The sequence below is a fragment of the Lissotriton helveticus genome, chromosome 5_1 (genome assembly GCF_964261635.1).
Source record: "Lissotriton helveticus chromosome 5_1, aLisHel1.1, whole genome shotgun sequence".
Lineage (NCBI taxonomy): Eukaryota > Metazoa > Chordata > Amphibia > Caudata > Salamandridae > Lissotriton > Lissotriton helveticus.
In genome coordinates this window covers 1243125099-1243413456 of record NC_136065.1, presented here as the reverse complement: position 1 = coordinate 1243413456, position 288358 = coordinate 1243125099, and the positions used below count along the sequence as shown (strand labels likewise).

Genomic DNA, 288358 nt, shown 5'->3' with positions numbered 1-288358 from the left:
AGGATCATATAGTCAGCACATTTCGCTGCACGTATCGACATTGGGCATCTACATGTTCCGGTAAAGTAACAACAATACCATTTTCTGGCTCCATATGACGGCATCAAACATTTACAACAACAGTTCTAAGGAAGACTACAGGTGGGGACCTTTAACATAGTGGTCAGTTCCACGTAGACACTTCAACCCATGGTGACATTCAAAAGCTATTCTCATTTAGCGGTCGAGGAGGCGCATGTCATATTGGGAAGCACTAGCATACAATCTACAGCGAATTCATAATTGCAATGTTAGGAGTGTAAATACTATTGTCTTTGGTGTTAGTCATTTGCAATATTGGTTGTGTTATTAAAGGGATGAGCAAGAAGATAGGTTTTCAAAGGGTCCCAAATATCTTTAGGGTGTGATGAAAAAGGAAGTAGTTGTGCATAGTTGAGCATTGGCTCCTGACAGTAAATCAAGTCTCTGTACCACTCCTAAAATTTGGGAGCTCTGCCACGCCCCCGCGGCATGCAATGCAGTGCTTGGCCAACAGTAATAAAAGGGTGACGAATCTACGGGAGGGTGTGGCGACCAGTTTTGTGTACCCCAGTAAAGCCTGTAATGGTGTTGGTTCGAGTGATAGTGTTGTCATCTCGTCCAGCGCTGTGTAGACTTGCCGCCAGAATTCCCCCAAGCCCCGACATATCCATGCTAGATAAAAGAAATCAGCGTCAGGCATATTACATCTGTCACATCTGTCATTGTCCCTTAGATGAAATGTATACATTTGCCTTCTCCGGGACCTTGGCAGGAAAAGGGGGCAGTGAAATTGGATTTTAGTTCTGGAGCTCGCTGGGTTCTGCAGAGGGTTTTTGTGGAGGGTATTCACCTCTGCGTTTTTCCAGACATCGGGAAAGGAGGCATTGGTGATGGAGGTGTTGAGGATGGTGGTGATCTGGTGGCTGATCTAATCTCTTCCGCGATTAAAAAGTCGGTGGCAACATGGTTTTGTGGGTGGAGTTTATTATGCAGGCAATTGATCTTTTTTTAGACTGAGGCATTGAATAAAGGACCAACGAAACATATTTTTTTAAATTTCAGGTTTACGAAAGCCATACAAGCAAAGGGGATCTACAACAATCCAAAGAAAAGCAATCTAATTAAAAACATCAGGAAATAAAACAGTTACTTATATAAATATAGCAGGATAAATAACATGCAAGTGCAATAAAGGGATTTGTACAATGCCCAAGCTATTGCCCCTTCTCCAGCAAAGCCCACTCTGTCTTTAGTGCTCCGATATTGACTGTGCTTAAACACTTTCCACAATCTGCAGATTCATATCTGTCTCCCATCTTCAATAATTCAACAGTGGCAGACCTAATACACATCTTTCCACATCTTTCCACATTAAAAGTGTAATAATCCATAGGAATATGCTAAATGCATTCCATATCCGATCAATGATATAAACCCCAATCCAGGCTTTCTTCACTTCCAACAAAGATTTCGAACCCAACCTAAGCTGCATAAACATCCTCTATACATCAAGAGACACGCTCTGCTTTAGGTAGGTCTGGATTTTTACAAAGTCAGAGCTCTTAATACATTTTGCAAAGGTTGGTTTACTTCGCAAGCAAATCAAGTCTGCTTCAGTGGCGCATTCAGGCTATTGAGAACACAGAGCATTCTTAAAATGAGCACGGGGTGGATTATTTAAATGAAGTACCTCATATTCTATTAATAAAGCACCTAGTTAGTCTGAGGGGGAACGCACCATATAGGTTTTTCACATTAGTTTAGTTGTTCCTATCTTATAAGTGATAAGAGAATGTCTAGAGATGATTAATCAACTTGGCACTGTCAGTTTATACAGGCCTCAATCTAGCCTCATTTTAATGCAAAACTGAGGAGGTTTGTCTCAAGACGAATAGAATTTCTTAATGAGAGTATACATCTCCACAACCGGCCTCAATTTTGTATGTATCTAAGTATATCTCAAAAAGCTATGCATCTGCTTTGTACCAAAAGAACCTCAGAAACATACGTTTTCTTACCGGCCCAGGACAAATTGCTTCCAGATCACTTGTTAAATCTGGCCAAGACACTAGAATAATGCAATGCTTGTTAGAGCACCGACGGTTCCCACCTTAATATAAATTAAAACACAAGGATACCTATAATGAGTCACCTCTTTAAGTTTTTTTGCTCCAGGACCAGGTGTGAGCAACTTTATTACCCTGAAATGCTTACTTTCAGTTTTATTTAGATTGACCAAAAGGTTATTCCATCGGGAGTAAATGTTAGGGGTGGATGTAACTTGGATAATTTTGTGCAGTGTAATTCAGCGAAATTGCAGTAAAATTATACAAAATTATGTGTAATTATACAAAATGCATCTCACACTCAAAACAATTACCCTAACTGTACGTTTGAGTAAAAATTCAACTCAAAATGTAATTTTTGGTTGTTTGCTTTCAAAACACTGCTGCTCCAATTTGGATTTGCAGGTCTGCTCCCAAATATTACCCAAATGATCCGTTTAGGTAAAAAATCTACCTGAAGCGTTTGTTGACCGCCCACGTTAGAGGAGCTGCATCTTGCTTTCAAAACACTGTGGTTTGAGTTCGGATTTGTAGTTTTTCTCTTAAAACTACCCGAACAGTGTGCTCGGGTAAAAAAATCTACCTGAAATACAACGTTCATTCAAAAATTACCCGAGCAATATATCTTATGTTAAAATTTCTCTCCTAAATTATGCTATGTGGAGTAATCATGTAAGCTCTGTAAAGTCTCCACCTACCCTGCAGTTCAACTGTAACCAGACTTTAAATGTCTCGAACAATTTACCCCCACAAACCTCAAGACACTGCACTCGTGAGATATGGCCTCAACTCATGGAGCATCATGTATCCTAAAAATGTATCCAATAATGCAAAAAAGAATTTCAAACACAGACTACTGAAACAGCACCAAAAAACACTAATAGCCAATATCTACCACAGCGTGACCAACGGCATCAAGAAAACTGACTTTGCCTTCTATTCCAAACACCCTGCAAGTGGAAAAACATCTTCCTTCTCCACCTACAAGTCACAAAGTGAATAAAAATATCCTATGGAACAAAACTCACCACGTCCTCCTCCACATCCTTTAGAGGGGAAATCACTATTTCAATTTTCAGGATAGGAAACCTACTTATACAAGCTACAGCCCCTCACCTCACCATCTTTGATCAACACTTGCCGTCTCCCTTCACCTCACTCACACAACAGGGCCATCTGCCCCAAACTCCTTTCTCCCCCTTACCACGGACCATTACCCCAGAATGCTGTAATACTCCCTGACACTCTTAGCAACCTTACCACCCCCATTAACCCACACCACCATCAAATACCCACAAGAATGACTTCATTTGCTTCCACCCTAACCTGTAGACACAAGGTAACAAAACTCGACGATGTACGTGTTGTAAGGGTTAATTCCTCTCTTCTTTCTTTACATCAATCCTCTCTCTTCTGTTCAGTCTGCATAGCTGGAGAATGCTATATGATGTCATGGAATGTTGGTGTGTGGACTGGTGGAAAGAGTGTCAGTTGAGGATGAGAGGCTGAGCAGAGGGAGACTGCTCCTGGTGGGGCTATACGTCTATCTTATTTCTATCTTACCTTCATCTTGCTACAACTACAATTGAAACTTAATAAAAAAACTACTTGGAACTTACCACCTGGTCTACAACTTGGATTATTTATTTAGAACAGTACAGGTTCTTCTACAGCCTTACAACGCCCCTGCTGGCCTTTTACTCACTAGTATTGTCTGTCCCACAGACCCTACTGTGCTCACGGACCCATATCCGCACTGGAAACGAATGCTATCAGCTAATCGTACCTCTCAAAGAACCAGAATATGGTTCTGAAGCCTCCCCATACAATCCCAGTAATAGAAGGCACAAAAAGAATCCCTAAACTGATCTACTCGCCCAGACCTCCTGCTCAATACACCACCATTCTAACACTACTTCTACTAATGATAATCCCTGCCCTCTATCACGCATGCCCCTTAACTGTAGATTAGCAGCTCATCACACTACAGATATCACTGAAGCTATACTCTGTGAAAAAATGATATCCCTTTCCTCATCGAATCCAGGCTTAATGACCACTCTACCCCCATACAAGACCTGCTTCCATTTACCTTGATACACCATCATTAGACATGACAGACCTAAAAGAACAGAGGGTGGACTAGCCACCATTCACAAAGGACTACATCTTTCCATCCTAAATAATGCAGAATACTTGACTTTTGAATACCTCGCTGTTGAACTTAAAGTCAAAGGCTCCCCTCCTATGAAACTACACACCATCTACCACCCTCCTGGTGATTGCGCCCTTTCCACAGAAGAGTTAACTGACCTAGTAACTAGGTTCTCCCTTACTGACATGAAGGACGTGTTTTTGAGCGACTTCAATATTCATTGGAACAACTCAGAAGACACCACAGTCCGGAACCTCACCAACTTTCTTGAAATAAATCACCTTAAGCAACTCTGCAATTGACCAACACATATTAATGGCTCTACTCTAGATGCGATTATCACAAAAAATGAGCTGATCTTTCTTATATCCATCTCACCCATTGACTGGCCTGACCACCATCTCATATTGTTTAATATCGATAACTGCTTCAGATCCTACCCAGCCTTAACAGATAAACATAAGGGCTGGACCAAAAACATCAAACAAGTCCCTATAACTGAACTGGATTCCAGGATTCGGTACCAACTACAGCATCACCCTCTCACTAGGACCGTTGATCTAACTGCCCACTATAATACAGCAATGAATGAAGTTCTCGACCAAGTGGCACCGCTCAAACTAAAGCAACTGAGATCAATCCAATCAAAGTCTTGGTTCAACTCAGAGCTTAACAACAAGAGGAGATAACTCAGACAGACAGAAAGGGCATGGAGACAAAACCATCGACAATGCACCTAGCACTACTTATAACTGCCAGGCTGTCATAAAAGAAGCACATTTTTAGAGAAAAAGCCTCTATCTTTCACAACCAAGTTGACCGTACAAAGAAAAGACCCAGGGAGATCTTCAACATTGTTAAACGACAAACGACCCTCACATCCCCACATGAAATAACATCCACTAAAGAATGCTGTGAAGAAATTGCCAGCTTTTTCATGACAAACTGGAAAAAATTGAGCAATCCTTCTTTCAATTCACAAATCTGCCATCCCTCCAAACCGTCCCCACTGACTCACCTCCCTCCATCGTAACCCCACCACCTGAACTTACTAACGACCAAATACCCCCAAAAAAACTAATGGCAACCATGATCTCACTCAACTGAAAAACGATGCCAAGTGATCGGACTTCGAACCCTTGACAGAAAACAAAGTCTTCAATATAATTGCGACTTAAAGCCTACTTAACACACTAAGCATCCCCTCCCATCCTCTATATACAAAATCTCAACCACATCATTGCCCCTTTTCTGGACAAAAATCATCAATACACCTCTTGCCTCAGGTTTTGTACCTGACTCCCTCCACACCCATACACAAAAAACCAGGGGCAGACCCCAATGACCTCAATACCCTCAGACCTATCGCCAACCTCCCATTCCTAGAAAAAACTATGAGAAAGTGCATCTTACAACAACTTAACCATCATATAGGTGAATTCAACCTCCATGACACTTTGAAATCAGGGTTCAGAAAAGGCTGTAGCACAGTAACTGCCATGCTCAATATCTCAAAGGACATCCACAGATCCTTAGATAAAGGGGATGCATGCCTACTTATCCTACTTGACTTATCAGCTGCTTTTGATACCATAAACCACCCTGCCTTACTCGAGTCACTTAAGATCCGCTTAGGTATCAATGGCACAGTATTAAAATGGTTCACATCTGACCTACAACACCGATTGCAACAAATTAATATCAACTCTTGCCTCACCACACCCACACCAGTTACTCTTGGTGTACCCCAGGCCTCAATTCATTCCTCTACCCTTTCAGTCTCTTCATAGAACCCCTTACAATCATCCTGACGCAAGCAGGGATAAAATATCACCTATATGCTGATGACACTCAACTCTACTACAAAATCAAATCACCCTTTGACATCCTACATCTCAACACCACTCTAATCAAGATGAAATCTTGGTTTAATTCCAACCACCAAAAGCTGAACCCCACCAAAACAGGAATAATATAAACACAAGTCACGGATTGATTATTTCCTGGTAGACATAGTTCTGAAGGATTTCGTTTTGGAGGTTAAACATATAGGGGTACACCTGTGGGATCACTCAGCAATTCTCCTTCGTATGTGGTTAGAACAGGGAGCTGTTAGTTCTAGATAGATGTTAGATCATATAATTTTATTGGGAACTGAGACTGTTGAGATCTTAAGAGAGGAAACTAAGGAATTTTTTTAGAGGAATCTGGGCTCAGCCACGATTGGGATAGTGTGGGATGCATGTAAGGCCTATTTAAGAGGTAGACTGGGTGCTTTAGCGGCAGGGAAAAGGTGGGCATACTATAGAAAGGTTTTAGAATTAGAAGAGCAGATTCGGAAGTTGAAAAGGGTCTTGAGTAATCCAGGAAACTTTGACGGTTTTGAAAAGGAGCTGGTTGAAATAACAAGCTTAAAGTTGAGTTTGTCGGGATTTTCCAGACAATAGAGCTAAGGAGAAATGGGAGTCTGGCTAGTTGGCGCATTTTGAATACCGCGAAGGCTGTAATAAATTATTAGCGTGGAAGGCAAAGAGTGATCCAGTTAGAAATCTGATTAAAGAGATTAGTAGCGAAGATTCAGGCACGGTTCTCAGTAACAGTCAGGGAATTGGACTAGCTTTTTATAGTCATTTTGGTAAAGTTTATAAGGAAGATTTGGCTATTACAGAGGATGACCAGTTGACCTGGTTGGACCAAGTGGAACCTTTATCAGGTGAGAAAATGGAAGTCTTGAACAAGGAGATCACTGTTGAAGAGATAGAGGAGGCTATTTGGGGAGGTAAAAGAGGGAAGGCCCCAGGGCCAAATGGCCTCCCACATGAGGTCTATAAAGTTCTGGCTAGTACTCTAATACCTATCCTTATGCATCTCTTTAATGCAATATTTTTTACAGATACCGCTCTGCCTGATTCCTGGAAAGAGGCCATTATAACTTTCATTTCTATGCCTGGGAAGTGCCCAAAAATGATTGACTCTTATAGGCCTATTTCACTCTTAAACTATGACTATAAGCTCTTAGCAAAGATTATGGCAGGGAGGCTAAATGGGCTTATGTCGCACTTGGTGCATGAAGATCAAAAACGGTTTGTAAGAGGAAGAGCGTTGAAAGACCTGACGTATTTGCTTATTGGATCCATAGATATGGCTACTGCGTATGACCTTCCCTTGGCAGTAATAGCGTTAGATGCTGCTAAAGCGTTTGATCGCGTAAACTGGGTACAAACTTTTGTAGAATTCTGAGAAGTATTTACTCTCCCCCAGAAGCTAGAGTGCTGGTCAATGGGGTATTGACAGAGCCGGTTCAAATCATGCGGGGTACCAGGCAGGGTTGCCCCATGTTCCCACTTTTCTTTGACCTTTATATCAAGCCGTTAGCTATAAAAATAAGGAGCAAAATTGATATACTGCCTTTTGAATTTAATGGCTGTACCAGGAAAATTGGGCTCTATGCAGATGATATTTTAATTTTTACAACTAATTTACCACAATCTTTGAGGTGTGCACTGGATAAACCAACGAACTTTGGGAAAGTTTCAGGTTACGATATCAATAAGGAAAAAACGATAGTCATGGCTTGAAACATTGAGACAGAGGGGATAGAGTGCAAGAAAGAAATTAGATACTTAGGAGTTAGGATTACTCAGAACACTGCAGATCTCACTAGGGCAATTTTTGAAAGAGTCAAGAAGGAAATAAGTGCTAGTTTACGGGGTTGGATGCACCTTCAATTAACATTATTTGGCTGAGTTAATTTAGTGAAAATGATTGTTCTTCTGAAGCTAAATTTCCTGTTTGATTCAATTCCCTTATCTTTTAGGAAAGAGTGGTTTATGAAGTTGCAGAGTGAAATCAGTTCTTTTATTTGGGCATCTAAAGGCCCGCAGATAGCCTGGACAAAAACTTGGGCGTAGGCTGGTGAAGGGTGGTTTAGCACTGCCTGATTTGTTGTTCTATTCTTGGGCGTTTTTATTAAAGAGTGGCAGAATGTTACTGGATACTCCCACAAAATCAGAGATAGGCAGGATGTTTAAAGAAATGTTAAGAAAAGAAAAGGGAGCACAAAGGAGGTTTATGTACAAATACGCAGATCCAATATATTTCAAGAAAGTTTGGTTAAAGACTTTAAAGGACATGGCTGAATTGTGGTATAAAATCAGAAAGACCCTAAAAATTCCTTATTTTAGCCAGTTGGCACCTATATGGGAAGCACCAGGTTCTCCGTAATGGACCAAGGACATACTGGAATGACCTTTAAAAGATGCGGGCATACTAAAGTGGATCAGTTATTGCCAGAAGGTCAGTTGGTTTCATGGGGCTGGTGCGAGCAGGCGATAGGTCCAACGTTTTCGAGATTTAAACTCCTTCAGATTCAAAGCTGGTACTTGGTGTCGGAAGATAAAATAGAATATCCTAACGAACTCGAGGAAAATTGCTGCCCAGCTTTGTGTTTAAAAAGGAAGTTGCAATGTGATACTGGCTGATGCTAGAGATGGAAGATGGGGCTTTCACATTGCCAGATGATCTGTGGGGAGTAAGCTTGCCGGGGACCGCGCTGGAAGACCAAAGGCAAGTATCAATTCCTATGCTTTACAAAACAGTTAAAACTGCATATTTGAGAAGTAACCATCTTTTTACTATGCATAAGGCTTACTGGACCCCGCAAAGGTTATCCAAATTCGGGTCTGGAGGAGTGGTGGCATGTCCTAAGTGTGGCAGTCTGAATGAATATGATCCACATATGTTTATATACTGCCCGAATATTCAGTCATTTTGGGAGGCCGTGAATAATTTCCAGTCCAGTGTTTTAAATCTGCAGATCAAGGTAAGCGCTGTATTGGTATATTTGGAGGTTTGGAATTGCAATGTAATGTTACCAAGGACAGCGCAAAACTGTTTTTCTATGCTATGGCCCTAAACCATGGGTATCTTTGGCTCCCCCAACAGAGGTTGATTGGCTGAAATCTATGAGATATATTGCTAAGTTGGATATTTCGGATCAGGGGAAAAAGAGACATGAATTTTGGACTCCCTTTCTGTCCTGTTGTGGTTAAAGATTGGGGTATATTGAACAAAGGTCCAATGATTAAGCCTCTACCTGCCTCAGGTGGTTTAGTCCTTTCTGTGTGAGCAGAGATCATGGAAAATGGTGTGTGGTCGAAATTAAGGAGGAGATTTTCTTCGTATAATCCAAGGACGCTGTCTTGAGTGCCTTCTCCTGGTTTCCTTTTTTCCAGCGAATGAGGTTTGATAACCCAGGGTGGCATCGTTAGAAAAAGGGTGGAAATGAGGCAAATGAGGAAAACAAAAAAGAAATCATACTGTTCTCCCCCAAAAGTACCCCTACAATCCCAGACTGGCCTAATGACCTTGGTGCACTTAATTGCTCGCTCATTTTGTCCGACTCCGTAAAGCCCTTAGGCATCACCCTGGACAAAAACATGCCAATGAAGGACCACATCAAAAACTCTACCAAGGGAGCGCTTTACACACTAAAACACTTCAAGAAAATTAAACCATTCATTCCCTCTCATGATTTAAAGATGGTATTACAATCTCTTGGCCTCTCCAAACTTGGCTATAGTAACACTATCTTCACAGGGATGCCGAAAATAAACACGCCCTCTGTTAGATCAGTTCTAGACATGGCTGCCAGGCTCATCATAGGTGTTAAAAGGTTTGAACACATAACACCAGCCCTCAAGATTCTCAACTGGCTTCCTATCGAAGGAAGATGTATTTACAAGACTTCTTACATCACCCACAAAGCCCTTCACACACATGCCCTTACCTATCTAGACAACAAACTTACAAAAGCAGGAAGTACCAGAACTCTGAGAAGCTCCAATCACTCTTCTCATACCTCCCAAACTAAAAGGGAAATCAACCCAAACTCGCTTTTTTCCTGGAAATGCACCCAGCATTTGGACCTTACTCCCTAGAGATCTACGATGCCACCCTTCCTCCTCCTGCTTCAAAGGGGACCTGAAACTCCTTTAACATACAAGCTAACTGAACTTTGTTCCAATATCTCTCTCACTCTAGGATTAGACCTCTGTGATGGTCGAATGTTTGATTGCTTCAAGTGTCTATTATGTTGTTTTCTCCCTGAACGCATACTGTGCTAATTGTCCGCATACTGTAACCTCCCGAATTGCCTAACGATTCTCTTTACCTCTATTTATGCTTGTACTCAAATCTAAGTGCCTTGCATTATATGTAAAGGAACTATTGTTTTTTTCATAGTTATGTAAAGCGCTCTTAAGGTCTAGCTAGCTGTTATATCTAAGGTTTCTACCTTACATCTTCCCTGTTTCTCTGCCTCTACTGTTCAGCCAGTGTGAGTGGAATGTTAGGGCTATATAAAACCTATAAATAAATAAAATAAATACATTTCATTACACTTAATTACAAAATACTCCAGTTACTCTGGAGTCATTAAAATTGCTCCCAGGTCTAGTAAATATTCAAATAATGCAGACAACACTGAAGTCCAAATGGAGTTATTATCTGTGGAAAAACCAAACACAAACTAGTTTCTTTACCAAATTCGGTAGGTGGGGGGCGAGTGTCCCCTCTTCTGTCCAAAAGTCACTGCTGTAAACAAAGGAGAAGAAAAAGCAAGAACACAGTTCTCTCTTACTGCAGAAGCACTTTAAAATGTATCTGACTCTTGTTGTATATCAGAATTAAACCTAAATATCCAGGCATGATTCACAACGCTTTGCACCACAACTAGGCATGTTGTACTCCTGGAAATACGTAAGTCTCAGGAAAATAAATGGGAATCGGGTCTGGCTATTATGTTGCATTTTGCAAATACTTCTTTATATCTAATTAGTTATTTTGTGACGCGCTAAGCGTCATCTAGCCATAACTTCAAAGTGCATTTCTTTTTGCAGATGGAATAGCAGGCTAATATTTTGCTGTGGGCAGTGGGTCCTAGCACGTTATTTAAGGAAACGGGCTCTTAATATCGGTGGCCACTTCTGTAACTAATAGGTGGCTGTGTGGCTCAGACACTGGGCTGATTCAGCCGCAGTGGTCTTTGGAGATGACACAACTCGAATTGCCCACAGGTGAGACTGTGTGTGTTACTTTTTTAGCTAAGAAGAAAAAGAGAGCGAGGGAGCGTCACCATGAAACGTTTGGCCGCCGCAGTGATTCATATATCGGGGACTGCGTGTGTTACTAATGTTTGTAAGGAGCATTACACAGTGTGTCGTCTGTAAGTGCTTCCAGGATACAGTCACTTCCCTTGAAAACGGAATGCACTGTCAAAGCTCGGTACTGTTTCAAAGAGCACATTCTGCAGGTTTCAATAGCAGGAATAAGGGGACTGCCCAAAAATGGAACTAGATGCACTGCCAAAGGCCAACGGAAGCAGTGTGCGGCAATGCAGGGAGCTGCTTGTTCTTCCTAGATGGAACAGGTACAGCAGCCACCGTGGGTTGGGGGTGACAGTAAGGAAGCAGCAAGAAGCCTGATGCTGAATCTGTGCACTTGAGCTTCAGGCCCACACATGCTCCGCTGCACAGGTAGGAAACCCTCTGACCGGTGCAGTGTAGAGTGAGCAGTAATGCTGCTGTCTACTGCTGGAGGTGCTTCATACTACTGCATTGCAAGCAGTGATGTCTCGGATTACTGCTGCGGAGGCAGTAGTGCTTTGAGGCTTCAATCGGTCTTCCCTCTAGTGTTTACTATGTGTCTGGAATAAATGAAGCCACTCCTTCTCTGTATAGTCGAATGATAATCTGCGTGACCACCACTTTATTAAGGGCTTGGCCACGGGGCAGGGAAATAAGAAACCCATTATAATCCTACAGGTTCCTGAGACTTCCTCTTTATATGCCACCAAGGTCTGCAAATATCGAGAATCTTTGAAACATACAGTTCTATAGGTTGTGGACCTATTAATGTGGGTTTCCAATGGGGTAGGCGTTGAACAGTCCTATAGTGTAGTGGCTGAAGTTGAAATTCAGTGTGTGCTTCAGCAAATGTTTTCCCTACACTTCCTGTGAGGAATTGATCCTTCATGCCGTACCTTCAGCCTCGAAATCTGTCCATATTTGTTCCGAGCACCCAGTATGGTCATTGCCTTTGCCCCTTCGCGAAGCTCCCACATCCATCCTACTATTAATGTTTTGTTTCTCATGTGTACAACGCTGATCAGATTTCTGGATGTCTTTTGAAGAAAGAGACCACAGTCCTCCGACTCTACCTAGTAGATCCTTTTTTATTTTAACCCATTTTAGGGTTTCTAGGGAATCATGTAACAAATATCAGATTTATGGGAGTTGGAAGGACAGACAGTACTATTCCAGGTGCGGCAGTCTAAAACCTCCGTATTCAGTGGCCGCAAGCAGTTCAGCCATTTTACAATCTCGGGCTTTTTCCCTGCCAAATGAATGTCTTCCACATTTTGATTACTGTGTTGTCAGTATCAAGGGGATACACAACGTCAACATGGTGGAAATGTAGTTATTCTGTGGAGCCACATAGTTCTTTAGACCATCTACCCAGCTCCATCTGTATTATGTCTATCAAGAAGTTCGTATTGTATTCCACTTTAATGTCCGGACCAATATTCCATATGACCCATAGATATTTCATTCTGGTTTATCTCCATCGGAACCGGGTAGTCCTGAGGGATGCAGTCATCATGGCTGGGGTGAGTGTAATGCTTTGCATTGATCCCAAATTATGTAGTATCCTCAAAATGCAGAAAAACGTGATGTTAGTCGGATAAAGCCCTCTATTGATGTTACTAGACCTGATAAGGTCACTCGAATATCACCTGCATAAGACAACACTCTATGGTTGCCATCAGGTGTCATTATCAGCTTGATCTCTGTAATGATGGCAGCCTTGACTCGTTCCTCTTTTAATCTCAAGGTAAGGTGATGTTATCCCACTTCAGGCACCACCTTCATTGGGTTTAAAGGCATCACGCTTTCATCATGAGCTGGTGGTGGTGGCATGGGTAAGTAGGTAGGTGGGTGATGTGTTGCTTGCAATCATGTTTTCACCTGAGTCATAATTATTCACATTAGAATAATGTGGACATCCGACTGTGTAATACTGCATACAATTTACTGTATGGGTCTCAAGAGATCCACATAACACCTGTCAATTAGTAAATTACACCAAAAGAAGTGATATCTGAATTTTGAAGGGACAGATGTAAAATGATTGTATGTCAGAATATCGTTAGCAAAAATATAATTTGGCAGAACTCTCGTGTCATAAATCTCGCTTATGAAAATATCATCCCATTGGTGTAGATGTTCTATTATTAAGTCTAATGATGAGTGTTATTGTGGTGGTTAAGGAAGCTGTCGTGCAGCCTCAAGGGCATTGTGGGCACATTTTGCTTACCAGTATGTGGCCTTGTTCCAATCACTGTCACATCTGTGGTGGAGGGCGGCAGTCCTCTAGCCTCTCTTGTAGGGGGCATCTTGGGTGCAGTCCCAGACTCAGTCTACCAATGCTCTGCACTCCGAGCCAGGGACAGGAGCGCATTAGCCACCGCATAATGTACACCGCCGCGGCATCAGCCATGTCGTTAAGGCCTGTTTTCTTTTCGAGTGGCAAAACAGAGACTGTCTCCTTTCTTGATTCCTCATTTATTTCAATGAATGAATTAAATGAGGTTAATTACGTTAAGTGTCTTCCTGAGTATATTAGATAGCCTACTCTTTTTTTAAATGGCGGGGCGAATGAGCAATATAGGCCACAATTTGCCGCCCTGTCAATTACCCCATGACTCATCAAACATGCACTACATTCAGTAATCAGTTATGTGTTACTTTTAATAAAATCTAAGAACTTGACCATCTGTAGCCGCTGAATTGGCTTTCATTCGTTGTTTACGCGAGGCTTAATTAGAGTGTTATTGCTTGTAAAGCGAACAGGAACAACATCTGCAAACCAACAACATACCGTGGTTGGGAACCCGGGGGTGCAATCAATGTTGTGCTCAAAGAAATCAAGAGAAAACACCGGGAGAATGAATATTCGCTTAGTGTATAAAAGTGAAAAGTCAGAGGGAAAATCAGGTAAAATTCACCAACGGCAATGATAGAAGGTTGGGAAATACAGAGTGGCTGTAAATATAAGAAAGCAAGCATGTCACTGGGTATTTCACAAAATAGGAATTAGTAGCAGCAATGCAAAAACAACAACCAATAGGAATTAGAAGCAGAGGTGCTATAAAAACCAGAGTTGGATGCTCACTGTAAGGATGAAAGTCCATGGCAGCTTATCGTAGCCCTGATATTTTCACTTTTTGTCCTCAGTGGTCCACTTTTTAGATCGAAGCCTACGCTGTCTGCTTTGCTTAAGACATTGTGTGGACATTTGGAAAGCTTCCCTGGGAATGCATTGTGCCCATTGCTTACCATAGGCATTGGGGTTCGTAACTCACATTTGCTTGCTTTCTATTTCCTGGCTTTATTTGTTTTTGGCAGTCCAGCTTGAGTTTGTCTGTTCCCTGAAACATAGTCTGTTCACAAGGGCCCCTTGTATTCTTACACCAGTGCTTCTTTCTGTAAACAGGCCTTTACATTTTGTTCTTATCTTGTCACATTTGCTGTGCATTCAGAGACAGAGGTCAAGTATCAGGCTCTTTCTTCTGGGGAGCTTTGTGTTTACTTTTCTTTTTCTGACTTCAAAATGACAGGATTTATGTGACAATCATACTGGATACTGGGGGTGTGCTGGAGGAAGATCTACTATGTCATGCACTGTCTCTTCGAGATATTTTGTTTACACGCAGTTGATTTACTGCCCGCCCATAGCTTTATCATTGGCTTGCTTCAGTATCACTCTTATTTCCTTCGTTCTTGCTTTGTAGGCATACCTGCATCATGTACTCTCCTTGTGTCTGTCACCCCCTGGAGTATGGACCTAGTACTTGTGTCCACCCACTGCTCCAAATTTTAGAGTTTCTTTTTTTGTGTTCAAGCACTCCATATGAGTCCTTGTGTTTTAACTCTGTCTACCATATACCGATACAGGTTGATAATTTCCCTTTTCTTACACTTGCTTGCTAAAATTTAGTAAACCAGTATCACCTTCACCTACCACTACTGGTCCTGAAGATAGCCCTTAAGTCCGAATCCCGGCACAGAGGGCTGAAACATGTCGGCCATTTTAATTTTTACTAATGCCAGTGCGTCCTGAAAACTTAATTTTTTCAATAGAGCGCACGTCAATTGAGCATTCCCTCATGGGATCCACCCGAACCCAGACCTTATTAAATTCATTTTCTGGTTATCCGGGGGATTTTAAAATTTATTTTTGCACATTGTCCACATCACTGGGTCACTACTGTTTTTACCAAGGGTAAGATCCTCCTGGCGGAGGCTGCATACCGAAACTAACCCTATGATTATGCACACACGTGTTTGAAGAGCGGAGAACCAAGATATACCGCTTACCGCACTACCCAACACGTGCATGAGGGTTTTTATTGGAGACACCGTTGTACGATCTCCTGCATACCCTGGTTCATGCAGGACAAGTGATCCTTCCCCATTTGATTTTTTGCATTAACCTAAGGAAACTGAAGGATCAGACATTTCCTTCTCCCCCATCCATTTGATCAGTATATACCATATACCGATGCCACCTGTGCAGACCCAATTTTACAGACTTAGCCTCACGCCAGGCTCCCTTTGCAGATCAAGGACCATTTCCTCTGCTGGCTAAGCACACCAGCTTTACAGGCTACACCCACCTTCCCAAGTATTCCCGCCCTACAACACCTGGACCATTACCCCTACTTTGCCATGAAGCCCAGCTTTGCTCCAATTGGAAGCCTGATCTGTTGCCCATTTTCACTGCAGCGTTTCAGTGCATTAAACATGGAGCTGCCACCCACCTCAAACTCCACTTCTTTATCAAACTCCACAGTCATTGCTCTCTGCCATTCCAATCCGCTGTACTCCAGGAATGCAGTCATGCATAGTCCGGAAGTTGGGCATCAGCTGACCCAGCTGAAACTACATCTCCCAGAAGCCTGCCGGGACAAAACTCCCGATTGCAGCAGAACATCTATGGGCAAGATGCACAAGAAGGAACAGGCAGCTCATTGAAAAATAATTGCCTCTGCCCTTTTGTTAGTGTCACATCATCACGGATGCGCTCCTCCGCTCCCGCAGACTTAGTTTTTCTCCACTGGAGGGGGGGGGGGGGGCACAGAAACTTTTATAGTGATGTAAGAAAAGCATTTCGACTTCTTCTCCCCATGTGCTCACCAGTAGGAGATTCATTTCGCTATTATTAACGTTGTACATTGTCACCTCCCCAGCAATGTTCCTTTCTATTGGAGGTGGATACTTTTGGATGCCACAGAGACCACTTTATCATGTTCCACCTGCTCTCCATTAGCACTGCCATGTAACGAGGGCAGTGGTAGAGCTCCAATGCAGGTAGCAACATATGTGCACTTATTCCCCTCTTTAGCTATAATTGAGGTGTAATGCGTCTCTTGGACACCTGGGCTTCTGTGCCACTGGGCTTGTTTGATTTTTGCAGTTTTATATAGTGCACACCTGACCTGAAGGTATCTGAGTGCTTTACATGAGCTCCAGCGGCCGCGGTCCGAGGTGGTAACAGCCGCGTGGGGGTATTTCGAGGGACGATGCAGAGGGGAAATTAATTGTTTATTTAATTTTCCCTCTGCATCGTCCCTCGAAGTTCCCTCCCCCCACCCGGCCCCACCGCTGTTACTTGCACAGACCGCAACTGAGCACCAGTTATATTACACAAGGACACATTCATTTTTAGGTCTCAGCTTTAGGCTTGGCTAGACAGTACATGTGTTGTCTCTTGGAGATATTTTGTTTACACATAGTGGGATTACAGCCCACCCACAGCTTTATTATTGGTTTCCTTCACCATCACTCTCATTTGATTGTGTCCTGTTTGTGAAGACATGCCTATGATGCTGCTATACAACATTACTAAAGACATTGACAAAGCCATTCGCCCTCGCGTTGCCGAGACCTATTGGCTTTGCCAGGGCTTGTTCTTTTCTAGCACTCAAAAAAATGTAAATGTCTGTTACAATACATTAAAGTTTTTATATAGCGTGCAATTGCCGAGGCATCTTAGTGCTAAGCGTTCCAACTGGATAAGACTGAAATACATCAACTAATAATGAACAGAGTCAGGTCTTTCACAATTTTCTGAATGAAGAGATACTTGATTGCAATCTCAATGCAATAGCTAAGTAATTCCACAGCCTGCAAGCCAAAAAGGTAAAACTTCTTCCTCCCTATTTTGACCTCTTGATTTTTGGGATTTTGGGACCCTCTGGGCCGGTCACACCACGCACCGCGCACACTCCCCTTGAGTGAGCCCAGGCTGCCCCGATCCCGCCGAGTGCCGCCGCTGCCCGCAGCTGTGCTCCTGTCCACTGGTGTGCTCCTGACCACTGGTGTGCTCCTGACCACTGGTGTGGTATCCGCCTCTGTAGCGCAGCGCTGTTCTTCCCCTGCTGACTGTTGTTTTCTCCTCTGGTACCCGTATTAGCAAAGAAAAAAATGAAGCTAATGTTTTGGTAATTCTAAAGTGCTATGAAACAAATATATTAATACGATCAAAACAAATCAATACACTAGGTAATGATATTTCCACACATTATCGCTTGTGTGCTGTATAATTTTATCAGTAAAACTGTATGTCTGTGCAATGTAATGGTCATTTCAATCGAAAATGTGTTGTCTGTAATGGCATCGTCTTACCACACCATGCATACTCCACTATACAGCACTCCACTCTGCTCTGTATGATTCCACAGCACTGCAATCTACTCTGCCCCACTCCACTCTATGCCACCCCATTCTGCATCACTGCACTCTGTTCTGCACCACTCAACTCTACGTCTCTCTATTCTACATCACTCTTCTCTATATCTCTCTGTTCTACACCACTCTACTCTATGCAAATGCAGTCTATGCCACTCTACTCTCCGCCACTGCATTCAACACCCCTTTACTCTACTCTGCCACACTGCACTCTACATCCATACACTGTCCTCTGTACTGCTTCACTCTATGCCAATTCACTCTACACTACTCTAATCTACTCTGCACCACTGCACTCTATTCCACTGCATTATACATCACTCTACTTTATCAGATTGACAAGCTGCTGATATGGAAGCAGGAACAGCACGTGATGAATCAGCATTGAACATGAAAAGCAAACATATGCATACAAGTTGATGTCTCCAAAGAAAAATAAGTTATGTTTCCAATGTGGATTTGCATTTCCCCATGAAGGTAAATGTCTAGCTTAGGACAAAGATGCAACAGCGGTGGGAAAGAAAAACACTTCCTAACAGTCTGCAAATCAAAAGAGAAACCAAATGTTCCACGGCAAGAAGAGAAAATGAATGCTAGAAGGTTCCAGAAGCATTCTTGCCATGCCCACAAGGCCAAAAGGCAACATCAGTTATGACAAGTGGAAACCAAGCACAGTTGATCATTGTCCAGTTCATCATATAAAGACACTTCATCATTATCAAGTGCTAGTGAAGAAGATGGATGTGTGTTAATGATTTCGGCTGAGAAACAACATGCACATGTAGGATTGGCTACTTGCACAGATCAAAAGTCAAAGAAAACCCCCCGAATGAAGCAGCCAAACTCATTTGGAAGCTGTCCAGTTGTAAAGGTAAATGGTTGCCCTGTAACCTTCATTATAGACAGTTGAGTGTCGATTAGCAAAAGAAGTATTTACGCTCTGCACTGGAGACTATTCAAGAGGGACTTTCCCATATTTAAGATCTACCCAGAAAGATTGGAGGCACAGCTTAAGTGGCGCTCTCACACCTTAACCACATGAACAGATTTTACTTTTGGGCTCTAAAACTGTAGCATGACCAATCTATCTTGAACGCAGGGGACCATATAACAACATTTTCTATGACTCTGTGCTGGCTTCTAGGCTCTAGCTACGTCATTCATGGCACTGGACTTGATGCACTGAATACTCCAATGAATCAGACCAAAAGTCCACCTACCAGAATTTAAGAACGTCCTCCCAAGATACAGCCTCCATTCCAACACAATGCTACAAGTTAAAATGCCTAGTGTCAACAAAACCAGACTTACAGGCCGTTGTAGCTCATGCCAACCCAGCAAGCCTTTGAATTCACTTGCAATTCAGATAAAGAAATTACAAAACCATGTTTCTGTCAGGAAGGCCATAAAGCACGTCTCTGTAAGTTTTAAATACTCCAACCTTCTAGGTAACAAACTGGCTCAATCAAACCACAGAGAAGACATTTTAGAAGACATCTTTTTAGGTAACCAATATATCATAATCCCAATTGAAGTACTGGGTATTATATCCACAAGGTGATGGTTTAGAGACCAGGCATCTAGAAAACATTCAGCATGAAGCACTCTCCATCATCTGTCATATACTCTACACAAATCTGCATGCATGTCAGCAATGACAAGTTCACCCATTCACAAGACTTCAGGACCTCGTGCACCACAAACAAATCTTCCCCCATATATTATACCAGTTTCTCTCTTCTAAAGAAAGTGAAACTGTTTTTTCCAGAAAGCAACTTCAGAACTGCTGTTTAGGTCCTTGTACTCTTGTATCTGATTGGTGGAAACATCCTACTCCACGGCATCCCAGACTTCACTTTGGCACCCCATAAGGCCTCCTACATGCTCCCATTATAAACTAATGAGATAACCCACGGTATCCCACAGGTCCTGGCCTAGTAAGGTACGATGCATGCAACAGTGTGGTCCATTGGCAATTACTTGAAATCAGAAATACAATATTAATTCACGTATTATGATTTTGACGAGAGAGAGAGAAAGTAAGAGAACACATGGGATTTTCAAAACAAATTCAATTTATATTTGAAAGAAATTTTAGTAAATCATACATATGTTGAGAAGTTTATATCACGGTTGCTCCAAAGAGTGCATAGAAGAGTGTTCATAGAAGTGCTCATGTGCAAAGTGATACTGAAAAGAAGATGATTATCACAACATTCTTTTACACACATTTTAACATTGGTAATATGCCTGTTTGACAAACATTTCTTCTGTTCAAAAATAATTATTATATTTCTTTGATTACTGTATCACTTTGCACATGAGTGCTTCTATGAACACTCTTCTTTGCACTCTTTGGAGCAAGCGGGATATAAACTTCTCAGCATACGTATGCGTTACTAACATTTCTTTCAAATATTAAATGATTTTGTCTTGAAAATCCCAGGATCATAATATGTAAATTAAAATTGGAATCCTACATGCTCCAGCATGTCTTATTCTGGCCCGTAGAAATATGATCACATCAGCCCCATAATGATGGAACTCCATGGGCTCCCCTTGCCTGCCCACGCCATCCCCAAAACCTGCAGCATCATTTACAAAGCTATCACCACCAACACCCCTGATTATCTTGCCAACAAACTAACCCTCTCTGGCGGTTCTCACCACATCCACAGCCAAGACACCATCAGACGGAAGATTAAGAAGTGTAAATAAAAAAAAAGATGCAGGCTTTTTCCTTCTATGTACCCAGGATCTGGAACAACATCCTTGAACCCGCCACGACCAGCTTTGATAGCTGAAAACTAACCACACCCACACACTCTCCAATACAACATACAGGTAAGCATCAGACCTTCTGAGGAAATGGGCGCGACAAAGTCACAAAAGTGATAGCTCAATGCCAAAGAATTGCCACCTTAAGATATACACACCTGAGCTCCGTGCCGGTTGCATATTTTAGATTTGGATTAAATCTATAACATCTGTACAGAATGGTAGAGGTGAGGTGTGGCTCACTGGTTAGAGGCGGCAGACCTGTAAGCAGAGAACAACGCGGCAGGGTCTTGGACCAGGGTCAACGGACTCGATAATTCTCACCTCAGTGCCTACTCTAACCAGGGAACACACTCGGTAACTCTGGGCATTAAGCTTGCCTCATCTCTACAACGGCCCCCCACAGACGCCGGGGATGCCTGGTTTCACCCTGGAGATACCCAGAAAGGGAGCATCTCACAGGGAAAACCAGGACGGGTTCCCCAGCGGTCTACAGCGCCAGGACACTCGGGTAGAGTAACAGTGCGCTTTACAAGTATCCCACATTTACATTTACATTTAGATGTTGAGGCGATATAAGACCCATGGTTGGTGCATTCACTGCATTTCCATGGATGGCTCAGTCCTCAGCTCTTTCTATGCCTCACAATAGGACCATTCCCCATTATGTTAGGGTGACAAAACGTCCTGGATTTCCCTGGACAGTCCCGTTTTTTCTCCAGCTGTCCCAGCAGATTTAAGGAAATTAAGCTCATTCTGTGCGCTGGGTTGAAGTAAAAATGTAGTCCTTCTTCTATTTTTATGAAATGTCCCGTTTTTTTACTTTAAAATTCTTGTTTACCCTACACTACTTGCCTGTTTCGATTGCTGCTGAAAGTGCCTCTATCACAATAACATATAGCTTCAAGACAGCCGTAATGTATGGCGCAGTGGTAAGGATTATTATGCATGCAGAGAGTAGACCGTCGGAATAGAGATGCCCATAACATATTCTCCTGGTTGTGGGGGCGCTGCTATCATGGGAGGGCATCTCTGCGAGGCAGTGTGCACTGACAGGAGCTGTAATAAAGACGAGGCCTGCTTTCACGGCAGAATCTCTGAAACAAAAGCCGCATTCATTGGGTCCTGTCTCTTCCCATAGGCCGAGGAGCCCTGATGTCGCATCCTGTTAAATAGTGCGCCCCCGCGGGCGCCTCAGCCCGTTGTCGGCAGTGACCCCTGTGAGTTGCCTCAGTGCCCCTCGGAAGCCAAGGTAAACATTCTGTGTGCGCTTTGTCCTGCCCCTTGGAGGAGGCAGAGAGCGACACAATGAGAAGGCGACTCTGTTTGGGCTCCGCTGATTGAAAACCTCTTGCCTGGAAAAATGCCTCGTGAAGGGGAAACAGGTGGCGGTGATAAAGCTGCCCCGGGTGTCTGCAATTTAAATAACACTTGAAATTAAAGTATGTTTTATAATTTCGGCAGGGGCGGAGGGGGAGATGTGCTCCACTCGCAGGGCAGGTGCAGGAGGTGGTGGGCGGGGAAGGGAGTCCATTGTTCTGCTAAAGCCTGCATGGGTTTTGGGGGAGAGCTGGGTTTGTGGTATGAGTAATGCACATATCATGGGCAGGCTCAGCCGGGCCTTCAAAGGTTAAATCTTTTGATCACCTCATGGGCAATGTCTCACTGTAGTTTTAAAAAGGTGTGACCCCTACCTCAGTTGACACTTATCATCAAAAGTGGCTGCCTGTATTCTCACATGGGCCTCTGCTCATAGGCACAACTGACCATCAGATGGTTTCTGCCATCATAAATATTCCATGTTATCACACTGGGCAGCGGTGTTGAGATGTGTCCCTTGCCATCTGGGGTGGACACCTGTCGTCATTTTCTCTTTCACCAGAACGCCCCTGGCATCATGTGTGGGCCAGCCATATGCCCCTTTTATCACGTGATCACATGGATCCTTTCCATCACTTGTGTTCATCCCATGACGTGTGATGGGATATCGTCTGGACCTCTTCATCACCAGGGCCCTTTTATCCCGAATCCCTTCAATTACCTTTTCTTCCCATCACATGCTATCACAAAGGCACTGTCCCATCACAAGTTATCACCCCCGTTTCCTTCTATCATGCCTCCCTCCCATCGCATGTTATCACCTGTACCCCTTTCATCTCCTGAGTCTATTTCATCCCTCTCCCTCCAATCACATGTTATCACCTGAACCTCTTCCATCACCTCTTCCTCCCATCACATGTTTTGACACGGGAGCCTTCCATCGCTTCTTCCTCTGATCATGTTATCATCTGCGACCCTTGTATCTCCTGAACTCCTTATACCTGCTTTCCCTCCCATGACACATCACCGGTGCCCCTTCCATCATCCAGGTTCCCTTTCATCTTTTCTCGCTTCCCTCGTGTTATCATTCGGTCTCCTGCCATCAGGTCTTCCTCACTACCAATATTATTACATGGCCCCTCCATCCCCTGAGTGACTTCCATCGCCTCTCTCTCCCATCATGTTATCACATTGGCCCCTTCCACCATCTCTTCCCTCTTCCTCCCATCACATGTTATCACCCAAACCCCATCCATCACCCTTGTACTGAAAAAGTAGTCTATGTTCAAACCCAAGAACACAATAATGCTAAGCATCTCCTTCATGACTACAAGTCTGGCTCATGGTGCAGCATGGAGACTACTACCTTACACATCATAGACAATGCCCTCCAGACCATAGATGCCCTCTTACCTTTGCCTTTGACAAAGTCACCCAACCCACCCATAAGCACCTTGGAGTCTCGAATGGGATTCACCAGCAGTTTCCTTCACTGCTTCTTCTCCTACCTTCTCATCTAGCACCAGCTTATTTCCATTGGCACTTCCAGGTCCCTAAAGATCCCGCTCACCAACGGAGTTCACAAGGTTCCATACTGTCCCTCTGTCTTCTAAAGAAAGTGAAACTGTTTCTTCCATAACATAACATGTATTTGTAAAGTGCATGTTCACCCAGAAGGGTATCTTGGCACTGAATAACAGATGTTTATTGTTACCCAATTCAATTGTACTCATTTTATCAACCTCAAAAGGATGAAAAGCTGAGTGGACCAGCCGGATTCTGAACCTGTGACCATGAGGTCGAACGCCGGCCCCCTACAGTGGGCGTATTAGTCCACTAAGCCATCAGACCCAGGAAGTGACTTCAGAACTGCTGTCAATGCTCTCCTACTCTCACATCTGGATGGTGGTAATACCCAACTCCATGGCCTCTCAAACTCCACACTGGCACCCCTTTAGGGCATCCTGCACGCCACAGCATCTCATCCATTGCCGGAAGAAATGTGATCACATCACCTCCACGTTGATGGAACTCCATTGGCTCCCTTTGTTGGCCCACACTATCTTCCAAACCAGCTGCATCATTTACAAAGCCATCATGACCAGCACCCCTCCTTATCTTGCGGACAAGCTCATCTTCTGTGGTGGTTCTCGGCACACTCGTAGCAGGACACCATCATACTGGAGACTAAGAAGTGTAAAAAAGAAATAAACAAGGCAGCAGGCCTTTACTGACTCTGCATCCCGGATCTGGAACAACATCCCCTCCATCAGGACCAACCCAATGCTGCTTCAATTTAGGAAAGAGTGGAAGACATGCCTCTTTAAAGAACAATACATGATAATGCTTTAGTAGTCCACATACCTGCTACCTCTCCTATGCTCGTTTACTTTGTGCTGGTCTTTGACCCACCCTATACAGTGCTTCACCGCATTTTAGCTAGGCTTGCACAATAGAAATGCTACAGACATACACGCCCTTGTATTTCAGGGATGTAGCTGACTTTCTGTCACCTACTTCATAAATCAAACTCCCTTCGTGATGGGGTAGCTGGTCCTGGAGATCACAAGCCATTCTCCATCTTCTGTGGGGGTTCCTGGCCCTGAATCTTGTGTGTTAGAGATCAGCCTTCCTCTTACCATGGCTTTATGGTCTTGAATTGAATAGCTCAAAGATCAGTCATCCTCAATCCATGGAATTACTATGAGTCTCCTCTTTTACAGACAGATCTAGCATTGAATTTCCTAGGTTAAAGGCCAGTGTCATTTTTTCCAGAGACTTACAAGGTCCTGGTCTCGTAGGTGATACGTTAGTTCTCCTCCTTCCAGGGTGATATCTTGTATTGCATCTCCTAGATGGCTTTTCAGTCTCCATTCTTCTGAAGACATATGTGGCCCAGCTCTCCAAGGTCAGAGGCCATTATTGCTCCTTCTGAGTAAGCACATAGTGTAGAGTCTTCTCTGTCACAGGCCGCTCTTCAACTGTCCAGGTAGCTGTCTAGTCTTGAGCCTCCTGTGTTACTTTTCAAGATGGTGCCTGTCTTTGCTGGAGTTTCAGTCAGGGTTTCATCTTAGGATTGTAGCTGGGACTCCCAGGTAAGCTCCTCTCATTGCAGCAGCTTGATCGAGAGGGAACCAAGAGCTATGGTTTACTCTTCTGTCGTGTTTTTAACTTGAAAGCGGATCTCTGCTATGAGCTATGTAGCTATATGGTCTCTTACTTCTCTGGAAGGAAACCGTATGGTATGACTGTGTCAAGTGTCGGAATGCGCCTTCAAAGACAATCCTTGCTCGCAAAACTACATGTCCCAGAATCCTTGGCGCAGGGGGGCGGAGGATAAAAGGGGATGTCTGAGGAAGTTGTGTGTCGGATATTCTGGTTCCGGACCCGGTGTGGAGAGGTGCGTTTTGAAGCCGTTCCTGTCTTGCTATTCCTTGTGCCTTTATTCCTGTCTTCTCACTCAGCATTCGTTTGTTGTTCGAGGAGGAGCCTTTCTTTCTCCAGTTCTTGTGGGGGACGACGAGTGGCTGTACTGTTCTAGTGATCCCATTGATCTAGCACGCATCAAGGAATTCAGCGTGGGTTTGTTGGGCGTGTGTACAGTGTGCGGAACCTTACCTTCACGGCTTGTGAGTTTACCTTCGTTTGTTCTCTCTTTTGGCGTCCCCGTTGGCTGAGCCTTCTTGCACCGGCTCGTGCGGGGAACGCCCAGATTGTGGTTCATCATTCGGCGCCCCTGGTGGCTGAGCCTTCTTGCACCGGCTCGTGCAGGGTGCGCCGCGTTCCTTCGTTTGTTTTCTCATTTGTTTGCGTCCCCGTTGGCTGAGCCTTCTTTCACCAGCTCGTGCGGGGAACGTCATAAGTTTCCTACTCATTTGGCGCCCCTGTTGGCTGAGCCTTCTTGCATCGGCTCGTGCAGGGTGCGCCGCATTCCTGTTAACCAGACCTGAGGTGCTTTATCAGGTACTGTAGTTGCTATTATTAAGGGTGACTTAACCCAATCTTTTACTTTCCTTTGAATCATGGTACAATAGAAACATTGGTCCTTGCCATGGGATGCGGAAACGTTTTCAGCCACCCTTAGTGTAAGCCTGGTAGGTACTCGGTAAAATTCTTAAATAGGGGACAGGAAGGTTGTATCTGCGCTAAGCACATTTATGCTTGTGTATTACAGGTGGTGTAAATATACGCTTCATACCTATACCTCGGACCAGATAGTAGGGGAAGAGAAGTATCTTCAGGGCCTACTTGTAGTTTCGTTGCAGGTATTGAGTACAGTGGTTCTTAGCGTATTGTTGTGTCAAAGATACTTCAAGAAAAGATACGATCATTATTTTTTCTTTGTCATTACAGCTCTCCCTCCCTGCTGTTCCCTTCCTCTCCTTCCTGTTTATTATTTTTTCCTGCTGCCCTCACTTGATCCTTCCTGGACCCAGGCTATAATAGCCTTCTGGGTTCGGTTAGATCAGGAGGTGGCCTTGTCACATCAACCAGCTGATTCCGAGGACTTGGAGGATAACAGAATATCCGACCCAAGGTTAATACGTCCTCCCGATCAGGGGGTTGTTGGGATAATGGCCACATTGGATGACGTTTTGGCAGCTTTGGTGTTAGTGCAGGAAGAACTACATTCCTCCAAACAAGAGACAGCAGAGTTACGTAATAGGGTGGATAACATCCAAAGAAATCCTTTTAGTGCAGGTGCATCGGGAACGTCTCCACCTAGTGCAGTGGTTGTAGAAATGCCGGCCACCATACCTTTGGCTAACCCCGAGCGTTTCAAGGGAGATGCGGGTTCCATACAGGTGTTCCTAACCCAAGTGACTTTACACTTTTCCTGCAAACCCAGATCCTTTCCCACTAATCAGGCTAAGGTGGCCTTTCTAGTTTCATATTTGGCCGGTGATGCTGCACAATGGGCAGTTCCGTTAATTCAAAGAAACAACCCCATTATTCACGATTGGGAAGCGTTCAGGGATGAGTTTGTAAAGGTGTTTGACAGAAGGGCAGACACGTATACAGCTGACAGAGAGTTGTTGGTTTTGAGACAGGGTAATCAAGACCTGTTAACGTATATAAACTCATTCCGGAGGCTAGTCACAGAAACCAAATGGCCGGAAGCCAAACAGGCTTCCTTGTTTCATCAAGGATTGAGTGAAGAAATGAAGGACGTCATTGCTCAAATAGACCCTCAACCGGCGACTTGTGAGGATTTGATAAATTTGGCAAAGCGTTTAGATCATCGAATGCAGGCACGCAAGGGAGACCATAAGGAGAAGAGTAGAACCATACCTTCTTTTGTTTCGTCCAAGGCCGCTGAGAACGCTACTGTTTCAGGGGCTGAACCAATGGACATAGGGGCGGTGAGAGCTGCGTTAACAACGGCCGAAAAAGAACAGAGAAGAAGGAACGGGCTATGTCTATACTGTGGTAAAAAAGGGCATTTCGTTCGTGAATGCCCTGTCAAGCCCAAGGTGTCTAGATTCCGCTTCAACAAGGGGGCATCTGCAGTAGTGGAGAAATCGACGGAAAACTAGAGGGCTCTGAGGGTAATGAAGGGGTTCCTTGGAGTCAGTCGGTTATCCCTTCACTGTTGAATGAGTTTGTGGGAAAGAACCATTTGTTTATACAGATCATGTTATATGTACAAACTGATTGGGTTAAGGCGCAGGCTATGGTTGACTCAGGGGCCACAGGACTGTTCATGGACTCGACAGAGGCCAGAAGACTGGGTATTCCACTCGTTTCTAGGGCGATCCCTGAAGAGGTCTATGCAGTTGATGGGAGGAAATTAGACATAGGCCCCATTAGTTATCAAACAGAAGAGACAGATATGTTATACGGAAGCCATAAAGAAAGGGTCGAGTTTAGAATCATCAATGCACCTCATTATGGCATAATTATAGGGATACCTTGGTTAAAATTACACAACCCTGAGATTAACTGGGAAAAAGGCATAGTGACTATGAACGCCCCATATTGCCAGGACCATTGTTATGAGGACAATGTTAGTCCGTCTTTTTCATTGGCCAGCAGTGTGCATGTGGCCACAGCAGCAGAAAAGGAGGTGTTTTTGCCGGAAGAGTATAAGGAATATTCCAGTGTTTTCGATGACAGTCAAGCTGAGGTACTCCCTCCGCATCGGCAATACGATTGTCAAATTGATTTAGTCCCTGGTGCAGTCGTGCCTAGTGGGCATTTGTATGCATTGACCGAGCCTGAAAATACTCATTTAAGAGCTTACTTGGACAAACTGGTTCAGTTAGGGTTCATCCGGCCTTCCAAGTCCCCCGCTGCGTCCCCTCTTTTCTTCATACCTAAGGCGAATGGAGAACTGAGGGCGTGTGTGGACTTTAGGGCCCTGAATGCAGTCACCATAAAGAACCGTTACCCCCTTCCTCTCATCCATGTGTTGTTGGAACAAGTAAAGACGGCCACCATTTACACCAAGTTGGATTTAAAGGGAGCCTATCATCTCGTAAGAATGAGGAAGAGGGATGAGTGGAAGACAGCCTTCAAAACCAGATATGGCCTCTACGAATATTTGGTTATGCCTTTTGGGCTATGCAACGCGCCGGCAGCGTTCCAGTATTTCTTGAATGATGTGCTACGAGAGATACTGGACCGGTACGTTGTCGTCTATATAGATGACATTCTGATATATTCGGAGTCAGAGGTTTCACATATCCAGCATGTCAAGGAGGTATTACGAAGGTTACAAAGGCACAGTCTCTTTTGCAAATTGAGCAAATGTGACTTCCATGTCACCACAGTCGAATTTCTGGGGGTAATGCTCAGTCCTCAGGGACAGGAGATGGCAGAGCGAAAGATCAGAGCAGTCAAGGAGTGGCCTGTTCCGCAAACATCAGGGACCCAGCGCCTTGAGACCCTACGGGTGAGTAGTGCGCTCTACAAATGACCTGATTGATTGATTGACATTCAGTGCTTTCTTGGCTTCGCCAATTTCTACAGGCGCTTTATCAAGCAGTTTTCCTAGGTGGTGGCTCCATCACACATCTGTTGAGGAAGACGCAACCTTTCTTCTGGACGCAAGCTGCCGACGAGGCCTTCCAAACTTTGAAGGCAGCGTTTGTGTCGGCTCCTGTGTTGGCACATCCAGACCCGGAGAAACCCTTCATCGTAGAGGCTGATGCCTCCGATGTTGCTGTAGGGGCCATTCTTTCACAAAGACATGAGTCAACAGGGCAGATGCATCCTGTCGCGTATATGTCCAAGAAGCTGAATGGGGCCGAAACCAATTACTGCATCGCTGAAAAGGAATTATTGGCGATAAAGACGGCATTCACGGAATGGAGACACTTTTTGATGGGAGCCAGACATGTGGTAACTGTATACACCGATCACAGGAATTTGCAGTACATGACATCAGCTAGGCACCTTACACCGAGGCAACTCCGATGGATGTTATTCTTTTCTGGGTTCCATTTCACTATCACCTTCCGCCCAGGGGTAGTGAATAGGAAGGCTGATGCCTTGACACGACAGTCATCTCTGAAGGTCCCAGAGAAGGTGGGGGAAATGGCCATCATCGATCCAGCGCATTCGATATGTGCCATTCAACCAGATGCTTTCCTGCAGGGAATCCGTTTGGGTGTTAAGACCATATACTGGAGGGACTGGATTCGCATGCATCCAGATTGGCTCCTGAAGGATGGATATCCAGTAAACAATGGACGGTTGTTGATACCCACGTTGCCTCTTCGTAAACATGTTTATAAATGGTGCCATGAGTCCCCTAGTGCGGGTCACATGGGTGTTGATAAGACTATCGATCAGCTCCTGAGGAGATGCTGGTAGCCCTCCCTGAGAAAGGACGTCAAGGGATGGATTTCCCAGTGTGAGGTGTGTGCAACAGCAAAGACGGATCATAGATGCCCGGCTGGTCTTCTACAACCGCTACCCACTCCAACAGTTCCTTGGGAACGCATTTCATTGGATTTTGTGGTGGGTCTGCCTAAGGATCAGGGATGCACAGCAGTGCTAGTGGTTATTGACTATCTGACCAAGATGGGCCATTTTATCGCGTGTTCACAAGTTCCTTCTGCTGGTCGATTGGCTGGATTATTGATGGAACATGTGGTACGTCTGCATGGTCTACCGGCTGTCATGGTCTCTGACAGGGGTTCCCAGTTCACAGCACGTTTTTGGAAAGCGTGGTGTTCATATCTACATATTGAAACGGCTTTATCCACTAGCTTTCACCCCCAAACTGATGGGCAGACTGAGCGTCTCAATCAAACGCTGAAACAATTCTTGAGATGTTATGTTGATCAGGGGAAGGACAACTTGGTGAGCTATTTGTGGCTGGCGGAGGTGGCCTATAACAACACCACTCATAGCACCACTCGGGTCTCCCCCTTTTATTGCACCTAGGGGCGCCATCCCCGCTTCGTCCCGTTCCTCCATCCACATGGGGACCAGACGGTGCCTGAAGCAGCCAGGAGGGTCTCGACACGTTGGTAAAGGCCCAAGCTCATCTACAGGCATCCAAGACGGCGTACAAGAAAGCAGCAGATAAACGCAGACGACCGGGCCCGCTGTATCAAGTGGGGGATCTGGTGTGGTTGTCAACACGGAATATCAGATTCCGCAAGCACAGTGTGTTTAATCCAAGATACATTGGCCCCTTTCCCGTTCTGAAGCGTGTCAACCCAGTGGCCATGAAACTCAAATTGCCTAGCCGGTTGCGGTTGCATCCGGTGTTTCATGTGTCTCTTTTGAAGCCCTCCACTTCTCCCAGACGTCTGCTACCTCCTCCTGTTGCTACTCTGGACGGTCCGGCATACGAAGTGGATGGTATTCTTGACTCCAAGCGACGGGGTAGAGGCCTGTGTTATCTGGTTTCCTGGAAGGGGTACGGACCGGAGGAGCACTCCTGGGAACCGGCTTTGGGTGTACATGCCCCGGGCCTGGTGGCGGACTACTATAGGCGATTCCCTTTGCGCCCTGGCCCTTTGAGGCGCTCTCAGTGAAGGGGGATGTACTGTCAAGTGTCGGAATGCGCCTTCAAAGACAATCCTTGCTCGCAAAACTACATGTCCCAGAATCCTTGGCGCAGGGGGGCGGAGGATAAAAGGGGATGTCTGAGGAAGTTGTGTGTCAGATATTCTGGTTCCGGACCCGGTGTGGAGAGGTGCGTTTTGAAGCCGTTCCTGTCTTGCTATTCCTTGTGCCTTTGTTCCTGTCTTCTCACTCAGCATTCGTTTGTTGTTCGAGGAGGAGCCTTTCTTTCTCCAGGTCTTGTGGGGGACGACGAGTGGCTGTACTGTTCTAGTGATCCCGTTGATCTAGCACGCATCAAGGAATTCGGCGTGTGTTTGTTGGGCGTGTGTACAGTGTGCGGAACCTTACCTTCACGGCTTGTGAGTTTACCTTAGTTTGTTCTCTCTTTTGGCGTCCCCGTTGGCTGAGCCTTCTTGCACCGGCTCGTGCGGGGAACGCCCAGATTGTGGTTCATCATTCGGCGCCCCTGTTGGCTGAGCCTTCTTGCACCGGCTCGTGCAGGGTGCGCCGCGTTCCTTCGTTTGTTTTCTCATTTGTTTGGATCCCCGTTGGCTGAGCCTTCTTTCACCGGCTCGTGCGGGGAACGTCATAAGTTTCCTACTCATTTGGCGCCCCTGTTGGCTGAGCCTTCTTGCATCGGCTCGTGCAGGGTGCGCCACGTTCCTGTTAACCAGACCTGAGGTGCTTTATCAGGTACTGTAGTTGCTATTATTAAGGGTGACTTAACCCAATCTTTTACTTTCCTTTGAATCATGGTAGAATAGAAACATTGGTCCTTGCCTTGGGATGCGGAAAAGTTTTCAGCCACCCTTAGTGTAAGCCTGGTAGGTACTCGGTAAAATTCTTAAATAGGGGACAGGAAGGTTGTATCTGCGCTAAGCACATTTATGCTTGTGTATTACAGGTGGTGTAAATATACGCTTCATACCTATACCTCGGACCAGATAGTAGGGGAAGAGAAGTATCTTCAGGGACTACTTGTAGTTTCGTTGCAGGTATTGAGTACAGTGGTTCTTAGCGTATTGTTGTGTCAAAGATACTTCAAGAAAAGATACAATCATTGTTTTTTCTTTGTCATTACAGCTCTCCCTCCCTGCTGTTCCCTTCCTCTCCTTCCTGTTTATTATTTTTTCCTGCTGCCCTCGCTTGATCCTTCCTGGACCCAGGCTATAATAGCCTTCTGGGATTGGTTAGATCAGGAGGTGGCCTTGTCACATCAACCAGCTGATTCCGAGGACTTGGAGGATAACAGACTGCCCTTTTGTGCTCCAGGAGTGAACTGACCTTCTCTCCTGATGATATTTTAAAATATTTTTGATACTTAGATGATTTCTGGTATCTACGCTGTGGTGGAGCACATCTAGTCTCACATTTTAATTGATACCAAACCAATTCCTGATTTATCCCTGTGAAGGACCATCAGAAATCATTGATTTTCTTTAAAAGGTGCAAATGAGTAGCAAGTAAAAGGGCTACAGAGCACTGCAAGTACCAAGTAGGTGTGCCGTCGTCACTGTATTGACATTGTGTACTCATGCTGGGAATCATCTTTGGCTTATTGCTGCATGTCACCGTTAACCCCAGAGGTGCATGTGGTAAAATCAAAGTGCCCAGACTGGTGTTGGTGCTCCCACATTTCTGATGAATTCAGGAGCTGCGCCTGACTGAAGAGTCCCTAACGGGTGGTCGCCAAAGGCACATGTAAGCTGACCTCCCAGAAGCCCCTTGCAGATACCTATGCAAATAAATACCTAACAGGAGGTCATTGCCCTGCAAAACAAAGCCCTGGCAGGGCGGCACCTTGTACCAAACAAATACTTGACAGGGAGGCAATGGTTTATCAAAGACATACCTGGCAGGAAGGCACTCACTGCTCTGCAGACAAAGGCGTGTCAGGGAGGGGTTGCTCTAGGGTGGTGTGGCCCATGTAATAATAATAATAACACCTTTTGTATAGCGCCTGGTTACACTAGGAATAGTGTGTCCCCGCGCTTTGAAACTGTTCACCAGCACTAAACCCCATAAACAAATAACCACTAAGGGAGAGGTCAGGAGAGTATTAAGATTTGGGAAAGAGGTGAGTTTTCAGACTACGCCTAAAGCTAGCTTCTGATGGCTCCATCCGGAGCTCAATGGGGAGGTCATTCCATTGTTTGCTAGCCAAATATCTGAAAGACCGACCACCCATCCGTGCCCGTTGAATTCGGGGTACCTGAAAGAGCATACGGCCCTGAGATCGTAGAGGACGATTGGGGTGATATTTGGTAAGTAGCTTTTTGCAGATAAGCGGGCCCTCTCTCATAGGCAATGCGGTGGGTCATACACATGCTCTTGAAAATAATACGTTCCCGTATAGGGAGCCAGTGGAGTTGGGCTAGAGCTTGTTTCCCTGAAGATCTTCTTGAGAGGTTGAGAGCTAGTCTCGCTGCCGCGTTTTGGACACACTGTAGCCTATGCAAACCTTTCCTACTCAAGCCTAAATACAAGGCGTTACTATAGTCAAGGTGAGGCGTCACCAACGTGTGGATTAGCGTTTTCCTGCTGTTTGTAGGGAGCGAGTCCAGGGTCTTGCATAGGACCTTGAGGATCCCATAGCATTTCCCTGCTATCCCTCTAGTGTGGTGTTCGAAGGATAGAGTCTCGTCCAATCTGACCCATAAATTTTTAACCTGATCTAATGGTTTCGGAATGGTGCCGAGTTCTTTAGGCCACCATGCCAATGACCAGATGGATGGAGATTTCCCCAACACCAAAAGCTCAGTTTTATTCGCGTTGAGGCGGAAGCAATTGGTGTTCATCCATCCGGCTACTCCGCTCAGACATGCCGAGAAATTGGCTGAGGCCTCTTCCGGGGGTTGAGACAGCGTCACTACTAGCTGGGTGTCATCAGCATATGACACTATCTCCACCACCGTACGTCACAACCAGCTTGGCCAGGGGTGCCATATAAAGATTGAACAAAGTCGGGCTCAAAATTGAGCCCTGCGGCACCCCGTGTCTGAGCCAGGCCCACGATACCCGCCTCCTCCAGACGAGAGAGCAGCATGGGATGTGAGACGGTGTCAAATGCCGCGCTCAGGTCTAATAAAAGGAGCGCGGCTGTCTTCCCCTCATCTACTCTACTCCTCAGTAGCTCAGTAGAAAAGAGGAGTGCTGATTCCGTCGAGTGGTGTGCTCTAAATCCGGACTGAGAGGGATGCAGATGCAGTCCGTTATCCAAATGTTCAGAAAGCTGTTTATTAACTATCTTTTCCACCACCTTGGCACAAAAAGGCAACAGCGATATAGGTCGATAGTTGTCCAACGGCGCAGCACTCACATGGGTTTTTTTTTTTAAGGGAATGACTTGCACTATTTTCCAGTCTTGCGGTATTTGGCTTGTTAGAAATGACTGTTTCGCCATGTGGCCTATATAAGGTCTCATTGAAATGTCTTCTAGAGGTAACTAAAAAACTCACACTTAATTTCCTGTATTGCACCACCAAACATATGGCCCAGCGCATGTCCTACAACCAGAGGTCTAATTATCATTGTGTGCACACGGAGATGCCTTGGACATAATGCCTTTACAATGAAGGAGGTGAATGAACGGCCTCCATTCAGGGAAGGCACTGAGCTGGCCCTATATAATAAAGATACCTTAAATGCTAGGGCAAACAGTTCTTTAGCCTCCTGGGAAACCCTCAAACTGCAGTGAAAATCCCAGCAAACGTGGATGACAAGAGCAGATCAGGTAAGATTGTTTCTGCATTGCAATGCAAAGACTTCTGGCCCCATCTTTTTTATGAGGCTTATGGTATTGTTTAGAGGGTGGCAGATGGGATACTCTGTCACAAACAATGGCGGATGTTCCATCCAACATTTTACAAATGTGTTATGGTCTATGGTAATTCTAATACAGCTGCCAGGGTATCTGTCACATTTTGACGCGGTATCCCATCCGCTAAGGTCTAAATAAGGCCCTTAGGAATTGCATATTCTGAATTAGTTTCTCATGCGTAAAAAGCAAGACACTTTCCAAGGTGCTGCACATGCCCTTGCAGAAAGCAGCGGCCCAATGCATATCTTCCGTAAGTATGTAACCAAGCCTTCACTTATTTGTCTCTGAAAACATACATTTCTTCTCACAGGAACCTGTGTAGTTTTCACAAATTATTAGAAAACTCATGTATCATCAGTAAAAATGTGTAATCTCTTCGGATTCAAGGCAGAGATTCCATGTCATGAGCCCTAGTTCGTCCATGTCTTTATCAATAACACATAAGTGTTCACGCAGAAGAAAGTCCCTAGATCGTGAGAAGGTGTGTTGAAGACGGACTATACATATGCAAGAAGTCATATGGAGTCAAGAGTCCAGGCAGGTTCTTTACGGGACTGCAGTCCTATAAAGCTTACTATATCATGGACACCTCTTTTGACCTCATTTATAGTTTGCCGACATGGTACTCCACCACAAATATGTCAGAGTCCCCAGTCCGCTAAACTGACTGTTCACCCACTCTATTTATATTCGAGGGGGGGGGTTAATCATGTGTTCACCAACATTGACCTGGCCAGCAGAAACCTTACACCGATGGCCCAATAGACTCAGGTCGTTTGTGTGGGTATATTAGACTGCCCTTCCTATTTAAAGCGGGAGGTCTGAGGTACTTTTTTCTGTCCAGGACTGCCTGGAAAAGCCTGAACAGAAAACAAGAATCACCCTCCCCAGCCCCAGCCTCCCCACCCGCAACCCCCCACACTGGGAGAAAATTCCTGATTTTGGAGTTTGATTATGTAAAACATAAACCTTCTGAGGAACCACTGCGGCACCAGATCCTTTAAAGGCTGGTGGAGATCTCTAAATATGGCTGTGGTAGCCCACCAGAGTGGCATAGGTTATGCCTTCCACCACCGTGGCGGGCGAGAGGCCTCCTGCCAAAATCTAAATAAAGCCCTCTGTTCTTTAACTCCTTCGGTGCTTATGATGAGCTCAGCTCGTCATGAGGCACAGTGGAGCTGTGCTTATGACGAGCAGAGCTTGCCATAACTGCTGTGGAACGCCCTCGCTGGGATAGTTCCCCTCCTGTGCGGGGCGTTCCATTGAGTGGGCGGAGTCATGACGAGCTCAGCTCGTCATGAGCACAGCTCCACTGTGCTTCATGACGAGCTGAGCTTGTCATGAGTACCGCAGCGCCACGCGTGACCCCCCTCCCCCCAGCCCCACGGGGGAATTAGCCCCGCGGAAAAGGGGCTAATTTAAAATTACGATTCCAGCATTGGGAACAATCCCTGGATTTTTGAGGTACTCGAGTAGCATATCTCCAATGAACTAGTCTAGAAAAGTCAGTATGTAGAACTCCACAAATCAGGGAGCAGCAAGGAGACACCAAGCACTGGTCAGCCTCCTCTGCTATTTCCTTCAACACAATGTGGACACTATCTTTCCTGTTCTCCAGAGACACATTGGCTGATTTTTTATGTTAATAATAATATAAATATTACTATTAGTATTATTTTTATTATTGATATGTATTATTATTAACCTGTTAAGTGCGCCCGTCAGCCAACGGCCGTCGCGAGCACTACCTCGGTAGTGCTGCGCACGTCCGTTGGCCGACGCGGCCCCGCCCACACAATGGAATGCGCCGCGGTAAATCGGTTAATAATAATAGTAATATTAATAATAAAACATTGTTTTCTTTGCAACTTCATTGTTTAGCTCCATAAATGAACTGACTGGTACAAGTGTTCCTTCACACTTTCTGATTACATGCTTTGTTATTGGAATTGGCTGGCCTTCACTTTGTTGCTTTCAGAAGGAGTGGGGTTCCTCGTTTCCTTTTCAATTTCTTTCCTCAGTGTGCCATGGATTTTGCATATTCCATGGTATGAAAACCTGCTCGTAACTTAAACTGTTGTAAGGTCATGCTGCCTCTATGTTAGTGATAATACCTGATAGATCACTCAACACTTTCTCTTGAGTGGATGGAGAAGGGCGATCCCATAAATAAGCGTTACCCACACAGTCCTGCTATGGCGTAACATGGGTGGAAGGCGGTCCGCTTTTTGGAGATGGTGGCCTCCCCGCACCCCCCTGCATGTACCCGCGGCCGTCACAGGGTGGCAGATGCGTGACAATCGCCAGTCTCCCCTCTCTTACCTGTAGTCGTCCACGTGAATCGCCAGCACCCCCCCCCCCCCCCAGCTCTAACATACAGACAGCAGCGGGGCTGTAAGCGCAGGGGCTGCCACGGGCGGCCAAGGGTCTAGTTACTCCAATGCAATCCTTCAAGGAATACAGTAATACAAACTGCACCTTATTTAGGGTAGAGGGGCAAGAATGTTTGTGAAACACGGGGAAAATTGTGATCTAAAGGTTCATAGACCCCCTGCTGCAAGGGTAATTTGGTTCATCTGAAATGTGAAGCATGTACCATAAGTCTCTGTTCCACCCATTTCCTTAAGAGAGTGCATCCTGACCTGAAACCTCTACCAATATCATTAGTCACCACAGATTAATCAGGAAGTAGACATTCTCTTTGTTGACTGGCATTGCTCACATTCTACATGCTTCTCCAGAAGAACACTCTCCATTGACCGCCTTCTCTTCTGGCCCGCAACTATCTATATTTCTTCTATCTTCCCGACTGCTGACAGTACCCTTTCAAAAATCTCCCTCTCTTCTCCAAAGGGGATCCCAGGATTTCTTTTTTTTTTTTTGGCAGAGTTTTATATAGCGCGAACTAGACCCGAACCGAATCAGGTATCAGAGCGCTTTACATAGCACCAGTTACGTTACATGAGGACACACTTTCATTTTTTTTTTTTTTTTAGGCACGGGAAGATTAAGTGATTTGCCCAGAATCACAGGAGGTTTTTGGCGTCGTTACCGAGACTCGAACCCCTCTCCCCAAAAATTCTCACTAAAATCCAAGCGTTCAGCCAGTCTACCAGCAGCATCCACACTGTTAGCTGGTTCCAAGAGCAACCCTTAGGACTGTGAGCATTTCTGATGATAAATAATATGGGGAACCTCTGCTCACTGTAGAATCCAAAATATTACACAGCTCAAGCTCAGGAGAGCCCTCCAGCTCGATCATGCTCTACTGCCACCATTCATTACCCAATCTTTGTGCATTTCAACAGTGATACATGGGAAGTTGGCTAGATTTTTCCATCTCTTAAAAGACCCACGAAAATACATTTCTATCCTAAACTAACTCTGGAGCTTGTTTTTCACTAGGTATCAGGATACCTGTTATACATTTCTCTCCGACATAGGAACACAAAGTGTGTGTGAAGTGTTTGCACACAATGGAAATTTGAAATTCGGACTAAGGCAGTCACGAAGAGGCAGGGCCAAGACCTGGCCCCATGTCAATTGGTGCCCCAGCAACAGTAGAGATTAATCTTAAATCTTTCGGTAAACACCTATTAATTCAACAAGTGTAACTGCTCCCATGTGGAATTACATGCCTTGAAAGGTCCTAGAATGTGAAAAATCGATTACCAACAGTAAGGCCTCTGGATCACTTCTTGATGTCTGTCCTGCTGCCATAATAAAAACAATCAATTTACCTGTAAGTCCACTACTTGACTTGTATTTGCAATGATTCACTTAGTTCTAGAAGTGTTCCTATTGCTTAAAAATCAGCCATTATTTGACTTATGCAAAAACAATTCTCTTAATCCAGAAGGCATGGCAAATTTTAAGCGAATTTCATTAACACCTTACTAGACTAAACTAGTCAAAGAATTTAGGTGTCAACTGCAGGACTTTTCTGAAAACATTGATCTGAATGAAGCACAAGCTACATTTAGGCCTCAAATGGGAATTGCATTTTATACTGATCTCGGAGATGGTGGTTAATAATGGAGGAGGACTGGTTTTAATAGAGCTTTCCACTGCCTTTGAACTCTATCGACCAGCATACCCATTCATAATACCGTGTGGATTTTGGAACTAGATGGTTGCTTTTCACTGGACAAACTATTTTCTCACAGATAGAGCCCAAGTGATCCAACTGGCCCTTTTATGTTCAAACCAAAACACTAAAAGGATGCCAAGTGTCTCTGCTATCTCCACTACTATGTAGTTTATGTGTTAAACCTTCTAAGTCATTTTGAGGCAATTGTTTATTGTTATGATGATTATACGCTGCTTATTATTAATCTAGCAGAAAATATCCTAAAAGCTTGGGTCATATCTACCGCTGGTATTAGAAACTACTCAGTTATGGATGAACAAAAAGTTCTCGAAATTAAACCCCTCTAAAAGAGAAATACCATTAACAACTGTTTTAAATTGTCTCCCCTGCCCCTACACTTTGACCTTATTCATTAGAAGAATGTCCTTTCCCAGTGCCAGGGGCTAGGAAATGGGGGCTCTGGGGCGATCATTATTTGATTCTCATTCATCAACCTTTGATGGTTGTTAAAGCCTTCATGTTAACTATCGTCTTTGTATGTTGATACAAGTTTTTAGGTGGTGCTAGTCAGTGCATGTATTCACTCATTGATTGACCTTGGCAATGCAACATATTTAGTCATGTCTAAAAACACACGCAGAGACTGCAGAAAATTCAGAATTTGGCTGCCAGAACTATTTCAATCTAAGGAAATTTGTTTCTGTGTCCAACCATTTTTGCCAACTCCTTTGGCTAACTACAGAGGAAGGAATTGTACTCAAAACAGCCTGCCTCAGGTTCTAAATATCATGAAATGGGGCTGAAATTTCTTAGGAAGCAATTCCACAATTTTTTCCCCAAGAGGTCTGAGAGATCCCAAATCATCACCTTTTCTGGGCACTTAGAATACCTCCAGAGTCGTTTGGGCAAAACAAATGGACGTGGGGACCAGATGTATAAAATGTTTTTACAGTCACAAACAGCCAGATTTGCTGTTTGAGATTGCAAAACCTTTTTTTTTTATGTACTAAACCAATCTTAGTCTGTAAACATTTGCTAACTCCTAAAATGGTTTTGTGAAAGGATAACCAGTCTCAATTTGGAAAGGGCATGTTGTAGGCGTCCATTTGAAATTGCTAGTCAGTATGTAATGTACAATGTTTTGCAACCGTAATCTGGTAGCAAAACAATAAAAAATAACAGCCTCTAAAGTAGGGAATGTAAAAAAAAAATTGTTTGGGAGTGGGCAGTGGTCCAGAGGACTAACTGGAATGAATTCTTGCTCAGAAATAAGACTATCTCACTTTAGTGCCCACAATTTGATATCACATTTTTGGCATTGTTACAAAGAGCCTTCAGAAACTGATAACTCCTTGGTCTACCAGTCCACTCTAAAGTAGTCAGTTGTCCAACTTAAGGGATAATAAGCACAGACTCATCTTCAGGTATATTCTGGTATTGACATGCATACCCTCTACTAGTCCTACACCTTGGCCAAAAAAGAATTACTAAATTAATTAATGTCTAAGATACACAAAACATCTTGCATGACTTTTATTCACTCACTTGACATTATTTAAATCTCCTAACATTCTATGTTCAATAATGATTTCAAAGGGCATCTCTGTGTTCCTAATTCTGTCTCCAGAAGGTGTCATTTGAAGGGAAGGCAATGAGTAAACTTCAAAGTATTACATGTCTTCTTAGCACGTCTGACACTAGATGGGCATACCCATCTTCCTGGATCTTTGGCAGCATGGCATTCATTTTATAAGAGAAGCATCGATTTTATGACAACATGTTTTAACCCCTTCCACGCTCATGACGAGCTGGGCTCGTCATGGTGTAGCCTCCTCGCACGCTCATGACGAGCCCAGCTCGTCATGAATAATGGAAAATGGGCAATCCCAGCACCGGGGGGGAAAACGCATAGCAGCCAAGTGGTTAATACAATTTGGATGCTGCAGCACTGGGTTGTGAAAGACCTCGTCTTACACAAATATAATATTTCAAGTAAATATCCTCAAAGGAACAAGCAACATTGAAACAACTGAGATAAAACTTCAGTACACATTGTCAAATCGTAGTAGGCATTGAACATTGCTTACACTTTTTGGCTGCACCCGGTCTTCAATCTCCTGCACCTTAAATTGACCCATTGCTATTCTCCCAGAGATGCTTTGCAGCATAAAACATCCACTGGCTGTACACAGCATTAATGCTTCTCAAGATAAGCAAAATAATTAGTATTTTCTCTACATTTCTGAAGGGCCATGTCCAAATGCTGTTAATTATCCAGCGGGCTTTTGAGGAAAATCTAAACTTAAAACGGACAAAGACTACCCTAAAATACGTTTCCCGTTCATCTCCTGCCATGATACAGGATTAGCACAACATTGATCCAATTTTGTAACTAGTGCTGCACCATGTTCTTGATCTAATAATTCACTAAACTAAATGATACGGATAATACACTTTAATGATAACACCATTCAGTTCTCTGGTCTCAAATCACCAGTTTTCTTCTTTAAAAAAGATTGAAGATACAACAATAGAAGATAAAAACGTATAAACTGTTTAGGAAGTTTTCGAAATATACTAAAACCTCTTCTACTGCTTGCTCTCTTATACACTTTGCAATGAGGTATTGTTTCCAGGTAACAGTTGCAGGTAAAAGTTAACAATTTTAAACAAAAGGGTGATATGTGGATATAGTATATGTCGCGTTACACTGAAATAGATTAGAATATTCTGACAAAATAGGCACTTTGCCACTGAATGTTTGATATTTCTGCGGCCCCATTAAATAGTGCAGTTTTTCATGAATGGCATATGGGTGTTTGCTCTCAAAGGGCTGAACTTTGGCACAACCGCAGGACAGAAATTTCCCTTCGCTGTTACTGTGAGGATTGGTTCTGTCACATTTATCCACCCCCGCCCCCCTTAGATTTTGTAATTTTTGGACCATACCGTTTTTAGATCTCTGCTATGGGCGAGTCTCCCTAACCGACTCTCACTGACTGTAAGAACTGGTCAAATGGGTTTCAGTATTAACCAGTAGTACCAGCCTTTTAAAATAAAGTCCACCAATGTGCAGCTCGGGTAGGAGACTCTAGGCTAGTCGCAGATGGGATATTTAAACAATTGTTCAAGAGCTGTCAAGGCGTTATAATTTAATTGGGCTTTAAAAAATCCGGTTTCTTTTTTACTATAGTGGAAGTCTGTAGTACTTCACTGAATGTCTGTAGTGTTTAGGTGAATTTACACTGTAGGTGAAAGCTGCACTATAGTATAATTTCTCATTGGCTGAAAGAGAAGTTCAATGTGTGCTTGCCTAGGTGAACTAGGAACCCAAGTGGAAATATAATATTACCTTAATCATGTTTACACTCCTTAATATACAATAGGTTTTGTCATATTTCTCTGAGCATGCCCTTAATTGGATTTGTGTTTTAACTACTGTGTTGGGCCAAGTTAAATTACTCTGCTGCCCAGCAGGTAGACCTAAGCGTTCTTCATACAATAGACCCATTTGGAAGAGATAAAGCCTATTCCTGGGAGAGGTAGAAGGTGGGGGGAAACCTGCATAGATTAATTACACTCACACTGCCTGACAATCCTTGGGTTGCTGTTTGCCGTCTGACTGCTGCTGGTGTGCCAAGCCAAGTGGGAAGCCCTGACACAAGAAGCACCACTGGGGGACTTCAAACCCTATCACTCTTTGCAGCCAAATCCAGTGACATGTGCTTAAAAGAGCAACGCTGTCCCGCGGCTGGAGTTGCTATGTGCAGTCTAACTGCTGCTGGTGTGCCGAGAAAAGGGTGCAGCTGTGAAACAAGTAGCACCACTGAGGGATTTCAAGCCCTGTCATCTCTTGCAGCCAAGTCCAGAACACGGGATTAGAAGCGCAAAGTTGTCTCGCAGTGTGGGACGTGCCAGCTGTGCCTTGGCCAAGGGCCGGCATGTCTGCACCCGAACAGCTGCGGACCCTATCGAGGCTGGGCTGGGCCACACCATCCCTCCATCGTCTTCCTCTGGAGTGGAGGGTGAGGGTTCTATTCTCATCATTGCTCTTGCCTGCATTTAGCTGATTGGAGGATCTATTGACTTGTGGCCATTACATCCTGCACTGCCCTCGCCTAAGTGCACTAGCATCCAGCAAGGATCCGGTTAGATATTTTGGTCCAGATGCATCAAAGGGTTTTGCCCATTCTGTGTCGATTGGAAAATGTGTTCATGCATATGGCCCTTTGGGTGCTAAGCAGTCTTAATCCTCACTACAACCAGTGTGCACTATAGCAGTGCTCCAATGGGAAAGACAAAATGTGCTGGAGGGCTTCAGTCTGCTACCCCTCCCCAAATCTACATCAATAGACAGAATGTTACTGAAGACGATAGGGGTTGTCGCAACGGAAATAGCATTGGCGGAGAAGTACCTCACTTTGGACATTGGGGCACCACCACCAACAATGACAAGCCTGTCTGAGTATGTTCCTGCTACTGCCATCCCAAAGGATGAGGCAAGTGTGATAAATGGGACTAACAAGGTAACTGAGCCTTTGTTTGATGCACCTAATGGAGCACTCACTCCTATGACCAGCTGCACGGAAAACCAATAAACTGCAAGAAAAATGTTGAGGGTTGTTCAGAGTAAACGGAATAAGGCAGGGGTGCAGGCAGAAACACCACTCGATAACCCTGCGCCTGTCAAACGTTCATCTGCAGGCACTGGTCTGACTTGAAGGCGTACTGACTCACAACCAGGCTGGGTGACACAGCTAGTGGGGGAGATCATTGAAAATGTAAAAACTATTCTAAATACAGAACTTACACCAATATTGACCCACCTCACAATGTTGGAGAAAACCTGTTTGGACTTTTTAAGGACACAATTACAACCGTACGGGGTAAAGGGAGTTGTTGGTGATGCCTCAAAAAAATCTGTCTCGCCCTCTTGGAGAAATGTACAGTGTTTTGATCATAGGGATTTCCCTTTGACTATTCCCGCACCTGCACCCCGATTATACCATCTACAATACTTAGATTCACCTCACCAACTTCTGGCCTGCCCCTAGCTGAGAGTCAGCGACAAGCCTAAGAAAATGACCTGTACACCGGCATTACCCAGAAACAACTCGGGAAAATACAGAATGTTCAAAACGCCCCAGCCAGACTGTTCCTTAACATCCCCTGCCACAGCCACATGAGCAACAGCTCAGACAACTCCACTGGTTTCCTATTATCATGAGAATCACCTTCAAATTCCTCAGTCATGCCTATTCTCTCTGGCCTCCATCCCAAAGATGCACAAGACCAGAACTGGTGGAAGATCCTTCTCCTACCTCGCCACCAAGACCTGGAAAACCCTGCCCCTCCACCTCAGGTGTTCAGGAAGGACCTCAAGACTTGGCTCTCCAACTGAACCTCCTCGCCCAGACAGATCAGCAGCTCCCACCACCCCCTCAGCGCCTTGAGACTCTCCGTGGTGAGTAGTTCACGCTTTACAAACCCCTGATTGATTGATTGAGGAACGGTGTCATGGGAGTCATGGGTCGGTGGGTCAAGTCGACCACCACAAGCTTCAACTTATTAACCTACCACCAGCGTCATGTCCATATGTGACAATTATGTCCGGTCTCCCAGAACTGCACCAGGGTCAGAGGGAAATCCAGGAGGAACTGGCCAATAAATGCCTAAATTGGCTAATGAGTAATAAGAATGTTCTGGCCTCACTGGAGCTCTCCTCACATGGAGAGTCAAGTGGATTGTGAAGGGATGTGTAGATCGCCCCAGCGATTTTATTATTGTCAATTTCAGAGACTCCCCAACTTGGCTCGAAGACTTTTAGTCGATGTTGGGTATAGTCAGGAGCGGGTTTGAATGTTGTCCTTCTGCCCCTGGGCTACTTCTACAAACCCATGGCCCACAATAGAAAATACTTCTTTATCCCACCAGCCCAGTGCCTCCCTCATGCATTGTAGCATTGTACTCCCTAATGTCCAACACTGGCATAACAGGACATATAATATCCCAGTCTCTAATAATTTTGACGTACTGGAGGGAGTCGATTGACCCATTGATAAAGTGGGGTTCCAGAGTATTACCAACCGGGGGGGGAGGGGTGATATTGAAGGAACACATAAGGTTGGGCATACAGGTATAGAGAGTGAGGGCACAGCTTTTCTCATCTTCAAGACAAAGTTGCGACCCTAACCCAATTTCATTGCAGGTCAGCTGCTAGCTCTCCTTCTAGCCTACATGTAACAACTACAGTAGATCCTTTATTGCACACTGTAGGTCAGTGGTTCCCAAACTTTTTTAACCTGTGGCTCCCTTTATCTATTGACTGTTGTCAACGGCTCCCTTTTATGTAACTTTTTTGTTCGGGTGAGGAGGATGTAAGCCCAGCCTCTAGAGTGCTTCAATTTTTCTTCTCTTTAGTTCAGTGGTTGGTTACTAGCTTACCAAGACATCCAATGGATGTTCAAAAAACACAGGGGTGTTCCGCATCACAGAAAGACTGTGCTAAAGTGGCAGGTACACAAAAACCGAAACAGTAAATGAATAAATGAGCCAGTTAGAGTTGCCGCTTGATACATGTTGAGGACGTTATGGCAGAGCAAAGCAGGTTTCGTGAAATAAATAAGAATGCAAACTTTCTATATGGATACTAAAGCTTCCATGTGTGTTATTTCATGGTGTATAAGGTATTTCTGCCTGCATCAAGTGCCAATGGAATAGTCTGAGAATTTTCAAAAATGCCATAAATTGATGGCTACCACCTTTGCCAATAAGAATGTGAATTTGTTCAATTGACCCTGGGTTCAACAAACAGATTACAACGTTTCAATCAATTTGAAACACAAAATCACAATTTGTACTTCCTACTGTCTCATATTCCACCCAGCATTTGTTCAATTCGATCACAAGTGGAACATTACTGCCTTTCTGCATTTAGGGTTGAGGGGTGGAAAGAGGGGTATTATTATTATTATTATTATTATTATTATTATTATGCGTTCTTATATAGCGCTCGATTACCCGCAGGCATCTCGGCGCTTGCCTTGGGAACCCGTCCTGGCTTTTTCCCTGTGAGATACCCGTAATGGGCATCCCCAAGGTGGAAGCCAGGCATCCCGCCGCGGGGGGCCGTAGTGGAGATTAAGCAGGCTAATGCCCAGAGCTGCAGAGTGTGAACCCGTGATTCGAGTAGGCACCGAAACGAGAATGATCGAGTCCGTGGATATTTGGGCTCAAGACCCTGCCGCGTCGGGAATTGAACCCTGGTCCCAGGTCTGACCTCTGCTTCAGGGTCTGCCTCCTCTAACCAGTGAGCCACACTTCTCTTAGGTGAGATGATTCACAGGCAAGCTAATGAACTTTCACAGCCCTTCCCAGTGGATTTTCCCACTCAATTAGGTACCTAAGGGTAGTGCTAGCAAAGTATAGCAGATGTGTGCATTTGGTTCTAATGGGCATTTAAGCACCCCATACAGAGATGTAAGAGAATGTTTTTTGCAAACTTGAATGTGGTTCCCAGGAGGAGAAAACAAAATAGCAGGTTTATATGCACGTAGATAGGGTGCAATTCCTGCTGATGAAAATTCCGCCTGTCTAGGACTAGCTGCATGCTCGGAAATCAGTGAATGTTTGTGCGTGGCCCTGCAACACGTCACCCGCTGGTCCAACCCATTCACGACGCTGACAGGTGCTGCTTCCGAAATTCCCCCGCAAGGCATTCCCACTTAGCACGTGCCTTTACTGAAGCCCACAAATGCACATTTTAAATACGCAACTGCAGTGTTTTAGAATGGAGGCGTACTGATACAACCTGCTACCTTTCCCACATTCTCAAGAAGTGTGCAGCATCCCTGGCGAGTTCTTGTGACGCACCAGGGTGCCGCAGCGCACAGTTTGGGAACCACTGCTATAGGTCATCAGTCAGGTTTAGTGGTCAATGGTACGGGCAACGCAGTTGTAAGCATTGTTCCCTGTAAGCTGTGCGCACGCACAGGGCCTTGTGGGAGGGAGGGGTGGGGGGAGAAAGCGGACCACAAACTCGGTGCTGTGTGTAAAAGACCGCTTTATTGAAACAGGTGCGCATCACATTAAAAATTCCTCGGCAAACGCCTTACAAATCGAAACCTCACTAAACAACCATGTAACTGACCTTTGGCCCCGCCCCTAACATTTCCTTGAACCCAACCCCAACCGTACATTACAACATTACAACCATATACATCAATGAATCAAAACATAAACCCCTTAAATTCAACCCACCCGTTGAACAACTTCCCCTGCCTGCTTCTTTACCCCTGTCAAACCCCAAACATGCGTAACCTAACTATAACTTAACTTGCCTACCCGTTCCATGACGATAACCCGAATCCAACAATAACCAAACAACCTCTGTCAACCTTGACAACATTTCTAATAACCCCCGCGACCCAGAAAGCAGGGGGGGAGAAACTACCCCCCCCCCCCCGTTCTGCCCCCTGACTAGGCCAACTGCTTACCAACTACTCGGAATGCGCCTGAACTTTCAAACATCTTGCCAACACCTCCCTGATCTCAAATAAGTAGAGGTCCATGCCAATCCTTGATAAATGGACCCCGTCACCTCTGAAAAATTCCACAGCCTCAAAACGCAGCTCCTTATGTGTAACTCTTCCAAAACCAAGATGACGAAAGAACCGAGACATTTCCAAGTTCACTTTCCTTCGAGCCCTGTCAATGGCCCTCAGGTTCAAAGCCCCCCTCCAGACTTTGCGCGGGACCAACTCCGTCCACAAAATGTGGCACCCAGCCCATTGACCCTTTAACCTCAACAAGTCCTTCTTCATGGCCCTCATCAATAACACACCTTTCACCTCGCACAAATCATTCTCCCCCAGGTGAATCAGCAAATCGTCCGGGCGATGCCCCTTCACCATCCATTAATTAATGCACGGTAACAATTCTTTCCACCGCATCCCTCCTTTACCTTTCCAAACAATATTAAACAAATGTTCGTTGAAGCCCAACATTGCACCAAAATAACACTGACATGCCTGGACCTGTGCCCATTTGATAAAAGAATGCCCCACAATCCAAATGGTCAGTTCCTTCGCCTGGGGCCCAGCCACCGAACCTGTAACGAGAAAAAGGAGTGAGATTCACACAAGAGAGGATGACGCATGCGCCTCCTCTGCATTCTGACATACGTAGCGATGATAACAGTCTGAAGACCAGAGCCCCGGCCTCGTTATGTCCCCTCGCGTCCAGCCCCTGATATGGGCTTCCGTTGCTGACCCAATCCTGAAAGAATGTGTCCCATATTCCGCCCCATCCACCCCAATGCTGCCCAAAGCTTTCTGCAACACCATGCGCAGCTGGTAATCTGTTATCTTCTTCCCATTAGCATGCAGAAAAACCGCCTCTGGCCCCAAGCCCCTCGACAAAGCTCGCAAACGTCGGGCCCACTTAAGGGGACACGTTGCGGCTGGCACTGCCGCTTCCAACCTAATCCCTTTTCCTAAGCCCCTCTGGTCCGTTTTTGAACTGGCCAACCAAATATGGATCCCTTCCTCCCCGATGGATACATCCTCCCACCGCATGCCATTCTTGACCTTGTTGCCCAGAAGGTCTAATACCCTGAATGCCTCAGAAAACATCCATACCATAAGGGTTGAAAATAAACAGGACTCAAATTCATCCCTACAGACTGCCGGTAGCACTTCCAATATATGCGCAAACTTCTGCAGGAAAGGGGGCGCCGCGTCGCACTCTCCCCCCTCTCCCTAGCCCAACCTTCCAACATCCTCTTCCCCACTTCTCCTGCTGTAGGAGCGTATCCCCACAGTAGTTCCCCATGAACGCAATGCCTGACAACTTTCCAGCAATAGTAACTTTTGTGAGGCCTTTGTCAATGAGTTCCAAAATAAACTGGATTACATCCTCCGACCGACACCAGACCTCCGCTCGTTTACGGGCCCCAGATGCCAAAAAAGTCCCTCCAGGCTATTTTATATGCTGCCCATGTAGAAGCCGACAGAGAGCCTACCACCAGTTGTAGCACCTACGTTGCCTACATACCAAAGGTGCTCCGGCATCGGGTTCGGTGTCCTGTCCGCCTCCTTGGCTAGCCCACGGAATCTCCCCCACTATGAATGAGACAAAGCATCAGCTATGTCATTGTCCACACCTGGTATATGCAATGCCCTGAAGGCAATGTCGTGTCTGAGGCAGCCAAGCACAAAAACCTGCAGCAACTTCAGAATTTGCTCATCTCTTGCGGACTGTTAATGACCCCCACCACTGCCATGTTGTCTACCCGAAACAACACTTTCTTCTGTGACAGCTCTTCGCCCCGCAATGTCAATGCTACCAGTAACGGGAAAAGCTCCAGGAAAGCTATGCTCCTCCCCCATCCTTCCACTGCTGTGACCACTGCTCAGTGCACCACGTGCCCTGCCAATAGATGCCAAATCCTTCGCCGCATCAGCAAATATCTGGACATCCTCCTCCCTTGCCAAAGGCACACCATTAAAAGACTGCTGAAAAACAGACCAGATGCGCAAATCCTCCTTCACCACTGCCGCTATTCGAACATGTTATTGAGGTAAATGCTTTCCTGCCAATGCCCACCGGAACAGCCTGCAGAAGGTCCTCCCTGCTCTGACCACCCTGCATGCAAAATGAAGATGACCGAGGAGCACCTGAATGTCCTTCACTGTCACCTTCTGTTTGGACAGCATTCCCTCCAACAATTACATCATTTTAACTTTCTTGTCATCCGACAAGCGAGCCCGCATTGACTCTGAATCAATTTCAATCCCCAAGAAGGACATAACCGTACAAGGACCCATTGTCTTCTCGGGTGCCAATGGCACCCCCAGGTCACCCATGAGCTCATGGAAAGTGTCCAGAGCTGTCTTGCACTCCGTCGAGCCCGGTGTCCCGGCAAAGAAGAAATCATCGAAATAGTGCGTCACCAATGTGTGACCTGTGTGCCGCTTGAAGTACCACCGCGAAAAGGTGCTAAAGCATTCGAATAAGCACATGACATAGAACAACCCATCGGTAACGCTTAGTCCACGTACCATTTTCCTCCGAAATAGATACCCAGAAGATCCCAATCATCTGGATTAACTGGAAGCAACCGAAAAGCTGATTTTATGACACACTTTGCCATCTCTGCAGCCGCGCCCGCGGTCACAACTAGTGACATGGCCACGCCAACTGAGGAATATGAAACTGAGGCCGCCTCCTCGTCAATTAAATCGTTAACTGAATACCCCTCAGGCCATGAAAGGTGCTGGATCAACCTGTATTGTCCTTCCTTCTTAGGCACAACCCCGATCAGTGATATGATCAGGTTCTCTGTTGGCCAATCATCAAAGGGGCCCGCCATCCTCCCTTTGTGCACCTCTTTGTCCAGTTTCTCTTGTACTACCACCTTGTATTCTGACGCTGATTTCAAATTATCTGCCCACCGTCTCTGTCTTGGCCCCCGGTACCCCAAATGAAACCCCCACTGGAACCCTTCAATTAGAACCTGTTTCGCCCCCATGTCCACATACCCCTGCAAGCCCTCTACCAATTTTGCCAGTCTAACTGGCGTAGGAGCCTTTGGGCCCAGCCCCCTGCAGACCCTTGTCCCCCCCTATTGCTCTGGAATTGCTGTGAGGGACTAGGGGTGCTGCTTCCTCCCTGCTGCCATTGATGGTTTCCCTGTGGCTTGCCACCCCAACAGTTGAGGGGGCGGCGCTTTCCACATTTTGAACACTCATGCCAAAACTTGCAGTATTCCCTTGTGCATAGGCCCTTATTAAAGTCCCAGCATGCTCCTGTCCCGTTTTGTGTTGTAGCTGCGTCTCCCACCCCTCCCCGGGTGGGCTTCCCTTGAAAGGGCCGATACACCACTGGTAAACCGCTAGCCATAAACAACGTCTTACCACCTGTGGCAGATCCCATGGTGTGTTGCCACAAATCTGTGTCCAGTTCCCCTCACTTGGCCTCTGGGTCCCAAGCCATACGGGCCCGGAACTCCTATTCATACTGGACCCAACCATATCCACCCCCTGTGACCTGTGCCTTTCTAATTACGTCCATGAACTTAAACAGGGCTACACAGCGCTCGGAGAACTTCTTGCAGTAAACACTGGCGTAAATTAAAAATGCCGCCATCCAATTCTCTATTGTCACTGGCACCTTAGGCATTTTTGGCCAGCTCATATTCCTCCTCCTTAGAGCACTCCTTGGACCTCACCTCCCTGTTCAAGAGCTTCAGCAGTTCCACGTATTCCCCTTTCCAAATACGCTCCTTGGTGGCTAGCATTAAGTGAGCCCCCAGGGGCTTCGTCACTCGCATATATGGCAGTTTCTTAATCTTTAACTCCTTACTCGGCAACGGCTCCTTGTCCCCCCCAGCAGCCTCTGTATTGGTCCCACTCTCCATTTTCGCGCCCTGAGCTACACCTCCTTCCTCCGTCCCCACCCCTGTGTCCTTGACATATTTACCGCTGTGTAGTCTACCCTCCATCACCCCACCATCCCCTCACCTCCTGTCCCACAGACACCATTTTCGGTTTGGCCTGTGGTCTATTAATCTCCCCTGGCTCTAAGGAGGGTGCCTGGACGGGTGCTGGCCGCCACGCCACCGACTCCGTGTGATCCACTGTCCGAGGAGCCCTCACCGAGGGGCCGTGCTCTCTCCTGGATCCAGATGCTGCTGCTTTTTTATTCGTCACCCTTGCCGGTGCCTGTAAAATACTATGAAAAACATGAGAGGATCCCCCCCTCTCCGTCTCCCTCACTTCCACTTCCTCCGGGCTGTCCTCATCGTAATCCAGCACAATAGGCTCTTCCACTTGAAACACCTCATTAACAAAATTCACACCCCGGGCCTTACCGAGCTCAACTTGCCCTATGCCGGCCTTAACTGCCCCTTCATGTCCTCCATGCGGGTGAGACGACTGTACACGCCGATACTCCCACATGCGTTGACCCCCTCACAAAATCCGTCTCTTCTGATATGGCCGACCACCTCGTGCGGCTTGTGGTTGGGGCCAGCGAGGTCATGCTGGACCTTCGTGCGCTGGCCGCGACAGGATCCCCCATTAGTATGGATTGCGCCGTACTAAGCTCTACCCTCCATTCTCCTCTGTGTACTTGGGTCGCACCCCACCCTACCGAGTCCCCAGCACTCCAACACTCCCTGACCTGCAAAGAAAAGGTTTGGACTGATGTGCTGGGCCCCTCACTACTGCCTGGTAACCCGTCTCCCCGCAGCCCGGCGAACCATCCCAGGCTCCCTTGCCCGTGTCCTGCCCTACCTGCCCAGACCTGACCATACTTACCCTGGGGGGGGGAATCCCCCCTTCCTCCTCCCCACTCCACTCCAGGATTGCCTGCACCACCGCCAATGCGGGTCCCCAGTCCCCACCCACCCTGCCCCCCCACTGCACCCCCAAAACCCTGAGCGCCCCCTCCCTGGCCCCCTTCCCCACGAATGGCCTCCTGGCACCCCTAGGGCCCACTCCGCTCCCCCAGGGCGATATCCCTCCAGATGCCCACCCCCTCCCAGGCCCTGAACCCCTTCTGCCCAAGAAGGAAAGATATCCAAACCCTCCCTCGCCGGGCCCCCCCAGCTGGATCTAAATCCATTGACCGATCCACCTCTAACCCAGCGGACCGCTTCTGTTTTCCAACCCCCAACCAGACACCCCACTGTCCCCCATGTGAGCCCACAGCCCCCTACCCCATACTTGTGAGGCCGCCCTGTCCGCCCAATTGGTCCCTGCTGGGAACAAAACTCTGCATGCTGCCCCACCTGTGCCCATTCCTACTCCCCCAAGGAACTCCCCCCCCCCCCCCCATGGACAACGCCTCACCCCTACATGAACTGGGCGGGGAGAAAAGCATGGGGCTAGATATATGCCCCCCAATAGAAATGCCTTCTCCCCCAAAAAGGGGGCTGTCCCGCCTGTAGGCTTCCGGGGTTGAATGCTATCCCCCTCCTTCAACCACATTGCCGAGTAAAAAACCTCCAAACCCTCCTCTCCCTCCGCACCGCTGGGCACGATATTTGCACCAGGTGTGCCTGCGGGGGAAGTAAAGCCCGCCCCACCCGCCTCCCAGCTGCCGGAGCCAGATAATCCCGCTGAGACCGCCGGTCCCACACCCCCGGCATGCCCCGCCTCTCCTGACTCCCGCCCGTCAGCCAAAAAAGACAGCGGAGGAAAGCGCTGCTTGCCAGATCGCCCGCCCCCACTTTCCTCTCGCAGTGGGGGCAGAAACGGCTCATATACCAAGCTCCGGAGTCGCAAGCGGCTCCAACTCCCCGTGCCCATACCCGCCCACCTCACCTGACATTTTCTCCCCCACAGCCTGCCTCATAGACGCCGGGGCCGCCTTTTTAGACCGAGGGCAGCCCCGTTCACTTACCGGAGACGTCCGGGGGTGTTTAGCAGACGTGCAGGCGGCCACTGCTGCCGCCACACCTGCCAAAGCCTGACGTGTGGGGCACGCCGCCCCCCCCCCACCTCGCCAACAACAAGGTCCATCCGGAGGGCCTCAAGAACGCGGTAATCCTTCCGAGACATTCTGAAAGAAACCGCGTACTTCACACACCTAAGACTAAATAAAGTCCCAAGAACACCTGACACTAAATCCTACACTCACACTAACTCCCACAAAAAAAAAACACCTAAGCTCCCAGCCACCAGGTCACCAAACCTAAAATGGTGGCTGGGAGCAGAAGCCCAATCCATTTATGGTTGGGCTCCCATTGGGCTCTCTTTGGGCTACAAAATTATAAAGCCCAAAATTAAAATGGCAGGCCCGTGGCCTGCCACCCCCCTTCCCACCCCCCCCCCAAACTGCCGGGCGGGGGGGACCTCCTTGTGGTCGGCCACTCCCTCCAAACCCCCTTCTGCGCTACACAATCTTACAAAGCGCGCACGTCTCTACTAAATTTTATTTTGCATTCAGTGAGTCTACGCGGTTTGTAACAGGCGTGTGCTCGCACTTGTTAGAAGAAACAATGATTTGTTTCATGGTGGTTTGTATGCTTGTAAGCTCTTGTCGTACTACATCTGTTCCCACTGTAGAATCGGAGCACTTGCATTTTAGAATGTGCACTGTAAATATGCCGGTCCCCATAGTCCATGCCATGTTTTCTGTCTCCCAGTTCCTCCCCCCACACGCTATACATTCAGGTATAGAAAGCACTCTGGTCAAGGCTGCTAAAAATAAAATAATGAAACAGCTGTGTTTTAGGATCAGACTGTGAGTTAGGTAAATATTGCCTTTTTTACTCCTTATTTTCTTTGTTTCAAATGATAACTTATGATGGATTCCTCAGATGTTTTATAGGATTGATCTGTTGCTGTGTATGTTCAATCAGGGCCGGCTTTAGCACGTTGGTGCAGTCACACCTGGCACTGACCTTGTGAGGTGCGAGGGTGCTGTTTTCAAAATTACTTTTCAGTTTGAAAGCAGGTGCTACAGATTTCCTTGGGTATCCAGCAGTCTACTTACAACAATAAAAGTGTCAAGATAACTCTGGTGATGAATGCTCCTGCTGGAGAGAGAGTGGAGTTTTGTCTAGTGGCATTTCAGCTCATCCTAAAGTAGAGCAAAGGGTTAATGTGCCTGCTATAAAGAATGTGTGACTGACCTGTACCATGCAGATCACAGAGCTGAGTGTGAGTGAACAATGAGTAGATCTATAAAAAAGGAAATGTATATGAGATACTGCTCAATACTTTTTTTTACTGCGTATACTGTTTGTTCTTTATCACATATGAAATACGTCCATTCAGAAAGTCTTGTGTTTATTTAATAGTCTATACAATTTGCCATGTAAATGTGAAGGCGTGTGTGTGGCATAGATTTCCAAATTTCCAAATAGATTTCCAAATTGACAATATCACTCCTGTCCCATCAGCATCCCTATCGGGCACTCTACTTTTCCACAGGAGCTATGAATGCGGCTGTACTCTAAGACTCCTAGCAAAGACTTTTACTGCCCTACATCTGTGACCTTCCTTCTCTTCCTTTTAAACACTTTTTGGTAACACATGAATCACTAGGCTAAACCTGTGCACGATGGACTTGCACTAGCACATGGCACAATGCTGCATCACAAGTATAAGGTTTTGCCAGAGCCACTGAATTCATGTGATTCTGCGGCCACTGCTTTTTTCTTTTGCTTAATTTTGGAATTGCCATATAATCCATCATCTGCCATACAATCTGCAGAATTTAACCACGAAGATAATTACTTCTAGCTCGGGCAAATCAAAAGTTACTAAAAACCTTGTGACATTTGTTTGGGTGCATCGAAGGCCTTTCACAAAGGTTAGGTGGTCATCTTTCAGTCGCTTATTTATGTATTTGGTTGGTAAATGAGGTGGCATCAGTGCCAAGACAGGATTACCATGTGTAACAAAATTATAAAATAACTAGCAGCCCGCCCCGGCGTTGCCCGGGGGAGAAGGGGGCTGGGGGCAGCATTTTAAGGCTCTGTGCACTCCCGCCCGCACCGACATTGCCCAGACCGCATCCCTCCCGCCTCCCGCCTCGCCGCCGCCTCCCCGCCGCCCGCCCCGACATTGCCCAGCCCGCCTTCCGCCCCGACATTGCCCAGCCCGCCTCCCGCTTCGCGCCTCGATCCTCCCGCCCGCCTCCTGCCTGCCTTTGCCTTACCTGAGCCGCCCGCAACGGACTCCACCGCCACTCCTCGCCGCACGTCACTGCTCCTCCCCGCATATCGTCATTACGTCTAGGTCGGGTCAGCGCTACGTCGCGGCCGGCGCTTGTTTTAGGGGACTACTTTGTTTACAAAATTAAATTTTTTAATTTACGTTTTTTTTAAATTTAATGTCGCCTATGTCCATCTACACACCCTGAGGATTCCAACAATGTATTGGGTGTGTGGATTGGCGCTGTGGTTCCCGAGTTTACCTGGCCAAAAGGTGCAAGTTCTCTCTTTATAATAGTAGTATAGATGAAGCAACGCTATGAAAAATGTGCTGTAGTATGCCACATAATTTGGCGCAATTCCCTACTGCATATTTCCAGTGGCCCTGGGTATTGCTGTTCAGCTTTTGTACAGCACCCAATGTGCCATTTCCATGATTCCATTGAATATACAGACTCTGACAAACGTTCTCTCACTCACCTTCTCCTACAGTCTTGCTCCACATCCACACAATTTCTGGCCATCTTCCTGTTGCACTCTCTTCGTCTCCTCTAGACCCCCCAACCACCTCCCCGAAAAAGCATCCAGGTTCAGAATAGACCTCTATATGAGAAAGCTAAAAATGTACGAAAACATTTTTAAAAATGCACCTGCAAAGAGGCTAGCAGCAAACGGCAGATCAATTGACTTTTTTGCTTTTATCCATGACCTTTTGATTTTACGAAAGTTATGTGAGTTATATAGTTATAGGGCTTTTTAGTCAGACGTCCTCCATTAGTCTGTTGTTGTGTCATTCACATTTTTCTTCCACTCATTCTAGCATGTATCAAAATGATGCCTTTTCAGAAGGACAATAGCCACACCAAAAGTAGTTTTTTTCAGAGTCAGGAACTAGTAATGTTTGTTATTTGCAGACCATGAAATATTTAGCTTTTACCCACTTGTTTATATTATTTTAGATTGATGAGGGCGCACCAACTTACCCCAAAAAATATTATTACCAGAACAGAAAAAATATCTGAATCGCCAAAGCCAAAAGGCAGCGGCTAGCACCAGGCTGCTTGCCTTAAAAATGCCTTAAAATGCCTTCCTCTTAAATGGCAAAGTGGACCTTGATAGAGTTTATCAGCACTGGAAGAATGGCAGCGACCAGCGAGAGAAACAAATGTGTCACACACCGACCGATGGCACTGGTCTTGTCTGAGCCACCCTTTTCCACAGTCTATGTTTAGCCTGGATGGGCACATTTCACACACTTCCTCTAAGCAGGGACCTTAATCATTAGGTCGTACATTAAAATGTAACTGTAATGCAATTATCTACTTGCTCAATGTATATTCTCTTGTATAGTCTTACAGTATTCCCCCACCAACTGACCAGTGCTCCAATCAAGAATATTCAGTAAATCTTATAATAGTACTCCCTTCTGAATCCTGTCTTTTTCTAAACCTGGGGTATAGGTGCATCTAGAATAAACTATTGATGTCATGATGGTCTGTCTCCGCACTGCCAAACTGTCTCAAGACCCTGTTAATTAGAGCTATAATTGTGAAATGCACTTGATCTCAATCTCATTGTAATCAAAAGTTTTGAGTGGCAATTGACACAGATGTATATAATTGTGCATTGCGCTTGCATGCTTCGTGCACACAGCCTTGGCTGCAGAGAGCAGAGATCTTGCACTGCCTCACACAGAGAAAAAAATATAGATGGAACATTGGTTGTAAGACATTATTCGTTTGAGGAATTAGGAATAGGTAGAGCAAGCAATGACAATAGTACTGAAAAATTTGAAGACATGACTCCCCTTCTAGAGGGAAATACTCAAAGAGTGGCACTAATTTGAGAAACAATAGAGGGAATTCTGAAAGCAGCTCAAATTAATCTAGTCATAAGATTGATATTGTGGCACGTTGCTGGCCTTGGTTCCAAAATTGATTGTGCAGAATAGCGCTGCTTCATTAACCATGTCGATATTTGCCTTTTACAACAATCATGGCTAACTAAGAAAGGGAAGCGGGCGGGTTTTAGCATTTGTAGTAGAGAGCTAACAGCTAGGGGCTAGGGCAGACCATCCGGGGGCATGACCACCTAGATAGGCTCCCATCTTGGGTGTTCAGTGAAGATGGTAGAGACACCAACAGATGACATTCTTTGCACAAACCTCTTGTTCCTGTCTCAACTGGATTTTGTTATTTACAATGTCTATTCAAGACCCACAGGCAATGGGCAGGAATCGCCATGCATTGATCTTCTAGCTGCACATATGGCAGCCTTATAAGGGGAAGCATGTAATATAGTGCTCGGTGAGACAACATGACAATTGGGCACATTCTGTACATCAATCGGTGAGACAGCATGACTTGGTTCCCCTTGGCTCCGGTTGTGCCTTTTCCTCGTAAAAGTATTTGGTGTACTCATTTCAAATTTTTCCCTGTTCTCCAGACCATTGGTTGTGAACTTGAGTTGAGCACACTGTGCAGTCTTATAACAAGTGAGAGCGCATCCCTTGCAGATGGCTTTCTGCCACTGAACATGTTGCATACAGACAGCGCCCTGATAAAGGATATGCTCATCTACCAGTTACTTCTGAAACGCGTCCGAGGATTTCTGCTAATTAATGCACTAATGTTGAACATTTGATCAATTCAAACACAAGTATAGAATGAATCATTGTTGTTTGTTTTCTCTGTGAATGTCTTTTTTTGCCATGTATGTTTATTGTTCACTCACTTTTGTATTTTCTTAGTTTCAAGATGGTCTGTAAGTTTTGTTATTTGCATTGTTACACTTTATGTTTTGTATGTAAGTGTTTAATTAGTGTTGTTGGTGCTCCACAATTTAATATATGAAAATATTCGAATATATGCTCTTGTTTTACTGTGCTTTATGTATAATGAATATCCATATATAAAAGAAAAAAGATTTATTGAATATATTTTTGTACTTTGTATAAATAAACTTTAAAAACCATTGGTCTATAACAGAACAGTTCATATATCATGGGCGGACTGCACTTAACTATATGATATTGTTTTGGAGAAGTTTCGTTGTTGTTTTCCTCACAAAGCCATTAATGCCTTAGCTCTAGTAGAGAATTGTTTCCTGACAGCTGATGAATCTTCAAGTTAGCTCGCTGTTGGTACCATTAAGGCTAGACTTGAGGGTTAGACCTATCTCAGAGGGGATTGCTATTAGGCCCTTACTTTACTGGAGTCTGGGTAAGTCCTGAGCTGATCTCTTGAACACGGGGTGTGGAAGACCTACCATGGATTAGACATGTAAGAGAAAGCCTGAGAATTATGAGGGAAGACAGGCTCTGGAATGACCCCAGGAGGACCTGTACCCAAATTTCTGAAGGTGAGTTCAAACTGGGCTCCCTCCTTGTCAGCTCAACACTGGGCATACTGTCAAGCAGATTTATGTAGTCAAAGGACTTTTGCAAAGCAGAATAGTTTCTAGACAAAATCGAACCCACCTTGGCCAGAAAACGTTATGTGCAATTTAGATATGGGATACTACCGTTGCACACACTCAATGACAAATAGGCTATTCCTGGAACCATAGAGGAGATGGGCTGTCTGTTTTGTGGATTGACCAGTAAAACTGAGGTCCATGCCCTCTTTTTCTGCCCAGAATATAGCAGGGACAAGGCCAAATGGTTAATTCCCAAATGTAGAAACCTAGGGACTGTATCAACAACAAGAAAGGGCTCGAGAAAGTCAACTGCATCCAAAAGCAATGGTGTGGAGAAATCCATTAATTTTTTTAAAAGAACACTCATCCGCCAACCTAGTTGGTGGCATGATTCATCATTGGGTTCCTACCTAGGGTGCAGAGGGCATCCTAGGTGTGCTGCGATGCCCTGATTACAGTGAAGCATGTTGTTTTTTTTGTGACAATTTGTGAAAAAGATGGATTAAAACTGTCTCCAGGATCCCCTTCTTAGCCAAGAGTATTTTAATAATTGGGTCGTGTGGCAGGAGTAAAAGTAAGAAGCGGATGTCTGGGAGATATATTTGACCTTGTACATCCTAAAATGGGTCTACATGTTTCAGCCAGTTAGAGTAAATTGTCATGGCTTTCTTCAGGACCGTTTGTGAAATCCATAGAAAATAGGGCCTAAAGTGATGTGGAGGCACACATGCTAAGGTGTGCTAAGTGGTGGAGATATTATCTCTGATTCCAGGGTGAAACAGTAATTTACGGTTTTCACCCAGCACGCTGTACTTGTAAAGAAGAAAGAGCCATAATAATCGATAGTCACAATCAGTACGGTAGTTTTTCAATACAGTATGTGGTATACTGCCTCCATGCCGTGTCACGTCTACCATCAAAGGTAAAAAAGAACATTCCTCCTTTCATGCCACTATTGTTCGGGATGCTCCCGCATATGCACAATATTTATCAGTTTGTTCGGGTGCATGTTAATCATTCATTTTCATACCAGCATTTCTGATAAGGCTTGCCCCTGCCAAAGCACAATATATATTGGTCAGTGCGGGTGAGCGTTGCTCAGTCATTTTTATGCAAACATTTATCGTACGTCACGCATTGGGAAAGCATGTGTGGAAGACATCATTTGTGTCAACACTCAGACCTCAGACCTTCCTGTCACATGCATTCTGGAGGTCATGGCTCAATTCCAAATCTGTTGCCTCTTTTGGGATTTGTCAGCAATGTGCGATCACATAATCAATTGTGCAGAAAAATCCAATTCATCTGTGTTCTTTTTCAACGAGTCAGCTTTGTAGATTCTCTAGAATTTGTTCCATTTGTTCAATGACAACCCATTCCAAGTAATTAGTGGTATGTCCTGCTTGTAGGAAGTGGTCTGTCATTCTTGTGGTAATCCGGGTATACCTTATGTTACTGCTGTGTTCGCAGATTCTCACCCTGATCTTCCTACTGGTCATGCCAATATATTGCAGCCCACAAGGACAAGTGATCATGTATATGACATTGACCGAATCACATTTAGTGTGTTTTCTTAGGTACCAGGAATTTTCTGGTTCAAAATTCAGAGTTTTAGTTGTAATAATAAGATGACATACAGTGCAGTTGCCACAAGGGTAGTGACCTGTTACATTTGGCAGGCCCCAGGCATTAAGCACAGTATTATTGAGGTGCTTAAAATGTTTTTCAGGCAAGTGGATACCAGGCAGTCTTTTAGGAATCTTGATTTCTTGAATAAAAAAAAGGTTTTTTTCCTGTTTGAGTTTCCCTGTTTGCAGAATATGCCAGTGTTTGTTGATTACTTTAGTCACTTTGTTGGAGATAGTGCTATAGGAAGTGATGCAGGAGAGAAGTATGGTATCATTTATATGATTTTCTCAGGGTAATCTCGGTCCCTCAGTTTGTTGGACAGAACCAATGCTTGGGCATGATAATCTTCCACCTCGCTGCAGTTCCTTCTGAGTCAGAGGAATTGTCCATACTGTAAATTTTCCTTCAGTGCGCTGGGATGAAAGCTATCGAATTTCAGTAAGGTGTTTCTCACTGTTGGCTTGTAGTAAGTCTTTGTATTCAATTTCCCTTTTCTCAGCAGTCATAGTAATATCCAGGAAGGTGATGGTATTTTTATCCATATAGTGTGTGAAGCTCCTTTTCTTGTCACAATTGTTGATCCACTCCAGGAAGGGCCACCGGGTTTCTTTCCCCTCTCAAATAATCAGAATGTCATCTATATATCTTTTCCAGAATTTTATCTTTCATTTGAAAAGGTTGTTGATTTCTAGTATGTGTGTTTTTTCAAATTCAAAGACATACAGTCCGGTCAAACTTGGGGCAAAAGTACTCCCCATGGAAGTGCCGTTAGTTTGAAGGAACAGATCTCCTTCAAACTCGAAACAGTTTCTTATCAAGGCTAGCTCAGCACATTCAACTACAAAGGATTAAAGGGATTTGATGTCCCATGCAGTTTCATCTAAGGCATTCCTGATGACCTTGATAGAAAGGGCTCATCCTTCTCCCCTGAATAATCTATATCAACAACAAGAACGGGCTTGAGAAAGTCAACTGCATCGAAAAGCAATTGTGTGGAGAAAACCATTCGGTTTTTGAAAGGAACCCTTACCCACCAACCCAGTTGGTGGCTTCACCAACCCAGTTGGTGGCTTGCTACATTATTGTGTTCCTACCTAGGGTGCATAGTGCATCCTAGGTGTGCTTTGACGCCTGATTACAGCGGGGTTATACTGTGTGTATGCGTGTGTGTACAACCCATTCTGTGAGGACCGGATCTGTTCTCATAGTGTGGGTAAATACCGACAGAAGCAAACAAACACTATCTTTGTGAGGACCAGTGCATTAGGAGGACCAGTCTCAGTAGTGTGCTTAGCTACTTTGGAGTAAGTGAATCAAAAAACAAAAAGTGCAGTTATGTTTGCCTCAGTCAGCATTATAACCTACCCTCCTACCAAAGCTCGCTATTTGAATGTGTGTGATCAGAAGACTCTGACAGCGACACAGTAGAATGTCCAGGGTGATTAATTCTGGTTTCTTATGAGGAAAGTCAGTCAAGGAGGAGGAAGAAAGGCGGCAGGAAAGGCTCTCCTATAAGAAGTCCCTGAAGAAAGACCTTCTTACAGAATAGTGTTGTACCACACTATCCAAGGCACTTTTCATGTTAGGCATGGTAGGGGTCGCAGGATCCTGAAATCATGTCCGACCTAGTTGAGTCTCTACTTGGGGTGGTCAATCACTGTTTGTGAGGAGTGGACCATAGAAGCGTGGGCTTTTGGTGGGCCGCCAGGAGCCTAAGATGTAACACTGAGTCAAGGAGGTTCCTCTCGTTGGCGGGTGACTGGGGCATGTAATGGAAAGTGGATGAAAAAATGGTGTTCCATTTGGGAAGACAAGGGAGAGCATGAAGAGGCCCCCTGGACCACTATCTGCTTTACCCAAAGCCGCTCAGTGTGATTGCCCTTTCTGAAGCAAATGCTGCCCCAGCCCGGTGTTGGGATCTGATCAATGGTTTGCGTACTTGGATACAAATCGTTGCAAATCGCAGTAGCAACATCTAAATTGCATTGCGTCTTGAGTCTCAGAAACCCTTTTTAGGTCTTGGCCTGAACCAGTGCATGCGCTGGTCTCAGCCGAGACATTAAGTAGCACTGAAAAATGCTACTTTGCCGGCGATCAGCTTGCTAGACCGCGCACAAGAGCATGCGCACATGCACGTTTTAGCAAGCTCATCGCCGCAAAGTAGCACTTGCGGTGACGCGCGTGGGCACCACGCGCGACCCCACTCGCGGTTTTTTAAATTTCATTTCGCAGCCGCGCTCACCTAGTGAGAGCCAAGTCCCCAGCACCCCCGCTGGCACTGCTCTTACTGTATAGGCTGCGTACCTCACTGGCAGTATGTATCAGGCCTCAAACCCCCACCCCTCCTGCTTATCACCGATTCCATCTCAGCACCTATCCTCCCTCACTGGCGCTCCTCAGGCCTTATCGCCCAGCTGGTATCGTTGACAATGCAGAGGCCTCAACGGACAGGTGAAGGCACCTGTCCGTTCAGGCCTCCGTACACTAGTACACTGGAACTACTCCTACAATTCAGGCGATTTCACCACCTCTACCTTGCACGGATGTAATTGTATGGTTCAGACCTCAGGCCGGCCCGGCTGCCTTGCCGGGGTCAGTTTGAAGCCTCTCTGCCTCGGTTGCGTGGTTTAGCAGTCAGTCAGCAGCCTCTTGCCTGGCAGGCATGCTCGTGTGGTTCGAGCCCAGCACCGCCTCGATAGGTCTTTGCACTCACTCTCGCGTGGTCTCAGAGATCATGCATTATGTATCACGGCATCCTGTCCATGTCTATCACCGCGCGCATCGTTGGCTCGAGAGAGATGTTTACTTAGACGGGCGCAGCCCACCCAGGAGCATTGGCCGCCCCTGCAGATCACCACACATAGATAAGCCATTGCTCTACAGCAGCTGGCTTATGTTTATCCAGAGACCACACTAACGAGGAATACCTAAAATCATACGACGAGTCACAAGTGACATCACTGCACATGGCATCCAATGCTCAGCTCCCACATAGGCATAAGCCGGGCAGAATGCGCTCTCGCCCCCTCTCCATCCCTGGCAGCTATCCCCTCCGCCTCCTGCATCAGCCAAGCTCCATTCCATGCCACACTGATACTACACCCGAAAGGGAGTGGCATTGGTACAGCTTTAAAACCAACCCGCTAACTTGCTGAGCGAGGGCAGTCCATGGATTATACACCCCTAGGGAGTGCGCATGGCCTCTGCCCAGAGGTTGCGGGAGCCATCTCTCTCTCCCAGCTACTGATTCAGAGCATCGACCCATCTGCCTAGATATTTATTTATTTATGACTTCGCTACAGCTCCTTCAGTGGAAGTTATTTCGAGGCACCTTATTATCACCTAGAGTAAATCGTATTAAAATGTTTATCCACAGAAAACAATAAAGAACAACCACGTTAACATGGTTTAAAGAAAAGCTTTGTATGCATAAAGAGCCAATACATCATCTAATTTGAAACTATATCTGGAGATTTATATAAGGCACGTTCGGGAGCCAGAGGGGAGCGTCTGTTTGCAGCGTGAGAGCCCCCTGGGATATCAGTCAGAACAGCTGTCAGGAGAAACAGCTGACTACAGTTCTGGATGATTGGGATACATGATATTTTAAACATACACCAAAAGCAGCATGAGCCTAAAGGCCAGGCCATGGGTCATTCATTGTCCAGTGCTCCACCCGAGGTGGGCCTTCGCATTGAAAAGCGCCTTTGGCTGACCCTGAGATGGGCATTCATACAATCATGGCCCCTTGCAAGGACCTATGTCGCCCTGACATAAGTAGGCCCATGCCCAGAAAAAGCCCTTCACAGTGATGTTTATTTATGTATTATTTATTTATGGATTTTAAATAGCGCAAACTTTACCCGAAGGTGTCAGAGAGCTTTACAATAGAAGCAGTTACATTACATAAGGACTTCAGAGTACATGAATAACATGAAACATGCACGCTTCCACCATGCACACACATCACCAGCCATCAGTGCACACATCAATTGTTAACGCATCCACAATTACCTATTGTAGCATTCGCAGTATGGCGCACTTTACTTTTAAACATATTCATCTAAAGCGCAGCATGCCACCATTGCTACAAAAATAAATTCACATTTTTTTGGCCTACAATTTATAGACTTTTGTTGCAATTGGTGTTGCAATATTTAGCAATGCCAATAGCTCAAACTTAGTTAATGTGAGACCTATTGCATTGCAAATGCTTGTTGTGAGTTGGAAAGACTTTTCTAACTTGCAGAATGTAGCACAATATACTCGTTTGCTAGGGCAAGCATGTAATTTTGAGAATCACTGGATTCGTGACCCAAAAGTGCTTGCACGTCAGGCCCTTAGCGCTTTAGCAGTGCACCTCGCACGTGGCTCATGGAGAACGCTGCTTATGTTTGGGTGGCTCTCTCGCCAGTGCCCCCATCCGCTAGCCCAGGAGCCGCATCCGTCTGAGCTGCGCCCCTCTGCACCGCTCCGAAGCAGCAGGGACACGAGCCTTGCGCGGCAGGGAGACGCGGCCTCCAGGAGAGCGACGCCATATACAAGATTAATGAGTGTGTGGATGGAAGGCAAATGAACACTGAGGCAGAGATTGCATCGAGATTGTTATTTTTGAGAGCGTTTGTAATTTTTGATGAAGAGGATAGACGAGTATGTCAGATAATGACAGCTCGAAACAACAGCCCGGGAATACATCACAGTGACATCTATTGCTAGCAGCGTGCGCGGCTCTGGGCGCGCAATGAGGAATATATGATTTTTCAACTTTTCAACTAATACAAGTTCCACGCATGGCATTACCACGCGAATTTTACATCGCAAGTGGCTTTACCACGCTGGAATTGACAACGAAGGATTGTACCACGGTAGGAACGTCTTACCTGCACGTCTTTCTCCTGCAGCCCCTTACTTTCATCTACCATGGAAACAAGCGTCAAAACACGTCTTCTAAAATAAATAAAGGACTGTTTTTTTTTACGTACACTGCACGTCTTTGAGGGAGGGTCATTCCTTTTTCTTCATCAATACCACAGAGCGTTTTTTTTTTTTATCTAACTCGCTCGCTCGCTTTTTATTTTTTGGGGGGGAGACCCCCCCAGCCCCCCCAGCCCACGTCTTCTAAAATAAATAAAGGACTGTTTTTTTTTACGTACACTGCACGTCTTTGAGGGAGGGTCATTCCTTTTTCTTCATCAATACCACAGAGCGTTTTTTTTTTTATCTAACTCGCTCGCTCGCTTTTTATTTTTTGGGGGGGAGACCCCCCCAGCCCCCCCAGCCCCCTCCCAACCCTCCCCCAGCCCCCCCATCACGACTGGACGGAATACCACGTCTCCCCCCAAGCCACGCTGAACGTTTTTTCGTGGTCAAGACGGTCGTTGAAGGCTCCCTCGTTGAAGAGACGTTTGCGGGGTAAGTGGATCGTTTAAAACGTCAATCGTGGAAAAGACATCGTTGTAAATGATGTTTCCCGCAATGAGCTGCAGGAGAGGGCGCGCGCAGCCGAGAGGAGTCGAGGAAGCCGGCATTTCAACTGAGGCATTTCAACTGCCCGTGGCTCTAAACGAAGGGATGGATACCGAAGTGAAGCTGTGGGACCAGAGAATGGGCGGCCTTACGCATGTGTGAGCTGGGCCTACGCCCAGGGCGGCACGGACTTCCAGAGGGGGCAGGAGTAGGCGCAGAAGTCTCACTGCGACCTGGACACAAAGATAATTAACGAGGACGAGTGGAAGGGGACGCAAAGTCTGGTTGGACCAAACGCCAGAACCGACGAGGTGGGCAGGAGTAGGCGCAGTTTTCTCACTGCGACCTGGACACAAAGATAATTAACGAGGACGAGTGGGAGGGGACGCAAAGTCTGGTTTGGACCAAAGGCCAGAACCGACGAGGTGCCAGCCCGCTTTACATGCAAGAAGAGACCGAATTTGAAAACAAACAGAAATGGTTTCTTTTTCGGGTGCTGTGTTCATGTGGACGAATAAAGACTTGGTTGTGTTGAGTTATGAGGGCTCCGAGCTGGAAAGTTCGTGAGCAGAGCGCCACACAACGGTTATGTGGGGACAGTTGGCCACAGGGGCCCAGAAGGAGGTTGTGCTGTTCGTTCTCTCCAGCATCATTTTATATAACAATTTATTTATGAAGACTTACCTGCTTCCCTCGTCTTTCATCAAGATGTTTCCTCATTTTCTTTCCGGTTTTTCTCTCTATGGGGCAGGGCGCTGAAGCCGAATAGACCCTGGCTCCTGGGTCCTAGGTCGATGTTGGTTGTAGTTGCTGGGCTGCAGTTGGGGCTGCAGCCCTCTTCAGAAATGGAAGTAATAACAGTTTAGGCATCTGAAATGACCCATTTAGCCATATCAATAAACACAAGACTCATACACCATAAGGGGCTCCAAAAATCTTTACCACAGTCACTGTAAGATACTAGCACCCCAAAGGCACTAGAAAAACGTACCCGTAACTGATCTGTTGTCAAATGATTATAGTGGGCGTGATAGGTGCATTTTGCCTGTAACCTTCACAGAAAAGATGCTTCTTGGTCGTTGAATAGCAAAATGTCTGCCCAGTGCCCACCAATTGGATGCTATACTCCTTCCATGTGGGACATGGATGGGGTCTGCATGTGTGTCGCAAGGTGAGCATGGAGAGTGTGATCTTTACTAGATGAGAACAGTGTTGTGTCGGGCGACTGGCCAGCTGCGACACTTGCGATATACTTTCTTTGCGAAGTGTGGGGGTCACACGTGCTCATTAATAATCACAGGAGCCAGCTTGCTTTTTAACTATCGGGCTTCTGCCTCCGTCACCAACTGGCCGACGTGAGCGCGTCCCGTTATTTTATTAAGTAGGGGTCACATGACCCTTACGTCGCAACGTGACGAACACCGTCATCAGTCACGACATTACATTCCTCCCCAACAAGGATCAAAACAACATAGCGATGAAACCTGCAATAATAACATTTTGAAACTTCTTCATAATGCAATACTGACCCACCCGGGTACAATTATTCAGCACAATATGGTGATAAACATAGAACAGTCTTACGCGATATCATCCCTCAGTCTGGACGACGGTTCAGGATTTCTTCCCAGCTGGTACTGAGACTGACCTCGCCCCATGGACGGAATGGGATCAGTTCCCGGAACAATCTCACAGCGGCTCTCTTCCGACAGAGCCGAAGAGCTTGCACTCTTCGCACAGCACAGGCCTCCAACCCAGGAGCCATCCAGGTCCCCAGTGTCACTCTCTTCCTCCACGGGGAGGTGTCCCATGGTTCCACAGCTACTGTCCACAGTCCCTGATCCGGTGGAGGCTGATACTGAGAGTTCCAGTAAACTTCTTGAAGTGGTACACGTTGCGGGTCACAGTCTCCCGTCCTCTGGTGACGATGACTATGGTTCCTTTAATGTTCACCACAGTCCAAGGCATCTTCTCATACGGCAGTTGGAACTTGCCAGTATAATAGCGATTTTTTAACAACACTAAATCCCCTTCCTCGATCAGGCTCTCCTGCGCCTTCCGTCGATGGCTTACTTGGGCATGGGCCTTTTTCCGACGAGCATCAATTAAAGGGTCATCAGGGCTTTTTGGCTGCCACTTGGAATGGTGAGGTATGGAGTCCATAACCACTCGGCCCATCAGTAAGTGTGCGAGGGCTACCCCAGTGGTGGTGTGGGGTGTCTGCCGGTATCTGCGAAGGAATGTAAAGATAGCCAATTCTATGGATTGTTTCTTGTCATGTGCAATTCGGATGACCTTGTTGAGAGTCCTCATGAAGCGTTTTGCTTCACCATTGGCTTGAGGCCAGCGAGGCGTGATTCGACGGTGTTGTATGCCAAGGGTTGTGAGGTAGGCGGCCAGCTCTTGTCCCTGGAATAGGGGCCCATTATCCGTACGCAGCTCTTGCATCAACCCATGAGTAGCCATGATCTTCTCAATTTTGGGTATTACCTCAGTAGCATTGGGAGATGTCACGATTTCCACTTCCGGATATTTGGAGTAGTCATCGATTGCTACCAGTGTATGACGGCCATCAGGCAGGCTGCCAAAATCCAATCTGACACATGACCATGGGGACTGGGGCCTTGGCTCGGTGATGACTGGAGCAGGCCGAGGCAGATATCCGGTAACCTGACATGCCGAGCACGATCGAACAGCATTTTCCACCAGTTCGTTCATAAGGGGGAACCACACCTTGGTGCGGAGTCACGCCGTGGTTTATACCATGCCTTGATTCCCCACGTGGGCCAATTGTACACATCGGTCCGTTAGTGATGTGGGGATAACCAAGCGATGCCCTCTTAACAGACAACCTGTTGGATCTTCAGAGAGTTCATCTTTCACATGGTGTAAGCTTTCCATGATTCGTTGAGCTGGAGGTGTCAGAATTTTCCATTCTTCTTTGGCTTTGTGCCAATGCCCATTCTGCAGGATCAGCTTGGCTCTTTGGAGGCACTCATCCTTGGCGGTAGCTTCAGACAGATCTTGCATGGACAGGGGAATCGGACAGGACCGAGCTGTGACACATTTAACGTACTCATCGGTGTCAGCAGCATCCTCCATCTCTTGGTCAGTGGCTGCCCGGGGGTGTCGGGACAAGTAGTCCACCGGATTGCGGGATCCTGGTTGGTACTCTACTCTACAATCGTAATCTTGGAGTTGTAGAATCCACTTTTCGATTCATGGCGGAGGCTTCGTGGAGGTTCCTGCGAATAGAGCTACAAGAGGCTTGTGATCAGTCGTGACCACAAACGGCTTTCCGTAGACATATAAGTAGAAATGGCAACACCCCAGTGGATGGCGACGGCCTCCTTCTCTATTTGAGAATAACACTGCTCGGTCTCTGTGAGGGACCTGCTGGAAAACTCCACGGGGGCCCAGACTTCTTCTTGACGTTGCCTCTGCAGGAGTACAGCCCCTTGGCCCATCGGGCCGGCATCAACGGCAATTTGGGTCATTCTCTCGGGGTCAAAGAAGGCCAGAGTTGTTGCTTCCGAGAGGGCATCTTTAATGTCGTTGAACGCTTTGTCTTGAGACGGATCCCACTTCCATGGAATGGAGTCCTTGGTTAGATCTCGCAGCGGCAGTGTGAGGGTGGTAAGATCTTTAATGAATCTTCCGCAATAGTTTATCATGCCTAAGAAACTGCGAACTTCTGTCACGCTGGCAGGGGCAACCGCATTTTTGATGTCCCGCGCCCTCTCGGGATCCGGGTCGACTCCCTCCATGGAAAAGGTATACCCAAAAAATTGGCATTTTTCTCTATGCAACGTGAGACCAGCATCTCGGAGCCTTCGCAGTACTTGCGTGAGGCGGGTATTGTGTTCAGGTAATGTTTTGGCGTGGACCATGATGTCGTCACTTACATTAATTACCCCCGGGATATCCATTATCAGTGCTTGTATGACGTTTTGGAACACCTCCGTGGCGCTGGATACTCCGAAACTCAGGCGAGTGTAGCGCCGTAGCCCCACGTGAGTTGAAAACGTGGTTATGTTTCTCGATGCTTTGTCAAGGACCAGTTGGTGGTATCCTGACCGTAAGTCTAGTTTGGAGAACCAGCAGGCTCCAGCCATTTCTTCAATGAGATCATCAATTGTTGGGGTAATGTGGCTCTCACGTTTGATTGCGGCATTTGGGAGGCGCATGTCAACACAGATTCGCACTGCGCCAGGCTGCTTTGGTTTCCGCATGACCTCGATGGGAGACACCCATGGCGTGGGACCAGTGACTCTCTCGATGATCCCAGCGGCCTCCAGTTTCTTAAGTTCCTGCTCTACCTATGGCCGGAGGTGGAATGCTATTCTTCGGTGTCGTAGGGCAACAGGTTGGACCGTGGGGTCCACATGCATATGAACCTCCTTTCCTTTGAACCGTCCGATGCCTTCAAAAACTTCAGAGAATTCCTCGAGAAGGTGTTGTATGGACTCCTGATCTACGCTGAAAGCAAATGTCACTACCCCAGATCAACTGCAGCTCGACACCCTAGGAGCATGCCTTGGCCGTCTTCGGTGACATATATATTGGTGTTGACATTCCGGTCTCCGTGAGTCACTGATGTTTGGAAACGTCCTAGGATTTTCAGCAGAGTGTCCTGACCATACGCGAACACAGTGATGGCTGACGGCTGTAGCCGTGGTGCGGGATGCAAGGTTCGGTGAAGGGTGGCGGCCATGATGTTGATGGTGGCCCCGGTGACTACTACCGCCATGACTTCTTGAGCCCCTACCCGGATGTTGCACTGGGGCAGGCGTCTCCCTCGGGCACTGTGTTAACCATTTGCCGTGGGTTGTGGTACTTCTTGGCCCTGCATACTTTCTCGAAATGGTTAAACCGTCCGCATCCTGAACATCTTTTCCCTTTTGCTGGACATTCCGCTGGCTGGTGTGGCGGTCCGCCACAGTATCCGCACGTTTTGGCTGCCCCCGCCATGGCAGGGCGGGCTCCTTTCTTGTTCCATCGCGTCGCGGGCTTTGTTGTTACGGCGTTGACCGGTTCCGTCTTCACGGGGACTTGGAGGGCCGCCTCCATGTGAGCTGCACGGGCTTTGGACAGCTCCTTGGTGCGTCCCAGTGTTAGGATCTCGGCGAGAGGTTTGCCAGACACCTCTAGGATGCGTTCTTGAAGTTTTGCACCCCTGGATTATCTGACCTCGTATTTCTTCTGTCACGTCCTGGAACCACACGTTGAGGCTAGGTTTTTCAACCGTGCATGATACGTGTCCAACGATTCATCTGGAAGTTGTCTGGCTTGCCTGAAGATGACTAACTAGTTCTCATAGAACTGGTTAGCCATGGGCTCGAAATGCCCATTGAGTGCATTGATTAGGGTTTGGTGGTTCTTGGGAGTTTCTTCCACAAATGTTTTCGTGATATTGTGTATGTCTTTACCCCCTAGGTGCAATAGCATTGCTCTTTTCTGTTCTTTGTGCACTTTGGTGGCTTCGAAGAATATTTGTACTCAGTCTACCCAATCTTTCCATTTGGGCGCGAGAGAGGACGGCGATCCCTCTGCTATGAATGGCTCAATGGGTGGTATCTGCACCATGTTTTATGTTCAGGGCTCCCGGGCCACGTCTCACTTTATGTCTTGCACTCCCGTGGATTGCTGCTGTGTTGAGGGACGTTCCTCCCAGTGACTACACGCCGAGATGGCAATGGTGTGTTTTCTCCCCCTGTCTGGTTTGTCTGATGAACCCTTTATCATGAGCTCCGTACAGGGTATCGGCTAATTTTCCCCTGATGTGTTCGCCAAGAGCTTTGAGGCGTTTTGGGTAGGCCTGTGTCCTGTCCACCCCCCTTCTGTGCTCCACCTGTGGTTTTCCTTGTGTGCTTGGGAGAGCATGGACTCAGCAGTGCTATATATTGAATTGCCCCTCGAGTGTGGGCGGTACCAAGGTGAGGTGAGTGGAAGAGGAAAAGGCCAGGGCCACACATGCAGCTCCTCACGCTGCTCGACGGATGTATTTTCCTTCCCCCAGCCGTATCCAGGGTCGATCCTCCCACGTGGCCACAGCAACACAGGCAGGGAGTCAGTGCGCGTTGTTAACACTCGGGCGCACCGCGCCACACCCTGGCGGCAGCGCCAGTCGAAAACTGGAGCGCACCCTGCGCACTTCACCAAGCCAGTGCACGACGCCGTGCACACCAGCTGTTCCACTCCACAATACACTCTCGCGGGCAGGCGGGGCAACGCTAACAGCCGGGACAGTCTTTATTAGGCCCCACACCAGCCGCGGCCGATACCCACACGGCAGACAGCCTCACCTGCACAGGCCTCGCCGGGCCGCGCGAAGTTCAGCGCCACGCTCGGCAGGAGCAACTACCAGGCTCTGGGCGCCAGTGGCAGGTCGATGCGAGTCCTCGGGGCACAAGCGCTGCGAGCAACGTAGCAAGTTTCCGATCGCCACTCCAAGGTGTGAGGGCACGCCCACCCTCGTCGCCAGTTGTTGTGTCGGGCGACAGGCCAGCTCGCTTTCTTTGCGAAGTGTGGGGGTCACACATGCTCATTAATAATCACAGGAGCCAGCTTGCTTTTTAACTGTCGGGCTTCTACCTCCGTCGCCAACTGGCCGACGTGAGCGCGTCCCGTTATTTTATTAACTAGGGGTCACATGACCCTTACGTCGCGACGTGACGAACACCGTCATCAGTCACGACATTACAAACAGGAATCCACAGGGGAACGCCTTCGTGTAGATGAATCACAAGATGGAAGATCTTAAGCTCATGGTGGACTGAAAGAAGCCCTGGGGCATCCCACATTGTGACTTTTGAAGGAAGCCTGGCCCCAGCACCTGGAGGGTGGGGGTGATAGTCATTTGATGCGAAAATGCAGACCTGTTCCTTTTACCTTCTCTTTTAGTGGGAAGTGCCATTGCAGACATGTTTGTGTAGTGGCTAGTGAGAACGCCTCTCCCTTTTTTATGCTTTCTTTTCCATCTTCTGTGACAGAGATCAACTTTTCCTGCTGGTTTTGGAAAGCAAAGACTGTGGATGTGACATTCTTTGTGAAACTCTAAAATACACTAATAACGACATGCAACCAAAAAAACAGAGAGCGATACAGGATTTCAAATCTGTGTCTGCTAGCCAGGGACAAGAACTGGGTAGAAAACCCAGATCACTGTTCCTGGCATCTCTCTTCCAGACTGGTGTCCAGTGAGAGCACAGCAGTATGTTGTACAAGATTGAGTTCCAGGGCTGCTGTCTTTGTCAGCCAGTTCCACTACCAGGTTAGGAACAGCAGTCCTGCCACATGCTGCTAAAAGCACTTCTCTGAAATAGCTTTAAGGAAGGTATTCAGTTAAAGGTATTCCCAGAGCCGCCTGAAAAAGCCATCCACAGCCTAGCTAAGTGAAGAACGAGGAACCGTCCAGGAGGGACTAGAACTATATCTGCAAGCCCTGCAGGTGTCCCAGGGGGACTATCAGTCTGCCAGGATCTCAGTGATGGGAACCCTCTGTCCCTGATCAACATGGCGGGCCCCTACATGCTCCCAGCTGGACCTCGAGGTTGTCCCGGACCTCCATCCTGACCAGGAGTGTTTGGTGGGATCAGAATGTGTGGACTTTGTGAGCAGAACCTGCAAAGAGCACATAAGTCCATACCGCAGTTGTGGAATTCTTGAACGTTGAGGCCCTGTTTTTTGGAAGCCATCTGAGACCTATTCCATTTTAGAGGCTCTCTGAGTGCTGCCTAGCTTTTAACAATTTACTGTGCCCTGCAGTGAAGGACACATGGGCAACATAAAAGCTCCCTCTCTTCACTACCATGACCAGGGGATTCTAGTGCAAGGCCCTGGAAGCATATTTAGTCCCCCTCCAGAACTCCTGTTCGCCCTGTCTTCCTTCTTGCGAGGACCATCCACACAGGGAGGGAGGGTAAGAGGGATGGAGGGAGGAAGGGAGGGAGGATCCCCTTTGTGTTTGGTGAGGGTGGGGCTCTTCAGTTCACTTGAGTTGGGGGATTGTGGTTGGACCTGAAGAAGAGATGAGATGAGTGCCCTAACATTGAGGCACAGGGTCAGACTGATTTGCATATAGCCATGTCTGAACTGGGGTGGCAGAGTGGGCTAAAGAACGGTGATGGATCAAACCCAGATCTTTTGACTGGGTGTGAGTGTTTGATTGGTTCAGATGCTCCGCCCATCACCACCCCCTTTTGTACCGCTTTGGCCGCCATAAGTGTGGCAGGGTATGCTCAGACGTGAGTCCCTTGCTCACTTTGCCACTGGATTCAAGCAAGCCGGGCTGAAGACGGCTGGAATGCCATAAACCGGTCCTCGGAAGCCTGTTTCCGGTCCAGGGAAGGCATGGCTTGGCAGTTCGGGCTGGACTGTTCCCATGAGGCACAGGGTCAGACTGATTTGCATATAGCCATGTTTGAACTGGGGTGGCAGAGTGGGCTAAAGAACGGTGATGGATCAAACCCAGATCTTTTGACTGGGTGTGAGTGTTTGATTGGTTCAGATGCTCCGTCCATCACCACCCCCTTTTGTACCGCTTTGGCCGCCATAAGTGTGGCAGGGTATGCTCAGACGTGAGTCCCTTGCTCACTTTGCCACTGGATTCAAGCAAGCCGGGCTAAAGACGGCTGGAATGCCAGAAACCGGTCCTCGGAAGCTTGTTTCCGGTCCAGGGAAGGCATGGCTTGGCAGTTCAGGCTGGACTGTTCCCATGAGGCCCAGGGTCAGACTGATTTGCATATAGCCATGTCTGAACTGGGGTGGCAGAGTGGGCTAAAGAACGGTGATGGATCAAACCCAGATCTTTTGACTGGGTGTGAGTGTTTGATTTTTTCAGATGCTCCGTCCATCACCACCCCCTTTTGTACCGCTTTGGCCGCCATAAGTGTGGCAGGGTATGCTCAGACGTGAGTCCCTTGCTCACTTTGCCACAGGATTCAAGCAAGACAGGCTGAAGATGGCTGGAATGCCAGAAACCGGTCCTCGGAAGCTTGTTTCCAGTCCACGGAAGGCATGGCTTTGCAGTTCGGGCTGGACTGTTCCCATGAGGCACAGAGTCAGACTGATTTGCATATAGCCATGTCTGAACTGGGGTGGCAGAGTGGGCTAAAGAATGGTGATGGATCAAACCCAGATCTTTTGACTGGGTGTGAGTGTTTGATTGGTTCAGATGCTCCGTCCATCACCACCCCCTTTTATACCGCTTTGGCCGCCATAAGTGTGGCAGGGTATGCTCAGACGTGAGTCCCTTGCCTACTTTGCCGCTGGATTCAAGCAAGCCGGGCTGAAGACGGCTGAAATGCCAGAAACCGGTCCTCGGAAGCTTGTGTCCGGTCCAGGGAAGGCATGGCTTGGCAGTTCGGGCTGGACTGTTCCCATGAGGCAGAGGGTCAGACTGATTTGCACATAGCCATGTCTGAACTGGGGTGGCAGAGTGGGCTAAAGAACGGTGATGGATCAAACCCAGATCTGTTGACTGGGTGTGAGTGTTTGATTGGTTCAGATGCTCCGTCCATCACCACCCCCTTTTGTACCGCTTTGGCCGCCATAAGTGTGGCAGGGTATGCTCAGACGTGAGTCCCTTGCTCACTTTGCCACTGGATTCAAGCAAGCCGGGCTGAAGACGGCTGGAATGCCAGAAACCGGTCCTCGGAAGCTTGTTTCCGGTCCAGGGGAAGGCATGGCTTGGCAGTTCGGGCTGGACTGTTCCCATGAGGCACAGGGTCAGACTGATTTGCATAAAGCCATGTCTGAACGGGGGTGGCAGAGTGGGCTAAAGAACGGTGATGGATCAAACCCAGATCTTTTGACTGGGTGTGAGTGTTTGGTTCAGATGCTCCGTCCATCACCACCCCCTTTTGTACCACTAAAATTGTGCGAGCAGGCAGGAGAGCTTTAGGGTGTCCATGATCCTACTCTCTAAGGCACAGTAATATTGAAAGAGCTTCCCTTCTAAGTAGTGATCACTCTGTTTCTCTGCTTGGCCTTCTGTAAGCTGCTCCAGCTGCCCAAGAAGAGGGCAAGGTCTGCAGGCAGGGTGGACAGCGAGTATGGGCACCAGGTAAGCCAGTTTATCAAATCCCCACACCAGGGCAGCAGTCATCATTCCTTAAAATTAGAAGAAAGACAACTTAACACTGCCATTCTAAAACACCACTGGCCACCAATAATGGCACAAGCATTAACTTTTCTCTGAATTATTTGGACTGGTGTCAAAGGGTGGTACAAACTGTGTACCAGAGTAGAGGGTGTCAATGGAAATGAGAAAAGATCTGGGGAGCTTGGATGGCTGACAGGGGGGCTTTTTTCGATGGTATGACGTGAATCCTCCACCAGGGTGTAAGTGGTTTTGGATCATCCACAATAGCACAAAGACTATTTTGAATCACTAAGGAACAGTACATTGTGAATCTAGTTGTTTGTGTATGTGCTGCTCCACTACTGAATATACTGTACAACTTTTATGAAAGCGTATTGTTTAAAGATTAATAAATAAAAAATAATTTAAAAAAAACTTTTCCCTGAATTTAGCAACACTAAGACCAAGTTAAAAGTGCAGTAGACAAGCACTGTTATACTCTGTAAAGTCTTGTTTTACAGAACACAGTGTTTCATTGTGCATGTTTAAATTCCATTAGAGAGTTTGTGGTTTCTTCCTACTCTCTGATATTTTTCCTGTGGAGTATTTACACGTTTATAAAGTACTCATTTTAAAAACGAATATCTGATTGGACCATGATTTATTGTTATTGTGTTGTACTAAGCCCTGAGTCTGTAGCCCACACCTCTTTCCAGAGAAAGCCTTGGACTGTACTACCTTGTTACCTTAAGGGTCAAGTACTAAAGAACATGCTGTGCCCGGTTTGGGGGGCAATGGTTGGGTGATCCAAGGACACTGAAATGCTCCAATTGACTTCACTGAAGACCATCAACCCCGGATTGACCTGAAACACTCCTCACCAAAACCCATGCATAATAATTTTCAAAAAATAACTCTGACTCGACATTGGCCATTATTAAAGGTGATAATTAATGTGTTAAATTAGATATGAAGATACACTTCGCAGCACCTCCTCTGAGTAAGGCTTGATGACTCGATCAGAGCTATCACTCAAAAGCCAATGCAGTTAAGGGAATACAGGCTTACCATTGCAGGCAGTAGTACCAAGTATCCTAGGCTACTTTGGAGAATAGTCAGTTTCATTTCCGTGCCTGCTCAGTGATCGTTGACAGCTCCAGGAACAGCAGAAAAACTCCATGTCTTCAACATTGTTAAACTAATTTCTGCATTGAATATGTGTTAAAAACCAAACTACAAAAATAACAAAAGTGGCAGGTACAAAAAAAACATCATGATCCCGCTGAACAAACAATCATTGGTGAAGTCAATAGGTCTTGCCTATTCGAGGTATTGGCTTTGTCAACTTTTTTGCCGTGTTGTACAGCAACGCAGCTGCTATGCAGCAAGGCTAAACATTTTTTTTAAGCACTATGGCGCAGTCATCGCTGGTTGCTTCAGATCATTTTTTTATTACTGGCGGGAGGGAGGATGGGGTGAGAGGCAACACAGAAGGAGTTGGGAAGCAACACCGAGGGGGATAAGCGAGAAAAAGCAATGACACAGCCAGCAGTGCCTGCGTTATAGCAGGACAACACGGCAGGTGCGGTGCGTCCATTGGGGCGTTGGGGCGTAGCCCCACTAAGCCCCATGGACCCACCGCGTCGTCACGAAAATACAAATACAACAAATACTGAAATAATCTTGCTCGCTACCTGCCGCCCGGGAATCCGGGAGACACCCGACTTTTCCGTGCGGGGGGGGGGGGGGGGCGGATGGGCCTGCTGCATCTGCGCAAGTTGATTTATGGGCAGAATCATGTTCGCGCATGCGCAGATTGATTCCCTGTGCATTTCCCCTTAGAGAGAGGACCTGGGGGCGGGCCGCAGCCCCCGGGGTTAACCAGGGGGACTGGGCGAGGAGTCATGGTGCCCCCCCAGCCAATCCTGACGGTTAGCGCGGCCGACTTTGGTGCTGGGAAACCAGGTTCGAGCCTCTTATTGTAAATAATCGTGAAATGGGAGGAGAATGTATAGATTTGTGTCAGAAGAATTGGCACATATTTAAACTCGAAGTCTTATTGTTTCATCGTGAAAAGTAGCATTCAATGGGATTAAAAATGTGGTCGGCAGTGAACTGCTTCAGAGAGCAAAGCAAGAAAAGAAGTTCAGGTGGAAATCAGACGTATGAATTGAGGCCGGTTATCACTGTCACGCTGTAGTCGGAAGGATGTTCACACTCTTGTCAAAGCCATTTTATTCATTCACCTTGTTACTCTTATTGGACTTTACAAGCAGGAGTCTGCCCGATTTACCAAGACAAATAGGGCTCAGTTTGAGCAAAGATTTACGCTTCAATAAATCACGGAACTTAAAATAAAACAGAAAAAGAATGTGGGTTTCTGAGGAAATAGTAGCATTTACGTCACCCATCTGTATGCGTGTAACTACACGCATACAGATGGGTGGATGCATGAATGAATGAATGATGGATGGATGGATGGATGAATGGATGGGTGAATGGATGCAGGAAAGGATGCAGGAAAGGATGCAGGATGGATGGGTGGATGGATGGATGATGGATGCAGGATGGGTGGATGGGTGGATGCATGAATGAATGGTGGATGATGGATGGATGAATGGATGGGTGAATGGATGCAGGAAAGGATGCAGGATGGATGGATGGATGGATGATGGATGCAGGATGCAGGATGGGTGGATGCATGAATGAATGGTGGATGGATGGGTGGATGCATGAATGAATGATGGATGCAGGATGGATGGATGGATGAATGGATGGGTGAATGGATGCAGGAAAGGATGCAGGATGGATGGATGGATGATGGATGCAGGATGGGTGGATGCATGAATGAATGGTGGATGGATGGGTGGATGCATGAATGAATGATGGATGCAGGATGGATGGATGGATGGATGAATGGATGGGTGAATGGATGCAGGAAAGATGCTGGATGGGTGGATAGGTGGATGGATGATGGATGCAGGATGGGTGGATGCATGAATGAATGGTGGATGATGGATGGGTGGATGCATGAATGAATGATGGATGCAGGATGGATGGATGGATGGGTGAATGGATGCAGGATGGATGATGGATGGGTGAATGGATGCAGGAATGGATGCAGGATGGATGATGGATGGGTGGATGGATGGATGGATGGGTGGATGAATGAATGATGGATGCAGGATGGATGGATGGGTGGATGGATGGGTGGATGCATGAATGAATGATGGATGCAGGATGGATGGATGAATGGATGCAGTATGGATGGTGGATGGGTGGATGCATGAATGAATGATGGATGCAGGATGGATGGGTGGATGGATGCATGAATGAATGATGGATGCAGGATGGATGGATGGGTGAATGGATGCAGGATGGATGATGGATGGGTGAATGGATGCAGGAATGGATGCAGGATGGATGATGGATGATGGATGGGTGGATGGATGGATGGATGGGTGGATGAATGAATGATGGATGCAGGATGGGTGGATGGATGGATGGGTGGATGCATGAATGAATGATGGATGCAGGATGGATGGATGGATGAATGGATGCAGGATGGATGGTGGATGGGTGGATGGATGCATGAATGAATGATGGATGCAGGATGGATGGGTGGATGGATGCATGAATGAATGATGGATGCAGGATGGATGGATGAATGGATGGGTGAATGGATGAATGGATGCAGGAATGGATGCAGGATGGATGGATGGATGAATGGATGCAGGAATGGATGCAGGATGGATGGTGGATGGGTGGATGCATGAATGAATGATGGATGCAGGATGGATGGATGGATGGATGAATGGATGGATGGGTGAATGGATGAATGGATGCAGGAATGGATGCAGGATGGATGGGTGGATGCATGAATGAATGATGGATGCAGGATGGATGGATGGGTGGATGCATGAATGAATGATGGATGCAGAATTGATGGATAGATGGATGGGTGGATGCATGAATGAATGAATGATGTATGGATGCAGGATGGGTGGATGGATGGATGGATGGGTGGATGCATGAATGATGTATGGATGGATGCAAGGTGGTTCGGGCTCGCTCGCTGCGCTCGCTGTGCTCGCTGCGGTGCAATATGCAAATTAGTTTACGCCTCACCACTTTCAAATGTCACCAGCCGCCCCTGGAACACGGACAACATAGCAAGGTATCACAGACAATGGGAGGGAGGGGCGAAAAAGCCTATACAAACAATGGGAGGGAGGGTTGGGCAAGACCACACTGACAATAGAAGGAAGGGTTGGGTGCATGTCAGTATGGATAATGGGAGCAGGGAGAGCAAGACGGTGTGCGCCAACATGGTTAGGGAAGGAATGAGGAGGGGAGAAGAAGTACATAAGGAGTCAGCTGAAAAAATACAACCCATTAGAGTGCATAAACAAAGAAAAAAAGCTTAAAAATGAGCAGTGGAAAGGCACAAGTAATGCGTCCATGCTCCAGGGGAGGAACAAACACACAAAGAGGAAGTCAGTCTAAAGCAGCTGACCAATAAGAAGCTAGCAAATGAGAATGACAATGAAGCCAACAAATGGTAAGCAATCGGAGGTATCTAAGCCTACTGATCGAGCCCTAAAAAGAAAAGACCAGCGTTTTTTCGTAGATGTTCCAGTGCTTCCGTCAGCAACACTCAAGTTCCACTTTATATTCATGAGATTAAGGAAACATATAAATGGCTGTTAGGAAAGTACTGCTATGTTTCCGAATAGTCTGTAAATATACTGCTCAGCCATATTTAAAAAGGTTCTAACATTTCAAAGGATTTTGTTCAGAACACCTGTAAGTAACATAGAGCAGCAGAAACACACTGTGTACAAAAGCAAATGGAAAACAGTGATGATAAAAATATGTTAGAAAAGGTAGCATCTTGAAACAGCAGTCTCCAAAACTCCGAGGCAAGATGGCCGCGGAGCAGTCTCAGGAGTAGGTTGCTCTTACCTCTCTCTCCTGATGGTTGAATTCCGGTAGCAGTGTGACGAGTGTGACGAGGTGGAATGTACAAATTATGAAGAAGAGAAGCTGGATTGTGCATACCCTAATACTATCTCGACAGCAGAAGATAATCAGCAAGAGCTTATCACGCTCCTTAACGGACCTCTGGGGCAGGGTATTGTGCTTGTTAGCAGAGGCATCGGGAATACTGAGCGGGAGCTGGGCTTTACTGAACTACAGGATGCCGTCGCGCACCAAACCGAAAGAAGCCAGGAACATCGCAGCTGAAGGGGAGGCTGTATCAGGCGTCAGTATCCCCTCAGAGCCACGTACGGTGACAAGGATGCAGGCATCTAAGCTGGGCAGTGGTGTTACAGTACATGAACCAGACCCAGACCCTCAATTACGGAAAACTAAAGAAAAGGGGGAGAAACATAAAATCAAAGACCGAGACGCTGAGCGGAGCAGAGGGCGGAAAAAGCCGAGAAGAAAGCGCTAGCAGCAGCTAAACTAAAGCAGTCCAAAGCGACTCCAAAGTCTGCAGAGCTAAGAGGTAATAAAAGTGCTGGTATGCATCAACCTACTGTGCAGGAAGCATTCGGGACATTGATGGTGCCACCGCTCGGGACAACAACAATGACAGGAGCGTTGGAGGGTGATCTCATGACTAATGGCGGAGCGGCGAGACGTTCTACGGGAACAGCTGGGTTGACGGAATCATCGGCTCATGAAGGCAAAGTGCACTCTCCTGGGATAATGACTGTGGCCGGAGCATTGGATGGCGAGCTTCTGGTTAATGGCGGAGCGGCAGGGCGTACCGCAGAAACAGCCGAGGTAGATGGGGGATCAGCTCAGGCAGGCAAGGTGCGCGCGCAGGATACAGAGTACGGCCTACACCCAGAAGCAGAGATCACAGAACGGGTGGAGCGGTCTGAGCAGACGGAGCAGACCGAGCAGACAGCGACATCAGTGGAGATAGTGGATATAGTGGAGGGCCCCCCAGGTATTATGCAAGGTAGAGATGCTACAGATACCACAGATAACGGGGGAGAGAACGTTACAGAGGAGACAGGAGAGCCCACCAGAGGCTCAGTACATGCTGAGTCCATAGAGGTAAGCTGCGTTATTGACACATTGGGCAGCACAGGTATTGTAGCAACTTCCAAAGAGATCCCCTTAGAGCAATTAGCAGAATCCGTGATGAAGGGGAATAATGAGGTTGTCATTATGGATAATGTTGCCACTGGACAGGGGCCTGAGGCAGACATCTCATCCAAGGCCAGGAATACAGAAATAGAAGGTAATTTGACTTTGAACGAGCAGGCTGGTGCTGAGGGGGGGCAGCTGGTCCCGGGAACCCCGACAGAGGATTTTTTTTTTCTGTGAATGAAACAGGTGTTTCGGAGACCTCAGAGGGGGCCGTTACTGATAGTGAGACCCCCTCAATAAGTGAAGACTCAGACTTGGCGCTATATGGTTCAGATACAGGCTCAGAGACAGAGGAGTCAAAGGAGTCAGAGGAGCTAGTAGAGTCAATTAAACAGAAGCCTAAAACTCAGAAACAGAAACGGAAGCAACAGCAGAGGAGCCGACGACGTTATAAACGGCATGACCCTGTTAGCCCAACGCATAAAGAGGTCACCAAAAAACTGGATTGGGACTATTCGGCTACCTCAAGCCTGTATCAAGAAGATGATATGGCACATGGGGGGGGGCTAGTGTTCAGCAAAGGATCCAGCATGGAGAAACACCCACGATTGGCCTACTGTACTCCACCTTAAAGCAGATGCAGGGAGAGGCGAGATCAGAAAGCAGGAGGACTAAGCAAGTAAACAAGAAAATCCAGAACTCTCTTAGCAAAATGAATAAACTATATGCTGAGATGGCTGGCAGGGTTACGGAGGTGGAGGAACGGACCGGTAAAATGGAGGACGAGGTTTCTAGATGGCATGAGTTTAAGGAGAGTCAAGTCAAGGCCACAGAGGACATAAACTGGAAACTCGAGGACATGGAAAATAGGCAAAGGCGAAATAACATTAGACTCTTGGGGATTCCGGAGGGAGCAGAAGAGCAGGACCCGAGGGCCTACGTAGTGGCACTTTTTAGGGCGGCCTTCCCCGAGCAGGAGAGATGGAACTGGGATGTAGAGGTGCAGAGAGCGCACAGATTTCGAATAACCCAGAAGCAATCATATCGTGGCTCACAGAAGGGCAAACCAAGAGCCATGTTGGTGTATATGGGGAACTTCATGGCTAGGCAGGAAGTCATGGACAGGGCTAAACCGCAGGACCGTCGCATGTTTAATGGGGTAACATTCTTTGCTCGTCCTGACTTCTGCCACGTCACTGTGGAAAGGAGATGGAGGCTACGACAGATGATCGAACCATTTCAGAAGCAAGGATGCGAGGCTTATTTGCTATTTCCTGCGAGACTTAAAATAATAGTGGAAGATCAGACAAGAATGTTCTTCTCGGAGATTAAGGCGCAAGCCTTCCTGGATGAATACAAGGAGAAACACAGACGAGGGGGCGTTCGAATGGGTAGCCAAGTTCCCTGATGACAAGGCATAATAGTAACAATTGTATCTGGACATTTTCTATGGACACAAAGGGTTTTATATAGGGGGTGTGCAGTGGGAGGGTTTGGTCACTTTGGTCAATTTGGTAGATAGTTTTGGTGATAATTTTGGGTGTAGCATTAGGCAAAAAAAAAGTTATACCTCAAGGAACTTATAAGGTTGTGTTGAAAGGGAGGGAGAGGGTTGCGACGCTCCGTTGAGCTAGGAAGCAGTCATGCATAGGTCAGATTTTACCTATTTGCCTGTAAGGGGGGGAAGTCCGGGGGAGGGGGAGGGGTACGAAGGACAGGGGATGTGGGTAGGTTTAACCAGGGACAAGGACAGTGGCAGGGGCAAGAGCACAGAGCAAAGAGATATGTTGATTATTTGCGGATTGAACAAGCAGTCAGGAAGGCAAGTAGAATGGATAGGAGATACAGGTCCGATAAGCACTGGATGTAATGGGTACTAGAAGAACTAATATAGATATTAGGGTAGTTACACTAAATGTATGTGGCCTCAATGACCGGACTAAAAGGCAAAAAGTGGCTGTGTTGTTGAAAGAGACAAGGGCAGATTTTTTTCTCCTTCAGGAGACTCATATAGAAGGGAACAAGCAGTTTTTGCTGGAGCAATTAGGATTTCGGGTACTAGCCTATTCTAAACAGGGAGTTAAGAAAAGGGGTGTTGCTATCCTTACAAAGAGGTTTGATATCCAGACCAGGAAAAAACTAGAAGATCAATGGGGTAGATGGGTTTTAATAGAATGTTTGATTGGGGAGGAATGGGTCACATTAGGCTCAGTATATGGGTCTACCGAGGACGATCCGGAGGTATTTGACTTTTTGGATATAGAATTGGCAACATGGGCACCGAAAATAATTTTAGCTGGTGATTTTAATATAAACGGTGCTGATGGGCTAGGCCTGGGAAATCATGGTCACTACTCAGGTAGGAAAAAGAGAGTCTGCAGGGCAATTCAGAGGATGGCTAGCAACAACTCATTAAGTGATATATGGGGGCAATTAAAACCGTCTGAACCTGGATACACCTACTATTCAGCACCCCATAAAATATGTGTTAGATTAGATTATTATTTTGCATCTGGTTTTTCGCTCTCCAAAATGAACATTGAGAGACTACCTCGTATAGTATCCGATCACAACCCTCTTGTTCTTACGATCCTTGGAGATGGCTTTATGAGACACGCAAGGACCTGGTCATTTGAAAAAGAGCTCTTGGTAGATTCAGCTTATGTAGAACGTATGCATGCATGGATTAGAGACTTCTGGGATATTATTAGGGGTAGTACCGCAATAGGAAATGCATGGGATGCTTTTAAAGCAGGGGTCCGCGGCGAGACATTGAGCTACAGCCTGGCAAAACAGAAAAAAGAAAAAGAACTATCAGGGCAGTTAAAGATAGCAGTGTTAAATGCAGAACAGGAACTGGTCAGGGTTATAAGGGACAGGCAAAATTCGGATCAGCAGGTTTTACAGGTTATGTTAGCTAAGGTGGCAGCTGAGGAATATATATCACGGAAGGCAGCTAAAATCTTTCAGGAAAGAAGGGAAGGATGTTACGAATATAATGAAAAGGTGGGCCATATAGTTAGAACAAGGCAGAGAGAAGCAAGAGGGAAAATTAGAGAAATAAGAGATACTGATGGTAACATAGTCACTGAAGAGAAAGAGATCCTGGAGGTCTTTAGGACGTTCTATTTCAAATTGTACACAGAGGAACAGGAAAGACCACCAGAGGATATAAGTGGATATCTTGAGGGAACACCAAGCAGAGTACTATCGGAGATTGACAGTGAGGCGCTGGGGGCTCCACTGGATGAGGAGGAAAATATGGAGGCCATGCTAAGTCTGCCATCTGGCAAAGCAGCCGGGCCGGATATGATCCCAGGAGAATTTTATAAGGTTTTCTTTAAGTCTCTAAAAACGGATTTAATGAATACAATGCTTGCTGCTCAAGAAGGAGTATCAACTCCTGTCAGCTGGGCCGGGGCTGACATAATAATAATTCTTAAGAAGGGCAAGTCACCAACCGACCCTGGATAATACCGTCCTATAACCTTAATTAATTCGGACGTTAACATTTTTTCAAAATCTTTGGCTACCAGACTATCGGGGGTGATAAGAGGACTAGTCAGTAAAGATCAGCACGGGTTTATTCCAAACAGGGGCACAACACAACACATCAGAAAAGTAATTACTTTATTTGATGCCCAGGGGATAACACAAGAGGGGGCAGGGGGGCCTATGGCTGTCCTCCTGCTAGACGCCGAGAAGGCGTTCGATCGCATGACCTGGGAGTTCCTGTGGGCAGTAGTGAGGAAAGCGGGGTGCAGGGAAAGGTTCTTGAAAACAATACGATCAATGTACATGGCTCCAACGGCATGTATAAGAGTAAATAAGGAACGCTTAAGCTCCATTGTAATCTCGCGTGGCACTAGACAGGGGTGTCCTTGCTCACTCCTGCTATTTGCGCTGTATATTGACCCACTATTGGCCAAGTTAGAACAAAACGAGCGGATACAACCCCTGGCAACAAAAATGGGTCCGTGCAAAGTACTAGCATACGCGGACGACGTGGCAGTCCTTACACCCACACCCATAGAGCCTATTAGGGAAATAGAATTAGAGGCAGATCAGTTTGGGAGGGTGGTAGGGTATGCATTGAACAAATCCAAGACTCAGATTATCTGTAATACATATGTAGAATGTACTGATTCCCGGGTGGTGACAGAGGGAGTGGCCATAACGGCAGATTTAGATCAGTTAGTAGAAAATAATATTAGTCCAATAATAAACAAGGCCAAACGAGATCTGGACAGGGTACATAATATCCATATGTCTATAGTAGGCCGGGTGAATTTTGTTAAAATGAATCTGCTCCCAAAGTTCTTATATTTATTTAGAACAATCCCTCTATATTTTAACGTTAACTGGCTTACTCTAATAGAACAAATGTTTAACCGGTTTATTTGGTCCCACGGTAAAACCAGAAGGGCTCTTAGATTTATGTCGCTACCACAGGAGCGCGGGGGATGGGCTATGCCAGACCTAAAGTTGTATTATTGGGCAGCTGCATTACAACAAATGACTAGTCTTTTGGGAGGGTCTGAAATGGAAGCAGCACATCATACCGGTTCCACTGAGATTTATGGATTGGTCTTAGGAGATGAGGTTAAGAACGTGTTATTGAAGCAAACGGAGCTGCGCTTTTTCAAAGATACAAAATCTAAGACAGTGGATGCAGCATATAAGATTTGGCAGGCTTTTAAGAAGAGCTTTGGCATGGGCAGATTTAATGCCCATACCAGATTGGGAACAAATCCCACATTACCACAGGATATATTTGGAGACGCAACGTTTGGGGAGTGGGTAAGGCTTGGGATTAGGAATGTGGGGGATCTTATAGGCCCCGAGGGTATCTATCAATTTTCAGTACTGCAAGGGAAGTTTGGAATGAACACACGAAGCTTTTTCAAATATCTACAAGTAAGAAGCTTCCTTGCAGGCAAGACAGGGGGGGAGAGAGGCTTTGAACATAACATAATACTGCAGGCCATCGAGGAGGGGCAAGGTTGTACAATTCGAAGATTGTATGCAGAGCTGATTAACAACAGAGATGATGATTTGGAGAAGGTAGAGCTGAAGTGGATTAATAGAATGGGGATAGAGTGGGGGTGTTAAATCACTAAAGTATGGTTATGAAATTCTCTGTTCCTCAGCCTTGCAAGCACAGCACTATAAAACTCTGTATATGCTGTACTATACAACTGCCAAATTAGCTCAATGGGGGGGGGAACACAGGGAATAACATGCCCCAGGTGTGACAGTAATGAGAGCGATATATTGCATATGTTTGTTGCTTGCCCAGTCTTACGGCCATTACTAGAAGCGATGGAGGTATTCATTGTCAGAACACTTAAATTGCAAATTAAACTAACACCAGAGCTGGTCATGTTAGGGGTCACAAGTGACGCCTCTTGCCGCACTCATGAATATTTTCTATTCGTAGCAATGGCAGTTTTCCGCCTGTGTATTGCGGCAGCCTGGAAAGATAAAACACCACCTTTGTTGCAACAGTGGGTAGCTAGGCTATTGCATAGCTGTAACTTAGAGAACTCAATTTATGCCAGGCGGGGGAAAAAAGGGAGAGCAAAGGGACAGCAAATCTGGGCCCCAATTAATAAATGGAGGGAAGGAGTGGGTTAAGAATTTTTAGTTATGATGGCTTTGGTGGAATGCGCAGATTATATCCTTACACAAACCTTCTCTTAGTCTGATCCCTACTCTTCTGTCATTTTCTTTTTTTTCTTTTTTTTTTATCCTATCTGTATTTTATTATACTTGCCTTCTATTTATTTATTTATTTATGTTTGTGCAAAAAAAGTTTGACTTGTGAAATTTACGGATTGTATATATGGTTTGCCCCAGGTCCGAATTTAAAGGAAATTGTCCTTCGGGGGAGGCGGGTGTGGGGGGGGGGGGGGGGGTTTAAAATGTATGAAAATTTTCAAGAAATATAAAAAAAAAAAAAAAGGTAGCATCTTAAAAGTTTAAGAGGATGAGGGATTATAAGTAGAAATATTAGAATTATTTCGACAGAATGCTCTCACACAACACCTTAAGATAGTGCTGTTGCATTGTAGCTGTATGGTTATATTAGCAGTGGCCAATAACTTAGAACAAAACTCCAACTACATTGTTTATTGCCACTGAATCACTTAATAACAGAACATAATGATTACTTTCTTGGCACTCATTTTATCCAAAAGAGATGAATGAAAGTTTGACTTATTGAAATGTAAGCCTTGTGGGCTACATGAAATTGTTCGTAGCAGATGCATAACCCCTCAAACTAGTTACGTTGATCAAAATTCTTCACCTGCATCCTGCACAGGAAACTTTGCAACAAACTTTTGAACACATTGAGCTATCTTAAGAGAGTTGGAACCAGTGACCAGCAGTTTACTTGCAATCCTATTTCATATAGCATGTCACTTTTCCATGGGCAGTGATTTGTGTCTGGATTTTACATTGGCACATACTGTCAGGAACGGAATGGATTGCAGAAGGTGATTGTGTACCCATCCCCATCACTAGCTGCTTACACTATTCAGGTCATGAGGCCCTCACATAAGTCTCCTGCCTTCACTTGTAGCTTCGTGCAGACCACGTTCGAAGTTATAGGTGTTGTGCATGGGGTAAGCCTGTATTGCTGCTTCACAAGCAGTATTTGTATTGTGATTGACAAAAGCTACCTCTGTGCTCGCTGTATGAGAGAAAAATATATGATGAGAGAGGGAGGAGACAGTCTGAACACCCTGGTATGACCCATGAGTGTTTCGACTCTGCAAGCCCTACCACGCATGCCTTAACCATGCATATGCCTTAACCACGCATGTGCGTGGTTAAGGCAAGGCGCAGTAGAGCTTTCAGATGGACGGAAGCAGGGAGAAATCCACGGTGAGGTAAGTGTGGCTGGGGGGGTGGGTCGGGGTACTTTTGTGGGATGGGGGTCGGGGTTGTTTTGTGAGCTGGGGGATGGGTCGAGGTTATTTTAAGTGAGGGTGAGTCAGGGGACTTTTGTGGGATGGGGTCAAGGGTTGTTTTGTGGGCTGGGGGTGGGTCGGGGTTATTTTAAATGGTGCTAGGGGATGAGTCAGAGTACTTTTGTGGGCTGGGGGTTGGGATTGTTTTGTGGGCTGGGTGGGTCGGGGGTATATTTGTGGGCTGGGGGTTGATCAGGGCAGTCTACCTTCGGACTGAGGGAAGCAGGAAGCAGGGATAGATTCACTGTGAGGTAAGTGTGGCTGGGGGTGGGTTGAGGTAGTTTTGTGGGCTGGCAGTCCGAGTTGTTTTTTGGGCTGGGGGTGGGTTGGGGTAGTTTTAAGTGGGGCTGGTGGTGGGTTGGGGTAGTTTTAAGTGGGGCTGGGGGTGGGTTGGGGTAGTTTGGTGGGCTGGGGCGTTGATCAAGGGTAGTTTTGTGTGCTTGGAGTTAGTCAGGGTCGTTTTGTGGGCTAGGGGCTGGGTACTTTTCTGGGCTCTCAGGTGGGTTGCAGGTAGTTTTCTGGGCTGGAGGGTGTGTCAGGGCTAGTTTTGTGAGCTTTGATGGGTCGGGGTAGTTTTCTGGGCTGGGGGTCGATCTGGGTAGTTTTCTGGGCTGGGGGGTCGGGGTAGTTTTCTGGGCTGGGGGTTGGAGGTAGTTTTCAGGGCTGGTGGGGATTGAGGCTAGTTTTCAGAGCTAGGGCGTGGGGCAAGTTCTCAGGGCTGGGGGTCAGGGGCAGTATTGAGGGCTGGGGGAGTGCTGTGGTACTTTTTTTCTAATTAGGATTTAGGGTATTAGGCCTCAGGGGAGGGGAATGGGTAGTCGGGGTAGTTTTTAAGACTTAGGGGAGGGCAGGCAGGTTTTATGGCTGGGTCAGGGCTGGCCAGGGTCAGGTTAAGGGGCAGGATTAAGGAACAGGGTTTTAGGCAATAGGGCAGGGTAAGGGCACAGCATGGGATAAGGGAGGGAGCAGGTGTATTCGCAACTCAGGGCGGGAGAGGGGTGGGGGAGTTTGTGCCTTAGGGCGATGAGGAGCGGAGTGGCGAGCTTAGTTACGCATACCCCTTTGCGATGCATGCCTTTACCACAAAAATTCATGGTAAAGACATGCATGGTAAAGCAACACGTGGTTAAGACGCGGTTGTTATTAAGACTGCGTTGTTTAGGCATGCAGGGTTAGGGATATCGCTGTTCCATCACACAACTGAGAGAGAGATAAGGAGAGAGCAATTACTTAACTTCTTGTGATATGCTGCACAGTTTTATTCAAAGTTCACCATTATTTAAACATTGTAAAAGGTTACATCGCATGGAGTAACAGGACCATTCAACTTTTTGCTTACTTTTGAGACATGACATAAAAGGTTTGAAGACAAGTACCTAAGGATCATAACTCTAATGATGTCCTTGAACTAAGGAAAGACACATTAGCATCACTGTCACCAATTCCACTTTTGCGCTTCAAAAAGATCACTTGAACACTACTGCATAAATTTTGTCTGTAAGTGAATAGTGCTATCCTTCATAGCTAAGCTGCGATAAAAGATATCCTCTAACAATGCCAGATGACTCTGTGTCATGTCATCAGTACTAGCTTTCCTTTTACAAATCATGTTTTCCTAGTGTGAATTTTGAACGAAGACTACAAGTCCCAGAATGCAATAATTTGTTAAAAGGAAAGCCTAGCACTTGTGTGAAAACATGCTTAAAATCTGTTTTGTATTATGTTCTTATACGCCTTTGAAGATAAATGTTAACAATCATATATGTAATCACAAATGTGGCCACTATTAACCTGACAATGTATTAATCGCAATCCTTTCATTGTTTTAGCAGTCCCAAAAACTATAATGCTCCATGTTGTAAATTACCCATTTCCGAATAGCATAGCCTTGTTTTCAAACCTGGCAAGGGAAGTGGGATTTTGTGAGAACAGTAGAGCTAATATTGCGTACATGAATGATATCTCCCCTTCAAGATCGTCCCATGCTTCCTTGAGGGGAAGATCCTGACACAGTACAAGGAGGGTACAGAATAAGCGTAGAGCGCACTTGAAGGGAGAAGCCGCCTAAGCCTGCCCAAACAGCTAGGTCTTTAGCTCTTTCCTAAATTTCAAATAGTCTGACTGCTGGCAAAAGGTAGAGGCAGGGAATTCCACATGGTAGGGGCTAGATTGGAGAACCTATCCTTTGCCTCTTGAACTTTGTGATAGTGAGCAAGTTGGGTGAGGATGAGCATAAATTTCTAGATGGTAAATGTGTCATGATTCTAGCTCTTAAAATTTGAGGACCATCCCCCAAAATACCTTAAAATAAGACATCAGGCTTTAAAAATAATCCTTTGTTGCAGTGGCAGCCAATGAAGACTCTTCAAAAGGGGAGTAATATGGCAGTTTCTAGGTCCCTCCTTTAAAATAAGTCTGGCTGCCTAGTTCGGGACCATCTGCATTCTACGTAGTTGATTTTTGGGGGAACCAAGTTACAAGGAGTTGCCGTAATCTAGCCGAGAATTAATTAGTGCATTGACCACCAGGATTAAGGCCTCATGGGTAAGATACCTAGCAATCTTTTTTATTTTCTTGAGTGTCTTAAAGCAAGTTGAGATCACAGAGCCTATCTAAGGTTTCAGGGTAGGCTCATGGTTGATGGTAACAACCTAAACTTTTAGCTGATGTTTTAGGGACAATGCATTCCCCTTTCCAGAAGGCTAAACAGAGGGAATACAGATAATTTTATTGTTTAAAATTTCAGTTTTGTCAGCATTTAACTTTTTAAAATGTGCTACCCATTCAGTCCCGGTTAAACCGCATAACAAGTTTGAAGTTTCTGTGGGATTCAAGTGAACCATATAATCTAAACAGAAGTTGGAAATCATCAGCATAATTATATATTTTACAGTTAATCTCGTTTAAAGCGTGAATAAGAGGTTTAATGTAAATATTAAATAAATGAGGGAAAAGTGAGGAACCCTGCGGAACCTCACAGTCCAGTTGAATTGCAGGGACCTTAAAAGGTCCCAAAGTAACCAACTGTGTACAGTTAACCAGAAAAGATTTTATCCAGTCCAGAGCCCTGGACCCCAGCATATTCCCCACTGACCAATAATGTATGGCCAACCATGTTGAAGGGTGCTGAGAGATCAAGTAAAACAAGTATGGAGGTCAAGTTGTGATCGCTAGCCTTATGCATATCGTCCCCCACAGAAAAAATTAGTAATTCAGTACCATGAGTAGGACGAAACCCAGCCTAGCGCACATATAAAAATGTGTAAAGGATCTTCACCTTGGTTTTTTTCTAGGGGGATTACTACTGTGTTGTTATAAGGCAAAGGTACAATCCTTGAGTTAATGAGGAATTAGGAAGAGTCATACGTGGGCTAACTATTTACGGAGTAAAAGATTTAAGAACCTTGGAAGAGTCTTTAGGTGAGCCAGACTTTGAGTTTGCCATAAGCTAGACTTTATTATAGTCACATATATAAGATGAGATAAGGTATTGCTGAGAACAAGTTTCTGTCACATGGTCATGTTACATTGACCTATATTGAGAGCCAATATAACTATATCATAGATTTCCAAACTGCACATATTATAAGGACTTGTAGACTTGGGTACCAACAATAATTTATAAGTGCCCAAAGGTTGGGTCAAGACCTTTCACATTGTTATTGGATGAACTATGAAAAGCTTTTGTATTGCCAGACGTCTTCTTTCAGAAAGACAAGTGGAGACAGAGTGATCAATATTTCTAAAGGGAACCTAGGGTTGTGAAAAAAGTGAAATCCAGTAAGAGGAGAGAATTCCTCTTATTGGAAATAGGACCCTCACACAGCCAGCCCGCTAGGTTTCATGCTTCATCATTGGGTCTGCTCCTCGTCGGGTCGGTGCTGCAATTCCCGACGGGCACCCTTGAAAGGGCTCTTTGAAGGAGATTTTTTGTTCCTTGACGTAAAGAGCAGTGCATGTGAGGGGTCTGGTGAGTGTAGATGTATAAGAAAGTGAGGTTAAAATAGGAGGTAGGAGTCCAGTCAGAACAATTTTAATGAGTGTGGTTCCTCTCCTAGTTAAAAATAAGTGTGGCGCGCCCCAAACATTATGTTACAGGGTGCTGCATATGTTGGTTAACATATTTCTTGCCTAATTATCTAGTGGACGGCAATTCGTCAGGACCAGTATCAATTAATTCTACACTATCAGTAGTGGTCGATATAAAAGTGCTGGACCACAACCAGTACCCTAAACAGTGTGGTACGTGTCACTTTAAACAAGCAACCTCTAAGAAATTAGAAGAGAGAATAACAACATCAATTTAATGGCACTCATCAGATGGTTAAAAACATGCCCATGCAGCACTCAATGGTGAAATAAATGCTACATGTTGGTGTGCTGTGACAGACATGTAAGGCGACAGTTTACAATAAAACAAGTGGCAAAAGGATCTTGAACTCGCTCCATTGTGGTCATTACTACTCATTTACGTGTTCCAGCAGGTGATGACATTGTAAAGACTAGTGTCCTGTAAGTATGAAAAAGAAGGGTAAATCGTTGGGGACCTGTGTCTTGACGGTAGTGTGAACGTTGTCTTACCACCTGTCACAATGGTCCAAGGTTCATGGGGGCACTGATAGTGTGAGGTGTCAAGGCACGGAGGTTATGTGTCCTGTTGCCTGCGTATCGATAGGGGTTTTGCAAAAGAAACGCTCACGCATACCGGAGCGGCATGCAACAACTCAACGGCAGCGGCACATAAGTAAGTGCACCGAAAAAGACTAACACAGAGCCTCATCAATGCACCTGCTGTGATCAAGGCGATTGGGTCGTAAGCAACCGTACGCTTCCGTAATGACATGGGGTTCCGGAATATTCTGGAATATCACCGCCTGCGGCCCGGAATTACAACAAACACCTAAAGGAATCACCGATGAGCCTCATAAGCCAAGGTATAGACGACGAGTGTGAGGCAAAGATCTGTTAGCAGTTTGTTACTCACGCGTCTTGTCCATGCATTGGCGGAGACCTACCACTCATGCTGCTGAAACCGGGCGGTAACTGCCAGCCCAGCCATGGCGGTTATGAGCTCCCAGTCGGCAACAGTCAGGGGCGGGCACCAATGGGAACAGAGAGGAACACTAGAGTGATAACCCTGCGTTAGCGATTACAGGCGCCATCTTGGAATCCCGAAGTATTGGGAAACCAAAGGTAGTGCAAATGAGTCGGCCATTTAGTAACGAGAGAGAAAATATGCCAAGTTGTTATTACGGAGTTCAGGTGCCAACCATAATGTACGGGGCATAACAGAACCAGGTGGTATTGTAGACTCAGTGTTTCTATGTTAGAGGACACAGATTGATAAAGACAAGTGAAGTTTCATTTAAAGAAATCTATGGTGGAATTCAGTGTGTGACAAAGGGTCATACGTAGTTCTCATTTTGTCAAGAGGTGCCTAGGAGTTTTCTCATTCAACCCTTCCTTGTAAGAGGTCAATTGCAAGACCCATCTTTGTTCAATACGGAACAATGTCTCCCTACTCATTCCGGGATGTGCTTTCAGAACTACCCACTGCAGGGAATCTGGTGTGTGTTTCATCATTTCAAAATGTGTAGTCATTTTGGTGTTAGTTTTGTGACATCTGAAGTTTCTTTTGTGTTCCGTAATGCGTGTCTTGATAGGCCTGGTGGTCATGCCTATGTACTGGAGTCCGCATGGACAGATTAACATGTAGATACAGTTGATGGTGTTGCAATTAGTATGTCTCCTGAGTTGCCATCTGAATCCATTAAGGAAAACAACTTCTATAGTGGTGTTTGTCAGTGGAAAGATTATACATGCCCCACATGGGTAGTGACCCACTACCAGTGGGAGGTCCCACAGGAATCTCAGTGTGTTGGTGTTAGAGATCCTGGGCCTAGTATGTATTAGCAGGTCAGTGGCGTAACGCACCTTGAGGGGGCCCACTGCAGGGTACGTGAAGGGGCCCCCTCTGGACTCAATCTAGAGCTCCCCAGCAGAAGTGAGGTGCTGACGGGGCCCCCTGGTGGGTGAGGGCCCCCCACACTGCGGGGGCTGCAGGGGCCTGTGTTACGCCCCTGCAGCATGTCCTTCAGGTTCTGTCTGCGTTTAAATGCAAACCTTGGGACTGGCAGATTAAGAGTGCATGTGTTAAGAATATCCCAATTTTTTCTTATGATGTTAAATATTAGATTGCGATGTGAACATTACCGGCGCCATCTTGTCCCACTTAGGCCTTTTGCGAGCGCGTAAGCGGCAGCCATTTTAGACACTGTGGCCAGTTCGTAACATTGCCGATCGCCTGCACGTCTCCCCGACCTCTCAATCATCCCCCACGCGCTGGCAGCCCCCAAGCACACATGCTAGAGTCATAAAGCATCCTCAGTGCAACCCTGCCCCGGAGCCACTTCCCGTGCCGAGCCCACATGCCCTTGCATCCCTTGCGCACAAACAGACCCTTCGATAATCTCCTCCCCTGCACCTGGCTGTTCGATCCGATCCCAGGCCATAACCAACCCCTGCGGGTACAGTTTATTGCCCCCGTACAGTAGGATTCTGCCTCCCATCAAAGGAGCCAGAATTAATCAATGACACAACCCCATGAGATCCGACCGATTGCGCGTATTTCAGCTCCTGCCGGAATGCCCAACTGCGCGATAGCAATCACCTATTGAAACTGGGGTGGGGTACAGTACTGTTGATATGTGTGGGAACGGGCCTGAAACGGGGATTCCAAAGATGGTTTATAATACATCAAAGTAATGTCAGGAATGTGTTACACTGCAATAAAGAGATAAAACTGTGTATAAAAGGCCGGCCACAGAGATACAGTTAGAGCACCTCGAAATGACGCCGTGTTCATCTGACCCGACGTGTTTTCCTTCGAAGGATAAAATCCGTTTCCTGCTTTCCAATTTCCAGCGCCCGCCTCTTTATTTGATAACTACGATTGAACTAGAGGCGACTAACGCCAAGCAGTGCTTGAGGATATCTAAGGAAAATCTGCTTCATTCATCAATGATTTTCCTGATTTTGTTGGAGTCTGGGGTAAATGTAGTGACGCAGGTGAGCCCTTCACTGGAATATTTTTGTCTTTTCCACAGCAAGGCCTCTTGGTTATTGTTTCTGGCCCTTTTGAGTGAAAGTGCAACATTGCTTCTAGGATATTCTCTCCTGTGCAAGTTAGTTGCTAAGACGTCTGCCTCTGCCCTGAAGTCAGTGACTGATTCGGAGGCCCTGACCGAAAGGTACGTTTTCTTTAAGAGCTCTCGGGTGGTGGCTGCTGAATAGCAGTAAACTGTTTCTGTTTGTGGGCTGTCTATATAGTGTAGTACTAATCTGCCCTCCATCAAGCCTGATGAGGAGGTCCAGGAAGGGAATGTTGTTGTCAGAGATAGTGCTAGTGAATTTGAGATAAGGGTTCAATGTGTTGATCCAGTGACAGAAGTTGTCACATTCAGACCTGTTCTCTTTCCAAAAAATGAGAACATTGTCAATGAATCTCTTTCATAGTACCACATTCGTGAGGTAGGGGTTGGACGGATTGTGAATTGCCCTTGCATCAAATTCAGCCATATACAGACACGCCAGACTTGGCGCGAACGTGCTGCCCATGGAAGTTCCCTGGGTCTGATGGTAGAGTTGTTTCTTATAAGCAAAGACATTCTCGGTTAAAGCCAGTGTGGCACACTCAAGTACAAATGATGGTGGGGGGGTGGAAGACTCCCAATCCATTGACGTCAGTGCGTCTTCTATCACGCTCAATGTCGCACGTTGTGGGATGCTAGTGTAGAGGGCCTCAACATCCAGGGTGACCTAAAGGTCAATGTCTTCTGGATGTTGGACCCCCTCAATCATGCGGAGGACATCGGTGGTGTCCAGTAATAATGATGGGATTTGTCTGACCAAGGGTTGAAGGAAATGATCACAGAACCTGGACAACGGCTCTAGATTGGATCCAATCCCCGAAACTATTGGTCTACCAGGGGGAGGTGTGACCCCTTTGTGTATCTTTGGTAAGATATAGAAGTAAGGTGTTTTCGGGTCCTTGGTATAGAGGAAGTCAGATTCCATTTTTGTGATCCATCCCTCCGTTTCGCCTGTGTAAACCATCGTGGAGATCATGGTAGCTAGTCTGGGTGTCGGGTCATCTGTGATGGGAGTGTAGTATCTCCGATCACTGATTCTGACATTCTGTGTCATAATCAGCAGTTGTCATGATAACCGTGGCCCCTCCCTTATCTGCTTGCTTTATGGTGATGTCTGGGTCATCTGCCAGCTTCTTGACAGCCGTCAATTCAGCTGCAGAGAGATTGTGATATGTAGGTGATGAGGTCTAGCTGTTAAGGTCCTTCAGTACAGCCTGTTCAAATGTTAATACCTCAGTCGGAACCATACTCCTGTCAGGAGTGAACGTAGATGGTTTGTGAAACCCAGAGTCAATGGTAGGGATGTTTGGTTTATCCTGGAAGTAGGCTTTCAGGCGTATCTTGCAAAAAAAAGCCTTGCCCCTCACGAGTATCCTGGAATATGTCTGTTTTAGGGGTAGGGACATAGCCCAGGCCCTTTTGTAGTAAAGTCTCTTCAATGGGAGTGAGAGTCCTCGGGGAGAGATTAACAATCAGTTTCTCTTCCCTCTTGTCTGACTCCTCGTCTCTACTGAGAGGGTAGGTTGTTCCTGCCATTGTACCCTCTTCTGATGACCTCTTCTTTGCCTTCTTCCTCAAACTCAAACTTTTCATCCCTGTGCGTATATCTGTCCTTTACGTTTCCCATGGTGACCACAGGTGATTCTGTTCAAAGTGTGGTTACCTGCACAGACAAAATATGGAGCCCTGGTCTAGTTACCCACACCACTGGCACAAGGAGCACCCATTGCCTATTTGACCAGCACTGCTGAGCAGCGTCGGATTGGTAACGCGGGCATTCGGGCAATGCCCGAGGGGCCGGGGTCCGAGTTCTGCTGTGGGCTGCTTTTTTTAGCAGTCGGGGAGGGGGGGGGGCATTTGGGCGCTGTCTCTATTGTTCGAATACAGGCAGCGGCCCAGTGGGTGTCTGAGTGGCCTTTCTGGGTGCAGATGGGCGCCCATTACCTCCGTTTATAGCAACAGGCAAAGGTGTCACTCCCTTTGTCTCGCTGGCTGGCCCATTAATGTGTGCAGTAGAAGTGGCCTCACTTGTGTCACCAGTGTAAACTAACGCGTGCATTTTTTTAAACCCCCCCTCCACTCCTAAAGTTTTTTATAACATTACACCAAAGCAGTGATTTGAGGAGTGATTATGCAAATGTGGGCTGATTTTTTTTGGGCTGTGCCCGAGACGATTTTCAATCCCAATCCAACCCTGCTGCTGAGAGTCATTTTGAGTGGATTTGTTGTTACCATGGAATCTTAAAGACTATTAAAAATGGTTTAAAAATAAAACCTGGAAAAAATGCTGAATAAATGCATTAAGCGTTTCCATTTAAAATATAAATGATTTCTTAGGGTGAAAGATATCCTTCCTGGTGCCTGCAACTGTTGAATAATAAGCTTGCTTATTAAATCAATAATTATTTTAAACATTTCATGATCATCTCCCCAGAAATTACTCTAATGACTATGACTGTCATGTTTTTCAAGATGTGCTAAAAATGAAATTCTCTATAGAGTGAGCATGGGTCAGCCACTCCTTCTACGCTGAGTGGTATGCTGTGATTTACACCCAATAATTTTTGTAGCTCACCGGAGCTGGTTCTCGCAACACCGCCAATAGGTCCCCCTATACTGGGTCTCCCTCGCAATGTACCTCCCGCCTTAAGTGATTGAAGTGGACAGGATCTGAGGAGCACATGGTGCAAATACTTTTTTAATTGAATAAAAAGAGTCCCCCTACATGTTTTTTTTAAAAAACAACCATCCCCGGATGGTTAATTCAGGATGATTAAATGCTTCAGCTGAAGTATAAGGCAGGGAGTCTCCTGTGCTGTGAATCTGACAAAAGGAGCAAAGAACTAAATAAACCTTCTTGCCAGGGAGCCTGCTGCACGAAAGAAATGTAAATGTGTGCAACAGGCCAATCTACAAATGTGAAGGGTGCTTGGAAGATGGTATTGGCTTTATCACGTTAAGCTTCTGATGACATAGTTATTCTTTTTGAGTGGATTGCAAGGGAGTTACTAGCTGAGCTGTGACCTGTGTGCTTTTGAAAGACTGTTATTTAAAAAAATCGACTGCGTATAGTCTTTGTATTTCTAACATTTATATTTTAGAAGCACTTTTTTTTATCTTGAAGCTAATTGAGCATTTTGTAGCAGCCTATGTTATACTGTGTGTAATGCAAGTTTAAAATAGCAACTTACATGTTAGGAGTGCTTTCTGTCACAGACTGGGACGTGGTAGCATCAATCATAAACAAGTCACTATTCTCCTCTGCATTAACCAGGCTTTAACTTTGTGGCTCTCTGGTTACAGACACAGACCTCTGCTGTGCATTAACTGGTAGAGGTTTCATAATGTATGATAGTGCATTTCCCACTGATGAACCTAATTTGCATTTATTTTAATTTAAGCTGCGCGTTATTTTATATGTAGTTACCTGAAGGTGAATAAACAAAAAAGTTACAAAATATTGTGTTTTTTTAGCCACGCCTTTGACCCCACCCCCACTCACCCGACCTCATTGGGCGCTTCATCACAGTTCCCTTGCACGATTCTTCATCAGAGTTCCCATACGTTTTTTAATGCACATCAACCTCTGCCCTACTTCCTTTACCCCTGTTCCACTTCCTTTACCCCTGTCCCTTTGTTCCTTGCTCTCCTTCCCGCTGTCCACTCTAGCGGCGCCTACACAGGCTCTATCCGAGTCGCACTTCAAATCCGCCCGCAGTTCCACCAGTCCCCTATAGAGGGCGCAACAGCCTTCTTAAACAACGAGCTTTAAGGAGAGCGAAAGCTGTGATTGTGTGCGACTTATTTATTTGACACGCTGCCCTTCTTCTACACCCTGGGCGCCCCAACCTACCTGTCTCCTAAGACACCCCCTGGAAAATCCCAAAATGGCAGGATTCGAGAAGGCGCCGTGGCTTAGGGACCCCTGTGGCAATTTTACCATGAAAAGAAGTGTGGTCCGGTGTGCGTCCTGCGCTGAATACCGGCTCCGCCGCGCCCCAGCGTGCAGATGGGGGGTCGAGCGCATCCCTCACCCCCCCCTGGCCTCCGCTCGTCTCTACCGGACGGGGGTACAGACCCTTGGTGGGCACGGACCTCCTGCCGCCGTCCTCGTATTTCAGACTGACCCGAAAGCCGACCGTTTCGCAGCAAAGAAAGACTTATAAAAACACGAACCGGCGCGGAATGACAGCCCCTCCTGCGAGTTTAGTTCGGTAATGTGATACATAAATTAACGCATGGATGGGCAATATTATTTTAACGAGGAATAGCGAATGAAGTCAGATTCCCTTTTCATGTGTTTTTAAAAAAGTCATCAAATCCAGAAAATAAAGTGCAAACACCTGTCAGATCCGTTAATTTCAGGACCAAATTAACAATTAATTATAATTACCGTGTTTAATATTTTTTTTTAAAAAGGTGATAAACGTGGTATGAGCTGTGTGTTTTACTGGAGCTTTTAAGATCATGCCACTTCGATTATTTTTTAATAATACTGTTGTTGTTTGTACTTTTCTCATGTAAAACTGAGGACACCAGCCACATATTTATGAGAAATAAACCCTTAAAATGTCCAGCTTTTTCAACAGTCCACGCTCCGCGCCCCCCGCTCGGTGTTCGTCAGGATTCATAAAAATCTAAAATAAAATAGATAACATACATTTCACAATTTTAGGTTTGGTTTTTGTTATTTTTTACTTAATTTCGTAAACCCCTCTTTTTCTGTCGTGTGAAGAAATTTGTGGTGAGATTAAGCGTTGCATAAACCATAACTTTATTTGAAAAAAATATTTACATAATTACATTCGGAACTAGTCCGATCCATTTGGTTGCCTCTGGAATGAAATACTTAAATATACAACTGTAAGGTCCGTTTAAATCGGGCGGCCTCGTGACCCCCGCATATACATCTACATAGGCGTGGGTACAGTTTGCACGTTATGCTGCAGCACAGCCCCGGTGGGCGGCACAGAAGTGGGGGGGGGGGGTTATAAATAAGGACGAAGGATACACACGGTGTAGAGCGGTTTCAGAAGCACACTGTCTTCATAATATGCGTGCACGCGGGAGGTGGGACGGCGTTGCTTTGCTTCCCACAAGCTGCAGGGGGTGGGGTGCAGAAGCCGGACTCGGTATGGGGGTTGGGGAGGAACACCGGAAGTGTCAGGGACCTGGTGTGTTTGGTGGTGTTTGCATTGGTTTTAGGGGTGTCCCAGGGACTTCTGGATATTTTGGAAGAAGGTAGCGGCTATAAAGTGAGATCAAACCCGAGCATTTGGAGGTGGGGTGGGCGGGAGTGGGTTGGCACTTGTTGTGGCCTTTGGAAAAATCGTGGGTGGTGTAACTAATGGGCGAGGGGGCTTATGGGCGGTAAAGCTTGTGGGTGCTGCCATCTGTGCATGAAACATGGATTCAGGCACTGTGGCTGATGTGGTGTGATTTGGTGGTGAAGTTTGAGGTTGACTAGCGGTGGAACTGTATGTGTGTTGGAGCCCTGTGAGTGACACCGCTTATGTATGATGCCACTAGTGTGATATGCAGTTTATTTGGGGGGTGGAGTTTGTTGCAGGTAGTGGAGCCTGTGTACGATGTAGTGCATGGTGAACTTTATTGCAGTTGGTGAAGCATGCTGTGGATGATGAGTCTGTTGTCAGTGGTGGAACCCTTGTGTGGTGAAGCTTGTTCTGCAAAAGTGTTATTGGTGATGAAGCTTGTTTGTGTGCCTTTAACTTGCTAGAAGTATAGTTTATTGTTGGAGTGGAACGTGTAGGTTGTGAACATGTTGTAAGTGGTTGAACTTCTGTATTTCTTGTAGGTGGTGGGATGTGATGGGGTAGAGAAGTTTGTTGTGAGTGGTGGAGCGTATTGCGAAAGACAAGGAGGTTTTTTATGGTGATCTAAAGTACGAGATGGCGACATTGCAGATGATGCATTGGCGGGGCCTGTCGCGAGTGGAGGATGGTAGTGGAGTATTTAGGGGTATAGTAGTGTGGTGGAGCGGGTTAAGCAGCAGATGCATAGGTGAATAGTGCCTTTGGGTGTGGAGGCTAGAGAAGATCCCTCGAGTGTCCCGCTGATGTTGGGGTAGTCGGTCAGTTAACACTCCATTTGGGTGGAGGTTGCAAATTGTTAGTGTAGACTCCGGTTGGCTTTTGGAGTTGTAGCTGGTTGGCCACAGGTGCAGTTGGTGCTGGAGGATGCAGATGGTGTGGCTTGGCCCCAGCTGTTTATGAGGGAAGCTGACACCTCAACAGGCTTGGTGGAGAGTCAACCTTACTGTAGAGGGGCCTGATGATGTCCCGTATCATACATAAGGTCACATCTTTCTTGGTCAGGAATGTCTCAGCTTTTGCCCAGCAAGTCCCCTAGAAGTCCAGCTTTTTGTAGAGGTCATAGAGGGACCCACAGCTACCTGGCTTCATAAATAATGAAATCTCTGGCCAAGTTTTTGACAGACATGCTCCCTCAGTAGTCCAGCTTGTTGTAGAGATTGTACAGGGGCAGGGGCATGCTGCTACCCGGGTAGTACAGGGGCGTTGGGAAGGCAATGGACCGGGGCACTGGCACCCTCAGAAGAGAACTGTCCCTGAACACCAGTGGCATGCCCACCAAAGTCTGTGCCGAGGCATGGGCCATGTTAGCCGCCTCTAGCTCTGCGGACAGCTGCCGCTTCCACTTGTTCCTGCGGTTCTGGAACCAGGTCTTGACCTGGGTCTCGGTGAGCTGCAGGCTGGAGGCCAGGCAGGCCCGCTCCGAGCTGCTCAGGTAGCGCTTCATGTCAAACGTGGACTCCAGCTGGTAGACCTGGCTGCGGGAGAAGACGGTCCTGGTCTTCTTCTTGGAGCCGCCTTGCCTGTCCCCTCCATCCCTTTGCCGGTCCCCAGGGGAGCCTGGGCTGGAGTGCCTCTCGCTCTCTTCCTTAAAGTGCTGGTGGCTTCTCTCAGAACCGGAAGACAGGACAGCGAGGCCCACTTTCACATTACCTTCGAGGGAACAGAAAGAAGATCACGTTATCACCAACAAGGGCATCTTTTATCACCATCAAACCACCTCAATGATAGAGTGGATCAAAAAAATAATAATCAGGCAAACACAACCAAAGTAATCATAACCCGAAATGTTTAAATGTTATTGAATATGTACACAGCACAAAGCCCTTACAATAAGGTAAGGCGTGTAGGCATGAGTGAGGTCCAAGTGGGAGGTGTGATTATGCAGATTTTATGTGTCACCCTCTTAGGGCAGGGCCCAGAGACATTTCCAAAAGATGTTTAACAGTCTCCAACATGAAGCTTGTCAGTGTCACTGAGCAGTCCAGTTTTGAAAATAAGGAATATATAGGGGTAAAAAAGAAAATTATAAATGACATAAAATTAAATAATATAGGGATACAAAAGTGCCAAATCGTCATTTGTAATTTGTAGCTAAAGTAGATACCGCTACAGTGAGAATGTCACGAGGGAAGTATTTGTATTAGTTAAAACAAGGCAATTGTAAATGAATGGCAAATCATTTGCTAAATTTAAAACAGAATTAAGTTTATGGCGAACTCCCCAAAAATCCATGGCTACCCGTTTAAGTGTCATTGGTTGTATCTCTGTTTTTACGGGTGATTCTTGGACATATTTTTTTCATCACATTCCATGTGAGACTTTTTTGGGATTCGTTTTATTTTAATGAATTAAATTAATATATTGGGCTGGGGACCGCTGACAATGAGGGAAACACTGAAGACATTTTTAAATTCTGTCTCCTACAAACTGGAGAATCTTGTGGAGTTAATGCTCGTGATGCATGTTTTTTTTTAAACACGTGTCGTGTTAGCTCAGTTCTATCACATGCTGTTGTTATGGGCGAAGCAGTGTCTGTCCGACTAACCGCGCGCTCGGGCCTCGGTGCACACGGAGCACAGCGCCTAGACACGGACGAGGAGCGCATTGTGAATCTGGACCTCGGTTGCGCGTACAGGACACACTATGAGCACGGCACATACAAGGTGTCGGTCGGAGATCACGACGTGGACCGGAAGCACGGCGAGGGCACGGTGCATAAGGAGCTCCGTGTGAACTCGAGGTTCAGTGTATGCTCTCAGCGCGCACAAGAATCACAGGCGCTTAGTGTGATCGTGGCGTCCAGCGAGCAAGTGCGGCGCATAGAGGGTGCATAGAGAGCTCAGTGGGCTCGGCGAGTCCAGCACGTGAAAGGTGCTCGCTGTGCACGGCGGGCATAGGGTCATCAATGTGCACAGGGGTGGTAGTGTGAGCGGAGATGCTGATTTTGCATAGAGGGACACGTGCCCTCTTATACGCAGGTGGGTGGCTCAGGGTGGCAGGAGATGGGCCCGGTTGGCGGAAGGAGGGCTAATGGGGGTTAATAAGTATCAAAGCGGGCTTAAGGGCAGGGGCAGAGAAAGGGCCCGGGGTCCAGAAACATGACTCGGTTGAAAGGCCCTGAGGAAAGCAGGAGACCCAGGGACAAGGCTCGAGAACACGGTACGGGGTCAGGGCTCGGGCGAGGCTTGGAGCTCAGGACGGGCCCAGGGACCGGCTCCTGAATCCGGAATCACGGGGAGGGCAGGGGAAATGGACCCGGGCCATAACTCACGGATTAGGGGGTGGAGGGAGGGGCGCATGGGCAGAAATCACTGGATGGTGTTTATCGGCAAGGCTCGGCACAGGGCTGACGGACAGGGCTCACAGGCAGACATTCAGGGCAGAGTCGACAAACGAAGCTCGCCGTCTCGCGGGCAGGGCTCAGGAGCAGGCCTCGGGCAAAGGGTTCGTATGCATGGTTCGGGTCTAGGCCTCAGGGGCAAGCTTAGGAGCAGGTCTCAGGAGCAGAAATCAGAGGTAGGGCTCATGGGCTTGGCTTAAGAGCAGAGCTCAGGAGCAGGCCTCATGAGCGGGAATAGCCGGATGGTGTTTATTTGCAAGGCTCGGTGTTTATTTGTAAGGCTCATTACAGGGCTGATGGAAAGGGCCTACGAGCAGACATTCTGAGCGGAGCTGAGAAACAGAGATTTGGGCCTTCGGGCAGGGTTCAGTTGGAGCCTTCCAGAGCAGGCCTCTCAGGGGCGGGACTAAAGGAAAAAGGGTTGTGGGCTTGGCTCAGGTGGAAGGCCCATGGACAGGCCTCAGGGACACAGGACAGGAAAAGGCCTTTGACACAATGTACAGGAGCAGGCCTCAGGGGCCGAAATCAGGCTGGGGGTCTCAGGGAGAGGACCTATGATGAGCAAGGCTCCGGTCTCTTCTAACACACCCACAAGCAGGGCAAGGGCCTGACCCTCACGCTCCCTGACCAGGCAGGCCATTACTGGTAGAAGTGTGCACCTCTCACCCACAATATGCATGAAATCAGCGTGCTGAAGGTTGGTCTAGCACTGATGTCCTGACGTAGTTTCATGTACTAGATTTACAAATGCAGTGGGGATTCTTGTGGACCAATAACATAGATTATTATCTGGCCCAAGTGTACTGAATAGCACTGATTCGGTCTTTATTGTAATAGCTCAAATTCCACATTTCATTTTGTTCCCATAATCCAGCATAAATGAGTAGTAACAACAGTGCCTACTGCCTCAAAGGCTCCCTTCTAAATTCAATTTACAGGGCCTGCTTACTGTGGCCTATAGGGCAGCAGGGATTGTACTCCCTGCGCTCTGGTTATGGCGAAACTACTTTGTTTATAAGTACCGCACATAAAACAGAGAGCTCAGCATGCAACATGCAAGCAGGCAGGGGCACAGAGTGTAATGTGCTGTGTATCACCGATGACTCGCAAGTGGCTTCAGCGCTTATGAGTCATGACCCCTCCTTCACAGTTCTCTCGGTGGGTCTGTCTGTCTGTGTTATGCCATCTTTTCATGTGCAGAAAATATAATCAATGCCCTTTAATCAGAAACAGAGCGCAAGGGGTTAAATCTGTATTGTTAGACATCTCATTAAACAGGTCTCGTAAGCTTGGGGTTGCTAAGTGTATATATATATATATATATATATATATATATATATATATATATATATATATATATATATATATATATATATATATATGTATACATATATATGTATGTGTGTGTGAGCGTATATATATATATATATATTTTTTTTTGAGCAACCGTGTATTGACATATAAATTAGCCACCATGGCCAAAGACGGGGTATTTTCTAAAAGTGACCAGGGGTGATAAATAAATATAATAACATGCTTTTACTTAGCGCTTTCCAATAGCGATGGTCGTTTCTAAGTGCCTTGAATATCAGACCTCACTATTCCTCTTTTAATGGCATACAATGTGCCAACCTTGAGGGGCTGAAACTTGTGGCATGCAGATCACACAGATGCCAGGCGAGGGCACTTAGCTCCTACCAGCTCTAAAAGGCATTCTTTTACTATAACACACATACTGTACACTCGTCTGTTTGAATTTCATGTTTTAGTTGGTATTAAAAGACACCTTTATAAACAATTAAATGGTTACTGAAAGTAGCAAGTGGAATGATAATCGCTGGATGCCTGTTCTCTGCTGTCATTTACAATAAGAATTGATAATTTTTCTGAGCTGTTTTGAAGCAGTTGTTTGCAGTATTCAGGTAATAAATACCGAACGCGAATTTAAACATTTATTAGAGTTTGTTCCCTTTCAAGGGAGGATGGTCTCTTCCATTTCCAATTAACACGGCACGTGTGTGTTATATTTCATTACCGTTTTAACTCACATGGTCTGTGATTTTAAACCCTTAACATGGTAAATCGTTATACTTTTAAAATATGTTCCATCTTCGCACGAATCGAAAATATTAGTGGATTACAGATTTATCCGATTGGTAATGGGGTTATAGTCAGATTTCATTATCGTTTGTACTTCACATGCGTTTTTTGTGGGCGCACAAATACAAATATTATATAGAAAACGAAAAATCTGTGTGCGCATGTTTAAAATTGTGAAAACGAGCGTTACATGCACTGGGTTAAAATGTGGTTTGCAATGGGAGATTTACTTCCAGCGTGTCAGTGAGATGTTTCCACAGGAAATAATAAAAGTGAATGAATTTTGATGCAGGCTCTCAGGGGGCGCGCGCACCGGCGGCCCCCTCGCGCGGTCCCTGGCAGTGGTCTGGGTGGAGCGGCACACAGAGGGGCCATGGGGCGCAACCATTGGTGCAAGCAGGGGGAGCAGAGGGCAATGACAAACAGAGGGACACAGACAGTGAGGGGCAATGGGCATTTCAGAGCGTGTGCACAATGAGCAGTACAGGCCGTGAGAACAGTAAGCAGGCGGCCGTGGGGCACACACACGGCGGCATAGCATGAGAGTGCATGTTATAGGCAGTGAACGGAAGAGGCATAGGCGACCATTACAATCACGTGGAGGGGGCAGGGAGAGGCAAAGGCGGGCAGGGAAGAGGGGCACAGAGAGGCTTCCAAACACTATGAGGCGAGGCAGTGAGAATTAAGAGGCGCACACATGATGCAGGCAGATATGTATGTAACAGGACAGCGACAGGTTCGGGCTGAGCGGAGACAGGAAGAAGTTCAGGCCGAAAGAGGGGAATGACAGGTTCAGGCAGAAGAGGGACAGTTCGGGCAGAACGGGGGCAATGAGAGGTTCGAGCAGAAATAGGACAGTGACAGGGTAGGGGACAATGAGAGGTTCAAACACAAACGGGGAAGGGGCAGGTTCAGGCAGAAAAGTGACAGTGTGAGATTCGGGTAGAGCGTGTGGCAATGAGAGGTTGGGGCAGCAATAGGAAAGTGAGAGGTTCAATCAGAAAGGGGAAAGGGCCAGGTTCCGAAAGAAAAGTGACAGTGTGAGACTCGGGCACAGCGGGGGGCAATGAGAGGTTCAGGCAGAAATGGGGCAGTGAGAGGTTCAGGCAGAAATGGGGCAGTGAGAAGTACGGCCAGAAAGGGGACAGTGAGAGGCTCGGGCAGAACGGTGGCTTTGGGATGTTCAGGTAGTAATGGACTGTGAAAGGTTCAGGCATAAAGAATGGATGTAAGAAAAAAGAGGCCGTAAGAAGGCTTCGAGTCAGTGCAGCCGTGGCCCCCGGGCGAGAGGCGCACAGAGACGGGTGCAGAGTGAGGGGGAGAGGCAGGGAAGCAGAGGGCCCGAAGGGGACACGGGCAGAAAAGTGCGCAGGCAGAGGTGCAGGGAAGAAACATGGCACAGTGAAGTACACATGCCTTCAGGAGGCATCACACAGAAGTGAGCACAGGTCATAGACCCTTACCTGGGCAGGTGAGGGGGCTGCAGGGCGAGGAGCTCCGGCCCCTGCCGCCGGCCTCGGGGCAGAGGCAGCCTGCCCCCCTCCAGCCCTCGTCCGGGTCCTCGTCGTCCGAGGAGAGCGAGGGGCTGCTGCAGCGGCCGGTGGTCCGGGCGGGGCCCCCCGAGGGGGGACCGGTGGTCGTGCCCTGCAGGATGCTCTGGATGCTGAAGCTGGACAGCGGGCCGGGGGGGCACTTGATGACCTCTTCCTTGGTGCTCATCCTGGGGGCATAAGAGAGAAGCGGAGGTGTCACTGCTGGGGGTCAGCTCAGCCCCCCGCGGCTGCCCTGCTTGCGCAGGTGGTCCCAGCGCGCCCTGCCTGGCTCTGCCCTGTCCTGCCCGGAGAGAGCGGCGTCCCTGCCCTGCGCGGTGCTGAAGGCTCCCTGGGGCTGGCAGCTCGTTGCCTGGCCTGGGGGGTTGTGGGTCCGACCCTAGTCGTGCAACCACAGCAGCGTCCCCGGAGATGCCTGCTCGTTGCTTTGCGGGGGGGTTCTGCCCTGAGCGTGCAGGACCAGCAGGTCGCCCCCTGAGCTGCAGTCCTCTTGCCCGGGTTGTCTGGGCGGCCGGCTCTGGCTGTGACCCGGGCTGGCTGCTCTGCTCCGGGGCTGGCTGCTCCTGCCTGCTCGGTCAGGTGTTGCCTAGTTCGGGAGGTCGGTGCCTGGGCTGGCAGGCGACGCACACTGCATGTTTCCCCTTCGCATCTCTCCTGATCTCAGGGCTGCTGCCTCGTCTCCTCATTTGCATGAGGTTTCGGCAGCGGAGGGCCAATCACAGGCCGCCGGCAGCCCGGAAACTTTAAAACTGCACAAAAATCCCTGGCCTGGGGCAACGCTGCGTGCGCAAGGAGGGTAACTTGATCTGGACATCTCTGCTGGATTACCGGCTCCGACGAGAGGAGCGCAGCTGGGACCCATGCACCACCCCCGACCCCCGACCCCCTCCCCGCCCCACGCACCCCCAGGGCCAACAGCACCCCCTATGGGGGCGCGGAGTGACAGGGGCGCACGATGCGGTGAGCCCTTAGGTTAGCTTAGGAAATGCCCCCATCCCCTGGCTTGGCACTTAAAATCAGCCATTATTAGGGAGCAGTGGCCCTCATAGCCTGGAACCTGCCACTGCACCTGCTGCACTACTGATAACTACTCTCCTCCTGGGGGGCGCGTGACCAGAGCCCCGGTGGCAGCTTGTCTACATCGTGGAGTGGTGAGTCTTTACACAGACCTCCTGACTCGCCTGAGTAGTTATTCTCAGCTATCCCTTCCTGGGGGTAGAAAGGAGTTTATCTCACCCACAGACCAATGGTAGCCCCGCCCATCGCAGGCAGTTTATCCCCCAAACAACTCCCCTCTTTTCTCGCTGTGTATCCGCATTGACACTCCCTCCTCCCCGGCGGTGTATTCTTCAGTAGAGCTGCTCTTAGCTGTGAGTACCCCTCTACAGACCAACGCACCCAGCTGCGCAGTCCCCAGAGCCCCGCCCCCGTTTATCCCCAGTGCTGCCCCCCCCCCCCTCCACCTCGGTATATTCCACCCACAGCCCCTCCCCGAGCAGCGCCTCCCACTGGCTGGGCTTTGTCCCTGGCAGTTCCTTATACGAGTCGTATACCCTCCTGCTGAGTGCCTCCTCCTGGCGTGTGGACCACTTTGCCCCCACCCCCCGGTGTTTGCCCCAGGGTAGCGCCCCCTCCTGGCAGACCTGGCCCCTGGCTGCGCCTTCCTAGTTCCGCTCCCGCGCCAGGCTGCGTGCCCCTCGGTTCGCCCTTCCCTTCAGTGTATTCCCAAGGACAGCTCCTTCCCCGCTGTGCATTCCCACGGCGGCTCCCCCAATGCCCCCCGCCCCCACCCCACCCAGAGTATAAAGCGCCGTGAGTTCCCCTGTGTAGGGCAGTTCCTCCTTCTCGCGCTGTGCTTTCCCCGGGCAGCCACAGGCCTCGGGCTCTGTATGTTACTGGATTTGCTCTTTTCGTGTACATTTCCTTCCGCGTTTTAAAATGAGGTAGTACCAGTAGCTGCACACAAACAGTTGTTGACGCATTGTACAGCGCCTTGACGCTCACGGAAACCGCAACCCGATTTATAAGCGCCCACTCACTGGTGCCGCCGTTCAGGGGTTCTCTGCCGGCTGCAGGGTGCCCGCTGCTCCCTCTCCGCCCGGCGGCTCGGATCGAGGAAGTCTGTGCGCCTTGGGACTCGCCGGGGACATGAGAAGCACGCGCGCTGCTGGCGCCAGGAATCCTGGGCCGAGGCATTAGCAGAGGTATCGGTGACCTCTGAGTCCCCAACCTCCCCTCTCCCCCGCACACAGGGGCGAGAGAACCCGGCTCCTGCGGTCTCCCCCACAGAGGGGTGTAGAGGGCCCGGCTCCTGCAGTCTCCCCTACAGAGGGGTGTAGAGGGCCCGGCTCCTGCCGTCTCCCCTACAGAGGGGTGTAGAGGGCCCGGCTCCTGCAGTCTCCCCCACAGAGGGGTGTAGAGGGCCCAGATCCTACAGTCTCCCCCACAGAGGGGTGTAGAGGGCCCAGATCCTACAGTCTCCCCCACTGAGGGGTGTAGAGGGCCCGGCTCCTGCCGTCTCCCCACAGAGGGGTGTAGAGGGCCCAGATCCTACAGTCTCCCCCACAGAGGGGTGTAGAGGGCCCGGCTCCTGCCGTCTCCCCCACAGAGGGGTGTAGAGGGCCCGGCTCCTGCCGTCTCCCCCACAGAGGGGTGTAGAGGGCCCAGCTCCTGCAGTCTCCCCCACAGAGGGGTGTAGAGAGCCCAGATCCTACAGTCTCGCCCACAGAGGGGCGCAGAGGGCCCGGCTCCTGCCGTCTCCCCCACAGAGGGGTGTAGAGGGCCCGGCTCCTGCAGTCTCCCCCACAGAGGGGTGTAGAGGGCCCGGCTCCTGCCGTCTCCCCCACAGAGGGGTGTAGAGGGCCCAGATCCTGCCGTCTCCCCCACAGAGGGGTGTAGAGGGCCCGGCTCCTGCAGTCTCCCCCACAGAGGGGTGTAGAGGGCACGGCTCCTGCAGTCTCCCCCACAGAGGGGTGTAGAGGGCCCGGCTCCTGCAGTCTCCCCCACAGAGGGGTGTAGAGGGCACGGCTCCTGCAGTCTCCCCCACAGAGGGGTGTAGAGGGCCCAGTTCCTGCAGTCTCCCCCACAGAGGGGTGAGAGAACCCGGCTCCTACAGTCTCCCCCACAGAGGGGTGAGAGAACCCGGCTCCTGCGGTCTCCCCCTCAGAGGGGTGAAGAGGGCCCAGTTCCTGCAGTCTCCCCCACAGAGGGGTGAGAGAACCCGGCTCCTACAGTCTCCCCCACAGAGGGGTGAGAGAACCCGGCTCCTGCGGTCTCCCCCTCAGAGGGGTGAAGAGGGCCCAGTTCCTGCAGTCTCCCCCACAGAGGGGCGAGAGAACCCGTCTCCTGCGGTCTCCCCCACAGAGGGGTGTAGAGGGCCCGGCTCCTGCAGTCTCCCCCACAGAGGGGTGTAGAGGGCCCAGATCCTACAGTCTCCCCCACAGAGGGGTGTAGAGGGCCCGGCTCCTGCCGTCTCCCCCACAGAGGGGTGTAGAGGGCCCAGATCCTGCCGTCTCCCCCACAGAGGGGTGTAGAGGGCCCGGCTCCTGCAGTCTCCCCCACAGTCTCCCCCACAGAGGGGTGTAGAGGGCCCGGCTCCTGCCGTCTCCCCCACAGAGGGGTGTAGAGGGCCCAGATCCTGCCGTCTCCCCCACAGAGGGTGTAGAGGGCCCGGCTCCTGCAGTCTCCCCCACAGTCTCCCCCACAGAGGGGTGTAGAGGGCCCGGCTCCTGCAGTCTCCCCCACAGTCTCCCCCACAGAGGGGTGTAGAGGGCCCGGCTCCTGCCGTCTCCCCCACAGAGGGGTGTAGAGGGCCCAGATCCTGCCGTCTCCCCCACAGAGGGGTGTAGAGGGCCCGGCTCCTGCAGTCTCCCCCACAGTCTCCCCCACAGAGGGGTGTAGAGGGCCCGGCTCCTGCAGTCTCCCCCACAGAGGGGTGTAGAGGGCCCAGTTCCTGCAGTCTCCCCCACAGAGGGGTGAGAGAACCCGGCTCCTACAGTCTCCCCCACAGAGGGGTGAGAGAACCCGGCTCCTGCGGTCTCCCCCTCAGAGGGGTGAAGAGGGCCCAGTTCCTGCAGTCTCCCCCACAGAGGGGTGAGAGAACCCGGCTCCTACAGTCTCCCCCACAGAGGGGTGAGAGAACCCGGCTCCTGCGGTCTCCCCCACAGAGGGGTGTAGAGGGCCCGGCTCCTGCAGTCTCCCCCACAGAGGGGTGTAGAGGGCCCAGATCCTGCCGTCTCCCCCACAGAGGGGTGTAGAGGGCCCAGATCCTACAGTCTCCCCCACAGAGGGGTGTAGAGGGCCCAGATCCTACAGTCTCGCCCACAGAGGGGCGTAGAGGGCCCGGCTCCTGCCGTCTCCCCCACAGAGGGGTGTAGAGGGCCCGGCTCCTGCAGTCTCCCCCACAGTCTCCCCCACAGAGGGGTGTAGAGGGCCCGGCTCCTGCCGTCTCCCCCACAGAGGGGTGTAGAGGGCCCAGATCCTGCCGTCTCCCCCACAGAGGGGTGTAGAGGGACCGGCTCCTGCAGTCTCCCCCACAGAGGGGTGTAGAGGGCACGGCTCCTGCAGTCTCCCCCACAGAGGGGTGTAGAGGGCCCGGCTCCTGCAGTCTCCCCCACAGAGGGGTGTAGAGGGCACGGCTCCTGCAGTCTCCCCCACAGAGGGGTGTAGAGGGCCCAGTTCCTGCAGTCTCCCCCACAGAGGGGTGAGAGAACCCGGCTCCTACAGTCTCCCCCACAGAGGGGTGAGAGAACCCGGCTCCTGCGGTCTCCCCCTCAGAGGGGTGAAGAGGGCCCAGTTCCTGCAGTCTCCCCCACAGAGGGGTGAGAGAACCCGGCTCCTACAGTCTCCCCCACAGAGGGGTGAGAGAACCCGGCTCCTGCGGTCTCCCCCTCAGAGGGGTGAAGAGGGCCCAGTTCCTGCAGTCTCCCCCACAGAGGGGCGAGAGAACCCGTCTCCTGCGGTCTCCCCCACAGAGGGGTGTAGAGGGCCCGGCTCCTGCAGTCTCCCCCACAGAGGGGTGTAGAGGGCCCAGATCCTACAGTCTCCCCCACAGAGGGGTGTAGAGGGCCCGGCTTCTGCCGTCTCCCCCACAGAGGGGTGTAGAGGGCCCAGATCCTGCCGTCTCCCCCACAGAGGGGTGTAGAGGGCCCGGCTCCTGCAGTCTCCCCCACAGAGGGGTGTAGAGGGCCCGGCTCCTGCCGTCTCCCCCACAGAGGGGTGTAGAGGGCCCAGATCCTGCCGTCTCCCCCACAGAGGGGTGTAGAGGGCCCGGCTCCTGCAGTCTCCCCCACAGTCTCCCCCACAGAGGGGTGTAGAGGGCCCGGCTCCTGCAGTCTCCCCCACAGTCTCCCCCACAGAGGGGTGTAGAGGGCCCGGCTTCTGCCATCTCCCCCACAGAGGGGTGTAGAGGGCTCAGATCCTGCCGTCTCCCCCACAGAGGGGTGTAGAGGGCCCGGCTCCTGCAGTCTCCCCCACAGTCTCCCCCACAGAGGGGTGTAGAGGGCCCGGCTCCTGCAGTCCCTCCCACAGAGGGGTGTAGAGGGCCCAGTTCCTGCAGTCTCCCCCACAGAGGGGTGAGAGAACCCGGCTCCTACAGTCTCCCCCACAGAGGGGTGAGAGAACCCGGCTCCTGCGGTCTCCCCCTCAGAGGGGTGAAGAGGGCCCAGTTCCTGCAGTCTCCCCCACAGAGGGGTGAGAGAACCCGGCTCCTACAGTCTCCCCCACAGAGGGGTGAGAGAACCCGGCTCCTGCGGTCTCCCCCACAGAGGGGTGTAGAGGGCCCGGCTCCTGCAGTCTCCCCCACAGAGGGGTGTAGAGGGCCCAGATCCTGCATTCTCCCCCGCAGAGGGGTGTAGAGGGCCCAGATCCTGCAGTCTCCCCCACAGAGGGGTGTAGAGGGCCCGGCTCCTGCAGTCTCCCCCACAGAGGGGTGTAGAGGGCTCGGCTCCTGCAGTCTCCCCCACAGAGGGGTGTAGAGGACCCGGCTCCTGCTGTCTCCCCACAGAGGGGTGTAGAGGGCCCAGATCCTACAGTCTCCCCCACAGAGGGGTGTAGAGGGCCCAGATCCTACAGTCTCCCCCACAGAGGGGTGTAGAGGGCCCAGATCCTACAGTCTCCCCCACAGAGGGGTATAGAGGGCCCATATCCTACAGTCTCCCCCACAGAGGGGTGTAGAGGGCCCAGATCCTGCTGTCTCCCCACAGAGGGGTGAGAGAACCCGGCTCCTGCGGTCTCCACCACAGAGGGGTGTAGAGGGCCCAGCTCCTGCGGTCTCCCCCACAGAGGGGTGTAGAGGGCCCAGCTCCTGCGGTCTCCCCCACAGAGGGGTGTAGAGGGCCCAGATCCTACAGTCTCCCCACAGATGGGTGTAGACGGCCCAGATCCTGCCATCTCCCCCACAGAGGGGTGTAGAGGGCCCAGATCCTGCTGTCTCCCCCACAGAGGGGTGTAGAGGGCCCAGATCCTGCTGTCTCCCCACAGAGGGGTGTAGAGGGCCCGGCTCCTGCAGTCTCCCCCACAGAGGGGTGTAGAGGGCCCAGATCCTACAGTCTCCCCCACAGAGGGGTGTAGAGGGCCCAGATCCTGCAGTCTCCCCCACAGAGGGGTGAGAGAACCTGGCTCCTGCAGTCTCCCCCAAAGAGGGGTGTAGAGGGCCCAGATCCTACAGTCTCCCCCACAGAGGGGTGTAGAGGGCCCAGATCCTGCAGTCTTCCCTACAGAGGGGTGAGAGAACCTGGCTCCTGCAGTCTCCCCCACAGAGGGGTGTAGAGGGCCCAGATCCTGCAGTCTTCCCTACAGAGGGGTGAGAGAACCTGGCTCCTGCAGTCTCCCCCACAGAGGGGTGTAGAGGGCCCAGATCCTACAGTCTCCCCCACAGAGGGGTGTAGAGGGCCCAGATCCTACAGCCTCCCCCACAGAGGGGTGTAGAGGGCCCAGATCCTACAGTCTCCCCCACAGAGGGGTGTAGAGGGCCCAGATCCTACAGTCTCCCCCACAGAGGGGTGTAGAGGGCCCAAATCCTGCAGTCTCCCCCACAGAGGGGTGTAGAGGGCCCAGATCCTACAGTCTCCCCCACAGAGGGGTGTAGAGGGCTCAGCTCCTGCTGTCTCCCCACAGAGGGGTGTAGAGGGCTCAGCTCCTGATGTCTCTCCACAGAGGGGTGTAGAGGGCCCAGATCCTACAGTCTCCCCCACAGAGGGGTGTAGAGGGCCCAGATCCTACAGTCTCCCCCACAGAGGGGGGAGCTGTGCAATGAAATATCTCAATTTTTTACAGAAAAAATAGACAAAATCTATGAGAAAATAATCAATGCCAGTAAGACCATCACTACAGATACAGCGCCTCTCCCAATAGACGCCGACCTGAAGCAGAGTACGTACTCTTTGGATACCTTCCCTCCTATTTCGTCCGATAACATCCTCTCTTTGATCTTACAGATCAAAAGTGGTAGCCCAGACGATACTATCCCAGCGAGGATAATGCCCGCCTTAGCAGGCCAACTATGCCCCATGATTGGAGACATGGTAAACCTTTCTCTGGGCACAGGTAATGTCCCCAGAGAATGGAAACAAGCCATTGTTAGACCAATTAGGAAAAACACTGCGACTCCATGGACCGAATTGGCTAATCTGAGGCCCATCTCATTACTACCTTTCCTAGGAAAACTGACTGAGAAGCATGTCAACCACCATCTCTCCAGCTATATCGAACTTGCTGGGGCTCTAGACTACTCTCAGTCAGGGTTCAGACCCAAACATAGCACTGAATCCACCCTTCTGTCAGTCACTGATGACCTGCACATGTAACAGGACAAGGGCATCTCAGTAATCTTAGTTCTTTTAGATCTGTCTGCAGCGTTCGACACCGTGTCACATTCCATCCTGACTGAGCGGTTGTCGAACGCTGGCATTAAGAACAAAGCCCTTGCCTGGCTAAGGAGTTTTTTATCCGAGCGCACCCAGACTGTCACCATGGGTGCATATCGTTCAGCGGAGATGGGGATATCAAAAGGGGTGCCCCAGGGTTCGTGTCTTAGCCCGACCCTCTTCAACATTTATGTGGCACCCCTGGCTAGAGTGATGCGTAGGTACGGGTTTATCCCAGTATCCTACGCTGATGATACCCAGCTCCTCTTCCCTTTTAAAACCCTCTCCGCTGAAGTAAGAAACTCCTTTTCATCAGGCATGAAGGCAGTGGCACATTGGATGTCTTCCAATTGCCTTCAGTGCAACGTCAGCAAGACGGAAGTCATGCTGTTTGGAGAAGCCAGGATGCTATGGGCCCCAGATTGGTGGCCACAGGACTTGGGAGCAGCCCCAGAACCAAAGCAGATAGTGAAAAACCTGGGGGTCCGTTTGGACCAAGAACTATCTCTAAAACAGCACTCCAACTTTATCTCGGGTTCTTGCTTCCATACCATCAGCCTGCTGCGCAAGGTCTTATCTCTACTGCCGGATTCTTTTAGGAGGACGCTAGTACAGGCACTCGTGCTAAGTCGGATCGATTATTGTAATGGCCTGCTGCTTTCAGCCAATGAAGGTGTGCTGGCTAAGCTCCAGGTCATTCAAAATACAGCGGCCCGACTAGTTCTGAATGCCCCGCCAAGGACTCCATCCAAACCCCTCCTTGAGCAATTACATTGGCTCTCGATCCGGCAAAGAACAAAATTCAAGATAGCTTGCCTGATCCACAAATGTCTCCATGGACAAGGGCCTGCTTATCTTAAAAACAAATTTATTCCCTATATGCCATCTCGAACGCTAAGATCAAGCAACAATTTGCTCTTAGTGGTGCCCCGCGCCAAGAAAGCGAGGCATGGGAATAAAGCATTGTCAATTACAGGACCCACACTATGGAACAGACTTCCTCTGTCCCTAAGACAGTGTACTGAGCACTTGAAATTCAGGAGGCAACTGAAAACTGTTTTATTTAAAAATGAGATCTAGCATCTGCTCCAATATCACATCTTCTGTTTAGCCGGCACCAAAAGCGCAGAGATACTCCATCTGGAGTCGATTCAAGCGCTATAAAAACCAGCAAATAAATAAATAAATAAAGAGGGGTGTAGAGGGCCCAGATCCTGCTGTCTCCCCACAGAGGGGTGTAGAGGGCCCAGATCCTGCTGTCTCCCCACAGAGAGGTGAGATAACCCGGCTCCTGCGGTCTCCACCACATAGGGGTGTAGAGGGCCCAGCTCCTGCGGTCTCCCCCACAGAGGGGTGAGAGAACCCGGCTCCTGCGGTCTCCACCACAGAGGGGTGTAGAGGGCCCAGCTCCTGCGGTCTCCCCCACAGAGGGGTGAGAGAACCGGGCTCCTGCAGTCTCCCCCACAGAGGGGTGAGAGAACCCGGCTCCTGCGGTCTCCACCACAGAGGGGTGTAGAGAGCCCAGATCCTGCTGTCTCCCCCACAGAGGGGTGTAGAGGGCCCAGATCCTGCTGTCTCCCCACAGAGGGGTGTAGAGGGCCCAGATCCTGCTGTCTCCCCACAGAGGGGTGTAAAGGGCCCAGATCCTACAGTCTCCCCCACAGAGGGGTGTAGAGGGCCCGGCTCCTGCAGTCTCCCCCACAGAGGGGTGTAGAGGGCCCAGATCCTACAGTCTCCCCACAGATGGGTGTAGAGGGCCCAGATCCTGCTGTCTCCCCACAGAGGGGTGTAGAGGGCCCGGCTCCTGCAGTCTCCCCCACAGAGGGGTGTAGAGGGCCCAGATCCTGCCGTCTCCCCCACAGAGGGGTGTAGAGGGCCCAGATCCTGCTGTCTCCCCACAGAGGGGTGTAGAGGGCCCGGCTCCTGCAGTCTCCACCACAGAGGGGTGTAGAGGGCCCAGATCCTACAGTCTCCCCCACAGAGGGGTGTAGAGGGCCCAGATCCTGCTGTCTCCCCACAGAGGGGTGTAGAGGGCCCGGCTCCTGCAGTCTCCACCACAGAGGGGTGTAAAGGGCCCAGATCCTACAGTCTCCCCCACAGAGGGGCGTAGAGGGCCCAGATCCTGCAGTCTCCCCCACAGAGGGGTGAGAGAACCTGGCTCCTGCAGTCTCCCCCACAGAGGGGTGTAGAGGGCCCAGATACTACAGTCTCCCCAACAGAAGGGTGTAGAGGGCCCAGATCCTGCAGTCTTCCCCACAGAGGGGTGAGAGAACCTGGCTCCTGCAGTCTCCCCCACAGAGGGGTGTAGAGGGCCCATATCCTGCAGTCTCCCCCACAGAGGGGTGAGAGAACCCAGCTCCTACAGTCTCCCCCACAGAGGGGTGTAGAGGGCCCGGCTCCTGCAGTCTCCCCCACAGAGGGGTGTAGAGGGCCCAGATCCTGCAGTCTCCCCCACAGAGGGGTGAGAGAACCTGGCTCCTGCAGTCCCCCCCACAGAGGGGTGTAGAGGGCCCAGATCCTACAGTCTCCCCCACAGAGGGGTGAGAGAACCCGGCTCCTGCGGTCTCCACCACAGAGGGGTGTAGAGGGCCCAGCTCCTGCGGTCTCCCCCACAGAGGGGTGAGAGAACCCGGCTCCTGCGGTCTCCACCACAGAGGGGTGTAGAGGGCCCAGCTCCTGCGGTCTCCCCCACAGAGGGGTGAGAGAACCCGGCTCCTGCGGTCTCCACCACAGAGGGGTGTAGAGGGCCCAGCTCCTGCAGTCTCCCCCACAGAGGGGTGTAAAGGGACCAGATCCTACAGTCTCCCCCACAGAGGGGTGTAGAGGGCCCAGATCCTACAGTCTCCCCACAGATGGGTGTAAACGGCCCAGATCCTACAGTCTCCCCCACAGAGGGGTGTAGAGGGCCCAGATCCTGCTGTCTCCCCCACAGAGGGGTGTAGAGGGCCCAGATCCTGCTGTCTCCCCACAGAGGGGTGTAGAGGGCCCGGCTCCTGCAGTCTCCCCCACAGAGGGGTGTAGAGGGCCCAGATCCTACAGTCTCCCCCACAGAGGGGTTTAGAGGGCCCAGATCCTGCAGTCTCCCCCACAGAGGGGTGAGAGAACCTGGCTCCTGCAGTCTCCCCCACAGAGGGGTGTAGAGGGCCCAGATCCTACAGTCTCCTCCACAGAGGGGTGTAGAGGGCCCAGATCCTGCAGTCTTCCCCACAGAGGGGTGAGAGAACCTGGCTCCTGAAGTCTCCCCCACAGAGGGGTGTAGAGGGCCCAGATCCTACAGTCTCCCCCACAGAGGGGTGTAGAGGGCCCAGATCCTACAGCCTCCCCCACAGAGGGGTGTAGAGGGCCCAGATCCTACAGTCTCCCCCACAGAGGGGTGTAGAGGGCCCAGATCCTACAGTCTCCCCCACAGAGGGGTGTAGAGGGCCCAGATCCTGCAGTCTCCCCCACAGAGGGGTGTAGAGGGCCCAGATCCTACAGTCTCCCCCACAGAGGGGTGTAGAGGGCTCAGCTCCTGCTGTCTCCCCACAGAGGGGTGTAGAGGGCTCAGCTCCTGCTGTCTCCCCACAGAGGGGTGTAGAGGGCCCAGATCCTACAGTCTCCCCCACAGAGGGGTGTAGAGGGCCCAGATCCTACAGTCTCCCCCACAGAGGGGTGTAGAGGGCCCAGATCCTGCTGTCTCCCCACAGAGGGGTGTAGAGGGCCCAGATCCTGCTGTCTCCCCACAGAGGGGTGAGAGAACCCGGCTCCTGCGGTCTCCACCACAGAGGGGTGTAGAGGGCCCAGCTCCTGCGGTCTCCCCCACAGAGGGGTGAGAGAACCCGGCTCCTGCGGTCTCCACCACAGAGGGGTGTAGAGGGCCCAGCTCCTGCGGTCTCCCCCACAGAGGGGTGAGAGAACCGGGCTCCTGCAGTCTCCCCCACAGAGGGGTGTAGAGGGCCCAGATCCTGCAGTCTCCCCCACAGAGGGGTGAGAGAACCCGGCTCCTGCGGTCTCCACCACAGAGGGGTGTAGAGGGCCCAGATCCTGCTGTCTCCCCCACAGAGGGGTGTAGAGGGCCCAGATCCTGCTGTCTCCCCACAGAGGGGTGTAGAGGGCCCAGATCCTGCAGTCTCCCCCACAGAGGGGTGTAGAGGGCCCAGATCCTGCAGTCTTCCCCACAGAGGGGTGAGAGAACCTGGCTCCTGCAGTCTCCCCCACAGGGGGGTGTAGAGGGCCCAGATCCTACAGTCTCCCCCACAGAGGGGTGTAGAGGGCCCAGATCCTACAGCCTCCCCCACAGAGGGGTGTAGAGGGCCCAGATCCTACAGTCTCCCCCACATAGGGGTGTAGAGGGCCCAGATCCTACAGTCTCCCCCACAGAGGGGTGTAGAGGGCCCTGACCCTGCAGTCTCCCCCACAGAGGGGTGTAGAGGGCCCAGATCCTACAGTCTCCCCCACAGAGGGGTGTAGAGGGCTCAGCTCCTGCTGTCTCCCCACAGAGGGGTGTAGAGGGCTCAGCTCCTGCTGTCTCCCCACAGAGGGGTGTAGAGGGCCCGGCTAATGAAGTCTCCCCCACAGAGGGGTGAGAGAACCCGGCTCCTGCTGTCTCCCCACAGAGGGGTGTGACAAATCGGCTCCTGCAGTCTCCCCCACAGAGGGGTGTGACAACTCGGCTCCTGCAGTCTCCCCCACAGAGGGGTGTAGAGGGCCCAGATCCTGCGGTCTCCCCCACAGAGGGGTGTGACAACTCGGCTCCTGCAGTCACCCTACAGAGGGGTGTAGAGGGCCCAGATCCTGCAGTCTCCCCCACAGAGGGGTGTGACAACTCGACTCCTGCAGTCTCCCCCACAGAGGGGTGTGACAACTCGGCTCCTGCAGTCTCCCCCACAGAGGGGTGTAGAGGGCTCAGATCCTACAGTCTCCCCCACAGAGGGGTGTAGAGGGCTCAGATCCTACAGTCTCCCCCACAGAGGGGTGTAGAGGGCCCAGATCCTGCTGTCTCCCCACAGAGGGGTGTAGAGGGCCCAGATCCTGCTGTCTCCCCACAGAGGGGTGAGAGAACCTGGCTCCTGCAGTCTCCCCCACAGAGGGGTGTAGAGGGCCCAGATCCTGCAGTCTCCCCCACAGAGGGGTGTGACAACTCGGCTCCTGCAGTCTCCCCCACAGAGGGGTGTAGAGGGCCCAGATCCTACAGTCTCCCCCACAAAGGGGTGTAGAGGGCCCAGATCCTGCTGTCTCCCCACAGAGGGGTGAGAGAACCTGGCTCCTGCAGTCTCCCCCACAGAGGGGTGTAGAGGGCCCAGATCCTGCTGTCTCCCCACAGAGGGGTGAGAGAACCTGGCTCCTGCAGTCTCCCCCACAGAGGGGTGAGAGAACCCGGCTCCTGCGGTCTCCCCCACAGAGGGGTGAGAGAACCCGGCTCCTGCGGTCTCCCCCTCAGAGGGGTGTAGAGGGCCCAGCTCCTGCAGTCTCCACCACAGAGGGGTGTAGAGGGCCCAGCTCCCGCAGTCTCCCCTACAGAGGGGTGTAGAGGGCCCAGCTCCCGCAGTCTCCACCACAGAGGGGTGAGAGAACCCGGCTCCTGCACTCTCCCCCACAGAGGGGTGTAGAGGGCCCAGATCCTGCAGTCTCCCCCACAGAGGGGTGTAGAGGGCCCAGATCCTACAGTCTCCCCCACAGAGGGGTGTAGAGGGCCCATATCCTACAGTCTCCCCCACAGAGGGGTGTAGAGGGCCCAGATCCTGCCGTCTCCCCACAGAGGGGTGTAGAGGGCCCAGATCCTACAGTCTCCCCACAGAGGGGTGTAGAGGGCCCAGATCCTACAGTCTCCCCCACAGAGGGGTGTAGAGGGCCCAGATCCTGCCGTCTCCCCACAGAGGGGTGTAGAGGGCCCAGATCCTGCCGTCTCCCCCACAGAGGGGTGTAGAGGGCTCAGCTCCTGCTGTCTCCCCACAGAGGGGTGTAGAGGGCCCAGATCTACAGTCTCCCCTACAGAGGGGTGTAGAGGGCCCAGATCCTACAGTCTCCCCCACAGAGGGGTGTAGAGGGCCCAGATCCTGCCGTCTCCCCACAAAGGGGTGTAGAGGGCCCGGCTCCTGCGGTCTCCCCCACAGAGGGGTGTAGAGGGCCCAGATCCTGCCGTCTCCCCCACAGAGGGGTGTAGAGGGCTCAGCTCCTGCTGTCTCCCCACAGAGGGGTGTAGAGGGCCCAGATCCTACAGTCTCCCCCACAGAGGGGTGTAGAGGGCCCAGATCCTACAGTCTCCCCCACAGAGGGATGTAGAGGGCTCAGCTCCTGCTGTCTCCCCACAGAGGGGTGTAGAGGGCCCAGATCCTACAGTCTCCCCCACAGAGGGGTGTAGAGGGCCCAGATCCTACAGTCTCCCCCACAGAGGGGTGTAGAGGGCTCAGCTCCTGCTGTCTCCCCACAGAGGGGTGTAGAGGGCCCGGCTCCTCCTGTCTCCCCACAGAGGGGTGTAGAGGGCCCAGATCCTACAGTCTCCCCCACAGAGGGGTGTAGAGGGCCCAGATCCTACAGTCTCCCCCACAGAGGGGTGTAGAGGGCTCAGCTCCTGCTGTCTCCCCACAGAGGGGTGTAGAGGGCCCGGCTCCTCCTGCCTCCCCACAGAGGGGTGTAGAGGGCCCAGATCCTACAGTCTCCCCCACAGAGGGGTGTAGAGGGCCCAGATCCTACAGTCTCCCCCACAGAGGGGTGTAGAGGGCTCAGCTCCTGCTGTCTCCCCACAGAGGGGTGTAGAGGGCCCAGATCCTACAGTCTCCCCCACAGAGGGGTGTAGAGGGCTCAGCTCCTGCTGTCTCCCCACAGAGGGGTGTAGAGGGCCCAGATCCTACAGTCTCCCCCACAGAGGGGTGTAGAGGGCCCAGATCCTACAGTCTCCCCCACAGAGGGGTGTAGAGGGCTCAGCTCCTGCTGTCTCCCCACAGAGGGGTGTAGAGGGCCCGGCTCCTCCTGTCTCCCACAGAGGGGTGTAGAGGGCCCAGATCCTACAGTCTCCCCCAGAGAGGGGTGTAGAGGGCCCAGATCCTACAGTCTCCCCCACAGAGGGGTGTAGAGGGCTCAGCTCCTGCTGTCTCCCCACAGAGGGGTGTAAAGGGCCCGGATCCTGCAGTCTCCCCCACAAAGGGGTGTAAAGGGCCCAGCTCCTGCGGTCTCCCCCACATTTGGATGGTTAAAATAATGTTTTTTTACTTATTGACTATGCACGCCAATAAAAACATGGAATAAAAAATATAGAGATGTTTACAATTATTAGCTGTCTCTTGTGATCAAATTAAATTGTAGACTCTATTTGTAAAATTCTATCGTGGAGGTGTTTTTTTTTTGCTCTACTTGTGCAAACCGCGGGAGCGTGAGCTTTCTTTCACTTTCACGTACCTCTATTTCTCTGTCTATCTTTCTGCCTACCTCTAACTCTCACTCTTTGTTGCTCTACCCACTGTCATCCTAAGGACATGAGCATCGCTCGGTCAGTGAGACTGGGGGGGTGTGAGCTTCAGATTTTCTGACAATCACATTGGCGTATCATTATTTTAGCAGCAGCGCATGAGGGGGGTTCAAGGGCCAGAGAAAAGGAGTGTGGATTGTGAGAGGTACTTACAACACAGAATTTTGTAAAATAACCATGTTTTAAGACCTTCAAAAGTGGGACGACAGTATATGTGTGTGTCTTTTTGTGTGAGTGAGAATTTAAAAATTCCAGGTGAAAACCAACAGACACTTTATACCTGGATAAAAACTCCTGTCCCCAACTATTTATTAATTAATACATTCACTGGGGGAATGGGGGGGGGGGTGTAACACCCCTACCCTGAAGCTACGCCCCTGCCTAAAAATTGTGGGATACTGGGCAAGACATATTTCATATGTGAAACCCCATTTCCAATGGTTTAAGTATAATTCAACATTGTTTGGTATCATCCAGGTTTGAATTAACAGAAAATGTGGAACTTAAATTCAAAGTTGTTCCAAACAGAGGCCTCAAAAAATGTCTTGCCGGAGCACCAAAAATCCATAATATGACACTAACATAGATACATGTATATTTCAAAGGCCCGAAGATGTAAAAAGGGGGATGGCTGTATTTTTAGTTTAAGGGATTGGGTATTATAGTTAGTTGATTGCATGCCCCTCCTGACAGTGGCACCGGGAGACCTGCCTGTGATTTTGACAGGACAGGGCTGATAGGAGGAAAGAGCCTGAGCGGAAGGTCGTTTGCGTGGGAGAGACCTGGCCTGAGTGAGGGTGCTGTGGCAGCAAGAACCTCTATCCGTGGGAGATCCAGACCTACCAACTCACACAGTGCCACCATGTGACACACTCTATCAGCTTCCTTCACACGTTCTCCCAGTGAGGAGCCGACATCACATGGTGGCAGCGAAATTGAGCTGAAAACCCCAGAAAACAGGGGATTTCCAGCTTGTTTTCAGAGGTTTTGAACTGCCATTGTCCATCAAGGACTGTGAAAACACCCCAGCACATCAGCACCAGCCTCAGCAAATAATTTTTCTACTTGTTAGAGGGGGATGCGGGGCAGGGCGTCTTTTAGGTACTTTTTGGTATGAGGCCCCACACCCTTGAAGACCATTCTCATAAGGTCAAATTTGTGTTTTAGTTGTCAGGTATGGAGATCACTCACTAGGGAGCTCTGGTGCTCACTCCAGCACTGCACATCTCTGGTGCTCACTCCCTCAGTGGGAGCCTCTGCAGCCCAGTTTGTCAGCTGGCTCTTCCAGGTCTCACTCCCTCACTGAGCCTGTCTGGTGCTCACTCCCTCAGTAAGAGCCCAGTGAGCACTTCTGCTCCTCACCCCCTCACTGCTCCTCCCCTGAGTTCACTCCCTCAGTAAGAGCCTCTAAGAGCACTTCTGGTTCTCGCTCCCTCACTGCGCTTCTCCTGTGCTCACTCCCTCAGCAAGAGCCTCTGTAGCCCAGTCTCTCCATGTCTCGCTTTCGGTTCTCTCTCCCTTTCTGGCAGCCCCCGCAGCTCACGCACTCAGTGGCAGTCTCTTGAAATCGGGGTTGGATTGATAATGCAGGCACTCTGTAAATGGCAGAAAGGCCGGTAGCCGAGTTCTAGCTGTGGGCTGCTTTTTGGGTCAACTGGGGGCTGTCTGCGCTGTTAGGATGCCGCAAGCGGCCCAGTGGGTGCCTGAGTTGCCTTTCTAGAGGCAGATGGGCAGAGACATCACTCCCTTTCTCTCGCTGGGCCGTCCCATAAATGCATGCAGATTGAGCGGGGGCAGGGATCCTGAGCAAAAATGGCCTCACTTGTTTTCAGGTGTGTTTCACCTGTGTGAACTAATCCGTGCATTGTTTTGCGGAAAGGCAATATGCAAATGTGGGCCACTTTTTTTTTTTTTGCGTGCCCGGGGTGGTTTTCAATCCCAATCCAACCCTACTTGAAATTATGCCTTACTCGCCAAGAGGCCCTCACTCTGTCATCAGGGCTAAAGTTTTGCAGAATTGCTATTGGACTGTTTTCCGACTGCACGAAAACCAGCCTTTTGTCTATTTGCTCCCTGCTAAAAATGCAGACACATTGAAGATCACTTGTTAAGTGTACTGTGATCACATCCCACCCTTGACTCCTACTGGCCTGGGGTATGGCACATCATGAGCACCACCGGTGGGTTTCCATTTTGGCCCTCAATGGACCACCTTTCATTGCCGTAGATTGATTTCTTCTTGGCTTTCCGCTGGAAGATGACACAGAGGAAAGCGCTAGACGTTTCCATCTACTCGCCATGCGGGAGTGGCTCGGAAATCGTCTGACTGATGACTGAGGCTCCTCCATAGAATCAGGTCCTAATGCTTGCTTTTGAACAAGCTAGGGCTCCTTGTTGATTCGTGTGGCATGGTCTAAATGCTGCATTTAGGCTATGTGTAGCCCAATTTGAAGCCCTAAGATCACGGCCGGCATGGGAACCCAAAGCAATCCTGGCCATTTCGATAGGACCAACCCTGGGGGATGGGATGTTGTGGAGTGCAAGTGTGAAGCACTGCTGCTTTTGGTACTGGGGGCTGATATTGCAGCACAGCTTCAAAACCATCCCCCAGTGACAAAAAAACGCCCCTCACTACTGCAAAACCGGCCCCCACCCTTCCAGCCTACTGGGAAAACCTGATGCCCGCCACAGCCAGTCCGGCTCTGCCTAACATAATCATCCTTCTGATAATCTACGTCAGGGTAATCATCTCCCATGTTACAGACAGAAAGCCTGTCTTCTTCATTCCTGAATCTTTATCATGATTAAGAATCCCAGTTATCCATTTTTACTGATTTTAACGATAAATACAGACAGAAAAACATCTATTTTCCTGTCTTTATTTTATTTTTAAATATGGATAAATAAAGAAAATAATTTTTCTTCTGGACGATTCTCACTACTGTCAATCATGAGTGCTAGGTCAATAACACCTCAGATTGACGGGCAGGGGAGCTATACAATTTAAAAAGAGTTTCTAATTAGGCTTAAATAACTGCTGGAGAAGAGCTGTCATTTTTTAAATGACTGTATTGTACTTTACATTACTAAAACCCATTAGACATTCAATATGACAACAATTGTTGGTTAAATAAATATGGAAACATACCCATTGCAGTTTCATGTTTTTGCACTAAGCACATAATAAATATAGGTCAATACAGATGAAATGAGCAAAAATTAAATATAGATAAATACAGACATGAATGTAAAAAAAAGAAATACCATAAGCCGGTAGCCCTAATCATAATATATGCCCGTTTGCCCTTTCTTTATCTCTAGTGAGTTCATTTGATGATTTTATTGGGGCTTAGCTGTGAAAGTATGCATATTGGTGAATTATTGTCCAGCACTACACCCCTTGCTCGTATGATATATTTGACAATATCACCTCCACTGCCATGTTTTCCACCTCCCACCTCCCGCCTCCCCCTCTTACCAATCTGCATTAATGGTTTTCTGTCTTCTGGATTTGGAATTCTCTGGACAATAAAGATTGATCCTGATTATGAACAGATTTTGTAGTGTATTGCCACGTTTTAACAACACACATTTATTTGAGTTCTATAGATTCAACGAAAGAGAAGCAACGTTTATTCGACTTATTTTGAAAAGAGCCTTTGGGGTTCACATTCCTACTGTGCACCTCTGGGGCCCACCCCTCTTTCCCTCACTGTGTGCCGCGACTATCATTCTCTTGAGCGCCCTCCCTCATGGGTAGCCCCTGGAACCCACCCCTTCGCTTCCTCGTTGAGCACCTCGGGAGCTCACCTCTTCCTTGGTAGCATGAAATTGTAGCAAAAATGCCCTGAAAAGCCATTTGTGTTGTGTTCAGTGCCTTTTAGGTTTGGCTTAAAATGACAGGGAACGATCAGAGCATAGAACCAAAGTGCACTTTCAAATACCTAAGGTTACTGCAATCAGCAAGCTATCATGGAGAAACCGTTCAGACAATGTCCTGGGGAAAGCACAGGCAGCATCCTGAGGCATTATAACATTCACAAAATGCTACAGCAACATCAAACCCAACAGCCTGGAAACTGTAACCCAAGTCACACATGGAGGCATTGTGAGCTGCAGCACCGAAATCTGGGGAGCAACATTGGACCGGGCAGCATTTGGGTGACTCAAGAGGAGTGTATGAAAAAAACAAGCATTCTACCAAATTGTTGCACAAGAAACAGATTTAGTTTATGCTCCAATAGTAACACCCTGCTTTTTTTGCCATCAAGCGACAGTTCAGGTCATCAAATCACCTGATAGACAGAGCATGGAAAGAAGTCTTAAACTCAAAGGATTAATTCACCCTCAGCATGCAGAAGCTCCTATCTACATTAAATATGGAAATGTTATTGGACCCAAAACACACCAGCAACCTCAGCAGAAACCAAGTCAGAAGACTCTTGAAGCAGCACTGACATAAAAGAACATCTACAACTAACCTAAGGCAAATCAAAGACAAGTCTAATATGTCTAGAACGGATCACTTTCAAGACAGAGCAAGAGAAATGACTACTCTTTGTGGCCCACAGCAACTCTCTACCACTCAATGAACGCCTGGTCACGAGACATCAGACCAACCTGTTGGCATGTCCTGGCAGCAAATACCGATCAGAAGCTCTAATGCACTTTCTTCTTTTATGCAGATGGTGTCATCCTGTCCACAAAAGGACCATACGGCCAGTACTGAAGGGCTCAACAACGACCTTCCTCTTAACCGAAAGCTCAGAAGCAGTAACTGTACGAACTGGCTGCCTCCTGGATGAAGCATGGTGGCTTTGAGGGAAAGGACCGAAATCAACAATACTCTGAAAATACTGATACAGGGCACTTTTTGGGGTCAAAACAAATGCACTGATGCACGTTTTGAAGCTAGAATTCCTTTCAAAATGACAATTGTATTTTCATAAAAAAGAAGGGTGGTGAAATGGCAAGTGCTGTACTTGGTATGTCTATCTTGGGATTCTGTGCCAATATTAGTGCTTATATATACACCGATTTGTAGTGAAGGCAAAGCACCCCATCTGTATATCTGTGTTTTTATATATCGAGATAGATAAATAGATAGACTATATCTTCCCTGTGGGCTTGAGCAGCATATTAAGTTTAGTGTGCTCAAAGAGTGGTAAGAGAGGCATACTTTGTGTATATATGTGTTTGTGCAAATATATATATATAAAAAAACCTAACTATACCTTCACTTTTACCTTTGTTTTTTTCAGTGACATACTTTAACTGTAATTTAGGATATTATTACTGTTACTGCAGCTTGTAGAGCGCACGGCTCAGGATACTTATTAATAAACTTTTCTAAAGAGCCAAATCTTTACCATCTGTCTGAACTTCTCATAATTTAAGGTGATCCTGAGTTCCAGAGACAGGGAGTTCCAGACATGAGGAGCAGTGACTGAAAACCTGACTCTACCTATCCTATTCCTCTTAAATTGGGGGAACACTAACAAGTACAAATGGGTGGATCTAAGATCGTAGTGGGGTAGTACTTGTGAATGGGAGATTTAATAAATGCTGAACTTTTCATGTGCAAAGCTTTGAAAATAGTGCAACATGTTTTGAATGTAAGCCAACTATATACAGAGGGATCAAGGTAATACACTACTGCACATAACGCCCAAATGAGTTGACCACATTATTAATCTATATGTGGTGCATCGAACCAGGAGTACAATCCCTCTCTACTCCAATTTGAAAACAATTTTCAAAATCACATTTTTCACTAGTGGTCCAACACCCACAATACTGTAAGCAATATGTCCAATCATTGAGAGTCCGGCATATATTCATCAATGATTTGCACTCGGAGCATATCCGAGAATATGATATGCGACGTAATACACTGCATCTGACGACAGTATCTCAGTTGAAATATACTTTATTCATTTTTTCATCTTTAAAACATGCCATTGTGTAATGATTATAGTAGCCAGCGTGTTTCGTCCTACATGGACTTCTTCAGGGCTCCAATATGTACACTGAAATGTTTTGTTGTGAATTAATAGATCATTTCTGGTGTTTTTTTCATATTGAGTCCTTCGGTATAGTATCAGAATTTGAGTTTGTGTGCCCAAATTGCTAGAAACGTCTCTGGCATATTCGTGGATCAACATTCCTGTTGATAAAGGTGCAAGCCGAAACGCGTCCATTGTACCTGTAACTTGTTTTATTAAATCAAGTTATTTTCCTCTCTTGTGAGCACTGTCTCTCCTTTTTGAAGAAACCTGAGCTGAATGTATGTATGCGTATATATATATATATATATATATATATATTCACGCTCCAAGGTTGTCCACCTTATGAGTAGCACGCGAGCAGCAGCTTTATTTATGTGTAGGTGAGGACGGGGATCCGCTCGTAGACGCCGCTCCGTAATGGATCTGCCCGACGCGTTTCGAAGCTCCATCTGCTTCTCTTCAGGGGCTTTAACGGAAGCGGTGTGCGCACCCGTTACACTTCTCCAATTTCATATAACTCACCCGCCAATGGGAGGCTCCAATGAGACTTCTGGGAAGTGTAGTGCGGAAAGCACACAATCAAGTCCTGTATGGACTCCACGAGTGGGCCCGTCCTCGATCCCATGTACGGCTGCTACTTCACTGCCGTGACCCCCACGTTAACGGGGTGGTGCATACTCTGCGGCTGGACTGCCGCATATAGATTCACGCTCCAAGGTTGTCCACCTTATGAGTAGCACGCGAGCAGCAGCTTTATTTATGTGTAGGTGAGGACGGGGATCCGCTCGTAGACGCCGCTCCGTAATGGATCTGCCCGACGCGTTTCGAAGCTCCATCTGCTTCTCTTCAGGGGCTTTAACGGAAGCGGTGTGCGCACCCGTTACACTTCTCCAATTTCATATAACTCACCCGCCAATGGGAGGCTCCAATGAGACTTCTGGGAAGTGTAGTGCGGAAAGCACACAATCAAGTCCTGTATGGACTCCACGAGTGGGCCCGTCCTCGATCCCATGTACGGCTGCTACTTCACTGCCGTGACCCCCACGTTAACGGGGTGGTGCATACTCTGCGGCTGGACTGCCGCATATAGATTCACGCTCCAAGGTTGTCCACCTTATGAGTAGCACGCGAGCAGCAGCTTTATTTATGTGTAGGTGAGGACGGGGATCCGCTCGTAGACGCCGCTCCGTAATGGATCTGCCCGACGCGTTTCGAAGCTCCATCTGCTTCTCTTCAGGGGCTTTAACGGAAGCGGTGTGTGCACCCGTTACACTTCTCCAATTTCATATAACTCACCCGCCAATGGGAGGCTCCAATGAGACTTCTGGGAAGTGTAGTGCGGAAAGCACACAATCAAGTCCTGTATGGACTCCACGAGTGGGCCCGTCCTCGATCCCATGTACGGCTGCTACTTCACTGCCGTGACCCCCACGTTAACGGGGTGGTGCATACTCTGCGGCTGGACTGCCGCATATAGATTCACGCTCCAAGGTTGTCCACCTTATGAGTAGCACGCGAGCAGCAGCTTTATTTATGTGTAGGTGAGGACGGGGATCCGCTCGTAGACGCCGCTCCGTAATGGATCTGCCCGACGCGTTTCGAAGCTCCATCTGCTTCTCTTCAGGGGCTTTAACGGAAGCGGTGTGTGATTGTGTGCTTTCCGTACTACACTTCCCAGAAGTCTCACTGGAGCCTCCCATCGACGGGCGAGTTATATAATTGGAGAAGTGTAGCGGGTGCGCACACCGCTTCCGTTAAAGCCCCTGAAGAGAAGCAGATGGAGCTTCGAAACGCGTCGGGCAGATCCATTACGGAGCGGCGTCTACAAGCGGATCCCCGTCCTCACCTACACATAAATAAAGCTGCTGCTCGCGTGCTACTCACATGGTGGACAACCTTGGAGCGTGAATCTATATGCGGCAGTCCAGCCGCAGAGTATGCACCACCCCGTTAACGTGGGGGTCACGGCAGTGAAGTAGCAGCCGTACATGGAATCGAGGACGGGCCCACTTGTGGAGTCCATACAGGACTTGATTGTGTGCTTTCCGTACTACACTTCCCAGAAGTCTCACTGGAGCCTCCCATCGACGGGCGAGTTATATAATTGGAGAAGTGTAGCGGGTGCGCACACCGCTTCCGTTAAAGCCCCTGAAGAGAAGCAGATGGAGCTTCGAAACGCGTCGGGCAGATCCATTACGGAGCGGCGTCTACAAGCGGATCCCCGTCCTCACCTACACATAAATAAAGCTGCTGCTCGCGTGCTACTCACATGGTGGACAACCTTGGAGCGTGAATCTATATGCGGCAGTCCAGCCGCAGAGTATGCACCACCCCGTTAACGTGGGGGTCACGGCAGTGAAGTAGCAGCCGTACATGGAATCGAGGACGGGCCCACTTGTGGAGTCCATACAGGACTTGATTGTGTGCTTTCCGTACTACACTTCCCAGAAGTCTCACTGGAGCCTCCCATCGACGGGCGAGTTATATAATTGGAGAAGTGTAGCGGGTGCGCACACCGCTTCCGTTAAAGCCCCTGAAGAGAAGCAGATGGAGCTTCGAAACGCGTCGGGCAGATCCATTACGGAGCGGCGCATACAAGCGGATCCCCGTCCTCACCTACACATAAATAAAGCTGCTGCTCGCGTGCTACTCACATGGTGGACAACCTTGGAGCGTGAATCTATATGCGGCAGTCCAGCCGCAGAGTATGCACCACCCCGTTAACGTGGGGGTCACGGCAGTGAAGTAGCAGCCGTACATGGAATCGAGGACGGGCCCACTTGTGGAGTCCATACAGGACTTGATTGTGTGCTTTCCGTACTACACTTCCCAGAAGTCTCACTGGAGCCTCCCATCGACGGGCGAGTTATATAATTGGAGAAGTGTAGCGGGTGCGTACACCGCTTCCGTTAAAGCCCCTGAAGAGAAGCAGATGGAGCTTCGAAACGCGTCGGGCAGATCCATTACGGAGCGGCGTCTACAAGCGGATCCCCGTCCTCACCTACACATAAATAAAGCTGCTGCTCGCGTGCTACTCACATGGTGGACAACCTTGGAGCGTGAATCTATATGCGGCAGTCCAGCCACAGAGTATGCACCACCCCGTTAACGTGGGGGTCACGGCAGTGAAGTAGCAGCCGTACATGGAATCGAGGACGGGCCCACTTGTGGAGTCCATACAGGACTTGATTGTGTGCTTTCCGTACTACACTTCCCAGAAGTCTCACTGGAGCCTCCCATCGACGGGCGAGTTATATAATTGGAGAAGTGTAGCGGGTGCGCACACCGCTTCCGTTAAAGCCCCTGAAGAGAAGCAGATGGAGCTTCGAAACGCGTCGGGCAGATCCATTACGGAGCGGCGTCTACAAGCGGATCCCCGTCCTCACCTACACATAAATAAAGCTGTTGCTCGCGTGCTACTCACATGGTGGACAACCTTGGAGCGTGAATCTATATGCGGCAGTCCAGCCGCAGAGTATGCACCACCCCGTTAACGTGGGGGTCACGGCAGTGAAGTAGCAGCCGTACATGGAATCGAGGACGGGCCCACTTGTGGAGTCCATACAGGACTTGATTGTGTGCTTTCCGTACTACACTTCCCAGAAGTCTCACTGGAGCCTCCCATCGACGGGCGAGTTATATAATTGGAGAAGTGTAGCGGGTGCGCACACCGCTTCCGTTAAAGCCCCTGAAGAGAAGCAGATGGAGCTTCGAAACGCGTCGGGCAGATCCATTACGGAGCGGCGTCTACAAGCGGATCCCCGTCCTCACCTACACATAAATAAAGCTGCTGCTCGCGTGCTACTCACATGGTGGACAACCTTGGAGCGTGAATCTATATGCGGCAGACCAGCCGCAGAGTATGCACCACCCCGTTAACGTGGGGGTCACGGCAGTGAAGTAGCAGCCGTACATGGAATCGAGGACGGGCCCACTTGTGGAGTCCATACAGGACTTGATTGTGTGCTTTCCGTACTACACTTCCCAGAAGTCTCACTGGAGCCTCCCATCGACGGGCGAGTTATATAATTGGAGAAGTGTAGCGGGTGCGCACACCGCTTCCGTTAAAGCCCCTGAAGAGAAGCAGATGGAGCTTCGAAACGCGTCGGGCAGATCCATTACGGAGCGGCGTCTACAAGCGGATCCCCGTCCTCACCTACACATAAATAAAGCTGCTGCTCGCGTGCTACTCACATGGTGGACAACCTTGGAGCGTGAATATATATATATATATATATATATATATATATATATATATATATATATTCCAACACAATCAGCCTTGTTGAGCCGAAGACAGAGAGCACACAGGTATCCTTGCAAAGATGTTTATTGTAGACCCCTCACCCCCCGACAGACGCGTTTCGCCTCACGGCTTTGTAAAAAAAAAATATATATACATATATATTTTTGTTTCCCAAAGTGCCTGAAGCTATTTCGGGAGGCACACGACAGGCCTCCTCCCTTCTGGGCTTCACGTGCAGTACGCCTCCCCACCTGGCAATTCTCTAGCCCAACGCGTTTCTGGGAATTTCACCCGTCGTCAGGGGCTTTGCATCCAGAAGACACTCGTGTTTACACCATATTTCCGGATGAGTTAATTAATGCAGGTCCCTTGGTGGGCGTGTATAGTACATCGTCATACCATGATTCTTGGGACTTGTAGTCTGTTTTGGTGCAATGTAAGAGTTCCACTTTCAAGTAAAGTCGAGTGTCTTTTTGAAATTAATGCATCCTTAATCTGCCTTAGTAGGCTGCTGGTGGTTTGGCGTGCTGAAATCATCACGGGAGTCCTGTGCTCAACACGAGTGTCTTCTGGATGCAAAGCCCCTGACGACGGGTGAAATTCCCAGAAACGCGTTGGGCTAGAGAATTGCCAGGTGGGGAGGCGTACTGCACGTGAAGCCCAGAAGGGAGGAGGCCTGTCGTGTGCCTCCCGAAATAGCTTCAGGCACTTTGGGAAACAAAATATACATATATATATATATATATATATATATATATATATATATATATATATATATATATATATATATATATATATTATTTTTTTAGGTTTGAGGTTAGGCTGAAACGCGTTGGTTTGAGTTGTTGCTAAAATAAACCAAGCTGAAATCACCCAAGTCTGAAGTGCCGCATCATTGGAATAAAATTGTTGTTTTGGGCCATGGTCCGGCCCCTATGCTGAGCACCAGTAGTCGAGCGCAAACAAGGTCTGAAGGACCACATTGCATGCAATATATATATATATATATTTATTTATATATACCGGCTTCAACCTGGACCCGATGCACTGTCATTCGGAACCTCGCAGATTGGATACCTGGGCGATTTAGGTTGTTGCGGGTTGGGGACCCGAGGGAGCGCCGTTAACTCCAGAATCTACAGATATGAGAATACGCTCCGTTCCTTGACTTACCTGCCGGTTATTTCATCCTGTGTGGCATTTCCCTACCCTGGGATCCCTTCTGCTGGAATCGAGCATTCTGGGACGTGTAGTCCGTTGAACTTTCGGGGACTACACGTTGGACATCCCGCTCCGGCCGGAGTGGGAGGGGGCATGTGGGACTACCAATGAGGACTGAGCAGGACTTGTATAGCAGCTCAAGGAAGGGGTTTGCTCATTTCTGCATCACTGGGCACTGAAGAAGGCCTTGCGGCCGAAATGCATTTGCCTGATGCACTCACGAGAAATAAACGGCTCCTTTGTTTCCCTTATTCGGCTTCTACTCTTTTCTTTGGAGGAGATATATTCACATGAATTTACCGTGTTTTGCCTGTGACACGGTTGAGAAGCCACCGCAACATAAGTGACTCTGGTTTCATTGGCAGCGGCGGCTCCGGCTGCCTGTTTGGCGTTTCTGTGGCAGCAGATTTCCAGAGTCCACCACATGACCCCAGGAAGAGGAGAAGCGATGTTGAGGCTAACCGGCTTCAACCTGGACCCGATGCACTGTCATTCGGAACCTCGCAGATTGGATACCTGGGCGATTTAGGTTGTTGCGGGTTGGGGACCCGAGGGAGCGCCGTTAACTCCAGAATCTACAGATATGAGAATACGCTCCGTTCCTTGACTTACCTGCCGGTTATTTCATCCTGTGTGGCATTTCCCTACCCTGGGATCCCTTCTGCTGGAATCGAGCATTCTGGGACGTGTAGTCCGTTGAACTTTCGGGGACTACACGTTGGACATCCCGCTCCGGCCGGAGTGGGAGGGGGCATGTGGGACTACCAATGAGGACTGAGCAGGACTTGTATAGCAGCTCAAGGAAGGGGTTTGCTCATTTCTGCATCACTGGGCACTGAAGAAAGCCTTGCGGCCGAAATGCATTTGCCTGATGCACTCACGAGAAATAAACGGCTCCTTTGTTTCCCCTATTCGGCTTCTACTCTTTTCTTTGGAGGAGATATATTCACATATATATATATATATATATATATATATATATATATATATATATATATATATATATATATATATATATATATATATATATATATATATATATATATATATATATATATATATATATATATATATATATATATATATATATATATTGCCACCAATACGTTCACTAGAAGGCGCACACTTTTGAACGGTCGGTGCAAGACAGCAGGGATGAACGTGTCCCCACAAATAATCCTTCATCAAGTAAAAAATTGTCTGCACTCGTTCAATTGCTTTATATGTGGGTTTTTATTCAAGAGACTCAAGGAGCCCCATTCACCTACGCGTTTCGACCGCAGGTCTTGATCACAGTGTTGGCCACTAGTCCATTTTCTCTTTTCATCTTATATACTATTTCTCCCCATCAGCTCATAATGAAGCATTATGGGAGATGTAGTTTATCAAAGCATTTTGACATCAATTGAAACGTTTTTTACATTGCAATAGAATTCATATTATCATTCTAGTAATCATTTTCTTTCTCAAAGGTTTAAAAGGAAATAGGACAACCATTCAAGGAGACTGTTTAAAAGTCGGTTCTACATATGGAAAAATTTCCATCTAACCTAGATATTGGTTATACCGACACATGGTGCATTATTTGTCAATAGTTGAGTATATAATGTCACTTTTGTAATCATCCATTTACGGGCTTAGTGCCATAATTCACTCCTTATAGATAGTCCCATATTCCATAAGACATTATAATGGGCTCAGTGCCCTTCAAGAAACGTGGAGAAAGAAAAGAGGTAGAAAAAGGTAATAAAAAAAGTATTTACATAAAGTCCACAAAATGGAATCCAGATCTCTCACATCTGATTTAGTCCCCAATAGTCAATACAAAGTTATTAGAGATGAACATACATCTCATCATCCATGTTCAATCCTCTCGGTGCCTTGGTTTGAAACCGTATGATTAGACGTGACTCCAATCTCCTTAGTTGCAGTTTGCGATTTCCTCCTCTTTCATTGGGGAGTACCGTTGCTATCCCACTATAGCGTATGTCTTTCCATGTTTTACCAATATGCATTGACATATGCTTAGCAATGGCGTATGACATATCCCCATTTTGAATCGCTCGGATATGCTCCAGGATTCTTTTATGCAATGGACAAGTCGTCATTCCAATATAGTTTTTACCACATGCACATGTAAGAATATAAACTACATATGTGGTCTTACAAGTTATTGTCTGTTCTATATTGAAAGTATTTCCATGTGGATCCTTTAGGGATTTAATGGATGAACCTACTGTACACGCCTTGCACAGTAAACATTTAGTGAAGCCTTTTTGTTGAGAAGTCAACCAGTCATTTTTCTTCTTCATCTTAAAATGACTGTTCACTAGTTTGTCTTGCAATGAAGGAGGTTTTCTAAAGGTTATCAAGGGATGTTCACTCATTTGTTCACCGATGTCTGGATCTTTTTTAATGATGTTCCAGTATTTGTTTAGGATCCTTCTTACATTCTGACTCTCTTTGCTGTATGTCATAATCATTCTGATTGGTTCAGGTTTGGATGATAATTTCATTAGTTTTTTGTCAATCAGAGTTTGTGTTCTGCTGAGTTTTCTAGCTTTTAGTTCTCCTTTTTTTACATCTGCATAGTTATATCCTCTTCTGAGGAATCTTTTCGTTGTTTCCCTGTATTTTTGATTCATTTCTTCTGGATTAGAGCAATTTCTTTTCATACGTACGAATTCACCGTAAGGTATACTCTTTTTTAAGGTTGTAGGATGAAAACTTTCTCCATGTAAAATACTGTTAGTTGCAGTGCTTTTTCTATGAACAGTAGTTTCCAATTGTCCATTTTCTATGTATACCTTTGTGTCTAAGAACACTACTTCTTTTTCATTGATCACTGATGTAAATTTCAGTCCCAGATCATTGGTGTTCAGTTTGGTTAAGTAATCAGTGAATTCAATTTCTGTACCGTTCCAGATCAGGAATAAATCGTCTATAAAACGTAGCCAAATTACTATTTTTGACGTATAATGATCATTCTCTTCATTCCAGGCTATTGTTTTTTCCCAGTAGCCCATTGCTAAATTAGCGTAGCTAGGTGAAAATGCCACGCCCATAGCAGTTCCACATTTTTGGATATAGTATGTTTTATTAAAGAGAAAGACATTGTTGTTGAGACATAGTTCCGTCATTTCTTTAATCATTTGCCAATGTTGGAACTCTTCCAAAGGTTTTTGTTTGAGGAAGTAGTCCATGGCAGTCAGTCCCATTTTGTGAGTTATAGATGTATACAAGGAGACTACATCGATGGTTGCTAGTTTATATCCATTGACCCAGGCAATGTTCATCAGATTCCGTAGGAAGTCTCCTGTATCTTTAAGATACGATGTTAAAGTGGGGACAATTGGTGCCAGAAAAGAGTCCACATAAATGGAAAGATTTTCATATAATGAACCACAGCTTGCTATTATGGGTCTGCCCGGTGGTTTTCTTAATGTTTTGTGTACTTTTGGCAGAAAGTACATAGTGGGCATCACAGGATCTTCATTGGTTAAAAATTGTACTTCCTGATTGGTCAAAAGTCCTTTATTTTCCCATTCAGTCAACTTGAGATTTAATTCAGCTAGTAATTCATTGATCGGATTCTTTTTCAATCTCTCATAGTTCTTGGTTTCAGTTAGTTGACGCAAAGCTTCTTGTATATAGTCAGTTTTATCCATTAGGACTAAATTTCCGCCCTTATCGGCCGGTTTGATTTCAAGTGATTCATCCTCCATTAGAGATCGTAAAGCATTTCTTTCCAGTATTGACATATTTTCTTTTTTTCCTGTACGTTTAGTTTTTTTCATTTTTTCAAGGTCTGCATTCACCAAATCAAAGAAAGTGTCAATTTTGTTTCCTGGATGTAACGTGGGACAAAATCTCGTTTGTTTCTTAAATTTAGTTTTTAGGTGTAGATCAGTGACCTGCCCCATGTTGGTTAATATTTGACTGTCTGTCAATGTAGAATCATCCATTTCATGCGCTAGTTCAAAGGCTGTTCGCATCGCGGGAATTTCATCAATTGTGATGCGTGTTTCGTTGTCAACATTGTCATTGATAGTTGGATTGCTACTTATTTGGTTTCGTTTTTTGAAGAATTTAGCCAGTTTAAGTTTTCGTGTGTACTTGTACAAATCAATTTTTATTTCTACCGGGTCATAATGTTTTTCCGGGCAAAATGTTAGGCCTTTATTCAGTAGATTTTCCTCAGCTCTTGTTAACACATGTTTAGACAGATTTATTATCAAGTACGGGTCTGGTTCTTCATTGGCTGCTGTTAATCCGTGGTTCTGTTTCGTAGGGTGTATCCCTTTGTTTTTTCCGGAGCCTCTTCTGGTTTTCCTTCGTTTTTTTCTGATTTTGTTGGCCCCTTCCTTTTTGTTTTGTAACTGGTTGTTTCTGGCCTCTTCCTCTCCCTCTTCCTCGTCCTCTTCCTCGTCCCCTTGTTTGTTGTTGCTCTAGATAGACCATTTTCACCTCTTCTAAAAAAGGAGTCCTTGTTCCAGTTATCTCCTGATCTTCATTTTCGCTCCAGTCTGTATCAGATTCGCTCATAGTGGTATTCGCAATTTCAATTTGAGGTTGTGATTTCAGTTGAAGTTTTATTTGCTCAATTTTTTTTGCAAAAGTTAAAATTCTGCCACATGAGTAGTCTTGTTCATCTCTCCTATATTTGCGTTCTTTTCGCTCTTCTACTTCAGTCTCATGCTTATCTAATATAATTTCCATATCTTTTCTTAGCTTCTTAGTTTCTTCATCTTTACCATGAGACAGGATTAGAGATTCCAGTTCAGATATTTTTTCATGCAATTCTTCTACATCAATTTCTGCATATTTTACTATTATTCTTAACATATTAGCAGAGCATTGCATATTATTATTGCCCCAATCAATGAGCATCTCTGGGCGTGTGTCTGGGTGATTAGGGAGGGTATATATTCTTAGGCCTCTTGGAACCATTTTGCATTCCAAATATTTATTCAATGTTAGAATTTCCCAACTTTTAGATATTTCTTTCTTTAACAGTCTTTCAAGTTTCACAAACAATTGTTTCAAAGTCATGGAGCTTAAGTTTGTCTCCTCTGATTCTTTGCTGGTGTTATCCGTGGTATTTTCTGTTTTTTTTCCTTTTTGAAATACAGTTTGTGCACGAAGTGCACGTTTATTTGCTCTTTCTTCCATTTTATCTGTGGACTCTATTAATCACTTGCAATGTAAACGTTTCCTTGTGTCAACAAATTCAATCAACTGTGTGGCTGGGGAACAGTTCGTATTCAGTTGCTCTTGACCCTTTAGCAATAGACAAATAGTTTTAAACAAGCGCGATCAAGCCGGTATTTCAGTATTCTGCTTGATCGCTGTGTTGCAACTCTGTTATTTTACCGCGACTCTGCAGTGCATTTCCGTATGGTTAACAAAGACGCGAGGCGCTCCCACCTTATGCTTTCTTCGTGAGGCGCAGCGTCCCAAAAATTCTTCGTTTCTTCGCACTCGTGTGGTGGAATGCCTCTTGCAGATCCCTCGGGAAGATTAATGTTTGTTTAAATCCCAGTTCTTCGGCGGACGTCTAAGAGTGCCTCAGTCTGAAAAGCCGACCTGCTCTCAGTACCGATGCAAAGTTCAACGCCGTACGTTGTCAATCACGTTGTTTGAGCCGGGAACCTCCGAGGGTAGTCGGGTGCCGCCTTCTTTTTTCTTTTCAATATTGCCACCAATACGTTCACTAGAAGGCGCACACTTTTGAACGGTCGGTGCAAGACAGCAGGGATGAACGTGTCCCCACAAATAATCCTTCACCAAGTAAAAAATTGTCTGCACTCGTCCAATTGCTTTATATGTGGGTTTTTATTCAAGAGACTCAAGGAGCCCCATTCACCTACGCGTTTCGACCGCAGGTCTTGATCACAGTGTTTGCCACTAGTCCATTTTCTCTTTTCATCTTATATACTATTTCTCCCCATCAGCTCATAATGAAGCATTATGGGAGATGTAGTTTATCAAAGCATTTTGACATCAATTGAAACGTTTTTTACATTGCAATAGAATTCATATTATCATTCTAGTAATCATTTTCTTTCTCAAAGGTGTAAAAGGAAATAGGACAACCATTCAAGGAGACTGTTTGAAAGTCGGTTCTACATATGGAAAAATGTCCATCTAACCTAACATGAGGGGTGCCTCGATGAAGATATTACGCCAGAAGGAGTAAGTGCACACCACAGCCGGCCGTAGTGAAGACAGCGTCTCACCCCACCTCAATGCGCAGCCAAACGTGTTTCAAGCATTCGCTCTTCATCAGTGGCTGAAAATAAAGTGCAGAGGCAGCGGTATACGTTCACCATATTTATTTATAAAAGTCCCGCCCAGTGTGGACAATCTTCACACCTCCAAATGGCGAGAATTTCACAGCACCATAAACAGCAAAAAGGTCAGGTATTCTTTGTTAAGAGTGTTTATTTAACACCCCATAGTGCAAAATCAAGGTTCTCAGCCTTCTACTGGACCATAGAGTCCCATCATCTAGAGCGTCATTTAAAGTGCTAAAGTGTTTTGATCCCTTGTTATTTACTATTACATTTTTGTTGCTAGACTGCTAGCCCTCATGTGTAAACAGTGACAAGTTTGATCCGCCATTTTGGTACAGATACTCGTAAAGTACATTCTGTTCACTTTGTATGGCAGAAAGTGCAGGTGCAAACATTTATACAGTATACAATTTGGCGATTTCTTTTGTATATGTACATATAAGCAAGAGTGACAATGTTTCAATCTGGATGACATTTCTTAAATCCAAACGATCTTTGGATTCATGTACATCTTTCCATTTATGGAAGAGATTCTATAGCATAAAGTGACATGTGCATTTAAAAGTCCTAGTTGAGATTTGTAAAATCATTAAATTTCAGGTAAAGTTTAAATTGAGTGGCACCTAAGTCATGTATGACATTTATCAATTAATTTCAGAATCTCCAAGATATAAAATGATTTGTGTATATATACATTCGATGTAGGCGATGGAATCTATTTTATAGTTATAAAAGGAAAAAAAGGTGTTAAAATCTATATAAATTTCCATCAGATTAAAAAAGTAATTATATACATATCAATCTATCAATTGAGAAAGAGTTTCTGTGTCATGAAACTGACATGTGCATATGTATATCATAGGATAAGATGTTAAAATACATTAAATTCTACGTAAAGTACGTGTTGAATAAAACCTAGATCATATATGTACACTTGTCAATTTGTGAAGGGTCTATTGTCAGAAAGTGATCAGTGCTTTTATACATTTGATGTTGTAAATATGACAAGACGTCTCCTTTTAAAGTTCAGTTCATGTGAAGTACATGTTTATTGGATCCATACAATCCTATATCATTGCATCATTATAATATCTACAGATTAAAACACTTCATATTTGTCAGATATTGTAAGGATTTCCCATTTGATTCCAGTACACTTTGGTTCCTAGTCGAGCTCATAAGAAGGAGGCATCATCTAGGTGTATATGTGAGGATGTGAGGTGCCATACCAAAGTTCTTATTCGTAGATAGATCTAGATTACTACAGGTGTATGTGCACTTCTGCATCCAAATTATGTCCAAATGGATTTTCAGTACCAATAGCTAGGATGAGTTGAGATTCTGTTCTTCTTAGGTTCAAAGTTCTATCACCTTCTCGTTCTTTTTGCTTCACACTTTTTATGCCAAAGTATTTTAGTTGTTGACTGTCACTCGAATGGAATTCAGAAAAGTGTTTAGCTAGAGGATAGGAAGAGTCTTTATTTTTGATAGCTTGCAGATGTTGGATGATTCTCAGTTTGTTTGTTAATTGTACTTCCTAAATATTGCTTCTTACAGGGACATTCCAGTATGTACACCACGTATTTTGATTCACAGGTGATATGATCTTGAATGAGCTCAATTTTCCCATTTTGAAGTTCGTATGACAGAGAATTTTGGCCATGTTGCAGGCTCTGAATTGTGAGCATTTCCAGAAACCAGGAGTGTTTAGCCAGGATGATGTTTTCGGTTGTTTGATTTCTAAGTGGCTCTTTGTTAGGGTTTCTCCCAGGGCAACTGTTTTCACGTATATAATGCTTGAATTTGCAGACAATTTTCTTTTTAAGGTTTCATCTAGCATTAGTATTTTCCAATTCCTTTGTATTATTTCTTTTAGCTCTTTGTTTTCATTGTTGAAATCTATAATTATCCATATTGTCTCATCTTCTTCATTATTTCCCTCTGGACCCTCTTGTTGTGATGTCAAGACGTCTTCTTGATTTCAGTTTAACTTTAGTTCTTGCTGTTTCAATGACTTCTATTGGGTAACCTCTTTCTAAAAGGCAAGTATTCATTACATCCAATTGGGGTTCGATGTCAGTAGCTTCAGAGCAGTTTCTTTTTGCTCTGAGCATTTCTCCGTATGGTATGCTCCACTTTAAGTTATCTGGGTGTGCACTATTTGCATGGAGGATACTATTGCACAAGGTGGGTTTTCTGTGCAAACTTCCAGAACCAAGAAGATGACATTTGATTCGCTATTTGTGGATGTAAATGATAGATTGTAATTATTATTATTCAGTGATTTGATTGAAGTTTCAAGGTCTGTTTGATATCCCTCACATATTACGAAAAGGTCATCAATGAATCTTGTCCAGATCTTGATGTTAGATTTGTATTGGGTCCTCAAAATGTCAGCTTCCCACACTGCCATTAGCAGGTTTGCATATGTGGGTGCAAACGATGTACCCATTGCGGTCCCCTGTCTTTGCCAGAAGAGATATCCATTAAAAAGAAAGATATTGTGGATTACACAGTACATTAGAATTTCCCATAACATCTCTGAGTGTTCCAGATAACTTATGGATCTCATTTGTAAGAAGTGTTTCACAGCTGATACTCCATCTGTATGGAGAATTGAAGTGTATAAAGACGTCACATCTATTGTTGCCATGATGAAACCTTCTCTCCATTGGATTTTCTGGATTTTCTGGATTTTATTGAGGAAGCCCATCGTATCTCTTAGATGTTATGTTATGTTATGTTATAACCAATTTGTAAAGCGCACTTTGACCAAGGTTTCATGGCGCTATATTGAGTAGTTGCGATTTGACTGTTCTGACATGACTTCTGAAGGGACGAATTACTCATGTGCCTGTATGAACAGCCATGTCTTAAGCTGCTTTCTGAACCGAAGTAGATCGGGGCAAGAACGGATCTCCCATGGGAGTGAGTTCCATAATTGTGGTGCCAAATATCCAAAGCGACACCCACCATGTCGTTTGCGTTTGAATTTAGTACTCACCAACAAGTTTTGATATTTGGAACGGAGATCACGGGTTGGGACATACCTCAAGATCAGTTTGTTGATAAAGATTGGGCTATAACAATTTAGGGATTTAAATGTGAGGCAGGCGGTTTTGAAGGTGGCCCGCTGAAGCAATGGGAGCCAATGGAGTTTTTTTATCAGGGCTTTGGCCGATTGCCACTTAGGCTGCTGGTAGATCAATCTTGCCGCCTGGTTCTGTACAAGCTGGAGCCTCTTGATCTGATAGGAGGGGAGGCCTAGATAGATTGAGTTCGCATAGTCTAGATGGGATAAGACTAGGCCAATCACAACTTGTATCAGTGCTGCCTGGGAGAGTAGGTGGTGAATCTTTTGGATCTTCCGCAGCTGGAAAAAACATTTAGAGACAACTGTGCCTACTTGAGTGTTTAGGGACAGATCTTTGTCAATAGTCACCCCTAGGCTTTTTACGGAAGAGGAGGGTTTAGGGAACGTCCCTAATTCTGCTGGCCAATAGTTAGGGCTCCAGGAGATACAACTATCACCTATCAGTAGTACCTCCGTCTTTCCGGGGTTCAATTTTAGATGGTTATGATCCATCCAATTGCGGATGAACACCATAGTGTCCTGAAAATTGGAGATGGATTCCGTAGAATTGTCTATGGTAAAGGAAAGCTGCAGGTCGTCTGCGTAGTTGAAGGTCGTTACTTTCCTCTGTTTTAAGGCTTTAATTAGGGGAAGTAAGTAGATGTTAAACAAATGTGGGGATAGGGAGGAACCCTGGGGAACCCCACATGTGATATTGAACCCTGATGCTGAAAAATTTGCCAGGCGAACAGCCTGAGTACGGTCCTCTAGGAAGGAGGTGATCCAACTTAGAGCCCTGCCCTGGATGCCTGCGCGCTCTACACGGTCCACCAAGATCTTGTGGTCCACCGTGTCGAACGCAGCAGACAGATCCAAGAGAACCAGAGCCTGAGGGGTACCGATGTCAGCCTCCCTGCGAAGTTCGTCAAGGACTGCCAAGATGACCATCTCAGTCGAATGCCCTGGGCGGAAACCGGCCTGGTGAGGATCTAAATGTTCAGTCTGTTCTATAAAGGCAGACATGGATTTTGCAACATGTGCCTCCAAAACCTTAGCTAAATAAGGAAGCAAGGAGATTGGGCGATAGTTAGATGGATCTGATAGGTCTGCGCCTACCTTTTTTATCAGAGGGACCACAGTGGCATCCTTAAATGATTTTGGGACACAGCCTTGAGTGAGTGATGAGTTTAGGAGGGACAGAGCAGGTTGAGGAATGATGGAAAAAAAAACTTCCCTCATGATGTGTGGGGGGCAGCAATCCCGGGGGGATCCAGATTTGACCTTGGACAACAGGGAAGAGAGTGATTCTACATCGATTGTAGGGAAACTGTCCATAGTGTGGATATTCCTGAAGGAGTCAGGAGGAATCACAGCTAATGGAGAACACGTAATGCTAGCTTTAATTGTTGTGATTTTTTCTAAGAAGAATGTGTTCAGTTTATCACATAGTTCCTGTGTGGGAATTGGTTTAGATGAAACTCTATCAGGGTTGGACAGTTCATCCACAATAGAGAAGATCTCTCTCGATTTGTTTGTGGACATTAAAATTTTGGAAGAGAAATATTCAATCTTGGCTACCTTAATGGCTTTATTGTATTTTGCTTGTTCTTGTTTATAAAGGAGTTTGTCTTCAAGGTCATAGCGAGCTCTCCATCTCCTCTCTTTCTGACGGAGTAATAGTTTCATATCCTTTAGTGCGGGAGAGAACCATTTATGGGCTTCCGCTTTCCGATTTATTTTGATCTTTTTTGGGGGGGCAAAGTGATCGCTTGCTGTTTTTAACCAGTCAGCGATCTGTATGTCAGAAAGATCCACATTCTGGGCCGGTCTAGGAGTAGATCCGGCCAGGAAGGTTGTGAATTCAGACAGGTCCACGGATTTCCAGCATCTGGCAGTTCCACCCTCGACCAAGGGGAATTTAATTCTAATGGCCAGGGTGAGGTCAAACGTGACCAGAAAGTGGTCGGACCATAAACATGGTCGTACCTTCATAGTAGAGATGATGGGATTCGTTGTCCAAACTTGGTCTAATATATGGCCTTTATTGTGTGTTGGCCTAGAGGTATGTTGTGTGAGATTAAAATTTGTCAGAAGGTTAGTAAATTCCAGGGAGTGAGGTCCACCGGTTTGGTCTCCAAACCAGTAGTTGAAATCGCCAATCAGCAAGATGTTAGAGTACTTGGTTGCTAGATTGGCTATCTGTTCGCTCAAAGTGATGGGAAAGAGCGGCATAGGCTGAGGAGGTCTATAGACAACTACACATATCAAAGATGTGTGATCTGAGTCAAGTTTAATCACTAGGTTGTCGGCACTAGCTAGATTGAGGGAGTCGATGGATCTAAAATCATGCTTACGGCGAATAATGGCAGCCACTCCTCCTCCGGCTTTTCCTGAAGGCCGGTCAGTGTGTAGTATGTAGTAATCGGTCGGGAGTGCTGCTAATATATCAGGGGTAGAGTCAGGGGTTATCCATGTTTCGGTCAGAAATAGGATATCAGGTTGATCAGAGGAGAGTAATGTGAAAATTTCTAGTTGGTGTTTAACTAGAGAACGTGTGTTTAAGTAGAACACCCTGAAGGTCGTGTGTTTGGGGCAGTGGTGACCTCGTGGTTCCTTTGGATACCTAGCATTTCCGGGAATTTATCACGTGGCTGCAGGAGTCCTAAACTATCAATACGATTCCTGGTGGTTTTGTTTAACCGATGGTGTACTCTATGCAAGTTGCATGCATCTGCAGCGGAGTATTTCAATAGGGGCGCAGAGTGCCGTGCCCCTTGCCCCGTGCAGGCGCGGACGGGCGCAGACGGGCTTGCCTTAGGCGCGCCTTCGGCGCGCTGCCGGCGCGCCCGCTGCGCCCGTCCGCTGCGCTCCCTGTATGGGGGAGCCATTTTATACTGTTGGGTGCGGGAGGGGCCGAGCACTACACCGCTCGCCCAAATTCCCCACCAAGATGGCGGTCGTCAACAGTACGAGGCAGATCCACGCAGCGTTTGATCGGCTGCAGTGGGTTAGGGCATGGGCTAAGTAAGTATCAGACAATATTCAGCAATTGCAGTTTTAAAATTCAATTTAGTGCAAAAACGAAAAAATAAGGTGCAGTTTTAAAATGCGGCGTAATTTCAAATACAGCACACAAGTCCCGGCTTCCGCCTCAGGACAGACACTCGCACACTCTCAGTCAGAATGCGGGTGAATTTGGTTAGGTTTTTATACTGTTGGGGGCGGGAGGGGCCGAGCACTACACCGCTCGCCCAAATTCCCCACCAAGATGGCGGTCGTCAACAGTACGAGGCAGATCCACGCAGCGTTTGATCGGCTGCAGTGGGTTAGGGCATGGGCTAAGTAAGTATCAGACAATATTCAGCAATTGCAGTTTTAAAATTCAATTTAGTGCAAAAACGAAAAAATAAGGTGCAGTTTTAAAATGCGGCGTAATTTCAAATACAGCACACAAGTCCCGGCTTCCGCCTCAGGACAGACACTCGCACACTCTCAGTCAGAATGCGGGTGAATTTGGTTAGGTTTTTATACTGTTGGGGGCGGGAGGGGCCGAGCACTACACCGCTCGCCCAAATTCCCCACCAAGATGGCGGTCGTCAACAGTACGAGGCAGATCCACGCAGCGTTTGATCGGCTGCAGTGGGTTAGGGCATGGGCTAAGTAAGTATCAGACAATATTCAGCAATTGCAGTTTTAAAATTCAATTTAGTGCAAAAACGAAAAAATAAGGTGCAGTTTTAAAATGCGGCGTAATTTCAAATACAGCACACAAGTCCCGGCTTCCGCCTCAGGACAGACACTCGCACACTCTCAGTCAGAATGCGGGTGAATTTGGTTAGGTTTTTATACTGTTGGGGGCGGGAGGGGCCGAGCACTACACCGCTCGCCCAAATTCCCCACCAAGATGGCGGTCGTCAACAGTACGAGGCAGATCCACGCAGCGTTTGATCGGCTGCAGTGGGTTAGGGCATGGGCTAAGTAAGTATCAGACAATATTCAGCAATTGCAGTTTTAAAATAGATAGGATGGTAAGGATGTTACATAATCCATTAGAAATATGTCGATGAATCGAGATGTTTTTTCTTAATTTCTACATTTCTAGCTACATAATTATTTTTCTCCTCTTTTTTATTGAAGACAGTCAAACAATATTTTTAATTATTTTACTTATATGTTTCCAGTAATCATTTCCCTCTTTGAAAATATCATCTTTATCCTCGTAACTGCCCCAAATGAAGATATAATATAAAATACAAAACTTATCTGATGTTTAAGATGGCTCTATAATGCATCTTGGTTTCTGGTGACAATGATAAAACATTCACCCTTTGGCCTTTTGATTTATGATGCCACCAGAAGCCATTGATGGAAATATAGGACCATAATGCACGATCAACAATTATCTATTGTTACTTTGTATTCAAAACACACATACACACCCATCTTAGTAGAGGTCGCCACTGGGTAGTGATAGTTAGGTCAGCTTTTCCATAGGAAATGCCCTTCTTGTGTTGCTAATAACTTTGGCACTGTTTGACGAATCTTCACAAATTTAATTTGCCTAGTTTTGTACATGGAAAGTTTTGGGGTGGTCCAAGCGGATGCCGATTAAAAGGGGCGGGGGGTCCCCATGCATCTTTCATAGACACTTTTGGAAAGCGATTTTGCAAAAACTGCTAAACTGAGTTTCCCCTTATTTGGCAGGAATCTAGAGTTACGATTACCTTAGAACAGACGTTATAGATACAAGAGATAACTATAACTGGAGAATTTCTGTGCTTTTTTTTATTTTATAATGTTCTGTTGACACTGACATTTTCACCTATCACTTTAACCGTTTTCTTTTTTCAGTGGAAAAAAATGTATATATATATGCATACATTGAGCCAATTCCCACAGGCAGCCAACCCCAAGCTGCACACAGAGTGGGGTTGGCCCTACGGGCAACCTATTAGCAAAGCCCACCTTCCCAAGCCACATTGTGCCCCAGGGACCCCATCCACCTAGGCCTTTTTTTTCTAAAGAGGAGGGGTGCGCAGCCCCCTCCCTGAGCCACTTCGGGCCGCTGGGACCCAACCCCATGGCCTAATATCTGTAAAGTTGAGGGGCAGGAAGGTACCCCCTCCTTGAACTAAACAGGGACTGCAACTGCTGGGCTTTATGGTGGGCATGGAAACCTGTGTTTGATCTCACTTGGCGGAAGCACTTTGAAAACTCTTGCCAAGCTGGATCAAAAACTACATCTGCTCCCAGTGGGTAGGAGCAGGAAACATTATTTCTGCCAGCAGGGAACAGCATTTTTAGATTCTCCTTGTGCGCAGGAGCAATGCCAGCTCCTGCTGGAGGTGTGGAGCCGTCTGGGGCTGCAGGGGCCCCCCTATGGCCCCAAACCATAGGGTGTTGGGTGCCCTCAGTGGGCACCAGGGCACACATCCTTTGTTCACCAAGGGATGAGGTCCCGGGGCCGAAATCGGTCCAGAGAGGGAGGCAGCGTGCCCTTCTCCCCCTTTAGTATGTGGCTTGATCCCTGGGAGGAGGGCTGTGTGCCCCCACCCCTTAAATTTAGTGGTGGGCACAGGGCAATAGGGACATTAGGGCCAAAAAGAGCCTGTGGAGAGGGGTCACGTACCCCTCCTCCCCCGCAAAATGTGCTGGCCCTGTGGGATGGAGCCCCCGGTGCTGAAATCGACCCAGGGAGGGGCTGCAGGCATCCTCCCCATGAAATATAGTGCCAAGCCCTAGGTCCATGGGGATCAAATCGGCCTGGGGAGGGGAGTCACGTGCCCCCTCCCACTGAAGTATACTGCCAGGCCTTGGAGGAAATGGTCCGCTGTGCCAAAAGCAGCCCGGGCAGAGGGCCCCGCACCCTGTCTCCCTAGAAAATGCACCAGACTCTGGGGAGAAGGTATCCTCAGCTAAATGTGGCCCACAGGAGAGGGCCAGTGGGTTGGCTGTCTTTCGGGGGTTGTCCATAGGCCGGGCCTTGTGGCCAACCCCCGTTGCACATGGCCAGTCGGTGCATGGCGTGGGTTTGGCTACATGTGGGGGTTAGAAGCCATGCCCTCTGGCCAATCCCCAGCAGTGCATGGCAGAATACTGTGTGCAGCGTGGGGTTGGCTGAAAGGTTACAGGGACGTTGTAGTTAGGTTCAGATTTTGCACACACAAAACCATAGAAATTCAGCAGTTATAATAATAGGTAGCTCAATGGACTATAACTTGTGCCCTGGGGTACATATATCTCACGCCCTCGCCATGCACTGCTAATTACCTCACACAGTACACAACTCATAACATCTTCTCTGACATCCTTGATAATATCACTGCAACATTTGCTGTAAAATTATTGATGAGAAAACTGTGCATGGCGGGGGCGCGAGTAATGGTTACCCTAGGAAACAAGTTATAATTACTTGCACTACCTATAATTATAACGGCTGAATTTCTATGGTTGTGAGTGTGCAAAATTTGAACCTAACTAAAACGTCTCTGTAACCTTTGGTTTTTATTGAATTTCTAAGGTTTTTTCAATTCTATTTCTTAACTATAACGTCCCTGTAAATTTTGTTTTTTTCAGAGAATTTCTAGGTTTTTTTAATGCAATTTCCAAACACACATATATGTACATATATATATATATATACTTCTCACCAAAAAATGTTACTCGCACACCACCAGGAATATAATTCTTATGCAGGTTTATTTTGATGCCATTACAGCAACAGCTTAACCAGCTGTTGCTGTAATGGCATCAAAATAAACCTGCATAAGAATTATATTCCTGGTGGTGTGCGAGTAAAATTTTTGGGTGAGAAATTGAAAAGCAGGGAAAGCCCGTCCCTGGAACTCGCACCGGCTGTTAAATGGTGTGCCTTTGGTAACAGAGCAACTCGGTGATTAAAAAAAAATTATATATATATATATATATATATATATATATATATATATATATATATATATATATATATATATATATATATATATATATATATATATATATAATCTCATGCCAGTGAAAAAAAGTGTGGCCCTGTTAGAACATGTTATATCTTATTTGGAGCAAATTTAGCACTAAACACAAATGTATAAATGCAGATGGACTGCTGTTGATGTCCATCATTTTTTATGTTGTTGGACCTATGCATCTAAGGGATGTTACTGTTCATAAAGGCTGTAGGCTGAGTGTTATATGAGCAGTCTAAACTCCCAAACAGTCCGTGGATGTAGACTATGAACCCAAAAACTGCAGTCTCAGCATTGAGAAATTCATTGTGTAGGATGAAACGTGTTGGTTGGGTTGACTTACATGTTTTAAATGAATTTTAGATGTCCAATATTCAATATAGATGATTGCTGATGATATTTGGAATGGTAGTGGATGCCTTATGATTAGGATGTTGAAATGTTGTATGAAGATCCTCTCCAAAAGGATTCAGTCTACAAAGTGTTTTTGTTGATGGAATGATATATATTCTGATTGAACGATATCTGTTGATGGGGGTACAAACTTTTATACTGGATGCAATTGGGATTTGTGTAAACATTGTGTCTATTTCAGATGGGATGTATATAGTGCCGCATCTCAAATGAATATGTGGTGATTAAGGGATTTGGTTTATAGGCAACTAAACCCAGAAGAGAAAGAGACAGCATTAATCACTATCTGCTTATGGAGTATGTGTGATGTGTCAAAGTCATATTTGCCTTTGTAGATAAATGTACCATAAAGTGCAGTCTATGTTTCAAATATGAAACTGCACAATATTCCCAGCCAAATTACTTACACTCTGGAGTATGTCTCAAAGAAAAAGCTCAATTCATGCAGTCAATTGGCTGTGAAGGTGGATGAAGGTTGTTGTTGTGTGCTGTCGAATTGTTGTTTTATAGCTTTTTGTGTTGTGAGGTATTGTTACACAATTTTGGTGTGGTGTGGTGTGTTATGATCTTTGGTGGTGTTTGTGTGATTCTGGTGTGTTACCGTGTAGTAGTATTAAGTAAAGTTGATTGTACTTTGATGTTGTTTTCTTAAATATTATTGTAGAGTTAGCTATATTGTTGTGGTATTATGATGTGCCTGTGCAGCTGCGATGTGATGTAATATTATGTCGTGCCGTGCTGTTTATTGTGTTGTGTTTGCATTGTGTGTTCTTAGTATTTATGTGATGCTCCTCTGAGTTCGGTGTGAGTCGTTGTCATCTTGTTATTGTGTATTTTTATTTTGTGTGTTTATATTAATTTGCTGAGGTGTTTTTCAAACGTGCTGTGTGTTAGTATCTTGTGTGGTGGTGTTGTGTAGTTTTGTTATATTGGTTTGATATTAATGTGGTTTTGATTGGCTGTGAGTGACTGGCACCCATACTCTTAAAAGGCTGACTGTATCCATATGGATTGACTCGCGCGTGCGTAGGCACATACATCCATACATATGTGCTCCAGGCGCCCGCACCCCAGCGTGTGACAGAACCCCTGCGCACTCGGATAGCGCCTGCGGGCTGAGCTTCTCAGCGCGTCTGTCTCGAACCCTATTTCCGTGCACACATGGCATCTGTACCAGCCGCGCTGGACGGGCTCGCGCTTCAAACACTCGGAATATCGCTGATTTATGATCAGATTTCTGGGCCCGGCCTGTCCCACCCCCGCATCACCCCGACCATCTGTCCCGGTGCCCCCCAGCCCACCCCGCTCCCCCCGCTGTTCACAGATTCGCGAGCCGCTCGCCACATTTCCATCGACGACACGATTTTTACCCAGAAAACTGTCATTTGATGAATTAAGCAGCGTTGCTGTTCCTTGAAGTCGCGCCCACGGCAGGTTATGAAAACACGGACTGAGCCGGTTATATCTCTGCGCCTGGGGCGCTGCTGCTTTACCACAGCCGCGCGCTGTCTGTGTGTGTACTGTACAGTCCTCTCCGAGAAGCTGCGGGGCTGCCTGGCGGTCCACAGTTCTTTTTATTAAGATGACTCTTTTTCTTTATTTCTTTTCCTCTTTCTTCCTTCTGTGTTTCGTTGCCAGTGGTTTCCGTTCCTTCTTACTTTTGTTTCCCCCTCCCTTTCCCTGTGTCTTTTGGGTTGTCATCCCTTATATGATAATTCTTTCCATTTTAGGTGTTTAGATGTATTTGTGTTAGTTTCATATGGGATATGTGTGCGTCGGTGTGTGTGCAAGTGTGTGTCAAAATAGGCTTTTATATATATATATATATATATATATATATATATATATATATATATATATATATATATATATATATTTATATATATATATATATATCAATGTCTGTTTATATTTATTGCTGTGTGTATGCTTTTGTAAATTTGTGTATCTGCATTTGCGTGTATGTCTGGATGCGTTTATTTACATGTATTTTTTTGCAATTGTGCGTATAAATAGGGTTGTATGTGATAATATGTGAGTGCCTACGTTTCTAGATGTGTGTGTGTCTGTCTGGATTTGGAGTCTCTGAATGGGATTAGGTTTTTGCATATGAATATGTGTGTGGGTGTAGCAGGGTGAGCGGATTTGTGTGTGTATGAATGTGTGTATGCATTTGTGCCTCTCTGTACATTTGCAGGTGTAGACGTGTGTCTAGCTTTGCGTATTTCGTGGATGTCTGAATACGCTTCTGTATATGGATGCGTGTGCCTCTTAATGTGTGCCTCTATGTGTGTGTATTAATCATTCTTTTTTTCTGTATGAATGAATATGTGTGTGTGTCTCGAAGTGTGCTGTGTACTCGTGATGATTGAATACCTTCCTATACATTAATGTGTGTGTATTTGGGTCGGTTTCTGTATATGAATGTGCTTGTATGTATGATTGAACACGTTTCTTAATGAATATATGCCTTCATGCGTGTGTGGCTGTCTCTATGCGTGTGCATAAATACGTTTCCTTATATGAATGAATGTGTATATTTGTGTGTGTGCTCGTGTGCATGGATGAATACACTTCTTAATGAATGTTTGTGTGTTTTTGTTTATGTGCGGGGTTGTATTTAGACCCGTTTCTTTGTATGAAAAAAAGTGTGCATATTTGTGCGTGCGAAAATGTTGATACGTTTCTGTGCGTGAACGTGCGTGAACGTGTATGTGCGTGCGTGCGTCCAGCCGCCGGCGCAGAGAGGGAGGGGCCCTCTCTGGCTCTGCTGCCGCAGCGCGGGGCCCCTGTGAGCGAACAGCAGCCCCAGGGCCCTTGTAATCCACTGACAGAGCCGGCTGCCTTTGACTCCTTCTGTTTTTTATAGGGCTGCTTGTCCAAAAATGAAATTCAAATCAAATCAAATCATATGTAGAGAGCGAGGAAGAAAGAATTACAGTACATGGCACTATAGAAATCAATACAGAAAAATGTCAGGACGTTTTAAAATGACATTTTCATTAACTCGGAAGCAGCAGATTCTGTCTGCGATATTGAATAAAGTACTTATAATATAATTAGGTATTGGTCACGTGCCGGCTGTTCCCCTGGCCAGGGGGCTAATCTTTAACTACTTAACGGCTTGATAGACTCGGTAAATGGACTAATTGATTGGAAAAAAGGACCCAGCGCTCTCGCTCTCTCTCTCTCGCTCTCTCTCTCCCTCGCTCTCTCTCTCTCACACACACACACACACGCGCGCGCACTCTTTATTTCTCTTTCTGACCCTCCTGTTTCTTAATCTCTTTTTTCTATCCCTTTCTTTCTCTCCCTCAATCTCTCTCAAACACACACTGTACTTTTCCCTTCCTCTTTTCTGCCTCCCCTCCTTCCCTCTCACTCTAGTACTCCTCTCCCTTCATCCTTCCCCTCTCTCCCTCGCTATCTCTGCTGTCTCTTCCTCTTTACCGCTCTCTTTCCGTGTAGATTTCCAATTCCCCTTCCTCTCACACTTCCCTTGTTTCAGTCTCTCTGCCTCTGCGCTCTCTCATTCTTTCCCTCAGTCTCTGCTTCTCTTTAACTCACCTCTCACTTTTTATATCTGCCTCCTTCTCGTTTTACCCCGCGCTCTCCTATATTTCTGATTTCTACCTCCCCCTTTGCTCCTACACACCTTCCTTACGCACCTCTCTGTCTAACCGCCTCTCGCCCACTCTTTCTTTCCCCTTCTCTCTGTCACCTTCTGCCTCTTACTCTCCCTGCCTCGATCTTTATCCCCGTTGTGGTCTCTGAGACTGCCACGCCGTCGTCTCCCCTCCCATCCTCCATGGCTCGGTTTTTCATCTGTTTTCCATTTGTCATTTTCTTTCCTTCGCCGCGCTCCTCGACTTTACGCTCCTCCACTCTTCTCCCGTCGCCTCGCCACTTTCTTTTTGTCGAACCTTTCTCTCCCTTTCCTCCTGCTCGTCGCTTCTTTCCAATCATGTCTCGCTCTTCATTCTCCCCTCACTCCCTCCCTCTCCACCCTCTTCCTCGCTCTTTGCTCTCCTCTCTCCCGTGAGAGGGCAGGTGCAGGGGTGGGAGTCAGGGGCAGGCGTCTTTAGCACATTAACCTTTTCCGGGCTGTGCACAGGGGTCCAGACACATTACAAATGGTCAGCTTTAATCATGATGTCAGCTCATTAACCCGCAGAGACCCCTCACTGCAAAACCATTTCAGAGCCGGTCCTTCATCGCGCGGCTCGGCCGCGCCTACGGCCCTGCCTGTCCGAACATACCCGCCTGTCCAAGTCGACCCGCGTGCCCCCAGCCCTGCCTGCCCGCGTGCCTCGCACTCCTGCCTCTGCCGTCAACCCTGTCCGTGCCTTCATCTCTGCCTGTTCATATAGACCTGACTGTCCCCAGCCATGCCTGCCCCGCACGTCCACCCAGCCCCTGCCTTCAGCTGTGCCTGTGTCTTCATCCCTGCCTGCCCCATCGCTCCCCGCCTGTTTACCCAGCCCTGCCTGTTCCTTCAGCCCTCCCTGTCCAACCACATCTGCCTGCCCGCAGCCCTCTAGCTCAGCCCTGCCTGTCTGTCTCACAAACTCCCCCGTCCTGCCTGCCCACGGTGCTGCTTCCTCCGCCTGTGTTTTCATACCTGCTGTCCACCCAGACCTGCCTGTCTCCTGCTATGTCTTTCCACCAGTCCTGCCTGTCCCCCAACCTTGCCTGTGCTCCATGACCACCTGTCCTCGGTCTTGGCTGTTTAGCGCCCCCTGCTGGTTCTCTATTACTGATTGAACGTCAGACATCAGCACAGACCTCCATGCACCTGGTCTGTGGTTACCATGCTCTGCTTGTCTCCGTGGTACTAGGCATCCACAGGCCTGCCAACGCCCCCATCACCTGCCCCCCACCATCACCACCCCACCCAGTCTTGCCTGAGTTCATGTCCCCCAGCGCTGCCTGTACCTCAGCACCACATGCCCCACAGACCTTCTTCTCCCTAGCTCTGCCTGTCCCCTCTCCCGCACAGTGGGTCTGGTCTGCCTGACCTGACCTGTCTCCTCGCCGCTGCGTGGGCATTTTTAGGGCAGCCGAAACAGCAGCGTGTTCTCGTGCCAACAAATGCACACCTGTTTCTACATTCACTCTATTATTTGTACAAATGGTGTGTCCACAAAAAATGAAAGCCACATGCAATTTGAGCGACTGCACAAACACACCAGGCAGTAAGCACACCATTATGGTTTTATGTGCACACCTCCAGGGGGTGTTAGTGCACACAACAGAATGGGTTGAGATGTACGAAAGTGAAAGCCCAGATCTGCTGTCTTCCTGAAACTCTTCGGATAGTTGTATTAGGTGTAGGCTGCGTAACCCATTAGCCTAGTATTGTTATTAGTGGTCTACGAAATGCACCTTTTTCCCCCCATAATTACTCCAATGATTGGAAAAAGATGCCCTATTATATGAAATTATGTCAAATGTAGATTTAAAATTTTGCGCCTTTTTAATGGACGTGATGATACACTTCGTGCTAAAAAATAGTGCAGAGTGGACAGAGCGTCCACCCCCAAAATGGGGGAATGGACGCGGCGCTTAGGACCGGGGCCCCCGTGGGCTGGGACTCGTGCGATCAGGCGGCATACCGGCCTTGGTCAGCCAAAACCGGATCCGGCAATCACGCTTCTGGCGCCGTTCCTCACGATTGGCGGGCAGCCAGAAGTGTGTCATTGCTGGACGCCGACGCCGGGATGGCCAGAGTGGGGTATAAAAACCCAGAGCCCTTTTGCCTTGGCCTTTTCTCACCTGCAAATATTTTAAACAAAAATGGGGGGAGATGGAGGTAGACGTTAGGTTCATCCTCCAGACTGTGTATAGTTATTAACGAATCTGTAAATGACAGATCAGAGAACCTAACCAAAGGGAAGGGCTTCAGTTAAATGTGCGAAACATCGCCCCGAAACTAAGAAGAGAAAATTCTCTTCTTGAGTCCCCTTACTCACCGAGGGTTGCCCCTAGGTGACATGCTTCATTATTGGGGCCATCTCAGACAGCTACTGTCTGGGGCGTGCTGCAAGTTGCGGAACTACGTAGGAGCACGTTTTGTGAAAAAATATGTAGTGCAGTATTTGGGAGACTGGTGATGGTGATGCTAAAAATACCTAGCTAGAGCGCGACTAATTTATTCCTGCTCCTAGTTGATATGGAAAAAAAGAGGGTTAATAGTAGGGAGAAAGAGGGGACTCAAGAAAATAATTTTATCTTCTTAGATTCGTGGCGTTGTTTCGTACATTTAGGGGAAGCTCTTCCCTTTGGTTAGGGTCTCTGATCTGTCATTTACAGATCCGTTAATAACTTTTCTCACCTGCCCATCCCAACGGCGTAGCGGACCAGCGCAGTCGTGTGGGTGATCGGTCACTCCTTTGTTCGCCGGGCGGCCTACAGGTTGCAACTGCTCCGTGGACCAAAGCTTTTTTCCCTGGTGACGTGGCATTCCGATGGTGTGGGATCGGTGTTTTGCACATCTCACAGCTGCAACGGTTAATTCAGGTGGTTACAGGTTGTGAGGGACTCCAGTCCCTGGATCTCATCGTGGTTCAACTTGGACGTAATGATTTGGTGAAGTTGGGCTGTAAAAGCCTCAGGGAGGTCATTTTGTTGGAATTTGCACAACTAGGTAGAGCCTTTCCAGGGGCTGCCATTGCATGGTCACACATGGTGCAATGCCGGAACTGGGGGAAGACTGAGATGTCAAGACTGTGCCCGGGCCCAGGCTGCCTTTGGCATATACCACACAAACTCCTCAGGGGTGGTGACATGTTCCACGTGGATGGTGTTCATCTTTTGGACGTTGGGACGGATGTCTTCATCAGGGTCATTTGGTCATTTGCTCAGTGGATTTTTTTGTGGTAGGGAGGGCGAAGGACCTGGGGCCTCTGGTCACCTTTGTGACAGGGTCTAGAATACATAAGTCACTCCCAGCAGTTAGCAAGGGGACAGAGTCCTTCGGAAGCAGTCCCCCTCCCCCTCAGGACAGTACCAAGGGGGAAGGTTAGGCAGTCCTGAACCAACCAGAAGATGTACACCAGCCTGCGGGCTAGGGCGCACAGTTAGATCTCGGGGGTCGGCACGAGGTACCCTGCTCCTGCCCACCTTTTCCGCAGCCCCTGGGGAGCTTGGTGTTCGGGGAGCGGTGCCCATGGTGAGGACAAGGGTACAGGGGCATGGGACTGCATCTCGCGGATGCAGGTGGTTGCACCTTGTGTTGTCCAGTGGTGTTCAGGATTGTGAGCTGCCCCCTTGAGGTAATAGTCTGGATATTGCCCAGTGTGAGTACAAGGGTACAGGGACATGGGACCACCCCTCACGGATGGAGGTAGCTGCACCTTCTGTGGTCCAATGGTGTTCAAGATTGCGAGTTGCCCCCTTGGGGGCAAAGTCTGGATATTCTTCTTCAATTTTCACATGATGTTATTGTATTGACAGTTTGTTTCCTCATGACTTTGACATTTTGTATATTAGTGATTTACATATAATTCTTATGATTTTATGCATCTTTTTCTTGTGTTGAATTTATCATTTTGCACAAATTTTGCTATGTCAGTGTTGAATAAAATGATCCACAAATTAAGTTTATCTTGTGCCCTATTGGTAACTCATTTGGGTGGTGTTGGGGTCCGGTCCTATCGGGGGTTCCGGGTCCTATGCAGGTCTGGGCGTAGTTTGCAGAGTTTTGCTACGCGAAACTCGCAAAGTTACAAAAAAAACTCAGAGAAGTTCTGCGAGTGTTGGAGTGCAGTGCGAACTGCAGTTTGTGCTGGTATTCTTGTGATCGCGTACTTACCATTCGCGATCATGAGCGGGGAAAAAACTCCGCTGCACATTGCAAAGCTGAGTTGTCTGCACTCCCCGAGATCTGCAAATTGCGGAGTGCAGAAAACTCCCCGAACGAAGCGAAGTTCACCTCTCAGGCCTAGTCCTATGGACAGAGCGTTCACCTCCCAAAATGGGGGAATGGACGCAGCGCTTAGGACCCGGGCCCTCGTGGGCAGGGACTCGTGCGATCCAGCGGGATGCCGGCATTGGGCAGCCAAAATTGGATCCGACATTCACGCCTGCACCTCACAATTGGCAGGCGGCCGGAAGTGCGTCATTGCTGGGCGCTGCCGCTGGGATGGCCAGGGTGGGGTATAAAGATCCTGTGCCCTTTGGCCTGGGCCTTTTCTCACCTGGACATCCCAATGGCGTAGTGGACCGGCGCTGCATCTTCTCCCTCCCATGCGTCCTTAATTTTAGGTTTACTGTGGGTCAGCGGGGTCTAGAATACATAAGTCACCCCACCAGTTAGCTGGTGGGGGGGAGAGTCCTTCGGAAGCAGTTCCCCTCCCCCTCAGGACAGTACCAAGGGAGAAAGTTATGTAGTTCTGGGTCAACCAGAGGATGTACACCAGCTTGTGGGCTAGGGTGCACAGTAAGGTCTCGGGGGTCGGCACGGGGTGCCCTGCTCCTGCCCACCTTTTCTGAAGCCCCTGGGGAGCTTGGTGTTCGGGGGCGCTGCCCATTGTGAGGGCATGGGACCGCCCCTCGCGGACGCAGGTAGTTTCCCCTTGTGTGGTCCAATGGTGTTCAGGATTGCGAGTTGCCCACTTGGGTAATAGTCTTGATATTCTTCAATTTACACAAAAGTTATGGTATTGACAATTTGTTACCTCATGACTTTGACATTTTATACATTAGTGATTTATATACAATTCTTATGAATTTATGCACCTTTTTTCTTGTGTTAAATTTATAATTTTGCACAAATTGTGCTATGTTAATGTTGAATAAAACGATCCACAAATTAAGCTCATCTTGTGTTCTGTTGGTAACTCGTTTGGGTGGTGTTGGGGTCCAGTCCTATCGGGGGTTCCGGGTTCTATTGGCATTGTGTGCTCCAGGGACATGACCAGAGAGGACTGGCATTGGGAATGTTGGGAACAGCCACAAGCCTTCCTTTCTATTGCACTTTCTAAGTCCAACTGTTTGATGAAATGTGCGTCAGTGGTGAGAAAGTGACCCCAAAACTCTTGATCATTTAGCGGATGCGAGAGGAGCAGTTTCTCCATGTGAATTAGAAAAACACAGGGACTATAAAAAGATATTGAAAGCACATGTCCTTTAATTCAAATGGGCAATGTGTCTGCTTGGAGATTATCTGCAGAATCGAGGAGGCCGGTGTAATCCCGAGAGCGCACTTTTCACAGATTCTCTCTCATGCATACCCCTTCTTATGCAAACTTGCCACACAGACGGCATCAGCAAGTGTGAAAGAACATGCATTGCTGAAGGATCTCAGGGCCAGGTATTGCTATACTGATCCTAGTTAGTGGTGCTCAAGCAGTGCATCCTAGTAGTGGTGCTGATGTGGTGTGTTCCTGGTAGCGGTGTATCCCTGGTAGTGGTGCTGAACTAGTGTGTTGTTGGTAGTGGTGCTCAAGCAGTGCATCCCTTCTAGTCGTGCTGAAGTAGTGTGTTCCTAGCAGCGGTGCTCAAGCGGTGCATCCCTAGTAGTGGTGCTGAAGTAGTGTGTTCCTGGTAGCGGTACTCAAGCGGTGCATCCCTAGTACTGGTGCTGAAGTCGTGTGTTCCTGGTAGTTGCTCAAGCAGTGTATTCCTGGTAGTGGTGCTGAATGAGTGTGTCTCTGGTAGTGGTGCTCAAGTGGTGCATCCATGATAGTGGTGCTGAAGTGCTGTGTTCCTGGTTGTGGAGCTCAAGCGGTGTATCCCTCGTAGTGGTGCTGAAGTAGGGTGTTTCTGGTAGGTGCTCAAGCGGTGCATGTCTAGTACTGGTGCTGAAGTCGTGTGTTCCTGGTAGGGGTGCTCAAGCAGTGTATTGCTGGTAGTGGTGCTGAATGAGTGGTGTTTTCGGGAAGTGGTGCTCAAGCGGTGCATCCATGATAGTGGTGCTGAAGTAGAGTGTTCCTGGTAGGGGTGCTCAAGCGGTGTATCACTGGTAGTGGTGCTGAAGTAGTGTGTTTCTGGTAGTGGTGCTCAAGTGGTGTATCCATGATAGTGGTGCTGAATTAGTGTGTTCCTGGTAGTGGCCTTCAAGCGGTGCATCCCTAGTAGTGGTGTTGAAGTCATGTGTTCCTGGTAGGGGTGCTCAAGCAGTGTATTCCTGGTAGTGGTGCTGAATGAGTGTGTCTCTGGTAGTGGTGCTTAAGTGGTGCATCCATGATAGTGGTGCTGAAGTAGTGTGTTCCTGGTAGGGGTGCATCAGTGGTGCATCCATGATAGTGGTGCTGAAGTAGTGTGTTCCTGGTAGCGGTACTCAAGCGGTGTATCCGTCGTAGTGGTGCTGAAGTAGGGTGTTTCTGGTAGGTGGTTAGCTGGTGGGGGGAGAGTCCTTCGGAAGCAGTTCCCCTCCCCCTCAGGACAGTACCAAGGGAGTAAGTTATGTAGTTCTGGGTCAACCAGAGGATGTACACCAGCTTGTGGGTTAGGGTGCACAGTAAGGTCTCGGGGGTCGGCACGGGGTGCCCTGCTCCTGCCCACCTTTTCTGAAGCCCCTGGGGAGCTTGGTGTTCGGGGGCGCTGCCCATTGTGAGGGCATGGGACCGCCCCAAGCCGACGCAGGTAGTTTCACCTTGTGTAGTCCAATGGTGTTCAGGATTGCGAGTTGCCCACTTGGGTAATAGTCTTGATATTCTTCAATTTACACAAAAGTTATTGTATTGACAATTTGTTTCCTCATGACTTTGACATTTTATACATTAGTGATTTACATACAATTCTTATGAATTTATGCACCTTTTTTCTTGTGTTAAATTTATAATTTTGCACAAATTGTGCTATGTTAATGTTGAATAAAACGATCCACAAATTAAGCTCATCTTGTGTTCTGTTGGTAACTCGTTTGGGTGGTGTTGGGGTCCAGTCCTATCGGGGGTTCCGGGTTCTATTGGCATTGTGTGCTCCCGGGACATGACCAGAGAGGACTGGCATTGGGAATGTTGGGAACAGCCACAAGCCTTCCTTTCTATTGCACTTTCTAAGTCCAACTGTTTGATGAAATGTGCGTCAGTGGTGAGAAAGTGACCCCAAAACTCTTGATCATTTAGCGGATGCGAGAGGAGCAGTTTCTCCATGTGAATTAGAAAAACACAGGCACATGTCCTTTAATTCAAATGGGCAATGTGTCTGCTTGGAGATTATCTGCAGAATCGAGGAGGCCGGTGTAATCCCGAGAGCGCACTTTTCACAGATTCTCTCTCATGCATACCCCTTCTTATGCAAACTTGCCACACAGACGGCATCAGCAAGTGTGAAAGAACATGCATTGCTGAAGGATCTCAGGGCCAGGTATTCCTCTACTGATCCTAGTTAGTGGTGCTCAAGCAGTGCATCCTAGTAGTGGTGCTGATATGGTGTGTTCCTGGTAGCGGTGTATCCCTGGTAGTGGTGCTGATATAGTGTTTTGTTGGTAGTGGTGCTCAAGCAGTGCATCCCCTCTAGTCGTGCTGAAGTAGTGTGTTCCTAGCAGCGGTGCTCAAGCGGTGCATCCCTAGTAGTGGTGCTGAGGTAGTGTGTTCCTGGTAGCGGTACATCCCTAGTACTGGTGCTGAAGTCGTGTGTTCCTGGTAGTTGCTCAAGCAGTGTATTCCTGGTAGTGGTGCTGAATGAGTGTGTCTCTGGTAGTGGTGCTCAAGTGGTGCATCCATGATAGTGGTGCTGAAGTGGTGTGTTCCTGGTTGTGGTGCTCAAGCGGTGTATCCCTCGTAGTGGTGCTGAAGTAGGGTGTTTCTGGTAGGTGCTCAAGCGGTGCATGTCTAGTACTGGTGCTGAAGTCGTGTGTTCCTGGTAGGGGTGCTCAAGCAGTGTATTGCTGGTAGTGGTGCTGAATGAGTGTGTTTCGGGAAGTGGTGCTCAAGCGGTGCATCCATGATAGTGGTGCTGAAGTAGAGTGTTCCTGGTAGGGGTGCTCAAGCGGTGTATCACTGGTAGTGGTGCTGAAGTAGTGTGTTTCTGGTAGTGGTGCTCAAGTGGTGCATCCATGATAGTGGTGCTGAATTAGTGTGTTCCTGGTAGTGGCCCTCAAGCGTTGCATTCCTAGTAGTGGTGTTGAAGTCATGTGTTCCTGGTAGGGGTGCTCAAGCATTGTATTCCTGGTAGTGGTGCTGAATGAGTGTGTCTCTGGTAGTGATGCTTAAGTGGTGCATCCATGATAGTGGTGCTGAAGTAGTGTGTTCCTGGTAGGGGTGCCTCAGTGGTGCATCCATGATAGTGGTGCTGAAGTAGTGTGTTCCTGGTAGCGGTACTCAAGCGGTGTATCCGTCGTAGTGGTGCTGAAGTAGGGTGTTTCTGGTAGGTGCTCAAGCGGTGCATCCCTAGTAGTGGTGCTGAAGTCGTGTGTTCCTGGTAGGGGTGCTCAAGCGGTGTATCCCTGGTAGTGGTGCTGAAGTAGTGTGTTTCTGGTAGTGGTGCTCAAGTGGCGCATCCATGATAGTGGTGCTGAAGTAGTGTGTTTCTGGTAGGGGTGCTCAAGCGGTGCATCCATGATAGTGGTGCTGAAGTAGTGTGTTCCTGGTAGGGGTGCTCAAGCCGTGTATCCCTGGTAGTGGTGCTGAAGTAGTGTGTTTCTGGTAGTGGTGCTCAAGTGGTGCATCCATGATAGTGGTGCTGAAGTAGTGTGTTCCTGGTAGTCGTGCTCAAGTGGTGCATCCATGATAGTGGTGCTGAAGTAGTGTGTTTCTGAAAGTGGTGCTCAAGCAATGCATCCATGATAGTGGTGCTGAAGTAGAGTGTTTCTGGTTGTGGTGCTCAAGTGGTGCATCCATGATAGTGGTTCTGAAGTAGTGGGTTCCTGGTAGTGGTGCTAAAGCTGTGCATCCATGATAGTGGTGCTGAAGTAGTGTGTTCCTGGTAGCAGTGCTCAAGCGGTGCATCCCTAGTAGTGGTGCTGAAGTAGTGTGTTCCTGGTAGCGGTGCTCAAGTGGTGCATCCATGATGGTGGTGCTGAAGTAGTGTGTTCCTGGTAGTGGTGCTCAAGCGGTGCATCCCTAGTAGTGGTGCTGAAGTAATGTGTTCCTGGTAGCGGTGCTCAAGTGGTGCATCCATGGAAGTGGTGCTGAAGTAATGTGTTCCTGGTAGCGGGGCTCAAGTGGTGCATCCATGATGAAGGTGCTGAAGTAGTGTGTTCCTGGTAGCGGTGCTCAAGTGATGCATCCATGATGGTGGTGCTGAAGTAGTGTGCTCCTGGTAGTGGTGCTCAAGCGGTGCATCCCTAGTAGTGGTGCTGAAGTACTGTGTTTCTGGTAATGGTGCTTAAACAGTGCATCCCTAGTAGTGGTGCTGAAGTAGTGTGTTCCTGGTAGCGGTATTCAAGCGGTGCATCCATGATAGTGGTGCTGAAGTGGTGTGTTCCTGGTTGTGGTGCTCAAGCGGTGTATCCCTCGTATTGGTGCTGAAGTATGGTGTGTCTGGTAGGTGCTCAAGCGGTGCATCCCTAGTACTGGTGCTGAAGTCGTGTGTTCCTGTTAGGGGTGCTCAAGCAGTATATTCCTGGTAGTGGTGCTGATTGAGTGTGTTCCTGGTAGCGGTGCTCAAGTGGTGCATCCATGATGGTGGTGCTGAAGTAGTGTGTTTCTGGTAGTGGTGCGCAAGCAGTGCATCCCTAGTAGTGGTGCTGAAGTAGTGTGTTCCTGGGAGGGGTGCTCAAGCAGTGTATCCCTGGTAGTGTTGCTGAAGTAGTGTGTTTCTGGTAGTGGTGCTCAAGTGGTGCATCCATGATAGCGGTGCTGAAGTAGTGTGTTCCTGGTAGGGGTGCTCAAGCGGTGCATCCATGATGGTGGTGCTGAAGTAGTGTGTTCCTGGTAGTGGTGCTCAAGCGGTGCATCCATGATAGTGGTGCTGAAGTAGTGTGTTTCTGGTAGTGGTGATCAAGCAGTGCATCCCTAGTAGTGGTGCTGAAGTGGTGCATCCCTAGTAGTGGTTCCTGGTAGTGGTGCTCCTGCGGTGCATCCCTAGAAGTGGTGCTGAAGTAGTGTGTTCCTGGTAGCGGTGCTCAAGCGGTGCATCCATGATATTGGTGCTGAAGTAGTGTGTTCCTGGTAGTGGTGCTCAAGCGGTGTATCCACAATGGTGGTGCTGAAGTAGTGTGTTCCTGGTAGCGGTGCACAAGCGGTGCATCCATGATGGTGGTGCTGAAATAGTGTGTTCCTGGTAGTGGTGCTCAAGCGGTGCATCCCTAGTAGTGGTGCTGAAGTAGTGTGTTTCTGGTAATGGTGCTTAAGCGGTGCATCCCTAGTAGTGGTGCTGAAGTGGTGTGTTCCTGGTTGCGGTGCTCAAGCGGTGTATCCCTCATAGTGGTGCTGAAGTAGGGTGTTTCTGGTAGGTGCTCAAGCGGTGCATCCCTAGTAGTGGTGCTGAAGTCGTGTATTCCTTGTAGTGGTGCTGAATGAGTGTGTATCTGGTAGTGGTGCTCAAGTGGTGCATCCATGATAGTGGTGCTGAAGTAGTGTGTTCCTGGTAGGGGTGCTCAAGCGGTGTATTCCTGGTAGTGGTGCTGAAGTAGTGTGTTTCTGGTAGTGGTGCTCAAGTGGTGCATCCATGATAGTGGTGCTGAAGTTGTGTGTTCCTGGTAGGGATGCTCAAGTGGTGCATCCATGATAGTGGTGCTGAAGTAGTGTTTTCCTGGTAGTGGTGCTCAAGCAGTGCATCCCTAGTAGTGGTGCTGAAGTAGTGTGTTCCTGGTAGTGGCGCTCAAGCGATGCATCCATGATAGTGGTGCTGAAGTAGTGTGTTCCTGGTAGCGGTGCTCAAGCGGTGCATCCATGTTGGTGGTGCTGAAGTAGTGTGTTCCTGGTAGTTGTGCTCAAGCGGTGCATCCATGATAATGGTGCTGAAGTAGTGTGTTCCTGGTAGCAATGCTCAAGCGGTGCATCCCTACTAGTGGTGCTGAAGTAGTGTGTTCCCGATAGTGGGGATCAAGTGGTGTATCCCTGGTAGTGGTGCTGAAGTAGTGTGTTCCTGGTAGGGGTGCTCAAGAAGTGTATTCCTGGTAGTGGTGCTGAATTAGTGTGTTTCTGGTAGTGGTGCTCAAGCGGTGCATCCATGATAGTGGTGCTGAAGTAGTGTGTTCCTGGTAGGGGTGCTCAAGCGGTGTATCCCTCATAGTGGTGCTAAAGTAGGGTGTTTCTGGTAGGTGCTCAAGCGGTGCATCCTTAGTAGTGGTGCTGAAGTCGTGTATTCCTTGTAGTGGTGCTGAATGAGTGTGTTTCTGGTAGTGGTGCTCAAGCGGTGCATCCATGATAGTGGTGCTGAAGTAGTGTGTTCCTGGTAGGGGTGCTCAAGTGGTGTATCCTGGTAGTGGTGCTGAAGTAGTGTGTTTCTGGTAGTGGTGCTCAAGTGGTGCATCCATGATGGTGGTGCTGAAGTCGTGTGTTCCTGGTAGTGGCGCTCAAGCGATGCATCCATGATAGTGGTGCTGAAGTAGTGTGTTCCTGGTAGCGGTGCTCAAGCAGTGCATCCATGATAGTGGTGCTAAAGTAGTGTGTTCCTGGTAGCAATGCGCAAGCGGTGCATCCCTACTAGTGGTGCTGAAGTAGTGTGTTCCTGATAGTGGTGATCAAGTGGTGTATCCCTGGTAGTGGTGCTGAAGTTGTGTGTTCCTGGTAGGGGTGCTCAAGAAGTGTATTCCTGGTAGTGGTGCTGAATGAGTGTGTTTCTGGTAGTGGTGCTCAAGCGGTGCATCCATGATAGTGGTGCTGAAGTAGTGTGTTCCTGGTAGGGGTGCTCAAGTGGTGTATCCCTAGTAGTGGTGCTGAAGTAGTGTGTTTCTGGTAGTGGTGCTCAAGCAGTGCATCCCTAGTAGTGGTGCTGAAGTAGTGTGTTCCTGGTAGTGGTGCTCAAGCGGTGCATCCATGATAGTGGTGCTGATGTGGTGTGTTTCTGGTAGTGGTGCTCAAGCGGTGCATCCATGATGGTGGTGCTGAAGTAGTGTGTTCCTGGTAGCGGTGCTCAAGCGGTGCATCCATGATAGTGGTGCTGAAGTAGTGTGTTTCTGGTAGTGGTGATCAAGCAGTGCATCCCTAGTAGTGGTGCTGAAGTGGTGCATCCCTAGTAGTGGTTCCTGGTAGTGGTGCTCCTGCGGTGCATCCCTAGAAGTGGTGCTGAAGTAGTGTGTTCCTGGTAGCGGTGCTCAAGCGGTGCATCCATGATATTGGTGCTGAAGTAGTGTGTTCCTGGTAGTGGTGCTCAAGCGGTGTATCCACAATGGTGGTGCTGAAGTAGTGTGTTCCTGGTAGCGGTGCACAAGCGGTGCATCCATGATGGTGGTGCTGAAGTAGTGTGTTCCTGGTAGTGGTGCTCAAGCGGTGCATCCCTAGTAGTGGTGCTGAAGTAGTGTGTTTCTGGTAATGGTGCTTAAGCGGTGCATCCCTAGTAGTGGTGCTGAAGTGGTGTGTTCCTGGTTGCGGTGCTCAAGCGGTGTATCCCTCATAGTGGTGCTGAAGTAGGGTGTTTCTGGTAGGTGCTCAAGCGGTGCATCCCTAGTAGTGGTGCTGAAGTCGTGTATTCCTTGTAGTGGTGCTGAATGAGTGTGTATCTGGTAGTGGTGCTCAAGTGGTGCATCCATGATAGTGGTGCTGAAGTAGTGTGTTCCTGGTAGGGGTGCTCAAGCGGTGTATTCCTGGTAGTGGTGCTGAAGTAGTGTGTTTCTGGTAGTGGTGCTCAAGTGGTGCATCCATGATAGTGGTGCTGAAGTTGTGTGTTCCTGGTAGGGATGCTCAAGTGGTGCATCCATGATAGTGGTGCTGAAGTAGTGTTTTCCTGGTAGTGGTGCTCAAGCAGTGCATCCCTAGTAGTGGTGCTGAAGTAGTGTGTTCCTGGTAGTGGCGCTCAAGCGATGCATCCATGATAGTGGTGCTGAAGTAGTGTGTTCCTGGTAGCGGTGCTCAAGCGGTGCATCCATGTTGGTGGTGCTGAAGTAGTGTGTTCCTGGTAGTTGTGCTCAAGCGGTGCATCCATGATAATGGTGCTGAAGTAGTGTGTTCCTGGTAGCAATGCTCAAGCGGTGCATCCCTACTAGTGGTGCTGAAGTAGTGTGTTCCCGATAGTGGGGATCAAGTGGTGTATCCCTGGTAGTGGTGCTGAAGTAGTGTGTTCCTGGTAGGGGTGCTCAAGAAGTGTATTCCTGGTAGTGGTGCTGAATTAGTGTGTTTCTGGTAGTGGTGCTCAAGCGGTGCATCCATGATAGTGGTGCTGAAGTAGTGTGTTCCTGGTAGGGGTGCTCAAGCGGTGTATCCCTCATAGTGGTGCTAAAGTAGGGTGTTTCTGGTAGGTGCTCAAGCGGTGCATCCTTAGTAGTGGTGCTGAAGTCGTGTATTCCTTGTAGTGGTGCTGAATGAGTGTGTTTCTGGTAGTGGTGCTCAAGCGGTGCATCCATGATAGTGGTGCTGAAGTAGTGTGTTCCTGGTAGGGGTGCTCAAGTGGTGTATCCTGGTAGTGGTGCTGAAGTAGTGTGTTTCTGGTAGTGGTGCTCAAGTGGTGCATCCATGATGGTGGTGCTGAAGTCGTGTGTTCCTGGTAGTGGCGCTCAAGCGATGCATCCATGATAGTGGTGCTGAAGTAGTGTGTTCCTGGTAGCGGTGCTCAAGCGGTGCATCCATGATAGTGGTGCTAAAGTAGTGTGTTCCTGGTAGCAATGCGCAAGCGGTGCATCCCTACTAGTGGTGCTGAAGTAGTGTGTTCCTGATAGTGGTGATCAAGTGGTGTATCCCTGGTAGTGGTGCTGAAGTTGTGTGTTCCTGGTAGGGGTGCTCAAGAAGTGTATTCCTGGTAGTGGTGCTGAATGAGTGTGTTTCTGGTAGTGGTGCTCAAGCGGTGCATCCATGATAGTGGTGCTGAAGTAGTGTGTTCCTGGTAGGGGTGCTCAAGTGGTGTATCCCTAGTAGTGGTGCTGAAGTAGTGTGTTTCTGGTAGTGGTGCTCAAGCAGTGCATCCCTAGTAGTGGTGCTGAAGTAGTGTGTTCCTGGTAGTGGTGCTCAAGCGGTGCATCCATGATAGTGGTGCTGATGTGGTGTGTTTCTGGTAGTGGTGCTCAAGCGGTGCATCCATTATAGTGGTGCTGAAGTAGTGTGTTCCTGGTAGCGGTGCTTAACATTTATATGGCCCCTTTGGCAAAAGTAGTAAAAGCCCTGGGTTTTGAAACGATTTCCTATGCTCATGACACCCAGGTGCTGTTCACCATCAGCACCAATCCAGAAACCGACACATCTAGTTTCTTCAAGGGTATATTGGCAATTTCCAACTGGATGACTGACAACTGTCTTCAGTTGAACCCAGGAAAAACTGAAGTCATGCTACTGGGAAATGCCTCGGCGTTCTGGACCAACGACTGGTGGCCCTCCCAGTTGGGCATCGCCCCCGTGCCCAAGCAGAGTGTCAAAAATTTTGGAGTAAAACTGGATCAATCGCTAACAATGAAGGACCACATAGCAGCCACAATGAGTTCCTGCTACCACAGCTTACGATTACTTTGTAAAATCCTCCCTTACATGCCGACTGCTCACCGTAGAACGCTGGTCCAAGCAATGGTGATCAGGCACTTGGACTACGGAAACGCCTTGCTGGCCGAAGTGGGTATGACTTTACTAAATAAATTACAGGTCATTCAAAATACTGCCGCCAGAATGATCCTAAACATGCCAGCAGGCTCGCCCTCCGAACCTCTGCTGAAAAACTGCACTGGCTACCGGTAAAAAAAAGATCCATCTTTAAAATGTGCTGCCTGTCATGCAATGCTTTAAATGGCCGAGGCCCTCACTATCTACAAAAGAAATTGAAAAAACACATTCCAGGCCGCAACCTTAGATCTGGCTCCCTAAAATTGCTACAGATCCCTCGCATCCGTCTGAATCGCACTGGAGGTAGAGCCTTTTCCTATCTAGCCCCCAAGTATTGGAATAGCTTGCCTAAGGCCCTACGGGATACTCCGACATATGGAACTTTTAGGAAACATCTAAAGGCTTTCTTGTATTAAATTATCACAGCTCTGGACTCTGCTATCAGTGACGTTTCTCTAGGCAGCGCCGAGATGCCCCAGGGTGATTCGCGCGCTATAAAAGAGCAACTAACATAACATAACATCCATGATGGTGGTGCTGAAGTAGTGTGTTCCTGGTAGTGGTGCTCCTGCGGTGCGTCCCTAGTAGTGGTGCTGAAGTAGTGTGTTCCTGGTAGTGGTGCTCAAGCGGTGCATCCATGATAGTGGTGCTGAAGTAGTGTGTTCCTGGTAGTGGTGCTCAAGCAGTGCATCCATGATAGTGGTGCTGAAGTAGCGTGTTCCTGGTAGTGGTGCTCAAGCGGTGCATCCATGATGGTGGTGCTGAAGTAGTGTGTTCCTGGTAGCGGTGCTCAAGCGGTGCATCCATGATGGTGGTGCTGAAGTAGTGTGTTCCTGGTAGCGGTCCTCAAGCGGTGCATCCATGATAGTGTTGCTGAAGTAGTGTGTTCCTGGTAGTGGTGCTCCTGAGGTGCATCCCTAGTAGTGGTGCTGAAGTAGTGTGCTCCTGGTAGCGGTGCTCAAGCGGTGCATCCATGATAGTGGTGCTGAAGTAGTGTCTTCCTGGTAGTGGTGCTCAAGTGGTGCATCCATGATAGTGGTGCTGAAGTAGTGTGTTCCTGGTAGCGGTGCTCAAGCAGTGCATCCCTAGTAGTGGTGCTGAAGTAGTGTGTTTCTGGTAGCGGTGCTCCAGCGGTGCATCCATGATAGTGGTGCTGAACTAGTGTGTTTCTGGTAGTGGTGCTCAAGCGGTGCATCCCTAGTAGTGGTGCTGAAGTAGTGTGTTCCTGGTAGTAGTGCTCAAGCGGTGCACCCATGATAGTGGTGCTGAAGTAGTGTGTTCCTGGTAGTAGTGCTCAAGCGGTGCATCCCTAGTAGTGGTGCTGAAGTAGTGTGTTCCCGATAGTGGTGCTCAAGCGGTGTATCCCTGGTGGTGGTGCTGAAGTAGGGTGTTTCTGGTAGGTGCTCAAGCGGTGCATCCCTAGTAGTGGTGCTGAAGTAGTGTGTTCCTGGTAGGGGTACTCAAGGAGTGTATCCCTGGTAGTGGTACTGAATGAGTGTGTTTCTGGTAGTGGTGCTCAAGCAGTGCATCCCTAGAAGTGGTGCTGAAGTAGGGTGTTTCTGGTAGGTGGTCAAGCGGTGCATCCCTAGTAGTGGCGCTGAAGTAGTGTGTTCTTGGTAGTGGTGCTCAAGTGGTGCATCCCTCGAAAACACTGGAAACCAAATTTCAGCTGATGACTTTGTCCCAAAAAATACATAATCGCTCACCTCGCAATTGCCCAGGACTGATGTGTGCAGCACCGGAACTTTACTCTAAGTTACGATCTTATTAATATGACCTCCTTGACCCTTACGATCACAAACAATGTTTCCAGTTCTGGCCTTTCACCTACTGATCATTGCTGTTGGGTAATACCGTCTAATTATCTCAGTGGAAGTAAGGCCAGCTGACAACACCCAAGAGGCGTTATGTTACCACACAAAAGCCCCAGACCAGAAAGTGTTCATAGTGACATAGAGTGAGGGTGCCACCCTAGTCCTTGGGGACAACCCTGGGTACAATCACTTTCAATGGAACAGCAAGTTAACGTTTGTTGGGACTGAAATGTCCTTGGCATGGCTTTGGAGAGTCTGTTCTTCTGCCCTATCATACTTCCATGTGTGCAGTTTTTGATCTATACCTTTGTGAACACGACAGTCGTGACATAGGCTGAAATCCCTCAGAATGACATAGGCTGGAATCCCACAGAATGACCCTGAGACCTGGAGAATGGAGGAGAACCATGAGTGCACCATCTTGTAGAGAGTGGCTACTGCCCTCTCCACTCGGGCTTTGTGAGATAGGTAGTGTCAGTAGTGTTTATACTAGTGAAAGAACAAGCTTGTTTACTTGACACCTTCAAATGTAGATGCATACTGGCCTCTAATGTTTAAAAGCTTCTACTTTTCCCGCTTAACCTGTGCGACAAGTGTATGTATGATATAAGGTGAGAGTGAAGCATTTCGGTACGTTTGGCTGGATGTAGAGGCGAATCAGTTCTGGCTTTCCCTTGTGTTAGGGGCTCGGTTACATTTTTTCTATCCTGAAAGCCTGCCCTGTAAATCTTCTAGCGCTACAGTACTCCTGGCTCCTCCCCCTCTTCATACCCCAGTTTGTGTTACAAAGGATTGTCCTCCTAGCTGTGCAACAATACAATCCTCACCAGAACTGATAAGGACTAGTTAATGAAGAACTCCTGTTGACAACAACCAAGGCGTGCCCTGCCATGCACTGATCATCCCAAGGGCATGCAGGATCTGATTGGAGGATCCTCTGAAGTTTAAATTGTGAAACAGGGTTGAGTGGCCAGCTCTAGAATACATGTAGAATAATTTCCTAATATTTCCCATGGAATGAGGGACAATGACACACCATTGAGAAGATTGCTGTGTATCCAAGCCAGATACTACTCAATGTTCCCCTTTGTTCCCAAATGGGACCAAATCTGGGTCAGACACCTGGTAGGACTACTGCTGGATTGGCTTGAGTTAAGGAGGTTTTGTATTGGGCCCTGCAGGGAGATGCTGGCTAGAAGAGGAGGCTAACAGCTCAGGCTTGCGAGAACCATATTAGGAGCCATCTTGTCCCTGGAGAAGTGGTTACCCATGAACTGTCCATGACTGGAAATACCAACTGCAATCTACATTGACGGAGGTCCAGTGAATGGATTACCTACCACTGTAACTCTAGTTGCTTTGTCTAGGGCCTTGAAGTATACCTTGGCTTCACTCCTGGCATGGAGAGAATCGGTGAGGTAGACAGGTGTGACTGTACTGAACTAAATGTTGCATGCCGTATTAAAATGTGTGCATTGGTTGCAGAGTTGTCAGCTCTTTAAGATCCGACTTTTGTAATGCTTTGATTCCCCCTGCCCCTGCTGTGGATGCCTTTCAATGTGGAGAAAAGTTGACCACAAAAGACGGTTTCTCAGCTAAGCACCTTTTATGGCTCATGACACTGAAAAATCTTAACCACTATCAGTGGTTGCAGTTATCATATCGTGAAGAAAATATTGCTACATTTCAGTGATCTCAGTGTCTAGGCTATGGGACCAACTTTAGTCCCCATCATGGTTGTGGACCCCAGTGATGTGCCCCTTCTGACTCCCTCTTATGTGTGAAGAATCAGCACTCCTTCATGGGAGGGCTCTTCGGCCCTATTTCAGGTGGCAGGGTGAGTTTGGGCCAGCGGTGCAGCACATGGGCGTAACCTCTCAATGTGTGTGACCATTACCGCTCCTGTGGAACGAGCTACCACATCTTAAAGCAAACTGTGCCCGGATGTGCGTTAAAGTGGTGGGGAATACAAAGAAGTTTGCGAAGGTCATGGTGCTTGGTAGCACCCAGCCACGGCTCGTGGAGGGAGTTTCAGTGGGGCGGAGAGGCGGGGTGGGGGAGGGGCAGGGTGGGGGGTGCTAAAAACCGGAGTATGGATAATTGAAGGTAAGTAAACAATTTATTAAATAAAACTAATTTCGCAGCGCACCCTGCATCACATTTTGCAATGTAGGGCGCGCTACGAAATTCGTTTTATTAACCCCTCCCCTGCTGGTGACGGAACCACTCCGTCATCAGCTGCGGTCGTGCTGTGCTGATGACGGAGCGGTTCCGTCACGGCCCGATCGGCACACCTGCGCGGCGCGGATTCCGTGCCTGCGCTAAGCGTTCCATTGAGCGGGCAGGGGCCTTGACGGAACCGCTCCGTCATGAGCATAGCGCAACCGCGGCTGGTGACGGAGCGGTTCCTTTGACACGTCTTGGAATGTTGACGTCTGGGATAAAATTTGGCTTAAACTTAGGAAATCCTCCAGGGCTGCAAACACAACGCAAACGCTCTTCTTTATCTATAATAGACTTCTATTCTCCCCTCTTACCCTCCACTCATTCCACTCTGATGTTTCACATGAATGTTGGTCCTGCTCGGCCCAACATGCTGATTTACTCCATTTACTCTTTAATTGTACATTTGTTCGCCCTTTTTGGGAAAAGGTATGGACTCAACTAAACTTGATTTTTCAGTCCACTCATCCCTTTTCTACATTGCATATTTTTTTAGGTAGCTTATCTTCCATCTGGGACCATTCTGAGTTTAACGTCAAAATAATTGACCTCCTAATAGCAGTAGCCTTCCAGCAAATAACGAGAAACTGGAAGGATTTCACTAAGCTTTCATATCAAGCATGATGGTATGCGGTGTGTTATAATCATAGGCTAGACACTACATTTGTATATCCATCACATTTGGCATCCAAGCGTTCTGATTTATGGGCTCCAGTCATTTTATTCATTGACGCTAGTGCTAAATGCTCCACTACCCCTGGACCTCTGCATCAAGAAGTTACTAAACCTCCATGACTTCCTTAGTGTTAATTTAAATTTTATTTATACCTTCTTTTGTACAATATAGCTTATGTTATCATTATTTTTTACTGTATTTGCATTTCTTATTTGTTATGTTCATATTCTGTTTATTTTCTAAACCCACTTGATACATTGTATATGAGCCTACTGCCTTCATTGTTTTTTATATTCTGCACATTGTTGTAATTCTTTTGTCCTAATAAACTTCTTCTGAACTAAAAAAAAAAAAATCCTGTGCTTTACACAGCATGCCACCTGAACAGTATTTGGGTGTCTGTGAGTCTTCTTTTATTGTACTGCATCCAAGCATAAAAAACAACAATGGCCATAAGGTTAAAACTATCCAGACCTTCTGACTTTGGCAATGTTTGTTAGCAGTATCAAATAAATGAGTAACAAAAATAGCTTTGTGGTGAGTAATTAGGATTTAAAAAAATTAAATTGTGAAAATATGAACCTGTGAATTTTACATTACTGAACTCTTGAGAAGTGGTAGTGGGCTTTTAGATGTGTCAGTCACCTCCTTCACACTCTTTCTCTTGGAATCACCATTACAACTGGCACATGTGTGGCCATCACTCTTTGCGTCCTGCAGAGATGCCAAGGAGTGGATGTGCATATAGTTTAAACACATTTATACCCAACTGACAGGCATTGTGAGAAACTTGCTCTATCTTCAGCCTGAGCCTAATAGCTCTCAATCGTGCCTCATCATAACACCCACTGAGAAACTAAGCTTACCAAGGCCTTAGAGGTTAGTCAGTTCACAGTATGCAATGCACTAGAATCATATGTTGCATAACATAGAACTACAGAAACACAGCATCTATAATATCATGTTTAACCCCTTTTGTTCTTTTTTCTTAGCAGTCCATGTATCGCATTCTCTTGAATTGTCGTGTTTAAGCTGGGCAGGTGAGGTCAAGATTGGGGGGGACACCGTGGGTCTCTTTAAGGCATCCTTTTTTATACCAAATTTAACATCTGCATCCTTGGACCATCCAAGGGGTGCTGCCACCAAGTCGAAAAGATGTGTCAGGGGTGCGGTAGGTTGTAGGTGGTCGCTGGCATGCTGTCCTTACCTATCAACCACATGTGCAGGTGCATTTGAGCACAACCTAGCACTGGCCCTTGGGGGACTAAGAACCTTGGTGTTGGAGGTGCCAGTGGTAGGTTTCTTAAGGGCAGCCGGGCCCCTGCAGAAGAATGTCCGAGGCAGGAGAGCGCCCAGTATGGATGGGAGAGGGAAGGTGGGATGGAGGAGGTGTAAAAAGAAGGGGCACAGAACCAGTCTTCATCTCACTTGGAATGGTTATGGAATATTTTGTTCGTTGCACAAGAGCAGACCAGTTATGGTTAGGTGATTCCCATGTACTAGAGTATTTGTTAAGGCTAGGTCTCACTTGTAAACAAGATGTAAATAATATGGTTACTGTGTAAAATGTTATGACAAAAATGTTTGTTATGTGAAAAATAATAAATACGGCTAGTGATCTTACGACCCCCTAACCCAAAGAAATAAGAAATGTGCTCATTACATCTTTCTGACATTGATGTTGGTTAGGTAATGGTAAGTACTCATGGGACATCGGCGACTCACTGGCCGTATTGCAAGATGAAGTCAATTCATTGAAATATCAACATACACTGCTTCACTGGAATTAGCTACGACAAGGGTTTTACCGTCATTGTTGAGAAACTTAATTGTGTTTGTGCCTGTAAAGTTAAGGACATAAAATATGCACCTGGTTGTGGCCCATTTCAAAGTCCATTTTGAATTCATGCTAGGCCCAAGACCTCACAGGACCAGGCTCCTTAAAGCCCTGCCTAGACATTATTGTACTTTTTTTAACAGTGTTAAAGACATGAAGGCTGCCAAAGAAGTCCTGGAGGGAGCTGCATTTTGTGTTAATTGTGCATCAGGTAATAGTGCAACATTGCAGTCAAACCCCAATCAGTCCTGGATGTGGCTGAACTTTGTATTCCATAATTCTAGAGATATTTCACCCCAGGACCCCAGTAAGGAAATGGCTTGGAGCATGTTTTTCACTTTACTGACCTGTACTTTTATGTGCAGAGTGTTCAATGTGTGCATTAAAGTGATTTTTATTTTTAAAAATTAAAGCACTGAACTGCAGCGTTATTGGGTGATATTACAGTTTCTGCTAAGCTATGATATTTTAGCCTACATCACTTCCCTGAGTATGCATTGGATTATCACTTCAAAGCACTCCTGAGAGTACAGCCTGCCTTGTGGCTACCTTTGCAAGAACAAGAATTGGTTCATGACGGGCCTACTGAAATGATCAATGCAATGATTGCCCTAAAATATTCAGCAGACAGGGCTCTGCACCGGCTGGGGAGGCTAGGGCGACAGATTTCGAGCCTCCTGGGTCCCTGGGCAGCCTGGTGGTCGAGGGGTGGGCCCTGGTAATGGAGGACAAGGATCAGAGGTTGGGGCCCACCACTCTAAGGGGCAGGTGCACGGCACCTGGCGTAGGATGCACAGTTGCGAGATGCGAGCCGGAGGGCCCCTTGGTGCTGGGGGGCATGAGGAACAGATCAATCCAAAATGTTATTATTAAAGTGTGAATTTTAATTATCACTTATGCATGTTATTTGCCTGTCATGTTTATGGATTGTTTGGAATTAAACATGGCCGTTTTATACCCACGCAAAATCTCTTTGGTGATTCCTATGTGGGTTTGTTTGCATGTTAGTCAGGGGGAGGCGGGGACAATGCTGGGGGGTCCGGGTCCTATTCCAAGCGTGTCATTCATGAGGCGCGCCCTTAGGACCCGGCGCCCCAGGCCCCGCCTCCGGTCTCACGGGATTGGGCGGCCGGCTCGCCCAATGGGCGACCGGCCGCCCGCTTCACTTCCGGGTCAGGGGGGGCTAGGCGCTTCCGGAGGGGTGAGAGGGCGGAGACCTTTGGCCTATTTAGGGGGCTAATCCCCGTGGCCCGGTCTCTGTTCCTGTTGCCCCTTCGTTCACCTGGACCTTCGCGCCGACGCTCCTGACCCCGAGGACTGGTTTTCTGCCTCATTTTCAACTCCCACCCACCCGTCCCTTAGTTCAGTGGCTTGTAGGGGGCGTTTTGCGGTAATGAGACCTGCGATCAGTGAACAGTGACTAACACAATGGACAGGAGTTTGTCTTGCGCACTCCATAGGCCAGCACTGAGGGGGGAGACGGTAAGCTCTCCGCTGGGAAGAAGTGACCACCGGCTGGGGAGGCTAGGGCGACAGATTTCGAGCCTCCTGGTCCCTGGGCAGCCTGGTGGTCGAGGGGTGGGCCCTGGTAATGGCGGACAAGGATCAGAGGTTGGGGCCCACCACTCTAAGGGGCAGGTGCACGGCACCTGGCGTAGGATGCTCAGTTGCGAGATGCGAGCCGGAGGGCCCCTTGGTGCTGGGGGGCATGAGGAACAGATCAATTCAAAATGTTAATATTAAAGTGTGAATTTTAATTATCACTTATGCATGTTATTTGCCTGTCATGTTTATGGATTGTTTGGAATTAAACATGGCCGTTTTATACCCACGCAAATCTCTTTGGTGATTCCTATGTGGGTTTGTTTGCATGTTAGTCAGGGGGAGGCGGGGACAATGCTGGGGGGTCCGTGTGCTATGTGTATCACACATGGTGCCTAAAATACAACTCCCTTTGCAATTGCCAGTCAATGGAGAGCTGTGAGATGGCTGGAATAATGCTCATGATATCAGAGCCCGGGATGAGGTGATCGGTCTGGAGATGAGCTATGAAAAATATTACAGAGATCCATGTTGAGTGTGTTGCCCTAGTCTAGGTGAGAAGAGGCAGCTTCATTAACAACACACCTGACTAGAATGGTGGAAACAGGAATAACCTTTTCAAGAGTTGGAAATAAACTGATCTTCCTATTTGAGGAGCTACAGTGAATTTGGCCTGAAAGTTGAAGCCAAGATTACACACACAGATCAGAGGAGATGGACTAGGACCCATTTCAAATGGCCTCCTGGACAAAGCCCATGTGAAGAGTCCCTGCTTTGCCTGAGTTTGATTTAGTAGTTTCACCGACGTCCATCTGGATACATTCCTTGAACCCGACAGCAGTGGCCCTTGCGTCACCTACAAATTGGATGATAACTTAAGGGGCAGACTTAAAAGAACCGATTAGATTAGCAAGAAGAACTGTAAACATAATAAATAGTCCATTGGGTGAGAGAAGTAACAGGAATGCTGCCCCCTTCTGCTCTCCTGCATTGTTTGACTAATTGCTGATACCAAACTCTACCCTGACTCTAGGGGGTGGACAGTTTCTGATTGGCGGTTTCTAATGAAACCAGCATGTCCAACTAAGCTTCACGCCATGCCCTACTTAAGGCTAGGCTTTGGTACTCTACCCTTATCTGAATCATACTGAGCTTAAACTATATTCAGCAGAATTCTCCAGGGAGAGGCACACAAGAGGTGTTTCTAACTCCTTCTGAAGGTCCAACACAATGAGTCTGTAGCCACTTAAGTGCTATGGATGAGATGCTCCTGTCCTCAGCGCAGCCAAACGCAGTGGTGCTGAGGATTAGGCCCTCTCCTGAATAATACCACAGGGGCATAACAGGCCCCTTCAGCCTCTGCTGTGGGGCTTAACACTTCAGGGACATTTATTCCAGCCCACACCCTTTGAAAATCTGTGAAATCTAGGAGGCCCTCACCGCATTCTGCAGCGGGGTTCCATCATTGTGTTTTGCAGCACCACATTAAGTCTTTGGCAGGCTGGCCGCACATATTCCCCCAATGTGGCTCCCACTTCCATGGGGGGTGCTGCTTCATTGTGGGGGTGTCAGGGAGTGGCAATAAGCTCGCCATGCCGAGATGACAGACCTGCTGTCACTTTTATGATGTCCAAACACAGACCCAAAACAGAGGTCCTTCTTTTAAAATAATGTTACTAATATCGCCCATTCGTTGAGAGTATTCAGCCAGAGCACCACGGACATTTCTGGACCTTGTCTTGCCCTAAACTCTGAATGAGACATGGGGCCTGGAGGGACCGCCGCCTTCCTTGGGACCCAGTCTGAGCCTTTGATGTGTACATGCTTTTCTAACGGTATAAACAGGACTGCAAACCCTAGAATGTAAAGAAAACATCTGGACTGGATAGGGGTACCCACTCACGGACCTCACACATTTCAGAACTGCGCACTCAGTGAGTCATCTTTGTATTACAGAGTGTGACGTGTCAGGGGGCAGCCTGTGGTAGAACACAGCACGTGCTGTGCAGGGGGGGGTCAGCGGGTTACGGGAGGAGGGGCGGTGCGCACTCGGAGCTGTGCGCGTGCTACGGGGAGGGCGGGGCGTGCGTGTTTATTGGAAGGGGTCTTGGGGGAGGGACGGGACCAGGCCCTGGAGGCAGCAGCCACTTGGGCAGAATTTACGACCCTTGCAGACAGGGCGTGAAATGCGCCGGTCACAGCTGAGGGGTCCGCTGCAGCCCCTCACTGTGGAGGTGTTAAATGAGCACATCTGTCAGCGCGGGTAATCCGGGGCCGCTCTGCTGCTAACAGGCCTGTCCGGCGGTATTTACAGCACACAGTCCATTACCATAGCATTAAATATTTAGCACCCGCAGCCCCGCAGGAGGACACAGGACAGAGAAACTCAACTCCAGTGCTGAATCTTTTACATGTTCTGTGCGCAGGGCGCTGCTCTTCCTGAGGCCGGTGGGACAGAAGATGCAGGCATAGGAGGGAGGCAGAAGCACAGAGTGTGGTGTAGGCAGAGGGTGCATTCTTAAGGAGGGGATATAAATACATACATTGTGCAGACAGAAGATGCAGGCATAGGTGGGCGGCATAAGCACAGGGTGTGGTGCAGGCACAGAAGGGGATATAAATACAAACATTGTGCAGACAGAAGATGCAGGCATAGGTGGGCGGCATAAGCACAGGGTGTGGTGCAGGCACAGAAGGGGATATAAATACAAACATTGTGCAGACAGAAGATGCAGGCATAGGTGGGAGGCAAAAGCACAGGGAGTGGTGCAGGCAGAGAGTGCACGCACAGAAGGGGATATAGGTGTGTAGTATATGGTTATTGTTAGAAATGACGCGCGTGTACGCACGCGCGTCATTCACAACAATAAACATCGCGTTATGGTTTGAATGTGTTATTGTTGTGAATGACGCGCGTGCGTACACGCGCGTCATTTCTAACAATAACCATATACTACACACTTATATCCCCTTCTGTGCGTGCACTCTCTGCCTGCAGAGTTTCTTCTTATTTTTATTACAAAGTGCATACATTGTGCAGACAGAAGATGCAGGCTTAGGTGGGAGGCATAAGCACAGAGTGTGGTACAGGCAGAGGGTGCATGCTCAGAAGGGGATATGAGTACAAACAGTGTGCAGACAAGATGTGGGAGGCAAAAGCACAGGGAGTGGTGCAGGCATAAGAGAAAGCTAGAAGCAAAACAGTGGTGCAGGCACAAGACGGGACATATCAGCACAGGCTCCTATGCTAGCAGGCGTGAAGGCACAAGTAGTGGCTGCAAATAGGATCTGAAAACACAGATGGGTGCAGGCAGGGGTGCAGTCATGGAAAATGGGTGCAGGCAAGAAATGTGAACGCTGAAACTGGTGCAGGCAAGTGTAGCAGGCACAGAACGTATTTTTCCTCTTCAAACATTTCTCGAGAGCAAGATGAGGAGAAATACACAAGGAGGAAGTAGGAAGAGAAAGGGGGAAAACAACTTGACAAAGAAATGAAGCAGGGATCTGCAAATGTGGGATAGAGGGCCAGGGAGTGCCTGTTAGTGAACTGAAGAGGCATGAGGAGGATTCAAGACTACCCAGCCTTGGGATGCTCTCACCGACATTTAATAGCGCTGGCGGCGGCCTTTGGCCTTAGCACTCATTCTTTTACAAACTAAGAACTGGTAAACACAGACAGGCACTGCATGCGGGTGCTGAGAGAGGTAGGGCTGCAGGTAAGGGGAGCAGCTAAAGCATAGAAGCAGGGAGCAAGCTAGGAGCTACCACGGGCGAGGAGCGTTCTTACAGGCAGGAAGCACCGGCAGACCCAAAGTTCAAATCCAGTTAGCACTTGACTCTCAGGGTAGCGAGACAGAGCAGTCCAAAGCTCACTCATGGAGGTGATGAGGGCTAGAACCTCAGAAATCAACAAATTCTGTTCAGTGGCTCAAAATGTAAAAGATCTGCACAGACTTCCTGTTAACGCCTTATCCACGGCGCAAATTCCGCCGCGGTGCGGGAGTTCTATTCAGTGGGTGGGGCTGCGTCGGCCAACGGACGTGCACAGCACTACCGAGGTAGTGCTTGCGACGGCCGTTGGCGCACGCAAGGGGTTAAACAAAGAATAACCTTTAAGGTGCTTTGCTTAACCTATAAGGTAATCCACAATCTTGGTCCTGTTTTCCTGAATCACAGTTTCAAACAGTATGCTCCAGTTAGGAAACTTCGTTCAGCCACTGCCAAACTATTGGTACAGCCTAGATTTAAAAAAAACACAATGTGGTTGAAAGAGCATTGTGATGGAAGCCTCCAAAATATGGAACACACTTCCTCTGTGCATAAAAAAATAAATCCAGTCTTCTCTCTTTCAGGAAGGCTGTAAAGACCTGGTTATTCAAATCTTGGTAACTCCTCCGGCAGTCTTGGTTACACTCGCAGCTGAAACTAAACAGCGCTTAAACGCCTCAGGACAATAATGCGCTATATAAATAAAGTTAACTTAACATAACCCAGAAAGACACAATCACATGACTCAATCAATATCGAGAGGGTACTTTACTTAAAAGGGGGGGGGGGCAATTTCATGTATATGCAGCAAAAAACTGTACATGAGATACAGAGAGCTGTAATCAACGCCAATTTTTCAAGAGCTTTCCTAGGTAGGGGACTTCGTGAAAAGGTCACTCTCAATATTGACCAGGACGAAGCCCCTTCCTTGTGTTTTCTGTCACAATGAAAAGCCCATTTCTTTGGTTTTGTCAAAATGCTCAGTTATAAAAAGCCCCTTTCTATAGTGTCCGTACCAATGTTTAAAGGCGAATAAAAGGCTTTCTGCAACCATGCATAGTAAACCACCCATTAAAAAGGGATTCCCTATCTAAAACAAATTAATAACCGGATCTATCCAAAATGCATTTTTAATAATTTATACATCTTTATACAATATACAAAAACATAGAGCTCACTTAAGTCAGCTTTTCATCAAACATACAAGACAGAGTGATTCTTTAGCTTGTATCAACTACCCATAACCACAACAGTCTGTTGTATCACGCAAACATCAATGTCCTGCAGATACATCCATAATCAAAAACATGTTCCTGCTTGACAAAACTAATCACAGAATGATGGAGGGATCTTATCCAAAATCACCTTCTTCTTTAGCGTTGTCTAAACAGTGAACATTTAATATTATAATTGATAAACTGCTGATCTGTTTGATTTATGTATTTTTGCCTACTCTACGAAGACCCTAGTGCAGCTTACTACACATGGATGTAACAAGCTTTTATTCACTATTAGACATAGAGGCATCTCTGTAACCTTCTACACTTGGCCGAACATTTTTGTATACTAGTTGGTTTGTTCCAATGCTAACATGTAGGCCAATGCATCCTTATGTTGGTTGTGGGGGATCCATTCTCTGTTCTCAGCCGCGGTCCCCACTGTAATGCGCATGCACACACTCGGTTTCTTTGAAGGATGGGCAGTGCCGCCAGAGAGAGGCAGGGTTTGGTGTGGTCAGAGACGCACAGTGCTGGAGGATCATGCACAGCACCACCGTCCACCCTCCACTGCCAGGGTCTGCCCTGGCCCAGAGGGGATTCTTCCAATTCCTGTCTGGCCTGGCAGGAGTCGCGCTTTCCAAACACAAGCCCACCACAGAGTAGGGGATGACCAACCCCCCACAAGGATCCACTGGACATGAGAAACCTTTCAGCTCACATCAGAGGGGTCACTAGATCAAGGTCACAGTCAATGAGTCCATTGCGGAAGTAAAGTTGTTCCCTAGGGCCCTCCCTCCTTGATCCCTGGGCCTGCAAACAATGAAAGATGCAAAACAAAAACCAGTAGCCTTGAAACCGCTGAAAGTGATCATGATTTTGAAGCGCTCTGGGTGATCCAAGGTGTTTTGCTTTAAAGCGCGGCTTGCAGTGACAATTTCCCCCTGTCCGTGGGTGCCCACAACTTCCAGTTACACTTGCGGAGGAATCAGCATCTCACATGAGCCAGACATTCATGAGCTGGTGCCTGCACAATTACTGCATGCATTTTGATGCTGTTTGAGATTTCATGGAGTGCATTCACACCTCAAGGTAGTGGGAAGGGGTCATGAATGAAGGGGGTTACCACAAAGCTTGCAGGTGAACTGGACCATCATCTGGGCCTCGGCAATGGAGTTGGATGTTACTTCTTTTCCTTCTTGCAGAGCTCTTTCACACATCAGGTAGCTGGGCTTCTGCTCTTCTCTTCTAGACAGGTCATCCTCTGTAGAGAACACTTCAGCATCCCTCTCTGAAGGGGAGAGGGCGCTTCTTCCCTCAAGGCAGTTCAATAGCACTTCTGGCTGGAATCTGAGCCCATACAGCTACAACCTGTCTGGGGAGCTAGCAATCTCATAACTAGGTCTGAAGCATAACAATCACCTTGGCTACACTGGTGTGAGATCCCTCTCTAGTCAATACAATGAGAAAGGCAGGCACTTTTAGCAGGGCAAAGTGTCCAGTACTACTGGGCTGTACAATCGTCCCTGGTGCCACCTTTGAATTCTGGAGGCTTCTACAATCAGGTTTTCTGTGGCCACATCATGATCACTTCATTCCAGAGCCTGGGCATTTGGGAGCTTCATCTGAGCTAGTTTGAGCCAGTCCACATACTTTTTATTCGGGCCTAGGCAGCCCAGCCACACGTTTTGTAAAACAGATTCAGGCAGGAAGAAGAGGTAGAGCTGATAATATCATGGAGGGAACTGCTACCCCCCACTCACAGGATACTGAAACCCACTAGAGGTAAACTCTGATGGAGGGGAAGGAATGCTCCAGCGCCTGCTCCCTGATCAAGCACAGAGCTGAGCAGCTTCATTCAAGAGCTCTCCGTCTTGTAAAGCTAGTCACAAAAGGGGAATACAAAATGGATTCCCTGTTGCACCCAAACATATATGTGCACAGACTCAATACTCACTATGTGCCATATACATATATATATATATATATGTGCCCATGCGATCAAGGCCAGCAATAGCCGAAACATGTCTAGCTCTGGAGTAAAGCTGTTTTGGGTACTGTACGTTTTCCTGAGTGACGTCTTCTTCCTCGGTGCTAGTGAAGTTGATGGCTTATGACATTTTCGCTGGTTATCTCATCCGGCTCGGATGAAGGCCTCAGACCGAAACACGTAGGCCATTTTGTCCCCGAATGCACTGCCTGCACTTTGCACTTTATGTATATGAAAACAATGCGGAAAAAATAGGAAAATGAAAAGGCTTTCTCAAGCTACAACCTGTATATCACCACCATGACACTCTTCACACTGGAGGACTTGAGGGGACCCGGTTATGAAAGTTTGGAATAACCTTAATAAGGCCGGTAGGCACCGCCTCCTGATGAAAACAGATAAAAATACCTGTCCCTTCACTAGGATCAATGCAACTACCACTGCCAGCCTGGCACATCTGGGTGGGGATTGTTGTAGCCCAGTGCTTAATTTGGGCCCGCGGATTTCGGTGCTCGTCATGGCACTTAATTGCCAGAATCTGCACTTATGGCAGCTGCCACATGGTGGAGCTGTTTGTGCAATTTAAAGATGTGCAGAAAAGCAGTTATTTTTTAATCCATTATACATTAAAAACAAATAATACCTGCCACCCAGGCTCTTCTTAAAGCTTTGGCAGCCACCAACAGTTTAAATTGTCACACAATACAATACAATACTTGTAGTATTATGGTGTTTAGTAGTTGTGTAAATACAGTGGCAATGTGTGGTGCAAACTGTGGTAGCTTCCTGACGAGAGCCCCGGCACATATTTTATTTTTACAAACTAAGCACTGTTGTAGCCACTGTCTAAAACAGGGTGCACAGATGTTGGGATGTGTGACACTAGGGCCTGAGACTCACGTGAATCCATGACCTCCGTGGCTCTCACGACTTTTTGACTCAAGGCAGGGCAGGCTGTGCGCAACATAGGGCAGATGTCCTGGTCCTTGTCTCGTGAGTTGCAGGACAAGTTACTGGAAGTCACTGACACAATTTGAACATCACTTCTGCTCCCGATTTTAAGATGGCCAAGGACTATTTAGTGCAAGCCTCGACCTACACACTCACTTTTCGGGAAGCCATCATGACGTCAGGACCAGAAGGCGGCGCAGTCACTGTCCATGCCCGAGGACAGATATACTCTCCATCAAACGCTTGTTAGGGCAGCTCTGAGGTGATATTCTGCAAGGACAGTCACACCGGGCTGGGGCCAGAGGCTCCCAGTTCACCAGTGTAGGCCATGGAGCTGTAATCCCATCGTGTGCTCTCCCCCTTTAGGCGGCCTAGTGTTTGGAGGCGGGACCATGGGAGTTGGTTGTTGGTGCAAAGAGTTAGGACCGCCCCTCAGGAATATAGGGGGTTTCATCTGTGTGGTCCTAAAGTGAATTCAGAATTTAGGGCCAGATGTAGGTAATCCAGATTTACTGATTCTAAAATACCGAATTTTACCGATTCGGTATTTTAGAATCGGTAAATGGGATGTAGGTATTCATTCGGTATTTTTTACTGAATCGGTAAGATTTGGTAAATACCGAATCGGTATTTACAGATTCGGTATTTACCGATTCGGTATTTCCCATTCATCCCTATGGGCCTCCAGGCCCATAGGGATGAATGGGAATTACCGAATCGGTAAATACCGAATCGGTAAGAGGGGGAAGACCTACAAGGGTGGCAGGGTGTCACATTGACACCCTGTTGCACCCCTGAATAGTGCATGGGTGCACTGTCACATGGCACTGTTAAAAAAGCACAAACTTGCTTTTTTAACGGTTTTCGTTATTTACCACCAACTTGTAGTTGGTGGTAAATAATGAATCCTTACAAGTGAAAACCACTCACTTGAGTGCTTCCTACATTAAGGAATCGGTAATTTACGGAATCGGTATTTAAGAATTCAGTAATTTACTGATTCCTTAAATTACCGATTTAGTAAATTACCGGATCCTTAAATTAGGCCCCTACATCTCAAATGGCTAATACCGGTCGGTAACGGCCGAAATTCGGTAATTTCGGCCGTTACCGACCGGTATTAGGCTTCCTACATCTGGACCTTAGTGTTGTGACAATTCCGAGGAATCCCTCAATCTAAATAAATGTATGTATCAATCATCATCATTCAGGGAATCAATTTTGATAGATGAGCTATGTAAAGACAATCAATGTTAGGAATGTCATTTTGTTACCATTGTAGAAATTATTTACAGAGTTGGTGTAAATGTTATGTTTAGGACTTGGAGAAAAAAATAAAGATGACCCATTGCCCACAGCCGAATCTATTAGACTAATGACTTGCCATTGATTCGGTTGAGTTGGAGGTCGGTTCTGGACTGGGTTCCCTCTAGATCTCAGAGCATGCTCTGGTCACAAACCATTTAAAGTGGCAATCTCCTAAGGAGCATGATTGATTGTGTTAACAAAGTTTAAGGGTATAAATATAACCCGCATCAGAGACACTGCAGTGACCAGCCAATAGACCAATATAGGGCAGGGGTGCAAGCTCTCCAGGGTCATTTACAGGTGCACAGTCACATTTAAGTGATGCAGAAGAAGAGCAACACCAGAATGAAAGGGTGCAGGCAGGGGTGCAAGGAGAGTGTACAGTTCCATGGGCAGTCAAAGGCTAGGGACAATCTGTGAGTCAAGACAACAGTCAGAAATACAAGCAGCAAGTGTAGTAAGAGATGCAAACATTGACAGTGGGAGCTGATAGCTAGTGCATGCACAACAAGAAGTACATGGACAGTAAAGAGAACGCCTTATCCTGATTTGTGTCTGCAGTTCAGCGTATTTATACAACTGTTGTGAGGAGAATTAACACTATGGCACAGTGGATAAATGCTCTCCACTTTTCTCTTAATCGGATATTTGCAAGAGGAAAGCCAACTGCAATGTGGTGGCATCTTAACAAAATGATATTAATATTGGGTGGTGATATAGAGTCAATATGAAGCTGACTAGCTGGAATAGTCCTTTATCGGTGACCAAGATTAAACCTGTTTGAGCGTGTGTATATATTTGCCAATCTAGGTCAATGAGTGTGACAGAGTCAATATGAGTATCTTATTGACAATCCATCGTGTGATTCTTAAACCATATGTTGCCTGTGGCAATCCAGGAATCATTACAACAACATCTGCTTATGCTGTAGGTCAAAGATGTACCTAGAGGGAGGTATACAAGCACTGGTCCGCAAACGTAGCATGGCCTGTAGGTAAGAGGGTCTTGCCACACATCCAGGTGCAACAATGCGAAGACAATTTCTGCATTCTAATTTAAAACTGGCTCTACATTTGAGGGGAGGCAAAAAGTACCTGGCATTGAGTCAATTCAGGATGCTTTCTTAAGCACACCTATATATGGATTGCATCCAGGCAGCAGTGCATGATGGTAGGTGAAATATACTGCTGTGCAGCGGACCTTCTTTCTGAAAGAGATTACAATCACCCACGCCTACTGAAATAAAGGCAACCTCCTCTTTACCCATTTGCAGCCAGCAAAGGCCCACTCTTTCTCAGTGCAATGACCAATGTGGTCTTTGAAGTTATACAAGGCTCCCGGAAGTATGCAGGTACTTTTGCCACATTGCATCCATACATGTTGTGAAACCAATTCATACCCATAATCAAACATGGCCAACACCAACCAAAGCTGCAAACCTTACTACACCCGATATTGACGCATACATATATCAGCCTGTGGGTTAAATGATCGATATTTAGCCATTGACCAATCATAAATACTCAAAATGTTTCTGATACAGGCACGCCTTCCCAGAAACTCTAAGATGCAACAGTGAGGGCATTGCTGCCTGCTGTGGTTGCTGAGTCTGCTGGTAGAAAGAGTTCTGCTAAAGAGACAGCAACCCGTCTTGCTTGGGGTTTTGCTTTTTGTGGCTGACACAAACAGGCACTCAAGGAAGACGGTCCGGCCTGGAATACAGTTATTTAAGTCTGGGAGAGCAGGCTGGAGGGTCAGACTGGCAGGCATGTATGACGAAAAGGTAGAGCCAGGAGGTGTTGGGAGGGGGCAGGTAGTGGAAGCAGGACAGGAGGGAGGGCAGGTAGGTTGTCGATGTAGGTGAGGGAAGCCAGGAAGGCATGGCCGAGTAGGGTGGGTAAGCAAGACAGAAGGCAATGGAAGGGTTGGTAATGCTGGAAGAAATACAGGCAGATAGGACCAAAAAGGTAAGGGGGCCGACAGGGCATGGATGAGCATAGCAAGGCAAGTTAGCAGGGTGGAAAAGGGCAGGCAGATAGGACAGAATGGAAATGGGTGGAAAGTTAGGGCAGCCCAGCAAGGGTGAAAGAGCTTGCTGCGAAGATACCACAGTGAGCGATGAAGCTATAAAGAGATTTGAACTGGGGATCCAGCCTCAATAAATATTAAACTCAGCCTCTTTCTGCCTTTTCTGTGCTTTTCATGTTTTCCTTGTCCACTCTCCCCCTCCCCTACCCTTTTCGCCAAGCCTCAGATTATGATATATGACTTGTCCAAACTTTAAAATAAGGAAATTACCAGAGAAAATGATCTCGATAAATTTTCTAAGTATAAACGTTGATTATGTTTCGATTTCCATTCAAGAGCCTGTGCTCTCCTTTTCGTTTTTGTGTACAGATGACATCTGGGCCTGGCTGGGGGGAGCGGGGGTGCCCGGAGTGAGCAGGCTCGGCTGGCACCCATGAATGCGGTAATTTATCGGGCACACAGAGCTGCCGGACGGATCAGCACGGCCTGGCTCGGACCATCCATCAACTTCCAATTAAGGCCCCGCCGCCGAGGCCCCTAATGGGCTACGGATAGACTCATCAATCCCCAGGGGGGAAATTAAGGGGATCGAGCGCCCTCCGGCGCGGACTGGCCATTCCTCCTGCTCCTATATGTCAAATTAAAAACACAATTAAAATTTAAACTGTTTCAATCATGATGTGCCCGGAACCTATGTTTCACTTAATAGAACTTTGATGAAAGCCGAGTCCGGCTCCCTCCGTCAATACTGGGCCCAGGGACCGGGAGGGGGCTAGGGATCAGCGAGAGGGGTTTCAGGGCGCTGTGACTCTGCCCCCCTCAGCCAATCCCCGGCCCAGGATTCAGTGAGTAAGCTAGTGCGGGGGTTAGGGACTAAAGAAAGGGTTTCTAGGCTCTCTGAGGCCGACCACCTCTGTTAATATCGGGCCCAGGGACCAGGGAGGATGCTACTGTGGGGGCTAGGGAGCAGGCAGATGGGTGGCTTGGCTCGGCCTTCGTAAATACCGAGCCCATGGATCAGGGAGCGAGCCACTGAGTACAAATGTTGGGCACTTACCTTCAGTTCACCACCGTGACCCCAGGAGAGATACATACAACTACTTTTACTGTCATTCCCTCCTCACGCTCTATTCCGTCATTTATACCTCGCCTTCCATTACCCAGTCAGAGTACAGTTCGCTTTAAATAAACAAGCACTGCTAATGGCAACAGGTCTGGTTTAAAAATGAAAGTGCCTCTTTATTAATTTATGGGTGTAGGCATTCCGTAAGTCATCAAACTTGCATTGTCAGATATCCTCGCACTCGTGCTTTCATTCATCCTCCCGCTGACTCATTCTTGCATTCATTCCTCATACACCCAAAATAAAGCACACACACAAAACTCAACGACATAGACAAGATAAATTAGAAGAATGAAAACAGAAGAAAGAAAACATAAACCTGGTGAGCAATGGCTTGCAATAACACATAAAGTTAGGCTTAGCAAAGGATGGTCGTCTTGCAAATATATTGTACATAGTACATCATTGCTGGAGAGTTTCAGCATGGTTGCCATATTTAGCACAATTGTGTTGTCTATCCTGAAATGGTTAAACAATGATACACTGTGGGCTATATCATTCCATGGTGGCCACCTGATTTAGCATGGGACACCTGGAACGTGGTGCTCCAAAGATGAGATTAGCAGCAAGCAAGCAGCCTGTTAGCACTGTCTGGGAGCTGTAATATGCTCTAAAAAATTAAAATTAAAAAGGAGAAGGAAATAATTGAAAGGGGGCCTGTGGAAAGTGAAAATGGACAACTAAAGTACTAGCTCAGTAGCCCTGGCAGTGAAGCACACACATTTTCAAGGGTATGAAAAAGTGATCAAACAAGCACTGTCATATACAGCAGAACAATATATATATATATATATATATATATATATATATATATATATCACCTACTGGCGGTTGCCAGTAGGTATATATAGTTAGGATTTTTTCTCTATGGGATTTTTGAAAATTCTATGTATAATAACTTTGGCGTTTGTGGACGGAATTGGCTGAAATTTTCAGGAAAATGGCACATTTTGTTTCTGAGTAGCCCTTGAAAATTTGGGGGGGGTTCGTCAAGGGGGGGCCGAGAAAAAATGGGGGTCCCAAAACGTGTTTTTAACATTGAGTTTTCCATAGGGCGGTTGGCCTCACTTTTAGCCCGAACGGCTGAATGGATTTGCACGAAACTTGGCAAAATTGTAGGGACTGGTAGCCCGATGTGCCTTTGCTAGGTCTCAATATATGTGCTTCAGTGGATTTTGAGAAATTAACGTTCAAAAAAAGATATATATCTGTAACAGCGGACCGGGCAGCGCTCCGGTTCGCGGACTTTTCGCGGTACGGAGCTTTGTGAAGCGAAGCTGATTGGTTCTCCGGCGTCTGTGAACATTCCAAACAGTCCGTAGCGGCCGCCATCTTGTCTCTCGGTAGGATCGAGAGACAAGAGGAGGCCAAAGCGAAGGGGCAAATGACCATAAGGGGGCATAGTAGATCCTCGCTGACCCCCTAGGTTTGATGTGGAGGTTTTAAAAGGGCCCCGCGGGGCAAAAAAAAATAATAATAATAATAATCGAACGGCTGAATGGATTTGCACGAAACTTGGCAAAATATTAGGGACTGGTAGCCCGATGTGCCTTTGCTAGGTCTCAATATATGTGCTCCAGTGGATTTTGAGAAATTAATGTTCAGAAAAAGATATATATCTGTAACAGCGCTCCGCTTCGCGTACTTTTCGCGTTACGGAGCTTTGCGAAGCTGATTGGTTCTCCGGCGTCTGTAAACATTCCAAACAGTCCGTAGCGGCCGCCATCTTGTCTCTCGGTAGGATCGAGAGACAAGAGGAGGCCAAAGCGAAGGGGCAAATGACCATAAGGGGGCATAGTAGATCCTTCCTGACCTCTTAGGTTTGATGTACCATTTTGCCAAGTTTGGTGTAATTCCGTTCAGCCATTCAGGCTGTAGACGTATGTAAATGTCCTATGGAAAATTGCATGGGGAAAACACATTTGAAAGTGTTGAAATTTAGAACCAATTAAAATGTTACTTTGGTTTTGTATTTGTGTGTGATGAAAGTTAATTGGTTATGTATATATCTCAAATGAGAGGAAACCACAGCCATTTTGTGATACTACTGTCTGAGGTACATTTGTGAGGAATTTTTGGTGGTGAATTTCTGGTGTTTGATTTACACAGTACTAACACTTCTCCTACTTTTAAAAAGGTGAGTTGTTAATTTGTAAGGGGAACTATGTTGTACACTTGAAGATAATTTGAAAAATGTTTTCTGTTATTTATTTGCAGTCCTTCTGTTATACTAAATACTTGATAAAGTTAGTTTTATATTATGTATTACTAAAAACGATAAATGAAAGTGATTATTTTTTTCTGCAATTTACAGCAAGCAATTTCAAAATAAAATGGCTGACAATGAAGAGACCGTGGCAATTTCTTTTGAATTGTCCACTACATTGTTTGAAATTGACAGCACCAATAATGAAATATTGTCACAAGGAGGAGATGACTTGAATGATTCCACTACATTGATTGAAATTGACAGCACCAATAATGAAATATTGTCACAAGGAGGAGATGACTTGAATGATTTTTTTGATCAATCTGTTGATGGCGAATTTATCGAATGTTTGGAGACCATAGAGTTACAAGAATCATCATTGCAGACTTTTAATGAGGAGATTCCAGATGAGATGATTGAAGAGGAAATTTCTGATGAGGACATGTTAGTAGTTCTTTCAAATTTAGAAAATTCAGAAGAATAAATTTATATTTAGAAATCAAAAATTGTTTGAGACATTATTCATTTTTGTTTTTAATTTATGAGGTTGTAGCGAAGTGATTGTAGTATAAAATGAGACTTATAGTATAGAGTGCAACATTTTTATGTTACATGGTAAGTTTACTCATATTTACTTCCCTTCTCCCACTATATTATCTCCAATGTGTATTTGACATCTCTTCTTCATCTCCGGCCTCCTTTCTCTCACTGTGTGTCTCTGATGCATCTTATCGCTGCTATTTTGTGTAATTACAGAAGAGAGTAAAATAAAATAGTTCGGAACGTGAAAAGGGGGCAAAGTAGAGTACCCCTCACCCCCTAGGCCTTCTCAGGCGGTCCCAAAAGGATCAGTTTCTGCTTTCCTGAGAGATTATGGTATGAGTTCCATATACCACAATAATTTGCATTACAACATGCAAGATATATATCTCCTATTACCAACTTTTGGAGGTATTCGCGCTAAGCGCGAATATCTCCAAAAACTAACACCTGCCCTGAGCAGTTCTTAGCCATGTTATCCAATGGGAGGTGGATAACATGGCTAAGAGCATTAGCTCGGTAATGCATGAATATCGCTGAGTTTTCAGCGATATTAATGCATTGCGGTCGTTTTTTATCGCATTTGCGATAAACCTTGATAATAGCAAGGTTTATCTTCGATAATTTCTGACGATGCTTAGCGGTAAAAAATTCGTTGCTAAGCATCGTTAGCGATAAATATCGCTTAACTTTGGTAATATGCACCAACGTCTGTTAACGTTCGATTCGAAGGAAATGAGGAAGTGTTGAAAAACATTGTTTGCGCCATCTTGCCTTTTTTGAAATGCCACACTTTTGTCCTGCACGGCAGCCATTTTAGATGCCTTGACCAGACCCACTCTCTGCACGCTGTCGATTCGTAGCATGGCTCCCCACCCTCGCAAGCATCTTCCCCAGGCACTGGTCACCCCCGCTCTCTGTGTTATGCATGGGCAATAAACCTCTCCCCATCTGCGCTGCTCTTCCCTGAGAATCACACTCTGTGCCCGCCCGACACCTCCCTTTCGCCCTATTCACTACCGCACCCTCTGACCCTCCTCTTCCTCTGTGTCCGATTGTCCAGGCTATCAGCTAGCCCTGCAGATGTAGTTTATGGCCCCAGCTGTAAAGAATCACCCCTCTTCAAAGGAATTATAGTAGATCAAGGCCCACACCCGATGAGATCCGTCACACCACACGTGTTCCTACTATCTGAAAACCATCCTGTATTGTGATTGGGGAGGGGACCGAGCCTGAAGCGGAAGATTCCAGGGATGACTCTTTGTACATCAAAGTTTTTACATTTATGTGTCACATTAAAAATATATAGCACTCCAACAAAGTAGTAGGATTATAAAACTTTAATAACTTATAAATATATACAACAAAACAAAAACAGTAAAAACATTTAAACAACGAAGAGACCGTGGCAATTTGTTTTGAATTATCCAATACATTTATTGAAATTGACAGCACCAATAATGAAATATTCTCACAAGGAGGAGATGACTTGAATGATTTTTTTGATCAATCTCTTGATGGCGAATTTATCGAATGTTTGGAGACCATAGAGTTACAAGAATCATCATTGCAGACTTTTCATGAGGAAATTCCTGATGAGGACATGTTACTAGTTCTTTCAAATTATGAAAATTCAGAAGATGTTGCCTGGGGGTGGGTCGTCAGTAGCAGTCTGTTGTGCGAATAGTTCCAAGGCAGCAGAACGCGCTGAAATCTAGATGGCACGAAGGTGAGTGAGTCCAGTAGGCACCACAGCTATTCTTACCGGCATTGCAGAATTACTGCTGGGGACAATGCCTGTGCTGTAGCAGGGTCACAGCAGAAACAAAAAGGATTCTGTTGAAGATGTTGTTGGTTTTCAATTTGAAAACAGTTCTGGTGTCAACTGCTATGCTAATGTAGTGGTTAATGTTTTGTTTTCTCTAGAAAATGTAAAAGAGGGGGAGGCAGTCCAAAGTTCTGGTAAAAGGGCAAAGGAAAGGATCGGTGGTTTGAACTATCAGTCAAAAAGGGGAGGGAGTGCAACAATTTTTCCTACCGGGTCACAGTGTGCTTTCACCGGAACTGAGGTTTGCAGGATTCTAGTAATTCAAAGTGAGGCTGGCGCCAGCATGGGAGCGCCGACGTCCCGCGGATACAGTTTCGTCACTCCACGGGCGATCATGGCAGTCATTCCCCATCGGGGGTGTCTGCGGGGGTCGGAGACTCCCGCGGCTCCTCTAGAATCTTCAAGGTCGTGGAGGACTACGGTGGTGGAGTCAACCAGTGACCGGGCCATTTCTTTATGCTGGGCCCGCTCTTGCCAGGTCGATCGCCATTTTGAGAGTTCGGTAGCTACTGGCGATCGCGGGGTCAAATGAGCGGACGGGCTCCACCCTGCCGGGCGAGACGTTGCAGCATCGCCACAGTGGAAGAACCCTTTTCCGGGCGCCTGGAGCGCTGAGGGTGCAGGTGGGAAGCCTCCACTGGGGAGGCGGGAGAGGCCTGTTCGCACCGTCTCTCCCTCCCAGTGCACCCCACGGCGTCTCGCTTGAGATTTGTTATGGCCGGACCAGGCGATGAGGACGAGGGGGGGGGGGGTCGGAGGCATGTGCAAGACATCCCCCCCAGTGTTGTCAAAGCCATTATTCAAGAAAGAAGAAGTGTCCCGTCCGTCTTCGGGCCGGGCTTCCGGTGGATGTCGGCCGGACGCCCCTTGCTCTGGCCCCATGAGCGGGTTCCTTGGTTTATCGGCTGCAGCCGGATCCCATCGGCCCCGGCCGTTGGTGGCCGGACCGGTAGAGAATGTGGCGGGACTACCTGCAACTCTCAAGGGCCACCGCGGCCGGACTGGGAGAGAGAGGGGAGGGTCGAGGACACGGACATTCCCCCCCCTGCAACTCTCCAGCGTTGTCAATCCCCCTGGCCGGGTCCCGCTGGCCTCGGCCTCTCCTCCGGCTACACCCTACGTGATGATCTCCTGGCTGAGGCGTGGCAGCAGGACCCGCCTTATATGTGTTGCTTCCGGCTGGGCGTAGCCGAAAACCTGTTGCCCTTTGGAAGTTTCTAGAATGGGGCGGATGTCTGCTGACTTCTATCTTTCCCAGTTTGCCGTTATTTGGCCGTGGCAGGCGGTGGGACAGACACGTTTTGGGGCAGTGAGGGGCGATGTTTTCAGGTTTCTTATTACGGGCTTACTTCTAACGTTTCTTGTTTCTAGGACAATAATAGGTTTTATCATTACGTATTGTTATCGTTTCTTTGTTTGTTATTTAATAAAAAGTTCATCAGTGGCCTACTGATTTTCGTTTTCTTATTCTTTTCTTTCCAGGTTGTTTCATGCTAAAGTTTCTGTTAACAGGATACAGTGATCACTTCGTTATTATTGCATATGTCCTTTTCACTAGGGGTGCTCTCTTGTTGGGCCAGATGACCTATCTCTAGTAAATGGTCCGGGTGAAACAGGTGCATCAATCAGTGGGGAGTAGATAGGCATGACAGATTACAACGGGGGAGAAAGGTCCGCATTACCTACCCTTTCACTACTTGCAAAGATTTTCCTACGTTTATTTGCAAACAGGGAATACCTCCAAAAAGAACTAATTCCCAAACAGTCAATGTTCGGACAATCAATCAATCAATGAGGAATGAAATAGGTACGACGTGTTAAAGGCTTGCGTTACCTACCCTTCACTATCTGCAAAGGGAGAGAGAATATTCCTATTCTTCCTCGTTTGCAGGCAGAGAAGATCCTTAAGAGAACCAACTTCGAACAATTCAATGCTCGATTCAAACAATCAACAAGGGGTACTGTGAACACAAATGAACGCCGCTTATGTACATACACATTGCTATTTTCAACAGGTTGTTCCTAATGTTTCTATTTTAGCGAGGTCAAAAAGAGATCCCATTAGTGGCCTACTGATTTTGCTCGATTTCTTTTGTTTTTTTACACGATTTTTCGCTATCTGCAAAGACTAAACAGAGTATTGCGACTCTGTGCTTGTTTGTAAATAGAGAATGAACCAAAGAGAACAATCAATCAAATGGAGAGAGAAGCAGGCACGACGGATTACAACGGGGGCAAAGGCCTGCGTTAACTACCCTTCACTATCTGCAAAGAGAGAGTACTCCTAATAGAAATGAGGGGTGGGGGGTAGCATTCAAAGCAGATCAGTGTGCATAAACACGAAAATGTTTTTACTTACCACGTACTTGACATTCGACAGCTTATGATATTTGCTATTAAAAAACCATTGAAATTCACTGAAAAAACCATAGGTTATAGACCATATATAGTTAGGAATTAGCATTTACAAAACCCTGAAAATTCACTGAAAAAAACATAGGTTATAGACCATATATAGTTAGGAATTAGCATTTACAAAACCTTGAAAATTCACTGAAAAAACCATAGGTTAGAGACCATATATAGTTAGCTGGACATTTTATTGACATAAAACCAATGAAATTCCATATATAGTTAGTTGCACTAACTATATATCGCGCACCCGCAATCCACTGCTGATGATGTCACATATTACATCATTCATGACATGGTCAGTGACATCACTGATGACATCACTGATGACATCTCAAATGACATCACTGATGACATCTTATTTGACATCAATGACCACATCACTGATGATATCATTCATGTGACAATACAATGCATCTCCTCACATTTTAATATAACCTCTGTTTCACCCAGTGTTAAATACAGAGTATAATTTTTGAAAACATTGACACACCAATACTAGTTACTACATACGCACTCACTGATTGCTACGTCTACACACACCTTCACTCATTCACCCATACAATCATTCATACATACAATCACTCATCTTTACAACACTATCATATGCACTCATACACCTATACAGACACTCACAGTCTGCCACTCATCCATGGAGTTACTCACACACCTAGTCAGTCCTGTAAAGAATCAATGACACTTCCATTTTCTTGTCTATACAGTTAAACATAGAGCACCTTACATTTTCAAACATATACTAACACATACTTACCTTCTTATACAATCATTGATACAAGTACACATTGATCTGCACAGAGTCACACACCTCCCAGCTAGCCACACACACACTCAGTCTCCCATACAAATACTTGGGCAATCAATCAATAACCCATATAGTTACTCATATAGCTACTGATCAACACATGCAGCAGTTTACAGAACAACAGACATAATGATGCACAAATTAAGACAGTTTAGTCACTAACCCATGCACTCAGTGAGACACATTTAATCACTCACTCATACAGTCAGTCATGCACCTACTAAATCCTTCGTCCAGACACTTACACATCCACTCATTCTTCAATATGTAAGACATATTTAAACTTTACAGAAACAAAAAATCACTGGATGTTGTTATCAGTGATGTCATCAGTGATGTCATTTGAGATGTCATCAGTGATGTCATCAGTGATGTCACTGACCATGTCATGAATGATGTAATATGTGACATCATCAGCAGTGGATTGCGGGTGCGCGATATATAGTTAGTGCAACTAACTATATATGGAATTTCATTGGTTTTATGTCAATAAAATGTCCAGCTAACTATATATGGTCTCTAACCTATGGTTTTTTCAGTGAATTTTCAAGGTTTTGTAAATGCTAATTCCTAACTATATATGGTCTATAACCTATGGTTTTTTCAGTGAATATATATATATATATATATATATATAATTATATATATATATATATATATATATATATATATATATATATATATATATATATATATATATATATATATATATATATATATATATATATATATATATATATATATATATATATATATATCTCACCACCAAACGACTCTCCAGCTTTCCCCCGAAGGGTAAGGGAGACAAGGACCACGGAAAGGTATGGCTCAGATGTTTTTATTTCTCCTCAGTGACGCGTTTCAGACTTCACCAGTCCTTGGGCACACTGACACAAAGGAAGCCGTTCGCCATTTTTAAATTTGCATTTCTACACCAAGTGATTGATAAACACCGAAAACATACTTATCATAATGGCACATTATGTTATTGTAGTCTGTTTTCTATCATTGGTCCTTTGCTTTACATAACATTATTTATTTTCAATATCACATTAAAATACTTGATTTTAGAATTAATAACAATGCGATAATAAATATTCACCTATATATAATATAAATAAATAAATATGTTAAAAAAAGGTAAATAATTTATATATAATAACATATATTATATTCTTTTTGTCACAAACTAAGGATGTAATCCCAGAGTTAAAACCATGTATGAATATAGATTTAAGAACATAGTAATAATGATTTTTAACTGTTCCAAGTCGCAATGCTATCGTTATGTAATGATTGATTTACCATGACTTTATCCTACTCTGTTTAAGGAAAAGTCATCCTGGTCCCTATTAATAGTCATACTATTAAAATTACAACCATGGCAAACTTGAAAATTCCATGATGATATAGTATTACCCTAAAAAAAAGTGCAAGTGCTACCTATTACAAATTGTTTTATATTGTTTAAAACTAATGTAAAACCTAGTGTAAACGTGGTAAAATAAATAATTTACTAAAGTGCAAAAAAGCGTATTCATCATCTCTTAGTTAGCATAAATGCAAAAAATGTAATTGTCAGTAAGGTAATAATTTTCTAATGGTTAGGAAGCAGGGGTAGATTATCTCATAAAGTTCCCATTGTTGTACAGGCCTTGGTAACATGAAGGGAGGGTGATTCATTTAATCTTTATAAAAAGGAATGGAGATCCTCGTATTGTTGAGGCCATTAGGTATTTTGCCGTCTAATTCCAAACTGGTGGTGGATTCAAGTTTGCGTAATATTTTCTCTCTATCTCCCACTCTCCGCAATTTTGGTACAGCTTTGATGACAAAGTACTTCAGACAGTTAAGGTCGTTGTTATGTACTGCCTTAAAATGCCTTGCCACTGGGTACATGGGGTCATTATTTACTATGGCACGCAGGTGTTGTAAGATTCTGACATGCACCTGTAGCTTTGTACTTCCCACATATCTTAAGCCACAGGTGCATGTCAGAACATACACGGCATATTCTGTTCTACAGCCAAAGGAGAAGGAAAGAATTGAAAGGCGGCCTGTGGAAAGTGAAAATGGACAACTAAAGTACTAGCTCAGTAGCCCTGGCAGTGAAGCACACACATTTTCAAGGGTATGAAAAAGTGATCAAACAAGCACTGTCATATACAGCAGAACAATATATATATCTATATATATATATATATATATATATATATATATATATATATATATATGTATATATATATATATATATATATATATATCGCCACCAAACGACTCTCCAGCTTTCCCCCGAAGGGTAAGAGAGACAAGGACCACGGAAAGGTATGGCTCAGATGTTTTTATTTCTCCTCAGTGACGCGTTTCAGACTTCACCAGTCCTTGGTCACACTGACACAAAGGAAGCCGTTCGCCATTTTTAAATTTGCATTTCTACACCAAGTGATTGATAAACACCGAAAACATACTTATCATAATGGCACAATATGTTATTGTAGTCTGTTTTCTATCATTGGTCCTTTGCTTTACATAACATTATTTATTTTCAATATCACATTAAAATACTTGATTTTAGAATTAATAACAATGCGATAATAAATATTCACCTATATATAATATAAATAAATAAATATATGTTAAAAAAAGGTAAATAATTTATATATAATAACATATATTATATTCTTTTTGTCACAAACTAAGGATGTAATTCCAGAGTTAAAACCATGTATGAATATAGATTTAAGAACATAGTAATAATGATTTTTAACTGTTCAAAGTCGCAATGCTATCGTTATGTAATGATTGATTTACCTTGGCTTTATCCTACTCTGTTTACGGAAAAGTCATCCTGGTCCCTATTAATAGTCATACTATTAAAATTACAACCATAGCAAACTTGAAAATTCCATGATGATATAGTATTACCCTAAAAACAAAGTGCAAGTGCTACCTATTACAAATTGTTTTATATTGTTTAAACCTAATGTAAAACCTAGTGTAAACGTGGTAAAATAAATAATTTACTAAAGTGCAAAGAAGCGTATTCATCATCTCTTAGTCAGCATAAATGCAAAAAATGTAATTGTCAGTAAGGTAATAATTTTCTAATGGTTAGGAAGCATGGGTAGATTATCTCATAAAGTTCCCATTGTTGTACAGGCCTTGGTAACATGAAGGGAGGGTGATTCATTTAATCTTTATAAAAAGGAATGGAGATCCTCGTATTGTTGAGGCCATTAGGTATTTTGCCGTCTAATTCCAAAATGGTGGTGGATTCAAGTTTGCGTAATATTTTCGCTCTATCTCCCACTCTCTGCAATTTTGGTACAGCTTTGATGACTAAGTACTTCAGACAGTTAAGGTCGTTGTTATGTACTGCCTTAAAATGCCTTGCCACTGGGTACATGGGGTCATTATTTACTATGGCACGCAGGTGTTGTAAGATTCTGACATGCACCTGTAGCTTTGTACTTCCCACATATCTTAAGCCACAGGTGCATGTCAGAACATACACGGCATATTCTGTTCTACAGCCAAAGGAGAAGGAAAGAATTGAAAGGCGGCCTGTGGAAAGTGAAAATGGACAACTAAAGTACTAGCTCAGTAGCCCTGGCAGTGAAGCACATACATTTTCAAGGGTATGAAAAAGTGATCAAACAAGCACTGTCATATATGGCAGAACAATATATATATATATCACCACCAAACGACTCTCCAGCTTTCCCCCGAAGGGTAAGAGTGACACGGACCACGGGAAGGTATGGCTCAGATATTTTTATTGCACATTCGTGTATTTTTTTTCGACATAATGGATTATCCATACATTCTCTCAAGATTATGGAGTGGGGTTCAGAAGTTTCTGATTAATTCTTTTACTTCTGTGTTGCAATGTTTTGCTGTTACTGACAAAGTTTTTCCGCTTATTTTAGGATACTTTGTATTTATAATTCGCGCTACAAATATAACACTGACACTATGTAATTAGAGTTGCAAATTTTAAAAAGATACCCCACATCCATATAGTCTTTCTTCTAACTCTATGTATTTTTGGAGGGAACAAGATGGAGAATTTGAGTATTTAAGTAACGCGGGATTCCTTGCATGTCATGTGATCAAGATCGGGGCGACCCGGTCGAAACGCGTCATGTTGGGGGAAATGGAGGAATAAGCGCACTTTAAAATCAACTGAAACCTGAGTGGTGGTCCATTCCTGTTAACGTCGCTGGTAAAGTGTTGCAGCATTTGATGTGGACAGGATTTGGTGTTTCATGTATATATATATATATATATATATATATATATATATATATATATATATATATATATATATCACCACCAAACGACTCTCCAGCTTTCCCCTCGAAGGGTAAGAGAGACACGGACCACGGGAGGGTATGGCACAGATGTTTTTATTTCTCCTCAGTGACGCGTTTCAGACTTCACCAGTCCTTGATCACACTGACACAAAGAAGCTGTGCATCTGTTGACTTTGGCAAACCCACAGGGGTAATATTGTGACTACCAATCCCAGGATGCATTACATTCACTAAGAGGCCCACAGGAGGGCAGGATGCTTATTAGGGGATACATTGGTGAGTCGTGTTGCCTTTCCACATGTGCAGCCTATGAAGAAGGGCTTAAAGCCCGAAACGAGACGGCATTGTTCTGCCATTCACTGTGATGCACAGGAGCTGTTCTCTTGTCAATACATTTTTACTTGCTTCGAGAGTGCATATCAGGCATGGGCAGTGTTTTTAATTTCATACATGTATTTTTGTGTGTGTGTGTCTATGTGTCTATATATATATATATATATATATATATATTCACTGAAAAAACCATAGGTTTCAGGAGTTATATAGATAGGAATTAGTTTTTAAAAACGTTTGAAATTCACTCAAAAAACTATAAGTTTCAGTGGTGTTATAGTTAGCTGGACATTTTACTCATACAAAACCAATGAAATTGCTCCTATATAGTTAGTTGTACTAACTATATTTCGCGCACCCGCAATCCACTGCTGATGATGTCACATATTAGATCATTCATGACATGGTCAGTGACATCACTGATGACATCTCAAATGACATCACTGATGACATCATCCAGTGAATGTGGTTTGCTTCGTTATTTAAATATGCATTATATATATAGCAATTTACATTGAAGAATGAGTGGATATATATAAATAAATATTTGGATGGAGGATTTAGTAGCAGTGTAATTGACTGTTTACTTGACCAATTTATAATGTCTCACTAAATATAGTGGATAGTGACTAAACTGTGTGAATATCTGTATCACTTTTTCAGTTGTTGTGTAAACTGATTCTACAGTTGGTTACTAGCTATGTGAAAGTCTATATTAGTTATTGATTATTTAACTGAGTATTTGTATGGGAGTGTGAAAGTGTGTGTGGTTCGGTGGGGGGTGTGTGACTGTCCAAAGATGTGTGAATAGTTGATTCAGTAGATATATGAAGTTAAAACTACATGTTCTAACAGTTTGGGTGAGGGAATCTCTTTATGGGTGTGGTGATGAGCAAATATATTTCTCAAAGGTACAGGTCCAACACACTAGAAAAATAAAAGGCAGTGTATGTGTCAGTTGTTGTATATAAATAAGTATACATCAGACACAATGATTGTGTGAGTGACTGTATGGATAACTGTATACTTGTAATAATGATTTTATAATTCACTAAGTATGACTTACTATCTAAATGAATAGAAGAAGTGGTGTTTGTATAAGTGTTTTGCTAAGTAAATATGTAAGTATGATCCATTGTTTGCATAAGTGAGTAGGATGACTTCATATGTGAATAGGATGCGTGCTGTTGTTTAATGTCGATATAGATGTATAAGTATTTTTGATAGTGTTCTATTGTTCATTGACAGCATGTATGAGAGAATCCATAGGTAAGTGATTAGATGTGTGTATACATCTATGAATCACTGAGTGGATTTTTAGATACTTGTATTGCTGTGACAATGGATTTAAATATGATACTCTGTATTTTACAAACAGTGATGAAAAATTGTAATAGTGTATGAAAAGGTGTATGTGATTGTCACGTGGATGATGTCATCAGTGATGTCATCAGTGATGTCATTTGAGATGTCATCAGTGATGTCACTGACCATGTCATGAATGATCTAATATGTGACATCATCAGCAGTGGATTGCGGGTGCGTGAAATATAGTTAGTACAACTAACTATATAGGAGCAATTTCATTGGTTTTTGTATGAGTAAAATGTCCAGCTAACTATAACACCACTAAAACTTATAGTTTTTTGAGTGAATTTCAAACGTTTTTAAAAACTAATTCCTAACTATATAACTCCTGAAACCTATGGTTTTTTCAGTGAATTTCAAAGGTTTTTTAAATGCTAATTCCTAACTATAACTGGTATGTAACCTAAGTGAATATATATATATATAAAATTTCTATGGCAAAATGAAACCCCTCATTTTGTTCCTTTTCAAATTAAATCTATTAAGTGTTACCACTTTATTCCAATCAAGATGACTTCAGGTGTGCCATACTTTTGTCATAAGTAAGACTGTTAGCGTTCTAGTTGTTCTTTAGAACACTCTGGGACATTCTGTCATTGGGCTATAGTTGGGCTACATCTGGCTGATATTTGGGCTACATTTGGGCTCTTTTGTCTCTGGTGGCCATCTTGGGAGACTGCATATCAGAATTTTTTTTAATGAAATATAAGAGGATTTGAGAAGTCACTCAAAATGTGCCCTCATTTTTCTTTCTTCAGCACTAATCATAATTTCCATGGCAAAATGAACCCCCTCATTTTGTTCCTTTGCAAATTAAATGTTTTAACTGTTAACACTTTATTCCAATCAAGATGACTTCAGGTGTGCCATACTTTTGTCATAAGTAAGACTGTTAGCGCTCTAGTTGTTCTTTAGAACACTCTGGGACATTCTGTCATTGGGCTATAGTTGGGCTACATCTGGCTGATATTTGGACTACATTTGTTTTTTTTTGTCTCTGGTGGCCATCTTTGGGCTACATTGGGCTACATTGGGCTACATTTGGGCTCTAACATATATATAGCCCAATGTAGCCCAATATATATTTTTTCAAAGTTAATTTTCGTAAAAACCACTGGAGCACATATCATGAGACATAGCAAAGGCACATCGGCTACCAGTCCCTACAATTTTGCCAAGTTTGGTGGAAAACCATTTAGCCGTTCGGGCTAAAAGTGAGTCCAACGGCCCTATGGAAATTTACATGGGGAAAACACATTTTGGGACCCCCTTTTATCTCAGCCCCCGCTTGACGAATCCCCCCCAAACTTTCAGAGAAGGAGGGGAGCACCGTGAGGCAAAGTTAAGGAAAATTTCAGGAAGATTCCTCAACCGGCGCCAAAGTTATTCCCAATAGAATGTTGCGATTTCCCTATGGAAAACAATCCTAACTATATATACCTACTGGCTATCGCCAGTAGGTAATAACATTTCTATGGCGAAATGAAACCCCTCATTTTGTTCCTTTTCAAATTAAATGTATTAAGTGTTACCACTTTATTCCAATCAAGATGACTTCAGGTGTGCCATACTTTTGTCATAAGTAAGACTGTTAGCGTTCTAGTTGTTCTTTAGAACACTCTGGGACATTCTGTCATTGGGCTATAGTTGGGCTACATGTGGCTGATATTTGGGCTACATTTGGGCTCTTTTGTCTTTGGTGGCCATCTTGGGAGACTGCATATCAGAATTTTTTTAATGAAATATAGGAGGATTTGAGAAGTCACTCAAAATGTGCCCTAATTTTTCATTCTTCAGCACTAATCATAATTTCTATGGCAAAATGAACCCCCTCATTTTGTTCCTTTGCAAATTAAATGTTTTAAGTGTTAACACTTTATTCCAATCAAGATTACTTCAGGTGTGCCATACTTTTGTCATAAGTAAGACTGTTAGCGCTCTAGTTGTTCTTTAGAACACTCTGGGACATTCTGTCATTGGGCTATAGTTGGGCTACATCTGGCTGATATTTGGGCTATATTTGTTTTTTTTGGTCTCTGGTGGCCATCTTTGGGCTACATTGGGCTACATTGGGCTACAACATATATATAGCCCAATGTAGCCCAATATATATTTTTTCAAAGTTAATTTTCGTAAAACCCACTGGAGCACATATCTTGAGACATAGCAAAGGTACACTGGGCTACCAGTCCCTACAATTTTGCCAAGTTTGGTGGAAAACCATTCAGCCGTTCGGGCTAAAAGTGAGTCCAACCGCCCTATGGAAATTAACATGGGGAAAACACGTTTTGGGACCCCCCCTTTTATCTCGGGCCCCGCTTGACGAATCCCCCCCAAACTTTCAGGGAAGGAGCGGAGCGCCGCGAGGCAAAGTTAAGGAAAATTTCAGGAAGATTCCTCAACCGGCGTCAAAGTTATTCCCAATAGAATGTTGCGATTTCCCTATGGAAAACAATCCTAACTATATATACCTACTGGCTATCGCCAGTAGGTAATAACATTTCTATGGCAAAATGAAACCCCTCATTTTGTTCCTTTTCAAATTAAAAATGTATTAAGTGTTACCACTTTATTCCAATCAAGATGACTTCAGGTGTGCCATACTTCTGTCATAAGTAAGACTGTTAGCGTTCTAGTTGTTCTTTAGAACACTCTGGGACATTCTGTCATTGGGCTATAGTTGGGCTACATCTGGCTGATATTTGGGCTACATTTAGGCTCTTTTGTCTCTGGTGGCCATCTTGGGAGACTGCATATCAGAATTTTTTTAATGAAATATAAGAGGATTTGAGAAGTCACTCAAAATGTGCCCTAATTTTTCTTTCTTCAGCACTAATCATAATTTCTATGGCAAAATGAACCCCCTCATTTTGTTCCTTTGCAAATTAAATGTTTTAACTGTTAACACTTTATTCCAATCAAGATGACTTCAGGTGTGCCATACTTTTGTCATAAGTAAGACTGTTAGCGCTCTAGTTGTTCTTTAGAACACTCTGGGACATTCTGTCATTGGGCTATAGTTGGGCTACATCTGGCTGATATTTGGACTACATTTGTTTTTTTTTTGTCTCTGGTGGCCATCTTTGGGCTACATTGGGCTACATTTGGGCTCTAACATATATATAGCCCAATGTAGCCCAATATATATTTTTCCAAAGTAAATTTTTGTAAAAACCACTGGAGCACATATCTTGAGACATAGCAAAGGCACATCGGGTTACCATTCCCTACAATTTTGCCAAGTTTGGTGGAAAACCATTCAGCCGTTCGAGCTAAAAGTGAGTCCAACCGCCCTAAGGAAATTAACATGGGGAAAACATGTTTTGGGACCCCCCTTTTATCTCGGCCCCCGCTTGACGAATCCCCCCCAAACATTCAGGGAAGGAGCGGAGCGCCGTGAGGCAAAGTTAAGGAAAATTTCAGGAAGATTCCTTAACCGGCGCCAAAGTTATTCCCAATAGAATGTTGCGATTTCCCTATGGAAAACAATCCTAACTATATATATATATATATATTTGTATTCACTGAAAAAACCACAGGTTTTAGTTCAGGGACGTTATAGTTAGGAATTAGCATTAAAAAAAACCTTAGAAATTCACGTAAAAAACACAGGTTTCAGGAACGTGAAACTTAGGCTGACATTTCACTTGCACAAAACCTGTGAAATTCAGCTATTGTAGTTAGCTGAGCTAACTATAACTCGAGCCCAGCAATGCACTGCCGATGACGTTACATATTACATCATTCATGAGATCACTAATGACATCTCAAATGACATCACTGATGACATCATCCACATTCTCTCTGATGCACCTACTCACACCCCAATATAACCTTTCATACACCCACTCCAAAATTCAGACTACCTTTCTCAAAACCATTGACACACCAATACCAGTACGTATATACCCACTCACTGATTCATATTTCTACACACACACACAAACACACACACACACACACTGCTGCATACAAGTGTCGGCCATCTTGTAACATATTTTTGTACTTTGTTGTTTGCACTAAACATACATAACTCCATGCCCATATTTGCAGGCCCTTATGGAGGCAAAGGTAATATTGACATTTTTCATTTGTCACAAACTAAATTGATAAATTAAAGTAAAATGCAAGCATGTAATATAGCCCCATTGGGCTTAAACCAATTTACAAAGATGGTCTAAAAATCTAAATGCAAACAAATCAATAAAATATGTGCATTGCCCCATTGGGCAATTAAGTCATTCATGTGGGTGGTTCTTTGGAAATGACTCCCTTGTTTCAGAAATGTCTAAATCGATATGTGGGTGAGGTAATGTCTATGGCATCCGAAGTGCAACCTCCGGCGGCAGATCGTTCTCCTACCTCGCAGCCAAGTCCTGGAACACCCTCCCAATCCTCCTACGGCAGACCGAAGATCTACTAACCTTCAGGAGGCTACTCAAGACCTTGCTCTTCGAGCAGTAGCAGCACCCCCCCCGCACCTAGAGACCCTCACGGGTGAGTAGCGTGCTCTACAAATAACTTGATTGATTGATTGAAGGCAGAATACTCATCTGGCCTTCTCACAAACCTACTAGAGGAAGAGAACTGAGAGGAGCACAATGGGAGGTAACCACGATGGGCCATGAAATTGGCGGAATTCAAAAGCAAGTTGCGAGTGCAGCGTCACTTCTTGCCTCCCAAGCTTTCAAATGCCGAGCCAGTGACAAAGGGATTGTATCCAGAAATGCGTATGGCAACCACGGCACACTGCGTGTGAATTGCTGAGTGTGTATCCTGCAGGCTCCCAATAAATGATGCAATGACACGCTACGTGAGCTTTCCAAGTTTGGGTGTTTGCAATTGGAATGTTAAGTGGCCTGCTTTGGTCACGGAAAGCCCCCCCCCCCCGGGAAAACCGTGAGTCTTCGGCACTTTTGCAACAAGTAGTGCCAGCAGAGCAGCGTGTTAACTTTGGAAGCCGAACAGAAGGCAGAATACTCACCTGGCCTTCTCATGAACCTACTAGAGGAAGAGAACTGAGAGGAGCACAATGGGAGGTACCCACGATGGGTCATGAAATTGGAACTCTGAATACCAGAATGGATATTTGAATTCCCTTTTAAAGTTAGAAGTGTCCTTTTGTGTCTGTAAATACTGTTAACACTTTCCTCTGGATTTCTGAAGTATCTGATTTTGTTGTAAGTTTTATATAGCCGAACTCGACCCGAAGTTATCAGAGCGCTTTACTTAATCATCAGTTGTGTTACAGACGGACAACTTTCGTACATTTTTTTAAACTTCTAAATTAGTTTTTTTTTACTTGGTGTTTTGTTTTTCTTTCTAACTCCTTTTCTGATTGTCATTCTGGAAAATCTAATTTTTGCTTCACCCAGTCAAGCAAGATGGCAATCAAATGGGCATAGCAAATATATTTGTTCTCATACTTTTAGTCCTAAGCCACATAAGGCAAAATTGTCATAATGTTTGCGCCTAGACAGGATGTGGGGAGCCAAAACCACTGGGGGACAACAGCAGAGTGGGAATAGAGGTACCTTTTGAATTTTTTCCATATTGTACTGTGCAGGATATTGGCGTAAATGAAAGCCTGGTGTCGGTCTGAAACATAGTAAAGATGATGGACTCTACAGTGATGGAGCATGACACTTATTAGGACCACTCACAAGCATGGAGGCCCCAGCGCCAACCTGCTGGCCCCTACCCACACTCCTAGTATAGCCACACACTTCTACCCTGTAGAATTCAGAATAGTCCTAGTTTCTGAGACAACTAGCTATAATGTATCTCCTTCCCTTGATGCAATCAAAGAACAGAACTAATAAAAATGAAGTAAACATGAAACTGTGGCATAACATCAATGAAGTGTAGGCTACTGCACACAGCTTCCAAAAGATAAAATAGAGGAAAGAGCTAAGCCCTTGGATGATATTCTAATCATACAAGTGTCATCCGAAATCTAGCACGCTTCACTATCGTTGCAATACTAACTCCATCCATTGGCGTCTGGGGAACTAATAAAGTGGCAGGGCATGATTCCGTGAGTGAATTATACCATGCAGCATATCAAGAGCAAGTTAACTGGGATGGGGTTCACAATCAAAGAGAGCAAAATAATTCAAACATTTCCATAAACACTAATAACATGAGTAAATTAACAATTATCCCCCTCAGACTGCATGCATTATTGCATTCTTACATTTCGGGTGTGCCTGACATACTTATACAAACACGCAGCACAGAAGGCTCATACTCCACCAAATTAGCTTAAATGATCTAATTTCCTGTTTTACTGATGCTCTCAATGACTTGAAAATTGAAGTTACTCTTCATTCTCCATCATACATCCTCCACAATCATATCCAAATCATCACTTCTCCTCTTCTCCCTGTGTGCACCCTTTTTGTCCTGATCATGTTTTAGGTTGGATCCTTCCAGACAGTGCAGCTGTCTGTTTGGCTAAAGACATCTTGGGGACATTCAGAAAGCTTCCATGGGAATGCATTCCACCCGTAGTTTACCATTGGCTTTCTGGTTTGTAACTCACATGTTCTGGCTTTCTACTTGCTGGCTTTATTCGTTGTAGGCTGTCCAAAGTGAGCTTCTCTCTCCCAAGAGCAAAGTCTTTTCACACTACCTCTCCTTGTTTTCTTCTACAAGTGCTCCTTTCTGTAAACAGGCCTGCAGATCTTATTTTTATGTTGCCACATTTGCTGTGCCTTCAAAGGTAGGTAGAATGTCAGGCTTGGTCTTCGGAGGGAGCTTGGTGTTTACTTTTTTTCTCACTTCAAAATCAGAGGATATATGTGACAGTCTTGCTGCATACTGGTGGTAGGAAAGGTTTATTTTCTAGCATACAAAAATATTTAAATAAACTGTGCAAGTATTTGTAAAATGTAAAGTTTTATTAGTAAAACTGCATGCCTGTGCAAATGTAAAGGCCATTTCAATTGCAAATGTGTTGTTTGTAAAGGCAGTGTGCTACCAAACAATGCATACTCCACTCTCCCTCTTTCCACTCTACTCTGCACCATTCCCCATCACTGCACTCTACTCTGTACCACTCCCCAGCACTGCACTCTACTCTGCACCACTTCACTTCATGCCACTGCACTTTACTCCGCTCTGCAACACTCCACTCTGCACCACTCCACTCTATGCCACTTCACTCTGCACCTCTCTACTCAACTCTTCATAACTCTACGCCAAGCCAATGCATTCTATGCCACTCTACACTACTGCACTCTACACCGGTCCAGTCTAGGTCACTCCACTCTTCTCTGCACAACTCCACTGTAAGTCATTATGCAACATTGCACTCTATTCCACTGCACTCTATGCCAATACACTTTACACCAATGCAATTTACTCTGTACCACTCAACTCAACGCTCCTGCACTCAATGTCAATCCAATGAACACTTATCCACTTTATGCCACTTAAATCTACTCTGCACCACTGCACTCTACACCATTACACTCAACACCCCTCTAATATATGCCACTGCTTTCTACCCTGCACCACTCAACTCTACTCTGAAATAATCTACTGTACGCCACTGCATTCCACTCCACTCTATTCTAAACCACTCCACTCAACGTCACTGCACCACTTTACACTACACCAGTGCTCTCTATGCCACTCTACTCTACACCCTTGCACTCTGTCACTCTACACCACTACAGTCTACAACACTGAACAACACTGCACTCTACTCTGCAACACTAAATTCTATGCCAATGCACTCTATGGCACTCCACTGTACGCTACTCTACTTTGCATCACTCCACTCTACGCCACTGAACTCTGCAGCACTACACTCTACACCACTGCACTTAACACAGCTTCCGCCAATGCTCTCTAGGCCACCATACTCTATGCCACTACACTCTAGGCCACTCCACTCTGCTCCACTGCACTCTACGCCACTGCACTCTATACCACTACACTCTAATATTCACCACTCTAATCTACACCACTGCATTCAACGATGCTGCACTGTGTGCTGCTGAATTCTATGCCAGTGCACTCTGCAAAACTCTATGCCAAAGCACTGTACACCAGTCCATTCTACTCTACGCCACTGCACTGTATGCACCATTCTGCCACTGGGATGTACTCTGCACCACTGCACTCTATGCTACTGCACTCTACTCTAAACCACTGCACTCTATGCTACTGCACTCTACTCTAAACCACTGCACTCTCTGTCAATGCACTCTACGTCACTCTACTCAACACCACTCTACTGTATCCCACTGCACTCGACACTAATGCAATCTACAGCACTCTACACCACTGAACTCTGTGGCATTCTACTCTGCACTATGCACTCTACGCCACTGCATCCTACACCACTCTACTCTGCATTACTTCACTATGCCACTGCAATCTGCAGCTCTCCACTCTATGCCACTGCACTCTCTGGCACTATTCTCTATGCTGTACCACTTTATTCTGCACCATTCTATGCCTCTGGACTCTATGCCACTCTACTCTGCACAACTGCATTCTATGTCACTGTATTCTACGCCATGCACTCTATTCTCCCATCTACGCCACTGCACTCTTCTATGCAACACTCTAATCTATGCCACTGCATTCTACGATGCTGCATTGTATGCCACTAAATTCTATGCCACTGCACTCTACGCCACTATACTCTGCAACACTCTACACCAATGCACTGTACACCAGTCCACTCTAAGCCACTCCACTGTACGCCACAGTACGTGACTTCACTGTATGCCACTGCAATAAACAACACTGTATGCCACTCTATGATACTCCACGCCACTCTCCCTTACACTGCTAACTTTTACCCCTGCTGAACAGCAGCTATGCTCGTGTACAACATGGCTAAAACACATTGGCAAAGCCAATAGCTCATGAATAGGTGAGACTTATTGACTTTGCCAATGCTTGTTAGTTTAAGGCAGCTTGGATAAACACAAGGAGAGAGGTTCTACGTATGAGTGTGTGTCCAGTGGTATTTCTTTATTGTTTTAGGTTAATTAAAACCATTACAAAAGTACATTGATATCTCATACCTTCAGATAAAAGATTGTAAGAAAAATATGTTATTTTTTAAAACAAGAGAACTATGATAAAAACAATTTGGTGCGGGTGTGTGGTCGTAGTGTAATGTCCTGGCCAATTTTCAACTACTCCGGTCTGGTGCCGTCTTCCAGATTTTTTAGTTTCAGTTCCAGACATTACAGGAATTTGACCAACTTCCCGTTTAATGGGGGAAGGCCTGGGTCGAAACAAGCAAGAACCGCTAGTCTACGTGTGCGGATTTCTTGTTCATTGAAGGCAGTTTTGAGTGTGTGTGTATGTAACTCCAGTGGGAGTTTAAAGCATAGGTTGGAAGTATGCAGTACTTTCGCCCGGTATGACACAGACTTGCAGTTAAATACTGCAGTACTTTCGGTGACACCGTGTTTTACATTCATGTAAAAGGAACATATCCCCCATCCATGTTTATTATTTCCTGTTGTGATTTTTCTTTTAACATGCCATGCCCAATTATAATAAATATGTGCAATAACATTCCCATTTACTGTACTGAACCAATACATGCACAACTGTTGTGTTCAGTACACTCACAATGATGTAAAAACTGAAGTTCTTTCTATAGTCCTTTTAATCCTGAGATTCTCAGTCCCGCACTGACCATTTCAGCACGTGTGAATGGTTAAGTGAAAGTGCTTCGACAGGGGAAGGCAGGGGCGAAACATCTCGGTTGGGCGAGTCTGCTGATATCCACAGCACAAGTTACAGAAGTAGCAAACAAGTTGTTTTCTGGTTGCATAGTTGTGAGAGAGAAAGGCGAGGGAGGAAATCCGGGGTGCTCGAAAGTTTCAGCACGAGTAATAAGGACAGGATTCAAACCAATTCATTCATTAAGAACTATAAACTTAATGCGATTATGAAATGAAGTCACTGAATGCCGCTGCGATTAAATGACCATATTAATAGGAAAAGCACAGGAGCATGGTAGGGTACAACCTACACAGGACTTCTTCCCCAGCAACTGTCAACACAGAGGCTGGAGAAGAATCCTGTGACAATAAGAATGTTACAAAAGCACAATTCTAAGTAAAACATTAAAGGGCCAACACGACACCATTGCCGCAGCGCCAAATCCAGATCTAAAAGCAGGACAGGACTGCCTCTCGGTCCAGCCTCCAAGTTCATGCACCATGTGCTCTGATACAGACTGAGAAGCAGGACAGAGACACTATTTCTCACTTGTACTGTTGTGTGCGACATTTCAACCCTGGCATACCAATGCCATCCACATGCTCCACTAACCTTTTTGCCATTTCAACATGATCGGTCTCCGCCACCCCTGCCAATGCTCCCCCCAACACCAGTGCAGACCACACACCTGCCCTTGAAAGCCAAGGCAACACACTGGCTAAATTTGCCACCAAATCTGGCTGGCCAACCAAACCCACTGGAGCTGCCTGGCCAGCATGCCCAGCCTGTATGACGCTGCTGTTTGCTGGCGACACCACCACCGGAGGGGGGGCAACCTGCCTTTCTACAACACTGTTGCTGACTGTTGGCACCACCTCTGTGGGAGCATTGCCCGAAACCCCATTTATAACACTAACTGGCAGAGACTCAGGTGCGGCCTGGGAATTGCGCCCCCTTCCACCATCCTGCCTGCTGCCATGCCTCCTGACTGGGGGAAATGTTGCTCAGGGGGCTACCCCCGGCCTAGGAGGCCCGTCTGGCACTGCTGGATTCACTGACTAATCTCCCTGTGGGTCCCGTGCCTGAAGAATATCAAGCTAACTCAGAAACATCTATGCGCAATTAAGTGAAGCAGGAAATTACACGATTCTCAAATCTTTTACGTCTCCTATGGCTTGTACAAATCCTATCCCTGACTGTCAGACCTTATGTGACAATATCTCCAACTTCTTTGATGATAAGATTGAAAAAATCTATGACACTTTCCCTAGTGTGGTGAGTGTCGTCGATACTCTCACTCTGCCTCGTACAGAGTCTAGCGAGAATGACGTGTTGGCTCATTTTTCTCCCTTGCAGGACTCTAAAGTAGGAGAGTTGCTGAAAGCAGCAAAATCAGGATCCCCTACTGATATCATGCCAGCCTAATTGTTTGCTTTAATGGCTTGGCTTCTCGCCTCTTCTATTGGTTCATTATTCAACTACTCACTGAGTGAGGGAAAAGTGCCCATGGCTTGGAAAGCTGCACAAATCCTTCCTATTATCAAGAAAACCAATTTACCGCCCAGTGAGTTATCTAACTATCTGTCAGATCTCGAACCCCCACCCCCCCTTTGTTTCCCTCTGTCACCATCTCCGTAGGCGCAGAACCAGAACTACACGGAGTCCCGAGACGGCATGGAAGAACTTCAATTCCCGGCAAGCCGAGACACGCAGCGCACAGGTGACGCAGAATCAGGTGCGCACCCGGAAACAAAAAGGCATCGGAGACCAGCGGCGGTGCCGATTATTCAGCTGGACACGGAGTCTTCGTTTCAAGCGTATTGGTAGCGGTAAGCCGTTCAGGGAGGTTCACGTACCTCATTGTGTTGAGGGAATCTCTCGATTTGTATTGGACACGCAGGCAGCGTGTTGTTAAGGACACGCAGGCAGCGTGTTGTAAAGAACTGCAACTATCTTTGGTTTTGTTTTGTATTGACACGCAGATAGCGTGTGGACTGTCTTGTAATCTCTATCTCTCTCGTTCAAGAGAGAAAGGACTTTTGGGTTCGAGAACTTTTGGCTTTGAAGAAACGTGAAGTAAGTTGCAAGAAGCATTGTCAACTTACGCTTAGTCGGAGTCGCAGACTATTCAATTACTGCATAAAGACACTGAGAAATGGTGATGAAATGCAAAGCAAAAATCGTTAAGGAGTAATTAACATTGATTGCTGTTTTTTCCTGTTTGTTTCCACAACCCTGTTTTGTTTTATTTTCTATGCAGGAGAAAACGAGAGAGGGGTACCTTAAGCAAGGGGTTCTGTGCTGTTAGGTGAGCCGTTCTGAGACAGTATAAGTTACTAGGTGTGAATGAGCATTGTTGTTGGTATTCACGTGCAGAGGTTCTTACTAGTTCCCTTTGTCTTTTCTACAGCCAAACAGTATCCCTGGTATTCCCTCAAGTCTCCTCTCCTCGCATATCAACCCTAACATATCCCCTCCCCAGGTAGGAAAGAAGGATAATCAAATGCCTTACATTCCTAGATAGGAGAGTACGAAACAGTGGGTAAGGGGGGGACTCTCTTCTAATGGTTTGTTCATTTATCGTTTCAGCTCTCCCTCCCCGCTGCTCCCTTCCTTTCCTTCCTTGGGGGAATTGCTTTTATGGTCTGTGTATATTTCAGACGTAGAGGTGGTTCTTCGAGAGGAGGTAGAGGTCTTGCAACACAGCTCCGAAGAGATAGAGGTGGAGCCTGACAGAATAATCGGCCCAAGCAGTTTCTCTCTTCTCGGCTGTGTTGGAAGACGCCATGACAACGTTAGATGATGTCATGGCTGCACTGGTGCAGGTTCAAACCGAACTTGCAGCTTCCAATAGAGAGGTGGCGGCTGCCAGAGCTGAGAACGCCCAATTGAAAGCTAGAATGGATAGAACCCCGTCACCCCAGGCCATGGGAGGGGGGAGTCAAGTACCATCAACCACAGTAACAGTGGAAATGCCAGCTCAAATTCCTTTAGCCCCACCAGAACGATTTTACGGGGACAACAGCAAGGTACAGGTGTTCATTACACAGGTGCTGTTACACTTCATGTGCAAACCGAAGATGTTTGCCACAAATCAAGCGAGAGTCGCGTTTCTGATCTTGCATTTAGGGGGTGAAGCCGCTCAGTGGGCAGTCCCTATTGTACGGAGGGATGACCCGTTACTATGCGCATGGGATGACTTCCGTGAGGCTTTTGAGAAAACCTTTGATAGGAGGGCTGAGACTTTTTCGGCTGATAGGGACCTGCTTAAGCTAAAACAAGGCGGTTCGGATCTGGTGACCTATCTCAACAACTTCCGCCGTCTGGTGGCCGAGACAGAGTGGCCTGAAAACAAACAATCCGCCCTTTTTTATCAAGGCCTGAACGACGACCTTAAAGATGTCTTGGCTCAAATAGACCCTCAGCCTAGAACTTGCTCCGCCCTTATTGAACTTACCTTACGCCTGGATCACAGGCTGAAAGAACGCAAAGGGGACCATAAAGCTAAAGACAAAACAGTGTTACCTTACGAACATGCGGGGCATGGAGACAAACCGACCTCAACCTCGGAAGCAATGGATATCAGAGCAGTTCGCGCTTCATTAACGCTTAGCGAGAAGAACTATCGTCGGAAACAGGGTCTTTGCCTGTACTGCGGGAAAAAGGGACATTTCCTGAGAGAATGTCCAGTGAAACCCAAACCAGGCAGAGGGAGAGGCGGAACGGTTGCGGCAGGAACTACTAACACGGAGCCGGAAAACTACAAAGCTTGAAGGTGTGTGAAGGGGAACCGTCAAGCAGAATAACCATCCCTTCTATTACCCCAGAAATAAACTCAGACCAAACACATCTATTCCTACATATGTCTATCGTGATTGCATCTAAGAAACGAAGCATCAGAGCAATGGTCGACTCAGGTGCTACTGGGTGTTTTATGGATTATTCAGAAGCAGAGCGCCTCGGGGTGCTGTTGATTACAAAAGAACATCCAGAAACGGTTTATGCCGTTGATGGCAAAGAGCTGAATGCGGGTCCTATACGGTATCACACTCCGGACTATGTTTTGTCCTATCACGGAAGGCATCATGAGGAAATTTCCTTTAATATCATAGAGGCGCCTCAATATGGCATCATCTTGGGACTTCCGTGGTTGAAGAAGCATGAACCTCAAATCCATTGGACTTCAGGCGAGGTGTTCTTTCAATCCATCTTCTGTAAAGAACATTGTATGCAAGAAAGGCTGAACCCCTCAGGTGCCTTGGCCTTGGTGCTGCATGTCGCTACTGCAGCAGAAAAAGAAGTCACTCTTCCTTCTTGTTACAAGGCATACGAGGAGGTGTTTAGCGACGTGAAGGCTGAAAAACTCCCTCCCCATCGATCATACGATTGTCGGATTGACCTTATTCCCGGGTCTGTGGTGCCCAATAGCAGGATTTACGCCCTCACACTACGTGAAAACGAGGTTCTATGTGCCTACCTGGATAAATATCTGGCCCTTGGATTCATCAGGCCTTCCAGGTCCCCAGCGGCGTCGCCACTGTTTTTTATTCCCAAAGCGAATGGCGAGAAAAGATGCTGTATAGACTACAGAGCCTTGAACGCCATCACGGTGAAAAACCAATACCCGTTGCCCTTGATACCGGTCCTGTTGGAACAAGTTCGATCAGCCACTGTGTACACAAAGCTGGACCTGAGAGGGGCATATCATCTTGTCCGAATACGACATGGGGACGAGTGGAAAACAGCTTTTAAAACGCGGTACGGGCTCTACGAATACCTCGTGATGCCCTTTGGTTTATGTAATGCCCCGGCGGCGTTTCAATTATTCTTAAACGAAGTATTACGAGATTACCTGGACCGTCATGTTGTTGTCTACATCGACGACATCCTGATTTACTCCGACTCCATGGAAGAACACGAAGAACATGTAAAACAAGTGTTGAGAGCACTGCTAGCACACCATCTATACTGTAAAATCACAAAATGTGAATTCCATGTGTCCACAGTAGAATTTCTGGGTGTGATGCTCACCCCATCGGGACAAGTGATGGCAGAGAGGAAAGTCAAGGCTATCACAGACTGGCCACGGCCCTGTACCATCAAGGATATTCAGTGTCTGCTGGGGTTCGCTAACTTTTATAGGAGATTCATCAGAAACTTTTCTAAACTGGTGACCCGGTTAACCCGCCTAACGAGAAAGGAGGTTCCCTTTGTGTGGGACCAGGAAGCGCAGCAGTCGTTCGAACAGCTTAAGGTCTCCTTCTCCTCTGCACCAATTTTGATTCATGCCAACCCTGAATTACCATTTGTAGTTGAGGCGGACGCCTCAGAATACGCTATTGGCGCCGTACTTTCACAACGGAAAGAAAACACTGGAGTATTGCACCCTATTGCTTTTATGTCCCGGAAGTTGAGTGTGGCTGAGTGTAATTATACCATCGCCGAAAAAGAACTGTTGGCGATTCGAGCTGCCTTCTTGGAATGGAGACATTGGTTGCTGGGTGCAAAACAGTTGGTTACTGTTTATACGGATCATAGGAATCTGCAGTTCATGCGGGACGCAAGACATCTCACCCCACGGTAACTGCGTTGGATGTTGTTTTTTGAGGAATACAGGTTTCTGGTTACTTTTCGGCCTGGTTCAAGCAACAAAAAAGGCGATGCACTTACTCGCCAAGAACATCCTAACATGCATTCCTTAACCCCTGATCGAGCGATCATCAATCCTACTCAAGTGATCGGTGCAACGGAAACTCAGGCCTTTCTCACGGGAGTGAGTAAAGGAGTACAGACGTGTGTGTGGAGGACATAGATACGCCATCACCCTGAATGGAGAATGAAACATGGAGTGCCCATGAGAGGAAATCAGGTATTAATCCCAACGATTCCTTTAAGAAAACTGGCGTATTCCTGGTGTCATGACACCCCTTGTGCGGGACACATGGGATATGTAAAGACTCTGGAGAAGGTGGTGAGACAGTTTTGGTGGCCTTCGGTGAGACCTGATGTTCGTAAGTGGGTGAGTGAGTGTAGGACGTGTGCACAAATGAAATCCGACAGACAACAACCGCAGGGTCTACTTCAGCCACTGCCCACGCCGGAACAACCGTGGGAGCGGTTTTCAGTGGACTTCATAGTCAGACTCCCCAAGGATCAAGGAAACACAGCCATCATAGTTGTTGTGGATTACCTTACAAAGATGGGTCACTTCGTGGCGTGTTAGCAGGTCCCTACAGCTGGTCAGTTGGCTCACCTTCTTTTGGTTCATATTGTAAGGTTACATGGTCTCCCGCGAGATATAGTGTCCGACAGAGGGGCCCAGTTCACGGCCCGTTTTTGGAAGACCTGGTGTGCTGCATTGCGAATTACGTCCTCTCTGTCCACCAGTTTTCATCCGCAAACTGATGGGCAGACAGAGAGGCTTAATCAAACACTTAAGCAGTATTTGCGGTGTTATGTACGGAACAACTCGGATGCTTGGGTGGATTGGTTGTGGGTAGCAGAGATCGCCTACAATAACACTTTGCATTCATCCACGCCACATACCCCTTTCTTCTGCACCTATGGGCATCACCCCAGGTTCACTCCATTGCTGCTGCCCAGTACGTGCAGTAGGTTACCGGATGTGAAAAACAGGCTTTTGCGACTACGCAAGGTCTTACTTGCCGCCCGCAAGAACCTGGTTCAGGCCAAGGCTACTTACAAAAAGCATGCCGATAAACACCGTAGGCCGAGCCCTGTGTATAAGTGTGGTGATTTGGTATGGTTGTCCACGAAAAACATCAGGTTTCGAAAGCATAGCGTGTTTAATCCTAAATTCATAGGCCCCTACAAGGTTGTGAAACACGTCACTCCAGTGGCGGTACGTTTGTGCCTGCCGAAGCACCTCAGGATTCACCCGGTGCTTCATGTTTCCCTGTTGAAACCATCTTTATGCCCCCGCCGCCGGGCACCCATGCCTCTTTGGGTGCAGCAGGACCGGGAGTATGAAGTGCAAAGTGTTTTGGACTCCAAGAGGGTGAGGGGGCGCTTGTACTATTTGTTGGCATGGAAGGGTTATGGTCCGGAAGAACACTCATGGGAACCTGCTGAAGCAGTGCATGCCCCTCGGCTGGTGGCCAGATTCCATGAGACTTACCCGGACAGCCCTGTGTGAGTCCGGGACCCTTTGGAAGGGGGATGTACTGTCAGATCTCGAACCCCCCCCCCTTTGTTTCCCTCTGTCACCATCTCCGTAGGCGCAGAACCAGAACTACACGGAGTCCCGAGACGGCATGGAAGAACTTCAATTCCCGGCAAGCCGAGACACGCAGCGCACAGGTGACGCAGAATCAGGTGCGCACCCGGAAACAAAAAGGAATCGGAGACCAGCGGCGGTGCCGATTATTCAGCTGGACACGGAGTCTTCGTTTCAAGCGTATTGGTAGCGGTAAGCCGTTCAGGGAGGTTCACATCCCTCATTGTGTTGAGGGAATCTCTGGATTTGTATTGGACACGCAGGCAGCGTGTTGTTAAGGACACGCAGGCAGCGTGTTGTAAAGAACTTCAACTATCTTTGGTTTTGTTTTGTATTGACACGCAGATAGCGTGTGGACTGTCTTGTAATCTCTATCTCTCTCGTTCAAGAGAGAAAGGACTTTTGGGTTCGAGAACTTTTGGCTTTGAAGAAACGTGAAGTAAGTTGCAAGAAGCATTGTCAACTTACGCTTAGTCGGAGTCGCAGACTATTCAATTACTGCATAAAGACACTGAGAAATGGTGATGAAATGCAAAGCAAAAATCGTTAAGGAGTAATTAACATTGATTGCTGTTTTTTCCTGTTTGTTTCCACAACCCTGTTTTGTTTTATTTTCTATGCAGGAGAAAACGAGAGAGGGGTACCTTAAGCAAGGGGTTCTGTGCTGTTAGGTGAGCCGTTCTGAGACAGTATAAGTTACTAGGTGTGAATGAGCATTGTTGTTGGTATTCACGTGCAGAGGTTCTTACTGGTTCCCTTTGTCTTTTCTACAGCCAAACAGTATCCCTGGTATTCCCTCAAGTCTCCTCTCCTCGCATATAATCCCTAACATATCCCCTCCCCAGGTAGGAAAGAAGGATAAGCAAATGCCTTACATTCCTAGATAGGAGAGTACGAAACAGTGGGTAAGGGGGGGACTCTCTTCTAATGGTTTGTTCATTTTTCGTTTCAGCTCTCCCTCCCCGCTGCTCCCTTCCTTTCCTTCCTTGGGGGAATTGCTTTTATGGTCTGTGTATATTTCAGACGTAAAGGTGGTTCTTCGAGAGGAGGTAGAGGTCTTGCAACACAGCTCCGAAGAGATAGAGGTGGAGCCTGACACTATCGTCCTATCTCGCTCCTCCCCTCATGAGAAAACTCTCGGAGGGATATGTCAACTTGCAAATCATGGAATTTATGGAAGCTCAGTCATGTCTGGACCCCTCACAATCTGGTTTCAGACCGAAACATACTCCCGAAACTACCCTGCTTGGCATTACAGACGTTATTAAACTTGTGCTGGACAAGGATAAGGCAGTGTCTTTGATGCTGTTGGATTTGTCTGCAGCCTTTGACACCGTACCGCAACACAGACTATTGCAAGGGCTGATGAAATTGGCGTAGTAGGGTCTGCCTTTCAGTGGTTTTCCAGCTTTCTGGAACAGCGCACCCAAACTGTGAATCTGGGTATTTTCCGCTCTGGACCCAAATCTCTAAATAAGGGGGTTCCTCGCGACTCATGCCTCAGCCCCACATTATTTAATATATATGTGGCCCCCCTTGCACAGATCATTAGAGAACACAGCTTTGACCCTTTTGCATATGCGGATGACACACAACTTCTATTTTCGTTTGATAATAACTCAGACGTAACTAAACAGCTTTTTGCATAGGGTATGCGTGCAATCTCCAACTGGATGACGAAGAACTTCCTCCAGTTGAACGCCAATAAAAACCAAAGTCCTCCTGTTTGGCAAAGCTCAATTTCTCTGGTACCCCGATTGGTGGCCAGCAGAATTAGGCCTGGCTCCTATTCCCACCAGCAAAGCTAAAAACGTAGGAGTGTACCTGGACCTTTCTCTGTCTATGAAGGACTAGGCGGTTGTCTCAGGCAGCTGTTTTGGTATGTTAAAGCTTCTCCGGAGAGTGTTTTATCTTCTCCCCCTATCGGTGCGCAGGACCCTGCTCCAAGCCCTGGTAGCTAGTAGTTTGGACTATTGTAATGCACTTGTGGGAGCGGCAAATGAGAGGGTGCTAAACAGGTTGCAAGTAGTGCAGAACACTGCAGCTCGGTTGTCTTTAAATCAACCACCTAGGGCTCCCTCCCGGCCGTTACAGAAAAGCCTACATTGGCTTCTCATTCGTGACCGAATCAAGTTTAAAATGTACTGTTTGATCCACAAAACCATCAATGATAGTGGGCCCAAGTATATGACTGAAAGTCTTGTCCCCTATCGTCCCAGCAGATCACTGCACTCAAGTGGAAAGGCTCCGTTGGTAGTGCCTCAGTTCAACAAACTTTGAGCGGCGACAAATCTTTTGCCTAAGTAGCCCCGTGTCTCTGGAACTCACTCCCCAGTATGTTACGTATGTGCCTGACCTGCTTAAATTCAGAAAACTACTGAAAACAGAACTGTTTTAAAGTATGATTACCTATCTACTTCCTCGCTTCTTTTCTCGCTGCTAGCGCAGAGATACCTCTGTTGGGGTGAGTCCAGCGCTTTATAAATCCTTCATTTATTCATTCAATAATTCAAACAAAGCCAGCCTCTCGTCCATTGCCTCCATCCTGCGCTTCATCCTGAGCATCATCTCCTCCATCCTGCTAGCCTGGTGTGCCCTCTTGGCACCCTTCTTTGGACCCTCCGGCATGCTTGTCACAAATCCGCAACACTCAGCTATGCAAACTAAACCTACGTAATTTGGAACTACACTCAGGTCAAACAATGCTTCGGAATTCCTGCTCCCCCAAGCAAAACCTGAAAACAATCTAGCTGCCAATAATATAGCGCTCAGATAGGTACTGAGAGGTATAAGCATGGCTTGGGGCCCCACTATTAAACTTCAGCCACAGTAACACCAAACTTGCTGGTTGCAGTTAAAAAAAAAATCCAAATATACCAAATGGATCCCTCAGTCGCTATCACCGCCTCACGTCCACCTCAACTACATGGAAACGCTCAATATTTTTACCAGCTACACTCGAGCCCCAACAAACATTGCTAGCCATGTTCAAAAACCTAAAAAGCCCCCCCAGACGTGATCACCATTTACAAAATGTACCCCTAGGCTACAACAAAGAGGGGCGCGATCACCGCTACGGCCTGCTTTTACCTGTGTGGGCCCCTGCACTCTCCTGAGCCCTAAAACTCGAGCCCGCGCGGCTTCCAGAGAGGCGCTGCGAGGGGAGGAGGGGGCCCAAAACCTTTGGTTGCACACAATGAGCCAGGAGTCATCCGGGGGAAAGATGTGTGCGAATGCGCCTTGCCGCAAGCAGGATACAGAGACCTGCTTGAGACCGCTTAAATAAGGGCGGGTTTAAATGCAGCCACCCCGGTAGCACTTTAGTGCTTCCGAGGCAGCATGTGTGTCACCAATCTGCAACCTCAGTAGCCAGAAAAATGGGGCAACCACGCCCGTCCGTCCCGCTGGCCCCCGGCTCCCCGCCACATTAACGCTCTCCCTAGTTGGGGAGGGCCTCTGTTAAGAGAGCATTGCCTCACACAGCAAGGGACAAAAAATGGTTACTCACTGCATGGTTTCAAAAGAAAGCCATACTATGATTGGCCATGGTCTGTAGACAGGACACAAGTCCTTAAAAAAGAAGTGGGGGACGCTGTCACCGGAAGTGACGCCACAACAGGAAGTGACATTATGAAAGGTGGCTTGCACCATCAGGCTCATTGCCTCCCCTCGCTCACCCCTTGGATGTGATTGCATCTGAGAAGTCAGCGCATGAGCAGGGTGCTGTGAGCTGCGAGCTCCTCATCCCAGAGAGGCCAAAGAGTGAAGTCCAGCTGTTTGGCAGGGGGGATGCCGTCCACTCGGTAAAATAAGTGGGGGAACGCAGCCACCCGTGCGTACCCCAACTCGAGCCCTATCAGTAGACATCTCACTCCGCGCTGCCTAGTGTCTAGGCCTGTTACAGGAAAAGTGACCTCGCGATCCTGATTCGAAGCCAATCCAGATGCTGCTGCATTGCTGTTTTTATAAGAGTAAACAGCAAGGGAGCAGTTCCAGCAGGCGGATACTGTGCTTTTGGAGAGACCAGGAGGCTGTGGCTGTATTCGCCTCTGCTCCCTAATATTGCAGTTATGAGAGGCCTATGTGTGCATGTCCTGCTGGACACAGCAAGACAGAAGTCCAACGCGAGATGCGCACTTCACTTTAAGGCACTGGAAACCTCATGGAGTTTCTGCTGACTCTGAAGCCTCATCCTCACCCTCACTCTAAGCAGAAAGTCACCGGACCCAGTCTGTGACTGCAACTCAAATAAAAGAATGGGAAGAATGAAAACATTTATCTAAAACGATGGTATCTGGCAGCTTACATTAGGGGGTTGTTGAGGCAGCGCTCTTACGTCCCAAAGGTTTGACCGCCCCTGACTCCATTCCAAATCCACAACTGGTTCTTTACCACTGTCCATACCACCACTATCAGCAACATCCCTCAAAGAACCCTATTGTTCACCTGTGAACTCAATGTATCTTCACCTGTCCCTCTTGCCCTCAACGTGTCAGGTGCCCCACCTGTGTGGTACACCACCACCCTCCTCACATTTCATCTTTGACTATTTGCCAGAACTATATTATTGACATGCTCCAACTGCACTTTGAACCCACCTGAAAACTTGTACATACCTGTGAAATTACTTCTTCCATTTCAACAGTCACTCCATCTTGTTGATATTTGGAAGACGAAAACTGTCAAGGTTCTGAGACACCTTAAAGACACAACATAAAACTTTGGGCCCTATTATGATGTCAGTCGGAAAGCCTCCGACCGTCATCTAGGGCTTACAGTCCGACCACCTTATTACAATGAAGGCGGTCGGAGTGTAAACTGGCCGGTCTGAACGGCTGGCTTCTGACAGGCTCAAGGAACGTGTCGACCAGTCGGAGCCTCAACGTAATCCCTTAAGGACGTATATATACGCACATTTGTTACAGAGTGGTGGTAGTTGTGTCATTATAGTTAGGTTAAAATTTCCATAGGAAGAGCATTTTTTGTTTCTTTAATAACTTTGTCGCCGTTTGACAAATCTGCACAAAACTATCCAAAATAAAAGTTTATCTACTTTGGCTCCTTCATGCAAAGTTTTACGTTGGTCCTTCACGCAAGTGGCAACAAAAAAGGGGGTCCCAAAACTGTGTTTTCTCATGGTAATTCCAATAGGAAACTTTGCTGCCTCCCTCCCAGACAGGGGCTCAGAATGGGCCAAGATGCCTACTAAAAGTGGTGATAGGCTTCCTTGAAGGAAGGAGGGGGTTTTGTACTGTAGAGAGGGTTGCTAGGATGTGTCCTGCAGAAAGGAGATTGCCTAGAACAGGAGACCAATATCCCACCTGCATGCAAGCACTATGAGGTCTGCGCATTCCAGAGCATGAGTTCACCTCCAGTTGAGCAAAGGGACATCTACACTGCACAGGGTCCAGGTGAAGGGTTAGCACCTACAGAGTCTTGTGGTGAGCCATGTTTGTCTCTTGTCCCACAACTGGTGCCTCCACAGGACCATCAGATGGGCCTCAGCTTCATCTAGCCTGCAGACTATCAGAAAGATAGTTAAGTGAAGCCTGACAGAGATAAACGTCACAAAGTATATCAAAATCCTTGGGGTGATTGCAGAGTTATCAACCTCTAAAGCTCCCACTGATAACTCCCTTTGACACCCCACCCCCAAACTCAATACCTGCCTTTACCCTTGGCATTGTGGGTGCCCGAAGTAAGAAAAAGTTGTCTGTAATCAGCTATTTTGAAGATGCATGCCTTGCAACTTTGTATCACCTCAGCTTAAAAATCCTAACTGCAAACAGCATTTACTGAGTTCTAGTTATTTTCATCTTTATTCCCATAAAAGGTATTGGGGTCGGAGTGTACATGCTTCGGGTTTATCTCTGCTTCCCCATTGTGTACGGACTCCTATAACTGTGACTGGACATTGCCCTCTTCACGCCCCTTTTTGCGATGTGAAGAGTCCACAGTTGCATAGGTTCTTCTCGCCTTTTTGCGTGGCTGGGTTAATATGGGCCCAAGAGGAGCCCTGTGAGGTGGTGCAGGAGCCTGGTGTAATTCAGAGTGTATTGTGGCTTTTCATGACCCCCACTCAGAGAAATACACTAATACAATTGTCTATGAAAATTGTGCCGGCTCGCCTGCATTTGACAAAGAGCTTTGGGCCAGATTTATCAACTCTTCGCACCATTTTAGTGTCACCAAAAGGTGCTCAAAGTTTTGAACTGGGTTGTACATTTCAGCGCAAACTTGTTTTGCACTCTAAAGTAGCCCTAAAGCAAGGCAAAGGAGCACTTGGCTCTACTTTGCGCTAACGGGTGTCCCATGGATGGCACATGGACACTCCCATGCAAAGATCCATGGTTTTTGATGCAGAGCCCCCTGTATTAACATTTGTAGACAGGGTTTTGTGCCAAACATGTTTGCTTCCTTCACGCAGGCTTAAAGTTGGAGAAAGCTTTTTTTTCTCCAAACTTTTCAAACCTTCCAAGTATCTGTACCGTGCGGCACTCATACAAAGTTGATGAAGTTATAAACTATGCCTGAGTATAGTGTTTTGTACTGGAATGATACCCTATGATTTCAAAACCTGTGCTAGACATCAAGCACACAACCTTCTACCATGGTACTAGTCTCTACTTCCTTGACCTTCACTTCTCAGTTTGTCATGCAAAGGTCATTCGTCTCTCCAAGAGGCTGCAAGCCAGTGATGCTCGGGAGGTCAACGCTGGATTCAAAGTTTCAAATGGCTTCCAGATAATTTTGGGGGCAAAAGGAATGCAGGATTTCTGAACTTTATTGTGAAATGTTAGCTCTTTTAAGTACCTATAAGGTGATGGGCAGTGCTTTATAAATCTACCACATAGATACTTATGCATGACTCTAGGGGCGCTTTATTAGGTGCTGGGAGAGACCGAAGATTATGTCGCGCCTGTGAATCTCCCAATTTTAATATTTTACAGCAAGGTCTTGAACGCTGGTATACCAGACCTCCTAAAAACAGATTTTTCTGTATTTTAAGTAAGAAAAAAAATAATGGTTCTGTGGAATAAATACAAATGATGACCTTATGTTTTTCATTTTTCGATGCACACAACATGAAACAAAAGTATTGAAAGATTATAATGAGTGCGCCGACGTGCAAAATGGTCCAAATACTGGCAAAAAACAGACATTTTCCAGAGTTAATGGAAAAAAACAAGTGCTTTGAATGCGGGCGGCGTTTTTTGTCATCCATGCTAGAATGGAAAGCGTTTTAGACAGGTTTTAACAGCAATAGCTTCCCAGCTTAGGTTTTATCGATAATTGTTGCTAATGAGAGGCGCGCGGAGGCTTAATGTTCCTGTGTGCGCTTCACCAAGGTCAGAAGCAGTGTAAGGGGAGGTCTCGGCCTCAGTCGGATCAATGGGAGCCTCTGGGCGGGGGACGGGTGGGGCTCGACAGCGTCACTGGCAGCCCCCGCTCCAGTAAATTATTTTTCCTTTGGGGGGGGGGCGTAACTAGGCATGGGTGGGCTTTGAATGCGAATAGGTACAGGCCAAATAACACGAAGTATTTATTTAATCGCTCTGGATATTTTAGGTGTTGACAATTTTAAACCCCTTCCACGCTATTGACGGAACCGTTCCGTCATGCCCCTCGGGTGGGCTGTGCTCATGACGGAACGGTTCCGTCACGGCCCGGCCGCCACGCCTGCGCGGCGCTGATTTCGCGCCTGTGCGGCGGGTTTCATTAAGCGGGTGGGGCCGTGACGGAACCGTTCCGTCACAAGCACAGCTCACCCGCGAGCCGTGACGGTACGGTTCTGTCGCCGTGCGCCCCCCCCCCCCCCCACCGCGACCGTTAGCGTTAGGTGTTAACACAATAATCAGCACCTACGGAGCAGCATAGTTCGCTTTCTCTGATGTGCTTCAGGCTTTGGGGAAGGGGAGGGACGCTTGTCAGAACTTTAAGACTGCGGCCTGCTCCTGGTCACCTGCAGCAGCAGAAATGTTTCTGCTGCCATACAGGATCATATTACAGCTTTTCATGTTTTTAAAAACTGGCAGCGTTTTCCTTTGCAAAGCATTGAAGTTTAAAAATAGGATGCAATAAGCCAAGAATTACAATTTCGTTTTCAAGATATCTGTGCATCTCAGAAGCTAATAAACTCTGCTAACTTCACACTTCTCCCCAGGCCTGAAGGTCAACCGTATTAATTATTAAAATAAACGACAAGGGAGAGACTACAGGGCTGCAGCACCCTATGAAACATGAACCCCTTCGCGGCACAAATTTACCCGCAGTGGGGGGAGAGTGGGGCAGGGTTGGGCGTGGCGCTCGGGTACTCAGGACGGCTCCCGTCCGTCATAAATCACGGTGGGCGTGTGCTCATGACGGCCAGGAGCCGTCAGAACTCCGCCCACTGATTAATTCTCCCGCACAGGCGGGGAATAAATCGCGCGTGGGCTGAGCGGCAACATTCTGACGGCTCCCGACCGTCATGAGCACACGCCTACCGTGACTCATGACGGCCGGGAGCCGTCATAAGCACCAAAGGTGTTAAGGTGAAAAACGCTTGTTTTTCAGTTCTGAATGGCCTTAGGTCGCCTAAATATACCTTGGGTGGGCTTGCCCACCCCCTTGAATAGGACCTGATCACAAGGCAAGCCATGACGATACTGCCCTGTCATAGAGTCCTCTGCCCCACGGTCACAGTATGTCCCTTGCTCAGAAGCCCCCTACCTTTGCGACATTGCCTCCTAGGTCCTAGAGCATTCCTTGCCATGGTGACACGAGCATCTCATGAATCACTACCGCTGTGGGGCAAAGCTCCACCCTAGAGCAGTCTGTGTTGTGGTGGCACTGCTGAAGAACTCCCTCTGTCATGATGAGACACTGCCCCCTCAAAAGCCCTTCCACAAGTGTGTTGCTAAGCAACCCTTCAACCCCATCTGCTATGAATCCCCAAACCTAGGTCCTTAACACCTACGGTGACAATGCCATCTTCCCAAGTGCCTCCTCTGGCCTGTGTCAACTATGGTACCACTGCCTCTTGACGTAGAGTTCCCTCTACCAGGCTGGCACTGCCCCCTACCAAAGCTCTGCCTACCACAGTGACATTGCAGAGACACTTCCCCGGCTAGATTCACCTTGGCTGTGCTGACACTTCCTCCAATCCAACATGTGTGATATTACCCTATGTTCCTATGTTTCTGCCCCCTAGTCCATACTGGCACAGCCCAGGGGCTATAGCCACCTCTACTATGGTGGCACCGCCGCTCATGCTGGAGAGTCCCCTCTGTCTTGGGGTTCATATTAAGACTCACCCTGCCTATGAGGCCCCTCTCTCTATGGTGACATTAGTCATCTGATCATCGATGTGACTCAGCATTGTCCGGCAAAGAATCCACAGCGTCATGGTGAACACACCCCACCTCATACTCCCCACATTCTCCCTTCCCCTATTTCGAAACTACTCTTGCCTAAGAGCCCACATCCAAGATTGTTGATAAAAATGTCTTTTAAACATGTCAGTTGGTTCTCAACCTTAATTACTTTCACAGGGCCAGCACTCAAACAGAAATATAAAGATAAAACAAAACATATGTCAAATCTCATCCTATGTGATCAATGTTCTCTTTTTTTTCATTGGGCGGGCAGTCCCAGGGTTGCTGGTTGTAATCACAATTTATTTACCCATTTGCAGTATAGTTTGGCTATACAATCATTTGCCTAGTATGCCTTCAAGTTTTATTTCAGCGCAGACATGTCGAGTTCCACATCCTTCCAGACTGAAATAATCCACTGCTCACCTAGCACTACTGCTTCCGGGTTCTTATGTCAAAGTGCTGCAGTCTTTTGCTCTACAATATCAGTCTATCTTCATCCTACACCGTAATGGATTCTGGTGCTTGTGCTTACATGTCCATCGTAGTTAAGGCTTCACTTTCAGCATCTGCTCATTCTGTCAGTTTGTTAAACCATAAGGCTACAGTGGTGACTGTGAAGGTTTTCATGTAGTAGTGACTTCCCACTTGGCCATCAATAGAGCTGGATCTATAAACCCAGCCTCTAATTGACCCTTTTTCATTCTCTGTTGAAGCCCCAGATGATCATTTTCAGATGTTAATAATCCAGATATCTCAGTAAGCTCTGGTATAAAGTCTGGAACTTCTGTTTAAAAAGTATCCAAACTGGTCAGCTCCAAAACATGCACATTAAGTCCACTGTTACACCAAAGCATCTCAGACATTTATCTGCCATCCTTGGGTATATATTATGTAGTGTATCTGCTTTTAGGAATGCTCTATGAAGTATGTTATATTGACTTCACTTAAATATCAATTTCTGTAGTTTTTATTTTAGGGAAATTACAGCATCGATGACCATTCCTTGCCAGTGAATTATCTTTTCATGTCCATTTCCCTTCTCTCTCTAAATGTACTGAAACTGGTTTTAATCTGCACTGCAAATGCTCAATGTAATATATTGATAGTGTTCCAGCCTTTTGCATGTTTTAGCATTTTTTGCAATACTTTGTGTTTCTGGCTCAGTATCCCCGCCTTTCCAGTTTTTCTTAGTTGCTCGAGCAACAGCACTGTAGGTCCAAAAACTGCCCTACAGGAATATCGCAAACAATGAAGCTCATCAAATGTTTGTCACTTATGTTCACCATAGATCAGGACACCATTGGGCACTCCATTATTTGGATGAGTTCTTGTTCTTGGGCGTGCCTGGCACAGAAGACTGCGTGAGGGCTTTGCAGGGGTTCCATGAATTGATGGGTGCATTCGGTGTGCCACTAGTGCAAGCACAGACCTGTGGACCAGCAACCCCAATAGAATTCCTGAGCAGAGTATTGGATTCCAGGGCAGGGGTATCCACACTCCCACAGGAGACGGTCAGGGCTTTCACAAAGGCACTGGAAGAATGCCTAAAGGCCCCAAAGGTGACACTAAATCAGTTACAGGTGGTAGTGGGGCAGTTGATATTTGCACTCCACTTTAATACTCATGGGCCACCTTTTTTCGAGGTCTATTGCGCAGGCCATGTCTGGTCTGGAGTTGCAGCACCATCATATCTGGCAGACAAGCGAGGTCCGCCAGGACATGATAATATGGGAAGCATTTTTTAGGGATTTTAACGGGACAATGGTATGGCCAAGCCCTGCCAAGACCAATAAGGAGCTGTACAGATGCTGCAGGCAGCACAGGCTTTGAGGCCATTTTAGGGACAGCTTGGTGCACACAGCGATGGATAGGAGACTGGGTAGAATCTGGTCTGGTAACAAACATTGGTTACCTTGAGCTTTTCCCCATTTTAGTGGCCCTTACAATATGCCCAGAACAGTTCTGCAACCAATTAATGGTATTCTGGTCGGATAACATGACAGTGGTGGAGTAAATTAACCAACAAGCAGCCAAATGTAGAATGATCTTGTGATTATTGAAATAAATCATACTGCTATGCCTGAAACTAAATGTTGACTTCAGATCGAAATGTACCTTGTGTATTGAACAATGCAGCGGATGCTTGATCTCATATTAAGATGCAGGTTTTCAGGTATCACCACTCAGAAGCAGCAGAGTTCCCTCACTGTTTCCAGAGCATCTATGGCAGCCAGGTGCCCCGGTCTACCAGACCTCGTTGCGGTCAGCTTAGCACCTAGGACAAGGCATGCCTATGAGGGGGCATATTGCATATATCGCAGGTTCCAAGAAGTACAAGGAGGGTAGGGATGGCTTTCACATGAGTCAGTAGTTTCATTCCTGGGGTACCTGAGAGGGGAAGGGAGACCTGTGTCCTTTGCCAAGTGATATATCGTGGCAATTTCATTTTTCACAAAGATCCTGGGTTACATGGATGGTACAAAATCATTCCTCGTGCAAAGGGCTCTGAAGGGCTGGCAGTGCTTAGATGGGTATAGACAAGACTCCAGGCACCCCATAGACAGAGGAAAACTGGCAAATATCATGTACTGTCTTGACGGGTATGTATATCAGCCGATGAAGTTCACTTTTTTAGGGCAGCGTGCTCCCTGGCATTTTACGGGGCATTGAGGGGGAACAAGCTGGTGGCAAAGAATAAAAAGATATGAATGGTGGTCTGAAACCATTAACCATTACAAGACCAACCATTGCCCATTCTAAGACCAACCAATGGGTAGAGGGGATCACATACTGTTGCACTGAGCCCCAGGGAATGACTGTTGTCTGCTGGAGAATCTGGAAGCCTTTATGGCTCACTAAGTGCAAGGGACGGGAGGCCCTCTTTTGGTACATGAGGATAGGACGCCACTCACAAGGTTTCAATTCGCCAGGGTGCTCAGCAGGGCTCTGGTGTCAGCAGGTTTGGATCCAGCAGAATATAGTTCCCATTCATTTCAGATCGGAGCAGTGATTGCTGCCGCCAGGATGGGGTTGGCTGGACAGACAGTTCAATGGATAGGCAGATGGAAGTCTGATTGCTACAAGCGCTATGTGAGATTGAACATGTTGTGAGTGCCCCTGTTTTCTTCTTGTGTAATTCTCCCATTCCTTACCATATTCTCCTGTCAACATAGGTGGAGGAGATGTTATTGGGATGCAGCTGCTGGATACTTCATTACCTCCGGTCAACGCTGTAGCAAGAGGCGTTACAGACGTGCTGGTGTTGGGCCACTCCTACATGAGGCACGCAAAGAGATTTTATTCTGCAGGAGACTACGCATAACGAGCAAGGAAAGATGGATATCAGCTGACTTTCAGCAGTCGGGGGGGCTGTGCTTGACCCCCTGGAGAACTGCATTGGACAGAATGTTGACTTGGAGGCTTACGCTTCAAGGTGTGATAATTATCCATCTGGGAGGCTATGATTTGGCTGAGCTAGGTCGGAAAGACATGTTTGATTTGATTGTCTCTGAAATGTGTTGGCTCGCAAAGAAATTCCTGGAGACCATAATTCCAATATTGTCCCGAGGTTGAGTTGGAGAGGTGGTAAGTTGGTAAGAGCTAATGAGTCGGTACACGGTTGAAACGGATGGTGGGTTAGTTGATCAGGACAGGCCTGGTGTCAGCCATACCTCATGGGAGCATCAAGGGAGAGTGTTTTCTATTACAGGATGAAGTGCACCTGGCAAAAGAAGGTATTGCTATGTTTCTGGAAAATTTGCTGGCCTGGCAAGTGTGTGTTGGGGGAAGGGGCCAGATAGTCGCTGAACTATAGTGGCCTGTGGCAGGTGAGGTTAAGATTGGGGGGGACACTTCAGCCCCTTTACGGCAACCATATTTAACATATCCATCCCTGAACCCTCCAAGGGGCGCTGCCACCAAGTCGAAAGGAGGTTGCAGGGGTGCAGAGAGTTTTGGGCAGTCGCTGACATGCGGTCCTTACCTATCAACTACCCACGCAGGCGCATGTGGGCACAACCTAGCAATGGCCCTTGGTTGACAAGGAACCTGTGTGTAGGGGTGCCCGTGGTAGCTATACTAAGGGCAGTCAGCCCCCTGCACAAGAACTTCCGAGGTGGGAGACCTTCCAGTATTAATGAGAGAGGCAAGATGGGGCCGCCCATAAGGAGGGCCCCCATCCTTTGGGATGGAGGATGGGTAAAAAGAAGGGGCACAGAGCTAGTCTTGATCTCACTCGGAACAGTTATGGAATATTTTGTTGGTTGTACAGGAACAGACTATTTATGGTTTGTTGTTTCTCATGTACTAGAGTCTCGGTTAAGGCAAGGTCTCACTTATAAACAAGGTGTAAATAATGTGGTTACTGTGTAAAAATGTTATGAAAAATGTTTTTATTGCGTGAAAAAATAATAAATACAACCAGGGGTCTTGCGAACCATAACCCAAAGAAATAAGAAATTGGCTCATTGCATTGTTGTGACATTGGAGTGTTTAGGTAATGGTAAGTACTCATGGGACATCGGCAACTATCTGGCCATATGATAAATAGCTTATCTGTGGACAACAGACATCACCAGAATTGTTAACAATTGGTCTATTTGACAGCTGCAGAGTGTGTTGATACCTGTATGACATTGGGTGGGATATTAGTTGAGGGGGGTGAAAACCCACCACAAAAAATAATCACAATCCTTGTCAGGGTGATCCTTAAATGTCTGTGCTTAAGCCTCTGGTAAGCCATGCTCAAAACAGTCAGGGTTTTACTTAGAGGCACTGTGTATTTATGCAGTAATAAAACAGTAATAAAATGGAACACCAAAACAATAAAAATAATAAAATTAAATAAACAAATGGAGTATAATTTAATATACAAAATGACCTTTTGTACAGGTAGTACCATATACTAGGGATTTAAAATACATTACATGTATCAATCTTGTAAATGCCCTGATACCATATATAAAGGGAAGGTTTCATGCATTTACTACTGTTTAGCAGACGTAAAGTGGACAGGGTCCTATGGCCAACAAAACCAGGTTCTGCAGCATAAGGCAAAAATGTGGGACGACCCTGCCGAATAGGCAAATATACCATGACCTCTCACCCCCTAGCCAAAAGCCAGGGTAGACTAATACCTTGATAGGCTTCCCAGCTCAGGCCATAGAACATGGACAACTGGTCTATTCTGCAGTGGCACTTGGTTGTTGTAGGGTGCAGCTGAACCTAACTAAACCCCTCTTGCACCATCACTGCACTGACTCAGAATAAACTCTTCTCCTCATCTGTGGGCCACATCTGTGGGGACCCTGACCTTCATTTGCTAACCGATGCAACCCAGTAGATAGACAGTGACTGCATAGCCAACAAGGTGATGTGGCCCATTCCATCCTATGGATCAGACTTCTGCCCCAAACTCAGGAAAAACTCTGCTCCAAAGTACCACATTCAGCAGAGGACACTGACAGCTGTCAGTGTCAATAGCCATGCACCCGGCCATCCACTGCCAGGTGGAGGCTCCCATCTGGGGCCTTGGGTGGGCATCGCTTCCAGCCTCTGGACTAGCAAGGTGTCCCCCCTTTGCTCCTGAGGTTTCCCTGACCTCTTAGATTTCTCAGATAGGTGGGCTACAGCCTGAGTGATAGGCGCCCTACTTCCACTCGCTCTCCAATCATATCAGGGGTGGCGTCCTGAGATGGGCTCTGAGCCTAGGTTTGGTACCCTGATGCCGAACAGGTGCTTGGCAAGCGAGGACCTCTAGGGTGTACCACAACCTCTCTTCAGGGTGACACTCTGTCTGTGTTACGCAGGATTCTGCCTGGAGCAGGTATCCTAACTTGTATGTCTCTGACAGCACAGGTATTTATATATTCATTTTTATTTTTGTACAGGTAGCATCTCCTGGTCAAACGTGGCCTTACCAGGATCAGTCATTTGATGCTCTTTTCCCAGCGTGGGTAGCCCCTTATCCACAGGTCCTCCCACTGTGAATTTCCTCCACCTCCTACCCCTTGCCCTCCTTCTGGGCAACCGTACACTGAGTTTGGGAGCAGATCCCCCAGAAACCTGAGCTTTTGGGACACACCTAGCTTTTCTATCACTGGTGGTAACTAACTTCCAAGGATGACGCCATGGGCACCTGAGGACTAACAGTGACCCTCCCCTGGGACACTTCTTTCCAGATTCCAGGGCGACTAAAGTCATTGCCCGTGTGCCTGGGTTACGCTGCATGCCTGTCTTGGCAGATAGTGCTCTGAGTAAACCAGTCTTTCCACCACCATGATCTGACTGACACAGGTATCCCTTAGATCAGTGACAGGGACCCTAATCACTGTGATCTTGTGGAAGTGATGACTCCCACCGCCAGGGATCACAAGTATACCCTCTGGATCCACCTCCAACTTAGGGACATTTGTGCACAGCCTTCCCTATGCTCCTGTGGAATACCTGACTGCAAAGCCATATTAGCCACCCCTGAAGAGTTCCAACCAGTGGGTGGTTTCCTGGTTAAACAGAGCCCCTGTGCTTGTGTCTTAACTGGGGACAGTCAAATCACTTGGGTTGGAAAAATGGTGCCCTGAGCCTCCACCCACCAGAATCTCCTCCCTTTTCTCCAAAGGGGCGTGGGAATCTTTTCCCCTCACACTCACTGGTTTCAGTCCCTTTTTATGACCTATCTGTGTTGCCTTGGACCTCTCCCTCACTCTGCTGGGGGGAGGGCAGGAACCACTTCTTAGGGTCACTCCCAGGTACTTTCTTGTAGACCCTGTTTCTGAGCCAGAGATCCGCTTTCTTTTCAAACTCACTGTGTACTGTGTGCTTGCAATCAATGAGGTGTTTGTGCAGCTCTGCAAAACAATTATTGAACAAGTGTTCTTTTAGAAAAAGACTGTAGAACTCATCATAACGGCTCGCATTACTACCTTTCACCGAACCTTCTAGTGCCTTCTTATAGTAGTCCACAAAATCTACCCAGGAACGGGTTGACAGTTTCTAGCTGTCCCTGAACTTTAACCCATACTTCTCAAGGGGTAGACCATACTACCTAAAAAGGGCTTCCTTCATTAGGGTATACTGGATCCTGCTCCCTCTTCCTAGGGCTAACTGGGAATCCCTCCCCTTAGTGGCCATATGCCTCCAGAGACTGCCTCCCCAATTCTCCTCAGGGAACCTATCCATCCACAGAGCTACCTCATACGCTTCAAACTGCTTGTCTAAGTCGGCCCCACCACAAAGTTAGCCACCAGATTTCTTGGGTATGTGGACCCTCTTGTCTCCCACTGGACTGTCAGTGCCACTATTGTTGCTGGACTCTGCGGTCTGTTTGGACTTTAAGTCCAGCTCCTCCTTACTCATTTCATGAGCCTGCAATATGTTTTTCTCCTCTAAGCCTAGCCTTCTTTCTATCAAGGCCCTCTCAGCCTCCGCCTTTTTTCTCTTCTGCAGCCAAATTTGGTTGCCCAACTGCAATTTCAAATCTCTCTCAGCCTGCCTGGCCTCCAAGTCCCCTGGGGACAGATTGGTCTGGCACCCATCCACAGATACAGCAGGGGACCTGGCTCCTGTGGGCAAGTTTTCTTCCTCCTCCTGTTGCAGCTCTGAGCTGCCTGTGGCCAAGCCATCTCCTTCATCTTCCATCTCTTCCTCGTCCACCTCTTCATTCTGATTGTCATCACCCTCCTGCTCATTTGTTGCAGTTTGCATCCGGCGGACTCCTCACAGGCTCTGAGGGCGATTTGAAAATCTACCTTTGTTACCCCCTTCTACAAGGTTAGACTCTCTCTATGCAGAGCTTTATTTATTCTGCCACTTTGAGGCTCTCAATGTTGCAGAGCCCCATCTCCATGTTAGCAAAATCACAGGTGCAAAAAATGAGGAAGGGTGAAATTTAGAAAAATCTGAAAAAAGACCAATTAAAAATGGGAGAACTTTAAAAATTCAATCTTGATGTCAGATATTTAAGGGATTTTCCGTTTTACACAAATCACTGAGAGGGGCTGCAGAAACACAAGTACTGGAGCCCACTGCTGAATGCCAGTGTACGAAATTAGGGTTTTGTTGAGGATAATCAGAACACACCTCAAATAATAATTACATTCTTAGTCAGGGTGAACCATAAAAGTCACTAAATACATCTGTGCTTTCCCCTCTGGTAGTTTGCACAAAGTGGTCAGGCTTAACTTGGAGGCACTGAGTAAAATATTTATGCTATACAAAAATGTAATAAAGTTGAAATGCAAAATAATGCAAATCCCAAACGGATTTAGAAAAATGGAGCATAATAAAAAAATGTTGTAAAATGATACCAAAATGAGAAAAATCCAATAAGAGGAACTAGAGTTATGAATTTGTAATCTTTAAGTAAAAATAGCACCAAGAAGTACTAAGTGCCAATAATAGTCAATGGTCATGGTAGAACAGGACCTAGATCCACCAAGGGAGTGAAGGTCACATGCCCCAACCAGGTTTGTCCTGGCCAAAGATTTTACCTTCTGAGTTTAGTCCTTAAAGTCCCAATCCACCACTGGAGTACACTTCTAAAGCGCCCCAGGACCTTACGAGAGGCACTTAGAGAATCAGTAGAGTCCAGTCCGGATCTGCTGGGAAGTTGTAGGATCAGGCCTTTCAAAGCTTGTTGTGTCCCTGTAGCTTAAACGGGAAGTGAGCTAACTGGCCCTTGGAGTCACTACTGGGGTCCTGGCATCAAGGCATATAGTTCCTTTCTCAGGGCAGGCCTTCTTCTGAATCTTCTCAGGTCCAGGAGGATTCTGAATTCAGGTTCTGACAGTGCCACTTTTATACCCATTACCAGCCTGTGGGTGGTGGGTAATTCTTAGTCTATCCCCTAAACTAGTTCTGGTTAGTTATTTTCTCTTCCCTGAGGTTGGCTTTCGTCTGGCTAGCGAAACAAAAGACAGGGGCAGGCTGGAAGTCAGGTTCTTTTACATGTGTTGGGGCAGATCCCTTTGAAGTGAAATCAGAGCAGGGCACAGCTCCTCCCCAGCCATCCTATTAGGAGGATCCACTACCCAAACACACAGGCCCTTTGTTTACTGCCTGTCTCCAGTACACATCTACCAGAGGGGAATCCATCAACCAACCCCAGTCAGCTGGCCACTCACAGGATGTGTCAGATAACTTAGGCAAAGAAATGCCACCCTTCTAAAAGCAACAATAACAAGTTGATGGATGGAATGCTTGAAATAATCTAAGGCACTGGCATTCACTTGGGGCCGCATCCAAATCCTAGTTTTTTTGCCCACCATGCTACTGCAAATTGGACCCAGCAATATGCAAATCAGTCTTGACCCTGCTCAAATGGGAACAGTGCAGCCCGAACTGCCAAGCCAGGTTCTCACTGAACAGGAATAAAAGCAATCTAGGGCCGGTTTCGCCATAATTATGGGCTCTTCAGCTGAAATTAAATCAAGCATTTCATCCATCATAAAGTGCGACAGGTATGCCCATACCTGGTTCCTGTGCACATTGTGTCTCTAGAACCAAGCTTGAGCCGGCTGATGAGCCCATAACAAAGACGAAACCTGTCCTGAGTTGCTTGTGTTCAGGTTCGTGGAGGACCTGGCTTGGCAGTTCATGCTGGACTATTCCAATTTGAGCAGGGACAACACTGATTTGCATATAGCTGGGTCCAAACTAAGGTAGCATGATGTGCAAAGTAATGATAGACTGGGATGCTGCCCTGAGTGATTATCTGTGCCCGAGATTAATCAAGCATTCAATACGTCACTTTTGTATACTTGAACCTTTTTAAAAGTGACATTTCCAAAATAATAACTTAAAATCTGACTTTACCAATAAATGGGATTTTAAATTAAAATTAGTGGAAGAAGTATTCTACTAGCTGTTTCCAAACTGAATTTAGTGCTAAATAAATGTGATACGGTAAACCAGTATTAGTCTACGGGAGACCAGCCTTGTCACAGTGAAAGATGACTGTGGAGGTGTTCCCCTCTAAGGACATGTACAAGTTTAAACATATATGCCTTACTTAAATTCCATGCTCTAGGCCCTATCGACCTTCAGGGCCTATCTTAGGGGTGACTAAGAGATAATAAAAGGAAAGTTTAGACCTGGCAAAAGGTTTATTTTACAAGGATGTAAAGCCAGTTTTAAACTGCACTACAGGCTGCAATGGCAGCCCTGAGGCATGTTTTGTAGTGATACTTTAGTGGTTGGCACAATGAGGGCTTCAGCCCACTAGTAACATTTAATTTATAGGCCCTATGTACAGTAATACCATATCCTAGGGACGTATAAGTAAATTAAAGGTGACAATCGTGTATATGCCAACTTTATCCTGTTTATATGGCAGAGTATGTGCACTTCACCGCTGTTTAGCAGGAGTAAATTGCACAGAGCCCCATGGCCAACAAAACTGGTTCAGCAGAAGAAGGCAAAAATCTGGGGTGACCCTGCAGAAACAGCAAATTTCCAACAGTATCCAGCATCTGTAACGAAGGGCACAAATTAAACACTGCGAACCAGAGCTGAAGAATTGACCTTGCCTTGCCTGCGTAGCTCCTAAATAGCTGCAGTACCCAGACAGCACTTTGAAGCGGAGAAAGCACTGAGCACCCTCCTGTATTTTCTAATCTACCTATGGTCTGACTGTGCAGTTTTTCTTCTCGAACTAGAGAACCAAGACATTGCAACTTAAAAAAGAAAGCCTTGTACCCCCTTTGTAACTTTGGGGGGCTACCTAGGCAGAGAGAAGTACATCAAGAAAGGTATTCTGAGCGGTTGTACTATAGACACCCTCCTGTGTGATATATTGTCTTTACTTCGCAGGCTGGAAACAAACTCTAATACTTACTTTGCATCATTCCCAAAGACTTTCATTATCCTATCAGTCGCATCCTCAAGATGAAACTGGTGGGACGGATGATTAAGGAGATCTTGGCGTAAAATACCTTTGAAAACTGCGCCCCCATGACTCAGGCTAGGCTGTCTCGGATGGGCCGGCCCTCCATGTTGAGCCCATGTGCCAGGCTCGGCTCTCTTGGTTGGATCCTTACTCCTTGTTGGGTGCTTAGGCCCCCACGTGCCAGGCTCGGCCCCTCCTTGGATCAGTAGTCTTGAAAGGCAGAGCAGGCCACCTTGCTTGGGTCGGTATCCCTTGTTACGCCTATAGGCCCATATATGCCGTGCTGGGCTCACTTAGCTCGTTTCTTAGCTCCCTCAAGTGGACATGTGCCCCCTTATGCCATGCTGTTACCATCATTTAGATCTGTACGTCTTGTTGAGTCCTTGTGCCCCATGCACTATACTGCCCCAAATAAGCTCCGAGTGGCTTTTGTGTGATGTGCCCCAATGCCTGTCTTGACCCCACACTTAGTTCAAGGGTACCTCTGGTGTGGCGTCTGATGTTTGTGCCATCTACAGTGACCTCAGTTTGCGGCGCCCCTCTCTGCACGGCCACTTGTACCTCTTCAAAGCCCCGTGCCCCGCACACGCCCCACTGGGAATAGGAAGCAGCCGCTTTCCTCCATAACCTCTTCACTACCCGTGCGTCGGGCTGGCCCCCTCTTTATTTCGCAGCAGCGCCCCTCTGCTCATGGCCACGCGCCCGTGGCCCCACTGGCAGGCGCGTTCTCTGCTGCCACCATAGAGTGTTGGGCGCAACACTGACTGACCATCCTATGACAAGATGGGGTCTGCAGCCAACCTGCCTTCCTCATACGTTGTCCCCACCCACCTCCCCCGTGGGATAAGAGACAGCCGTGAACCTACCTCTCCGGTGCGCGGGGTTCTCCGGCACCGCTCGCTGCTGCCTGTTGCTGATGCTGGCGTCTCTCTCTGGGTTGGGCGGTCCCCTCAGGCTGCTCAGGGCTGGTTCATGCCCCAGTGTCTCTCGGTGCTTGTATTTGACCCAATTTTTGTCTGAGCGGGTTCTTCCTGCTGGCCCGGTGCCGTCTACTGCGGGGTATCTCAGTGCCGGACGTTACTGGAGCCGCGGTGTCTCTGACTGCTGGCTGTCGCCCCGTGTCTTTAAGCGGTGACTGTTCTTGAACCCCCGTCTGCACCAATAGTTGCTGGCGGGCAACGCTAGCTCACAGCTGAAAAACGCCCTTGCTTTTACGCAGGTATTCCTGAGCGCTTGTTGGTTCCGAAGTAAGTCTCAGTCCCCCTCTTGCTGTCACCCTGCTGACCCCAACTCCCTCTTGCTGTTATCCAGGTGACCCCGAGTCACCCCGTTGCTGTTCCAGGAGGAGGCCCTCAGCCCCCCTTGGCTGCCTCCTTCCTCTTCCCTCGTGCAGCGAGGCAGGCGTCCTTCAGACTGTCAGTCCCTTGCTGTGCCCGTTAGCCCTCAGCACCCACCTGCTAGTATTACCCAGGTGCCTCTCCTCCCTTCCTCTTGGCATTACCCAGGAGCCTGTTCACTCCGGCCCACAGCTCAAAGTATCTTTGCGCATGTGGCCTCTCTGCGTTTATATCTGACTTTGAAGTGTTTGCTATACACAGAAACATCTATTTACTACCAAATAAAAGAAATACATGTATGTTTTTAATACAAACAGCACAATGAGGCCTGCGCAAGTCCTAGTTTAGAAGTGGCTATCGGCTGCTTTCATGGAAATAGGACCAGCTTTGAAACAACTGCCCGGATGCACATTGCGCAACGCTGAATACACGTGCGCAACCGCACAGCCACTTGGATGAAAGGGGCCAAGGCCTCCCCGACACTCCTGCTCGCGGCCCAACACCCCCGTAGAAAAAATACTAAGGGGGCAAGAACTCGGTGGGGAAGTAAACGTCATGGGTGACTAACACAATGGATAGGCAGAGGGTAAGCGCCTTGAGTGCTGGCGTCTTGAAAGGCTAGAACTCGTAAATGGAAATCCCGTTAGTTGGTGAGCAGCGTGCAGCAATAAATGCGTGGCATGTGATATTGGGGGAAGGAGAGTGCGTGTGCCAATGTGAGTGCGTGAATGTGGGATACCAGTCTCTATGAGGTCACCAGTGGGGGGCTCTAGGATCCCGGGAAAGCACAGACCATAGGTTGTGTGTGGCAGGCTCTCTTGGGAGCGTCCGAAGCTATTGGTACAGGTAGCCGGGCCCTGAAAAGACCAGAAGGTTTGCGCAGTGATAGCTGGTCAACAAGGGTGGTGGGTGACCAGCATCTGTGACTGACGACCCTAATAGGAGGGCAGACCCCATTGGTGTAGGGCTGAGGACACGTGAGAGGGCGGAGGACACGGGCTGGATGACATCGTATGACGTATAGGAGAGTAAAGGAGACGAGCCTGTGCCACGCCAACCACACAGCAAAGACCACGAGCGCCGTGACTAAGGCTCCCTGCAGGGCAGATGTCACGAGTACTGGATGCCCGTATGAGGCCAACGACAAACCATATCGGTGCTGTGCTATTATAGGCCCATGTTTGCCAGAGTCCATGCGTGTAAAGTGCCACGGTCCATCATGGCATGTTGAAAGGCCATAGGTTTGAGATTTTAGTGCGCCTGTATGCGTGCCGGGCGTCAGGTCTCTGGATGGGACGTCTTGGTATCGCACATTTAAGAGCGCAGAAGCCATCCGTGATCCATGGGAAGGCCAATGCCGGGGATGGTGTGTGTGTCAGGCCCCTGGCGAGGCACCTGCCGGACTTTATGGGAAGATAAACGTCGGTCGTGTGCGCCAGGACTTCTGTGAGGGTAGACTCCAGGGTTAGTGCGTCTTAGACCTCCTGGGAGGGCAGACCCTGCGTGTGGCGCGGCGAAGTTCATGGCTCTTTGATTAAAAGTGGCCATGCGAGCTAGGACGCCTGTGAGGATAGAGGCCAGGTGTGCCAAGGAGGGCAGACACCAAGGGTTTGGGGTGCCATTATCAGTGGGATAAAAGACGCCACCGTTGGCCCACTGGTACAGTGGAGGTCATGGGCGCAGCGCCGGGCTCCCTCGTGAACTAGTCTTCGTCGGGAACGGTTGAGTTCCGGTTCCTACCCCCGCAGCAACCACCCCACCCGCTTGTTTACCAAGTGTGTGTGTCGTGCTTCTCAAACACAGGTAGACTTATCTCTACCTCGGCCACGCGACTCCTGTCTCCTTTTCTCACCCCCTTATCTGGCCATGAGATATATCAGAAGAGGGTCCGCTCTGTCCCGAGTGTGCAACAACATGGGCCAGGCAGATTGTGACGCAGCCAGTGCGCCAGCTGACAACAAACCTCGGCTCATCCAGGCGTTATCAGCACGACGTATCACTCAGCGCTCGCCAGTGGCTTTCAACAATGCAATACAATACAACGCATTACAAAGTACTTTGTTGGCGTGACAAATCATACCTCTGTTGCCAAAGTAAATAGACGAAGTACATGAAGCGATGCACAAATGACGGATTTAGACACTGTATTTTCTGGCTTTGTACCGGGCACTCAACCATCTATTATGAGTCATGTCGTCTCGAGAAAGGCACAAACATATAATGCGCAGGCATGTTATGCAAAGACACATTTTACACGGATATATTTTGCCCAGAAAGGTTTGCTGCAGATCGCATTTCCACCGACGAGGCCTGATTTAGAGTTTGGAGGGTGCACGGGCACAAAGGCGGTGGAGGAAACTGCCACATTTATGCTTATTCTCCAGGGTGGGGGAGTTATCTCTGTCAAAGCCATCTTTAAAGAAGCCAATTGGCAGAGGAAAAAATGGACAGAAAACTCACAATTGCCCGTCCCTGCTGATGAATTGTCTATACGTCTATGTTAGTAGTGGAAACCTTGGGGGTACAGGTGGGTGCCACATATTTGACCTCCTGAACATGATGGGACAGAAAAACAATTTTCAGTCTTTAGGCACCTCCTAAATACCTTTCTGTGACAGTCCACACTTCTTCCAAGGTGATCGGTCAAGGTGGGAACTCCGCCACCCGTGGTGATTGATAGATTGATAGGCCACAATGTCTAGCAAAGCAAGAGCTGCACTTTGATGGGTAAATGCGAAGCTGCAGGAGGGTACTCCCTCTGCATCGCAAGGATACCCGGCATCAGGGCCATATCTCACCCACTACATCGACCTAACCACTAGACCGCAAGGTAATCATAGTGTATGTAGATGTGGAGTTAAGAAAAGTAAATATATGCTGGCTTTGATGATGTAGTGTAGGTGATGTTGCAGATAAAATATTTTTGTAGATCAGTATTCACGACGTCGCTATGGTGTCATTACATTAACTCTAAATAGGCCACTCATGTGTGGATAGTTACACATTGCCAGTTTGCTGTGGGTTCTACATTACCGACCTCTTCTACATCAGGCCGATAGTTTACACATGTTTTGAAGTAATTATGCCATTTCCAGCAGTTCTCCCAGCGGGAGGGACAGCTTTACCTCCTTGGTTACACGCGCGTAGTGGGGGATGTGGTCCCAATATCATCACTTGTAGGACAGCATATAGGAAAGTGTATCCCAAGTGTCTACTCCTATGGTTGGATATTGTCGAAGTGTGAGTCTCCCAGTATATGGTGCAGCTCAGAGTACCCAATGTGTGGCACTGGGTGTGCTTGCATTCATGGTTTGTTGTTTAAGGCTCAATTCAAACAAGGGTAACTGTTCCAAGGGTGGGCGCAATAGTCACCCACAGCACAAGGAAGGAAAGAGAATCAGAAGGTAAAGGCCTAGGTTTACACCACACAAGCTAGATGCAAGAGCAGGTCTTGTTTCTTGATGCCCTCACTCACCCCGAAGGATGTCATGCTTCATCATTAGGCAGTTGCTCCTCGTTGAGCCGGTGCTGCAATGCCCAGGGGTCCCCCGGAGGGTCGCTTTGGTGGAGATCTTTTTGTAATACTGCTGTCTGATTGGAGAGGGTGTGAGATAGGGGGTTCGTGAGAAAACAAGTCAGTGATTGAATGAATGGTAAAACTAGCTAAGGGATACCGGAATGAATTGAGTATAACATGCTGGTTCCCTTGCCAGGTTAAAAACCCATAGGCCATGTGTTACTGGTGAGGCATGATGTGCTGCAGTAACTTTAGGTCGAAATGTTTTGCGCCATCAAAGTGGTCAGAATGATCCTTGGTACTTCTTCAGGACCAATGAAGTAGGTTAAAAGTGGGTCAGAAAGAGACCGTGAGTGGGTAAAGAACCCTGCTTAGAAAGGAGCGAACCACCCTTGTGAACAACTACAAGGTGGCTAAAGCTCTGTTGGTTGGTCGCTCCTGTTGCAACCTAGTAAAGAGTAATTACTCGCTCCATAGGCTAGCACATGTTATCGCCCGCACCCTAACAGAAGTTGCCGTTGGGTGCATCGGCTGCCTGCACCTACCCCATAACACGTCTGCCTGCGTGCTCCTTCCTTCCCTTTGCTGTGGGTGACTATTGCACCCACCCAGGAACAGTTACCCTAGGTTTGAATTGAGACTAATATTGGGAGCACGGGTACTGGACCATAATCAGCCTCTACTCCCCTCCCTCTCTTTTTTTGATACACATTGTTGTCTAAGGCATCAGGCAGTTCACGATGCATTGTTCCAGGTGTGTATTTCAGTACCTTCAGTATTATCCCAGGTGTCTCTCAGGACATGTTTTGAACCCTAGGTATCTCCTAGTACATGTGTCTTTACTCTGTGTTTTCCTGCACTAGCTGTCTTATCTCATGTACCTGTCTTTACCAGGTATGAATTCACCATTATATCCCCGTTACAGGTGTCTGTACCCGTTTGACTCTAGGTACATGGTGTATTGATCCATGTGTCTCCCCATTACTGGTGCATGGCCCCACATGTCTCAAAGAACATAGTATCATGCCCCATGTGTCTCCCCGTTACTGGTGCTTGGCCCCACGTGTCTCACAGTACATGGTGTGTTGCCCCAAGTGTCTACCCGTTACCCATGCATTGCCCCTCTTGTCTCACAGTACATGGTATCATGGCCCAAGTGTCTCACTGTTAATGGTGCATTGCCCTAGGTGTCTCCCAGTACAAGATGTGTTGCTCAATGTGTCTCTCAGATACCAGTGTATGTCTCCATGTGTCTCCCAGAAATTATGTATTATGTCCATGTGCCTCCCAGGAAACTGTATCTATCCCCATTCCTGGTGAATTACCCCACGTGTCTCCCAGTACATGACGTATTGCTCCATGTGTCTGTCTACCTGTTACTGGTTCATGAACCCACTTATCTCCCAGTACATCGCATCATTACCCATGGTCTCCCAATTACTGATGCATGACCCCACTTATCCCCTAGTACATGGTATCATGACCCACGTGTCTCTCCATTACTGGTGCATGTCCACGTGTGTCTCCCAGTACATGGCATTTTGCCCCAAACGTGTTTTCCTGTAATTGTATGCTTCTCTAGGATTTCATGTAAGGCCTTGAACTAACCGTCCTTTTGGGTAGTTTTTCACATCTATGGATTCTTGGGGTGAGCTTCCTTTCTGTTTGTGGTGCTGTATTTTATGACGCTGGTGAAACTATTAGAAGAACGGATTTTGGTCCTTTATAGTCCTGGCCCCAGAGATTTTCTTTTTTGATTTGTGTTTGTATGTCACTAGAGAAGTAATTTAGCTTTTGTAGACATTGCTAATCTGAGGCACATTTTTCTGGATTACTTTTTTTAAGTGGCAGATGTGCTGCAGTCTTGATGTAATATTTCAGGAAACATGAGACCTATATACTTCATTTTGGTGTCAAAACATAGGTTTTGGGGGTCAAGTGGTTTCAAAGAGACAAAAAATAACTCCTCAGAGCAGCCCTTCTGCTATTTTCTACAATGGCGGCTCTATAATGATGAGTCTTAGCGATCCTATTGGTAATTTATTTTAATATTGTTTTTGTTTCCGTTTTTCCGTCGATTCACATTCATAAACATGATCGAAGCAGGTGGTGACAGAGGATTTTTACCTCCTGACAGGGTGTTGCTAACTACATAATCTGAGGACTCCTTCAACCAAGAAAAAGGTGTCATATGCCAAACTAATTCAAAAGAAAAGCTAGCACCAACTGTGGCTGGAAAGAAGAGAGTTTGAGATGCTGCAAAAGTACAGCAAGACGAAGTTCCCAAAAGATTGAAACTGATGGGAGAAGAGGATCAAATATTTTATCATTGTAACAGCAAGTGCTGCAAGTTGTATATAATGAAAAAAAGCCTGGAAAAAAATCATCAAAAAAGAGCGGAAACCAGTGAATCACAACAAGAATCCAAGTCTTCTGAGAAAGCGATGACAACCAAACCCAATGCCTATCCTCTTAGAAGATTGATGGCTATCCCCCCTCCACCTTCAACAACTGATCAGAAAGGCAGAGCATCTTCAATGTGTTATCTATGGTTTAACCAGAACAAGGGCCAAAGGGATTAACAAAAGAACAAAGTACAGAGTATGTGAGTCTCAAAGGGCAAACATGTTTTGATCTGCAGCTAGTTTCTACAATATGAAGTTCTGAGCCAAGTAGCTGATCTAAACAGCGAAGTGAATGTATTTGTATCTGATTTGTATGCCCACTCAAACTGCATGCATGCATACATTCAAAAATATGAATGTACAATGAGTTTCCAGCAGCAATGTAATCGCCACCCTTCAGTTATTTTTGCACACTTTGAAAAAGCAAATTAAGTTTTAATGCCACTCTTGAGTGCTGGCTACAGGTTCACACTCAGTGAGATCAGAGAAAAACGTTATTGATCCAAAAAAATGAAATTAAGATTTTTCTGGAGAGAATGTACAACAGAATTCGTTCTTCTTAATCTAACAAAAAGAATGAGCCACTTATGGTATTCTCAGCTGAGTTGACTCCTGAAGTTCATGCTGCCAAAGTAAGATTATAGAATGCAGTAACATCAGCAGGAATCATTTTAGGAAATGTCCTGAAAGATTTAGATTTGGACTTAATGACACATTTTGTGATACACCAGAGCTCTGGCAGTGGCATGGGAGACAACAAGAATGCCTGATGTTGTCTTTACATTTTTTACACCATTTGTTTAATATCAGCAGAGCAAAACTGTTACAAACTAAAGTTCTTGAGTTCGGAACAGAAGCCAACAACATTGTTAAGGGCTTTGAAGATATAAGCAAAGAAGTTGAAGACGATCCCATGAACGGAAAGGCTTATGCTGTGCAAATGTACTATCATTTCCAAATCAGGTTGTATGGATACATCACAGCAAAAAAACTCCGCTACTCATGATGACTGCCCACACAATCTATGACAAGTGCAAAAGTAGAGAGCTAATCACTTCAAAGAATAGCATTGGTCTATAAACAAGTTATAATGGCATAGTATGGAGCAGGAACTTGTAAGCAGCTCATAATGTAAATTCTTGTGATTCCGACAGCACACCACTTCTGAGTCACTTTACCAGTAAAGGATGTACAATTCCTGCCCTTTCTTATTTTGATTTTGAAGACCGCTCTTTTTTGACTGGAACATCCAGCACACATGATACTGCCACAGTGTTTTTTTTAAGACTGTACAAATGAAGTAGCTGCTAGAAAATACTCTTGTCCGCTGACGTCATTAATAAACAAAGTTGTAACCTCATAACACAACTGCCTTTCCAACGTGTGCAAAATCACTACCAACCATCAACGCGTCCCAGTCTACCAGAAAGTTTAAAAGTGGCTGAGGACATGGATCTTCTTCTACCTGATGATGCAGCCTGCAAAGCTGATTTAACCGAATTTATCATATCGCCTAATCGGTGTGGACTGAAGGATGAAGAAAAGCCAGTTCCTCCATGGGCTAGAATTTATACTCTTATCTCCCAGAATACCATCCCACTGAAGGTGGTTGGTTTTTACCTGTAATACAATCTCCAGTCACAAACTACGCAACAGTATACATGGCTCTATACAAGATTCCAAAATGTGTGTGCTTAGCTTGAAGACCAGCCTATCCTGCTAATTTTCTGCGATGCAGGTGTTTTCCATATTGTAGCTGACATTTTTATGAGCATTACAGTAGAGTTTTATGATCTTTATTCAATGCTGGTCATTTTCCACATGACAAAAGTTGTGTTACAGTGTGCAGGAAGTTATCTCAGTGGATGTGGCACTTATTGAGGCTAACATTTTTGGAAGCAAAAATGTCCAGTCAGTATTGAACAGAGCTAATTTTGTTCATTTGTTACAAGGTATGCTTATCATATCTGTGGCTACATAAATATTGTGTTGGAATGCTTTCTATAACAAGAATGACAAGTTAGGTTTGCATATCTTATCTCAAAAGTGAACAAGTCACAGTAAACACTTCACTGAAAAGACATAATACAAAGCCAGGCAATTTTCAATACACTCAGTTCAAAATCAGAAAACCTTAAAACCAAGTTCGTAGAGTTTATCAAAGAATGTGAAGAAAAATCAGACCTTTGCAAGTTTGTGGAAATGTTTTGCAAATGATGGTTATAGTGAAAAACTTGATACATGCTGACCGGTAAGGTGATTGGAAGCTGCAGGTGAAGACTGTGGAGTCACTGATTACTGTGTTTCATGAATTCTATTGCATAAACAAACTGATGTTTGGATCCTGGTATTTGGAAAGAGTAAAGAAGCTAGAGGTGGGAAAACCATACCTCTAATGAAAATGCACCCAAAGACATTTTATGTTGAAAGACAGAGAGGGTGGGTCCAATGCTGTGGCTTCAGATATGAAACTGGAACCGACTATCTAGAGATCACAAAAAAGTTCCAAGGGAATTGTTGGTCAGACACGTAATTTTGATTATGTTACTCAATGGCAGCTAGTTTACCATGAAGTCCTTCCTATTTTCAGGTTTTCATAGAGATGACAAATGCAAAATTAATGGACCATCTTGAAACTGTTTCTTACCACGAACTTGTGGAAAATAGAACAGAATGTTTTAGTAAACATGTTGACAGCCTTCTTCATTTCAAGCAGCAGCAAGGAAATGCCTTTGAAATGACTGAGCCTGTGTGACAACACAACTTTGTGACCAAACAATATGTAGATAATGATATAAAGACACATCTACTAGATGTCCTGGATTATGGATCGAAAGTATACGCATAACTTAAGCAGGAGAGATTAGTATTGAAAGAGAAAAAGCTGTTTGACATAATCACTAAAGCGACACTACACGCTTTAATTGCCATAGTAAGAGTTTTGTCCAACCTGCCACTACAAAACAGGTTACAAATAAAACCTTTCACAAGCAGATAGAAAGATGGCTGTAGCAAAAGAATGGGGTGAATTTATCAAGGACATTCTGTCGCATGATCTTCTTCCAATAAATGCATTATTTGGTGGAGATGCTTCAACCAAACCAGTGAAGCTCAAACTCGTACAAGAGCTCAAAAAATAACTTTCACCTAAAGAATTTCAATTTGAAAAGATGTCCTCATTAAACACTGCTGCTGTTGTGGACTATACGTCACAATTGCGAATGGTCAAGATTTAATCCATGCAAAACTTCGGAGAGGACTTTCACACTGTTCTACAGATATCAAAGTCAGTGTGCACCTTGCAAGAACCGCCCATTGTCTTTGACCGTTATCTTGAACTATCTGTCAAAGAATGTGAGAGAATCAGATGAATGTCTACAAGTGGAACAATTGACCGTCAGTATTGAAGAAGATGAACTTGGAGATGTTAACTCTCCAAGACATTGCTGATGCTTCAGTGAACACTGAATTAGCAATTATGGCAAGTGGAATTATTGTAAATGTAGAGTTGGTGCCTGCAAAGATACATTCAAAGGGTACGGGCCATATTGTTAAAAAACTTAACAGCAAACTGGAGGAAGGTGACCATCGTGTTGTGCCAGATGTTGAGTGGGCTGTTTGAAACGGTTCCAATCAAGTCATTGTACATGGCACATATGTTATTATTGTGCTACTTAGATTTGTATCAATGTTCATAAATCAAGGATTATCAGTGTTATGGATACATTGTTGAACAGGTGAGAAACTCACTTAATCCTGCTTCATATTCTATTCAAGAAACTGTACACAGAGACGCCCAATGTTCTTATCAAGGCACATATTCTCACAGTGATGACGCTATGAGCAAAATTGGAACAAAGCTTGGAACTTTACCTGCTGAACCTGTGAAGTTCCAAAAAGAATTTGGTGAGACAGAAAAAGAATGTGACTTTAAAGATGGGAAAAAATACCTTATTAATGTGTGGAAAACGAGTTCTGACTATCATACATTTGGCGATCTTCTGTACAGTGAGTTCAAGAGATCAGTCTCGCTAAGTGACCTTCCACCAACGTTATATTCTGTGCGAAGACACATTCAAAGATTGTTCTACTTGATCAGAAGATGTTTAAATGTTTTGGTTCATGAATATGTAGAGAAAGATCTGTGTGAATTTGGTAGCGAAGATATTGATGGGGTGCTAAAACCTGCAAAATTTCTTAAGCCTCTACCCACAGAACTTACACGCACTAGTACTTAAAAAAGCCTGTGCTGCAAAAAGATGTCCCTGTCAATATGCTCTACTCAAATGTTTAACATTCTGCATTGTACCACGAGTGATTGCCGAAACAAATAAAGAAAGTAAACTATGAAAATGTGTCTAAAACAGGAGTGAACATTTTTTTTCTTCATATTCAGATCATAAACATTGTTTGGTGTATACATAAAAGGATTAAAAAAACATTCTTTGTTTAATTTCTATATATGTCTCTTCTCCCTCCATAATAGCCACCATTTTGGAAAATGGCGGAAGGGCTGCTATGTGGAGTGCTTTTCTATCTCTATAAGACTACTTGACCCTCAAGACCTATGTTTTTACACCAAAATGAAGTATAAAGGTCTTTCTGAATTATTACATCATCACTGCAACACATCCAACATTTTTAAAAATGTTGTCCAAAAAAATTTAACCCGGCTCAGCAATGTCTACCCAAGCTAAATTACCTCCATTATGATCCAAAACCACAAATCAAAAATATACATCTCTGGACAACAATTTTTTGGGATGTTATATCAGGGGGACCGGCATTGTTTAGTCTTCAGTTTCTAACAGGCCGCTTTGGGGTACTTTTGTCAACGTGGCCCCATAATTTCTGCATGTGCTTCTGGATGTAGGACAGTGGGGAGACGCTCCACATTTCTGCTCTTTGCACAGAATGTAAGCGCTTTCTATGCACATCGAGCATATGACCAGAACCTGAGCTCTTCTGTTTGACATCTGTGCATTCTGCTGCCTCTTTTCAAATGGTAGACTCACACTTCACTCCGAGGCAACTGCATAGACTTTTCACTTTAGTCAAGTCTTACAGGTTACTTTCATTATGTCCGTTATTCGTGAAAAATAAAATACAGACAGGGATTCTCTCTGTAGGTTTTTTATTTTTGCCAGTTACAAAGTTGTAAATCAGTTTATTTTGAGCCCCAATTGTGCTCTGTTTATGTTCCACTAAGAAAACCATACATCATGCGTTGGGAGGAATTTGTGCAATTTACATGTCCTGAGAGTTATATTTTTTTTAATGGATGATTTTTGTACAGCTTCAATTGTTGACTTTTTTCCATTTGGGGCCCATGCCTAGGTGTTATTTTCAAATTGGTTTTGCCTGTGTTAGCCGCCATCTTTGTGGTGCTAGGATGATCATCTTACCCACGTGCAGTTGACACCTGACTCCTGTGCCACGCAGAATCATTCCTGAGTTTCCATCACAGCGCTATGTGAAGCATTGGGCCTTCATCCTCCTGCCCCTTTTCATTCCATACCCCCTCTATTCTCTTTGCATTTCTTTTTCTCTCTGCCACTCTCTTTGTCTTCCATCTCTCTACCAATCACATTCCCCTTTGTATTTCTGCTGCTATCCCTTCTTGTTGACACTACTTGCTCCAGAACCTTCCCGGTTCGGTATAGGAGCAGACATTCGAGCAGATGTTCAGGAGACACTTTCTGTTCCAAGGAGTGTGGTCCCTGGTCGACGCCATTTTCCCCAAAAATACGAAATCACGAATTTGAGGGATTTTATTGAGACACACTTGAGAAATGGATCTTCTGAACTGCAACATTACCAGAGGGGCCTGGCCTCAGTTTGATGAGTGCACAGAATGCCCAGGGGTGAAGTGTTGCAGTTTGATGGTGAGACACTGGTGTGTTGTCCCCCTACTGTCCTCCGTGGGTGACGCATAGGCCATGAATGGAGGGCGTCGAGTTGGCAAGGAACCTGCTGGGTGGCCTTTCGGTCAGGGAGTCGAGTCTGTGAATAAGGGTACTTCTCACAGCTACCTCGAGAGCCACAAGGGGAAAGAAAAGGTGGAAGGTGGAAACTTTCCTGCAAAGAAGGTATCGCTGAGATGATGGCAGAGGCGAGTAAAACCTCTTATTTGGGTGCAGAGGGTAACTGACTGGCAGAGGTGGAGTGAATGCATTTGTTTGTGTAGGAGGAGCTGGTGGAGGCTTTTAAGTAAAAGTGCATATATTTTGGAACTATCGTTCCTTGAGTAGTTTCTGTCTCTGCCTTTCTCTATTTTTTTCTCAGCTTCTCTCCTTCTTCCCTTTCCATCCCTTCCTCTCTTGCGCTTCTTCCAGCTCTCCCTTCCTCACCCTCCCTTTAAACGATCTCCCACTCACTTACCTACAGTGAGAGAATGTCCGATCTGTGGGTGCTAGGGGCCTCACCCACCCACCCTCTACCCGCCCCTACCAGGATGCGCCCCCTCCCTGCTTAGACTCGCACCGCCTGACGCAGAGGCGCTTTGGCCCAGAGTGGCCTCTGTAAGCAGCCCATCATCTCGCTTGACGCTGCCGCCCAGGCCCAGTGAAGAAGGCGTTCAGCATTCAAGTGGCACTAATGGAGGCCCGGGGGGAAGGGGGGGGGGTAGGCTTGCCCGGGACAGCGTGTGCCTGATGCACACCTCCCTCCCCAGCCAGCAGGGACCGGGCCCATCCAGAGGCGCTTTGCTGACACCAACCCCAAATAAAGAAGTATTTCTTTTGATTTGGTAACATTGGCCTATCTTTGGCAAATCTGGACTCGTGTTTGCTATTGCAACATCTTAACGAGCTACAGCCCAGTTAGGCCCAGAGTTAGTATAGCAAACAGAGCAGCACCCCGTGTTTTCATGGTACACAAGCAACCAGTCTGCATTGGAACCGGTGTTTATCGTTGCCTGAGAAGGCCTGCCAAGGCTGTGCAAATAAACCCATCTCTGCCGAGCTGGGACACACCAGGCACACACCCTGCCAGCTTTGGGCCGTTTTGTATCAACTCAAAACGATATTATCTCAGTCGAAAAGAAAACACTGTCACTTGAGAGCCTGGAAAAAAAGAATTAAGGAAAACAGAGGCGCAGTCTCCTCACAGCGCACGAGACAGCATCCCTGGGAAGGGAGGGGCTGTGGATAAAGCGGCAGCATCAGCTGCATCATGGGGACCAAGAATGGTGGCGAGGGGCGCAGGGAGGTGTAGCAGGATATCCCGTAGGCCTAGGGGTTAATCTGATGGTTTAGGGGCCGGGCACAGCGCCAGGCAGCATCCCTGGAACGGGAGTGACGCAGCTCCTCCTGTGTCATGGGTTCCAAGCCTGCAGGGGAGGGTGGGGGCCAGTGTGAGGGGGAGTGGATGTCAGACCTGTGAAACCTTTAACCATAGGCCCACTAAACCCGAAGAGGCAGTGGGTGCAGTGGGATACACTGCGAGGCAGCGTCTCTAGGAAGAGAGGGCTGTGATTGGACCAGCCGCAGCATCACCTGCATCCTGGGTACCAGAAAAGCAGTGTAGGAAGATGAAGGTACAACGACATCAGCTGCATCCTTATGGAAACCCCCAGGGAAAGCGTGGGATAGATGGCGACCGCACAAGACAACATCCCTGGAACGGAAGGGACTGTGGTAAAATGATCACCGTCATTTGCGTCCTATGGGTCAGGCCTGCAGCGTGGGAAGAGCTACAGCAGCATCACTTGAGGCCTAAAGAAGGCCTGGCTTACAGGAGACAGTACGAGCATCCTTGTGAAGGGAAAGGATGCAGAAGCAACATCAACCGTATTCTAGGTACCAGTTTTTGAAGTGAAGGGGAGGCTGTGGCAGCATCCCCAACCCCCCCTCCCCCCCCCGCAGCGTGGGGGCTAGCTGGATGGGGTGGGGGTCGGGGGGGGGGTTGTTAGGAGAAGATAGCCTCCCTGGCCTGGGAGGCGCTGAGACTCAGCAACATCACTGCATCTCCTGGTCCAGGCCAGTAGCACTACCAGCTCCCTGGGAAGCAAGCACCGGGTGTACTGTTGCAGTCTCTCCTGCAGGCCTTGGGATCTACCACAGTGAGGAGAGAGAGACAGGACGGGGTGGGGTGTTGGTGGTGGTGGGGGGGGGGCGAGACAGCACAGGGGGTGAGCGAGATAACAGAAGGAAGAAGTGAGATTACAGGTGGGAGAGAGATGGTCAAGGGAAGAAGAGAGATGACACAGGGAGGAGAGAGATGACACAGGGAGGAGAGAGATGACACAGGGAGGAGAGAGATGACACAGGGAGGAGAGAGATGACACAGGGAGGAGAGAGATGACACAGGGAGGAGAGAGATGACACAGGGAGGAGAGAGATGACACAGGGAGGAGAGAGATGACACAGGGAGGAGAGAGATGACACAAGGGAGGGGAAAGATGACACAGGGAGGAGAGAGATGGCACAGGGAAGGGGAATGTTGGCACAGGGGAGGAAAGATATATCCCAGGGAGGAGAGAGATGGCACGGGGGAGGAGAGAGATATTCCTGGATGGAGAGACATGGCACAGGGGGTGAGAGAGGCATCCCAGGGAGGAGAAATGGCACAGGGAGGGAAGAGGTATCCCCGAGAGGAGAGAGGTGGCACAGGGGAGAAGAGAGGTATCCTTGGAGGAGAGAGATGGCACAGCGGAGGGGAGAGATGGCACAGGGAGGAGAGAGATGGCACAGCGGAGGGGAGAGATGGCACAGGGGAGGAAAGAGATATCCCTGGGAGGAGAGAGTTGGCACAGGGAAGGAGAGAGATATCCTAGGGCGGAGAGAGATGGCACAGGGGATGAGAGAGGCATCCCAGGGAGGAGAGATGGCACAGGGAGGAGAGAGGTACCCCTGGGAGGAGAGATATGGCACAGGAGAGGAGAGAGGTATCCTGGGAGGAGAGAGATGGCACAGGGAGGAGAGAGATGGCACAGGGGAGGAGAGAGATATCCTTGGGAGGAGAAACAGATGGCACAGTGGAGGAGAGAGGTGTCCCTGGGAGGAGAAAGATGGCACAGGGAGGAGAGAGATATCCCTGGTAGGAGAGAGATGGCACAGAGGTGGAGAGAGATGGCACAGGGGAGGAGAGCGATATCCCTGGGAGGAGAGAGCTGGCACAGGGGAGGAGAAAGATATCCCTGGGAGGAGAGAGATGGCACAGATGAGGAGAGAGATGGCACAGGGAGGAGAGAGATATCCGACGGAGGAGAGAGATATCCCAGGGAGGAGAGAGATGGCATAGGGGAGGAGAGAGATATCCCTGAGAGGAGAAAGAGATGGCACAGTGGAGGAGTGAGGTATCCCTGGGAGGAGAGAGATGGCACAGAGGAGGAGAGAGATATCCCTGGGAGGAGAGAGATGGCACAGGGGAGGAGAAAGATATCCCTGGGAGGAGAGAGATGGCACAGGGAGGAGAGAGATATCCCTGGGAGGAGAAAGAGATGGCACAGTGGAGGAGAGATATATCCCTGGGAGTAGAGAGATAGCACAGAGGAGGAGAGGGATGGCACAGGGGAGGAAAGAGATATCCCAGGGAGTAGAGAGATGGCACAGAGGAGGAGAGAGATATCCCGGCGAGGAGAGACATGTCTCACTTTTCATGCATTTTCATAAACCCCTGGGATAGGTAGGGGGATTCAGCAGTAGCAATGTTGATATTGTCTGTTCACACAACTCTTCAGATCCCTGAATACTATTGTGTGCAGGTGTCAGCCAGCACCGCCTGAATGCCTTTGAATCTCCAGTGCCTTCGCTCCCGGAACAGTCGAGGATTACTCCAAGAGGGTGACGTGAACCATGCTTTCAGATATAATGTCACATACGCCCTAATATTCAGTAAAGAATAACGTGCAGGCAGAGATATTGCGTTTGAAAACGTGTATTCAACATACATTTAGAACGCTAGAGATGATGGAATAAAATGCAACGCTAACCCAGACCCGGCTAGACCTCATTGCTGTTGAGATACAACTCTGAGAGGTTCCTACAGGTCTCAAAAATGCACAAGAAAGATAGCAACTAATGTTTGCACTTTATGGGGGTAATGGTATTACAAGAGGCCTGTTCTGTCAGTAGTTTCTTTGGAATCACTATTTTATTCACTAATAGCCAGAGATTCAATAGAAGGACGCCATGTCTCTTTTTTTGCGGGGGGGGGGGGGGGTTATAAATATTTCTGTTTGTCTCATAAGGATTCAGGGGATCTCCGTAGGTGTGGCTGTGGAGAGAAGCAGTCAGTAGCCAAAAGTCCATCAGAGTGCTCTTAACTGGGACACACAGTTTTGGTGCCAAGTGAGGATTTGGGCGGTCGCAGTCAGTGTTTTTCAATGTCTGTTGGTTCCCTGGAGGTACTTCTAGCTCATTTTGCTTGTTGTGGTTACACTGTGAGGACACAAGGAGCGAGTCGTTTAAAACCGTCTCGTTGATCTTTCATTCCTCACATCCCCCCTCCCAAGAGAGGTGGTACCTCAAGGCAGGGCCGGCCTGGGCATCGGCGACCCGGGCAGTATTGAGGTTACTGGGCCACGTTCACAGACCTGAATCCAGAAGTGTCAGATTTTTCTGTGTCTCAGAATTCCTGGGTCCCTTGAGCTGGAGTATTAGGGTTAGGGCTCAGTGGGAGAGTTCAAAGGTCGATTTTCCAGGAGTGTTTGACAGCGAGTTCTCTGGTGTACATGCCAGGGACACTATTCTACTGAATGTTGGTGAGCTCAAACTGCAAGGGCACCTTCAGTCTCGTGAAGAGGACAAGAAACACTCAATTGAAGAGTTTCGGTGCTTTGGCCACTGACGATGGGCCTTCATCATCTCTCTGTCTGGACACCTTCCGGATGCGTCAGTGATCGCCACACACAGTCGCACTCCTCCAGGGAGATCTGAGTCCCAAGCTTGATGTCATCCTCAAACAGAGGCAGTGGTTGGGCTGTGTTGCAGGGTGTAGTGGGGAGGCACTCTTTGACGTGTAAACTAGGAGGTTGCTGTCATCCCCAAGTTGAAGGGATCACTGACCACTGAAGGCAAAGGCGAGACTCTGTGCATTGCTGTCTTGAGGAATGATAGGCTTCGTTCTAAAGCCATTTTGTCTCTCTAGGGTATGTTGGTCGATCAGTCATGGGAGGTGGTAGGAAGGCAGAGTCATATACAGTATAACACAGATGTCAGAGTAATTGTTTTAAATGTAATAACACATACGTTATCACACTCAAGTGAAAGTGTAGGATGAATAAATAAGAAATTTGATCATCTGAAATCTCTATCTCTAACTTTCCATTCCATATTCAAGAAAATACATTTGATGTTTAGTTCTTTATCTGCAATTCTCAGCTGGGTTCAAGGTAATTCCTAAATTAGTTTTGTTGAATGAATTATATTTCATAGACTACAATGGCACACATGTATCCAATGAGATCTCAAAATCATGGGTCCCTCACATGTGTTCATGAGTGATACATTTTTTAAATTTAGAAGTATTTTGAGGTACTTCAGAGATATGGCAATTCACTAGTCCAGCAAAGCAGATTCTGAAGACACAATCAGTGTATTTTAAATGGGTCTGTTATGCTTTATGTTTATTTGTATCTCTTAAAATAAGCCTATGTCCTAAATTTGATATCACCATTGAATAAAAACATGATTTATCTTCGTTCACAAACTTAACGATCCGGCTAACTAGCAGAAAGCAGTATATTTGCTTCCCAATATGAGTAAAGCACTGTGCAATTTGCATCTGGATTCCCTTTACGTTTAACTTCTTTGGGTCAGTTCTATGGAGCCCTACACTTGGATTCCGAGTAATTCTACAAACTCAGTCTCCTTCACACTCTAACGCTGCTCTGGGATATATTTCTCTAGATACATTCTAGGACAACTATGTTTATTCAATATCTTTTTATATCATGGTGAGACCATTCTAACTAGCATTCTTTCAATGACATACTCAAGCCTATACACAAAAGCATTATGAAGTTCGTAAATTAGTTCTCCATTTTTACATACGATTACGTCTTTTTGTAAATTGACCACAAATATCTATAAGGAAAGTGAATTGGAAAATTGGGGACATGTTTATAAGGGCAACATTTATAACTTACTGTCGAACATTGCAAATGGCCCCAACAGCCACAATGAAACATCTGCTCTGGCAGAAATTCCAGTCCCCCGGTTCAACATGGGGTCTGCTCTTGGCAATCTCAATTAAGGTTTTAAGTGCAGAAGATCCACTAAAAAACAGTTTACCATCAAGAACCATAGCAAAATTGCTAACAAAGCAAGCGAAGATATGTTAATGGGAACAGGATTTAATGGACTTAAAATCGAAACATCATGGCAGCTGGGCCGCAAAACTCTACTTTCTTAGCACCCTACCTGAACACCTGCACTCACCGCTCCCTGACCATGGAAAGTTTGCCCTTATGAGAATGTGATTTGGTCCACTCCTCTAAGAGGCTGTTGGTATGGTCTTATGGGAAGTTGACGCACAATGCAGATGGTGTGGTAAAACAGAAGAATCCCTAACGCACATAATATGCATTTGGGAAGTCCTAAAACCCTTGAGTCCAACCAATACTTTGAATCCTAAACATGAGGACATGCAGGGTTGCTGTTCTTACCTGTCCACAAGGAGAATAATGTCAGGTATCTGGGCGTTTTTGAAAATGCATGCAATCAGAAACAGGACACCTAAAAATGCCCAAGATGGCTGTTGAAGTCTAGGAACACATCAACTACAAATTTGTGTGAGGCAGAACCAGCGTCCTACTTTTGTAAGCTCTTTTACAATCACGCCTGAAGCACACACCCTACAGAGCTGCATCCCTCCAACAAGGAACTACGATGCAGCATGCATTTTTAAGACAGCTCATTGTTATGCCATCATTTACAAGCCTGTTTGAAGCAGAAATTATGTTTTTAAAATGAAAAGAATTTTAAAGAAACCCATCGCCACATGAATTACAAGCTTGTGTGAGGCACAAATCACACTTTATCATTGAAAGTAAAATGCACCTTTGGGTTTTAATAGATTGCACTTTAATGGTATGGACTTTTCTCGAACACATTGTAGCGTCTTCTTTTATCACACTTTGCTATTGTATGTTTTTATTCTGCATTTACTCTCTCTGACCCTTCCTTTCCTTGGCTAAGATGTAATGATTTTAAATAATTCAACATCAATAAACTTTACTAACTTATATACCATTAGTACACATGGAAAGTACTATGTTCTGTTTACACTTTTACTAATAGGGAGTTAGATGTTTCATGGCTGAGTCACAGACATGTACGAGTACATCAAACAATTCACTAGCAGTACTACTTCTGCTCATAAATGCTTTTGTGAACTGGCTGTACAGTGTTTTGAGGTAGCAGTTATATTTATGAAAGAATGTATCAACGTAACAATGTCTGCTTTGTCTGCATTGTTTCCACAGAACCAACAAACATCCAACAGAACAGTTGATAGTCTTCCAACACAAAACAGATATGCCATCTGGCAATAACATCACTAACAACTGCAGGTGCCAAAAATATGAATCTGTACCGTCATAATTGTGAAGGTGTGAAACATAAAAGTATCAGTCATCTAAATAGACCCACAGTAACCACGAATCTTGTAAGTTTAAAGGGGACACCAAACAATAAACAGTACCAACAAAAGTCTCCTTATCTCAAATGCGGAACAGTTCCTAACAATGTACCCACTTAGGCTGAAATTCCATGAAGCCTGTAAGCAAAACCAGCCACAGACTGATATTCAAATATTAACTTTCGGGCTTAATTTACTTTTGCACCTTGCTTAACACTGAATTACACTACACTTTAGCATCATCATATGTTGGTGTGCACTTTCCAAAGACCAAAATCATTTGTGAATTGAAAGGAAGAATACATGAGTTATGAGGCATTTTTGAGAGAAATACCTTTTTCATGTTTACGGTGCATCGCCCAAGTGCTGTAACTTTTTTGTACTTACTGACCCATTGCTTTTAATTTGCGAACAGTATTTATGCAACCTATGCAATATTTTGTGAACCAACCTACGTTCTAATAGGTGAGTTCGCAAAAAAAACGAATCATAGGGGGTTGCAATTTGATCTACTTCATGAATATTAATGAGCTAGGTCATAAATTGCAGTCCTCTATGATTCGCTGCTATCACAGGATGGTGGACGTCTAGGGTCAGCAGCCGACTTAGTCTGAGACTGTTTTTCAGTAGAGAAAGCCTTTTTTTTAAAATACAGCCTTTTAACAGCGAAAATAGGACTATGTTTAAATATATATATATTTTTGTTTGTATAAGAGGAGGAGACAGTGGTCGTATGGGCTACTCCACTGTCTCATCTAAAATAAACTTTTATTTTAAATTCTACAAAGGGGATGGAGTCCCAAGGGGTACCCTGTACTTTTGTGACCAGTTCATTGCCTCCTTTGATGTGCCAGTAAAAGATGATTTTTTTTTTAACTGAATGTCAGTTGCAAAACCTTGATACATATCGAACCGGTTTGGTATTTGCAAGGGATGCCTAAAACACTCCCCTTCTAAATACCAAATAGATATCCATTTCGAAACATGTTTAGTGATTTGGAAACACTTTGTCAAATCACTAAATAAATCTAGTACCTGTAAAAAGGAGTTTTAGCACTTCAACACCCTCTGATTTATCGATTCAGAGCATTTGTGAATAGGAAAATCTAACACCTGGGTGCGATGATAACATTTGGACAAAAATCTCTAGCAAGGTAGAGGCTAGAGTGTCTTGATTTTCTTTGTAATACTTCTCTTTATTTGTAGTATTTAGTTTTGTGTGTAATAAACTAGTTTTGCATTTCGAAAGCAATTACTGTTGAAATGGGTAGCTTTATTTTTGAGTGATGTTGCTGTTTGTCTATGTTCTTTGTGTCTACCTTGTACTGCCATCTTGAATGAGGCTGAGACTGCTCTGCTTTAATGTCATTCAGAATCAAGTGCTGATGGAAGAAAGGAAGTAAAGATTTTTTATATAGCGCATGGCTACCCGGGAGCATCCCAGCACTGTAGTGGTTACTAGAGTAGGACAAGACCTCTACAGAAAGAGCCACGTTTTTAGTTGTTTCCCGGAATGCTAAAGGGTTGGGTTCTAAACGCAGATGCAGCGGCAGGCTATTCCATAGTTTTGAAGCGTTATATGAGAAACGCCGGCCGCCACTTCTGGCCTTCTTGAGTCTAGGTACCGCTGCTAGGTACAGCTTGTCAGAGCGGAGACTTCTATTTGGCTTGTAAGGGCGAATCCTAGATTTAATAATAGGAAGTCCATTCCCTCCTAGAGCCTTGTGGGTAACGCAAAGGGCATTAAAGTTAATTCTCTCCTGCACCGGTAACCAGTGGAGGGAGCGTAGTGCCGGTTTTGCCGACCAGTGGTTGTGGGTTCCCATAGCAGTCTTGCAGCAGAGTTTTGTATACTCTACAATTTTGTGGTGACTGCCTTTGGGGTGCCCAGGTACAGGGCGTTAACATAATCCAACCTGGAGATAATAAACACCTGGATAAGCGTTTTTTGTGCTTGGTCCGGTAGGAGGAGCAGCACTTTGCAAATCATTCTTAACATCCCATAGCATGAAGCAGCGGTCTTCCTGGCTTGAACTTTAAATGTAAGATCTTGGTCTAACCAGACACCCAGGCTTTTTATCTCAGTTCTAGGGCTAGGTGCCGGGCCCATATAAGCTGGCCACATGGCATTAGATTTAAAAGTTAGCTGGTTGCCAAGCAGCAGGAGCTCTGTTTTATCCCTTTAAGTTTTAAGTGAGACAGGTTCATCCACTTGGTAAGTTCTTCCAGGCACGAATGGAGATCGGCGGATAAATGATCGGCCTGGGTCAAAGACACAACAAACTGAGTGTCATCGGCATATGTCACTATAAGAATCCCAAAGGGGGCAATGATATCCACCAGTGGAGACATAAAGACATTAAAAAGGGTCGGGCTCAAAGATGAGCCCTGTAGGACTCCACATCTGAGGTGGGTAGGTTTAGAAGAGATATCACCATCAAAAACCTGGAAGCACCTATCCTTCAAAAAGGATTGGAGCCACAATAACGCCTTGCCGGACACTCCTATGTTCCTAAGACGGTGAGCCAGAATACAATGATTCACCGTATCGAAGGCAGCAATTAAATCGAGGAGTATGATGGCCGACGTGCCTCCAGTGTCAAGGATTTTTCTCACTTCTTCCACCACCGCTAATAAAGCGGTCTCAGTACCTTGGCGAGGGTGGAAGCCAGTTTGTGAGGGGTGGAGCAGATTATTAGTCTCAAGAAACATGAAAAGAGACTGGTTAACATGTTTTTTCCGCAATTTTGCTAATATCCGGAAGGAGCAAGATAGGACGGTAGTTGCCCAAATCTGCAAGGTCCAGGTTAGTTTTTTTTAACAGAGCTTTTACCATTGCTCTTTCCATTCGAGGGTAACTATGCCTAATGCAAAGGAGGCATTGATGAGGCTGGTCATGATGGGGGCCGCTATGGGTGCTACCAGTTTCAGAATGTTAGGTGATGCCGGGTCCATTAGTGGCCCCGATTTGACAGAAGTTAAGGTGGCTAAAAATGACTCCTGAGTCATCGGGATATAGGTCTCCAGATGGTGTATATTTCCATGCTGGCCCACAGTTGTCAGTTCAGGTGTATCAACGTCTCTTTGTGGGAGATGCTTAAGAATATTATAAACTTTACTGGCAAAATATTCCACGAGTTTGTTACAGTGGTATCCAGAGGGATCGGGTGCTACTGGTGGGTCAGGGACTTTGAGAAGCTTTTTGGCTATAAGAAAGGTCTCTCTGGCGGAATTGGCTGATGGGGAGTATTTGCAATTCAATTTGGGGCTTAATAGTGCAGTTGCCCCAGGAAAATTGTCACAATTTGATCCAAGTACTTCAAATTGCCCTGGGACTACCTGAGCTAGACATTAATACATACTTAAAAAAGTTGATGAACATTTAGCTTAAAGAAAAGAGTTAATGTAAATGTAAGTAATGTAATGTTATATTACCTAGTCGATGTAGTTGCAGACAATGTAGTGACTCTGATTTCGTGAGCCATGATATAATGGGAGTCGATGTAGACACATCCAAACCATTGACCACAAAATCTGAAATGGAATATACATATATTCCATAGATTGGAGAAGAGTCCAATGAAATCCTTAAATTCTCATCATGATTTGACAATAACATATTTCAGTACTTGGGAACCACATAAGCAAGATTTCTCAGTAGGGACTGAATCTTATAAAACAAATTATCTCTGGGAATGGGGTCCCGGGGACCTGAAGAGGTTTGGGGAGGGGGTCACATGATATGCCCCCTCCACTTATTTCATTTGGTCCGGGTGGATGGGGTACCCCGGGCCTGAAGTTTATCAGGGAGGCCACACACCACCTCCCCTTATTTTTTCATTCAGCCCCGGTAGATGGGGTCCCAGAGGTCTCAGGAAGGCCTGAGAGGGGGACTGCATGACCACCGCCCCTACAAAAATCTTTTCCCTGCACCCCTGGTCCCTCGCCCACACTGGTGATTTACATTTTGAAAGTGCTTTTAAAAAGAATATATTGCCATTGATTCGCAGTTCCACCGTGATATTCATGGCAAAGTAAAAATATACTTTTTTGGCCCCAGATAGGTCAATCATCTTGAGATTTCTTGTCTCCAAGGAATTTCTGAATCACAAAAAGCAAGCTTTCTAGAAGAATTTCTAGCTTTCTGCCAAATTTGGTGTAAATCCGTTCAGCCATTTGGGCTGTAGCTGTGTCTAATTTATTTAGGGAAAAATAAATGGGCAAAATACATTTTGGGAACCCCATTTGTCTTGGCCCCCACTTGATGGAACACCCCAAAACTTTGTAGTTGGAAACTGGGATGGGAGAACATGTTTTTTGGAAAGTTTTGGGAAGATTCGTCAAATGGTGCAAAAGTTATAACAAAACCAATAAATGATTTTTCTATAGACACGTTATCCTAACTACGAGCACCACTGGGTAATTTTAACCTTCACAGACTCCCCTAAAGGAAGCAGAGAACTTTGGGTAGTTCCCAAATTTAGGTATAGAGCAGCTCCTATATAGAGCACCGTACAACACCAGCGACACTCTAAATTTTCTCATGTTATATGTCTGTTTTGCGTACGTTTTTAGGTGTAGGATTAGCACAGTGCTTCTTTATTTCGTAATTTATACCGCACTCTAAGCCTGAAAAGATATTATTTTGACTTATACTCGGTGATCGCTTGTGTCTGGACGAAGCTAAATCTTTCTGAAGAGCTGTATTGACAGCAAAACATGTGGCAGGGTTTGCCGATTCATTCTAGATTGGCTTGGATGGCATTTTACCAATCCAAAGCTGCAATACTGTGCCTGGAGTGGTAAAAGACTTTTGATGTTTTTCAGCTCGGCATGGATGGCACTTCCTAATCCTATGCTTAAAGATTTCGCTGTATGAACAGCAAAATACTTTGTCCCTTTTTAGGGATGGCACTGTGCTAATCCTATGCTTAAAAACTTTGTTAGAAAAACAGACATTTGAGGCGAGCAAATTTTAGAGTGTTGCTGGGGTGTAGGGTTCTTTATATAGGAACTATTTTCCACCTAAACTTAGGAACTACTCAGAATTCTCCGCTTCTGTTTTGTATAATTTATTCAGCACTCTAGGGGCCTGAATAAGATATTGGCAGGCAGGTTACTCCTTCACAACAGTGACGGATATTCTGTCCGTCAAAATCTAAAACCCATAGGATATTATGGGATTTATATTTCAGCGGATGGGATATCCATCCCCGTTGTGACGGAGTAACCTGCGCACCAATATCTAAATCAGGCTCTAAGTCTGAAAGGGTATTGTTTTAACTTATACTGAGTACTCCCCTGTGTCTGGACAAAGCTAAACCTCTCTGAAGAGCTGTATTGACAGCAAAACACATGTCAGGGGTTGCTTTTATTCTTTCGAGGTTGGCTTAGATGGTATTTTACCAATCTAAAGCTGTAATGCTGTGCTTGGAGTGGTAAAATGCTTTTGTCATTTTACAGGTCAGCATGGATGACACTAGTTAGTCCTGTGCTTATATACTTTGCTGTATAAATGGCAAAATACTTTGTCCCGTACTACCTCAGCATGGATGGCACTGTGCTAATCCTATGCATAAAAAGTTTGCTACATAAGAATACTGTGGAGGTATCAGCATGGCATGGAATTCCCAGCATGTTGCTAGGTTGGAATGTTATTCCTTGGAAGTTACTGTATTTATGAGCTGTGAAGCTGAGCTGGAGGTACCTGCTGTTGCTCTTCAATAAAGATACCCTGTCTATATTAACTGCGTGAAAAGTGGATCTTTACATCGGCGACGAGGATGGGATGGAGTGAAAGTGTTAAACAAGATACTTGTTTCAAACGTTACCATCACATAGAGAGTGAGTTGAGTGTATGTGATGGAAAATTGATGAGAAGGTGTCAGTTTGTACCACCGGTTGGATTGAGAGGGGAAATCGTGAATATTTCCCATGAGGGGCATTTAGGAAGGAACATGACTAAAAGGAGAGTTCGACAAGCGTATTGGTGGCCTGGCATGGATAGTGGTATTGAAGAAGTGGTGAAAGAGTATTATGCATGTGTCCAAGCTGACAAATCTCAAGTTGTTAGGCAACCTCCTTTAGCTTGTGTGTCATTTCCCAAGCGTCCGTGGGAAAGAGTTGCAATAGATTTTTTAGGACCAATATCTAAACGTGGGTCACGTGACAAATTTATGATGGTTCTGGTTGACGATCATTCCAAATGGTTTGTAGTTGAGACCAGACTGTGTGAACACACAACGTGTAATTGCGTTCATGGAGAGAGTTTTTCTAAATGAGGGGATTCCGAAAGTTTTGGTGTCAGACAACGGAGTTCAATTAGTATCCAAGGAAATGCACAATTATTTGTGCAAGTTGGGAGTTAGTCATGAAAGAGTTGCTATGATCAGGCCCCAAGCAAACGGTTTAGTTGAAACAGTCACAGTATGATTATGGAAAATATACAGTTGTAACTTTCGAATGGTTTACTATGCGTGAGGAGGTCAAGAAACTTGTGTGGTCATACAGAGTGACACCACATTCTACGACTGGTGTTTTTCCATTTATCTCTCTTAAAAGATGTGAGCCGGGTGTTAAAGAAGCACCTGGGTGGTTGAAAGATAAGGATTGTGTTTGGGTTGATCGTACTGCTGTAGGAAATGAGGTAGCCCAGTGCCAATCAGCTACAACAAAGTATTACAATGATGAAAAAGGTGTGAAAAGTCATAATGTGGAAATTGGTGATTGGGTGGTTGTGAAGCGTGGTGGCATTGTTATTAAAGGTGATAGAAAATTTTCCAAGCCAATACAAGTGAAATCTGTAAAGAGAAACATTGTCATCCTGGATGATGGGTCTGCTTGGAGCATTGGTAATGTTTGTAAATGTCGTGCTCTTTTACCTGTCCTTGACAATTAAATGTTTTAAATGTATCATATTTAATTATATAAATGTTTCTGCTTAGAGCACTGGTATTGGCTTAGATGGTATTTTACCAACCTAAATCTGTAATGCTTAGCTTGGAGTGGTAAAATGCTTTTGTCATTTTACAGGTCAGCATGGATGGCACTAGTTAGTCCTGTGCTTAAATACTTTGCTATATAAATGGCAAAATAATTTGTCCCATACTACCTCAGCATGGATGGCACTGTGCTAATACTAAGCATAAAAAGTTTTCTACATAAGCAGACCGTGGAGTTATCTGCATGGCATGGAATTTATTTATTTATTTATTTGTGTATTTTGTAAAGCGCAACAGCTGCCCCAATGGGGCGTCCCGGCGCTGATAAATCATGGAACTTAGAGGCTAGGCACCAATGGGGCATTATATGGGGAAGAGATGTGTTTTCAGGGACTTTCGGAATGCTAATTCAGTTTGACAGGCTCGTAATGCAACCGGGAGGTTATTCCAACACCGAGTGGCACAGACCTCGAATGTTTTCCCTCCGGCGCGAGTACGTTTAAATCTAGGGGTTTCCAGCAGAAGTAGGGAATTTGAGCGTAATGTCCTGGTGTTGACATACGGTCTCAGAGTGCTTTTCAGATGGGCCGAGCCTTTGCCCTTGGAGGCCCGGAAAGCCAGGGTCATGGCCTTAAAAATACATCTCTTGGAAATGGGGAGCCAGTGGAGTTTACGGAGGTGTGGGGAGATGTGATGTCTGGCAGGAATTCTCTCCACCAGCCGAGCAGCAGCATTCTGGACAGTCTGTAACTTGTGGCATAGGCCTGCTGTGATGCCAAGATATAGTGCGTTGGCGTAGTCCAGGTGAGATATTATCAGGGCTTGTACCACAGTCTTACGGCAGTCCATCGGCAGGTAGTTGATGAGCCGTCTAATTGTCTTGATCTTAGCAAAACAGGATGCTGCTACTGTTTGAACCTGGGCGTTGAAACTGAGATGATTATCCCAGCGCACTCCCAGGTTTCTCACCGAGTCTTTAGGCGTGGGGGCATGGCTGAGATCATCCGGCCACCATAAATTAGAATCAAGAGGGGATGATGAGTTAAAAAACAAAATCTCTGTCTTTCCAGCGTTGAGTCGGAGGGAATTGGAGTCCATCCAGCTAGAGATGTCTCTTAGACAGTTTTTCAATGGGTCGAAGGCAGAGGCAGTGGGGGTATCAAAGGTGAAGAGTAACTGAATGTCGTCAGCGTAGGAGGTGGATTTAAACCCAGTTTGCGCAATCAGTTTAGCCAAGGGGGAAAAGTAAACATTGAACAAGAGCGGGCTCAGGGAGGAGCCCTGTGGAACTCCCCATTTAAGTGGTCTAGCGGTGGAGGTGTAGGGAGGGGTGTATACCTGCTGAGTACGGTCACCCAGGTAGGAAGAGAGCCATCTCAACACTGTACCGCCAATACCCAGGTCTCCCAGCCTTCTCAGCAGGATCTTATGAGAGACGGTGTCAAATGCTGCTGAGAGATCCAGCAGCACTAACACCGCCCTCGACCCTCGATCCAGCGTCCATCTCACCGAGTCAGCCATTTCAACAAGGGCCGACTCCGTGCTGTGGCCCGATCGAAAGCCGTGCTGAGAATCATGCAGGAGCCCATGGGATTCAATATAGTTGGCAAGCTGGGCGTGCACCAGTTTTTCCAGGATCTTAGCTGGGGCAGGCAGGAGAGAGATGGGCCTGTAGTTACTAGGGTTATCTGGGTCAAGATCAGGTTTCTTAAGGATGGGGACTAGGGACGCATGCTTCCATTTTGCGGGAAAAATGCCCGTTCTCAGGGATTCGTTCCAGATATGGTTAAGGAATGGGTTGAGCAGGGGTGCCAGTTTTTTATATTGTTTGGCTGGCAAAGGGTCCTTGGGGGAGCCAGATTTACAGTTGAGTAATTCTACCAGTGTGTCAGCCTCAGAGATATCTGCAAACTCTAGCAATGAGGGTGACTGTAGCGGGTACGTAGTAGATTCCTCACCCGACCCTGCACTACTGCTGAAGGGAAAGGAGGAGTAAATAGCCTGGATTTTTTCCTCAAAGAATTGTGAAAGTTTATCACACAGAGACTGGGAGGCTGGTTGAGTTCGAGTCAGAGCGCTGGGGTCCGTAAAGGATCTGACTATGTTGAAAATCTCCTTGGCGCCGTTACTGGCATGTTTAATTCTGGAAGCCAGGAAGTCCCTTTTATGATCCTCAATCATTCTGCGGTATTCTTTTAGAGCTGTTTTATAGGTGATTTTACTGTCGAGGGAATAGTTCTGCCTCCAGGAGCGTTCGAGGGCTTTGCATGAAGCCTTTTTCTGGCGAAGCATGTCAGAGTACCAGGGTGCGGATGGAGTGGCCCTGTAGGTTTTGATGGGTTTGAGAGGGGCCATAGCCTCTAGGGCTTGGCCGATCCAGGCGTCAAAATGGTCAATACCACCATCCGGATCAGATGATGGGGAGGGTGGAAAATTATTCTGGTGTTCCTGGAGCGTTTCAAGGGTGATACGACTCCAGTTTCTGCCTGATGCTTTGGGGGCGATGGTAGGTCTGATGGAGCGGGAGATGATGATCTCAAAAGAGATGAGAAAGTGATCTGACCAGGTGACCGGGATGGGAGAGGCTACCAGAATGCTAGGTAGGTTGGAACAAATCAGGTCAAGAGTATGTCCCGCTTTGTGAGTGGGGGAATCTATTTTTTGCTCTAGATTGCAGGTCGCCAGTGTGGAAATAAAATTATTGCTATGTGAGCATGATTCATCGTTTACGTGAAGGTTAAAATCTCCTAAAGCAGTGAAGTTGGTGTAGCGAGTGCTAAGCTGGATGATGTAATCCGTCAAAGCCGGCAGGTAGGAGAGGTTGGAATGGGGAGGGCGGTAGATAAGTATTCCAGAGCAGGAGGTGGACGAGGAAAAATGGATAGTAAAAGGTAGACCCTCTATGCAGTCAATAGGGTCATATGTAGGGAAGGAAGCCGTCCATTTGGATTTGTGGATTAAGGCAACACCACCCCCCTGTTTACCGTTTGGTCTATTGGCGCAGGCGATGCTGTAGCCGTCCGGCAAGGCAAGAGTAATGGTGGGGTTAGTGGTCTCGTTCAACCAGGTTTTAGTTAAGAAAAGCAGATCCCAGTTGTTGTCCTGGAGGGACTGCCAGATGTCAATAGCATGTTTATTCAGAGACCTGCAGTTAATCAGTGCCGCTCTGAGGGAAAGAGAAGGGTCGGCTCCATGGAATTCCCAGCATGTTGCTAGGTTGGAACGTTATACCTTGGAAGTTGCTGTATTTATGAGCTGTTAAGATGAGCTGGAGGTACCTGCTGTTGCTCTTCAATAAAGATACCCTGTCTATATTAACTGCATGAAAAGTGGATCTTTACATTGGCGACGAGGATGGGATGGAGTGAAAGTGTTAAACAAGATACTTGTTTCAAACGTTACCATCACATAGAGAGTGAGTTGATGGAAAATTGATGAGAAGGTGTCAGTTTGTACCACCGGTTGGATTGAGAGGGGAAATCGTGAATATTTCCCGTGAGGGGCATTTAGGAAGGAACATGACTAAAAGGAGAGTTCGACAAGCGTATTGGTGGCCTGGCATGGATAGTGGTATTGAAGAAGTGGTAAAAGAGTGTTATGCATGTGTCCAAGCTGACAAATCTAAAGTTGTTAGGCAACCTCCTTTAGCTTGTGTGTCATTTCTCAAGCGCCCGTGGGAAAGAGTTGCAATAGATTTTTTAGGACCAATATCTAAACTTGGGTCACATGACAAATTTATGATGGTTCTGGTTGACGACCATTCCAAATGGTTTGTAGTTGAGACCAGACTGTGTGAACACACAACGTGTAATTGCGTTCGTGGAGAGAGTTTTTCTAAATGAGGGGATTCCGAAAGTTTTGGTGTCAGACAACGGAGTTCAATTAGTATCCAAGGAAATGCACAATTATTTGTGCAAGTTGGGAGTTAGTCATGAAAGAGTTGCTATGATCAGGCCCCAAGCAAACGGTTTAGTTGAAACAGTCAACCGTATGATTATGGAAAATATATAGTTGTAACTTTCGAATGGTTTACTATGCGTGAGGAGCTCAAGAAACTTGTGAGGTCATACAGAGTGACACCACATTCTACGACTGGTGTTTTGCCATTTATCTCTCTTGAAAGATGTGAGCCGGGTGGTACAGAAGCACCTGGGTGGTTGAAAGATAAGGATTGTGTTTGGGTTGATCGTACTGCTGTAGGAAATGAGGTAGCCCAGTGCCAATTAGCTACAACAAAGTATTACAATGATGTAAAAGGTGTGAAAAGTCATAATGTGGAAATTGATGATTGGGTGGTTGTGAAACGTGGTGGCATTGTTATTAAAGGTGATAGAAAATTTTCCAAGCCAATACAAGTGAAATCTGTAAAGAGAAACATTGTCATCCTGGATGATGGGTCTGCTTGGAGCATTGGTAATGTTTGTAAATGTCGTGCTCTTTTACCTGTCCTTGACAATTAAATGTTTTAAATGTATCATATTTAATTATATAAATGTTTCTGCTTAGAGCACTGGTATTGGCTTAGATGGTATTTTACCAATCTAAATCTGTAATGCTTAGCTTGGAGTGGTAAAATGCTTTTGTCATTTTACAGGTCAGCACGGATGGCACTAGTTAGTCTTGTGCTTAAATACTTTGCTATATAAATGGCAAAATACTTTGTCCCATACTACCTCAGCATGGATGGCACTGTGCTAATCCTATGCATAAAAAGTTTTCTACATAAGCAGACCGTGGAGTTATCTGCATGGCATGGAATTCCCAGCATGTTGCTAAGTTGGAATGTTATTCCTTGGAAGTTGCTGTATTTAGGAGCTGTTAAGCTGAGCTGGAGGTACCTGCTGTTGCTCTTCAATAAAGATACCCTGTCTATATTAACTGCGTGAAAAGTGGATCTTTACATTGGCGACAAGGATGGGATGGAGTGAAAGTGTTAAACAAGATACTTGTTTCAAACGTTACCATCACATAGAGAGTGAGTTGATAGAAAATTGATGAGAAGGTGCCAGTTTGTACCACCGGTTGGATTGAGAGGGGAAATCGTGAATATTTCCCATGAGGGGCATTTAGGAAGGAACATGACTAAAAGGAGAGTTCGTCAAGTGTATTGGTGGCCTGGCATGGATAGTGGTATTGAAGAAGTGGTGAAAGAGTGTTATGCATGTGTCCAAGCTGACAAATCTAAAGTTGTTAGGCAACCTCCTTTAGCTTGTGTGTCATTTCTCAAGCGCCCATGGGAAAGAGTTGCAATAGATTTTTTAGGACCAATATCTAAACTTGGGTCACGTGACAAATTTATGATGGTTCTGGTTGACGACCATTCCAAATGGTTTGTAGTTGAGACCAGACTGTGTGAACACACAACGTGTAATTGCAATCGTGGAGAGAGTTTTTCTAAATGAGGGGATTCCGAAAGTTTTGGTGTCAGACAACGGAGTTCAATTAGTATCCAGGGAAATGCACAATTATTTGTGCAAGCTGGGAGTTAGTCATGAAAGAGTTGCTATGATCAGGCCCCTAGCAAACGGTTTAGTTGAAACAGTCAACCGTATGATTATGGAAAATATATAGTTGTAACTTTCGAATGGTTTACTATGCGTGAGGAGCTCAAGAAACTTGTGTGGTCATACAGAGTGACACCACATTCTACGACTCGTGTTTTGCCATTTATCTCTCTTAAAAGATGTGAGCCGGGTGTTAAAGAAGCACCTGGGTGGTTGAAAGATTAGGATTGTGTTTGGGTTGATCGTACTGCTGTAGGAAATGAGGTAGCCCAGTGCCAATTAGCTATAACAAAGTATTACAATGATGAAAAAGGTGTGAAAAGTCATAATGTGGAAATTGATGGTTGGGTGGTTGTGAAACGTGGTGGCATTGTTATTAAAGGTGATAGAAAATTTTCCAAGCCAATACAAGTGAAATCTGTAAAGAGAAACATTGTCATCCTGGATGATGGGTCTGCTTGGAGCATTGGTAATGTTTGTAAATGTCGTGCTCTTTTACCTGTCCTTGACAATTAAATGTTTTAAATGTATCATATTTAATTATAAAAATGTTTCTGCTTAGAGCACTGGTATTGGCTTAGATCGTATTTTATCAATCTAAATCTGTAATGCTTAGTTTGGAGTGGTAAAATGCTTTTGTAATTTTACAGGTCTGCATGGATGGCACTAGTTAGTCCTGTGCTTAAATACTTTGCTGTATAAATGGCAAAATACTTTGTCCCATACTACCTCAGCATGGATGGCACTGTGCTAATCCTATGCATAAAAAGTTTGCTACATAAGCAGACTGTGGAGTTATCTGCATGGCATGGAATTCCCAGCAAGTTGCTAGGTTAGAATGTTATTCCTTGGAAGTTGCTGTATTTATGAGCTGTTAAGCTGAGCTGGAGGTACCTGCTGTTGCTCTTCAATAAAGATACCCTGTCTATATTAACTGCGTGAAAAGTGGATCTTTACATTGGTGACGAGGATGGGATGGAGTGAAAGTGTTAAACAAGATACTTGTTTCAAACGTTACCACCACATAGAGAGTGAGTTGAGTGTATGTGATGGAAAATTGATGAGAAGGTGTCAGTTTGTACCACCGGTTGGATTTAGAGGGGAAATCGTGAATATTTCCCATGGGGGCATTTAGGAAGGAACAGGACTAAAAGGAGAGTTTGACAAGTGTATTGGTGGCCTGGCATTGATAGTGGTATTGAAGAAGTGGTGAAAGAGTGATATGCATGTGCCCAAGCTGACAAATCTAAAGTTGTTAGGCAACCTCCTTTAGCTTGTGTGTCATTTCCCAAATGCCCATGAGAAAGAGTTGCAATTGATTATTTAGGACCAATATCTAAACTTGGTTCACGTGACAAATTTATGAGGGTTCTGGTTGACGACCATTCCAAATGGTTTGTAGTTTAGACCAGACGGTGTGAACACACAACGTGTAATTGCATTCATGGAGAGAGTTTTTCTAAATGAGGGGATTCCGAAAGTTTTGGTGTCAGACAACGGAGTTCAATTAGTATCCAAGGAAATGGACAATTTTTTGTGCAAGTTGGGAGTTAGTCATGAAAGAGTTGCTATGATCAGGCCCCAAGCAAACGGTTTAGTTGAAAGAGTCAACCGTATGATTATGGAACATGTACAGTTGTAACTTTCGATTGGTTTACCATGGCATGAGGAGTTCAAGAAACTTGAGTGGTCATACAGAGTGACACCACATTCTACGACTGGTGTTTTTCCATTAATCTCTCTTAAAGGATGTGAGCTGGGTGTTAAAGAAGTACCTGGGTGGTTGAAAGATAAGGATTGTGTTTGGGTTGATCGTACTGCTGTAGGAAATGAGGTAGCCCAGTGCCAATTAGCTACAACAAAGTATTACAATGATGAAAAAGGTGTGAAAAGTCATAATGTGGAAATTGGTGATTGGGTGGTTGTGAAGCGTGTTGGCATTGTTATTAAAGGTGATAGAACATTTTCCAAGCCAATACAAGTGAAATCTGTAAAGAGAAACATTGTCATCCTGGATGATGGGTCTGCTTGGAGCATTGGTAATGTTTGTAAATGTCGTGCTCTTTTACCTGTCCTTGACAATTAAATGTTTTAAATGTATCATATTTAATTATATAAATGTTTCTGCTTAGAGCACTGGTATTGGCTTAGATCGTATTTTATCAATCTAAATCTGTAATGCTTAGTTTGGAGTGGTAAAATGCTTTTGTAATTTTACAGGTCTGCATGGATGGCACTAGTTAGTCCTGTGCTTAAATACTTTGCTGTATAAATGGCAAAATACTTTGTCCCATACTACCTCAGCATGGATGGCACTGTGCTAATCCTATGCATAAAAAGTTTGCTACATAAGCAGACTGTGGAGTTATCTGCATGGCATGGAATTCCCAGCAAGTTGCTAGGTTGGAATGTTATTCCTTGGAAGTTGCTGTATTTATGAGCTGTTAAGCTGAGCTGGAGGTACCTGCTGTTGCTCTTCAATAAAGATACCCTGTCTATATTAACTGCGTGAAAAGTGGATCTTTACATTGGTGACGAGGATGGGATGGAGTGAAAGTGTTAAACAAGATACTTGTTTCAAACGTTACCACCACATAGAGAGTGAGTTGAGTGTATGTGATGGAAAATTGATGAGAAGGTGTCAGTTTGTACCACCGGTTGGATTTAGAGGGGAAATCGTGAATATTTCCCATGGGGGCATTTAGGAAGGAACAGGACTAAAAGGAGAGTTTGACAAGTGTATTGGTGGCCTGGCATTGATAGTGGTATTGAAGAAGTGGTGAAAGAGTGATATGCATGTGCCCAAGCTGACAAATCTAAAGTTGTTAGGCAACCTCCTTTAGCTTGTGTGTCATTTCCCAAATGCCCGTGAGAAAGAGTTGCAATTGATTATTTAGGACCAATATCTAAACTTGGTTCACGTGACAAATTTATGAGGGTTCTGGTTGACGACCATTCCAAATGGTTTGTAGTTTAGACCAGACGGTGTGAACACACAACGTGTAATTGCATTCATGGAGAGAGTTTTTCTAAATGAGGGGATTCCGAAAGTTTGGTGTCAGACAACGGAGTTCAATTAGTATCCAAGGAAATGGACACTTTTTTGTGCAAGTTGGGAGTTAGTCATGAAAGAGTTGCTATGATCAGGCCCCAAGCAAACGGTTTAGTTGAAAGAGTCAACCGTATGATTATGGAACATGTACAGTTGTAACTTTCGATTGGTTTACCATGGCATGAGGAGTTCAAGAAACTTGAGTGGTCATACAGAGTGACACCACATTCTACGACTGGTGTTTTTCCATTAATCTCTCTTAAAGGATGTGAGCTGGGTGTTAAAGAAGTACCTGGGTGGTTGAAAGATAAGGATTGTGTTTGGGTTGATCGTACTGCTGTAGGAAATGAGGTAGCCCAGTGCCAATTAGCTACAACAAAGTATTACAATGATGAAAAAGGTGTGAAAAGTCATAATGTGGAAATTGGTGATTGGGTGGTTGTGAAGCGTGTTGGCATTGTTATTAAAGGTGATAGAACATTTTCCAAGCCAATACAAGTGAAATCTGTAAAGAGAAACATTGTCATCCTGGATGATGGGTCTGCTTGGAGCAGTGGTAATGTTTGTAAATGTCGTGCTCCTTTACCTGTCATTGACAAATAAATGTCTTAAATGTATCATCTTTAATTATATAAATGTTTCTGCTTAGAGCACTGGTATTGTTTGCAATGTTGTACTGACTTGACAATTACATGTTTATATAGAAATGTTTATATGTATGAAGGGAGATGTGTAGAGTTATCTGCATGTCATGGAATCCCAGCATGTTGCTAGGTAGGAATGTTATTCCTTGGAAGGTACTGTATTTATGAGCTGTGAAGCTGAGCTGAAGGTACCTGCTGTTGCTCTTCAATAAAGATACCCTGTCTTCATTAACTGCGTGAAAAGTGTATCTTTACACAGACATTTGGGGTGAGCAAATTTTAGAGTGTCGCCGATGTTGTAGGGAGGGTCTATATAAGAGATGCTCTCCACCTGAACTTGGGAACTACCCAGAGTTCACAGCTTCTTTTCTGCATAATGTTTACAGCATTCTAAGCCAAGGTCAACTTTCAATCCCATCATGATAAAGGACGCCATAGATATATTCCATGACCAGGTGGTAGCAAGTATCAAACGCCTCAATCACCATGTATAAAATGTCAAGAAACACAAAGTAAACCAGCGGGAGTTGCAATACCATCAGCATATGACAAAATTAAAGAAGAACCCTGAGATAGTGGTCCGCAATGCGGACAAGGGAGGCAATTTAGTCCTATGGAACATCAGAGACTATACTCAGGAAGCTATAAATCAACTAACGAACACCAATTGTTATTGCGGAAGTGACATCATAAAATTAAGGAAAACCAACAATGACTACAAAGGCAAATTAATTGCATGGAAAACTGCAGGACTGCTCTCATCAGATGAATTAAAATTAAAAAAAATTAAAATCCTGTTACACCAATCATGTATTTAATTCCGAAAATACGCAAGAACTCTACACATCCACCAGGAAGGCCCATTATACTGGCCAGGAAAAGCCTGTTAGAGAACACCGCGATATATGTGGACTTTTATCTACAGGAGCATGTCCAACGATTAACATCATACATTCGAGACACAGGAGATTTTGTGGGCAAAATGAGAAATTTTAATTGGCAGGACAACTTTCTACGGACGTAACATCCCTCTACACCTCAATCAGACATATGGATGGTTTCAAAGCCCTTCGCTACTACCTCAGAAACAGAGTAGTGGAATTTACGAAACATAATGCTATGCTAATTGACATGGTAGAATTTTGTTTATGTAATAATATTTTTATGTTCCAGAACGCACTATTCCAACAACTTAGGGGCATTGCAATGGGGGCCAGCTTCTCCCCCAGTTATGCCTGTCTACATATGGGATGGTGGGAGGAGCTGGTCCTACTCAAGAAACACAGTCAGCATGTCAATGACTATATCAAAGCATGGTGGAGGTTTATAGATGAGCTTTTCGCAGTATGGGAGGGTACCACGTTAGAAGCTGAACAGTTTATTGAAATGCTTAACACTAATCAACTGAATCTAAAATTTACAGCCACAATAAGCAACAGCAGTGTTTATTTCTTGGAAGTAGAGGTATTTATCTCAAATGGCAATCTGCAAACCAAGCTCCATTGCAAGCCCATGGCCGGGAACGCTGTACTACACCCCAGCAGTCCCATCCGTAACATCTCATTCAGAGCATTCAGTGCGGGGAAATGCTCCGCTTGAGGAGGATTTGCAGTTGCGAAAATGATTTAAAATCAGCTCATGCAAGCATTAAAAGGAGATTTTTGGAGAGGGGCTACAGTAAAAAATGTGTGGAGGCAGCCATTATCAAAAGTAACAATATTCCGAGAGAATTACTCCTACAGAAAAACAATAGGGACGACACTCCTAATGGTCAGCAAGTAGAGCCTTTCAGATTTATCCTTCAGTACAATAGACAGGAGAAGTCTATAAGAAAAATATGAAGGAGAAAATGGCCTCTTGTATTAGGGGATTCTATCATTGGCCATCTTTTACCAAACAGGCCAGCCATCACTTATAGCAGAGTGCCTTTGATGAAGGACACCTTGGTACAAAATGATCCAGGTGGCCAGCCGAAGGGTAATTGGCTTAGCCAAAGAAAAGGCTTCTTCAGATGTAAGGTATGTAAGGCCTGTCAGCACTGGGTCAATACGACCACCTACAAGACACCATTCAGTGCACAGGACTTTACTATACAAAAATCCATTACTTGCAAAATGGACCATGTGGTGTACGTGTTGGAGTGCCCCTGCAAATTAAGATATGTAGGGAGCACAATTTTGCAGGGCATAAAAGGGTGCTCCAACACTTGCGGGCCATCAAAAATAATTACCAATCTTACACGGTGGCCAGGCACTTCAATGATATACATGAGCGGGATTGTAAGGATCTCAAATATTTTTAAATTGACAGTGTTCCCCTGAACAAAAGAGATGGGGACAGAGTAAGAGCCCTCAGAAAATTGGAGAGGCGATACATTTTAAATGTAGATACCAAGCATCTGATGGGACTTAATGACACTGATGAATTGCACACCTGTTTATAAGATGGGGTAATTTTACATCTAGTCAGTTCGTTAATGCAGGGAGAGCTATCTAATATTTTTTTCAACAACCAATTAGTCACAAACTTCGAGGTAGTACCATTAAGGTGAATAACATCTCTCTCTCTTCTCTAATGCATACACGGGTAGTGGAGGTTTTTACATGAATTTAAAAACATGTTTAGCCTTTTTTCACAGGATGTCATATGTTTTTAAATAAGGGTATCATTTTGCACATTTTTTGCACATTAAAATTGCACTAGGCACTCTGTAGATACAAGGTCCGCTAAAAAGCAGAATAAAATTGTCAGTGGCAAGGGAGTCAACTGTTTCCATCATTGGTAAATGCACAAATATTGAGTGCGCAAAAATACTTAACCTAAACTTTTTAAAAAAAGAATGATCAATGGGTATTGATACCGGGATGTCTAACAAAAATGGTGGGTGGCATGCAAATTACATCGCACTGAGCATTTGGTTTTTAAACTTGTTTTAAAAAAAAAAGAATTTGATAATTTATTTATTAAGGAAATGATGATAAAAATGAAATGTTATAAAGTGCATGTCCGACTAGATATTCATACCCTTATCCCGCCATTCAGATGTCATCTACCAGAGAATTGATTTTTTGTAACCATGATGAGCCACTTTTAAAACATCTAGATATTTATATATTTATACATCTATACATGTTGTATTTGTTTTTATGTATGGACCTTGTTCATCGTTATAATGCACTGTTACTTTAATCATTTGAAAAAAGAAAAAAAAGCTCTACCAAAAAATGGTTTAAAATGCCCCTCCCCCTTGATGTGCTCGTCATGTGATCAAGACACCAAGAGTGTCGAAACGCGTCATGGCTGCTGTGGTTGCTGCGAGAGCCAAATAAATATTGAAACTGTATCATTTGGGTCCGTGCTTCACTTTCTGGGAAAGGAAAGATCAAGGTGAAGTGTGTGGATGTAGTTCTGCCCCTTGGCGTGTGCACCAACAGTCCGTGACATTTTTAATGGGGCCCCAGCGATGCTCAAGCGCCTCTGCACTCGCAGATGAAAGCGCAGAAGTTCCGTCTGTGTGGGCGCTCAGAATCCGTCAATCGTTTGCGCGTTTGCGCTGAAGGTGAGCGCGTGCTCTGCGGTTTTGTGTCCTTGCCGCGGGAGGTGAACGTGTGTGTCCGCTCCCGCCGACGCCCCTGATCGGTCCTGGCATGCACAATACGCACTCCACAAACACGGCGTGGTGCATTTAGACGCCCTTGTAATGTATATGTTGGGCTGTTGTATAGCCTATGTCCATCTGCTTATACTCGCTGTTCCGAATCTGTATGCGGTGTTCCGGTTGGCGCTGTGGTTCCGGAGCTTACCCGCCTCAACGGTTTGGGCTCTCTCTTTATATTATTACTAACATCCCATCCCGACGTTGTCCGGGTATGAAATAGAATGTGTGTCATGTGTGTATTTTGCAAGGGCAATTTATTTTAAAATCTCGCGGTAGACAACATTTTTTGTTTCATTAGAATAGGGACGGAGATGGGCCAGCTGCAGCCCTGGTTGATGTTAGCAGGCGCGTGTAATTGGTGTAGTGATCCGCCGCCTGAGCCCGGCTACAGCCCTGGTTGATGTTAGCAGGCGCGTGTAATGTCGTTGAATGAGAGAGTTATCAGCCGCGGGTAAATCCATTTAATGAGAGAGTTCAGTGACAGCGAGTAGGAGAGGCTGCAGTAATTGTCCCCGCAGACACGCTCATTTGCGTGTTCCCCCCGCTTGAGGCCCAGATGCAGGCCTTTTTGATGTTAGCAGGCGCTTGTTCCCCCGCTTGAGGCCCAGCTGCAGCCCTGGTTGATGTTATCAGGCGCGTGTAATTAGTGTACTGATCCGCCGCCTGGCTAGAGCCCTGGTTGATGGTAGCAGGCGCGTCTAATTTCGTTGAATGAGAGAGTTCAGTAACAGCGCGATGGAGAGGCTGCAGTAATGTTACTTACCAGGCCTCCAGCTGAACGCATTTGTCATGCCCCCAGCACACGGCCACAGCTGATTAATGTACGACCCACATGGAGGAACGTAGCACACACCCCCAGCGTACCCCTTGATGCGGCGAAATTGCGTCCACATGGCATGAAGGCCGGGCACACGCCCCCAGTGTTTCTCACGCCCCCAGTGTGTCACACCCCCAGCGTGTCACGCCCCCAGCGTGTCACGCCCCCAGCGTGCCCCTTGATGCTGCACCGCAACGTAACTGGCGCTTGTATGTACGACTCACATGGCATGAAGAGCGGACACACGCCCCCAGCATTTGTCACTCCCCCAGCACACGCCCAAAGCCCACGATGTGATGGCCGTACCACACGCCCCCAGCGTTAGTCACGTCCCCAGCCCACGCCCACAGCACAACGCAAATACGCCCACAAGGGACTACTTTGCTGGCACGGTTCTTTTACCTTTTAAATGTATATGGTGTCCTATGGTACAATTGTATGTCTTGCACTGTATGATTGTGATGAACACCACTGTTTCTTGAAAAGTTAATGAAAACAATTAAAAAAAATGTATATGGTGGCCGTCTGCATAGCCTATGTCCTTCTGCTGCAACTGCCCTTTCCAACGCTATATTGGGTGTTGTGATTGGTGCTGTGGTTACTGAGATTACCCGCCTCAAAGGTTTGGGCTCTCTCTTTATAATATTAGTATGGATATATATATATATATATATATATATATATATATATTAGCAGCAGTTGTGACCCACTTTCGGTGCCGGCGCTCTGTTCGTAGCGTGGTGCGTATTTGCTATGGCTGGGTCAGTCGTTAATTATATCTACAGTTCCACAAGGGGAAATGAAAACGCACACACTCGTCTTGATTGTTAATTACAGGGGTTTATTTTCCCCCTTAACCCAACGCGTTTCGCTTCTCACAAAGCTTGATCACGGGATGTTGAGCTAATTTACAAGTCCTTCTTTTAACACTTTAGTGCAGGTCACTTTCTGTATTGCCTACAGATGCATTCTGGTTAGTGTAGTGTCCACTACACTTTCCTCACCAGGATGTTCGAAGTATGTGTCCTATGATTTATTTATAAAAGAGAGTGCACTTTGTGAATTGCAGATGTAACTTATAATTTCCTCTTTGGTGAGAATGTGTAATATTTAAATCTCTCTGGTGAGATTTTAATTAGATTGGTCTCATTGCGTTAATCCGGCTATTTGTTCGTTCAGACTCCATACTTTGTTCATTCCCCTCTAGTGGGCCAATAATTATAGAGTTTCAGGGTCTTGGTGCATTCAGTTCTTGGCATCTTAGGTATGTTTTATTAGAGAAGCGTGGCTCAGTGGTTAGAGGCGGCAGACCCGGAAGCTGAGATCGACCGTGGACCAGGGTTCGATTCCCCGCCTCGGCGGGTCTCGGGCTCAAAAATTCCACGGACTCGACAATTCTCGCTCCGGTGCCTACTCGAATCACGGGGTCACACTCTGCAACTCTGGGCAATAGCTTGCTTAATCTCCACTACGGCCCCTCGCGGCGGGATGCCTGGCTTTCACCTTGTGGACACCCTGCCGGGGTTTCTCACAGGGGAATACCAGGACGGGTTCCCTAAGCAAGCGCCAGGATGCCCTTTGGGTGACAGGTTTGCGCTATATAAGTACACCTACATTTACATTTACATTTACATTTAAAGATGTACATATAGTTCTTCTGTGAGGTTCAACCCTCTTGGCTCGAGAGTTCTGAAGTTTATAATATGTTTCGACTCTTTTCTCCTCAGTTTTTTGAGACGATCACCTCCCCTCTCTGTGGTGGGTATCTGTTCAATGGCGCAGTATCTGAGTAGTTCCCAATTGCTGTTATGGAATTGTTCCATATGTTTTGCCTCAGCGTTGGAGCGATCTTTATTGGTCGTTGCTCTTGTGTGCTCAAGGATTCGTTTTTTGGCTTCGAAGGTTGTACTGCCAATATATCTCTTCTGGCACGGGCATTCTATCAAATACACTACATGTGTGCTCTTGCAAGTCAAGTGCTGGTGTATTTTCCATTTTGTGCCTTTTCTGATTTGAATCTCTTTGGTTGTCATTGCAATTTTGTACACCTTGCAGTGTCTACAAGGAAAAAAGCCTTCTCGTTGTAGCCAGTTATTCCTTGGTGTTTCCTTGTAGTGACTGTTGACCAATTGATCTCCCAAATTCCTTGTTCTTCTGTACGTGATGTTAGGGTGGTCACCTATGATTAGTGCCAACATTGGATCTGATTTAAGGATGGGCCAATGTTTTTGTATGATTTTCGATAGCTTATTGTTTTCAGCACTGTGAGTTGTAATCAGTCTTATTGCTTCTGTTTCCACTTTCTCTTGTTTTGCTTTGTGGAGAATTTCCTTACGATCCTGTGATAGTACTCTGTTCAGACTTTGTTCCACTACTTTTTTGGGATATCCTCTTGTCAGGAACCTTTTACTAGCATTGTTGCTGTGCAGTTGGAATTCTTCCTCAGCTGAGCAATTCCGCCTTAGCCTAAGAAATTCCCCATATGGGATGCTCCATTTCAATTTATTATTATGGAAGCTAGCTCGAATTGGTGGCCGTTTTCTTGCGATGTAATGTAGTTTGTAGCATTCCATTTGAAATGTAGATTTCTGTGTCCAAGAAGTTCACCCTCTCAGAGCTTATTTCCCATGTGAATTTAAAGTTCGTGGTGGTGTTATTCAGTTTCTCAAAGTACCTGTAAAATTCCTCAGTGGTGCCATCCCAGATTAAAAGCAGATCATCTATGAACCGCAGCCATAGAACAACTTTCTCCCGCCATTGGTAGTTGATAGTGTGCCACGCCAGATGATGTTCAAACCAGCCCATGGTTAAGTTCGCATAGTAGTGAGAAAGAAAAGCCCATGGCGCAGCCTCTTATCTGTTTGTAGATTTTTTTGTCAAACAGAAAGATGTTCTGATTCAAGCATAGAGAGATCATCTCATTTAGCATCTCATTATGATCTCTATATTTCATGTTCCGTTTTGCCAGGTAGTATTTACAAGCTTGCATGCCCACTTGACGTTCTATGTTTGTGTACAAAGACACAACGTCCATTGTTACCAATTTGTAGTTTGGTGACCATATGACAGTTTCTAATTTTTTCAAAAGATCTGTTGCATCCTTTAGATAGGATGGTAATTCTTTTACTAACGCGGCCAAGAACTGGTCAATATAGTTTGACATCGGCTCCATTAGTGAATTCTTTGCAGATACTATAGGCCTGCCAGGTGTTTCTGTTTGTTCTTATGCACCTTAGGCAGGTGATAGAATGTAGGCAGTGTGGGATTTTAATACCCCTTGTGGAACTGTAGATATATATATATATATATATTTATATATATATATATATATATATATATATATATATATATTCACTGAAAAAACCATAGGTTATAGACCATATATAGTTAGGAATTTACATTTACAAAACCTTGAAAATTCACTGAAAAAACCATAGGTTAGAGACCATATATAGTTAGCTGGACATTTTATTGACATAAAACCAATGAAATTCCATATATAGTTAGTTGCACTAACTATATATCGCGCACCCGCAATCCACTGCTGATGATGTCACATATTACATCATTCATGACATGGTCAGTGACATCACTGATGACATCACTGATGACATCTCAAATGACATCACTGATGACATCTCAAATGACATCACTGATGACATCATCTAGTGTCTGTGTGTTTTTGTAAAGTTTAAATATGTTTTACATATTGAAGAATGAGTGGATGTATGGAAGACTGAGTGTGTGTGTGGCTGGCTGGGAGGTGTGTGACTCTGTGCATATCAATGTGTACTTGTATCAGTGATTGTATAAGAGAGTAAGTATGTGTTAGTATATGTGTGAAAAGTATGGTGTTCTGTGTTTAACTGTATAGATGAGGAAATCGAAGTGTGATTGATTCTTCACAGGACTGACTAGGTGTATGAGTGCATATGATAGTGTTGTAATAGTGAGTGACTGTATGTATGAGTGATTGTATGGGTGAATGAGTGAATGTGTGTGTAGACGTAGGAATCAGTGAGTGCGTATGTAGTAACTGGTATTGGTGTGTCATGATGTCATCAGTGATGTCATTTGAGATGTCATCAGTGATGTCATTTGAGATGTCATCAGTGATGTCATCAGTGATGTCACTGAAGTATGGTGTTCTGTGTTTAACTGTATAGATGAGGAAATGGAAGTGTAATTGATTCTTTACAGGACTGACTAGGTGTGTGAGTAACTCCATGGATGAGTGGCAGTGTGTGAGTGTCTGCATAGGTGTATGAGTGCATATGATAGTGTTGTAATAATGAGTGACTGTATGTATGAGTGATTGTATGGGTGAATGAGTGAATGTGTGTGTAGACGTAGGAATCAGTGAGTGCGTATGTAGTAACTGGTATTGGTGTGTCATGATGTCA

At 46.5% G+C, this 288358-nt stretch overlaps 1 protein-coding gene across 1 annotated transcript; it reads right to left on the bottom strand.

Moving 5' to 3' along the window:
* Positions 1 to 101347: 101347 nt before the first annotated feature.
* On the bottom strand, positions 101348 to 243979 carry HMX2 (H6 family homeobox 2). The gene is made up of 3 exons (XM_078641212.1): positions 243363 to 243979; positions 108820 to 109076; positions 101348 to 103566 (listed from the first exon to the last, which is right to left on the bottom strand). The coding sequence occupies exons 2-3, from the start codon at positions 109073 to 109075 to the stop codon at positions 103049 to 103051; spliced, it is 774 nt and encodes a 257-aa protein (XP_078497338.1). The 5' UTR covers position 109076; positions 243363 to 243979; the 3' UTR covers positions 101348 to 103048.
* Positions 243980 to 288358: the final 44379 nt, after the last annotated feature.

Coding starts and splice junctions, on each gene's coding strand:
- HMX2 (XM_078641212.1), bottom strand. CDS start 109,075: ATGAGCACCAAGGAAGAGGTCATCAAGTGCCCCCCCGGCCCGCTGTCC. Junction 103,567..108,819: donor CAGCCCCCTCACCTGCCCAG/GTAAGGGTCTAT, acceptor GTTCCCTCGAAG/GTAATGTGAAAGTGGGCCTC.